We start from the raw sequence: 288,358 nt of genomic DNA on the forward strand, positions 1-288,358 counted from the left end.
GGGATGAGAGTGGCGGAAACGTGGTTATGGGATTAATGTGAGCTTTGGGGCCTGGCACAGTTTTCCCGGGGACTCACCCACCCTCCCCGGCACCTTGCTACCTGTATGATTTTGAGCAAGTCACTCTCCCTGAGCCTGTTTCATCTGTAAAATGAGAGAAATAATGCAGACTTCGCAGAGGATTGTGAGGATTAAATAACGTATGGTACATATTAGTACTGAGTAAATTATTATCATCATTATTATTATTATTATTATTTGGAGATGGAGTCTCGCTCTGTCACCCAGGCTGGAGTGCAGTGTTGCCATCTTGGCTTACTGCAACCTCCGCCTCCCGGATTCCAGGAATTCTCGTGCCTCAGCCTCCCGAGTAGCTGGGATTACAGGCGCACCCACCACACCTGGCTAATTTTTTGTACTTTTAGCAGAGACTGGGTCTAGCCATGTTGCCCAGGATGGTCTCGAACTCCTAAACTCAGGCAGCCTGCCCACCTCAGCCTCCCAAAGTGCTATGATTACAGGTGTGACCACTGTGCCAGGCCCATTATAGTCATCTTAGTGGGGAGTTAGAACCTGCTCAGTGTGACCTGAGGCGGCAATGAAGATTTTTAGAAAGCCTGGAATTTAGTAGGCTTGAAAAAGTTCTTCCTCAAGCAGAGAGGCCTCATCTTCCATTTGGATGACTCTGGAGAGGCTCACAAAAGTTCAACTGGATAGTCATTTATGATGAATGAATAAAAGGGAAATACGTACTGAGTACCAGTTCTACAAACAAAATTCAGTAGTGGACAAGGCCCTGTTTTTCTCACGGAGCTTACAATCTAGTATAGGAGGCCAACCAAAAAAAAAAAAAAAAAAAAAATTAACGTGCTAGGTAGTTATAAGTGCTAAAATTAAAAATCAGGCCGGGCATGGTGGCTCACACCTGTAATCCCAGCACTTTGGGAGGCCCAAAGGGTGGATTGCTTGAGTCCAGGAGTTCGAGACCAGCCTGGGCAACATGGCAAAACCGCATCTCTACAGAAATTTAAAAAAAAAAAAAAAATTAGCCAGACGTGGTGCTGCAAGCCTGTAGCCAGAGCCAATCAGGAGGCTGAGGCAGGAGGATCACTTGAGTCCTGGAGGCAGAGGTTGCAGTGAGCCTAGATCACACCACTGCACTCCAGCCTGGGCAACAGAGTGAGACCCCAGCTCCTAAATAAATAAATAAATAAATAAGGCAAATGGATTCAGAGAATTGGGAGGGTTTAATTTTTCATAGAAACGTCAAGGAAGGTCTCTCTTGGAAATGGCCTGAGTATAAAGTGAGAAGATGAATTGTACAAGGATCTAGGGAAGAACATTCTAGACAGTAGGAACAACAAATACAAAGGCCTTGTGGAGGGAAGGAGCTCTGTGTTTGAGAAACTATTTATTCTACAATGTTGTCATTACATCTCTGCATGGATCCCTCTGACTGTACTGTGATTTTTTTGAGGGCTGAATTTCTTTTTTTTTTTTTTTTTTTTTTTTTTGAGACGGAGTCTTGCTCTGTCACCCAGGCTGGAGTGCAGTGGCCGGATCTCAGCTCACTGCAAGCTCCGCCTCCCGGGTTTACGCCATTCTCCTGCCTCAGCCTCCCGAGTAGCTGGGACTACAGGCGCCCGCCACCTCGCCCGGCTATTTTTTTGTATTTTTTAGTAGAGACGGGGTTTCACCGTGTTAGCCGGGATCGTCTCTCGATCTCCTGACCTCGTGATCCGCCCGTCTCGGCCTCCCAAAGTTCTGGGATTACAGGCTTGAGCCACCGCGCCCAGCCGAGGGCTGAATTTCTTTTACCCCGTATCTGTATCCCCAGCTCAGAGTCTGCCACATAGTATGCACTTAATATATCCTTTTTTAACTGCACAGAGATTTTCAAGAAATGAAATGAAAGTTACGAAAGGGAAAAGAGGGGCTTGGCTAAGGCTAGGTGGGTAGTGCTTAGAAAGCCAGGGTCTAGGGTGAGCCTATGTGCGCCAGCTGAAAGGAGTAGTGGCATGCAGTCCTGCAAAGAGATGCCCATCTCTTAGTACCAAGAGAAGAGAGCCTCCTATTCAACCTTTCCCAGCTCCATGAGGAACAGCAAGTGCAGCCAGGTGCCCAGCCATTAGCCCACTGCTGCAGCCACAAAGGTCATTCCTCCACACTGTGTACTGCAGCTGAGTCAGTTTCCCATGAGGGAGAAATGCAGCCTGGGGATTGGAGAACATCTAAAGTCTAATCACTAGACTGCGTGCTTCCCGGCTCTGCCCCTGCTTGCCACTATGGGACCCACCACTAAGCGGAGGAAACAGGACTCGGTGATGTCCCCACTTCTCTTGCTGCAAGGACTTCACCTCATTACTGTCAGAGGGCAATTCCTGGGCACTTTATGACTGACAGGCACCACCGGAGGAAGAAAGAGGCTTTTGGGGACAGTGAGTTGCAGCTGAAATGTGATCACCAGACTCTGTCACAACTCCCACACCCCAGGAGCTCACTCCTGGCTCCTTGCCTCCAGCTTCCCGAGTTCCTTCCCTGCAGCCCAGCCAGCAGACTGCAGCTTTTGACAACATCTCTACCCCATTTGACTTCTGCCCTCACCCAATCTCTGTCTCTGGCCAGTCTGGCTCTCCTGCCCAGCTTATCCTGGGCCTTTTGCTTCCCCTCGTTCCCATCTGGGAACAGCTAGTTCCTTCTGACTGTGACTTCTGTCTTCCTCAGTTTGTACAAGTTCTCCCATCACAGCCACTTACTGAGCTGGGCTCTAAGTCTCCCACCCAATCCCCCCCAGTACCTCTGGCCTATTGGCAAGTCCTTTGCCTTTTCTGTACTTATTTTTTTTCACAGCCAAATCCATTTAGACATTTTCAAAAGTAGTTTTGCAAATAAAATAAAGCATTTGTTCTTAAATGTGATCCCTGGACCAGCTGAATCCACATCTCCCGGTAACTTCTAAGAAGTACAAATTGTCTGGCCTTATCCCTGGACCTACTGAATCAGGAACTCTTGGAGTAGAGTCCAAAAATCTGTGTTTTAACATTTCCTCTAGGTGATTCTGATGAATGCTAAGCTTGAGAGTCATTGAACTGAGAGAAAGCAAATTGTTTACAAAAAGCAGGGGTCGGGGAGAGAACTACAGAGGCGTAAAAACACCACTTCAAAACCTAGGTTTCTTATTCTTAAAAAGCCTATCTAGTCATAGACATTTATCCAATTGAGGTCTCTGGGCCTCCAGGAACCTCTTTCTGAGGAAACCTCAAGTTAGGATAGCCTCATAGAGAGGCAGATATAGAGAGTCTGGCGAAACTGTCTCTCCCAGAACCAGGTTCTCTATCTTCTCTGAGTGGTGCCAGGCATTGCCTGCAGCCCTGGGCTACCTCGCATATTCTGAAATTCCTCCATCTCTTAGGAGAGAAATTTCCTTCCTTTCAGTGTTGCCAGCAGTCTTCCCCTTTGGGAGTCACTATAGGGCCATCGGCATGGAGTCAGCAGTCTGAATTTAAATCCAGATGTTGCTGCTTACCAGCAGCGTAGCCTTCGGTGAGTCACTTCACCTCGCTAAACCTCAATTTCCTCGTCTGTAACATAGCGATCAGAATAGTAGTAATTCCCTTTTAGGGTTGCTGTGAGGATTAAAGGGGATTATGTAGGTCAAATGCTGGCTAGTATTATTTAACAAGTGGTAGCTGTTACTAATAATTACCCTCTTACTCATCATGTCCTCCTGTTTTACCCTTGCACAGCTCTTTTTCCTTCTGGATCTTTGGGGCCTTAAAAGACCTATTCTCACCACAACTCCCCTTTTCCCTGTTATACCTGTTTTTTTCTGGAGCAAAATCACTAGTCAAATGCTGCCATTTGTTGAAGTCCGAAATCTTTGCCCGTTGCTCCCTGCTACTATATCTGGCCTGAGTCTTAGCATTTGCCACCCAGCCTGGGAAGACTCCAAGGCCTCTCTAAGCCTCAGCTTCTTTAGCTGTGAAATAGGGATCATAAAAGTAGCACCTACAAGGGTTGTTGAATGGTAAATGATATAATTCATATTAAATTTTGAGCACAGTGTCTGGCATGTAGTGAACATTCGAAAAATATTAGCTATTATTATCTCTTATCAACTGTAGAAACGTAATTAATTCTGATTTTTTTTTTTTTTTTAAACAGAGACATGGTCTTGCTGTGTTGGTCAGGGTGGTCTTGAACTCCTGGCCTCAAGCAGTCCTCCCACCTTGGCCTCCCAAAGTGTTGGGATTATAGGCATGAGCCACCATGCCTGACCTTGTTTTTCTGGCCCTCTTCTGGGTAAAAACCAAACTCACCCAAAATCCCTGCAACCCCTCGGAAGTCAGAGCAAAAATTTCTGATCCTAGGCACTCATTACAGACAGAGTCTCCCAGGAGGGTGATATGGTTTGGCTGTGTCCCCACCCAAATCTCATCTTGAACCACAGCTCCCACAATTCCCATGTGTTCTGGGAGGGACCTGGTGAGAGGTAATTGAATCATGGGGGCAGGTCTTTTCTGTGTTGTTCTCATGGTAGTGAGTAAGCCTCACGAGATCTGATGGTTTCATGAAAGTGAGTTTCCCTGCACAAGCCCGCTTTCACCTGCTGCCAACGTAGGATGTGCCTTTCGCCTTCCGCCATGATTGTGAGGCCTCTGCAGCCACATGGAACTGTGAGCCCATTAAACCTCTTTTTCTTTATAAATTACCCAGTCTCGAGTATGTCTTTATCAATAGCATGAGAACAGACTAATACGGATGGAAAGAATGGTTCTCCCCTGATGCGGGCTGGCACTCTCTACTTGAAGAGCTCTAAGCCAAGTGGGAAGCAGTCAGTGGACACATACATGACTAGTGAAACCATGTGAGAAGAGACACAACTAAAGCACCTGTGAGTATATGGCCTGAAAGGAAAAACTCAGAGTGGATATGATCATTGAATTCAAATTTCTGTAGGGCTATTGTATGGAAGAGGAAGCTAACTTGTTCTCTAGCATCCCATAGGTATAATTAGACCCAATTGGTGGAAGCTACAGGAAGACAGATTTCCATTCAACAAAATGTCCAACTTTCTAACAGAGCCATACAGAGCTGGAATAGACTGGTAGTGAGATCCCCATTGGTACAGGTATACAAGCAGGGGCTGGACATTTGCTTAGCAGAGCATTCATAGGGGGATTCAGGCACTGGAAGGGTATCCGGTAGAAATAACTTTTTTTTTTTTTCTTTGAGACAAGGTCTGGCTCTGTCACCCAGGCTGGAGTGCAATGGTGCAATCTTGGCTCACTGCAACCTCCGCCTCCCAGGCTCAAGCCATCCTCCCACCCCAGCCTGCTGAGTAGCTGGGACCACAGGCACATGCCACCATGGCCAGCTAATTTTTTTTTTTTTTTAATGTTTTGTAGAGATGGGTTTTCGCCATGTTGTCCAGGCTGGTCTTAAACTCCTGAGTTCAAGCAGTCTGCCCACCTTGGCCTCCCAAACTGCTGGGGTTACAGGTGTGAGCCACCGTGCCCAGCAGAGATAATTTTTAACATCTTCCTGAACTGTGAGGTTACATCATTCTCTAAACTGCAAGGCAAAACCATTCATTCCCTTTCTGACTCAGTTTTGTAATTGTACTCACATTTAGAAGGCTCTCTGAATCTCCTCTCCCCACCCTCACTCCCATGTGGTCCGTTGCAAGAAGCCCCACTCCTTCCTGGGAGAAGGCCTGGGAGGAATAGTTAATTAAACCCTAGCCATTATGATGTGATTGTGTCACAATACCTTCTCCATGTGTAATGGCCTACTTTATGCTGGCACTAGGGACACTGAGATGATTAAGGACTAGAAGGCACAAGTGCTTTCAATCTACTCTGCCATGGCCCTGGTCATGCCTCTGAACTCGTCATATTCAGAGAATGATCAAGGACAAAGCAAATTTATCTGCCTACCAATCTCCTCTTTGTAAAGCATGGTGGCCCCCAGCCAGATTTCTCCAACACAGAGGAATAGACTCAATGTTCCTGGGAAGAACACTGCTCAGCAGCCCCTATCCCTCTGCATATACTCTGAAAATGTTAAGGGCCACGTTGAGACTAGGGAGATAAAGAGCCATCGCAAATTCACTGCACTTCTATTTCACTGGCTAAGCACCCAGACTCTGGTGCCAGACTGTCTGAATTCAAATCCCAAGTCTTGCCAGCTGTGTCTTTGGGCAATTTCTTATCCCTTCTGTACCTCAATTTTCTCATTTCTAAAATAAGAGTATTAACAATATCCACTTGATAGGTTTGTTATGAAGATAAATGACTTAATGTATATAAGATGCTTAGAATAATGGCAGACATATAGAAAATACATAATATATGTGAGCTATCTCTTATCATTTTCTAAAACAAACTGTTCTTCTAAGCACAGCACCAGGAAATAATAGTGTCTGTGAGCCCTTTGGTACTGCAGTGCCATTGCTGCTAGTGAAGATGGTACTGTGTCAGCACTTCTGGGGAAAATAAGCCTCTTGAAATCCATCCTTCATTATGAAGGTCAATCTCTACTTTTCCATGACAAAAGAGTTTAAGGGAGAAAGGTGATAGGACTTATGCTAGAAGGGAAGGACTTAAGACAAGGAGACAGAAAGGGAAGATTGGAGCCTTTCCAAGCCAAAGAAACAGCCTGAGCAAAAATGGACAACAATGGAAGAACAAACCCAAAAATGGAGGTAGGGGATGAAATGAGTGGAAAGTGCAACCTTCAGTACCCAAATATTGGGGAAGCATTAGGAGGACTTTAGAATATATAGGAGATGAAATGTTCTACAGCCATGAAAATTATCTTTAAGAAAAATACATAGCAGTGAGAGAGTTTATAATATTACAAAATTTTTTAAATAACTAGAATAATTTTTCTTTTTCTTTCTTTCTTTTTTTTTTTTTTTTAATGAGACAGAGTCTCGCTCTGTCACCCAGGCTGGCGTGCAATGGCACAATCTCAGCTCACTGCAACTGCCGCCTTCCGGGTTCACACCATTCTCCTGCCTCAGCCTCCCGAGTAGCTGGGATTATAGGTGCCTGCCACCATGCCTGGCTATTTTTTTTTTTTTTTTTTTTGTATTTTTAGTAGAGACAGCGTTTCACCATGTTGGTTAGGCTGGTCTCGAATTGCTGACCTCGTGATTTGCCCACCTTGCCCTCCCAAAGTGCTGGGATTACAGGCATGAGTCACCGCACCCGGCCGAAAAATAGCTAGAGTAATTTTTCTAAATACAATCGGATAATACCTACTATAGAAAAGTAACCAATGCATTTGTAAGTTTTTATTTTGTTTATACCTTTTAGCTCAGGTGAAGTGACATCATATATGAAGCTCAGCCTGGCTTCCTGTGATCAAATACAACACTGTTTTTGTGTGTGTGTGTGTTGTTTTTGTTTTTGTTTTGAGCTGGAGTCTTTCTCTGTCCCCTGGGGTTGGGGTGCAATGGTGCAATCTTGGCTCACTACAACCTCTGCCTCCCAGATTCAAGTGATTCTCCCGCCTCAGCCTCCTGAGTAGCTAGGAATACAGGCGCCCACCACCACACCCAGCTGATTTTTGTATTTTTAGTAGAGATGGGGTTTCACCATATTGGCCAGGATGGTCTTGAACTCCTGACCTCAAGTGATCTGCCTGCCTCAGCCTCCCAAAGTGCTGGGATTACAGGCGTGAGCCACCACACCTGGCAACAACATTGTTTCGGTTCAAATGGTTGGGTCTCCACAAAATCCATTTGTTGAAATCTTAACCCCCAAGGTGATAGTAATAGGAAGTGGGGCCTTTGGGAAGTGACTAGGTCAGAGGCAGAGCCCTCATGAATGGCATGAATGAAAGAGTCCTGAGAGAAACCCCTCAGTCCTTCCACTAGGTGGGGATGCATGAAGTGAGAAGGTACCAGCTGTGAACCAGGAGGCAGCCCTTCACAAGATACTGAATCTGCCAGCACCTTGATCTTGAACTTCCCAGCCTCCAGACCTGTGAGAAATAAATTTCTGTTGTTTGTATGTAAGCCACCCAGTCTGTGGTATTTTGTTACAGCCACCAGAAAGGACTAAAACAAACACCTGTAAGTAGTATATGTTTATTTTTCTGCTACATAAAAGTGAATCAAAGACAAGCAAATTGGCTTTGATATATAAACTCAAATTTGGCATGATTTCCTCATGATGAAAAAAAAGGAAAAGGGAAAAAGTGGGTGGAGAGAGAGATTAATAGGGGTCAAACTGTAATGGTCTCTGAATTCCAGGCCAAGGTGTTGGATTCTGAGCATGTTGTGTGGGGGAAGCCACTTGCATGTTTATGAGCAATGAGTTATTTTAGGACAGTTGATTTGGCAGGAGAAATAGGAAGGACGTGAGTGGGAGGGGTCTGGGGTGAGGAGTTGATGGCGGATCCAGAGGCCCAGACCTCTCCTATTCCCTGCCTCTTCCCCTTCCTGGTTAGATCCCTACAGTCCCCCTTTCCCCCCACTCCATCACCACCACCACCACCACCATTAGAATACAGTAATTACCTTAGCATTATAAATCTTTAAGTACTTTTTCAGGCAAATGGAAAAAATAATACATTGGCCCAAATGAAGATGGTTGACTTTCTTCCAAAGTCATCTAAAACAGAGGTTGGCACACTTTTTCTGAAAGGGCCAAATAGTCAACATTTTAAGCTTTGGGGGCCATACGGAATCTGTCACAACTTTGCAACTCAATCACTGTAGAGCAGAAGCAGCCATAGAAATGAAGGATTGGGTGTGGCTGTGTTCCCAATAAAACTTTATTTACAAAAATAGCTGGAGGCCATATTTTATCAACTCCTGATCTCAGATAATATTGTGTTATTTTTTAGAAGATAATTCTGTGATTCTTTTGTGCCTCTAAAGACTCCCTGGTCCTCCATCTCAGACATTTCTCATATACATACACTGCCATCATGAGAGGAAGTCTACCATTGATAAGGTGTTGGGGTAATTATCTTTGGAGCAATAATAAGCAAAACAATGTTAGTGTGGAGAGCTTTGGAGTTAGAACTAGATTTGAATCCTGACTCTGGCAAGTGTGTGATCTTACACATAGCACACAAACTCTCTGAGTCTCCGTTTCTTCGTGGGCAAAGTGGAGATAATAGGTGCAACCTTACAGGGCTATTGTGAGGATTAAACATATATAAAGCACCCAGCCTAATGCTTGGCATGGAACAGGCACTCAATAAATAGCAGTTATTAACCCACATTGGCTCTATAAATAGCAGAGTCAAAGTCGACAGACCCAGCCTGAACAATAATTTCGCTGTGGATCTAGCCTTCAGGACAGTATTGGCACTAGAGTGAGAAAAGGGAATCATTTAAACATACCGAGGCTAGAAGAGAAAGCAACATTAAATGTGAAGACAGTGCTGCAAGACAGATTTCTATCAAATGCTTTTGATTATTTATTAGACAGCCACACTGTACCAAATCCACTTGGCTGTTGGTGGTTCGAGAACCTTGTTACATGCTTTCATTGAAGTAATAAGATCCTGCTCTTCATAATCGCAGACTCTCAACAGCTGGTGAGTGGGAGAATCTCATGTAAACAACCTCCTCTGAGTTCATTCTTCCGGGCTCATGAGACCAGTCACCTTTTCTTCAGCTGAAAGATCAACACATCAAGAAAATGAATGCTTCTGTCCTAGGGGAACATGACACAATGAGAAGTAATCAATAACTAGAAATAGCATGGGATCGTCTTTAAAGAAAACATTATGAAATGTAAGAAGGCTACACACACACACAGATTAACACATTTAAAAAGATATCTGAGAGATCCCCTTATCAACTGTGTATTCATACACAAGTTATTTAAATTCTCTGCCTACATTTCCCAATGTATAAAATAAAGATAATTACGGTTTCCTTAAGGTTGTTGTAAGGATTAAATGCATTGGTAAATGCAATGAACTTAGAACACTGTCTGACACATACCGAGGAAGGCTGGATTAGTGTTTGCCATTGTTGGCATTAGTATTATTCTTTGACAAAGAGGATTTTAGAATAGTTGAACTGAATCAGACACACCTATGATGAGTCAAATTCAAAGCTAATCTGCAAAATTTGATTCTATGGTACTCTCAAAGACCAAAACCTGAAATGCAAATGAAACTTTGAATTTTTCACTCCTGTAATTCAGTCAGCAGTGGGTCAGGTCAGACCAGGATAATGGATATTCTCATAGTTTAGTTCAATTCAAGAAATAGTGACTAAGTAAATTAACTGAAGATAAGAATTATAATGTGGTTCTTTAAATGGATATTCTTATTCCTAGGAAATACACACTGAAGTATTTAGGACTAAAAGGCAATGACGTGTGCACATTATTCTCAAATGATCCAAAAGTATTAGGTATATACTATGTACCTAATAGATATGTGTGTGTGTGTGTGTGTGTATGTGTATATATATATATAGAGAGAGAGAGAGAGAGAAAGAGTATGGATCTAATATTCTTTGTATTTATCTATATCAATCTAGATACTTATCCAGGCAACTATCTATCTAGATCTCAATAGCTAGATATATCTAGATATCTATCTATACATAGAGATAGATATATCTATAGATAGATATCGAGATCTAGATAGATATAGAGAGAGAATGGATGAGCATATAGGATAAAATACATGTTTAACAAAGGTATAACAACATGTAGCATGGTGTTCTATGTACCATTCTTATTCTTGCAGCTTTTCTCTAAGTTTAAAATCATTTCCAAATAAAAAAGCCCCATTAGGATGGGTTAAAAATTAAAAATAAGGGTAGGCTCAGTTTGGTTATCAAACAAGCCCAGAGCCACTGCAGCATAAGCAGAAGTAACAAGATACAGTCCTAACCACAAGATGCCAGGAGAGCTTGGACTTGCAAGAAGGGGATATGAAATAGTTCTATGATTCAGATATGTAATGAAGTCAGGTGAAGATCTGCTACATCTGTCTCCACAAGAGGCTCTGCTTGTCTCCAGGTGCTTAAAACAGGTCACATGAAGCACTAAGAATAACATTGTTTGACACCCTTACCAAAAGTTTCATTTTAGGGCTTTAGTCTTGAGATTTTAGTACATGCCAGTTATTGCTGATCCCCCGCCTCAGATTTTTCCCAACTTCAATCCATTTGGCAGGCTGCCGATAGAATAAATCCCTAAATTGTTGCTTTCACCACATTAGTTCCTTACTCAAGAAATTAGCAATGGCTTCCTATTTTCCACAACACCTCATCTAAACTTAGCTGTCTTATCAGTTTCATTTTATTTATTTATTTATTTTATTTATTTGAGACAAGGTCTTGCTCTGTCACCCAGACTGGAGTGCAGTGGCATAATCATAGCTCACTGTAACCTCAAACTCCTGGGCCCAATCAATCCTCCCACTTCAACCTCCTTGGTAGCTGGGACTATAGGAGCTCCATGCCACATGCTATTCCATTTTATGATTTTACATACTTTGACTTGCAGTTTCAACTTTCATGATTTTTTCCCCTTTACTGAAAATAACAGGACCTATGATTAGACTGACATCTGACTGATTGTTGCTTGGTTATAGTCATGTGGCGTAGTCACCAGGCTTATGCCAAAGTTGTGATTTGTCTGATGTTACGATAAAAGTTCTTTCCTCCTACTTTCCTATTTAAATAAACTTTTTTTTTTTTTTTTTTTTTGAGACAGAGTCTTGCTTTGTCACCCAGGCTGGAGTGCAGTGGCACAATCTCAGCTCACTGCAGCCTCTGCCCCCCTGGGTTCCAGCAATTCTCCTGCCTCAGCCTCCTGGGTAGCTGGGATTACAGGTGCCCACCACCACACCCGGCCAATTTTTGTATTTTTAGTAAAGACGGGGTTTTGCCTTATTGGCCAGGCTGGTCACGAATTCCTGACCTCAGGTGATCCACCGGCCTTGGCCTCCCAAAGTGTTGAGATGACAGGTGTGAGCCAACACACCCAGCCAAATAAACTTTTTAATTTTAGAATAGTTTTAGGTTTACAGAAAAGCTGCAAATATAATATAGAGCTCCCATCTACCTCAGGCCTAGTTTCCCCTATTGCTAACATCTTACATTACTATGATACATTTGTCACAACTAGTGAACCAACACTGGACATGGCTATTAGCTAAACTTCATACTGCAAAGTCCTCTGAACAGGCTACACGGTGGCCGAGTCATTGTGACCCCTGTGACCCACACATACAGGCCTCCTGGAGTCACAAAGCCTGGAGCAACAGGAGAACCACTAAAGAAGAAGAAACAGCTGGTTCCTGCCTTAACTGATTAACTGACCTTGCAGCATTCCACCATTGTGATATGTTCCTGCCCTACCCTAACTCATCAATCGACCTTGTGGTATCGTGCCTTGTGACCTCCCCCCACCTCATGACTATGCACCTTGTGACATTCTTCCCCTGCCCGAAAAAGCTGCCCCTAACTGTAACTTTCCACTACCTACCCCAAACCTATAAAACCAGTTCCACTCCCACCACCCTTCGCTGACTCCTTTCTTGGACTCAGCCAACTTGCACCCAGCCTTGTTGCAACAGCCTTGTTGCTCACACTCAGCCTGTTTGGGTAGTCTCTTCAATTAGGCACACACATAACACATACTTTATTCAGATTTCATTAATTTTCTCTGATGTCCTTCTCAGTTCCACAATCCTATCCAGGAGACTGTATTATATTCAGCTTTCCTCCTTTTTTTTTTTTTTTTTTTTTTTTGAGACGGAGTCTCATTCTGTCTCCCAGGCTAGAGTACAGTGGCACAATCTCGGCTCACTGCAAGCTCCGCCTCCCAGGTTCACGCCATTCTCCTGCCTCAGCCTCCCGAGTAGCTTGGACTACAGGCGCCTGACACCACGCCTGGCTAATTTGTTTGTATTTTTAGTACGGACGGGGTTTCACTGTGTTAGCCAGAATGGTCTCGATCTCCTTACCTCGTGATCCGCCTGCCTCGGCCTCCCAATTGTTTTGTTTTTTGAAACAGAGTCCTGCTTTGTCACCTAGGCTGCAGTGCAGTTGCACCGTAACAGCTCATTGCAGCCTCAACCTCCCGGGCTCAATCGATCCTCCCACCTCATCCTTCTGATTAGCTGGGGCTACAGGCCCATGCCACTACACCTGGTTACTTTTTTGTATTTTTTGTAGAGATGGGATTTCACCATGTTTCCCAGGCTGGTCTTAAACTCCTGGGCTCAAGCAATCCACCTGCCTCGGCATCCCAAAGTGCTAGGCATGAGCCATTGTGCCTGAATCTCTTCCTATTTTTAAAATATTATTTAAAAAGGTAAATGCAACCCTTAACACTAAAGTATACAGTCTAATAAATGTGATTTCATTACACTTGGATCTGTATCTTTCCTACTACCCTTGAACATGAAAACTCACAGCATAATCTAGCTCATACCAGTGAGTGACTAGAAGATTCAATTCAAAGCTTCCTGAAACTTCTCTTTGTGTCAGATCCCTTGGGAGCCCAGAACACCCTTCTTCAACTTCAGGTCCAAGACTACATCTAATTAACTGGTCCAAACAAGTTTTCCTTCTCTATATGTATGATATAAAGGAATTATTATATGGATATTGAATCCCCTGGAATGAATCTCTACTTTTATCTTTTCCATCTTATTTTTCCCCTACTTTTAAGAGACTTCCTCAAATTCATCTTTCAACCCTTCTAAGAGTTTTACACTTTTTTCTATTTTAAATATTTTTGTTCTCTGAATGTTCCTCTTTTAAATAGCAAACTATTTTATTTCTTTCTTTTTTTTTTTTTTTTTTTTTTGAGACGGAGTCTCGCTCTGTTGCCCAGGCTGGAGTGCAGTGGTGCAGTCTCGGCTCACTGCAATCTCTGTCTCCAGGGGTTCAAATGACTCTCCTCCCTCAGCTTCCCAAGTAGCTGGGATTACAGGCACGCATGACCATGCCCAGCTAATTTTTGTATTTATTTAACAGAGACGGGGTTTCACCAGATTGGCTAAACTGGTCTTGAACTCCTGAACTCAAATGATTCGTCCGCCTTGGCCTCCCAAAGTGCTGGGATTAGAGGCATGAGCCACCGCACAGCCTAAATAGCAAACTAGTTTTTTTATTACAATCCCTTCTATTTTCTGAGTTTAGTAATTTACAGTTTTCTTCTACCTTATAGTCTGTTTCCTCTAAGTTGCTTTGTTGTTGCCTTTCTCTTTGTTTTGATCTCTGTCTTTCATGGTAGAGACTTGCCCCAAGGGTCTGGTAATTCTTATTTAAGAAAGCAGCACTAAAACAAATTGGAAGTTTTTATTCCTGAGTAGATCTTGTCATTGAAATGCTTCACTGTATAACGACTTGATAGGACTTTCTAGCTAGAGAACCCCGTGTAAGCATCTTTAGGCATTTTCCTTTGGGCTGGTCAGATTCCCTGGAGAATAATTTTTCAGTTTCCTGCTTGGTGGGTGAAGGCCTGGTTGTCAGAATTCTAGGAGCTGGGTCGGCCGGGGGCGGAGGGGGAGGGAGTGTGAAGGAGGGGGTGGCGGATGGGGAGGGGGCGGCGGGTAGCAGGGACGGTGTCTTAATCCCCCTGACTTAATATGATACCTCTGTTTTGGATGCTCCTCCCTTAAGTTCTGTCTTAACCTCTTCAGAGAATACCTCTCTGTCTGCTGAGGATGAGAAAAGGCAGTTGCCTGACTGCACAGACTAGGGGATGGTGTTTGAAGATGTTAATCTTCATTTCATATGCTCTATCCTCTTGGCTATCCCCTTTTGTGGGGTACCGATTTAAATCTTTCATCCATTTGGGGTGCCTTTTTCTTATTGATTTGCAAAAGTTTTTGTTTGTTTGTTTGTTCGTTCGTTTGAGATGGAGTCTCGCTCCCATTGCACAGGCTGGAGTGCAGTGGTGTGGTCTCAGCTCACTGCAACCTCCACCTCCTGGGTTCAAGCACTTCTCTTTCCTCAGCCTCCCAAGTAGCTGGGATTATAGGTGGGCACTACCACACCCAGCTAATTTTTGTATTTTTGGTAGAGACAGGGTTTCGCCATGTTGGCTAGGCTGGTCTTGAACTCCTGACCTCAGGTGATCCACCCCTCCTCGGCCTCCCAAAGTGCTAGGATTATAGGAGTAAGCCACCGCGTCTGGCGATTTGTAAAACTTTTTATAAATTTTAGTTTGGAGTCCTTTACCAAATATGTGCTTTGCAAATATCCTTTTCCAGTCTGTGGCTTGCCTTTTCTCTTTTAATGGTGTCTTTTGATGAACTGAAGTTCTTAATTTTTACAGTGTCAAATGGAAGCCTCAAATGATTCTCCTGTCTTAGCCTCAATTTTAGCAACTTAAAAAGGAATAATGTAATTTAGAAGTCTGGCTATCTTTCTGAGCTTGCTGTAATACGCTGCAATAGAACTTGCGCTGAGCAGAAAACCATCTTCGTTCCAAGGTTCAGGGTTATGTTTCTTGTGCCAGCTGTCATCAAGATTAAACATTACCAGACACAAACTATACCTTGCTATTCTAGGATCACTGGCACCAGCAAACAGGAAGAAAGGGATCAGTCTTGGATTGTTATGGCAGACCATATGGCAACAAAGCTTTGGTCCCTAAAGGCAGAAGGATGAAGCTTCCAGGCCCAGGGAATAATTGTCTCTGCTTCCCTTCTTTACAACTTGCATGATAATCTAATATCACTTTGGATAAATTTAATGCAGTCCTGCAGATATCTCTCCACTCCTATCTTCAACAAAGCAAAACAGAAAGACTAAACATTCTGTTATACACAAACGATAAGGTTGTATTACCTTTAACAAGGAGTGGCTTGAAGAGACAGTTGGCCTGCTGGCTAATTATTGACAGAGAAGGACTATAAATCAACTTTTCAAAAATAAGAGCCACCATTCAACTGTTTTTGGCCTATAACAATGATAACTTCAGGCCGGGTGCAGTGGCTCACCCCTGTAATCCCAACATTTTGAGAGCCTGAGGTGGGCGGATCACTTGAGGTCAGGAGTTCGAGACCAGCCTGGCCAAAATGGTGAAACTCCATCTCTACTAAAAATAAGAAAAATTAGCCGGGAGTGGTGGCGCATGCCTGTAATCTCAGTTACTCGGGAAGCTGAGGCACAAGAATTGCTTGAACTCAGGAAGCAGAGGTTGCAGTGAGCCAAGATTGGGCCACTGCACTACAGCCTGGGTGACAGAGTGAGATCCTGTCTCAATAAATAAATAAATAAATAAATAAATAATGATACTTTCATATAATCAGCTTACTGTCTTTGGCAACTTTGCTCTAAGTAGTTTGTTGGAAGAATGCCAGAAAATAAAAGTCCTCAAATTAAAGCTGCTTTGTTGCACACAGGACAGAACAGGGACTCCATAAATATTTATCAGGTGAATTTGAGGGTGCTGAAATGGGTGTATGAGTTATAACTGCCTAAAAATTACTAGGCTTCAAATTATTTTAGTCAAGCTATATGGACAGGAATTTGGACCTTATTTGTCTTTTTGTCTCTATGGAGACTCTTGGAGCTGATCAGAGGTACAAACTATTTTCAGGTGCATGCCCCTCTTATGATCCTCATGTCTCAGAGGAGGCTGTCAATCTCTTACTCATGCCAGCTGACAGGTAAGCAGCGTGGGCCAGTCAGTGTTCGGCTATACTCCAGGCACTTGTTAGAGAATGAAATATACTCATCTCAAGCCAGTATTTATCAAGAGCTCAACTAAGACCTATAGACCAATGGAATAGAATTGCAAATCTAGAAATAAACCTACATATCTATAGTCAATTGTTTTGGACGTTGACAAGGTATCAAGACCATTCATTTGGAAAAAAAGAGTTGTTCAACAGTGATGGGACAACTGGATATCCACATGCAAAAGAAGAAAGTTGGACATCTACATATATGTCACACATATACACCTACATATACTCCATATATGACATATATATACTTAATTCAAAATAGATCAATGACCTACTTGTATGAGCTAAAACTACACAACTCTCAGAAGATAAACTTAAGGCTAAATATTTATGACCTTGGATTAAACAATGATTTCTGAGTCATGACAACAGAAGAACAGGCAACCAAGGAAAAGACAGATAATTTGACTTCATCAAAATTTAAAACTTTTCACTTCAAGGAATACTACAAGGAAGTAAAAAGATAACTCATGGGTAAGAGAACATACCTGTAAATCACATAACTGAGAAGGGTCTAGTATATACCTAGAATATATAAAGAACTCATACTCAACAACAAAAAGACAACCCAATTTTTTAAATGGGCAAAGGACTTGAATAGACATTTCTCCAAAGAACACATACAAATAGCCAATGAATATATGAAAAGGTGCTTAACATCATTAGTCATAAGGAAAATGCAAAACAAAACCATACTGAGATACAACTTCACACTCACTGGGTGTCTATAATCAAAAAGATGAAAACTTACACTTGTCGAGGATGTAGAAAGACTGGAACCCTCATACACTGCTGGTGGGAATGTAAAATGGGGCAGCTGCTGTGTAAATCAATTTGGTATTCCTCAAAAAGTTAAATACAGGATTACCATATGACCTTGGAATTCCACTTCTAGGTATATACCCAAAAGAACTGAAAACGTATGTCCACACAAAAACTTGTACACGAATGTTCATAGCAGCATTATTCAGAATAGCAAAAAGGTGCAAATCCAACCTAAGTATCCATCAACTGATGAATGAATGAACAAAATATAATAGATCACACATCAGAACATTATGCAGCCATAAAAAGGGATGAAATACTGGTATATGCTACAACATGATTGAAACTTGAAAACATGCTAAGTGAAAGAAGCTGACAAAAAATTTCTACATATTGTATAATTTCTTTAACATGAATCCCAAATAGGCAAATCCACAGCAAAATAAAGTAGAATAGTGGTTTCCAGGAGCTGGGTGAGGGGAATAGGCACTGACTGCTAAAAGGCATGGGTTTCTCTTTGGGGCAATGAAATGTCCTAGAGTCAGATGGTGGTCATGGTTCACGGCTTTGTGCATATGCCAAAAACCATGAAGTAAACAGTTTAAAATGGTCAGTTTTATGATATGTTAATATCTTCATTTTTTAAAAAAGAGAAAGAAAATAACGATGAAATAATTTAGTAATAGTTGATTGAGCTCCACATGATAAGAACTATAATTAGGCCAGGCATGGTGGCTCATGCCTGTAATTCAGGCACGGGGAAGCCAAGGGAAGAGGATTGCTTGAGCCACAGAGTTGGAGACATAGAGGGACCATGTCTCTACAAAAAATTTAAAAATTAGCCAGGCATTGGCAGCACATGCCTATAGTCCCAGCTACTCCGGGGGCTGAGGCAGGAGGATCACTTGAGCCTGGAAGGGTCAAAGTTGTGGTGAGCTGTAATCGTGCCGCTGCACTCCAGCCGGAGCAACAAAATGAGACCCTGTCTCTTTTTTTTTTTTTTTTTTTTTGAGACGGAGTCTCGATCTGTCGCCCAGGCCCGGAGTGCAGTGGCCGGATCTCAGCTCACTGCAAGCTCTGCCTCCTGGGTTTACGCCATTCTCCTGCCTCAGCCTCCCGCGTAGCTGGGACTACAGGCGCCCGCCACCTCGCCCGGCTAGTTTTTTGTATTTTTTAGTAGAGACGGGGTTTCACCGTGTTAGCCAGGATGGTCTCGATCTTCTGACCTCGTGATCCGCCCGTCTCGGCCTCCCAAAGTGCTGGGATTACAGGCTTGAGCCACCGCACCCGGCCTGAGACCCTGTCTCAAAACAAAATTATACTTGTAATTTTACACCCTGTAATTAAGGTATACGCATGCATAAAGAAAGATGAAAGAAGATTTAAATAAAATTGAGATCATACCAAATTTCTGCACACCTTGAAATGGTTCCTAAAAGTCTTCTCCGTATTTGAAGATTTAAGTGTTAATGTTTTTACTATTTGCAGTAAATTCCAAATCTTGGATGATGATTAATCTGTAACTTCATTGAGGTAAGCACTTTTTCCAAGGGTACATCTTTATTGTTTTCCCCTCAGTATGCATAATTATTGTCAAAAATTAAAGTAATACAGAAGGGCCAGGTGCGGTGGCGCATGCCTATAATCCCAGCACTTTGAGAGGCCGAGGCGGGAGGATTGCTTGAGCCCAGGAGTTTGAGACCAGCCTGTGCAACATGGCAAAGCCTCGTCTCTACAGAAAATTCAAAAATTAGCCAAGCATGGTGGCACACACGTATAGTCCCAGCTACTCGGGAGGCTGGGGTGGCAGGATGGCTTGGGCCCAGAAGGTGGAGGTTGCAGTGAGCTGTGATCGTGCCACTGCACTCCAGCCTGGACGACAGAGCCAGACCTTGTCTCAAAACAAAAACAAAACAAACGAAAAAGATTAAAGTAATACAGAAAAGCCATACTCCTAAATCACTCTAACCTTTGAGATAATCTGGTTTTATATCCTTGCAGTTCTTCCTTTTAAGGCAAGATACACATTGTGTGCCCTGTGGATGTGGAAGTGTATCACTTACCTGTGAGTGAGACAAGCAAACAGCCATTGTGGAGATGTGAATGCAGCTTTGTTGTATTTTTTGACCATATGCCCAGTAACTCATTAAAAGTTTGAAGTGAGTATTCCTGCACCATTCAAGAATATCAGAATTTTTTAAAGTTATGAATAACCGGCTGGGCATGGTGGCTCACACCTGTAATCCCAGCATTTTGGGAGGCTGAGGCAGGTGGATCACAAGGTCAGGAGATCGAGACCATCCTGGCCAACATGGTGAAACCCTGTCTCTACTAAAACTACAAAAATTAGGTAGGTGTGGTGGCGCGTGCCTGTAGTCCCAGCTACTCTAGAGGGTGAGGTAGGAGAATCGTTTGAACCTGGGAGGTGGAGGTTGCAGTGAGCCGAGATCGCGCTACCACACTCCAGCCTGGCGACGGAGTGACACTCCGTCTCAAAAACAAAACAAAAAACAAAACAAAAACCTATGAATAACTTCATCGATATCATAGTCATAATTCTAGTAGTGAATGCATACTGTACTGAATGTTTCCTAGGTAGCACAGCCCATGCTGACTATTCTGCATGCTCAGGATAATGGAATCCTCCCAACAATCTGTCTTTTACAGATGGGGAAACTGAGAATTAGATAGGCTAAGTAACTTGCACAGGACCAAAAAGATGGCAGAGCTAGGATCTGAACCCAGATGTGGTTGATCACAGAGTCTAACCTCTGAACAACTATACTTCTTAGAATATCATAGATCTACTCCATATGACAAAATATCCACACAAGTTAATGGGGGAAGGAATAAATCACATAACAAATGGGCCTTACTCCGTATTATATAATAGAATTATTTCTAGCTATTAATAAATATGAAAAGTAAAATAAAACCATTAAAAATAGAATATAAATTGTACCTTAATTTATAAAAGAAAATAATATTTTAAATATAGAAAATATAGGTAACTATTTTGCTGATTTGGGGGCTTAAGGAAATTATCAAAAATTTAAATCACATAGATTATAGGTAAAAGTATCACTAACAAAATTAAAAGACAAACTACAAAGAAGGAGAAAGATTTGCTACTAATATGACTGGAAAAAGTGCTAGTATCCCTAATATATAAAAATCTTTTATTCAACAGTAGGAAAATTGGTGACATCTCAATAATAAAATGGCAAAGGACATGAATAGAGAATTTATGGAAGAGAAAATATAAAGGACTAATAAATTACCATAAAATATTCAGTTCACTGAGAAAAAATACAAAGTAAAATAACAAGGGACTGTCATCTTTTGCCATTAATATTGCTAAAGGTGATGAGAATGATGATATGAGTATCCACCAGATGTGGAAAATGGTGACGTTCATAGGCTTTAGAGCAAAGAATTGGTGGAGACTTTCTGGAGGGCAATTTGGCAATATGCATCAACATTCATAGAGTACCTTCACCGCTTGAGGTAGTAATACCCTTTCCAGAAGTCTATCTAAAGGAAAGAATTAGCAGAGTGCAAAGATATCTCTATAATAAAAAGATCATAAATAAAAGTTTAGTAAAAGGGGATATACTTCCACTATTAAAAATCATATTTCTGAGGCTAGTTGCAGTGGCTCACCCCTGTAATCTCAGCACTTTGGGAGGCTGAGGCAGGAGAATTGCTTGAGCCCAGGAGTTCGAGACCAGCCTGAGCAACATAGTAAGACCTCTGTCTCTATAAAAAAAAATTAAAGACATCATGTTTCTGAACAATATTTAATGATATGGAACATGTATATTATACATGTGTGTTCAGATATCTATAGCTAAATCTATAAAAAATATAAAATATCTATATATAACCGTACATAATGTTAAATGGCAAGGGCAAGATATGAAAGTTCCTATGTGTATATATTTTATTGTAACTGTGAAAATGGGTGTATATATAGATAATTATTACAGATATATAAATATATATATAGCAGGAAATAAATACACAAAAATCATAAAAGTCATTATTCTGGTTAGAGGGATGTAGCATAGTTTTTCCTTTCTGGGAGTATTTGCTACATATTTTTAAAGGAAAATGTGTTACTTTACTTATCAGGTTAAAAATAACATAAACAAGAGTGTTTTAAAAGTTAATTTCTTTTTATCCAATAAATATTTAAGTTCTAGGACAGCATCCTTAACAAAATGGGTGGAGATACAAAATTTCTATACAAAGATGATCATTAGAGCATTATTAATAATCCCTTAATTTTGAGAGGAAATTGCTAAATTCAATTATAGGAGAATTATTGAATAGAATATAGTATGTTCAAATGAAAGAATATTATAACTCAGTTGGTCCTGCTTTCAAGGAAGTTTTAATATCATTGGGAGATTCTAATATGTTAAGGGAAAGAGAAGACAGGCCAGGCGCAGTGGCTCACACCTTTAATCTCAGCACTGTGGGAGGCCGAGGAGAGCAGATCGCTTGAGCTTAGGAGTTCAAGACTAGCCTGGCTAGCATGGTGAAACACTGTCTCTACTAAAAATACAAAAAATTAGCCAAGTGCAGTGGGCCTGTAGTCCCAGCTACTCAGGAGGCTGAGATAGGAGAATTGCTTGAGCCTGGGAGGTAGAGGTTGCAGGGAGCCGGGATCACGCCACTGTACTCCAGCCTGGGCAACAAAGGAACATTTGGTCTCAAAGAAAAAAAAAAAAAGAAAGAAAGAAAAAGTAAAAAGAGAAGATAGAAATTATTTAATATGTATCTTATCTTTATCTTTGTGTTATGAGAATATTATTTTGTCATGCTTGCATATTTTGCGTTATATTTTTAACTTGGTTGTAACTAATATTTTATTATCTATAGTGACCAATTTATTCAATTCATCTAGGCATAATCATCTTGTTTATTTACTCATTTATTTGCTTATTTACCAATTTATCCACTTAATAATTTGTTTACAGCGACTGGGCTTGAATTAAGGTTCTGGCAGATAATAATTGTGACTTTGGGCAAATTACCAATCTTCCCTAGTCTCTATTTTCTTGTCTATAAATGAGAAGAAATACATCTACTCTGCATGAGTATATGAGGCAATGTATACAAATACTCAGCACGATAACTCACTCATAAAAGGTGCTTAAGAAATAGCAATTGATATTATTTTATTATTGTTATTTTTTTAAGTAGGTGCAAAGAAATAGTGGGGAACCAAAAACGAAATGGGCAGAGACCTTCACATTCTCCCAGTTAAGGGAGTTATTGAAATTATAATTTTAAAACAAGAACTGTAAAATATATTACATTCTTGGAACTTAAAGGGAATGTAAATGTCAATGTAAAGCAAAGATCAAACACCGAAAAAATATAACCTTAGAAATAATGCGGTGCACTGAGTAACCCCAGGAAATTCTCCAGTGTTGCTTAATAACTATGCCGTTGCCATCTAGTGGAATTAGTGATGCATTACATAGCCCAGAAAATTTGAGATTTTATTTTGAAGTATTAAATGGTTTATATAGAAAGGCCAAATTACACAAATATTCTCCTATATGTCCCCATCATCTCCTTTGGACTACTGAAATACTTGTCTAACTAGTCTTTCATCTTAAAATCAGAGCCTCAACCCATTCTCCTACACAGAACAGGCAGAGTAAGCTTTCTAAAATATAAATCAGATCATGTTACTTACACAGATTGAAAATGCAAAACACCTTGCATGGCATGGAAGGCCTCCAGCCTCATTTGTCCCAGCCTCGCTGAGTACGAGTCCCCATGACCATCTTTCCAGTAACAAATTTTCTGCTTCAAGGCTCCCAAATATACAGTTTTTTGTTTGTTTGTTTTGTTTTTTGTTTTTTTTGACAGTCTTGCTCTGTCGCCCAGGCTGGAGTGTAGTGACGCAATCTCGGCTCACTGCAACCTCTGCCTCCCGGGTTCAAGCGATTCTCTTGCCTCAGCCTCCCAAGTAGCTGGGATTACAGGCACCCGCCATCACGCCCAGCTAATTTTTGTATTTTTAGTAGAGACGGGGTTTCACCATGTTGGCCAGATTGGTCTCGAACTCCTGAACTCAGGTGATCTGTCCACCTCAGCCTCCCAAAATGCTGAGATTACAGGCGTGAGCCACTACACCCAGCCCCAAATATACAGTTCTCTCTGCCTAGAATGTTCTTCCTCAGCTTTTTACATGCCAAATTTGTCATCCTTCAAGACCAAATTTGTTTCCCTCAGACAGATCTTTCTGCAACTACATTATGTACCTCTATGATTTTCTCTCATAGTATTCTGTTCTCTTCCTTCATGGCATTTCATCACAAATTATGCTCAGGTATTTTTTCCTGTTTGGTTAATACCTGCTTCCTCCTTCAAACTATATGTACCATGTTCAACAATGTATATGTCAGAGCTTAGTACTTTGTAGCACAATACTATGTGTGCATTAAGTAATCTATATAATGGAATGCCGTTTAGTCAACAAAAATAGTGTGTTAAATGGGTATTACTGACATAGAATGTTGTACATGACATAACTTTAAGTGAAAAAAGTAGGTTTTATAGTAATATAATCCAGTTTTTGTTTTTAAAATGTAAATATATACTACATACATATTTACCTATATTACAAATATATGTGTTTAAAAATCTGCAAGGTGTTATCGTGGTTATCTAAGTTAACAAAATGTGAGTGTAGTCAATTTTCTTTTCTTTTCTTTTTTTTTGAGATGGAGTCTTACTCTGTTGCCAGGCTGGAGTTGCCCAGGCTGGAGTGCAATGGTGTGATCTCGGCTCACTGCAACCTCTGCCTCTTGGGTTCAAGCGATTCTCCTGCCTCAGCCTCTCAAGTATCTGAGACTACAGGTGCATGCCACCACGCCTGGCTAATTTTTGTATTTTTGGTAGAGACGGGGTTTCACCTTGTTGGCCAGGCTGGTCTTGAACTCCTGACCTCAAGTGATCCGCCCACCTCATCCTCCCAAAGTGCTGGGATTACAAGCGTGAACCATTGCACCCAAACAATTTTCTTATTTTTGCTTATCTTTTAAAATGCTAATTGTTTATCACCTTTGTAGTTATAGTAGTTGAAGTTGAGATCTAATGGAGTCATACCCTATATGGGACCGAGAGAGTTAGTTAGTATGACTAGTCAGCAGTAAACATTGCATTCAGGATAACTACTAACATTAGTGAGGTCTGAGGCAAGAGGACAAATGGAAGACTTTGCTCCCATTCTCTTCCCACTCCTCGCCCCAGCCCACACTAGGAGAGGCTGCTCACGCTTATGTGTGGACACCTGAGCCCACAAGGACAAGCTCCAGCCACATGCCCTGCTACAATCACAGCCAGTATCCATCCTTAGGAAGAAGTACCTGGAGAAGAAACTCATACAGGCCTTGTCTTGGGAGGGAGTTCTAGGGTCCTGGGTTTCTGGAGAGTGGTATTAGGCTTGGGGTGGGCATGTCCCCTTAGTCCCATGGTGGACTCCTTGCCCCATGGAAGGGGACCAGAGAGAGGAGGGCAAGAGCAGGGGGCCTGGTGTTGAGGATCTAAGGATTGTACTGATTACATCTAATCAAAATTAACTTTGAAAAACCTCTTAAATCACCAATAAAGTACAATACTGTACATATGTTTTATGTATGCAGCCCTATATCATTATTTTTCATTTTTCCTTGTGCATGTTTCCCTATGGCTCTCAATTAATTTAATTTCATCTTCCATGATGTTGGAATCAACACCCACTTACCTGGTTACTTGAACAATGTTTCCTTCTATATCCATGGTGAGTAAACCCTTAAAAGCATTCAGATTTTCTTGATACATTGGCTTTTAGGCTTGATGACACCTATTGCTTGCTTAAGTTAATACATCTATAAGATGACTCCTTGTATATTTTGGAAAACAATAGGACTCGAAATGACAGGTTGAAAGAAAGGGAAATTTAATGATTCTAGGTTACCAGCTTGAACAGCTGGTTTACCAGTGTTATTATTTACTGAGATAGGAAAGGTTAGAGGAAGAAGGGGTGTAGATGTATTATAATTCATTCACCTGATTATTGTTCGGTATTTAGGTTGGCTGCAATATGTTATAACAAGGAACAATTGTCTGATTTACAGCAAAATCTTTTCACATATCCTTAATTTCTAAACACAGAATTGCTGGGTAAAAATGTGCACATTCTTTAGATTTCATTTTATTTTATTTTATTTTTTGAGACTGAGCCTGGCTCTGTTGCCCAGACTGGAGAGCAATGGGGCAATCTTGGCTCACTGCAACCTTCACCTCCCGGGTTTAAGTGATTCTCCCTGCCTCAGTCTCCCGGACTAGCTGGGATTACAGGCATGTGCCACCATACCCGGCTAATTTTTGTATTTTTAGTAGAGACGGGATTTTACCATGTTTACCAGGCTGGTCTCAAACTCCTGACCTCAGGTGATCCACCCACCCCAGCCTCCCAAAGTGTTGAGATTACAGGCATGAGCCACCATGCCTGGCCCATTCTTGAGATTTTTAATACACGTTTCCAAATACTTTCAAAAGAGCTGTTTCCTCACACTGTTAACATTAGAGTAGATTTCAAACACTCAAGTTCTAAGTCTCCCTCCTTCTTTCCTTCCCTCCCACTTTTCCTTTGTTCATTCGATAAGTACCTACTATGTCCCACACAGGGTCTGACATAAATCTAACTTTGCTCCTTGTTAGGGGTTAGTAGATGATCAGGGAGAAGGAAGTGTGATGGAGAACTCTAGAGTTTTGAATATGAGTGACTTGGATATTCTACCCACAAACTTGTTTGGCTCTGGACAGCAGACAAGATAAGCTAAAATTCCTTCTTTATTTAAGTTGGTGGTGCCACTGAGAGTTTGTAAGAAAAAATGTTTAACTTCATGCAGACCAGAAGTGGTCTACCAGAAGTGGTAGGCTTTGCCCCCAGGGAATCATAGAGGGTACCATTTTACAACGCAAATTTGGCCCTCTCATTAGCCAAATTATCACAGCAATTCTCCAGCATACGAGGCAAGTCTGTCCTATCCAGGGATCTGTCTCATGGCAGCTGATAAAGAAGGATGGGGCTGGGCACAGTGGCTCATGCCTGTAATCCTAACACTTTGGGAGGCCGAGGGGGCGGATCACCGGTTCAAGAGATCGAGACCATCCTGGCCAACATGGTGAAACCCCGTCTCTACTAAAAATGCAAAAATTAGCTGGGTGTGGTGGCGCGTGCCTGTAGTTCCAGCTACTCAGGAGGCTGAGACAGGAGAATAGCTTGAACCCGGGACTCGGAGGTTGCAGTGAGCCGAGATCCTGCCACTTCATTCCAGCCTGGCTACAGAGCAAGACTCTGTCTCAAAAAAAAAAAATGGAGCAGGAGACCCAAGGTCAGGGCAGGAGTCCCTCGTCATGAGATCATGAGGGCCCCTTTCTGTGCAGTACAGAACCAGCTTCCACCCTGCTGATTTGAGAGGACATTTCGAACTACTTGACTTGAGTACCGAAGTTGCTAGATGTAACTCTGACCTGGAGGAAAAAAGGAAGTTGGTGGACTTCCTTATTATCATAACTCAGGTAGGAGAGTCCAACCTAACGATATCACCTCTGTCAACTGGCACTCAGTGAAACACTTGAGTATGCACAGTACTGTAGTCACTTCTACCAGAGGCCCGAACTTACTGGAAAAGTTAGGCCTGTGCAAGACTGAAAAAAACTGACAATGCACCAGTGTGCTGAAGGAATTAAAAGGAGATTCCTGAAGTCTTGTGAACCTAATGCAAGACTGGATTAGGAGTGTTGTCGCTCTGTTCTCTGAATATGGGTTACTATACAAACTCCTGTAATTCAGAACTCTGCTAATGACTGTGGCTCTAACGCTTACTTAACTAACTTGCCAGAGGCTCTCTGACCTCTAGTAATATAACTTAAGTTTCTGAGCTATTGTGATTTCAACTTTAAAATGGGAACGACTCTCTGTCTCATGATTCTTATAAGGATTTAAAGATAATGCCTACAAAGCCCTTAGCACAGTGGTTTTTGCTTACTAGGCAAAAGGAGAAAAAGCGTCCAGTAAATGATGGCTATTCCAGGAGCAATGTATGCCATTCCAGCACATCTAATTCATAAAATGTTAATGCATTTCATTTATCAGATCATATATTTGAAAACCAGAGGAACCAATTCCAGGTATTGTTTTGTAAGGAAAATAATTTTAAGGTGAAATAACTTTAAAAGGCTTAACACCTGCCTTTTAAAAATATATGATACGGTTAAACCTATGGAACTCTGGAGATTTGTTACTTTATTCAACATTTTCTGCATGGTTTTTATTTATCAAAATTATTCTATGTATCTGTGTCATTCTGAATGGACTCTTGCAGTGCTTAACTCAGTAGGACATCAAAGCAACACAACAGCACGTCTATCTAGACCATCCTTTCTTTTCTTTTTTTGAGATGGAGTTTCACTCTTGTTGCCCAGGCTGGAGTGCAATGGCACTCAGCTCACCGCAACCTCTGCCTCCCGGGTTCAAGTGATTCTCCTGCCTCAGCCTCCCGAGTAGCTATGATTACAGGCATGTGTCACCACGCCCGGCGAATTTTGTATTTTTAGTAGAGAAGGAGTTTCTTCCTGTTGGTCAGGCTGGTTTTTTTTTTTTTTTTTTTTTTTTTTTTTTTTTTTTTGAGACAGAGTCTCGCTCTGTCACCCAGGCTGGAGTGCAGTGGCCGGATCTCAGCTCACTGCAAGCTCCGCCTCCCGGGTTCACGCCATTCTCCTGCCTCAGCCTCCCAAGTAGCTGGGACTGCAGGCGCCCGCCACCTCGCCCGGCTAGTTTTTTGTATTTTTTAGTAGAGACGGGGTTTCACCGGGTTAGCCAGGATGGTCTCGATCTCCTGACCTCGTGATCCGCCTGTCTCGGCCTCCCAAAGTGCTGGGATTACAGGCTTGCGCCACCACGCCCGGCCGGTCAGGCTGGTCTTGAACTCCCAACCTCAGGCGATGCACCTGCCTTGGTCTCCCAAAGTGCTGGGATTACAGGCATGAGCCACCTCACCTGGCCTAGACCATCCATTTTGGATAAGCTTGGCATTGACTCATAATCAGCTCAAAATCAGCTCAACTTTCTGGCACATTTTTCATTTGAAAGAAAAGAAAGAGATATATTAAAAAGGGATTCATGATTCTCAGTGAAAGAGAAGAGTCTTTGTAATTCTCCCTCATACTCCACCATGCACATGTCTCCCGGACAAAGGAAAGAGTGTTTGTAACTTTAAATTCCCATGCCCAAGAGAACGCCAACATTTTGTAAATAAAAAAAGTCATCACCAATTATTCTGACTTTTATTTAATCAAGTGTTTTCACTGCCTTGGTCTTTCTAGGACTCTAACAAGAAGTAAAATAGGACATTTGGCCTCTTTCCTCTGTTCCTGCGAAAACCCTGGGGTGATGCAAGGCAACAGGGCGCATTCTGCTAGGGTCAGGGTCAGGGATCCTGGATGGGGAGGGCTTGGAGACTATGCGTTTGTTCTGAATGATGGCAGACAAAAGAGACTTCTAATCAAATGCTTCCTCTAATCAAATGCTGGAAGGGCTGCTGAACAGCCCAGGCACCTGCTGTTCCAGAAGACAGAGCGAGGAGCACTGCATGGGGGTTAGGAAGCAACAGATTTTGCTCTCCAACTCTCAGAGCAGGCAGCATGGAAACACATTGCCTCTTTTTTTTTTTTTTTTTTTGAGTTGGAGTTTCACTATTATTGCCCAGGCTGGAGTGCAATGATGCAATCTCGGTTCACTGCCACCTCTGACTCCCGGGTTTAAGTGATTCTCCTGTCTCAGCCTCCCGAGTAGCTGGATTACAGGTGCACACCACCATGCCCGGCTAGTTTTTGTATTTTTAGTAGAGACAGGGGTTTCATCATATTGGTCAGGCTGGTCTCGAACTCCTGACCTCAGGTGATCCACCCACCACAGCCTCCCAAAGTGCTAGGATTTACAGGCATGGGCCACCGCACCCAGCCGGAAATACATTGCCTTCTAAGAGAACTTCTGAACTATGTAGAAGGTAGAAATTACTAAATTAATTTATATTAATAATTAATGGTTGGCTATACCTGTAAGTTGGGAGTTCCAAAGCAAATAAGAGGCTTCTTGGAGTATACATGCTCAAACCTTCTAACTCTCAGATTGCAACATATGGTCTTTCCAAAGGCTGGTTTTCCTGTCTTGTGTATGTCTTGAAAGATACTCTCTTTGTCAAACTACAATGAAGGCACAATCCCCTTTCTTATCCTGTGAGCTTATTAAACACAGATAAAATTTACTTTGAACATACTTTAAAATCCTTCAAGTACAAATACAGCAGGGTAATATTTCAGAATCATCATTCTCTCCCCATATCAGGCACCAGCTTTGTCTTGCAGCCACACTTGGGGAGGCATTTGTATTAGTGCTGTTCTGTGCTACGGCTTTGCAAACTTGCATTTTTTTTTTTATAACCATATGTCTCTATGCTAACACTGGGGTTCTTCAGCTTGTAAGTCTTTTTCTTTTGTGTCTTTTCAAACTTTTGTCACTTGGCTCTATTTTGATTGTCAAGTTCACTGCCAAATTTTGTTCAGTCACAATCTGCCAACATCTTGGCATTTCCAGGATATTATATTAAGAGTAGATGAGTACAAACAGAACAAACTACGTGTAATGAAGACTGTTCCCAAAAATGTTGTCCTTCTAAGTCAAAGATTAACTTTTGACTGAATTTTTGAGAGTAAGGTCCTTTAGGCTGTTGACTTGGCCAATGAGCAAGAAACCACAGTCTGTTAGGCAATATCTGTTAATAAGAAAGTCACATTTCAGCACAAGTGGCTAAGAGATCCTCTCCTGATTTGGGGGCAGGCCAGTCAGGCACAAGCTGCTTATCTGTGCAATTGGGGCAGCTTAACCCATAGGCCAGGAAAGCCTGGCTTTGGGGATCACATCAGGGTTGTGGTCCATGTCTAGTAGTGAGCAAATATTGACAGAACTGGGGTCCTCTTGGAACAACAAGGGAGCAGGAAGGGTGGGGGCTAGTTAATGACTGTCAGACTCCATACCCAAAACAGCTCAAAATCTTTACGAAGACATCAAGACAGAAAATCTGTAAGCTAAGAAGAGTGCTTTTATTTAATTAACCTGTTCTAGAGGTAAGCCCCCTAGGACAACACTGAACAGCATGATCTAATGGCCAGTTAGTACTGTTGCAGTCTGAATTGAAGGCTGTGAGCCTCCTGCTCTTTTAAAAATTATTTACTTCTAATTATCTTTTTTTTTCTTTTCTTGAGATGGAGTTTCACTCTTGTTGCCCAGGCTAGAGTGCAATGGCGCGATCTTGGCTCACTGCAACCTCCGCTTCCTGGGTTCAAGCAGTTCTCCTGCCTCAGCCTCCCGAGTAGCTGGGATTACAGGCACGCACTGCCACGTCCAGCTAATTTTTTGTATTTTTAGTAGAGACGGTGTTTCACCATGTTGGCCAGGCTGGTCTCAAACTCCTGACCTCAGGTGATCCGTCTGCCTCGGCCTCTCAGAGTGCTGGGATTACAGGCGTGAGCCACCATGCCCGGCCTATTATCATTATTTTTAGAGACAGAGCCTCATTCTGTTGGCTAGAGTGGACTGCAGTGGTACAATCATAGTTCAATGTAACCTCAAACTCCTGGGCTCAAGCAAACCTCCCGCCTCAGTCCTCTGAGTAGCTGGGACTATAGGCACATGCCACCATACCTGGCTAATTAAAAAAAAATTGTTTTTCTTGGTAGGGATGAGGTGTTGCTATGTTGCCCAGGCTGGTCTCAAACACCTGACTGCAAGTGATCCTCCAGCCTCAGCCTCCTGAGTAGCTGGGATTACAGGTGTGAGCCACCATGCCTGGCTGCTTCCTGGCCTTCTGATGGCTCACTGATATGAAGGGGAAGATAGAAAAAGAATGGAAAGGACCAACATTTATTAAGAACCTGCTGTGCATTGGGCACTGGTTTTAGGATGTAATCACATTTTTCACTCAATCCTCAAGAGAAGGTATTATTAGCTCCTTTTGCCAGGTAAAGAAAGAGAAGTTAAGGGACTTGGCAAGGTGATGGGGTGGGCGAGATCCAAACTCAAGTCCATCAGATTCCAAATCCCATGCTTTTCCACCAGACCATGATAGGTGGATAAAGACATGCATGGTATGGCTGAAGACCAAGCAGGAGGGAGGAGGGCGAAACAAAGGGATTCTTTATCCTTCATCCATGAGGGAAGGTCCTGATCATGTGTATGACCACAAAGTGAGCATCTTACCCTGTTGTGAAAGGCAACATGGTAATATATCCATCATCACATATTATTTTAAAAGCATGCAAAATTATGCAGAAAACAATGAATTGGTTTATTTCATGCCTCAGGTTCTAGGAACTAGTGCTGAGCGTTTGGCCCCAGTAAGGACACCGATGGGATTTTCTGGGGTCTGTGTGAGGGGAATGCTGTGTGTGAGTCCCTGTTAGGACAAGGAGAGGAGGCAGTGCAGCAGCTCTGTGTATAAAAGGCACAGAAATTCAGCTCTGTTAAATATCTACATTAAAACCAAAACCAAAACCTTTTACAGCCCACAGGTCAAATGTAATTACCAGAATGCTAAGATACTTTCCAAAGGGACTGGGACTTTTTGTGTTTAATCTGCATGAAATTCTCAATTAATAGATATAATCTTAGGCCTTTTGATTCAGTTTTGACCACTGTCAGATAAATAGGAGGTTCTATACTTCGTGCATTGATATACCAGTGGGATAAACAACCTGATAAAAAGCAAATCTTAAATGTAAATTATTCTATGGCTATTCACCACCTACAGGATAAAATCTAACCTTCTTGGCAGGTGGGTGAGACGTGGCCTGACTCTTTGGCCTCATCTCTTATCATTTCCAGCCTCATTCTTTATAAGAACATATGATTTGGAGGTTAGTGCTTTCCAAGTGCATACGCTGCAAATGCTATTTCACACCTTTATGCCTTACCACACTCCAGTCTCTTTTCTGGGAACTTCAGATCTGGCGATGTCTGTGGAGGATTTGGAAGACCACACTTTTCCCCTAGGCCTCAACTTATTCCTTGACCCCACCCCAGTGGAATGAACGGTTGCCCCCCCCCCCAACTGCTTTGACACATTATACATACTTCCACTGCTACACTGACCACACCTATCCCCTCTCCGTCCCTCAACTGTGAGCTCCCTGAGAGGAATACTGACACATAGTAGGTGCTCAGCGAAGTAATGGAACCAGTTTTTCTCTAAGATATCATGGTACTTTTTTTTTTTTAATCTTGCCTGGAGTCTTTGATGTCAGATAAGAATTAGCTTCTTATTATTTCTATAAAACAGTAACAGAGAACAAACTCCCTAATCAAAAAGTTCAGTAGGCCGGGTGCGGTGGCTCACGCCCGTAATTCCAGCACTTTGAGAGGTCAAGGTGGGTGGATCTTTTGAGGTCAGGAGTTCTAGACCAGCCAACATGGTGAAACCCACCTCTACTAAAAATATAAAAATTAGCTGGGTGTGGTGGCGGGCACCTGTAGTCCCAGCTATTCGGGAGGCTGAGGCAGGAGAATCACTTGAACCCTGGAGGTGGAGGTTGCAGTGAGCCAAGATCGCACCACTGCACTTCAACCTGGGCGACACAGCAAGATACTACCTCAAAAAAAAAAAAAAAAAAAAAAAAAAAGTTCAGTAAATCCTTTCAGAGAATATCCAAAAGTTGGTCTTTTTTCAAATGAACGTGAAACGGGAACATTCGTTCTAAGAAACATATAAGATAATCGAAGGACAATATTCTTCAGGTGTATATTGCTTCTACCTGAAAGCTAGTGAAAAGAGGATGCACATGTAAAAGTCAGTGTCCCATACCCGGGGCTTTTTGGTATGTTAATTACCGCTGTTAGAATGCAAACACTAAATGCCTTTAGTATTGGAGGCCCCACCAGAGAAAACACCTGTGTAGTTTCAGGTGTTGTTAATTGTCACTCTCAACCAGCAGGTGTCGCTAGAGACAAGCACATGTACTACGGCTGCCCTCTCAAGGACGACCACCCCAAAATCGTGCTCCAGCTGGAACTCCTGCCTCCCTCGAAGGTTCCATCCCTCCGTGGAAACTTCAGCTGGAACAGCATAAGTGTCCATAGTTCTCAAAGTTTATTATGCAGCAGAATCCTCTGGACTGGGTCGGGTTTGTTAAAATGCAGATTTCTGTCTGCCGGCTGCAGAGATTCTGATTCAGCAGGTAGAAGTGAGACCCTGAGAAATTTGTTTCAAACACTGCCTTTTTACCTTTCCTGCACCACCTATTGTGATGCATTTTGAGAAACACTGATTTCTATCCTGTGTGGACTGTGCAAAATCATCTCATAGCCTCGACTCAGAGACAACCAGGCTGCCAAAGGATTCATTTGTTGATTCACTCAATAAACCTCTATTGTGCCCTTAATAGCCTCCCAGTTACCACTGGCTACCTTCACAAAGTTATGCAGCTCATTCTCCTATCTCAGGCTTGGGATCAACCATAGAATCCAGTAAAGTCTTGACCTTTCCTTTCATTTGTTTGTTGGGTGAGCATCCCCCCAAAGAACCTGGCTTCCACCCTGAGAGGAAAAAAAAATCTCCTTTTCTCATCAAGAGCATTAATATACTTACAGAAACTCTGCCAATAAATGGATCCCTAATGGTTAGTTTATAGGACATAAACATTCCAAAGTGGTGAAAATGCATCTTATTCCTGTGGCTTGTTTTTCCTTTTTTGTTCAAGCAGGATCTCGCCATGTTGCCCAGGCTGGAGTGCAGTGGCTATTCACAGGTGTGTTCATCATGTACTACAGCCTAGGACTCCTGGACTCAAGGGATCTTCCTACCTTAGCCTTTTGAGTAGCTGGCACTACAGTTGTGCACCACGGTGCCCAGACTACTATGACTTTAAACACAGATAAAAATAACAAATCCATTGCCATCTAAAAATTAAAATGCTGCTATGTTTTATGGCAATATTTGTAAATCCAAAATAAATAAAAATTCTAGAAGTAAAAAAAGGGATAAATTAGATTGCTACAAATAAATTACAACAAAAATTTCATTAGAAACTTTAAATTGCTGTAATAGGGAGCATGCGTTCTTAGGAACTTTAATGAAAAACGTGGATCCAAATACAGGACTACAGTTAAAAAACACTGTCGGCTGGGCGCGGTGGCTCACGCCTGTAATCCCAGCACTTTGGGAGGCTGAGGCGGGCAGATCACGAGGTTAGGAGATAGAGACCACCCTGGCTACCATGGTGAAACCCCATCTCTACTACAAAAAATTAGCCAGGCATGGTGGGCATGCCTGTAATCCCAGCTACTTCGGAGGCTGAGGCAGGAGAACTGCTCGAACTCAGGAGGCGGAGGTTGCAGTGAGCCAAGATTGTGCCACCGCACTCCAGCCTGGGCAACAGAGCGAGACTCTGTCTCAAAAAAACAAAAAAACAAACACTGACTGTCCAGCAAAAGCCTAGCATGCCCTGAGTCCATCTATTTTTTTTTTTTAACTTTCTCTTAGAAAAAATTTTGCACTAGAATATACTTTAAAAGTCACTGAATTAGCCTTTCACTCTGTGCTCAATACTGCTTTACAACATCCCAGCTGCAAAAGTACCACCCAGACTCTACACACATTCCTTTGTAGTCAGGGGGATCACGTCTTCTCCTGGGGTTAAGTCTATCTTGGTACTGTTCTGGGTTTTAGGAAGTCTTCCTCACATTCTGTCTGATAGGCAGGAAAAGCCAGTGTCTGCACTAGGCGGTCTTTCCCCTACTAGGACTTAGCATAGTGCCTGGGTTAGGACTGCATGTCAGCTGCATTTAACAGAAACCTATTATAGTGACTTAAACAAGAAAGGGATTCATTCTTCTCGTGTAACAGTAAGCCCAGAAGACAGCAAGCCCAACTGTGCAGAAATTAGGCAAGAATGCTTTCTGGGAACCAGGCTCCTTCTATTTTTCGGTTCTGCCATCTTTGGTCTGTGGTTTTGTTGGTGTTTGTAATATGTCTTTTGTTCCTTAAGTAGGATCACATCTGCATTCCAGACAGGCCAGAGAAGGGAAAAACCAGGAGGATGGGCAGCACCTATATTGGGAAGGCAAAATTTTCTTGGAAATTGCCGTTATTCTTTAGCTTATATGTCATTGGGCAGAACTATGTCATATGGCCACTGCAAGCTTCAGGGAAGTATGGAAAGGTGAGTATTTTAGTAAGGCATTTTGCTAATCAGAATGATATCTGGGTTATATTCATGAGAAAGATGGGCAGAAGATCAATAGCAGGGCAATCAACACTCACTGCCGCAGCCTGATAGTAATAGGTGATTAACACATGTTAATTGACTGATGAAACAGAAGTCTCTTTTTCCAACTATTAGAACCCTTTAGGGGCTCAGGACATGACTATAGACACCATTTTTTTCTACAACATCCCTTTAGATATTTGAGTATAGTAATCATTGCTTTTCCCTTTCTCTACCCCAAGATGTTTCTTTTCCCAGTAGATATCTTCTCTAGGCTTGTCTCTGAAAACACTCCCATTCGTTTATATTCCAGGTGTGGACTGACCTATGAAAAGTAATGCAGAGTAGGCAGGCGCGGTGACTCACACCTGGAATCCTAGCACTTGGCGAGGCTGAGGCGGGTGGATCACCTGAGGTCAGGAGTTCGAGACGAGCCTGGGCAACATGGTGAAACCCCGTCTCTACTAAAAATACAAAAAAATTAGCTGGGCGTGGTGGCAGGTGTCTGTAATCCCAGCTACTCGGGAGGCTGAGGCAGGAGAATTGCTAGAACCCTGGGGGCAGAGGTTGCAGTAAGCTGAGATGGCGCCATTGCACTCTACCCTGGGCGACACAGTGAGACTCCATCTCAAAAAAAAAAAAAAAAAAGGGAATGCAGTCATTTCCTTTCTCCTGCTGTATACCATGTGGCCGCTATTATCAAATAGCTACCACAAAGAGCACATATTGTGCCCAGACCTTGGTTTCCAAATACCAGTTTCCATGAAAAGGAACCGGGGCTCACTTGAAGACTTGGCTGATTACAGAGTTGAGACCACGAAAGCACAAGATGAGCCTGGAACATCTGGTTGTGTCAGTAAACAAGGAAGTACTCAATGAATAATGGGGAGAGATCAAAAGTACAGGAGCCAGCTTGAATGGGCGCCTACTGGCTAAATCTGAGACAATGTGGGCATAAAAATAAATGAGGATAACAGAAAAAAGGAACAATCTGGGATTTGATATGTATTTATTTGATGAATAATCAATATTTATTCGATAAATAAATAGGTATTTGATGAGTAATTAAAACTTTGACAAATATGTATTTATTTGATGAATAAATATTTATTTGATGAAAAACTAAGTGGGTAAGAAGAGAAAGATTTTCCTACAGTAGGACACCAGCTAATAAATATAGGAAGAAGAATGATGAAATTAGAAAAATCACCATTATATGAAAACCACAGTAATAGCTGTTTCAGAGAAGAATGTGAATAGATATGTGAAAAGTTGATGAGAAATAGGATTTTTATATAGTCTCAAAATCTCTCTCCACAAGATACTTATTAATTACAAAGGGAGAAACAGTACATTCACATTGGAAAGACGAGGAAGATCCACCTTAGCCAAATGATCAAAGTTAACATCACAGTAATGGGACAAATGAGATCATGTGCCTCCTGCTACGATGCAGTGAGAAGGACACGGTATGCCTTCTGTAGTATTCCTGCCAAAAACGCATACCCTGGATCTGATCATGAGGAAGCTTTAGACAAACCTAAACTGAAGGTCATTCAAGAAAACAAATGGCCTGACTCTTCAAATATATCACGGTCATGAATGACAAAAAAAAGACTGTGCAATTGCTCCAAGTTAAAAGAGATTAGAGACATAAAAACGAAATGCAACGTGGGATCCTAGATTGGATTGTTGACCAGAAAAATAACTTTTTCCATAAAGAACATTAGTGGGACAACTGTTAAAATTTAAAGGTCTGTAGAATGCGCGTGTGCGTGCGCACACACAAACATGGAGAGAGAGACCAAGAAACCAAGAGAAATGGAGACAGAGCAAGAGAGAGGGAGGGAGAGGTAGGAAAAGGGAAGCAGGAGAAGGAGAAGGGAAGAAGGATAGAGGAGTGGAAATGAGGAGAAAAAGCAAATGCATTAAAATACTAACATTTAGGGAAGGTAGATGAAGGGTATATATGAACATTATTTGAACTATTCTTCTAACTTTTCTGTATATCTTTATTTTTATTCTGGTAAAATATATATAACATAAAATTTACCATTTTAACCATTTTAAAGTGTACAATTCAGTGGCATTTAGTTCCTTCACAAAGTTTTGCACCCGTCACCACTATACAGTTCCAGAATATTTTCATCACCCCAAAAGAAACTGTATTTCCAATAAGCAGTAATTCCCCATTTCCCCAGTGCCTGATAACCATGAATATGCTTTCTATCTCTATGGATTTTGCCTATTTTAGATATTTCATATACATGGAATCATACAATATGTGGCCTTTTGTGTCTGGCTTTTTTCCCTTAGTATCATGTTTTCAAGGTTCATCTATGTTTTTGCATGTATCAGTACCTAATTTCTTTTTATGGCTGTCTAGTATTTTGTTGTATGAGTATACAACATTTTGCTTATCATTCATCAGCTGATGGACATTAGTTATTTCTATTTTTTTGTTATTGTGAATAATGCTACTATGAACATTCGTGAGCATGTTTTTCTTTGGACACCTGTTTTCAATCATTTGGACTATATACCTGGATCCCACGGTAATTCTACATTTAACTTATTGAGAAACTGCCAAACTGTTTTCCAAGTGGTGGCACTATTTTACATTCTCACCAGCAATGTATGAGTGTTCTAATTTTTCCACATTCTCATCAGCACTTCTTATTGTCTACTTGTTTGAGTATAGTCATTCTAGCGGATTTGAAGTGGTATCTCCTTGTGGTTTTGATTTGCAATTCCCTAATGACATTGAGCATCTTTTTATGTGCTTCACAGCCATTTTTAAACTTCTTTGAAGAAACATCTCTTCAAGTCCTTTGCTCATTATGGATTGTTTGTTTTTTTGTTGTTAAGTAGTGAGAGTTGTTCACATATTCTGGACAGTAGACCTTTATCAGATATATGATTTGCAAATATTTTCTCCCATTTTGTGGGTTACCTTTTGTACTTTCGATTATGTCCCTTGAGGCAAAAATTTTTCAATTTTGATGAAGTCCAATTTATCTATTTTTCTTTCATTGCTTGTGTTTTTGGTTTCGTAGCCAAGAAACCATGGCCTGATCCAAGGTCATGAAGATTTACTCTTATGATTTCTTCTAAGAGTTTCAGGGGTTTAGCTCTTATATTTAGGTTCATTTTGAGGTAATTTCCTTGTTATTTTGATAACATTTTGAGTTAATTTCCTTGTTATTTATTTCTAATTTCATTCCATTTTGACCTAGAATATACTTTACATGATTTAAATCTTTTAAAATTTACTGCAATTTGTTTTGTGGCCTAACATGGTTTAGCCTTGAGAATGATCCACATGCAGTTGAGAAGAATAGTGTTGAATAAAGTGCTCTACAGATGTCTATTATGTCTAGTTGGTGTATGATGCTCTTCAAGTCTTCTATTTTCTTCTTGATCTTCTGTCTAGTTATTCTATCCATTTTGAAAATGAAATATTGAAGTCTCAACTATTATTGTTGATTTGTCTATTTCTGCATTTAATTCTGTTAGTTTCTGTTTCATGTACTGTGGATTCTCTTATTAGATGCACATATGCTTATTTTTTATTTTGTCACCAAGGCTGCAGTGCAGTGGCATGATCATAGCTCACTGCAATCTCGACCTCCTGGGCTCAAGGGATCTTCCCACCTTAGCCTCCCGAGTAGCTACAACTACCAGTACACACCACCACACCTGGCTAATTTTCAATTTTTTTTGTTGAGACAGGGTCTTGCTTTGTTGCTGAGGCTGGTCTCGAACACCTGGGCTCAAGTGACCCTTCCACTTTGGCCTCCGAAAGTGTTTGGATTACAAGGGTGAGCTACTGCACCTGGCCCACATATGTTTATAATTGCTATATGTTACTGATGGGTTGTTCCTTTTATGACTATAAAATGTCCTCTCTAGTAACAATTTTTGTCTTACTAGCTGTTTTGTCTGATATTTGTATAGCCACTCCAGCTCTCTTTTGATGATTATTTGCATGGAATATCTTTTTCCATCTTTTCACTTTCAGCCTATTTGTGTCTTTGGATCTAAATTGAGTCTCTTGTAGATATTATATAGTTGGATTATGTTTTCTAATCCATCCCACCAACTCTGCCTTTTAACTGAAGAGTTTAATCCATTCACATATTAAAAAACTGTTGGCAGGGTGCAGTGGCTCACGCCTGTGACCCCAGCACTTTGGCAGGCTGAGGCCGGCGGATCACAAGGTCAGGAGATCGAGACCATCCTGGCTAACACGGTGAAACCCCGTCTCTACTAAAAATACAAAAAATTAGCCGGCTGTGGTGGCGGGCGCCTGTAGTCCCAGTTACTCGGGAGGCTGAGGCAGAAGAATGGCGTGAACCTGGGAGGCGGAGCTTGCAGTGAGCCGAGATCGTGCCACTGCACTCCAGGCTGGGCGACAGAGCAAGACTCCGTCTCACAAAAAAAAAAGCAAAAACAAAAAAAACAAAAAACTGTTAAGTGAGGCCTTGCTTCTGCCATTTTGTTGTTTATTTTCCTTATATCATATCTTTTTTGTTCTTCAGTTCCTCCATTCCTGTCTTCTTTTATGTTTAATTGATTTTTCTAGTATATTATTTTGATTCTCATTTCCTTTTCTGAATATATATTTTTGTTAATGTTACCCTGGGGGTTATAATTAACATCCTAAATTTATAATAATTCAGTTTGAATTAATACCAATTTAGCTTAAATAATGTACAAACACTGTGTTCCTATGTAGCTCCACCCTCTCCCTTTATGTTGTTGCTGTCATACATTATATCTTTATACATTGTGTGTTCATTCAGATACATTTGTAATTATTGTGTTATGCATTTGCCTTTTAAATCACACGGAAAAAAAGTGAGTGACAGGCCGGGTGCGGTGGCTCACGCCTGTAATCCCAGCTGTTTGGGAGCCAAGGTAGGTAGATCACCTGAGGTCAGGAGTTCGAGACCAGCCTGGGCAACATGGTAAAACCCTGTCTCTACTAAAAAATTCAAAAATTAGCCAGGCATGGTGGCATGCACCTGTAGTCCCAGCTACTCAGGAGGTTGAGGTGGAAGAATCAGTTGAACCTGGGAGGTGGAGGTTGCAATGAGCTGAGATCATGCCACTGCACTTCAGCCTGAGTGACAGAGCAAGACTCTGTCTTAAATACAACAACAATAATAACAACAACAAATGAGTGACAAGCAAAAAAATACAATAATACTAGCTTTTATGTTTACCTATGTAGTTTCCTTACTGATGTTTTTATTTTTTATTTTATTGTATAGCTAGAGTTACTTGTCTTCTTTCATTTCCACCTGAATTATTTCCCTTAGCATTTCTCATGCAGGTCTACTAGAAGCAAACTTCCTCAACTTTTGTTTATTTGATAATATCTTGATTTCTTTCAGTTTTTTATTTTTATTTTATTTTATTTTTTGAGACAGAGTCTCGCTCTGTTGCCCAGGCTGGAGTGCAGTGGCGTGATCTCGGCTCACGGCAGCCTCTGCCTCCCAGGTTCAAGCGATTTTCCTGCCTCAGCTGGGATTACAGGCGCCCACCACTACACTGGCTAATTTTTGTATCTTTAGTGTAGACAGGGTTTCACCATGTTGGCCAGGCTAGTCTCCAACTCCTGATCTCAGGTGATCCAGATGCCTCGGCCTCCCAAAGTGCTGGGCCTTATTTTTATTTTTTGAGACAGAGTCTTGGTCTCTTGTCCAGGCTGGAGTGCAGTGGCATGATCTCAGCTCACTGTAACCCCCACCTCCCAGGTTCAAGTGATTCTCCTGCTTCAGCCTCCCAAGTAGCCGGGATTATAGACATGTGCCACCACGCCCGGCTAATTTTTGTATTTTTAGTACAGACAAGGTTTCCCCCATGTTGGCCAGGCTGGTCTTGAACTCCTGACCTCAGGTGATCCGCCTGCCTCAGCCTCCCGAAGTGCTGAGATTACGGTGGGATTACAGGTGTGAGCCACTGTGCCTGGCCTTCTTTCAGTTTTGGTGGATAATTTTATTGAATAAAGGATTATTGATTAACGATTGTTTTTCTTATTAAGGATACTTAGACGTAGTGAGTTGCTTCCCTCTTGCTGCAACTGATATTTTCTATTTTTCTTTGTCAACAATTTGGTTATAATCTGTTTGAGTGTAGATCTCTTTGGGTTTATTTTATGTGGAGTTTGTTGAGCTTCTTAGATGTGCATTCATGTTTTCATCACTTTTGAGACATTTTCAACCATCATTTCTTCAAGTATTCTTTTTTTTTTAATAGCCCAGACCTTACATGACAATATTTCTTCAAATATTCTTTCTGCTCCTTTCTTTCTCTCTTCTCTTTCTGAGACTCCCATTCTGTGTATGTTGGTATGCATGAGGGTATCCCACAGGTCTCTTAGGCTCTGTTCAGTTTTCTTCACTCTTTTCTTTTTCTTCTCCTCAGACTGAATAATCTCAGTTGATCTATCTTCAAATTCAGTAATTCTTTCTTCTGCCTGCTCAAATCTGCTACTGAACTCCTCTTAGTGAATTTTTGGTATCAGTTATTTTCAACTCCAGATTTTCTATTTGGTTCCCTTTTTTATCATTTATATCTTTTTATTGATGTTCTCTATTAAGTAAAACATTGGTCTCTTGATTTTCTTTAGTTCTTTGTCCTTCACTTTATGTCTTTGAGCATAGTTAAGACAGTTGATTTAAAGTCTCTGTCTAGTAAGTCAAATATCTGGGCTTCTTCAAAGACAGTTTCTTTTTTAAAAAATGTTTTTTTGAAGAGATGAAGTTTGCTGTGTCACCCAGGATGGAGTGTAGTGGCTCAATTTCAGCTCACTGCGGCCTTGAACTCCTGGGCTCAAGGAAACCTCCCACCTCAGCCTCCTGAGTAGCTGGGACTACAGATGCACGCCACCATGTTTGGATAATTTTTGTATTTTTTTGGAAGAGATGGGGTCTCATTATGTTGCCCAGGCTGGTCTTGAACTCCTGGCCTCAAGTGATCCTCCTGCCTCAACCTCCCAAGGTATTGCGATCATAGGTGAGCCACCACGTCTGGCCAGTTTCTGTTAATTTCTTCTGTTCATAGGCTGTACTTTCTTATTTCTTTGTGTACCTTGTAATTTCTTGTTGTTGTTGAAAACTGGACATTTTGCATACTATAATGTGGCAACTCTGGAAATCAGATTCTTCCTCCTCCCTAGGGTTTGTTGTTGTTGGCTTGTTGTGGGTTATAGTTGTTTATTTGTTTAATGACTTTTCTGAACTATTTCTTGTAGAGAATGTATTCTTTGGTGTGTGTGTGGTCACTGAAGTCTCTGTTTTGTTAGCTTGTGGTCAGCTAGTGATTTGACAGTTTTCCTTAAATACTTGGAGCCACAAAAAAAAAGAGAGATCACCTTCTAGTCATTGCACATTCATTCTTTATGGGGGCACTGCTTAACACTTAGCAAGACTGTTTACAACTCTGCTTTAGCCTTTACTTCCTGCTTGCATCAAAAGATTAGCCAGAAGTGAACATTTGTGGTCTTCTCAGGTCCTTCCTGTGTCAAGCCCTGGTCACCTGTGTGGCCTTGGACATTTCCTGGTATATGCAGAAGCTTTTGAAAGCTGTTATTCCTCCATATATGTCCTTTTCTAGCCTCGTTTCCCAGGCTTCCATCTGTCTGCTGTCTGCGGCATCTGTTATTCCTCATCACAGGTGGCTGCAGCTAGTATATACGCCTTTAAGTGCTATTGACAGATGTCACCTGGGAGATCACTTCAGCCCTAAGAAGCTTCTGAGGCACATGACACAAAGATAAATCCCTGAGTTGATCATTCAGGGAGCCACCAGACAGTTCAAAACATACAACCACAATTTTTTTTGAGAATAAGGTCTAACCACACATTGCTTACTTGGGCATTGGCAAGCCACATCAGAAACATGAGCCACCACATTCACAGCTGCTGCTAAGCTGGTGAGTGGAGATGGTGTGCAAATAAGTTAACATGCCTCAATGCTCTCTTACCGAAATGTCTTTATTTAGCATTTGCCTAGGTGTGTAAGTTCTTTATTAGAGTCTAGAATTTGGCAAAAAAATGATTGGATAGTTTTTGTCAATTTGATCATTGTTTTTGCAGAAGGATGGAGTATTGGAATTTTCTGCTCTGCCATTTCAATCATATCATCCCACCATTAGCTTTTTTTTTTTTGAGATGGAGTCTCGCCCTGTTGCTCAGGCTGGAGTGCAATGCCACAATCTCAGTTCACTGCAACCTCCGCCTCCCCGATTCAAGAGATTCTCCTGCCTCAGCCTCCTGAGTAGCTGGAATTGCAGATGCCCGCCACCACACCTGGCTAATTGTTCTGTACTTTTAGTAGAGATGGGGTTTCACCATGTTGCACAGGCTGGTGTCGAACTCCTCACCTCAAGTGATTCACCTGCCTTGGCCTCCCAAAGTCCTAGAATTACAGATGTGAGCCGCCACGCCTGGCCACCATTAGCTTTTATACATGAAACTAGAATGGAGACTCTAGCTTGTTCTGTTCACTTTTATATTCTTGGCTTCTAACACATAGTAGGTACTCATGAAGTATCTGTTAGGTAATGATTGAGTGAAATGAACAAATTATCATTGTCTTACACAATCCCTATAAAACATGAGTATTCCCATTTTACAAAGGAAGATACTGAGCCTCAGAAAGGTTCTATGGCTTTCCCAGGTTACCCAGCTTCTACAATAAGCAGCAGAGACAGATTCAAATCTATCTCCATAATCCCAAGACCTTTGTTCTCTTCCTTATACAATACTGGCTCCTTTAGGCATCAGAAAATAAGGAGATAACAACTCTGTTGTATTTAACTGCTTTTGAAGCATATTCCTGTCCCCTAAGTTCATGTATTTATCATTGTAGTCCTACAGCCCAGACTGAGCATATTCCATTTTATAGTCAAGAAAACAGGCAGAGAGGACAAACCACCCATGATTGGACTGGAGGCACTGGAGATAAATCCAAATATTCTAAATCCTAGGTCAGTGCTTTTTCTGTTATTTTATCTTGTCTCTTTATTAAAGTAAATAGGGTTTCATCTTAAAGTGGTTCTTTCCAGGAGAAAAGTAAATTATTTTCCAATGCAGTACTACATGCAAACCAGGACCCAGAGATTCACGCTTCACTCCCATCTTTCTTTCACTTGGCTGCTTACACCAACCAAACATTCGTTTTTGATGATTCTATCCCTCCATTAGCTTTTAAATATACCACTTTCTCTCCCTTCTTTTTTTTTTGTGGGCGGGGGGGGGGGGGGTGCGGAGGGGATGAGCACTGCTCTGTCACCCAGGCTGGAGTGCAGTGGCGCAATCTTAGCTCACTGCAACCTCCGCCTCCCAGGTTCAAGCGATTCTCCTGCCCTTTCTCTCCATTCTTATTGCTAGTGCCCTAGTTGGAATTCTCATTCTGAATCACATGGTATATTACAATGGTCTCTTCACTTTGTTTTCCTGGCCCAGAAGCAACTCATCCCATGCCATACCCCCCACCGTTGTCAGGGTAATTTTTCCCCTGAAATGCAAATATCTCCAAACATTCCCTTGGTTAAAATCTTTCAGCAAGTCCTCATTTTCTGCAGCGTAAAATCAAGACCCTGAGGGTGGCCTGCAAGACCCTTGAGATCTGATCCCTACTGACTGCTCCAATTTCATGTCCCCACACCTACACTTCAGTACAGATTCACAGGTACATCATCATTTCTTCACACACGCTATCCTCCTTGGAACACTCTCTCCTTCCCTTTCCCCAAAGGCTTATTTACTTATTACAGCCCCACCTCCCTGCCCCTCCCACCTTCAGGTGGGTCTCCCTGCTACTCCTGAGTTAGCTCTAACAGAGCGGCTGACACACTAGATTACAATCATCTGCTTACTCCTTTGCTTCCTAAATAGGGTGTGAGTTTTCAGAGGGCAGAGGCTGGGTCTCTTATTCTGGTATTCTTAGCTAATACAGAACTCAGTGAATATATCTGAAATAAATGAAGGCTTATCTTTCTGTTTTATTTACACTTAAGAATTATGTCGTGTAACTCATAATAGAGGCAGACCTAAATAAGGTATGAGGTAACAACTTCAAATAAAACATCAGGAAATTACATGCTGGGACTTCCCCAGCTTAGCATCCCCCCAAATCCCAATTTAAGAGCCATACGTGGGTTATTTTTGCTTCCACTCAGTAAATTGAAGAATGCATAAACTTTCTTCTACTAGAGAATAAAATTCTGTAGATCTTTGTGTTTTCTTTTCCTATCAGGTTGCTAAGAAAGCTGAAAGAATTTAAGGCTTCAATGCACTGTGACAGTATTAGTCCTAGAGTCTAGCATATTTGTTTCTTCCTGTTTATGTCTTTGCTTTTACATTTTTAGTTTAATAATCTTTTGGGGCTGGGCATGGTGGCTCACACCTGTAATCTCAGCACTTTGGGAGTCCGACTTGGGAAGATTGCTTGAAGCCAGGAGTTGGAGACCAGCCTGGGCAACAAAGCGAGACCTTGCCTCTCCAAAAACAAAGAAAAGAAAAAAAGCTGGGTGTGAGGGTGCATGCCTGTAGTCTCAGCTATTCTGGAGGCTGAGGTGGGAGGATCGCTTGAGCTAAGGAGCTTGAGGCTGCAGTGAGCTATGATGGGACCACTGCACTCCAGCCTGGGGTTAAAAAAAACTTTTTGTATGTATGCCTTTTTGGAAAATAATAGGGGCACAAATATAGAAACAACTCACACTTTAGATGTGAACACACATGTAAGACTCCTGTATCCTCTCCAGGGTCACCTCTTGGTGCAAACCCACATCTTCTTTGCTCTGGACATCCTGAACGACTTGTGTTCCTCATGTTGCTATATGAGTGCCAAAGTGCTTCTATTCTGGGTAGAATCACCCTCCCACCCCTTCATCATCTGGTTAATCCCTGCTCATCCTTCAGGACTCAGCTGAGACAGCTTCTCCTAATGACCTCAACACCTTCCTCTGTGCTCCAAAGCACTCTACTGATCACTGCTCTCTGCCTCCCTCATTAGGCTGTGAGCTACTTAAGATCAGGCAGTATTTAGCACTGAGCTCCCAGAATATAACTTTGGCTGACCAGAAGAGGTCTCAGGAAATGCTTGTTGAAAGAAAATGGATACATTTAGCACACTGCTGTGGACATGCTTAGGAAATGCATCTGAAATGGGCCTCACGCATCACAATTTCCACGAAATGTGAGGTGTGCATCTCCCTAATCCCCACCTATCATTTTCATCATCCTATTATTTCAAGTCTATCATTTCTATTATTTTTTCTAATCTTTCTAATTTTATCAGATGCTCTCCACTCCTTCTCCTGACCTTTCCCTGGTCTAATAATAATAATAATAAAAATCCTAAATCCATTTAGATTTGACTTAGATTTGTTTTCAAATTGAAAGCCCATTGTCCTAAATTACAATTCATTAAATGGATCCTATCCTTCCTTATTCATTTTATGTATATTCTATTTTAGGTATAATCCCTTATAAATTATATGATTTGTTTTGGAAACTTTCTCTTCTATTCCATTGGCCTATTATCACACTGGTTTAGTTACTATCATTTTATTATCTTACCCAGCTATTTGTTTTTAATGTAATTTTTTCCTATTAAAAACTATAGAGGAATATTTTAAATATACAAATAAGCAAAGAAAAAAACTGAAATTACTCATAGTCCCACAAAACAGAGATAACCATAATTATCATTTTAAAAATGTAAATAGATGGCTTTCATAGCTGGCTTTCACTTAACCATTTTGCCAGATAAACTGATCTTTTCCAAGCTTCTGTAGAATGTACTGGCTGATGACTACTGTATGCGGAATATTCCTGGAGAGGGGCTTCCACTCAGAGGCCTGTGTTCTGTGTTCTCATTCTCAGCATCAGGAGGTTGTGCTAACAAGGGTCAGGTGTGTATATTTCAACATGTTATGCCAGGTGTGGTGGTTTCACTACTGCCAGGATTATTTAAATATTATGTATATTGATAAAAACAATGAATATGCAAGAGTAGTTTCTATAAAAACCCTCTGAAAGCTTGAATACCTTGCAAAGACATAATAAAGGTAAATGCAAAAACTACTACTCTCAAGTTATGTGTAGGTGCAAGGAAACATTGCAAGGAAATTATAAAAATTATTAAAACCTGGGAACCTACACTCAGTGGGCTTCGTAAGCATCTCTAAATTTTTATCCATTTTAATAAATCAATATTTCATATTATTGCACTTTCGGGAGGTTACATTATTGGTGTTTTTAATGCCAAAGACAGTAGACAACTTCGGAAGAGTCAGGAGTCAGAAAGAATATACCTATGTCAACAATTGGCCAATAAACATTTACATGTTGTAGTTTAAAACAATTTTTTCTTCTTTTTTTTTTGAGACGGTGTCTCCCTCTGTTGCCAGGCTGGAGTACAGTGGCGCAATCTCATCTGACTGCAACCTCCACCTCCTTGGTTCAAGCGATTCTCCTGCCTCAGCCTCCCGAGTAGCTGGGACTACAGGCGTGCGCCACCACACTCAGCTAATTTTTGTATTTTTAGTAGAGATGGGTTTTCACCGTGTTGGCCAGGATGGTCTCGATCTCTTGACCTCGTGATCCACCCGCCTCAGCCTCCCAAAGTGCTGGGATTACAGGCGTGAGCCACGGTGCCCGGCAAACAATTTTCATTTTTAATGATTCTCCTCCTTAACCCAATTTTTCAATTAACCAGTTAACTACCAGTGCCTACAGGACTGAGAGAGCATCTACTATACCTTTAAGATGTGTAAGAATATTTATTTCATATAAATGAGATCATGCATTGCTTGAGCCCCTGCTTTCTTCGCTAACTATATTATAAACATTAATCCAACGTATTAAATATTATTTACATCATTGTGAATGCCTACCCAGTCCTTCCTGTTGAACTTCTATTTACGCTTTTTAAAACTTAACATTAAACATGTACCTTTCTTGATTTTCTCTTTCACAGGACTGACAGGAAGCTTGGAATTTAGTCATATGCCTAGCCTGGGATTCTTACATAGCTAATCTCCTTTTCTTAATTTTTTCAATTTGCTTATTACACAACTTGTGTGTGCGTGTGTGTTAAAATTGTTTTATTTTGTTGTAAGCTGTGAGAATCCCTTCTGGAAGATGGAGTGAGTAGACCAACCTTAAATACCTAATATCCTGTCTCCCAGTATGAGGTTACAGCACCCGAGACTGACTGAAGGCCACTTTGTTTTGCCTTGAAGGCAGTTCCTTACTGTTGACTCTCTAGTCTGACAGTCCTGGCCAGGGAGCTTGTAAGTACCGAGAGGGCTTTAAGATTTCTATTGAAATTGCTGATAAGACCATGAAATGGTCTAATAGCTTAGCTTTACTTTTTCTGGAATCCTAAATTTAACCTAGGTGAATCTGCTAAAATTATTTTTCTTGGAATTGGGACAGTAAATGACATGAGGCATATTATCAAATTAAAGGCATAAAGCATTTCTTATTTTCACTACTATTTGCCACAAGTGAAAAAAACAACGTGTAGAGCAAGCTTGTCCAGCCCACGGCCCGCGAGACGCATGCCGCCCAGGATGGCTTTGAATACAGCTTGACACAAATTCGTAAACTTTCTTAAAAGATTTTGTGTGTGTGTGATTTTTTTTTTCTTGGCTCATCAGCTATGGTTAGTGTTAGCGTATTTTATGTGTGGCCCAAGACAATTCGTCCTCTTCCAGTGTGGCCCAGGAAAGCCAAAAGATTGGACACCCCTAGTAGAGGCACAAACTCAGTAGGTTAGTTCCACAGCATCTGATCAAAGATATGAGGCCAAAGAGCCTCTGGAGGTACCAGCTTCTTTCTGAACCCTTCAACATCTGTAAGAGCTTTGAGCTGTACAGCTATTTAAAGCAGCTAAAATTTTAATCACTACTTACATATTAAGATAGGGTGCATAAGTTTTGTGCCTCCTGAAAGAATCCTCTAGATTTTTATTTCCTTCGATTTGAGGTTAAGTACAGAGTACACTTTCCATAGCCAAACAGAAAGAAAAGACTTTCAGGTTACCTTTCAGACGTGAGGCTTTTCACAGGCTCTTTAATCATTAGGTAGTCTATATAACAGAATTACGTCAATCTGCATCAGAACCACTCAAAAAAAGAAAGAACAGTCCAGATTGGTTAATATTCTTCAGAATCTCAAATCCCTCCAGTGTTTAAGCCTCCTCACAATTATCCTGTAACAACTCTTTTTGGCAGGATGGTATAAACAGCCAGGACTATCATCAGCTCACATTTGTTAATAAAAGGCAGTTTACAGTGCAGCCTCTCACGAAAAATCCAAAATAACAAAACAAATTAGGAGAGGTATATGGCATTGCAAAAGGTCTTCCACTTAAGAACATCCCTTCCTTAGTCCCTAATATTACCTAAAATTATTGGTTTTTAAAAAGATTGATTTTTCTAAACTTTCAATGGGGCACAGCTACTGCCTAAATGATGGCACCACAGTTTCACAAATGCACTAAACTCAGTACAGATCCAGGCTTCAATTCACGTGCAGACCACTGTACCAGGCACAGTGAATGCTTTCCACGATGGACGCTGTCCAGTGGAGGCTTTTCTTCTTCTTTTTTTTTTTTCTTTTCTTTTTTTGAGAGTGAGTCTCGCTCTGTCGCCCAGGCTGGAGTGCAGTGAGGCGATCTTGGCTCACTGCAAGCTCCGCCTTCTGGGTTCAGGCCATTCTCCTGCCTCAGCCTCCCGAGTAGCTGGGACTACAGGCGCCGCCACCTCGCCCGGCTAATTTTTTGGTATTTTCTTAGTAGAGACGGGGTTTCACTGTGTTAGCCAGGATGGTCTCCATCTCCTGATCTCGTGATCCACCCGCCTCGGCCTCCCAAAGTGCTGGGATGACAGGCATGAGCCACTGTGCCCAGGCCAGTGGAGGCTTTTCTACTCTGCCTGATGATTGAGTTCAGTTGCAATCTTAGCATTCACATGGCAACTCAGACTCCAGCTATGAAGCCTGGCCGGGCAGTGGATGAACTTTGTACTTCAGAAATTGGTTTTAGTACATTTATATTTGTTATTCCGAAGCCCCCAGCACATGCTGTGAGAGACAGAAAGGAATAGATGGGAAATTCTGGGGCACCCTTGCGGCATACTGACCTAATTTGAAATGAAGATGTTGCCCATGATTTTATCAGTCACCACGCTGGGCATGGGGAAGTGTTACAACACAGTAGACAATAACATTCTTTCCTATAAAATTTTATTTATTACATAAAAAATTCTATACATTTGTTAGACTAAAATACAGTTTTCATTATAATTCTGGCAACTGAGTCAGTACACAGAGAAAACTTAGCATTAGATCAGCACTTTTCTTTCTAGTTTATATTTCTGCACAAGAAAAACATTTCAAAGCTCCATTTCATATAGGCTCATTGTTCTCTGAAGCCAGATGGAATTCCATCCAATTCAGAGCTCTTGGAAGTTAATTTCCCAGCAAGATTTGATAACTCCAACTCCAGAAAGTTAATTGCTTAATATACATATTTTTAAAGTCCTCTGAGAGCATAATGCTCCATCTGTAAAGTCTGCACTGTGTCAATAACGACAGTCACAAATACTGGGGCTACAACTGTGTCTGTGGGGCATGTTCAAGCACCTACATGTTTGTTCCCCCACATGAATACAGTGTAGTGACACTGTAACAAGAAAAAAATCCAAAATAATGGTAAGGTAAATGATCCCAAACTATGAAAGGCTTAACTGTGATCCTCCAGTTTATAATGGACAAAGACAAGACAAGATACGAAAATTCATTCTGGCACTACGAAATAGAATGCAAATGGCAAAAAAAAAAAAAAAAAAAAGACAAAAAGGCATCAGATTGAGAAATATGTGGCACCACAATATACTTCTTATGCCACATTACACAGCCATAAGAAATCAAAACACACTGATGTGTGTTTTCTGCTCATATCACCCCATATGCTGGGCTGGGCTTGACACTGGATGTGAAGACTCAGTGCCTAAGAGATCAATAACAGGTCCCTACTGTATTGACTGATCTTTAAATTTGGCTGCCTTATTATTCTAGGAGCTCCATTCTAAACTCGAGGAGTTCAGAAAGGCTGTGCCAGCCAGTAAGTAAAGTTGGACCTTTGGTCTTCAGAAGATAGGGTTTTGTCTTTGGTTGTTTTTTGAAGCCCCTGTCATTTTGCTTGATGCCCTTCACACTTTTCTCCCCGCCTTTTTGTTAGTTATAAGGTTTTTTTTCCCTCCTGTAATCAAATCAGTTAACAACCACTGAACTAACTTCTTTAGGTGCAAGATCTATTAGAAGTGCATTCAGTGGTCCAGAATATTTTGAGAAAGTATAAAAACTTCTTTTCATTATGGAGCTCTTAGTACCCTCATATAGGGAAGCAATCAGAAAACTCCAACAACACAACACAATCTACTAGCATTAAGGCAACACAGCAGAAGAAAAGTTAACTGTCCCCATGTGATCATTTCAGAAAATCAAAATAGGCAAAAACAATAGGGGCCAAAAACCAAGTTCTGAGCACAGACTACTGGAACCTAGAGAATGGAGAAAATCGACTTAATAGTCCCTGTTTCAAATCACCAGCCCCCAAAGCTATCCTATTATTGTCACATTCCTGTGTGGTATCTAATACAATTTACGGAAAAAACAAAAAACAAAAAAAAGTCACGACCTGATTATCAACATGGTAAATGAAGGAGCTCACATTTTCTAGTGGCAACTAGGATGATCCATGGAACCCATTCTATCTGCCCAATTATTCCCAAGTCTTTTTTTCAATGCCCACTTTTTTTTTTTACTCATATGATTTAACACATGCTCCCGAAACAGCTCAAATTATAATCCTAGCTGACAGGATGGGTGGATCAGATTCATACACGAAGGTCAGAATATTCCCTTTAAGTCCTACACTTCTGTGACAAAAAGACGTATCAAATTTAGATACTTACACTGGACTTAGGCCCTTTTCTATCCAATATGGGAATTTCCACCAGTGGTATCTTCATTTACTACTGTGGAAGATTCATTAAAGCTCTTCTAGGCCGGGCACGGTGGCTCACGCCTGTAAGCCCAGCACTTCGGGAGGCTGAAGCGGGTGGATCACCGGAGGTCAGGAGTTTGAGATCAGCCTGGCCAACATGGTGAAACCCCGTCTCTACTAAAAATACTATAATTAGCTGGGCGTGGTGGCACATGCCTGTGGTCCCAGCTACTCAGGAGGTTGATGCAGGAGAATCGCTTGAACCTGGGAGGTGGACGTTGCAATGAGCCAAGATCACGCCAGTGCACTCTAGCCTGGCGATAGAGCGAGACTCGGTCTCAAGAAAAAGCAAAAACAAACAAAAAACCCCCAAACTTTTATAGGAGTGTGGGGCGGAGTAGGGAGCTGACTTTTCTCCTTTCTTCACCAGTCAGTTATAACATTTCCACTTTCTTCAGCCTGAAAAGGTAGGCAACGGTTTGATGTCTGACTATAAATCATGAGCCACTGGGATCAAATTTCACAAGAACTTCAAACCCCTTGATGAGTGTCTGCCTGCTTTTTCAAGGGCCCAGGGAGCCTTCCATGTAGATGCAGCACCCTTACCTAATAGTACTAGGTGCAGATGTGAAGAAATTCACATATTCCTAAAGAAGATGGAGTAGGGAAGGGACTGGGGGCGGAGTTCTATTGGCAGAGCAGTCCGAAGCTGCTCTAGTGGGTGACTGGAAAACACTAAAACAGAAAACACCTCACTGATTTATGCAGGGAGAAAAAACACCTTTTGCATTTCTACCTTTAGCATCTGCTCCTCCAACTTTCTACCAAATTTATTTTTTGCCAACTATGGTCTACACGTGAGTTTGCTAATTTATCATCATCTTCAACTGTTCCTGGACATGTTGATAAATATATTTTAAGACAGTAGTATACTGATAACACTAAGCCACATAACGCCATAGCTGAGTTACAATAAAAAGAATCAAGTGTTTTGGTAGATGGATTAGTTACAAAGATTCCCTATTTATTTCTTCTTGGATTTTTTTTTTTTTTTGGCTCATTGCAAATAATCTGCTACCTTGCCCCAAATAACCCCCAAGGACACACACACACACACACACCCCCCCTCACACCTCCAAAGAAAGAAAATCTTACTGTTATGAAGATTCAGTGTTGATCATCTTGTTATTCCTTCAGATTAGTGTGGTTTCTATTCCCTAACCTGCTACTAAATTACATAAAGTCTTTAAGTTATAAAAATGATTCCAGGTCAGAAGGTGGTAAGTATCATCTCAAAAGTATCTCTAGTGGAGGCCTAATCACTTCCTCATTTCAAAACACATTATCAGAACAACTTTAGAGCAGGCTTTTGACTTGGGTTCATTAAGACTCTGAGGGGGTGGAGGGGTGGCAGCTGGCAGTCTGAGGGCCCTGAGATTCTATGAGCATTTTGAGTGTTCACAGACATGCGATGTGCATTTGAGAGATAGTCCATAACTTTCTTAAGCTCAAAGAGACCCACTGCCCCTTCAAAATAACTTGTTTTTGAATATCAAATATTAAATTCAGGTCTTAGCAAATAAAAGTGAAACATTTCTGAGACATCTGTAAATTACAATGTTTCCATGTTCAACTAGATCTTCACTAGACCATCAATAAAAGCTTTATTATTCTGAGCTCCGTGTCCTGGAGAAAATCATTTAAGTTGTAAAACTGAGCATCAAAACTGAATAGCCTAATAGGTCTCTAACAATTTCACATATTTTCCACAAATTGACTAATGAATTTCCTTAGAACACATTCTGTCCATATAATTTACAAAAGTGGCAATTGTTCATGCAATATTGAGAAACTGAATCATCATTTGTCTTTACACATACAAAATCAAGACGGGGAGGAAGAAAGGGCACTATAGTATTTCTATAGAAAAGAAAGGTTTTCCACAGAAATCAGTAACTTTAAAAACTGCATTGAAGTTTTCTATAAGAAAGATTTTTCAAAGATTTAAATCTTGGATTAAAATTACCCTCTTAAAATTAAAACGTGGAGTATAAGAATTTGGCTCAAATGTATGAAATCTGAATGGGAAATGTGGTATTCTAAATTCATAAGTGTACACAACATGTGTAATTTTTGTTTTGTTTTTTAAGTTTGCTAGCTTTAGATTTTCTTTTGGCATACTCGAGGGTCTTGCTTTTTTAAAATTTGGACTATGTGCCACTAAGTTAACAAAGGTGAGTTAATTCCAAGAAGCTACTGTGTATGAACAGTGCCTACTTTTCAAAAAGGCTAACACACATTCTTAGTACACAAAGATACATGAATATGCATTTAAAGCAAAAGGCAGCCTATGCTGTGAATACAGAATACACAAATCTCTGCGTTATGCTTTTACTTATGAACCCATATTTTTTCGATATGTATTCACAGACCACTTCTTAACAACTCTAGGCAAGCCATGATAGTGCACTCTTATTTGTCAGATGGAATGTATGAAAAGAATACAGAAATTAACTGTGGCAGGTACACTGATAAGCCTCCAGACTCTGAGAGTTTTGTTGTTGTTGTTGTTTTTAAGTAGCAGTAGAAAAGCAGTAAAGAATTTACTTATTGAAAAGCGAAAGCTTAAAGACCTTTCTGGAGGAAACTTCTCAGAGGCCATGTTAAGGCTATTGGAAAGTCCAGTTTAAATGAAAAGGTTACTGACCAAAAATCAAATAAAATATTCAAGTCAACATTACTGGCAGTTCTGGTTTTGGAACTGATCCCAGAATTCTAGCTTGCAGGCTACAAGATCTCTTGAAATGGCTGTTAGTAGCCAGTGATAGTGCATGGTGGAAATGGTTGAAGCCTCAGGGGCAGTGATGTGGCCTCACACATATGTGGTGCCTGCAGTTCCTGTAGCTGTTCTGAAGAGTGAGGGAGAGGTATTAACTCTGCTCTAAAGCAGTTTGGGTCCAGAATAAAGGGGTCAGTGCCTCATACCCCCTACGGGGGTGAAATCCTAAAACTGCCCAGGGAAGGCAAGGAAGCCCTTGGCAGATACCAAGATCAGTGGTATTGGAAATCACTTACCATCAGCAGCTTAATGCCCTTCGTGGGGGAAAAAAAAGAGAGAGAGAGAGAGAGAGCATCTCTACAAAAGAAGAACATTTCTAGCATAACTTTAAAATAAACTCAGTAAGTGCCTCCTCCTTAACCATTATGGAAAAAGTTTGGGGACCAACATACACTTAAGCTACTTAAGTTGTAGTGACTTAGGACTTAATTATCTTATAGGATAAAATAAAAACTTTAATCCTAAACATTAGCCATTGCATTAAATGGTTTAAGGGAACAACTGGCTTTGAGCTCTGCTCATCCACGCAAGGATTATACAATCTCAGTGCTCTAGCTAAATTGCTAATGTTTTATTACTACTGCACCGGTAAGCCTCTCATAGAAGATGGGTCTCTTGGATTTACAATGAAATATAACTTTTCTCTTCCGTATTATGGAAGACCTTATTCTTGAGGCAGGAGCTTAGAAAGTCTAAATTATCCACCAGAGCTTTAATTATCTGATGGCAGAAACCATGATACTCTGGTCACTACTACAATTGACAATAGAGGACCCCAACTAAAACTCTAGAAATATGAGTCCTGAATGCAGTTTTGAAGATTCACCACAGAAGAAGACAAAAACCACAACACAGAATCAATGATTTATAAAATTATTCGGGTATCCACATTTCACAGATAAATTTCTGTTCTTCATCTATTCTTCTCACTTGGGCAGAAGATGGAAGCAGTGAGCGAATAGCAATAAGGCAGCCCATAGCTAGCTGAAGAATGACTTGAAATGAATGAAAAGAGGCAGCAGGAATATCCAAACATAACCTCAACATATTTAAATATTGCTTAAAATCTTCTGTGAGGCTTTATCAAATTAATCAAGGAATAAAGCTCATGAGAGAGTGATATTCCACATATTAAATATCTCTCTGTGTGTGCCTGTGTAATGTATATGCATATCTGCATATTTCTATATGGCACATGAATTTACTTAAGGAAAACAGCCTGGCAAATAATTTGCAACTCAAATGACATGGTTACACATAGATTATAATTTCTAAACACAATGTTAGTAAAACAAAATTTATTTGTAAAACAGGACCTGTTATATAAAATGGCACACAATCAAGTTATACAAAAATACAAAATTTCTTTCTGATTACAGTTCTAGTTGCAAATGATAATTAGAAAGCATTCCTGGTGGCTTCCAAATAGCTGAGATTGCGAGCATATGGAACAGGGAGCAGCAACAGTCCATGATGCAGGGATGTCCAAGTGAGTAGAACCTAATTTCCAAGTTCAGGACTTCCATCAGGTCACTTTGGAGGGACACCTCTTTAAATTGCTAGCTCCTGGAATGTCTTCTGTTTGGATACCCATCTTCTAGAATTTTGCCAATTCTAAATTTAGTTCCCAATGTTTGTGAAAGTCCAAAATCTGTGTGGCTATGAAACAGATGGTATTCTGAATTTTCTCACATGATTTGCTCTCTCATCTATTTGGACAATTGTTAGTTACATAATTATATTTATTCCATATCAGATGAACAAAAAAGAACAGTGATACTGTTTGGTGATACTAGATGTTAGATGTTAACTTCTGGAGAATTATTCTTTCCAAATAGCTACTCTTGCAATGTTGGTTTCCCAGATCTTGCTAAGACATGAGCTCTTAATTGTGTGTATGTGTGTGTTTTTTAAAATCCAGACTCTTATTGCAAATATTCTGAAAAATCAGAAATATTACATGAACTTTGAAAAGAAACCAAGGCATTTAGCAAATTTTAGCCTACCTAGAGTAAAGAACGCCAATACTTAAAAAAAAATACCATTTACCTTTTGCAGCAATTTAGAGGTCCAACCCTTTGAAAGGAAGCACATTAGCAAACAGCTGCTTATGAAGCCCTAGTGACATTACTTGTATGCATTTCCATAATACCGGTCTCATTCACTGTCTAGTTCTGGTAGGAGGCAATGCTTTCTTTCAAAAGATTCTCCTTCCATGGAATGATAAAATGCTGAGGCTTTTTTTGTTTTTTGTACAGAGCCTGTATTTAGTGCAATAAGTTTAAAAAATTTGCTCTGAAATATTTACTTTACATTAACAAAAATAGCTTTTTTTAAAAAAATTGTAACAAAAAGGAGTTATCGCATAAACAGATCATGAATTATTCTTAGCAAATTACACTTTTTTTTTCTTAAAGCATTCACCATTACAATAAGCAGAACAATGGAATATTAGCCATTCATATCTGGTAAGCTTCAGGAATAAAAAAGCAAAAAACCCCAGACCTACCCCCAAACAAAAAGAACAGTCACACTGGAGGATCAACACATTAGCCAATTCTTCAGTTAAACATCGTAGAACTCTGGATACTCAATGAATTGCCAAGGAGAGGAGCACCTGCCAGTGTGTTTTCAGATTGTATAGCAAGCATTTGAATAAAATGGCCATTTAACCCTAAGCCACTGACGTTACTCTGAAGCAGAAGCCCAAGCACCGCAATTTTCAATGCTTTATGTTCCATGTTTCTGTCCCTTCTTTATTCCTCCCAGCATTACTTAATCTGCAAATCAATACACAGAAACTTAAAGGCTAAACTCGCTGGGTGCCCCAGCTTCCTTTCAAATCAGGCACACAAATGTGTGGAGGATGCTACTAAAGTCAAAAAGGAAAGAAAGACAAAATATAAGGAAAAAGTTTGCATACGAAAGATTATCTACCCTTTTCTTTTTTTACCTACTTTCTTTTAAAGAAGCGTTAGGGTAAACTACAAATACCTGAGGAGTTGGTTACCTTTTAATGTTAGCTGACAAATGTATGAACTATTATGAAAATTCCCATATTGGGCCCACTTGTATGTTTCTAAAAGTAAAATGACATGGCTTCTTTGATTGGGGAAAACTGATTGGAGTAATTCCTTATTTATCTGAAAGCATATGCCTAGTCTTGACTCACTAGGACTTATGCATCAGTAAAATAAGATCTTGATTTTATACACACATCAGGGAAATCACCCCTGAATAAACTTTAGACATAATTTGGTACAATAATTTTGCCTATTTTTAAATAACTAAAGTTAAAATCTCCTCTAAGTTATTAAAAATGTTAATCAGATATGAATTTTAACACTTCCATTAAGACAATTACAGTTGAAAACATTAAATGACGGAAGTTGCCTTGTAAAAGCCACCCGTATGAAAGGAGTACATGTTTGACAAAAATAAGCATAAAAAAGGTATTAAATCCCTGTTCCTTTTCTCTGATTTTGGCTGATTTATGTGTGTGTGTGTATATACATATACATATATACACACATACATATACATATATACACACACCCACACACACAAATACATAGTTATGTGTATATATTGTTTTGGAATGTCAATGGGTTTCCATAACCGTCGGCTAGGTTCAAGCAGAACTTGCTCCCGAAGCCTAGAAAACAAAGTCATACAGAGTATAATCTTAGACAATTACCATTAAAAGGAGATCATGAATGATGTTACAAATATACACATGGTCACAAACAGCAAGATGGCAAAATGGACTGAGAATCCTTCTCCCCTGAATTCCTGGAGCTGAAATTCTTACGAATGTTGAAAGTCACACTTTCTCCAGGATCATCTCTGAGATACACAGAGCATACTTCTCTAGCCCATGTTCCTACAGGGTCTAGGATTTTTCCTCCCTTTTCTCTTTAAGTTCTTTGCTATATGATAGCAAGCAGTCAGTCAGAAAATCTCTTTCCTAAACCTTTTTATCACTTTTGGTACATTTATCCAAAATCACTTTCAAAGAATCATAAAAAAAATTCATAAATCTTTAAAGTTTCCTTAACTAGTGAGCCTCTCTCAGGGAAAAGTTCGAGAACAAAACTGGAAGTTCTCATGTTTAGTTCAATGATCCCCTGTCAAAAGGAAAATATAAAACCTCATTTTACTGAACATTATTGTATAGGCTAAAAATGAAGCGTAAATTAAAAGATCCCATTGAGGAGGGAGGAAGATAGTGAATTCAAACAGCAGCAATGTTTCTAGAGCTACTGCAAAATAGGCATGATGCTCTTTTATAGAACTTTCATCTACAGCAACAATATGTAAATTATATCAAGCAAATACAAATAAGCAATCCTAAATTCTATCAATCCCCAAACTTAAGGTAGAAATTTCTCAAACAGATTTTTAGAAACACATGCAAGGGAATGGTGTTAGTAGGGGCCAACTCTAACCATGCATACTGTGGAAGAGAAATAAAGAAGGTACTGAGGTGCTGAGAAAATAAAACTACTCTGTGAGAAATATTTCACACTTGTCTTCTGGGAGCTTTTTAACCATTGAAAACATTATTCTTAGGGACCCAATGCTACAATGTCCAAAGCACCAGAACGATGCACATAGAAGATGTATTTTGGGATGCAGAAGAGGGTCTTTGCCATTAATCTGCAAGCAATGAACTGAACAACAGAAAATGAAAGCAAAAATTAAATGAAGATTTTAATGCATTGTTTGAAGTAAGGGACACTATTTCAAAACTAAAAATACTAATAGGAAAGAACTCCTTCTAAAATATTTGGCATCTGGTAGAATGCCACATAACCTGGGCAGTTCTCCCAGGATTATTGCCTATAAATTAGGAGTTTAGGTAAGGAAAGTATACTTGCATTCTGATCTACTACAATTCATCTACCATTCATTAAATAATATTATAGAAATCTGTGCCAACTCATGGCAAGATTACCTAGTCTTCAACCTCGAAATAGTTCTCCCTTTCTTTAAACGCTTATTACTGAATGATATAATGAAAGCTTCAATCACTGGAGAGACAGAAAAGGGGGGAAAGCTTGGTTTTTATTTAAAGATTTCTTGTATCTTTTTAAGTTTTGGGCTTAGAATCGATTTGCTGAACAATTAGGACTACCAAGCAGAAGAAGAAAGGAAGCCTCCCTCCTTTCTCCATGTTGCCATAGGGTTGGCAGAATCTCCACTGCTGCCCTCCTCAGCCTTTGTGAAGTAAGAGGGATACAGAAAGGTGTGGAGGGCGGGCATGGAATCTGACTGGGAAGATTGCTGGTGAGCTGCCATCTGCCCAAGCAATCCATGTCTAGGTGATACAAACTTAAAATTCAGAGCTATGTGGGTACTAGAGTGATCTGTGCTCTGGGATCTAAACATTTAAATTTGATTTTATAATTATTCATGCTATTAAGAGTAACACCAAAATAGGCACTGGAAAGGGTTATAGAAAAAAGGGTTTATATCTAAATATTTTATTGAGGCTTTAACTTAGGTTGAATATGCAATTAGTTTGCATATACATATAGCCTCCCTGCCTCCCCCCATAAATAAGCCTATTTCCTTTACTCTTAAATGAGCTTATTTTATACCATATATACACTTTTTTTTTTTTTTAAGATGGAGTCTTGCTCTGTCGCCTAGGCTGGAATGCAATGGTGCAATCTTGGCTCACTGCAACCTCCGCCTCTCAGGTTCAAGCAATTCTCCTGCCTCAGCCTCCCAAGTAACTGGGATTACAGGCACTCACTGCCATGCCCAGCTAATTTTTTTTTTTTTTTTTTGTATTTTAGTACAGATGGGATTTCTTTTTGTTTTTTGTTTTTTGTATTTTAGTAGAGACGGGGATTCACCGTTTTGCCCAGGGTGGTCTCAAACTCCTGAGGTCAGGCAATCCACCTGCTTCAACCTCCCAAAGTGCTAGGATTACAGGCATGAGCCACCACACTCGGTCTACTTAAATGAACTTATTTTATACCATATATTTTAAAGTTGAAAACCTATAAATCAGCAGTATCCAATCTTTTGGCTTCCCCAGGCCACCCTGGAAGAAGAATTGTCTTGGGCTGCATATAAAATACATTAAGGATAGCTGATGGGCTTAAAAAAAAGAAATGCAAAAAAACTCATGTTGTAATAAAGTGTATAAATTTGTGCTGAAAGCCTTCCTAAGCCATATGCGGCCCACAGGCAGCAGGTTGGACAAGTTTGCTATAAATCAAATCATTTATTAAAGTGTAAGGAAGATAGAAAGGAAAGTCCTTACCTCACACTTTTGAACATTATATGCAGTTAGAGGGCACATTGTTTAAAATTAATTATTTAAGGATGAAGACAATTACATAATATTTGAAAACAAACATGCTATTAAAAAAATACACATTTAAATTAGGAAGTAATTAGACCAATATATGACAGAGGCATCTGTTGCTACGCTATACCCATGTGAAATATATGTGACAATACCCATGTGAAAAGCGGCTCAAGGTTCTCTTACACTCATTAAGCTGCTTTTTTCAAATAAAAGTGGAGTACAGAGATATATTTGTATATATATACATATATATAATATCAATGACCAGAAATAATTTATCCATCTCACAATTAAACTGGGAGAAGACTAGATTGTCTTACTGAGTGGGAATGTGGGTATTGATGAAAACAGCCTTGTTGCTACTGAAAAATAAAGCTTAAGAAACAAAGAAAGTACAACTAGGCAACAGAAGAAAATGTCAGCCAAGGGAAAAGGACAGCGATGTAAACAGAACAATATTTTAAAATGGGGGAGTATGAATTTTAGCAAGTTGAAAGGAATTGCTATGATCACCTTCCAAAATGATAAAAGTCAAACCGTCAGTTCAAGTGTACACCAAAATGTTCAGTCTGATGAAAGCCAAACACTGACAGTTGAAACGGAAAGAGCAATAGCAGTTTTACCTTAGGGACAAAACTATCATCCCCTACCCCCCACCGAGCACTGACAAGGATGTTGTTCCTTTCAGCTTACTTTTACAGAAGGTGGTCTCAGTTGTGACAAGAATTCTGCCATCCAAGTGATGGGTAAGCACACAAACAGAAAGAGCAGCACGTCCTGCGTGATACAGATAACAAAAGCTTCTCCTGAAGAAGTGCAGTCAGTGAAGACAGAGAGAGAGAGGAAGTGAAAGTGAAATTCTTGGAGGGCGGCCACCTCCTCATCTCCACCTACCATCGGCTTTAGCTCTCTGGCATCAGCGACGCCTCCCTTACCAGCTTCTTTCATTGCTTTCCTACTGTTTTCCACAAACTCCTGCAAAATATGGATCACAATGCGTAAATTCTTGGTTCCTTTCAGATTTGTTAGTAGATGAATTCTAAAGAACATTTACATTTTTGACTCAATCTTGGTAAATGGATGGCCTAAAAACATAGCAATAAAGAATGTTTAGTATCACACATGAGGGCTGCTAAATTTGCAGGAATGGATCCTGCAATCCGCTGATTTAAAACATCTTTCCATCCATTCATTGTGACAATCTTACTAAGGCTCCAAGAGATAATGTTAGTTCTATGTGGAAGAGAAAACACCTAACATTTTTAAGAGGCTATTTTCTCATACTCAGAATATCATTTTATTTGTTATTGTTGTTTTTTTCTATATCAAGGTTAAATGAAACAAGAAGAACATGTTACTCCATAAGCCTCCACTTTTAAATAACCACAGAAGGTAAAAGAACACACTGATATTGCTAAGCACATAATGCTTTTTTTCTTAACCAAACCACAAACAAACTATCTTTTAAAAAAGTGTCAATCTGACCATGACATTACTTCATAAAGTAGGAAGACAGGGTGTATCAACCAGAACCTATGGTTAGTAGTAGTCGAAATGGGAATGTGCCCCAAAGGGAACATTTCCATTCTGTCAACATTTACAGGGCACTTCTTCATTAAATATCCTCACCATTCCTACAGAGAAAACTGAAGGGTGGAAAATAGTATTCTTTACTCTGCTTTTGATCAGTGACTTAAAAAACAGTAACACTCTTCTAAATGCTTTAATCACAAAAGAGATGCAATAATCATGATCAAATTCCATTCAGAAAATAACCAGTTAGAATTAGTTTAGACATTAAGAAAATGTCCACAATTTAGCTGATGTTGTCAGAAAAAGAGAAAATCAATGCCAAATAGGTCAGCTAAATCATTTGGCATTCTTGCTATTGAAAAAAAAAAAAAATCTAGGCTGGGTGTGGTGGCCCACACCTGTAATCCCAGCATTTTGGAAGGCCAAGGCAGGCAGATCACCTGAGGACAGGAGTTCAAGACCAGCCTGGCCAACATGGTAAAACCCTATCTCTACTAAAAATGCAAAAATTAGCCAGGAGTGGTGGCACACGCATGTAATCACAGCTACTTGGGAGGCTGAGGCAGAACTGCCTGAACCTGGGAGGTAGAGGCTGCAGAGCCAAGACCATGCCACTATACTCCAGTCTGGTTGACAAAGCAAGACTCTGTCTCAAAAAAATAAAAAAAATAAAAAAAATAAAAAATCTAGCCTATTTATTAATACACTTATTTCAGATTTAACTGGATAAAATATGCTCCTGGAAAATGACTTGTTATTTCAATGTATAATGCTTAGTATTCAATATTACCCATTTTGAGATAGAAATATTTCATAGCTTAATAGCAAACTACTATTATTTAGAAAGCATCTTTACTTGGTAACAGTTAACACTGATTATAATGGTACTTAAGCCATTTAATAAGGTTTTCAAATTTTTAAAGACATTTAATTGAGGTTCTAATATGAAAAATCTGCATATAATATCTGTGTAAAGGTTCAGATCTTGACTAATAAATAACTATACACTCTATCAGTCATGGGTCTGTTATCCATATTCATCACAAAATGCTTTCAGTTTGGCCCACCATATTTAAGATGATGAGTTTTAATCAGGGTTGACAGCAGTAATGTTTGGGGCAATGGTGGACAGAGAAAGACAGGTAGGCACTAGGACCTGGGAAACAGGATATTTTGTCTTTGAGCCCCATTTCAGGAAAAGGCTAGAAGCTGGTTTAAAAAGTCAATTCAAATCTATCTAACTACAGAGAGAGGGGCAGCAGGAATAGGGTGAACTTAGGACTATTAATGAGTACAGCTCTAGCTAGGTGATCTGAAATGATCTTGTCCATGCCAAGAAGCCTTCCTCCCTGACTTACCCAAGATTAACCTCATTCATGAGTCAGTGCTACGGGGTTAATTCTAAATTACTCAGTTGCATATAGTGTGAATTAAACATAGATAATGTTTTACAAAATATTTTTATTGGTATTTTTATCCCTAAATTGGAAAGGGCATTTGAAGTACTTACCATCAGCACTTTATCCATATAGAATTCTCTGCCAGGGCTCCCATCATTGTATTTTGTATCAATGGCAAAACACAAGAATAATACATCCACTACCATTTCGTAAATAGACAGGAAGCAATGAGCGACTAGGAAAGCAAAGAGGCAGACGATGATCAGAGGCAGCACCCATACTGTGTAGTCCTGCTGGTAGTTGAGCAGCATAATCCCAGCTAAACCTGTGCTGCAGACTATCAGCACCTGAAGCAGAGAGAACAAAGATCACATTTAATATCCTACTGAAGAAAGCCACTCTTTTCTCATCATTTGCAGACTTCAAATTCTCTTTACTATTTATAAGTGATGGTTGCATGAGGCCATTCCATCTCAAATGAGGAAATACAATCCATATATTCCCATATACACACAGAGTCATGCATGCTTATCATATAATATACATTTTAAAATCATACGTTAAATGATTCTGGTTTAAAGATAATTAAGTTTTCTAAATGCTACGCTGCACCCTAAAACTTAACCTATTTAGAATCTGTGGCAATTTTTAAGATAAATGTACACATATTTTAGAAAAAATTTACACACTCTTAGCACTAAGAAAAAAGTGATATTTCAGTGTAATGGTATGTATTTTTTTCTAAGCATTTTCACATATATGAAATAGTATTATATAAACAAATCACTATAAGCTTTTCATTAATATTTATAGAAGTATCATTATAAATGCTTCATAAATATTTACTCAGCTACATAATTTCATTTTATGAGAGATTTAAAATACATTTAACCACTCTCTTACTATGGAGATTTACATCGTTTTCAGATATAAATAATGCTGCAACAAACATCTATAGTCTTAGAACTTTTTCTGTGTTTCATATTTTATTTCACATAGAATATGTGGTAAATTTAATATAATTTGCCATGAAGTTTATATTTGGACTCTCTGTGAAGAAAGAGGTTGCCAAAAACATCCATGCTAAAAGAATAAAAGAAATAGCCAATTTAGTTATTGTCAAGAACCACCCACTCTGATGCTTCACAATTTCACATGCAGCATTTTAAATTTTTTGTGGTGTTTAAAATACATTTTATTACAGCTTTTCAATAACACTATAAATGGTTTATGGCAAATATTATCATCCCATTTTATAGACTGGGAAACATACTTAGAGATGCTAGCCAACCTGAGTAGAAAAAAAAGAGTAGACCCAAGGTCAAGGTCATAAGAGTAGAAAAAAGAATAGATCCTACTCAAATAATGGTCTCATGATGTCAACTCCAGTGCTCTTTCCAGATAAAAACTCAGAAATATTTGGATATTGGTACACAGCAGTAATGGATTCTACTGAATTCTAGACACACTCTTTCCCAGTCCATTATTTTGTCTTGCATAAGGCTTTAAGTAAAGGGAAAAAAGAGACCTCTAGAATCATGGCAGCCTGTTCCTGCCTAGCATTAAGCAGAGGCAGAGTGAGAATTCTTCTTTGGCATTTTCTCCAGTATTTATCAACATCAAGGCATTTCTCATTCACCATTATCTTAACTTGGAGTTAAATTGCATTAGATGATACATTGGTTAAGCTATAAATTGATCCCTCTCTCAGATGCTTTTAGTGAGCAAATCTGGGTCTGCCCAAGCTTTGGAAGACTCCCCCCACCATTTTTGTAGCAACTCACTTATGAATCTTCTCTTATAGTGACTTATTTTCTGGGGTTATTTCCATAGATGCTTAATTACTTCCATTTTCTTTTCTTTTTTTTGAGACAGAGTCTTGCTCTGTCACGTAGGCTAGAGAGCAGTGGCATGATCTTGGCTCACTGCAACCTCCACCTCCTGGGTTCAAGCAATTCTTCGCCTCAGCCTCCCAAGTAGCTGGAACTACAGGTGCTCGCCACCACGCCTGGCCAATTTATTTTTGTATTTTTTAGTAGAGACAGGGTTTCACCATGTTGGCCAGGCTGGTCTCTATCTCCTGACCTCAGGTGATCCGCCCGCCTCGGCCTCCCAAACTGCTGGGATTACAGGTGTGAGCCACCGCGCCCGGTCATTACTTCCATTTTCTTCCACTCTCCTAGTTTCAATTTTAGAGTGAGTTATTTCCTATACTCTCCAAATTTTGCACATTCACCTTATTGGAGGGCTGAGGTTCTTCATGCTCTCAGCATGCCATTAAAAGTTAAATCCCATTGAAATGGTAAAGTTAGTTATAGAAAGAAGGTGTGGCTCAAACAAACTAGATGTTGAGACAAAAAGATGGTGAGATGGAAGGTTAAATATTCTCATACAAGAGATAACTTCAACAATTAGTGATGTTTAGCCAAAAAAGTAGTAGTTATTCCCAAATATAATGAAAGAGTGTTATGCACTTATTCAAGCAGATACAGTAATGGTTCTCAAACTGTAGAAAGGCTAAGAATGCAGATTCCTGGGCCCTACTCCCAGAGTCTGGTTGGTTGGATCCACAATAAAGCCCAGTAGTTTCCATTTAAAAAGTATCCCAGGTGCTGATAAAGCCTATGTCTCAAGAAGTACTGGACTATATCAGTGATCTCCATGGTGGAGTACCCACATCCTAGGGAGTATTTAACAGGATCACCTGGGACTTCTATTATATTTCTCATACATTTATAATGTCTTCTTTAGTATGCTTTATAAGGCATATATTAGTAACAGCTATATATATATAATATACACACAATTGATAAATAAATGTAAATATATTAAACAACTGTGATCAAACTTTTTTCTTAATAGGGCGCATGACTTTAGAAGTTAAGAAATCCTAGCTGGGCATGATGGCTCACACCTACCGTCCCAGCTACTCGGGAGGCTGAGGCAGGAGGATTGCTTGAGCCCAGAACTTCAAGACCAGCCTGGGCACACAACAAGATTCCATCTCAAAAAAAGAAAAAAAAAATAGACATTCCTGTTCTAGAGGATAAATTATTGGAATACAGTAGACGAGATTCATGCTTTGGGTAGGATGTGGGAAGCAGGAAGGAAATGATACTAGTTTTGGAGTCAGAAAGATGTAGATTTGAATCACAGAATTAGTACTTAGTTTTGTAACTCTAAGCAAGCTCATTTAACCATTCTGAGCCTGTTTTTCCATCTTTAAAAGAGACATAATAATACATACATCCCACGATTGTTAAAATAAACATTCTAAAAGTATTTAATGCAATGCCTGGCAATGTTTCTCCCTCCCTCCCTTCCTTTCTTTTTTTGCCATCCTAAGTGCAACATTTATGATGCTCTTTCTCTAGAGCACCTACATTTTGAAAGATATTGTTTACCAATAAAATAGCATTTATAAGTAATAATTCATATTCTCAATTTTTATTAACCCAAGTCAAATAAATTGTCAACTAGAAGATATAATTAGTGTGAGAAAAGACATTACCAAATGGAGGTAAAATAATTTCACACAGAAGCAAATAAATTTGAGATTGAAGGGTTTCGGGATAGCTTTATTAGGACAAATATCAATACTTAAAAAATTTAAATTGGATTATAAATCTCTATTCTTACCTTTAGGACCCTATTGGCCAGTGACCATATGTTACAAGTCACTAAACTAGAAGAGCTAAGTTCCCTTACAAATCTAATTCATATTCCATAAAAACTATCAGGGTACCATAGAAATGGAACCCATAATGATGCCTTTTTTAATTCAGAGTTTTAAAATTGAATTTAAAATTTTGAGGTAATTGTGAATTCACATGCAGTTGTAAGAAATAGTAGAATGGTTCCATGTACCCTTTACCCAGTTCCCTTCAATGATAACATCTTGTAAAACTATAGCATGATATCGATGTCACAACCATGTTATTGACATTGATACTGTGAAGATGCAGAATATATCCATCATCACCGAAACCCTGCACTTTGCTATTTTATGGGTATTTCCCCTCCTCCTCAACCCGATCTCTAACCACAAATCCATTCTCCATTTCCACACTGCTGTCATTTCACTTTTTTTCTTTTTGAGAAAGAGTCTTGCTCTGTCACCCAGACTGGAATGCAGTGGTGTGATCACGGCTCAATGCAGCCTCTGCCTCCGGGCTGAAGCGATCCTCCCACCTCAGCCTCCTGAGTAGCTAGGAATACAGGTGCACCGCACCATGCCAGGAAAATTTTTGTATTTTTTTGTAGAAATGGGGTTTCGCCACATTTTTCAAGCTGGTCTTAGACTCCTGGGCTCAAGCGATCCACCCTCCTTGGCCTCCCAAAGTGCTGGGATTACAGGTGTAAGCCACAGAGCCCAGCCCTGTTGTAATTTCTATTATATAAACAGAAGTAATCTTCTGGGATTAGATTTTTTCGCTCAGCATAGTTTCCTCAAGATTTAGTCAAGTTGCTATGTATACAAACAATTCATTTCTGGCATCATGTTTTATAATGTTTATTATGATCTATTAGTTGAACTCCCTGATTAGAAACAAATTCTGCATGCTAGCAGCTATTTAATTGTAATGAAAAACTCTTTTCGAAAGATTTACTGTATTCTATGATCAGAACTATATTTTTAGGAAAAAAAACTAAAGAACATTGATATTAAAATGTTAGAAACCCAGAAGATTTCTCTTCCTCTTATTTTTCTCTTTTTTGAATTTCTCAATTAAAAATGTATTTATCATCTTTTATGGTTTTTGAGGTCATTTGAAATACTATAAATATTACATTATTAAAAATATACCTTTCTGGAAAACAATTTGGCAATGCACATCAAGAATCCTAATTAATTCTAATTCTAGGTTTCTGTCTTCAGGAAATAAGGATTGATGTGGGCAAGATTTATACACAAATACAAATTTTAGGTTAGTAAAAAATTGAGCACAGCTCAACTGTAAAAAACAGAAAACCTGAGGATTAAATGACACAACAGTTGTATAACCAGAGTTAGAAACGTTTTAAGAAAACAAGAAATGCTCATAATGTAATACCAAGTGAAAAAAGGGATACAAAACTGCCTTTTCTACTAGGTTTCTTTTGTTTTTGTTTTTGAGACAGAGTCTCGCTTTGTCATCCAGGCTGCAGTGTAGTTGCACTATCTCAGCTCACTGTAACCTCCGCCTCTCAGATTCAACTAATTCTCATGCCTCAGCTTCTGAGTAGCTGGGATTACAGGCATGTACCACTATGCCTGGCTAATTTTTATACTTTTAGTAGAGACAGGGTTTCCCCATGTTGGCCAGGTTGGTCTCGAACTCCTGACCTCAAGTGATCCACCCATCTTAGCCTCCCATAGTGTTGGGATTATAGGCATGAGCCACCGTGCCTGGCCCTCTACTAGATTTTAAATTCTATGTATTGATCAGTATATAACCAGAACCTATAATAGTCCTTTCCACATTACTAGTAGGCACTCTATAAAGATATGAATAAAAGGATATGATAAACAAAGAAAAAGTTTTGACAGGTCACTAGGCTGCTAAAAAAAGTCAACTTTAGAACATTGTGTTTTATCATCTTTATATTTTTTTCTCTTTTTTTTAGACAGAGTCTTGCTCTATCACCCAGGCTGGAGTGTAGTGGTGCGATCTCGGCTCACTGCAACCTCTGCCTCCTGGGTTCAAATGATTCTCCGCCTCAGCCTCCCAAGTAGCTGGGACTACGGGTGCTCGCCACCACACCCGGCTAATTTTTTTTTTCGTATTTTTTTAGTAGATATGGGGTTTCGCCACATCGTTGACCAGGCTGGTCTCGAACTCCTGACCTCTGGTGATCTGCCCACCTCAGCCTCCCAAAGTGCTGGGATTATAGGCGTGAGCCACCGTGCCCAACCCATCTTTTTATTTTTCATTAAAAAAATAATGCAGACTCAATATAGAGAATATTATCTTACTACAATAAAGTGGGGTAGGGGTTTGGAATTATCTATATTTTCAATATCCAAAAGCAATCATTGTTAACATCTTGAGATATTCATTTCCATTCTTTTTCTTATAAACATTGTTAAACACTACTAAAGCCTAGTAGTTTTACTCAGCTTTTTCATTTATTACATTATATGCATTTCTTCATATTGTAAACTCTTAATAAAAAACAGGGCTTAGTAGGTGAGCTCAGAATTACTGAGTCAAAAGGCTTTAAAAAATTTTTTTAAAAGGCCCAAGGACAAATTTAACATCAGCTGAGGCAATTATAGCACACAGTGATTAGTAACTTAGAAGTCAGACAGACCTGAGCTTGAACGCCACATTCTAGTTCTCTAAATCTGGCCAATTTAATTTGTTCTCTAAACTTTTAGAGTAGAGGAAACCAAAGATAATACTAGTAGCTCACCTTACAGGGGAGGACCAAATGTAACACTTAACAAAAGCCCTTCCCTCAGTGCCTGGTACCCAAAGTGTCTTAATCAGAGTTTACTAAAATCATCATCATTAAATATTACCACTTAGTATCTCCCTTACTCCTCTAAATGGCTTCTTATTTCCCTTTGTAAAAAGCGTTGTGGGCAATGGCTCATGCCTGTAATCCCAGCACTTCGGGAGGCTGAGGTGGGCAGATCACCTGAGGTCGGGAGTTCGAGACCAGCCTGACCAACATGGAGAAACCCCGTCTCTACTAAAAATACAAAGATGGGCATGGTGGGGCATGCTTGTAGTCCCAGCTACTCGGGAGGTTGAAGCAGGAGAATCACTTGAACCCAGGACGTGGAGGTTGTGGTGAGCCAAGATTGTGCCACTGCACTCCAGCCTGCACAACAAGAGTGAAACTCTGTCTGGAAAAAAAAAACAAAAGCAGTGTGTGTAGTATGTGTGTGGTATACATATATATACTTTTATCCTAAGTTGCTTCTAATCTTTCTTAGCTGTAGGGATAAATTATAAATATGTAAACAAAAATGAAAGATGGTGAAGCCTTTCTGAATCAGCTGTAGAGAACCGACCCACTTCATCACACACAATGCTATACTTCTCCATGCCAAACACATTTTCTTTACAAAAACATTTAAAAAATACAGTTGGCTAGAGCCACCTAAGGGTTCAATAGTAAGAAAATGTTTACAAATAGTATTTGGTGGATATTTACCTGGTAATAATGAATAATTGTGAAGATTATCAAAACAAGATGGAAAATGTATATGGTGTAATGTAAAGATAAATCGGGAGGACCAACAGGTACGTATGCTATGATTTTTATACTACAGAAATACAAGCCGATGAAAAAACATGGGAAGAATTATATAGAAATGATGTTATTTAGTTATAGTGGTGGTAGTATAAGTCTTTCTCTTTCCTCAATTCAAAAATTTTCTGTATATTTTGTGGTTTAAAACTCAGATACAATGAAATCTAATTATAATGTTATTGAATATTTTGCAGTATTTTAATAGTATAGAATAACTTGCCTCTTGTTCGACATTTCTAAGGAAAGTATAAGTCTTATTCTCTAACAGCTCTATTTTAAAGGGGCTTATACATAATACTATAGTAATAATGACAACACCTAACATTCACTGAGAACTTAAAATGTGTCAAGCACTCTCCTAGATACCCTACATGTATTAACAATGCATTAACCTCATGACCCTAGGAGTTTGACACTATTATATTCCAATTTTACAGATGAGCAAACTGAGGCACAGAGTGATTATCTAACCTGCCCAGGTCACACAACTACCAGTGATAGTGTCAGAACTGAAATCGAGGCAGTCAGGCTCCAGTTGCAGTACCACTAACCAGGAGGAAGACTTTTTCCTAATTCTTTACAGTTCAAAACACAAAAAGAGGGCTGGGTGCAGTGGCTCACGCCTGTAATCCCAGCACTTTGGGAGGCCAAGGCGGGCGGATCACCTGAGGTCAGGAGCTCGAGACCAGCCTGGCCGACATGTGGAAACCCTCTCTCTACCAATAATACAAAAATTAGCCGGGTGTGGTGGCGCACGCCTGTAATCCCAGCTACTCGGGAGGCTAAAGCAGGAGAATTGCTTGAACCCAGGAGGCAGAGGTTGCAGTGAGCCAAGATAGCACCATTGTACTCCAGCCTGGGCGACAGAGTGAAACTCCCTCTCAAACAAACAAACAAACAAACAACAACAAAAAACAACACAGAAGGAGAAACATAGGCACATGACTTAGCCTCTCCATGCCTCAGTTTCCCTCTCTGTAAAATGAGGATAATAACAGAACTTACCTTAAAAATTTATTGTGGGGATTAAATGAACACAATATATGTCAAGTACTTATAACAATGCTGGACACATAGTAAGGGCTTCCTAAGTACTTTCTTTTAGTTTTTTGGTGGCCTGGATATTTTTAAAATAAAAGAGCAAATATATATATGCAAAACTTTACTGTAAGTTGCAGAAAAAAATACTTGGTCTTACCTTGCCTAGGAATAACATAAAATCTCCCACTGTGTTGATGGTAGCCACTCGCAAAGCATTCTCCACCAGAATGACAAAGGCATCCTTTGCTGAGGTGCAGAAGTTGGTGCTGTTGATAGCTGTGGCTGTGTATGCATTCTGGACAAAAGCAAAAACAACATTTTCATCAACAACTGAAACTTCCTTTGTTAAGATATAAACTGAGTATAGCTAAAACACAGCTTTTAAAAATATTTCAGTCAAACACATGGCACCCTTTAATGAGGTAAGATTGAGACTAAGTACAAGAAAATATAAGATTTAAAGCCTCATATGGTAAAAATAACTTTCCATTTGGCTTAGTTTTGGTCCTTTAAAAACACTGTTATTTATTAAAACATACACAAACCTTTCTAACATCCATTAACTTCTTCCCTGTCTTAGTAAATCAAACATAATTTAATCTTTCCTAGATGACTCAGGGTCGTGACTGTGAACATCAGCAGTGCACTGTAATCATTTAGGTGATGCTTTAAAAGCTGAAGAGGTAGGTGCGGGCATCAGATTGCTGTGGTGTTCTATCTGGACTATCTACTATCTCCTCCTTGGTGGCTTTCTTCTATGCTCTCACTTCTCACAGCTCTTGTAGTACATAGCTCTTTGATGGCTGGCATTTTATACCCCTTCTCCTCCTGGGAGCAGAATCCTAAATCTTTTTGGAGAAAACAGCCTTACCCCATTCCCTGTTTCAGTCCCAGTGAGACTGTCACTACCTCAGGCTCTGGGGATGGGTCTTGACTGACATAAGCCAATTAGCATACTATACCTACTGGCCACAATGATTGGTTCAGAATTGGTAAATAAACCAATCAGAGCCAATGAAAGCAAAAGTGATATTCCCTGGGGCTTCTGGGAAAAAGAGGCTTTCTTTCTCTTCCATAGGTTCTCTTGAAGGTGTGAGGGTATGAATGGCTATAGCTGTTTGGCTAACATAATGAGAAGAGCTGCTGAAGGTCACAGTGTAAAACTGAGGGTGAGGCCAACACCATGAAGTCAGAGCAGGGAGAACCAGGTACTTCACCTTGGTGACAATTGGGACATTGGGAACTTGCCAGATTTCTGAACTTTTCTGTTATAGAAGCTAATAAATTGCTAAGAATCCCAGCTCTTCCCTGCTCCACATTCCCCTCCCTCTCCCTTGTTCAGGTCAGATTGAGCTGAGCTTTCTGTTCCTTAAAATACTGAGTTCTAGCTGATACACTTTCATTCAATTATACCTGCTTCTGCTGCCCCATGTGCTCTTTGACCTACTAGTCACAGACTGATTTTTTTTTCCATTCTTTTTTATGTTACATTCTAGAACAGCATTGATGTTTTCTGGGAAGTGTGAAAAAGTATTATAACATCAAATATGTTTGAGTCTTAGGAAGGAAAAGTATATGAACTTTGTGACTAAAACTTTTGGTCCTGAGGAATTTTGGGTTTAGTGCTGACTTAAATTGTCACTGGGTCCCAAATGTTGGGATTGCTGGGAAACTGTAGGAGATAAAGGGCTTGCTTTATACTGTGTTGTCTATAAAGCTTTAACCACTGAGCCCAGGAGAGATGGTCTACAATTTATGAATATTCTAATTATAAGCTTGTTAATTATTAGGGGTCTGTAATGAAGATGAGGTTTGAATTATCAAAAATTTAACTTGCCATTATATGATTAAATTCATTGACTAAAAATGCAGAACATTTCAGAGCCAAAGAGAGTATTTTACTGAGCAGGTCACTACCTGTGGTTCCTAAGCTTTTTTCAGTAATGGGGCAGTAGGAAATAAATTATGGTGCTCTTTAAGAAACACATTATGAGGATGGGCATGGTGGCTCATGCTTGTAATCCCAGCATTTTGGGAGGTCGAGGCGGGTGGATTACCTGAGGTCAGGAGTTCGAGACCAGTCTGGCCAACATGGTGAAACCCCGTCTATACTAAAAATACAAAAAAGTTAGCCAGGCGTGGTGGGGTGCGCCTGTAATCCCAACTGCTTGGGAGGCTGAGGCAGGGGAATTGCTTGAACCAGGGAGGTGGAGGTTGCAGTTAGCCGAGATTGCACCACTGCACTCCAGTCTGGGCGACAGAGTAAGACTCCATCTCCAAAAAAAGAAAAACAAAACAGAAGTACAGTATGATTTTGGTATATAGAATTCCATCATACAAATTGTGGAAGTTTATTATCAGAATATATTACTATAAGTCTTTTTATCTCAAAAACTAAAATACAGAACATCTTGAAGAAATCATACTAAGTGTTCATTAGCATCTACCTGCTTGTTGCTCCCTTATATTGTCATCTGTCAGTGATTCTTATCAGATAAAAGACAGCAGGCACCACAGAGTTAACTACCTAACTGCAGTGGTCCACGTGGTTTTTTTTCCATCTTCTACAAAAGCTTCTTTTGAAATACTCTGCCAAAGAAGTAAAAATAAACTATACTTTTGATCTTGTGTAACATTAACCTTGCTGAAAAACGATGAAGAAGAACTGCCCCAGCCAGTTCTATTCTGAAAGAACACAGATTGGTTCCCAGTTCGCACCAGTTCCCTAAGTACTCACAAAAACACCCAGTTAACGATTTATTCTATAGAAGAGGTAGTGAACCTATCACCTGTAGGCCATATCTGGCCTGCCAATTACTTTTTTTTTATTTTTTTTTTTTTGAGACGGAGTCTCGCTGTGTCACCCAGGCTGGAGTGCAGTGGCGCGATCTCGGCTCACTGCAAGCTCCGCCTCCCGGGTTTACGCCATTCTCCCGCCTCAGCCTCCAAGTAGCTGGGACTACAGGCGCCCGCCACCTCGCCCGGCTAGTTTTTTGTATTTTTAGTAGAGACGGGGTTTCACCATGTTAGCCAGGATGGTCTCGATCTCCTGACTTCGTGATCCACCCGCCTCGGCCTCCCAAAGTACTGGGATTACAGGCTTGAGCCACCGCGCCCGGCCGCCAATTACTTTTGTAAATAAAGTTTTTTACTTTATTTACAGCTGTGCTCATTGTTTACCTATTGTCTATGGCTGCTTTCATGCTACAGTGATGGAATTGTGCAGTCATGAAAGATCCTGTATGGCCCATAAAGCCAAAACTATTTACTCTCTGGTCCCTCACAGAGAAAGCTTGCTGACCTCCTGTTCTAGAGTACTGCCAAGGATTAATATCAATCTCATCTACTCCCTCATCTACTGTATGTGGAACCCACCCTCTTATTGGAAATACAAACCACATTTACTCATTTCAAGTTTTAGTAACTTCCTCCACAACTTTCAATCTTTCAGCATCTCTCACTGTAATTCTTCAGTTCAACAATTTAATTGACAAAGGTCTTCAGTGATCTGGAGTATGACTCCCTTGAAGAGAAATACCTTATTTCCCACATTCTAAGATATAATCAAGAGACTAATGAGCCAGTTATTCATAACAAGTTTTTAGGAGAAAATATCCTACCATATCAAATATACGTATTGATTATGAGATGCATCCTGATGCTAAGTAGCTTCATAATGTCTAGAATCAAGGAAATTGGACAACCCATTTAAATCAACTAGGTACTAGCTTATGGTCACTCCCACCCTCAATGGGAACAACTCACTCTTAACTATAGTGTTCTACCCTTTCCAGTTCACCATGAATTTCTTTGAGACAGAAGCAAGAGAGGACCCACATGTCTCCAGTCTCTCTCCTCTGTTATCATCAGACCAGCTGACATGAGGAGAATGCCCAACACTTCCAAACTAAACTATAAAAACTTTTTTGTTTCCCTCATTAGTTTTTAGAAGCTTCATTTCATTTGTGAATTATTATTATTCCTCTTTTGCTTCTCTCTTATCACCCCACCCTGCGCCATTCCATCTGCTTTTAGGGCAGAAGTCTATCTGTTTGTAGATAAATAAGCAGCAATAATTTATTTTCTCCACCCCTCTGAGAAATTTCTGTGCGGGTCGAACATAGTCACAGAAATTTAGCCTTTTTGGCAATATTTCTATGGATCTATGCAATTCCTTTGTATTCAACCCAACTGAAAAAAAGTAGGTGGCTATTTTGCAAGCTCTTTCACTCCCTCCCAAGGTAGGAAGATGAACTGGATACACAAAGGTCAAGATGACTTCTTCAGGAAGAAAAATGTGCTGCGAATCATAGCAGGCCAATGAAAATTCCCTCCTTTTCTATACTTCCTAGTCTAAAAGAATTCATGCTTAAGGTTCTTAGGAATTTTGGAGTCCTTTGTGGCTTTCCCTGATAACTATTCCCTGAACTTTCTTCAGACTTCTTGGTTAAGATTTTTAGAGTCCACCCACCTTCTTCTCAGACAGCCTTCCTTATCTGGAGTTAAACTGCCCACAGACAGACATCACTGATTAACATTTAGCCCACGCTCAACATTTGCTTGGGTAGGACACAAGCTTGAGGATATTCAACCCCCAGGAGCAAGATGAAGGATGACCACCATCCGGAAATCTTTTTAAAGGATGCCTGTTAGCCCACGCAATCCCTGGTTGTAATTCTGTGTGACGGGATATAGTTAAAAAGTACTGATCATGTGAAAGAAAATATGTTAGGGCAGAGGGTCACATGCATGTAACAGGCCTGTGTGGCCATCTGTCCCAGAATACAACTTCTTCATTTTCACATCTTTTTTCCTTTCTCTAGTGAAGGACCCAGAAATTCTCTTAAAGTTTAAAATATTTACATAATGACTCACTTAATAGGGGCAAGCTAGACAGCAATGCTAAGGGAATATAGGGTATGTGCAGTTCTGTGTGGATCCTTATAAATTAAATAAATGAAAGGGTAATGACAATTATTCCTTTCTTATTTAAGGCACAGGGGAGAAAGGGAATGCTATGGTCTGAATGTTTGTGTCTTCTCCAAGTTCATATGTTGAAACATAGTCAGCAAGGTAATGGTATTAGTAGGTAGGGTCTTTGGGAGGTGATTAGGTCATGAGGGGTCTACTCTCATGAATGGGATTAGTACCCTTGTTAAAAAAATTACCCCAAAGAGCTATTTTGTCTCTTCCACCATGTGAAGTCACAGTAAGAAAGCGCCATCTCTGAACCAGGAAACAGGCCCACACAAGCCACGGATTTTGCTGGTGCCTTGATCTTGGATTTCCCAGCCTCTAGAACTATGGGGATAGTTCTCATAAACTACATAACTATGAAAAATAAATTTCTGTTGTTTAGAAGCCACCTAGCATATGGTATTTTGTTATAGAAGCCTGAACAGATTAAGACAGGGCACAAAGTCAAACTCATACTCTATGCCTTATCCAATTTTGTTCTAAATTCTTAGACTTTTTCAAAGTCATAAAAATTACAAGTATGTTGCAAATCTTAATTTCAACAGGCTTTCTTTCTTTCTTTCTCTTTTCTTGACAGAGTCTCGCTCTGTTGCCCAGGTTGGAATGCAATGGCTCAATCTCGGCTCACTACAACCTCGGCCTCCCAGGTTCAAGCGATTCTCCTGCCTCAGCCTCCGGAGTAGCTGGGACTACAGGCATGAGCCACCACATCTGGCTAATTTTTGTATTTTCGTTAGAGATGGGGTTTCACCATGTTGGCCAGGATGGTCTCGAACTCCTGACCTCAAATGATCCACCTGCCTCGGCCTCCCAAAGTGTTGGGATTACAGGCATGAGCCACCGTGCCTGACCTCAATAGATTTTCTTTAAAAACATCAGTGTCTTAGTTTACAGAAGGAATCATTAAAATTTGAGATGTCTGCATATTTTCTATAATAAACCATATTTTTGTTTATGCCACTCAGAAATGTATATATATTTATATATATTTATATAAATGTATATAAATAGATGAGAAAATAATGCTAGCCTTAAAGAGTTGTGTTGACCACATTTCAAACGTGGCCATTTCCTATGAGCCCAGGAGACATGAAGCACTGCGGGTGATCAGTCCCCACATTGTAGCACTTTGTATTCCCAAACAGAACTACAAAGTATGAGTTCAGAATAACTCTCCCTAAGCCTTTGCTCACATGTTTGATTTACTACTATTTTAATGTTCCACTTAAAACTTCAAACATCATGCCTACAAAATGCTGACCAAAATGGACAAAATGTGTACAAAAAAGATCAACATCTCACGGTTGTTGGTACTAAATCACTGACTAATGTTTAGCTTGGGATATGCTCAAAACCTTTGATTTTTGTAACCTTTTAATCGACTATCTTGATATCATATGATGTGTTTTCTTCCTTCAGTATAACTGCACATCTCCTTTTCAAGATTTTTATAGTTTTGTATCACCCTGTTAGTCTTTTTGAGTCCAAATATTCACTAATATAATTAATAGTTCATTCAGAAAACACTAAAAGACCACCTATTGTATATTGGGCACTGTGCTAGCTTCTGAGGAGACCAAGAAAAAGAAGATCTTTACTTTAAAGGAGCTAGAAATGTAAAGGTAAAGTTAATAGATAACTTCGATATAGTGTTGTTAGTATTTGAATATTAAGGTATGACCTAGTGTTAGAAGCTCAGCAGAGGGGCTGGTGTGGTGAAGGATGGCTTCTTGGAGTGACGCTCAGGCAGAATCATTAAGATTCAGTAGGAACTACTCAGGTGTTGGAAGTCATCCCAGGCACACTTGGAAAACTGCAAAAGCAAAAGGTGCCTGGGGGACGGCAGTGGGATTGAGACTAGAGATCTGGGCTTAGCATACCTCTCCAAGGATAAGCTACTTAGTGATGGGTATAAAAATGCAATTATGATCATCTTTAGTGTATCCACCAACTTTCTGATAAAGATGATTTGGCCTCAAACCAATTTTAAAGAACCCAATTTTTCAGGCTGTTATGGCCGTTACTAATTATTTTAAGAATGAGCTTCCAAACATTTATACATCCATAGGGAATATTATGACCTGTAAGAATGTATTTTGCTAATGAAACATCATACCTACTTTCTCATAGTAACCACAGAGCCCAGTAAAGCAAAGTCCGGGCATGCTCAATACCATGACCATAGAACTATCAACCTGTGACTAGCCTGAAGTGAATGGAAAGTGCAATGCTACTCTTTAATCACTTAGCGGCAAATGGTGAGAAAGTCAATTTTACCTCTGGCCTATTAGATGAGGGCATTAATACATTAGAATTGACTTTTGGGGAATGGAAAAGTAACTTAAAAAAATAAAGAAAAGAAGGAAGGAATGCCCCACAGAGACTCCTAGATCCTCAGATATTAGATAGATAGAGGACTAACCCATTCCCCTAAGCCCTTTTATCCTATAAATATCAATTCTTCCATTCAAGCTTATAAGTAGTACTTCCTTTGATAATATTTCCCAGGCCAATATCATAGTGTTTAACAGTTGGGGACCCCCCCCTAAAAAAAGTATCAGCATAGAGAGCACACTAGTTTGAATGATAGTAGCTAGTTGCAGAGAGGGATAAAGCGTCACAACAGCTTTACACTGAAGTTTTCAAACAACATTTTTAAAAATGAAAGGATAATAATAGCCACAGTAGTCAGATTCTTAGGGAAAACTTAAAAAATGAAGGAATGTGAATTAAGGGATAAGAGATAAATGCTTTCCCTGAAAAACAAATCCTAGTGATGTTTCATCTATTTATTAAAATAAAAATAATAACCTATGTAACAAACCTGTTCATGTACCCCTAAACCTAAAATAATAGTTGGAAAAAATTAAAATAATAATGAGCCTTGGCAAGCATATACATTAATTTAAAAAATAAGAATATGATTGAAATAGACATACTTTATCAAGGTACAATGTACAATACCACAAGAAAAACATAACATCTTTCAATTAAGTTTATTTTAGCTTAGGAGAAGAAACAATGAACCTATCTTTGAAAGTAAATATTAGATTTATTTTTAAAATATTTTACCTGATTTAAATAATTTAGGCACTTTTCAAGACACCAAAGGCAACAAATGCAAGATTTCAGCACACATCGTGCACAAGCATTTTCCTGGATAGGGGAAAAATTGAAATAATCAAAAAACCAAAGAATCAAACTGTCATATAGAAGACTTCAAACATTAGAAAAATAAATAAAAATTTTAAAATCACAATTTATGCTTCAAAGCCTCCATACTTGTCTACTTCCTCCTTAAAACATAATGACTGAATTATTTTTAATAAGTTAAATTCAATGTTTATTTAGTCTCTATTGCATATAAGATACAACGAAGTTTGTAACACCTGCAAGGTACTTACGATCTAGTAGGAGAAAAAAATACTAAATACAAAAAAGTTACAGTCAGAATGTAGTATAGATACTAAGTGTTGTAAGAGTGGAGAACAAAGAGACAGCATCATTTGGGAGATGGCAGGAATCAGGAAAGGTTTCTACAAAGGGGTAGAATTTGAGCTAAACTATGTTGAAATGCATGTTATTCCCACAGTCAAGGATAGGGAAGAAGTTCTAATAAGGAAGATATGTGAGTTAACAGAGAGGAAGAGCAGCACAGGAAACTTTTAGTAACTAGTGATTGGATGAATTTTGCCAGAGCATACGGAGCGCATGAGTGGGAGACAGGGTAGAAGGGCTAGATTTTGCCTCGTAAAGACTTTGAAGAAAACACAACTTTGTATTTAACATTATTGGGTGCTTTCCTACATGCAGAACTGAGGTCTGGAATGTGCCCACAGAAAGTACAGAAATGCATTTTCCTCTTACCTTTCCTTTGAGCTGACTGTGAATATACATAAGGATCATTCGCGGAATTTTGACTAATGTGATAATAAAAGATCCTTTTGCCACCGTACCAAGGTGGTAACGAATAAGGCGATTTACTGATGCCAAAATAGGTGTAAATGGCAAATTCCTTTTATCCCTATTTAAAAAATGACCAAAGACAATTAAAACAAAGCCTAGATCAGGATGGAAACACAGGTATGGTTTAGAGTTCAATGCAGTGAAAAAAAAAAAAAAATCAGCTCATCATTCTTATTTTGTCTTATGACAAAATGGCCAAGTGATATATAACTATTACAAATGCTACACATATGCTATATAAAATTAATGTCATTGCTCTATGGTTTCATGGGGTTCTGATGCTCTAATACTTCAAGTTAAATAAAACTGTGCTCCGAAAGCTTTTATTAGTGAATACTTATGGGGTTAACCACATAATCAGAAAACAGAATTTAAAAAGATGTTCAATTTAGACTTGGCATATAATTATAATAGAAAACTATGAGGCCTAAAGCTTTCATATTTGGCTCTAAAGTTACCAAAGGGAACTCACACTTGTTCCGGTCTAAACAAACTAAAAAGATTTGTCCTTTGATGGACTTTTATACAAAGCAGAAGTACGTATGGCACCACTATAAGATTTATTCTTCTGCTAAATACAACTTGTGACATCACGATAAATTTTTTGAGACAATTGCAGAAAAGTATAAAGAATAAAACAACAATCTCTCATTTGACCACCTCCCAGAATTATCAACTATATATAACACTCTATCATATTCATTTCTAATTATTTTGTTAAAGAAATGAAACTCCTACCAGCCCCAGTCTGATTCCCTTCCCCTCCAGCCTGTGGACACCGTCCCTTAGATGAACTTGAATTTTCTAATAACAACAAATTCTCACCTAGTAAAATAGTATGTTACCACAGCTCCTGCCACTGTCATCTGCTGACACGCCAGAATAAATTCACTGATCCAAATCAGGCCCACCACATGGTACCACCACATGTACTGCAGAGGCCCAGAAATTTTGAACTCCACAAAGCCTTGCTCATTCTGAACAGGACTGCCTAGGAAAATATCAAGGGAGGAAAGAAGAAGCACATAAAGTACAAATCCAGAAATACGGCAATTAAATAGAAGGCAATAGGGCCCCCCTACCCCAAGCCACAAACCTTCTGATCCGTGTGCTATTTCATAAAGGGACAAAAACAACTATCACTTGAAAAGTTGTGAAATTAAGAATTGTACTATTATGCATTTTGATGTCCTCAGAGGCATCATATAAAGCTTTTAAAAGTTGTTCTATTTGATAAAATTCTTCTTATATTATCAATTATTTAGTTTAACCATGAATTTTCAAACACTTCAGTTTTTTTCAAGACCTATTATTTATCCAATCATTATGGATTTCTTAACAAAGTACAGAAATTATTATTATATTCAATTGCTAAGTGTGTGTGCTGAATGGACAGATAAGTTACATAGTTACATACAAGTTTACTAACCTTATGATACTCTTTACAATTAGTTCCATTTAAGTTTAACCTTTGATATTCGGTATGGCTGTAAGAAAGTCTGAGTGTCTAACTATTAACTATATCCTCACTTGGAGCTCTAGGTAGGGTCAGATCGTTTCCAAACTAGAAAATCTCAAGGAAGTAAGTATATCCTTGGCTATACCTGGGATTTGAGGTAACTCCTGAGTGACATTGCATTCATTGGTTCATCTTAGAAGGAATCTAAATGTCTGAGTCAGTACCAGAACTTACTTCAAATTCATGATCATTTCAGAATTATAATGCAATTTCAGGCCTTCCCTGATCTAGACTTACATGGCTAGGATGTTCTAAAAAATCACGAATATGGGCTGGGCGCGCTACCTCACGCTTGTAATCCCAGCACTTTCGGAGGCTGAGGTGGACGGATCACATGAGACCAGGAGTTCAAGAGCAGCCTGGGCAACATGGAGAAACCCTGTCTCTACCAAAGATACAAAAATTAGCCAGGCGTGGTGGTGCATACCTGTAGTGCCAGCTGCTCGGGAGGCTAAGGCAGGAAAATCCTTTTAAACCTGTGAGGCAGAGGTTGCAGTGAGCTGAGATCGCACCACTGCACTCCAGCTTGGGCGACAGAGAGACACTCTGTCTCAAAAAAAAAAAAAAAAAAAAAAAAAAAAAAAAAAAGCCAGGAGCAGTGGCTCACGCCTGTAATCCCAACACTTTGGGAGGCTGAGGCAGGTGGATCATGAAGTCAGGAGTTCAAGACCAGCCTGGCCAATATGGTAAAACCCCGTCTCTACTAAAAATACAAAAATTAGCCGGGCATGGTGGCATGTGCCTGTAGTCCTAGCTACTAAGGAGGCTGAGGCAGAAGAATCGCTTGAACCTGGGAGGCGGAGGTTGCAGTGAGCCACGAGAGCGCCACTGCACTCCAGCCTGGGTGACAGAGCAAGACTCTGTCTAAAAAAAAAAAGACGAATATGGAGTAGGTTATTGAAGAGCCATAACCACTACAAGTTCTGATGGCTATTGGACCGTCACCAACAAATGTCTGAAGAATCACCTCTCTCTGATGTTCTAAAATACTGGAATGCAAATCACGTTTGTCACTAAGAGAAAGAAGCATATCTTCTTACCGGTAGTGCCAAGAAAAAGAAGTGTCATGATCCAGTACGCCCAAAACAAGACAAGAGCAAAGAAAGTCCAGAAGGGTTGGAAGACTAGCAGTGGCAAGTGAATGAAGACCTTGCCAGCTACGTGGAACAAGGCGATGGTAAGAGCAACACGTTTGCGCATAACCAACATTATCAGGAATAAGATCACCTGTATGGAGAGAATGGTTTCAGTTATTCTAAGTAGTGAAAACAGAAACCGAAAATAGTGGAAATTTTCAACATAACCCTTCACTCCCAAACCTGGAGGTAGCATTCTTTGAATTTCAATAATATTTTAGCAGTAAGTATCTCTCTTGCAATATTTATTGTCAATTGTATATTACGGTTACCAAGTGTCCTTTAAAGCAAAATATAAAGGATTTATCAACTTATTAATACATCCTAGAATTTTTTCCTTTTCCCTTTGCCACTCATTATGAATCAAAACATATTGTCAGTCAGGATGAGACTCTTTATTTAAACAGATACACCACAAAAATGAGGTTTTTATTTCTATCTTCCTTATTAGACCAACAGCTCCTTAAAAGTGGGATCTGTGTCAGATTCACCCCTTGCTTCCTCCCACCCCCACATCCCATCTCCAGCAGCTGGCACAGCAAATTGTACCTAAAATGAGATTTCATTCATATTTTGTTGTAATATCTGTATAACAATAACTAACAAATATCTTTTGGCATCAATGGTTTTATGGTGGCTTTATTTTTTGTTTCTGATGCTCAATAAAAAGCTTGGGATTGCTCTTAGAAGTAATGATTTTTTTTTCTTTTTTCAGAGAGAAGATAATGATGAACCAAAGATATACATATAAATTATTTAACCACATGTTAATTGGTAATTTTATTGCTTAATACCTAAGCAGCAAATCTCACACACACACACACACACACACACACACACACACACACAAAAATACACATATATATTTTGGAGATAAGTTCTCACTCTGTTGCCCAGGCTGTAATGCAGTGACACAATCATGGCTCAAGTGACCCTCCCACCTCTGCCTCCCAAGTAGCTGGGACCACAGGTGCACACCACCATGCTCAGCTGATTTTAATTTTTTATGGAGACAGGGTCTCACTATCTTGCCCAGGTTGGTCTACAACTCGTGGGCTCAAGTGATCCTCCCACTCCAGTCTCCCAAAGTGCTAGCATTATAGGCATAAGCCACTGTACCTGACCAGACGTATATTTCTGAAATAATGCCATATTGTTAAATGAAAAGTTTGAAAGACAAATGGGAAGATAATTAGTGAACAAGTAAATGGAATGATATATTTTTTAACATACTTTTCTGCAGTAAAGGGAATCATTTTTAAAAAGTAATTATCTTATGACAGTAAGAAATATGTTCTTGTAAACAAATGGTAATGTAAATATTCTAGGTGAACATCCTGTCTCAAAAAGCAGTCAGGGTAGAAAAAATGTTTCATCAAATAGCACTCATCCATGAGGGAATCCTTCAGGAGATTTTTTAGTGTTTCATACACTATGGGACAGAGATATTATCTACTGGAGATCAGGGTCAGGAATGCAAAAGCTAGATTTGAGTTTCTGCTCCATTAATGATCTCCTGCAAATAAAACACAAAACCGAAAGACAAGCCAAAGCCTAAACTCACTGTGAACACTGTAGCTGAAATGGCATAAATGAGGAGGGCCCGAAGGTTGTCTTCAGCTATCTGAAGCTGCTCGGGAGTAATAGTTTCTTTGGGAGACCTTCTTTGCTTTGCATACAGCCACCACAGTACACCTGTGCCTCCTGGAGACAAAAGACCCAATTTTTAATGCAGTAATTAGCATAAGAAAATGTGTAATATAAATTCTCAATTTTCTTGACCCTTCCTACTGATCATCATGGGACTAATGCAGTGACAATCCATTTGGCTGGGAAGTACGTAGCAATAACTTTTTGCCAGCATAAAGAAAGTGTCCATTACTCTATTATCATCCTCCACATTAAGCACTTATAAATCCTTCAGTGTATCAAATAAGCTTCCTTCAAATTTATTTATTATTGACTATGAAGCTAAGAGCGAGCCAGTAGAAACATACACCCCTGAGAGGAACTGATCACAAAGAAAGAGCCTCAGCATTTAAGCTGAGGAGGCTGAAGGAAGGAAATAAGCATCACAGAAAACATCAATGAAGCTTGAAGAGGGCAAGGATCTTCTCTGTTGTACTCATCACAGATACCTCTGTGTCCTGCACTGACACAGTAATGCAGTTGATTAAATATTTGTACAATGAATACATGCAAATCAAAAGAACAGTTCCCTCCAAAGGGAGGAACAAAGAGGAAACCTCTGATAGTGGTGGGTGCTAGGGATGAGCATTTTTTAATCTCCAACACTGGTTGAGAGATTCAAAGAACGAGACTGAAGACGGAGACAAACCTACCTCCACATATGAGAGCTGACTTACATACCTACCTTCAACCCATTCAGCAAACATGTTGAATGCTACAGCACCTATTGTTCTAGCTAGAGATAGAGCAGTAAACAAGGCTGAGTCCTCACTCTTGCTGCTCATGGAACTTATGTAATAGTAGGGGGGGAAAAATAAGAAAACAAGGAAAAATACAATATATTAAGTCTAAAGAAAAAATGATCTCCTGGTAAGAAGGATATAGAGTGTTTGGGTAGGGAAAGCTTTGCAATTTTATATATCATGGGTAAGCAAGGCCTCACTGGTATTAGTAAGATGATAAGTGAGCAACGGAATCAAAGACAGAGAGCAATCTATGACACTATCTAAGGAAAGAGTGTTCTAGGCAAAGTTCAAAGAGGCTGAGGTAGAATCATCCTTAGCATGAGAGCAAGAAGACCATTGTGGCTACTGCAATGAACAATGCAGAAAGTGGTAGAGATGTGGGCAGACAGGTAGCTGGGGACCAGACCATACTGTAAGGCCTTGTAGGTCACAGTAAAAAAATGGATAATTCAGAGTAGAGAGATGTGTGTGTGTGTGGCTGATACGATAAACATCTGGGAGATAAAAAACTGAAGTGAAGTCGAGGTACATCAACATCTGCACTCAAGAGTGAATGAGGTCAAAGACAAATTCCATTGCCTTTTTGTTGGCAAACACCAAGTACAAATTTTCCATCTGTTGAAGAGGAAGAAACAAATCAAAACTACCAGAAATTGGTGAAAAACATTTGAGAGCAAGGGGAATGTTTCCATTTTGAAGTCTTGCAGGTACAAGAAAATTGTTCGGAAAAATGTTTAATATATTCAGAAAATGGAAGAAGAAAATATGTTTCCTAGAAACAGAAATGAATTATAGGAGAAAAGCTGAAGTTAAAAAAATAGAATGAAATTGAAATAATGATGTCAAGGAGGAAGCTATTCACAATAGCCATGGTAGACAGTATTTAGTATTAAACTTTTAATTTGTGTTAGGAACTGTGCTATGTCCTTTATAGATGTGATCTAATTTAATCATCACAACACTATTAATATCTAGAGCTTTAAAGTTTCGTCTAATTCTGAATCATAATTAAATTTGCCTATGATCTTTTGGGGGAATCTTTTTAATTCTGAAATTTTTTATTTGTGTATTTGATTATTGTTTCTGTTCCATTTTTTTTTTTTTCTCCTGAGGTCATGGTTTATTCTTCTGCTATCATCTTCTAACTTACCATTTTACTTTTTTGGTAATTTTCCTTTACATTCAGGAAAACCTCTTCAAATTTATTTCCAAATAACTGATTTAGTTTTCCTTACTAGCAGTTCTGTACTACTTTATAGAAGAAGGACAAGTAGTTCCTACTAAAACTAGTCCAGGAAAACGTAAATGTAAATATAATCATAAAACTTTTTAAGGCAAAGATAAACAAGATTTTTAAAAAGATACAGCAGGTGAAAATAATATTTTAACTTTAATTATAACCCTAGTACAAAAGCTCAGACTAGGGCAAAAAGTGGGAGGGAGCAGAAGAGAGTAGGGGATGAAAGGAAGTAAAGTTTATGCTAAATTTAAGGGAGGTAGGGGAGAACTCAACATATATCATCTTATTTCTGACTTTAATAATCACAGTAGTCTAAAGAATTTCAGGAAAGACAGAACAGATGAGAACAGTAAGACCAAACATACCAGTGAAGATTATAAATGTAATGAGAACAAATTCCATTACTAAAAGGTTTCATATTCAGCTGGTAAAATTTAACTATATATGTTCATATACATATGCATAGAAAAAAAGTCCGGACTTCAAATGCCAACAGTGATGAAATGAGGGGAGGGGCAAATAGAATTATGAGAAATTTTAAGGCAAAAATTAACAGTCTTCCTTGAAGATATAGCATGTGAAAATAAAATTTATTTTCTTCTTTATATTTCTATTTTCTACTAAAGTAGTTAAGTACCATGAAAACAAAGAAACAAATAGCTTACCAAGTGAACCGAGTATGACCAGAATTGTTAAGATCCACACAAGTACTCTTGATATATACCTGATTATCACCATCAAAATCATTGATAGAACTGCAGGGAAGATAAATAGAGAACATATAGAATATTATTTGAAAACACAGGTAAATATAAAGAAAACCTTTTCGATGGTTGCTTTTTTCCCCAGGGAAATAATCTGTTGCTACTGACCACAATTTAGATAAGGAAGGAAACTGGCTGCTGTTGTATTTGACTTTGCTACTTGTACCACTTAAATAGCATCACTCGAAACCAAAGTCACCTAACTGTGGGTTTATAAACTACAGAAAAAAATACATGCAAATGCACATGGTGACTCAAAAACAGCACAGGACTGTTGTGGATTCACCACGGGGAAGACATCAGACATGCAAACATACATGCCAGCACACAAAGTATAGAGAATGACATGTCATGTTGGTGACAAGAAAAATTACTACACATAGACAGAGATCAGTTAAATTAGGCGCTACCCTTTATTGAGTAATCTATGTATTTCAGGACCAACTTAACTTCTGTGACAGTCAGTCCAGAAGCTAAATGGCATCTTATCCTTTTCTGGCTGTTTCTCCTCTAGAACTCCAAAGGATGGTCTGACCCTATGGAGTAACATCTTGAAGCCTACTATGGCCGAACTTCCTCTGTCTAATTTCTCAACTGAGGTCGGGGGTCCCAGGTAAGGAGACCTTCCTCAAAAAGGAGCAAAGCTGTTTGAGTTATACAGCCAATTATTCTACCTGCCCCAAGCTAAATCCCATGTGCTATAATACTGAGTAAAAATCTTAAAGAAGAAAGGAAAGATTTAACCATTGCATGGGAATTACATTTCTGAAATAATAATTTATAAATTTCTTAATTATCTAAAGGCCCATTCCACAAAAAATGAACAAAGATTTTTTAAGTTTATATTACATACTTAAGCCTCAAAAGAGAATCATTCTAATAAAAAATAGAATTCTGATGGCTTAACATTATTGGCACTATTTTTAATTGGATTTTTAGTTTTTTGGTTAAAGTATTCAACTATTTCAAAAACCAAATAATTTTGATATAAAGCTAGACTAAGAGTCAAGTTTCTTTGGGCCACTTGCAAAGCCAAATAAATGGTTGGGATTCGTGTCTAGGTAACATTATTGAGGTACTCACTTTTGCAATAAATGTACAGGAACCAAAAACAGATGGGAGCCTTTCAAATATCACAGAAATAGATTTTCATATGGACAGCATTATTTCAATTGAGTCAAGTACTACCTAAGCAAAAAGAAAATACTCTCTAATGACAGGAAAGACGGAAATACAGCTTGTATCTTCTCAATGGCTATAATTGTTAACAGGCATAAATACTAAGTTTACTTATATAATGAAATAGCTGTTGGTTCCTACCATAGTTTACTTCTCCCAACTAAGAAGGCCTATACATTCTGATAAGGTACACATAGTTCTAGAATAATACAGGGAGTGTTAATCTTGAAAATAAATTTTTTATTTGATTTATTATCTATTTATGGACTAGAAAACTCAGTGGCTAATAGGTGGAGATTTCCTAATTTTTCCAGCAATACATTGATACTATGCACTGTAGCAATGAAAAGGAAATTACATACTTCAAAACTAATCTATCAGAAATCTATATTCTTAGATGGGAATATATAAGAGAATATGTCGCCTCCTGTATAAGTAAATATACCTTTTAGGAATCATAACTAAAAACAGAGGGTAGTTGATTCATTAAAAGAAGCCTCCTGCTATCATATTAAAGTAGCTGTGGACTAAGTAACCAATGTTTGGGAAAACACTAGTTTTCTCCCATGAAAGAAAAAAAGGGAATGAGTTTCAGATATATATACATACTTATATGTACATATTCTTAACTATATATAATCTGAAACAATGATTTTGGCTATGGGAAGTTAAACATTTTACAAGTATCCCCAGTTGTATTCATATTTTGGCTAAAAGACAAAACAGTCTTCTTCTCCAATACTATGCAATAGCTAATAATGAGAAAAACAATTACCTAGTGATAACAAGCAAAGTCCCAATATAATTTCTTTGCTGGTCATTACTCCACTAATCAGCCTGTGTAAGACACTATTGTCACTGACAAAGGTGATCAGGGCCTCTGCAAACTTGGCATAGCAGGAAATGTTCACAGGAGCACAGCGATGGAAGAATGGAATAGGTGCACTGGTGACACAAGAAAAAAAAAATCAGAAAAAAAATTACTCCTACTTAATATAAATGCCACATCAAACACACAAATGAAAGGTGAATATGGCTGCAATACACTCCACCCTCCACGCATCATTATGGGAGCTAAGAGCTGTGTGCTTAATGCTATGAGGATGACTGTCATGGGTAGTGATGCAAATCTTACCACAAGCCTTATCAAAGAGGGTGGAGTGCATGTTCCAACAGAAGACATTACCCTCCCCTTCTGAAAAGAAACACACACACACACATACACACAGAACTACCAAAAGCAAAACCAAACACTTAAAACTCCTTAGCCTGCACATCTACCAGTCAAGGGGCAGATGACAAAGCTTACAAACACATACTTTATTGAACTGAAAATGAATTTTTGCCATAAGCGATTTGAAAATAAAAAGCACATGCTTTTACTTAAAATGTGCCACCATTAATAGAACGTTTCCTCTAACAAAACAGCATACAAAATCTCAGATTAATAAAGGTGTTTACAGCATAAGCTTAATACCTCTCATATAAACAAAGTCATGCTGAGACATCAACAAACAGCATAATAGGCAGCTATTTAAAACAGTAACCATGAGTAGTAATATATAGAAATGCTCATAATGTAATAATAGAAGGGGAAAAAGTATATCGAATGTGATATCTCTGCATAAAAGATTACACATAATCATGAGAACAGAAAATAATTAAAAAGTGAGAAATAGTGGATTTGTTAGGATCACATAATTCTGGGCTATTTTCTTTTCATCAGTCACTATTAATCTAAGGTTATCTGTGTCTAAAAAGATGTAAAATAACCAATTACTTAGTCATTTATATTAGGCTTATATGGACTGAAGCTTTTACTTGCGAAAGACTACAGCTATGTGTAAACTGTGACATTAATCTGGTTTGTTACAACATGGTTCTACTTCTGAGAGGATAGTATACACTATCCTCAACTTCTGAGAGGATAGTATACACTAATCAATGAGAGATTTTAAACACAGAACTATGAATATGCCTTTGGTTGTGATTTACTCGAATTCTAAGACAGCCATATGTATGTCCATGCATAAAGACACACTTATATGTGCCTTATGTTAAAATTTAGCCATGGCTAACATGAATCCCACATTTCCAGAATTGTTCTTGTAACTTTTTTTTTGGAGACGGAGTCTTGCTCTGTCGCCCAGGCTGGAGTGCAGTGGCACCATCTCAGCTCACTGCAAGCTCCGCCTCCCGGGTTCACGCCATTCTCCTGCCTCAGCCTCCCGAGTAGCTGGGACTACAGGCGCCCGCCACCTCGCCCGGCTAGTTTTTTGTATTTTTTAGTAGAGACGGGGTTTCACTGTGTTAGCCAGGATGGTCTCGATCTCCTGACCTCGTGATCCGCCCGTCTCGGCCTCCCAAAGTGCTGGGATTACAGGCTTGAGTCACCATGCCGGCCCCTTGTAACTTTTTTTAAAATGGTATCCATGAAAATATGTTCATAGAACTTTAAGTTACAGCTACAACTACGTTTTTGACTGGAACGATACAAATGTGTTCTCATTCTTGGTTGGCACTGTATTTTGGTCCAATGAGTGGATAAAATTACATGGTTGGGCACTACAAGGTTTCTAATCTCAGCAAAGCAACTTTGTATGACCTGAAGCAAAACACTATCCTCATTTCCTTCCTTGAAAAACAATGTTTCTTTTCCAGTAAGAATATAAGCACACTATGTATCAGTTTCCTTTAAATGGTAGTAAACGAGCACCATTGGTGGTAAGAATAAGTGACATCTTCCATGCTGTCATATTTGGTGGAACATTAAAATAATATAATTTTAAAGATCTAGCTTTGCCTTAGTCTTGCTTTAGTAAATATATCCAAAATTGATGACATAACAATATGACATGAATATTTGTTTTTAAAAATTGCCTCTTGCATCCCTGTGTATTTGTGTAAACCTCCAAAATGGTATTAGTGAAAGTTAATGCCAAAGGTTTGACATCGTATCAGAAAGCACAGGAAGTCAGAGCATTCTAAGAAATGCTTGAATTATAGGTATTCAAATCATTGTTTTTTTTTAACCAAAAAGTGCTTCACAAATGATGCAAAAAGATATTAAATTATAGAATACTTTTAAGTGAAGCAGATTTAGTTAAAAATATTATGAGACTCAAAAAAGATTAACTGTAAATTTCTAAGTCAATAGAAGCTGATTTGTTACAGAAATCTTTAAACTGACAACTTTGCCATGATGAAACTTCTTTTCTGATGTTGTCTAGATGCTATCTCTGCAAGTTAATGTCTCTGCCTAAGGACTCTTCTAACCATATTTTTAAACTAAAGCCTGGTTCTCTATCCTTCAAAACTAAAATCCTCTCTGTTTCATGATTATCTATAACTCCATCCTCTTTATTTATTACCCCATCATCTGTGATTTAGTGTCTATTTAATTCATTTGCCTCCAACCTTGAACATAAAATATATTCACTTAACGATACTGATGTCTTTTTCTTGTTTTCAGTACCCACTATTTTTCTCAGCCCTGCTTTCCTGTTTTCTTTTTCCTGCCAGGTAACTATAAAAACCCCCAATTCTTCTAATCTTGCACCCTGCCTGTAACTCCATCTCTCTCTCTTACTTTCTCCATTGGTTAGCTGAAAGAGTAGGAGTAAGTACTCTGCAAGTCTCTTCAGATCATCATCATCATCCAAGAGGGCACCCATAAATCGATGACACAAAATTATATAGGAACAGGATGCCCAATATGTTCAGTGTTGTTGTTGTTGTTGTTGTTGTTTTCAAATTTAGGATGAGAATAGATGATTTTAAAATAGAATGACTATAACTCTCAAAATGAAAATACTTCATTTTTATTTAGGAGGAAATGCTGGGTAATATCTGCTCTGAACTTACCCTTTCAAACATTTTTACACACTGTTTATTAACAGTTGGCCAATTGGAAAGAGTACTTTTATAAGTATCCTTCAAAGAACTGGAGTAAAATAACAGCAGCCCTTTACACCAAAATTCAGTCTATGTCAGTTAAAAAAAAAAAAAATAAATAAATAAAATAAAATAAAACAACCTGATGCTCTAAATTTAAAGGTATAAAATTAGCACACGCTGATTAACTACATTGTCTAGCTGATAGTCAAAATCTGTTCCTAGTGGTAATGAAAAACAAAAATAGAAGGCAAACATAAGAAGAAATAATATATAGGGACATTATTCAAAAATAAGATGAAATACTTAGCTTTAAAGTAAAAAGCACTAGATTCTCTTGTTTGAAATCTAAACAAACTAGATTTCCTTACTTGTCATTCTTTTTCTCAACTTTTCCCCAAACAAAAACAACTCTGCCGGCCACAGGGTTTTGATACTTGAATTGTTTTCTTACTTAAAAAAAAAATAAGTAATAATTGTGTCATTGAAATGGTTTGTTTTATATGTTAGCATTGAAATCCCATGTGATTTAATGAATTTAGGTGGAGTTGAATACACCAATTTCATATGCCTCTGAGAAAATAATACTTTTGAGGAGCTAGTATTATGAGATCATTTCTACTTTAGTATCTTATGTAAATGACACATTTTGTGCTTCTTAATTAAAAGGACAAGCCTAAAGTATTCTATATACAGTAAGTTTTTCTACATTCCAAAGCCCACCAAATATTGAATCTTTAGTAAGTCGATATAGTCACATTAGGAAGTGATGTTGTTTCACTTGCTGAAGCAGTCAAGAACAAAATGAATTTATAATGACTCTTTTAAAGTTTTTACATTAGTCCCTCATATGAAAATTATATCTTACCTTGGCAAACATACTGTCCATTTCCCTTTCAGTTCAGATCATCACAGTTAATAAGCTCCCTAAAGTATGATGACTAACAATGCCTAATACCACTTGTCCATTTGCCTTCACAAGAAGGCAGGGGTCTGCATCTCATATAATTACTTTAGAACCTCAGGTTATAAAGAAACAATTACACATGATGTCTAGCCAAAGTTTTATTTAAGTAAGTATAACAATGAAGTATTCTGGCAATATCTCTACAGTACACTAAAGGCAGGAAATATGAGTCTAAACATGGAGTGGTGTTTCTTTTTTCTCTTCTTTCACCCTTTTTAAAACATTTTTGTTATTTGTTTATGTATGTATGTATGTATGTATGTATGCATGCATGTATGTTTTATAGAGAGAGAGGGTCTTGCTATGTTGCTCAGGTTGGTTTTGAACTTCCAAGCTCAAGTGATTCTCCCACTTTGGTGTCCCAAAGTGTTGGGATTACAGGCATGAGCCACTGTGCCCGGCCTTCTTTCACTCCTATACTCTTTGTTGTTTTTGAACACTCATTGTGGTATAGATTACAACATCCTGGATTCAAATTCCAATTTGCAGCAATTAGTTGTATGGCTTTAGATAACCTCTCTCATCTTCTTTTTCCTCACCTACAAATTGGGGGCAATATCTTGATAGGTTTTTGTGAAGGTTAAATGAGATAATATATATGAGAGATACTGTGGGATAGCTGGCAAGTAGTAGATGATTTGTAAATGTTAATTTATCCTTGAATCCTCCATTGAAAAATATGAACAGATAACATTTTTTTCTTGGCTATTAATTTCTTTCTTTTTTCTTTTTTTTTTTTTTTTCTGAGACAGGGTCTTGCTCTGTTGCCCAGGCTGGAGTGCAATGGCACAACCTTGCCTCACTACAATTCCACCTCCCAGGTTCAAGCGATTCTCATGTCTCAGCCTTCTGAGTAGCTGGGATTACAGGCATGCAATACGACGCCCAGCTAATTTCTGTGTTTTTGGTAGAGATGGGGTTCTGCCACGTTGGCCAGGCTGGTCTTGAACTCCTGACCTCGAGCAATCCACCTGCCTCGGCCTCCCAAAGTGCTGGGATTACAGGCATAAGCCACTGTATCTGGCCTTTGGCTATTAATCTGTCATTTATACATTATTGTATCATTAATTCCCCAGCATCTAGTAAACTTTCTGTCATCCAGAGGTGCCCAAACACATGATGAATAAACTGAATTTATGTAATCTGTTTCTACTATTGCTGTTTTCTCCAGCTATTTCTAAAAGCACTGTAAGTATACTGGCTAGCTATTCCCCATACTGCCACCGTGGTTGGCATTTCACCAATAGAGAATTATGAATTTGGATAAAATACAACTCTTTCTAGGCATTTGTTTTTAAAATTCAAAAGCTTTTAGGAATGGTAATCATCTGGTTATTATGTGTCACTAATGCTTCATTGAAAATTAGTTTACAATTGCTTTTCTCTAAAACAGGTGCTGCTTTTAGCTGTAGAAGGCCCCTGGATACCAAAGAAAGACGGGCCAAAGGAAGAGGTTCTAGAATTTTAAAGAAATACCTCCTAAGTCAAGTGCCAAACACAGTAATAGATGTTTAATGAGTATTATCTTGTTTAACTCTTACAATTCCTTGAGGGGAGTATGACTATTCCCATTTCACTCATGAAAAAACTTGGTTTACAGAGAGGTTAAGAGGCTTGCAAGAGGTGACAAATTGAAAGTAATATGGAATTCACCCCAGACTTATCTCAAAGTTCATGTCCTTCTGTCCCAGTAGGATGCTCCTAGAAGGACACCAAAAGAGATGTGAAGGATGCTGAGGGGTACTTGCCTGCCTCATAGTTTTGCCTGGTGCTGGTCTTTTGCCATTAAAAAAAGTCACCAAAAACATAGTCCCTACTAGACTATGAGTTTAAGGACAGAGACTAGGTCTTACTCACCTTTGGAAACTTGGTATCTAATACAACGATGTGTGGAACGGGGTGATGCCCCAAGTCTTTTTATTAAAACAAATTTATTCTTATTCTCAGATTCTTTCAGTTTGTTTACCTAATACTACATAGCTCTGGTATTTACAAGATTTGCCTTCTTTCTATCAAATGTTCTTCTCTTTTACTTTCCAGCTGGCTTGGTTCAGACAAAAGTGATAACATACTTAGACTGTGATGTACTAAAATAAGTAAAACATAAGGATTTTTAAACACAGCATGCAGTTTTCAGATGGTATAGGTTCAGCACTGCATTTTAGATTACTGAGATATTAGATGATGACCTTGTTAGAAGCCATTTCTGTCCATCTCTAAAATCTTCTCCCCTGATACTATTCTTTGTCTTCCAGTGAATACCCCTAGGACATTGTGAGATGCATGTGTGTACCAAAAACTGAAAAAACCAAGATAACCAGGAACAGGCAGTCCTCAACAAAGTGGCATCAGAGGTCAGAGGCAGGGGAGGATGTGCAGGATGAGCTGAGCTGCCCCCACCTGACATCCTGCCCCCATTACACAGGAGCAGAGACCTCTCTCTCATAACCAGGCTTTCCGGCTATCCTGTCATAATATGTTTTAATCTTGAAAGCATGATTCTATATTCAAAGTATATGTTTAAAACAGACTTTACCAGTTGGATAGATGAGGGTATAGAGCTTTTCTCATTTTTATATGGATAAATTTTCTCCTAAGACTATTCGAAGGATCCCCTTTTCTTTACTGCCACAGCCTCCCTAATATTCTCAACTTATATGAATGTAATCTCCGTAGCTGTTGGTTTAAGGCCATAATTTGTAGGTCTCTCTTACTATCTTTTAAAATAGTTCCTTTAGTTTTATGTCTACAGGCTTTAAATTTTGATTTTCAATAGCAACTTGACAAGATTAATGAGCTGAAAATATATTTAACTGATACATCTTTTTTCTACTGTCAACAGAAAATTTCAAATTCAAGTTAATAAAACCCAAGTTACACCCATAAGTAATCCAAAAGAAAGTAGACATGAGTGTCAAAATTTTTTATACAACAGCTTCCTATAATATATTGAGATGCAATTATAAGTGGCCTCAAGTACATTTTCCTGGAGAAGTTGACTCATGTTACACACAGTTGGCAATATACACTAAGGTTGTGATTTGACCAACATTCCAAAGTGTGTAAGTGTGTGTATATATGTGCACAAATGCATATACAAAACTATACATACACACATATACATATACCTAATTCTGAGCATATATTTTACAATGCTTGATAATGCATTTCCTTTCAAAAAACCTATTTATAATTTTAAATGTTGCTTTACTTGTAACTACTTTGAGATCCTTCCAAAGAACATTTCTTGTTTCATCTTTGTATCCATTATGCACAGTAGGTACTTAATAATAAATGTTTGTTGAATAAGACCTTGGGTAAGATATAGCAAACAACCTAATACAGAGAATGGCCCTAAAAAAATATAACCTGAAACTATGGGGAATAATCACTGGCATACTTTCTAAATCCACAAAGTAAATTTACAACAATCCCAGTAAATATTACTAGGATCAATTAAAAAAACTCTTTGGAGATTGTGAGAGTTGGTTTCTAAGTTTGTTGCAGATTTTACAGCAATTCAGTGGTTTTGTGCACTTAAAAATTATGGCATGAAAATAAAAACAAAAAAAGAAAGCCCCTAAAATAAATTTAAAATATCTCAGAACAAGAAAAGTTGGCTGTCTACCTGTTGTTTTTAAATATTAAATATATAATGTCATTTCTATTCCTACTTTAAAATTTTTGTTATAAAAGTATTGGACCTGGCCAACAGGTATCAAATAACTATTTTCTCAGAATAACATATATTGTTTAAAATTTACCTACAAAAACAACAGTCACAAGTTAACAACTTTGCAATAAAATTTACCTCGCTGGAACTGGTAGTTTGGGGCAGAGAACAGAAGATTTTGAAGATGTAGTGTATTCAGAAGGCTTTAGGTTGTAGCTACATAGTGCTGAACCTGTTCAAAGAAAAATTATATGTTAGCTGGCAGAAGAGTCAGAAAAAATTCTCTATCCATTTTAATTTTGTATCATTCAACATATGCAACTTTCCAAACATTATAGAATTCATAGAAATCTGATTTGATGTATAAGTCCTCAACCATTTAAAATTGATTCTTCTCTAAAATTACTATTAATGTAATTCATGTACAAATTTGAATTAATATTAAAGGTAATAATAAGTACTAGAACTACCTTTATTGAGTGTCAGGTTCTCTGCAAGATGACATTTATGTATTATACAATTTACTATAAGTCTATAAGGCAGGTATTATTAAGCCTACTTTAGAGAGAAGGAAATAGAGGCTAAGAGATAAGGTAAATAACTTGCCTAAGAACATAGAGCTAGTAGGAGTAGAGCTGGGATTAAACACCACGTCTCTTGACTACAAAGCCTGTGCTCAATTACATATTATGCCTGTTTTTCCTATGCCTACCATTACTAAATGTTTACAATTACTGCATTTAACTCATATAAATTTGGATAATACATTACTTATTTAAAAAGCAGGAAACATTCCTAACTGTAAATAAACGGAACAAATTGATAAAACTGATAAACTGATAAAAGTGATTCCTAGTTTTCAGAGTTTAAGACAGCTTAAATTCAACTGTAGATTGGTTATGCAAAAAAACATTAATTTTTCTGATTATATGGCCAACACATATCGAATATACGTAACATGTATACAGTGTAAAATTTACATAATACATTAATGTATTATATAATTTACTATAACTCTATAAAGCTGGTATATACATTAATTTCCTTAGTATAGAAAATTGAGAGGGATAAAGTCCACTAAATCCAACATAAGTCTTATTTTCCTGATCCGTTAATTTTAAAATACAGCAACTAGAATACTGGAAGGTTCATTGTATAATATATTGTTAAGTGAGGAGACCCAGGCTCCAGTTCTAATTTTGCTGCATTTCATCACAGAAATGGTTTATATTTTATTAACTTCTGTTCCCACCAGATTACTAATTTGGTCAAATACTTTATTATGAAATAAACAGAATAGCTTTGCATCTGTATTATGATGATACTGAACTTTTATATTATACCACCATAGAAAAAGCTTAAAATATAATGTGAACAGCAGACTGCAACACTGAGTTAATTATGGAAAAGGCATGTGAGCATAGGAGAAGGAACTGGAAGGGAATATAGAAAAAAGGATATAGCTTGATTTAATGGGACAACAAAATTGGGAACAAATTTATTTCATTTATATCTTGTCCTATCAATCAAAATAATTTTTAGAAAGGCACAAACCAACATTTAATTTAGCAATGCTGCCCCAAACCAGCAAAAAATCCAAGTGATTAAATATGTGAGCCTTAACAGCATACTGATATGAGTGCATGTAGCATATATTTTATATAAAGATAATCTGAGTAATCTGACAATGCAAAATATTTTTAAAGCGATAATTATGAGTTACATGGCACTGTTCTTCAAGTTTTTTAAGCTTAAAGTAGGCTCAATAAGAAACTAAGTTTTAAAAATTGTGCTTGACTATTCTTTTGCATTTTAATGATCTATTTTTTAAAAAGCTAAGGATGAATATTAAATATTTAACTCTTCTAAGAGCATTGTCTTTCACACTTGAATATAATGCCACTAGATTACATTTATAGTAATTTTGCAGAAAACATAACAATGGCAAGGAAACATTTTAGATTAATCCTGAAATAGCTAGGAGTCCTAGTATAGAATTGCTTAGGAAAAACAGCAACTGTGCCAATAAGTGTCGAGCACCCGATGTGATCATCAACTTCCTGATCTGAATTGTCAACTTATTTCTTTCAGAGTCCAAGATGGAATCGATTTGCACAAAATAAAAGGCCCTAACTAAAGCACTTTGTGTCAGTGCTGCCAAATACACTGCTTCATCTGAATTCAGTTAGCATAATCTCTATCCCCACCCTTTCTTAATTTAAAAAAGGAGGTCAGCAGGTGCAATGGAGTTCAATTTTATAAATACTTTCCCAGGATAATACTCAATGAAAGGATAATAGCCTTATCTCTGATGGTATTCTGGGACACAGGCCAGTACTAAATAGATCCTGTACTAAATAGATTAAAGGAAAAAGATCTTTACAATGTGTTAGTAGTAATAATCATAAGAAACCTTATACTGCTTCCTGCTCAAAGGGTTGATGAACAGAGAAGCCTCAATGAAGAACATTAAAACAATTCAGTAATGGCAAACATTTTACAACTGTTTTTCTTTTCATGTTCATTAGCTAAGCATTTTCAGTGAACATTCTGAAGGTAGTATTTTTTCTTTTTTTTTTTTTACAGTGAACGTATAAAAAATACTTAGCACAAGAAGTTTGGATCTAACCAGTAGGACAAAGTTTTCCTTCTAATGTAAAAGCAGGTAAAAATTATACGAGTAATGAAAAGTAGAAAACTAAGAACAAAAGCTTATCTAAAGCATACCAGAGGTAATCCATGCAACTCAGCCGATGTTATTCAAAGACTATCAAAATGAGTGATCTTAGGAACCTAACTTTAGTGTATAAACATTTATCATGGCAAATGGTTACTATGGCCCCCAGAATGTTTAACTACTATAATTTTTCAAATGCTGTATAATAGTCAATTATTTAGTCTGAATTTATTATTCTTTAGCTCAATATCAGTTATATCAACTCCCCTAAGAGGTACGTTTCCATCAGAACACTCCAAATATTACAGATGAAAAAAAAAAGCAGTACTTCCAAGGCCTTCAATGCAATCACTGGCATATTTACAAGTGGAATTCTTTGCCCCTAAGCTGCCATGCTTCCTTTGTGCCATTTCTAATACTCAAAATTGGGTAAGTATTCAATAAACTCCTGAGCCAAAAAACATACGTTCTACAGACACCTCAAAAAAAAATCTTTGGAGAAAAATTAGTGCCACCATGTACCTTCTGACTTTATATTTTCTGTCCTGGTTAATGGTTCCACCATCCGTGAAACATACAAGTTATCCGACATCTTTTTTATCTACTGTTTTCCTATACCATTCAAGAGACACCACATCCTGAGCATTGGACCTTCCTATGTTATCTCAGACCTTCATGATCTCCTACTGTGTCAGTTAAAATACTGTAAAGTGTTTCTCATCTCCATTCTGCGTATAACCATCAGAATGATCTTTGTACAATGCAGATTAGTCATATCACACCCCTATCCTCAGGATGAAGTCCAAATATTCTGGATTCAAGTTCCTCCTAAAGCAGGTCTCTACCTAAAACTCCAGACTCATCTCAACATAATAAACTACATACAATCAATGATTGCTGTTTAACAAGCTTCCAGGTTTTCACACACCACTCCCTCTGCTTGCGCTGTCCTTTCCCAGCTAGCACCTGAGTGTTAACGTCTGAGCAGAATTTCTACACACTACTCAAACTTCATCTCTTCTGTCAAGCCTTCTCTGACCCACCCAACAAAGCTATTTACTGCTTAGCTCTATGATAAAACAGGGCATATTCTTTTGTAACTTTTTGTTTGTATATCATCTCTATTTTTACAATGCAAACTCTTTGAGAACTCAAACCTTATGCCTTTGAAAAGTTTGGAACCTATATTTCCTGGTATATAGATGTCATCCAAAAGCCTTCTGTTGAATAAAACAGGTATCCTGAGTGGAGAAAAAAATGAAATAACTGTTTTTAATCTCTTATGTTTTGGTGTTATATGTTATATACAATGTTCAGATGCGTTTCACCATTTGCTACAAATATATGATCTAAAACAACATTCCTCAATCTTAGCATTATGACATTTTGTGCTGGACAATTCTTGGTTGTAGGGGGCTGTCCTGTGCATTGCAAGATGTTTAGCAACATCGCTGGTCTCTATCCACAAGATTCCAGTAGCCTCCTCCTAAGCTCTCACCCAGTGTGACAGCCAAAAATGTCTCCAGATGTTGCCAATTTTCTTTGAGGAGGCAAAAGCCTCCTCAAAGTTGTGAACCAATAGTTTAAAACATCACATTATTTGAAAATAAGATACAAAACAAAGAGTTTCTATGCTGGGGGCTAATTTTTCTTGCTTTAAAATTTTGTTTAATTTACCACCACAGTGATATTTATAGGATAGATTAAAATTAAGGAAAAATATTCCTTAAAACATGATTTAAATATTTGCAACTAATAGAAAAGAAAGTCTCTCAATGCAGAACAGTTTTTACTATGACAGATTTCCATTGCCTTGTGATGTCTAATGAATTTAACCTCCTTTTCACTAATTAAGAAACACTATTTATATGCTGGGAGAATGGAAGATAATTTTCCAATTTTAATTCCTAGTAACCCATGAAAAGTATGGACATATTTGTAATTCCCAAGAAGCATCCACCTACAGAAATTAGCCAGGTAAGAATGTGGCATCATCTGTCAACCACTGTTGGCACATACTAGGCATACATAATAAATATTTGCTAAGTGAATTAATTTTGAACATCTATGTACGAGACTTCTACTAGGTGTTGTGGAGGATAAGGAGAATTCTGACTCAACTATACTGCAAACTCCTTAAATGTGGGGACTGTACTTTGTATCTCTGATGCATGCTTAATGGGTACTAAGTATTTGTTGAATGAAAGAATTAGTTTAAACTGCAGTATCAAATGTAAGGATTTTCCTTCTTTTTAAACAACCAAGCATCCTTGTTGATCTCTGACTTGGAGGCAATTAATTCAGTTGCTAGAGTTGATCATTTCATTCATTTATAAATGATATCAAGTCAAATCTTTTGACTTACTGTGCCAAAAAGAAAACATAATTACTCTGGGGTTTAAGTTTTATTGATACTGACTGGCAAGAAAAAGGGTAATATACTGATCATCTATTGATACTGACTCTAAACTAATAACCATATAACAATAATCAAAAAGGCTTATTAGTATTCACAATTAGCGTTATCTGAATGGACCACATAATCTGTTAAAGTTTTTAATGGCTAAACAGTAATCATTAAGAAAACACCAAGCTTCATGGCTCTACTCAAAATGTGAACACGGTCTCAGGGCAGGTTATAAAGCTCTCAAATTTTTTTCAAAATATTGTACATTGAAGAAGCATTAGTAAATGGAGTGCTTTTTCCACATACTATAAATGGGAGGCAAACAAAAGGAAAATAAGATTTCTGCCAGACTTTACTACTGTGTTAGGGAAGATAAAATACATATTATAAAACAGTTTGATAAGAATAATGGAAAAGGTAATAAAAATTCCATGTGAACTATTAGCACTGAGAACCTAAAGTCAACTCCTAACTTACTCACAGGTTATGTTCATTTATATTTATTTATGTATTTATGTATTTATTTTTTTAGAGACAGGGATCTTGCTATGTTGCCCAGGCTGGCCTTGAACTCCTGAACTCAAGTGATCCTCCTGCCTTGGCCTCTCAGTAGGCTGGGAATACAGGCATGTATCACCTCACTCGGAAGATTGTGCTCATTTCTAAACTGCCATTTAGAATTTAGACAGCAAGTGCAAAAATCAAAACAATATGCAAAGCATCTGGTGCAGTCCATGGCATACAATAGCTACCAATAAATGGTATGTTGAAACAAAACCCGGGGCATAAGTCTGGTGTTTCTATTCCGATTCAGATGCCCATGCTGAACAATGGGGACAGTGGAGTGAAGTGAAGGGTCGTCTATGGACCAGAGATGCTGGGTCAGAATTAGAGGGGGGAGAGAGAAAGAACTGTCTGAGCAGGCATTGTCTTCCCCTTCCCTTCACCACCTGTCTTGCAAGATGCATTGGTATCTTCACCACCTGTCTTGGTATGGCTGGGTTGAGATGAAAGCTGAAGGAGGGAGATTCTTCTCTCCCACTATAATGTACATAGTTCCCTCTGATCCATGGGAATACATTCCAAGACCCCTCGGTGGATGCCCGAAGCTGTGGATAGTACCAAACCCTCTATATACTACGTCTTTGCGGTCTGGTAACTGATAGGGCTACTAAGAGACTAAGTGGTGGGTAGCATACACAGTGTGGATATGCTGGACAAAGGGATGATTCGTGTCTGGGTGGGATGGGGCAGGTCTGTGCAAGATTTTATCATGCTACTAAGCAAAGTGCACAATGTAAAACTTATGAATTGTTTATTTTTGGAATTTTCCATTAAATATTTTCAGACTGTAATTGACCATGGGTAACCGAAATCGAACAGTAAAACTACCGATAAGGGAGAACTACTGTAGCGTTATTTGAATTTTCAAAAATAATGGTAATAAGGAGGAAAGTGGCCTGTTCATCAGACTGAAGAGAGGGAAAGTGAAAGTAAGATGGAATTCATGCCCTGCTGAAAATAAGAACTCAAATAAGAGCATTTACCAGATGGTTTCAGTCTTCTCTGTAGGGCATAAGTTTAGGAAAGAGGACAAACAAGAGGGCTTGAGAGAAGAGATATGAATAATCACTTGGATAGCATTATAAGGGAGATAAATGAGTTACTTAGAGATGAATAAAAAGAACTGATTTCACAGAAATACTGGTTAGATTGGAGAACAATTTACCTGCTGGTGTCAACTCACACAGATAACAGAATTGAGGATAAAGTTTTCTGTGAGAATGAGAAATTATTAAGTGGCAATAGAGGAGAACAGGGAATCCAGCCCATCATTTTTTCAAATAACATTTATGGATATCTACTTATCTACTATGGGAGCCTCTATATTAGGGCCTGGATATTCCCAGATGAAAAGAGCATGAGCTTGCCCCTAGGAAATTCATACACAACTGCAAGAAGTTTGATACTGAGTCCTTACGGTATTTGGCAACTTCAATTCTTTAAAGGCAATTTTTAAACTGTTTTCTTCTCTAGCATTATATATTTATAATATTTGTGTTATATGAATTATGAACCATAAAAACAAATGCACATTTGTACCCCCACCACCCAACTCATGTACTAGCATTCACAGTTCTTTTATTATTATTTTTTTAATTTTTATTTATTTTTTTGAGACAAAGTTTCGCTCTTGTTGCCCAGGTTGGAGTGCAGTGGAATGATCTCAGCTCACTGCAACCTTCACCTCCCAGGTTCAAGCAATTCTCCTGTCTCAGCCTCCCGAGTAGCTGGGATTACAGGCACCTGCCACCACGCCCGGCTAATTTTTGTATTTTTAGTAGAGATGAGGTTTCACCATGTTGGCCAGGCTGGTCTCAAACTCCTGACCTCAGGTGATCCACCCACCTCGGCCACCCAAAGTGCTGGGATTATAGGTGTGAGCCATGCGCCCGGCCAGCGCTCACATTTTTATATTTGTCTGCCTGCCTTTCAAAGCTCTTTGTAATATGACAGCATCTCCACAATACCAATCTAATTTCCAGCTATTTCTTCCAAACTCTCTATTGTAGTCATACTTGACAGGGGCATTCCACAAACTCTAAGTGCCCAAGAAAATATCTTCTTTTTCTTGTTTAAAAGAAACAAAGATTTGAGGAAATAATTTATTTGCCTATTAAATACATTTCTTACAACCACCACCATAGGAACCAAGAGCTTCTTCCCCTTTAATTTCTAGGGGTAATAAAATTTCATGTGAATGGATGGTTGTAAGTGCTAAAAAGTACTTTCAAATGTTGTCATGGAAACTTAAAATTCTTTGAAAAGGATTGATATTATCCTCTCATTCTAGTAAGAAACATGTTATATTGCCTTGCATCTTAAAATTAGGTATAAAATTAGCACTTAAACTGTTACTACCTCAAACAGGACTCTTCTTTCATGAACTTAATAAAAATTATGATAAAATAAAGACAACATAAAATTACTATCGTAATCATTTGTAAGTGTACAGTTCAGTGACATTAAGTACATTCAAACTGTTGTGCAAGAATCACCACCATCCATCTCCAGAACTCTCTTCATCTTACTAAACTAAAACTCTTCACCCATTAGACAATATCCCCATTCCACTCTCCCTGCCACCCTGGCAACTATCATTCTACTTTCTGTCTATATAAATTTGACTACTCCAGGGTGGAATCACACAGTATTTGTCCTTCTGTGACTGGCTTACTTCATCTCGCATAATGTCCTCAAGGTTCATCCACGTTATAGCATGTGTCAGAATTTATTTTCCTATTTCTTATTGCGGTAAAAAAATGCATAACATATAATTGACTGTCTTAGCCATTTTTAAGTGTACAGTACAGCACTATTAACTATATGCATATTGTGGTGCAACAGATTTTTAGAACTTTTTCATCTTGTAAATCTGAAACTCTAGTCATTGAACCACAACTCCCTTTCTCCCCCTCCTTCAGCTCCTGGCAACCACACTTCTACTTTTTGTTTCATGTAAGTGGAATTATGCAGTCTTTTTCTTTTATGACTGACTTATTTGACTTAGCATAGTGTCCTCAATTTTCATGCAAGTTGAAGCATATGATGTTTCTTTCCTCCTTTTTTAAGGCTAAAATAATCTTCCATTGTATGTATACACCACATTTTCCTTGTTTTTGTTTGTTTTTGAGACAGGGTCTCACTCTGTCACCCAGGCTAGACTGCAGTGGCATGATCTCGGCTCACTGCAACCTCCTGGGCTCAAGAGATCCTCCCGCCTCAGCCTCCTGAGTAGCTGGGACTACAAGTGCGTGCCACCATGCCTGGGTAATTTCATGTTTTGTAGAGATGAGATCTCACTACGTTGCACAGGCTGGTCTTGAACTCCTGAACTCAAGCGCGCTTCCTGCCCCAGTTTCCCAAAGTTCTGGGACTACAGGTGTGAGCCACCACGACTGGTAGTTCACCATATTTTCTCCAACCATTTATTGGTCTACAGACATGAGGTTGCTTCCACCTCTTGGCTATTGTGAATAATGCTACAACGAACATGATTGTGCAAATATCTCTTCAAGATCCTCTTTTCAATTCTTTTGGATATATTCTCAGAAGTGGGACTGCTGTATCATATGCTAATTTTATCTTTAATTTTTTGAGGAACCTACATACTATTTTCCATAGCAGCTGCACTGTTTTACATTCCCATCAATGGTACACAAAGGTTCCAATTCTCTACATCCTCACGAACACTTGTGTGATTTTAGGTGTGTTTTTTTATAGTAGCTCTTCAGATAGCCTAGATATTAACTCCTTACCAGATATCTGATTTATAAGTATCTTCTATGGGTTGACTTTTCACTTCTGTTGATTTTTGTCCCTTGATGTACAGTTTTCAATTGTGACATAATCCAATTTATGTATTTTTTTCTTTTGTTGCCTGTGCTTTTGGTGCAATTTGGTGCCATTCAATAAACTACTGCCAAATGCATTGCCATGCAGCTTTCCCCTACATTTTCTTCTAAGAGTTTCTGCAGTTTTAGCTCTTACATTTAGGCTCTTTCATGGACTTTACACTATCCCCTCTTACAGACTTGAAAATTTCCCACTTAAGTTTGAATTATATATTAAAGCTATTTCTCTCTGAAATTAATGACTGAGGTTTATATATTTGAGGCTAAAGGGTCTGTGTATTTTCTAACAGAAATATACTGTAACAACATGCAGACATAGATTCTAATAAAAATTACTTGCTACTCTTGAATCAACTTGCACCTCAAACGATAGAAAAGATAACTGAATGGCCAGGTGTGTGGCTCATACCTGTAATCCCAGTACTTTGAGAGGCCGAGGAGGGAGGATTACTTAAGGCTAGGAGTTTGACACCAGCCTGGATAACATGGTGATACCTCATTGCCACATAAAGTAAAAAAATTATCTGGGCATGGTGACACATGCCTATAGTCCCAGTTGCTCAGGAGGCTGAAGCAGGAGAACCACTTGAGCCCAGAAGTACAAGGCTGCAGTGAACCATGACTGTGCCACTGTCCTACAGACCAGACTACTGCACTTTACTCTGTCTTTTAAGCAAGAAGAAAAAGAAAAAAAATCAGGTAACTTACAAAGACAAAAGAAGGAAAAATAATGCAAAAAGCAGAGAAATAATTCTCTCAGTGACAAGGGTAATATTGGAATTAAATCTTACCAGGTCTAGTTTTAAGTTACCAATTCAAACAACAGCATAGGTTCTTTTGAGAAGTTCAGAAATTTCAAGTTAGGGTTGCTACTCAAATAAGGTATTTAGGCCCCTATACCAAAGGCTCTCTCTCTGATATAATTTTATAGCTTTTCTATTTGCCTGTTAAAATTTTGTCTTCTCTATCCTCCATCGTTGTACTTCTTGATGCTGTCATTTTTTATGGCTACCTTATTGACTTATTATTCATACAGCTGGCACAAAACCCCAATGGTACCTTTGTAGCTAGGCACCAATTTAAGAAGTCTGTTTTCTGAAATAATGTTTATTCATTAATAAATCTTAGCACCTACTTTGTGCAAGACACAGTGAGAAATACAAAGCTGTAAAACCCACCAGGAAGGTCTTCTTAACTAAACCTGAACAGGCCACAGTCAGTATCATATTCACTTAGAAGGATACCAGCCTGGAAACAAAGCATACCAGCAGGGGAGCATGGGGCATTTCTCCTCCAGGAAACATCTCAGCAGGCCACACAGCTAACAAGGACCTAGCTCTCTTCTAGCCCTCCAGATGACAGCTCAGGTTCAAGGGACCAAGACTCACAACCAGTGGGTTTGAGAAGACATGTTGGAAGATAGTTCGAGACTAGATCATAGCTTCGAATGATAGCATAAGACATATAGACTTTTATTTTTTACTATGGATGCTTTCTGAGCAAGGGGTTAGCATTGATTGAAGCTCTAGGAATATTAACATGGCAGCAGTATATAAGACAGCTAAAACTAGACAGAAATTGGAGGTAGAAAGACTATTACATTCCATTAGTGGAATAATATTAATAATTATAATGATAATAGCAGCAGCCAATAATTTTTCTTAGCAACTTAATATTTGCCAGATACTGTTCTAAGCATTGTTCATGTATCAAGTCCTCATAACAATCCTATGAAGTATATTAGGTATGAATATTGTCCCTATTTCATAGATGTGGAAACGGAGGCAAGGAGAAGTCAAGTACTTTGCCCAGGGTCTCACAGCCAGTGAGTGGTAGGAGCAACATTTGAACCCAAACAATCGCACTCCGGAGCGTATACTTTTAACCACTCAACCACATCACTTGTCAGAGTATACTCACATTGTCTAAAATTCTGGAAAAACCCTTAAGGAAGGGCTCACCTCTCCCTAAGAAACCTTATAATGATGAGGCTGGTAGTTCTGGTAAGAGGCTCAGCAACAACACATGTGGGGATACCATATGGGAATAAAAAATGAGATCATGAAGAGTGGTTGGCACTTCTTTATTCAAGTGCCTACCAAGTGTTCAGTATTCTTCATACATCATCTTACTTAATCTTCATAACAACGTATGAGGGAGTATTATTTTTAATCCACATTTTTTCAGATGAGGAAACTTAGGCTCAGAGAACTTTTACCCTTTACCCTTATTACAGAGGCAGTCAGTGACAGTCAGCACTGGAATCCAACCCAAATCAACCCATGCTATCCTATGCTGAGGGCATGGAACAATGGAACAGGGATACTCCCAGCCTGGAAGGCTGCAGTCCTCCCGCCTTCAGAAGGCTAGCATCCCCAACAGGAAGACACTGGAGCCATGCTAGTGTGTGCAGAGTTATGGTTCCAGGCTGTCTGTCCACCCAGCCAGAAGTTGTACCCACTGGATACTTGGGTTGGTCCTTGTTCCAAGGAACCAGCACCAGCCTGTGGATCTGGGCAGGACCAAGGCAGCTCTGAGGATTCCTACACACAAAATACAAGCATGAAACCTCAAAGAAATTCAAAAACAGGGGCCTCTACAAAGGGTGGTTAAAAAAACGATTCTCAGAAAAGAATTGAGGCAAGCCATGTGGACCTGAGGATGGTACCTACAGATAAAATGCCTCAGAGAACAGAGCTAGATTTCAGGAAACTATGTTAGTTTTCTCAGCTAATTCCCCTATGTTTGGCCTCAAAATTTCTCACAATTATTTTTAGAAAAAGAGCTATGACAGAACATTAAATTTAAAAAGCAGAACACAAAACTATATACACACCGACTCATTGAAAAAGTACTGATGCTGGAATTTTAATTTCTACTTCTTATTTTTTCTGAACTTTTCGAATTTCCTATAATATGCATATGTTACATTGCTAACCAGGGTTTTATATATATATATATACACATACCCACACACACACACACACACACACGTATATATATTATTTCAATATATAAAATTTGTTTCAATTTATATAAATGTGAATTGAAATACTTTTAACCAATCCTTGGGAAGGCGGAACAAGAAACAAATTTTACCTAGAGTGGTTTAGTAATTTCCAAACACTCAACAGACTACATCAAAGTCACCTGAGATATTTATTTAAAAAATACTAACTTCCAGAGCGCAAAGACCCACTCAGTCAGAATTTTGCTGGGTGAGGCCCAGGAATCTGGAGTTTAACAAGCTCCCTGGGTGACTATAATATTTTTTAGCAAGGAAGTCCAAAATTACTTCAATTATCTAAGGTTCCTTGATAATTTATTTAACACTAGGGCAAATTTATATTTAACAAAGAGAACAAGGTGATGGGACATAGATTTGAATGGCCTAATGTCTCACCATTCATCTCTGCAAACTTCTGAACATCACTCAGAGTTTTCAGTTCTTGCCTTGGACATGCTGCTACACACAGTGCTACAGACTTAATCTTCCGGTTTATCAAGTCCAGGTTGCATGGATCCAAAAAGAATACATACCTAAAGCATGGAGAAAAAACTGAGATATTATTTCACAAAACACATTGTGGGTCACTGCATATTTGACTAAGCCTAGAGCAAAGAATATCTATTCCACATTCCTCCACGATAAAAATCTCATCATAAATACATTTTTAAAAAATTGCTTATAAACAGACTAACAGTGGGAATAGGGGAATTGTAGGATTCATAATTATCATGATCTATTTTTCTAATATTTAAATGTTTGTATTGTACACATGCATATTTTATAATCAGAAATCATCTATTTTAGTTTTCTTCAAATCATTAATTTTTTATTTTGTCAAACTTGTACCAAAAAAATTATTGGAATATCATAATACTGCTATATAATATAGCATGAATTGCAGTTTATATATAAACTGTAAACTTTAGTTAATAAATATAATTCATTCATATATAATTCATATAAACAGAATTATATAATTCCAAAAATGAATATATATTATAGATATCAATGAATATATACAACTGAATATATAAAGTTAAATGGAGACTAGAGGGAAATACACCAACATTTCAACTACAGTCATCTCTGGGTATTAAAATAAAGTGATTTTTAATTTATTTTACCTTTCATAATCCGCATCTTCTAGAAAGAATGCCAATTACTTTTGAGCTGATATAACTGCAGTAAATATTGTTTATTAATAGTTAAATACTGTCCATTACAGATAGACAAAATAATCCCCAAATCTGAAATTATACCCTTTAAGTTCTGTATACTTGTATTTTAGGAAAGGGAAGATTAATTAGAAAGCATACTGAAGCATGTATTTTTAATGTTATAAAGTAGATGAGATGATAAAGATTGTAGATGTTAACATTTGCTCAAAGAGAAAATAAGGGCTAAACATTCTCAACTGAGATAAGCTAAGTGCAATAATACGGATCAAGGAAGGGAGTACAAGAAGGAATGCTTCCACCTAAAATGAATCTCCAGCCAGGGTTCAATTCCACTGAGTTCATAAGAAGTTTTATAAAATCATGCATCTGTCAATAGCCTTTCACACGATTAAACTCTGTTGCTATGCAAAATGTGGTTTCAAATCTGGAACAGGAAATATAACCAAATATAAAAATTAGGAGAACAAACTGAAAAGCAGAAAAGGTAAAGTCAATACATACGCTAAAATGGAAACTTTTATATGAAGGGGAAAAAAAAAGTAAGTAGGAAAAAAAAGGGGGGCAACTACAGAGGCCTTTGCAGATCAAGTAATTCTGCACACTTCAGCACAGCAACGGGTCTGGGAACCCGGCATGAAGTTCAGGTATAACTTACCAAACTGAAAGAAAACAACAACAAAAAAAAGTGTGTGTGACCCTATCAGTGACTCCAAACCAGTGACTCCAAATGTTCTATCTATACAGATAGAAGGAAAGAAAAAAAGCCAGGCAACATGAGGTTTAGAAGTAGGTTTTGTGGACTGTTTCCATGGCGGATAACAAGGAAGTAGGGCATACAGAGAATTGTTTCTGGCAACTTCTGAGTAGAAACAAGCATTCCCTTACTAATTCTCCCTTCTTCTATCCTGGGCGTCTGACTAAGCATGTCTATGCCTGTGACCCTGTATAATGAATTGCACAAAGACAGATCATGGACAGGGAACAATCAGGTCCTTGAAAAATGTGTCATAAAACCTTTGAATCAACCACTACTGCTATCACCACCACCACCACCACCACCACCACCACCACCACCACCACCACCACTGCTACCATTGCCACCACCACCACTGTGATCACTACTAAGAACACTTTTTTTTTTTTTTTTTGAGATGGAGTTCTGCTCTGTCACACAGGCTGGAGTACAATGGCATGGTCTCAGCTCACTGCAACCTCAGCCTCCCAGGTTCAAACGATTCTCCTGCCTCAGCCTCCTGAGTAGCTGGAATTACAGGCGCCTGCTACCACACCTGGCTAATTTTTGTATTTTTAGTAGAGACAGGGGTTTCACCGTGTTGGCCAGGCTGGTCTTGAACTCCTGATCTCAGGTGGTCCATGCACCTTGGCCTCCCAAAGTGCTGGGATTACAGGTATGAGCCACTGCACCTGGCCTAATAATACTTAATGATAAAGACTTTTAAAAATGATAGCCAATTTTGTTGAGTACTTACTATTTATCAGACACTGTATTAAACCCTTTACATATATTAACTCATATAATTCTCACAGTAATTCTGTTGTGTGTTTCTCTATGGGGTGGGAGTTGGGCAGTGGAACTGGGATGAGAGAGAGGCATTGAGTACACAGTTCTAAGTGATAAGCAATGCCTTGAGAACCATCTGGGGAATCACACCACAGTAGAAAAAGAAGCTTAGGGAAAAGGAAAAAAAAGCCAGAAGCTGCCTGGGCCTTGTTGCTGGGCCTAGGCTGGATCAATGACAACCTCTTGAGAATAGATGCACTGTCCGTCCTGCAGGCTTCAGCCTCCTCCAAGGGCAAAAGTATCCCTATTACATTTCTAACTTCTTTTATACCTTAAAACATATTCCTTTGACTTATGCTAGTGACTGGGCAGCAACCTTATCCCTTGCTTTAGTCAGACCAATGTGAACTTGCTTTCTGGTTCTCTCTTAATAGTTCTCTGACCTTGGAAAATATATTTATCCGTCTGACCCTCAGTTTCCTTATCTGAAAAATTACATATCACCTATTTTATAGTTTGTTGTAATGTGATCAATAATATATATTAAGCACCTAACATAGCATGCACTCAGTGATTTGTGTCATTACCACAAAGAATACTACTTGCTTTCCACACATTTTACATTTCATAGTAAGGAACTAAACTCAACACTTTCTTATATGGGCATAAAACAGGGATACAATACTAATATTTAGTTTTCATTTAGGAAAAAAAAAAATCTGTGTAGGAGTATTCATGACTAAGGGTAAAGTCATTACCCCCTTGAGAACCAAGTACGCCGCCAAAACAGATCCAGCACAAGGAAAACAAGAACAGGAGGGCGAGAAGAATGCTACCATGACTATAACTCTCTGAAATTAACACTGCACATTTTTCAGCCTGTGTATGTGGTTTGAAAATATCTAAAAACTTACTTGAAATGATATCTTCAAGAAATACACACTCACACACATCACATGCTTACACTCCATATCTTACCTGCCCTCCATAGTCTAAGAATATATTAAGCTGGGTAGGTGCAGTGGCTCAAGCCTGTAAACCCAGCACTTTGGGAGGCCAAGACGGGCAGATCATTTGAGGTCAGGAGTTCGAGACAAGCCTGGACAACATGGTGAAATCCCATCTCTACTAAAAACACAAAAATTAGCTGAGTGTGGTGGCGGGCAACTGTAATTCCAGCTACTTGGGAGGCTGAGGCGGGAGAATTGCTTGAACCTGGGAGGCAGAGGTTGCAGTGAGCCGAGATGGCGCCACCGCACTCCAGCCTGGGCGACAGAGTGAGATTGTGTCTCAAAAAAAAAAAAAAAAAAGCAAAAAGAAAGAACGAAAAGAGAAGATATTAAGCTTAATTCTCTATGCATTTCACATATTCAAATGCACACACATAAAGTTAAAAATAACATGGAAACCTTGATCGTAGGTCCAGATTCTATTAACATTTGTTGGGTGTTTAGGTATTAGTCACTGTCACATTCAAGACCTTATTTGATCTTTGCAACAACTCTGTGAGGTAGGGGTCATAACCATTCCAAAGATGTTAAAACTGAGGCCTTGAGGCCTAACCACCAGGCCCAAGAGAGCTAGTAAGTGCCAAAGCATGAATTCAAACCTAGTACCTCTGATTCTGAGTTTCACTGTTTCCATTCTGCACTATTCCAAAATATTTCCTACAAATATCATTAGTAACTTTAACTGTTCTCTATTAACTTTGAATATTGTTTCCAGCATTCTAAAGTTCATCCAATCCATGGCAACATGCTTGCAAGTAATTATATTTTAACTAATTCATATTTAACTGAATATTTACAGAGGAGGCAAAGTGCGTGTATCAAACCAATTTATGATTTATTAAAATTGCACTTTCTCGCCTTTTGATTTGAAAATGTCCTTAACCAGGTAAATAAATGCTTACATTAGTTTTTCACTTTTCAGTTTAAACAAAATGAACTGATAGTTTTATTTTTATTTTTAGACAATGAAACAAATAATCGTAATAAGCATGGCACTGACAAACCAGATTATTGTAACTGAAAACTACAGATGAGTATTTCAGCTGAGAGGGTAACACACAGTATCTGCCTAGTTTCACTCCCGACAGGGCAAGGATCAGGCAAGAGATGCAGCACATACATTTTGAAAAAGCTTCTCAGGCCAACTCTGATTATTTGCCTTGGCCTCCATACCTCCTCCTTCTCTACGCCATCTCCAAGGTGGAGAGCCCATGTCACAGATATTCCATAAACCTAAGTTAAGAGCAAGTTTGTCGTTGTCATCCTCAGTGAACCTTTTACTGAGCCTTTTGATAATTTAAATACAGGTTTAAGTTTCACATCCTTTAGAGGAACAGGAATAAATAAAATACCAAAAGTGAGAATGAAAGACAAGAAGCAGTAAGAGAAAAATACTCTATAAACAAAACAGCCTAGACACCTGCAGGCATTGGCATATACAATATGCACATAACATGATCAGATGATACAGAAATGCATTTGCAAAGGGAATTGCAAAACAGCCTAAGTAAGCTTTGAACTTAAAAGGTAGATGGGAATGGAGAAAAATACTCAGACCAAACTGCAAAGCAAACATTACAGAGGACAGCAGGTAAGGCATGTAAATGTGTATTTATTACAGTTGGGGTGGTTTCCAGAAATTATTTGAGGAACAGAAAAAGGTTTATTTTTAAATGGATATTTTTGAGATACAATAACAAATTATCCCAAAAGGTAGGAAAAGGAGAGATGTCTAAATAAAATGCTCTGTCTACGCAGTGAATGAGGGGGACAGATGCACCAAAAATGAAAACAGGATGAGACAAAGGAGGGACATTAAATCACTGAAACTCAGGAAAAAGGATAAGAGTCACAAAAGAAGTGACTTTTAAAGCTGCGCTCAGAGCAAGAAGATGAAAATGAATGATACCATGCCACAGAAGGTTTAAAATTCATTTAAACTTCTGTTTTGCTTTTACTTTCTTTACTGAAGATAGGAGAAGGTAAAGACAGTAAGATTCATTGATAATTTACTTTGAGTCACAAAGCATTACAGGCTTTAGCCTCACAACATCCTAATTTAACAAAGGATGGAACTGATTGGCAAGCTGGGTGACTAACCTAACTTTCCAGTTCAAACTGGAAAGTGAGAATAAATGTAAAGGAGAGTGAGTTACAGACCAGTCAAGTCAGTTGATTAAATCAGTGCAATCTTCTGGGATCCCTGAGAGACAAAGCCCTACCTGGACATGATATAGGGCTGTACTCTTATGTGGTATGCAACACTCACGTGACAGGAATTAAATAGGGGATACCAAATTCATAAAATACAGTTCTTGAATGCAAGTAAGTTATAGTCTAGAGAAAAACAAACAAAAATGTATACAGTCATTTAAAAACCATGTGATAGGAGGCAAGGCTGAGATGGCAGTGGAAATTGTGTAATTCTGCACGGAGGATAAGGGGTCAGAGAAACCATTAAGGAGGAGGAAGCAGTTTCTAAGCCATATTTTGAAAATGAGTAAGAATTTTCCAGACAGATGGGGAAGGGAGCACTCTAGGCAGAGGAAACTGCATGTCTAAAAGCACAGAATCATGAAAGAGCATATTTAAGGAACTGCAAATAATCTGATAAAGTCGACTATAGGATGGAGCATCAAAGAGCTATGCACTAAGGAGAAGCAGGGGATAGAAGATGTAGCCATCCTTAGAATCTGGAAGATCTTATAGCTCTTCCATTAGGCAACATGTACTCAAATGGCCATGGAACAGTGATACCCTAGTATGGCCAGCCCCTCGAATTGAAGGCTAGAGAGGGAATGGCTGGGGAACAGCAGTGCTGCTCCAGAGATGAGCCTTTGCCATTAAATTGCCTCCTGCTGCCATGGTAACTCTGTGACAAGCCTTTTTGGAGCAAAAGGTGGCAAGCAGATACTAGGTCTGCTGGCCGCCTCCTGCCGAATTTGGCTGCTCTCCTCTCTAATCAGGATGGAAGCACTGCAGCACTAAAGCTGGAAAGCTGGCTGAAAAATCCCTCTGTCACCTTCTGCTTTAGTGATTCCTGACACGTGTCTTCCCCAGAGGGGAATAAAAATGGAGTCTGATCATTTTTCCAATTATTACCTCATATCAATTTACAATTTATAGCCCCTTTCCACAGAGAGTGTTGCCGTGAGTGAATCATACCAAACTGAAAACCATGACAGCCTAGCGGAGGCTTGCTATTGCTAAACATAGGCTACAGAGAACCCCGCAGATCTGTACTCCACCCACAGTGGAATTCTGCCCAGAGGAGGCCTCTTATTTCCAGAGGGGCTGGTGTTGGGGTGCCAGCAAGGCAAGCCCAGTCATCTGATTCGGGGTGGGACCCAAATGCCCCCAGAGGAGCCCTGTTATATTAGGAAAGAACTATGGAGCCAGCACCCCAGAGTTTGTGAAACCCAAGAAACCCAACCCATGAGGTTGCTGACAGGGGTGTGCCCCTTCCCCACTGCTTCCTCAGTCCTAATTAGGAAGAGGCAAAAATCTCCTAAGGAAGAGGTGCCACTTGTTAAAACTAAAACCTAAGGATGCCATCTCACCAATCCCCAAAGAGACAACTGAATTCTAAACAGCATGGCAGCCTCCTCCGCCAGCACTTCTGTAGACCTTGATTTACAGGCAACTGCTAAGAAGAGAAACTTTCATGGTCCTTTCTGGTAATTCACAGCACTGAGAGCTGAAAATAACTTTAAACTGCAGAGGAAGCCCAAGGATCAGACTAAGAGAGCAATATTCAGAGAATGTGCACCTCTCTAATCTCACCTTCGCCTGGTCTCCCACTGGTCTCCTTTCTGTTCCTCAAGCAACCTGGCACACTCTCACCTTGGGGCCGCTGCACTGCCTATCTGCCTGGAATGTTCTTTTTCTAGACAGCAACAGAGCTAGCTCCTTCCCTCCTTTCAAGTCTTCACTCAAAAGACACCTTCTCAGTGAAGCCTTCGCTGGCCAGCCTGTCTAAAACACCAACTTTCTACTCTGATGTGCCTTCATCTTTCCTGCTTTGTTTCTCCTCAGACTTACACTCGCTCACACACTGTGTATTTTACTGATTTATCTGTTTATTTTCCACCACCACTAGTAGAATATCAGCTCCAACAGGGCAAAGATATTTGACTGCTTAATTCATCCCTACATCCTTAGTGCCTAAAATGATGCCTGGAATAAAGAAGCAGCTGCATATTTCCCAAATTAATAAACAGATGGTAATTATATAAGATTTTGCTAAGTGGGGCCAGAGAGGAGTGAAGATAGGGAAGAAGATATTTCACGGACAGAGAAATACTCTCGTTTATTCAAAAGAATTTTATTAAACACCTATTCTGCCAGGTGTAGGCCTAAATAAGTACTAAAGATATGATGATAAATAAGTGTCTCCCTTGTTAATGTTCACAATCCAGAGTGTAAGAAGACAATTATAAACAGTGTGCTAGTGCTAAAGCAGGGAAAACAGGATTATAAAGGAGGCAACAAACGTACCCCATTAATGGAAAATCAGGATAGGTGTCCTGAGGAAGGGATATCTAAAGCTGGAACCTAAAGAATGAGTAAGAGTTAACCAGTGTGGATGAAAGCGAGTAGGAACAGGGCAGGAACAGAGCAGGCAAAGGCAAAAAGGTGAAAGGGGGCATGGCACAGCTGAAAACAAGAAAATGGTCAGGATGGTTGGTAGACGGCTGGACAGGTCAGCTGGTACTAGATCAATCAGGGCCTTATAAATGGTATGCCTGTAAATCCCAGCACTTTGGGAGGCCCAGGTGGGCAGATCACTTGAGGTCAGGAGTTCAAGACCAGCCTGGTCAACATGGTGAAACCCTGTCTCTACTAAAATACAAAAATTAGCCAGGTGTGATGGTGTGCACCTGTAATCCCAGCTACTTGGGAGGCTGAGGCAGGAGAATTGCTTGAACCTGGGAAGTGGAGGTTGCAGTGAGCTGAGATTGCACCACCATACTCCAGCCTGGGTGACAGAGTGAGACTCAGTCTCAAAAAAAAAAAAAAAAAAGTTAGAAAGTTTGGAGTTCTTCTTAAAGACACTGGGAAGCCATTGGGAGCTCACCAGCTGCAATGTGCAGAAAGAATCAGATGTAAGCAAGAGAAAAGTAAGGAGACTGGCTAGGAGGCTACTAAGTTTCTACCAAGAAATGATGACTTGAACTAGGGTGGGAATGCGAATAAAAAGGAGTAGATTTCAAAAGTTTAGACACACTGAAGAAAACTTTATGACTGATTATACATAGGGGGAAAGGAAAAAAAATAAACATAATGCTTAGCATCTTAGACTAAATGGCTAGGACATTCTCGTTTGGAATCCTGCTCAATTCTGTAAGATAGGGGACTCAGAAGAAGCAGAGTACAGAAGGACAAGGATGACGTTCCAACTTTAGACAATTTAAGTTGGAGATGCCTATGAAGTGTCCAAATGGACCTATACAGTTGGCTGTAGGGTTTTAGCAGAGAAATCTGGACAGGCGATAGTGATTTTGGAATAATCAGCATATAAATGGTAGCTTTCCCCTGGGAGTGCATGAGATCACCAAAGTCAGTGTGTAGGTTGAGATTCTTAAGATTCTTAACCTGGGTGAAATCTGTGAGCCTCCAGAAATCATAAGCAAACTCTGATGTGCAAATCCATATGTATTTTTCTGAAGACAGACTTTATACTTCATAGTTTTAAATAGATTGTCAAAGGCCTCATAAGAGTAAAAAGTAAGATGATGAAAGAGCCAAAGAAGATACTAACATTGCAGAGCAAAGGCATGGAACTAGAAAAGCATGGGGGAAGAATGACTCTCCTATTTAGCTACAAACTCCTGCTTATCCATCTACTATGGAGGGAGACATAATTGTCAGAATGGCAACCAAGAGTCACTTACAGCAAATGATATTCCTTATAATAAACTGAGGCAAGAAAGTAAATTAAAACAACTTTAACTGGGTGCATTAGTTCTCGCCTGTAATCCCAGTACTTTGGGAGACAAGGGCAGGAGGATCACTTGAGGCCAGGAGTTTGAGACTAGCCTGGGCAACATAGTCAGACCCCATCCCTACAAAAAATACAAAAATTAGTCGGATGTGGTGACACATGCCTATAGTCCCAGCTACTTGGGAGGCTGAGGTGGGAGGATTATTTAAGTCCAAGAGGTTGAGGCTGTAGTGAGCAAAGGTGGTACCACTGCACTCCAGCCTAGCTGACAAAGCAAGACCTGGTCTCTTAAAAAAGAACATTTCACATGAAAAAAACAATTTTCTAGTTAGTCCAATAAATTGAAAGAACACTCCTAAATCAACTTGTTTCAGCACTCATACTGAGAAATAATATGTGTCATAAGCCAATGGCCAGAAATTTCATTTTCTTTTTAGTGTAACAGCTTTTTTGAAATATAAATAACATACCATAAAATTCACCTGTGTAAACTGTGCAATTCAAAGTTTTAAGTATATTTGACTGAGTTGTTCATCCCATTACTACAATCTAATTTTAGAACCTTTTGTCACCCCCAAAAGAAACCTCATAACCATTAGAATAACTCCCTATCTGTTATGGTTTAAATATTTGTCCCCTCCAAAACTCATGTTGAAATTTAATCCCCAGTGAGGCAGTATTGAGAGGTGGTGCCTTTAAGAGGTGACTGGATCATAAGAGCTCTGCCCTTGTTAATGGATTAATGGATTATCATGGGAGGGGAATTGGTGGCTTTGTAAGAAGAGAGATGTGAGTTAGCATATTAGCACACTTGACCCCCTCATCATGTGATAACCCTGAGCTATCTCAGGACTCTGCACAGAATCCCCACCAGCAAAAGGCTCTCATCAGATGCAGACCCTCCATCTTGGACTTCTCAACCTCCATAATTATAATACATTCCTTTTTCTTTATAAATTACCCAGTTGCAGGTATTCTGCTGTAGGCAACAGAAAACAAGTGAATACATCATCCTTCCATGTCCGCCTACTCCCTAGCCCTAGGCAACTACTAATCTACTTTATGTCTCTATATATTTGCCTATTCTATACATTTCATATAAAGAAAATCATACACTATGTGGCTGGCTTCTTTTATGAAGTATAACACTTTCAAGGTTCATCCATGCCATGGCATATATAAGCACTTCATTCCTTTTAATGGCTGGATAACTTTTCATTGTGTGGATATACCACATTTTGTTTATCCTGTCATCAGTTGATGCACATTTGTGCTGTTTTCTGTTTTTGGCTATTAGATGCTGCGGCTGCTACGAATGTTCATGTATAAGTCTTTGTGGGGACATGTGTTTTTAGTTCTCTTGGGTAGATACTAAGGAGTGGAATGGCTGGATCATATGGTAACTCTATTTTGATATTTTGATGGACTGTCAGATTGTTTACAAGAGCAGCTATCCCATTTTACATTCCCAGCAGCAACGTATGAGGGCTCCAATTTCTCCACATCCTCACCAACATCTGTAACTGCCTTTTTATTATAATTATTCTAGTGGATGTGAAATAGTAACTCATTGTGGTTTTGATTTGCATTTCTTGAGAGCTAATGATGTTGGCTATCTTTTCATGTGCGTGTTAGCCATTCATATAGCTGCTTTGGAGAAATGTCCATTGGAATCCTTTGCCTATCACAGATTTCTTTCAGATCTCTGAGGAAGACAGTAAGGCACAGATATACACTAGATATTGCCACAACATTATGAAAAAATTATATTACAACAAAAAACAAGGATGAAAGTAGAGTAAAAAGAGCACTTGGAGGCCAGGCATGGTGGCTCATGCCTACAATCCCAGCACTTTGGGAGGCCAAGGCAGGTGGATTGCTTGAGACCAGAAGTTTTTGAGACCAGCCTGGCCAATACACTGAAACCCCATCTCTACAAAAAAAAATGCAAAAATTGGCCAGGTGTGGTGGCACACAACTATAATCCCAGCTACTGAGGAGGCTGAGGCAAGAGAATCACTTGAACCCAGGAGGCGGAGGTTGCAGTGAGCCGAGATTGCGCCACTGCACTCCCACCTAGACCACAGAGTGAGACTATGTCTTTAAAAAAAAAAAAAAAAAAAGGCTGGGCGCGGTGGCTCACGCCTGTAATCCCAGCACTTGGGAGGCCGAGGCAGGCAGATCACGAGGTCAGGAGACCGAGACCTTCCTGGCTAACACGGTGAAACCCCGTCTCCACTAAAAATACAAAACATTAGCCAGGCGTGGTGGGGGCGCCTGTAGTCCCAGTTACTCGGGAGGCTGAGGCAGGAGAATGGCGTGAACCCGGGAGGCGGAGCTTGTAGTGAGTCAAGATCATGCCACTGCACTCCAGCCTGGGCGACAGAGCAGGACTCCATCTCAAAAAAAAAAAAAAAAAAAAGGGCTTGGGAGAAAGTACAGGAGTCGAAGGACTAGAGGTCGAAGAATGGCTGCAGTGGGCAAAAAAGGACATGCAATGCAAGATGGAAGGAGAGAAGCCCATGGTGAGGGTGGGGGAAGTTTTGAATTACTCTGAATTGATTTTATAGGTAGAACAATTAAGGGTGATGACAAAGACCAAGCTGTGTCTATGAAAGAGGGAACCCTGAAACAAAACCTGAGAAAAAATTTAAACAGTTCCCAGGGATAGTGAGAATCAATGAGACAGAATATGTTAGAGTGCTTTGTAAACCACATAAATGTAACAGATGGTTAAAATAGCTGTGTTTTCCCCATCTAGGTTAAAAAGGGATGAAGCCTTGATAAGTAACTTTGAAGCTTGTTTCGGATGATAATGAAGATGATTATAATAAACAGCTGTTAACGTTCATGATACCAAGCACTGTGCTAAGGCATACCATGATTTATGATCTTTACTCCTCTAAAACACCAAAGGAAGTACTGCTACTATTTTCATTTTACAAATGAAGATCTTTTGGCCAAACATTACTGTTGTTATTTTCAACAGTGTAACCTGTCCTTCAATAATCTGCCTAATGGATCTACCCGTACAGATACACCCCCAATTGCATGAAAAATCTTATCTATTACAGAAAAACTCTGAATGTTGTTCCCATTGTATTGCTTTTGTATCAGAGAATCAAATTTTTGATAATCAAACATGCCTACCTTCGAATTATTTAATTTCTTTTTTTTTCTTTTCTTCTTTTTTTTTTTTTTTAAGAAACAGAATTTCACTCTGTTGCCCAGGCTGTAGTGCAAGGGTGCGATTTCGGCTCACTGCAACCTCTGCCTCCTGAATTCAAGCAACTCTCCTGTCTCAGCCTTCTGAGTAGCTGAGATTACAGGGGCCTGCCACTGCACCTGGGGTTTTTTGTTTTTTGTTTTTTTTTAATAGAGAAGGGGGTTTCACCATGTTGGCCAGGCTGGTCTCGGACTCCTGACCTCAGGTAATCTGCCCGCCTCAACCTCCCAAAGTGCTGGGATTATAGGCATGAGCCACCACGCCCAGCCTTATGTAATTCCTTTATTGCCTCAACAATGTATCAATTATTGAAATTATATAAAGTATAATATTCATTTATAATATTGAAATTATACAAAATATAACAATCACTAAAGTATAATATTCATTCAATTATATAAAGTAGAACATTCATTTTAAAATATTTAACCCATGTGGAACTTACTTTGCATGGTATGAGATTAAAATAGAACTAAATGTAGCTTTCTTCAAAATATCACTCAACCCAATGTTTTTTGTTAAACACTGACTACTTTCACAGTATTTATTTCTGCTCTTTCTATTTTGTTCCCATCACTGTTCTTAACCTATGTCCAGGTAGTCTTGTTGTTGTACTTTGGAACAGGTTTCGGCCTAGAATGGCAATACCCCTTTCATTCTCCAAGTGACACAATTATTAATTAGATAATCACAACTATAGATACACAATCTGTACTCACACAATTAGTAATCCTTCGCTCCCATCTTTCATTTGGCTAGTACGCTAACTATCAACATTTAAAAATCATAGGACTGATACACTCTTCTTCTCATTAACAGACTTCTGGCTTCCTCTAAAAACTTAGCATCACTGGCCCCATCTACCCATATGCCAAAACTCACCCCAATTAGCAGCTATCTCCTTTATATGGGGCACACACATATAAAGTTCGAAGTGTCCAATATTCCCTGTTGTCTTATACCCAACCCATGTAAGTGATTTACAGTATGTGCCTAGGGGCTTTTGGATTTGCAACCTCTGGTGAAACCCATGTGTTTCCCTTCCTGCCTTCAAAACCAGGAAGTTCACAGCTAATTTAGTGCTTAATGTCAGTAACTACACTTAGCCTAGATTTCTGGTCTCATCTCTTCTCCACTTCCATTGTGTGGCTCCTGATCTTTTTTACTCCCATTTCATTGTCTTACAATATATGCACCTACTTCTAATCCTTTCAAATTATCTTGTGAATGAGAAACAATTTAAAAACATTTCCCCTCTGAAATTCTTCCCTGGTCCTTTACTCTGTGATTTATATTATCAATCAAGTTCAATGCACATCCTACTGGGATCTTAACTGGCACTGTATTAAATCTATAAATTAATTTTGTTAGTATTGTCATCTTTACTATATTAAGACTACTCAACCAGTAGATTATACCTCTCTTGCTTTTTTTTTTTTAATTAAAATACTATAACTCTCTGTATTTGGTCCCACATATATCTTGTTAGATTTTATTTTAATAAAACAAGTATTATATTTTTCATTGTATTTTCTGTGCACTGATAAGACAAATGACTGACTTTAGTTAGGCATCTGTTTTATAACCTATAATTTAAGCGCCTCATTTCAAGATATGTTTTTGTTGAATCTCCTAAACATTCTAGGTTATAGCCCCTTGTCACTGGCAAATAGTATTATTTTTCTTTCTAACCACCTATACATATTCTATTTATCTCTTTTATTATGATTTGCTGCAACTAGTTATTGAAAATAGTGCTATTAAAAGATGATGTCCTTGCTTATTTAATGAGGTAAACTATTTCTATTTCTCCATAATATTGGTAGCTGCTATTACTAGAAACTCCATCAGCCTCCTTTCATGCCATCAAACCTATAATAAAATCTATTTTCAACAAAGGTGGCAAAGTAATTCAATGCGGAAGACAGTCTTTCCAATAAATGCTTCTGTAATAACTGTATTTTTTGTATGGGAGAAAAAAGATAAACCTTGATCTTTTCTTCACACCATAATAAAAAATTAAACCAAAATTTATCATATATATAAACATAAGAGCTAACTAAAAAACTTGCAGAAGAAAGCATTAAAAAAATTGTGAATTTGGGGTAAGGCAGTAATTTCTCAGCTAGTACACAAAAAACATGAGCCATTAATAAAAACAAACAAATTCAACTTCATCAAAATTTAAAACTTTTGCTCATCAAAAGATGTCATTAAGAAAACAAAAAGCAAACCAAAGATTAGAAAAAATAATTGCAAAACACCAAACAAAGGTCTTGTATACAGATTTAGTGCTTATAACTCATTAAGACTAACCAGTTTGTTTTAAAATGTGCAAGATATGAATACTTCACAAAAGAAAACAGATGGATGGTCAACCAGCACTTAAAAAGATGGTCAATATCATCGGTCATCAGAAAGATGCAAATTAAAACTACGATGAGATACCACTACAGATTCACTAGAATGGCTAAGAATAAAAAGAACAGAGACAGGCATGGTGATCTGTACCTACAGTCCCAGCTATTCGGGAGCTTCAGGGTCACTTGAGGCCAGGACTTTGAGGCTGTAATGTGCTATAATCATGCCAATGAATAGCCATGGCACTCTGAACCATGCAACACAGTGAGATCCTATCTCTAAAAAAATAAAATAAAATATAACAAATAACAAAAAGTCTCATAATACAAAATGTTAGTGAGGAAATGAAGCAAATATAATCCTCCTACTTTTGTAGTGGGAATGCAAAATGGTGCAGCAACCACTTTGGGAAACAGCTTGATAATTTCTTATAAAGTTAAACATCCTCACCACATGACTCTGCAATCTCAATGCTATATATCTAACTCTCCAAGAGTAATGAAATATATAAAATTACATACACAAATTGTTAAAGCAGTATTACTCACAATAGTAAAAAAAAAAAAAAAAAGTTAAATATTCAAATAACCCAAATTGCAAAAAACCTAGTGAACAGATAAACTGTGTTATATCCACACAATGAAATATTTCTCAGTAATTTAAAAGGAACTAACCACTGATATATTTCACAATATGCATGAATCTCAGTAGCATTATTATGATATGTTTTAAAAGGCAGACACAAAATATTACACAATGTATAATTCTTCGTATATGACATTCTAGAAAAAACAAAACTATACTATGAAAAGCGGATCAGTGGTTGTCTAGGGACAAGAATGGGGGCAAGAACTGACTACAAAGGGGCACAAGGTAATTTTCTAAGAGCAAAAGAAGTGTGGATTGTGGTGGAAGATGCATGACTGTATATAGTTACCAAATTCAAACTACACTTGAATGAGTAAATTTTACTATATGTAAGTTATAACTCAACAAAGCTATAAAAATGAAATATTTTTAAATTTCTTCCCAAAAATCGACTTCACAAAATTCAATTTAATCTAATGAGGCCCAGTGGGTAGGTAGTAAGAATTTAGCCTTACTCAGAAAGAGATCTGGACTTTGCCCGTGACTTCTGGGAGTGAATTTCTAAGCCTTATGGGAGTGTCTTTGTTGTTTTGGTGCTCTTGGGTCATAGAAGTCTAACCATGTGTTTCAGGGTCGGAGTAGACCACTCCACAGAGTATTCAGGGTGGGGGTTGACCACCCTAGAAAGACCAACAATATTGTTTAGATTAGGAGTTTGGGATCACCTGGTATCAAACTGACCAGAGGAGCTGGAGACTGGAGACTGAGTCAGCCACATAATTATGAACACTGAGGCTTAGGTGAGCTTCTCTGGTTAGACATACTCTGTGTATTGTCACACACTGACACTGAGAAAGTACTGTGCTCTGACTCCGCACACTCCACTATCTCCAAGGGAGACAACAATGGAAGCTCTGCCCCATGCACTCCTTTTGCTGGCTGATTTTACTCTATATCCTTTCCTAAAAATAAACCACAACCATGAGTACAGTAGCATTCAGTGAGTTCTGTAAGTCTTCCTGGCAAATTATTTGCCAGGAAATAGGTGGTTTTATGGACCCCAATCTTGCATTTGGGGTCAGATGTAAGGGTGGTTGTGTGTGGACTGTGTGCCCTCTAACTTCCTAGGTGCCTTCAACTCTCACACCCAGGTAAACACAAGTGGGTGGCAAACCAATCACCATCAAACTCATAGTTGAAGCAGTTAATAATTACCTGAAGTATATTACAAAGATCATTATCTATCAGCTCATGTAAAACGACTAAAGCTTATAAAAATCTTTACAGGTGCCAGGTCACCTAGAACCAACTCAAATAGTGAGACTTCGGATTGAGCATTTGTATCAGCTATTTAACTTAGACATGGCAAATATACACACCTGGTCAAACAACACGGAGAAAAACCAATCCTCCCTTCCTTGCCACCTAGCTGCATACATGTCATCTAGTTCTGTTAAACAGCTTTTCACTTCCCTATTTAGAATTGACAAAACATTTTGACTTTCAGCTCCTGCATTTTCTAAGGTATGTAGCTGGATCTCCTCTTTCAAATTGCTAGCAGTATTTTCCACAGCAAGTATTATCCTGAAGGCAGAATTACACTAGCAATACAGATGTTACCTTTGTAAAGAGATTAAAACTTTAGGCTAAAGAGTAGTGTGGTCACAAAAAATCTCCATAAATTTACCTTCTGAAAATTTAGTTAGCATATTTACAGCTTCTAATATTTTCCATAAGAGAGAATGAAAGTTTAGAAAAAAACTGTATAGGCCGAGTGTGGTGGCTCACGCCTATAATCCCAGCACTTTGGGAGGCTGAAGTGGGGGGGATCATTGAGGTCAGGAGTGTTCAAGACCAGCCTGGCCAACATGGTGAAACCCCATCTCTACTAAAAATACAAAAATTGCCTGGGTGTGGTAGTGGGTGCTTGTGATACCAGCTACTTGGGAGGCTAAGGTAGGAGAATCTATTAAACCCGGGAGGCAGACGTTGCAGTGAGCTGAGATCTTGCCATTGCACTCCAGCCTAGGTGACAGAGCAAGACTCCATCTCAAAAAAACAAAAAAACCTGTATACATAATACAAGAAGTTTTTATTTAGAACATCACAGATGTTACTATTTTCAAATGCTTGTAAATTTGGGGGGGAAATAAGTTCTCAAATACAAGTTTATGTGAGGTATCTATCTAGGCTTCTCTTTTTCACTTTAGTAGGAGTGACAGTAGGTTAGAGTTAGAATCAGAGAGTACTGACAGAAGACAGAGAGAAGAGTGCTTTCCCTCAAAGCAAAGGCAAATTCGTCAAAGGCTTAGAGCATCTCCATTTCTTTAAACCTATCCCTAAGTGTAGGAAGAAGCAGGCTGCTCTAAGTAATACCTTAACAACAGGTAGGTAGAATATCCTGTAAAACTTAAGAATTAGTCCAATGGACACATGTATACCTCTCTTCTTCTAAGCTTCTACAACTCCACAAGATAGAGTCAGGAGTACACGACAGAGTCGGGAGCACCTTCCTGTGTGTGCCAGTCTTCCCTGGGCTTTAGGATGGCGAACAAGCATTCTAAACTGTAGACTCAGCCACACTATTCCTCAGACGATGAGAACCAAGCTTGGTATTCTAATCAGAATTCCATCTTCACCAGAAGATGGGCTCTTGGAGCCACCTCTCAGTCCCCAAACCCTCATAACCATCTATTCACCTCTTCTTCCAATCACCATTATGTGTACCATCCTTTCACAGCCTACTTTACTTGACTTTACCCTGATAAAATGCAAGCCCTGCCTTGAACCCCCAAAATATGACAAAAAATATTTTCAAAGACATCTCTATAAACTTACCTTCTGAAAATTTAGTTAGCATCTTTATACCTAAATGGGGCTCCAAAACTCTGCCTGAAATTACCCTGTCCCTGAACCCCTGTCACTGGCTGAGAGTCTTCAACTCACATGTACAACCTGCAACCAAGATGCTGCCCTGAAGGGGAAGTCAGAGAGATTCAAGACTGAGAATCGGACCCAATTTTGCTGGAAGAAGAGGGTCATGAGCCATAGAATATATGCTATAGAACATACGTTAGAAGCAGCTGAGAATGACTCCCAGTTTATAGCTAGCAAGGAGTCCTACAGTCCTACAGCCATGTGAAACTGCACTCTGTCAACAGCCTGAATGAGCTTGGAAGAGGATTCGTTCCCTAGAACCTTAAGAAAAAAATCACAGCCCTGCCAAGACTTCGATTTCATCCTTCAAACCCTACAGCAGAGAATCAGCTAAGCCATGCTGTGCACAGACTTCTGATCTACAGAACTTCATTGTTTAAAGCAACGAATTTGCTTCAATTTCTGATTTACAGAACTTCATTGTTTAAAGCTGCTTACTTTATGGTAATTTGTTACAGCAACATTAGGAAACTAACACAATAGTGGTTCCAGTACTACCATCAAATTGCCTTATTTTCCTCTCCCCACCAGCCTGCTGTTAGGAACTCAGGAAAGTGGAGTCACTCAGCTTTCAACAGACAACACTTTTACATGACATTCCAACACTGAACTGTCATAATTTCTCCATGTGTTTTGTCTTTCCCACTAGAATGCAAGGTCTTCAAGGACAGGGACTACAAATGTCTTTTTATCCTTTTTATTTTTTTTCATTACCCAAGTAATATATATTGATTATAGAAAACTTAGGAAAAAAGAGATAAGTACAAAATTAAAACCATCCATAATTCAACTGCTAATCACACTGCTGACATTTTCATGTCATTCCATACTTTTCTATGTATATGTATATTTTTACATATATAAATAAAATAATGCTGTACATACTGGTTTGCAATTTATTTTTCCCTTAATAATGTTATGCATATATTGCATGCTATGGACATACTTCTACAGCATCATTTTTACTGACTCCACAGTGTCTCAGACCGGGCCAGGACCTCCCATTGTAACCTCTCTCATGGCCTTCCCATTATAACCTCTCTCATATCCTTATACCTCTCTCTTCAAAACACTTCCTATAGCTATAATAATTTGTGATTGTATGATGATTTTATTGTTTTCTCCACAAAACTGTAATTCCCATGAGATTAAAGAAAAAAAGTATGCTTATTTTGCTCAGGAGTATAATCTCAAGTGCCTAACTCAAAGAAGATGGCCAGGAAATAGAGTTCACGAATGAATGAATGAATGAATGAATGAATGAATGAATGAATTTAACCAAACCTTTTTTTCAACCACTTAGGTTGCTTGTTATTTTAGTATTCGTAATAGTGGTCTGTAGCACATGGCTGATTTTCAATAAACGGTTGCTGAGGGCTAAATAAAATAATAAACATAATTTTCAAAAATGGTGAAGGATAGTCATTCAGGAAACAGCAGTATGATTTAAGTCATCACGAGGAAGAGAAGTCCTAGCCACATAATGAAAACCTGTGCAAGTACTTAGCTGATAAGAGGACCAATGCAAATATTTTAGCATATTTTATCTGTATTTTTCTATTTCTTTTTCAAACAGGAACAGGTATGCACAGTCAACAAGATTCGGTTACTCTTTAAAAAGTCTTCAAAAGAGGCATGTTTTACATGCTGACTAATTAAAGAATAATATTCTCCCTAAAATAGATGGCTATATGGTTAGTATAGGCCTAGAAAGATTGGCAATCATTTAAAGAGCAAGCACAATCTTCCTATTGGTACAATCCCCTAAATAATCCTCTGCATAAGTTAATATGTGATCATGGGGTAGACTGAACCAGAGACATTAAGATACAGGACTCTCACTTTAAAGAAGGTGATCAGTGGCCACTAAAGTCCTATTCTGCATATGTGTAGATACTATAAAAATGGAGAGTTTCCTTAAAATAAGACCACTGTTTATTAAACAATCAATTATCTTATTTAAAAAACCCCATTATCAATTTGAAGCTAAGTATTTTTCAGTAAATATTGAAAACATACAAACGGCAAAAAACAAAAAACAAAAAGACAAAAAAACGCAGTTCCTCATCACAATTCATATTCTTTATTTGACAGAGAAAGAAATAGACAAAATTGCCTTCAAATTACTCAAAGCCTTCCTAGATTGTATAAGGGCTTTGGTTCCTTTCAAAGTTTTTTTAGCGTGAGTGGGGACTCATCAAGTTCCCCCCAAAATTTCTTTCATCTTTAAATGTTGGGAGGGAGAAACCCCCAAAGCAAAAAAGGTGGGAAACTGGAATTACCACACAGCTCACCAGATCTATTTTAGTGCATGATGCAAAGAGCACCGACTGAGGGTGAGAATTGAGTGCTGGTCTATCTCCATCAAGTCCCTCATGTTTCCTAGACTCAGTTTCCTCACTTGTAATATGATCTCAAGGATTGTTTTAGCACAAACATTTTAAGCTTTGAGTATCTTGCCAATGAGAACAATTAAGAGAAAGAAGTAAAACTCATCCTCTGATTCTGTTTTTACTAGGTACTCTGGTAAAGATTATGCAGGAAATTAAAAAGAGCTCAAATAAAATGCACCCCCTATAGATTTTACTCATACATAGATGCTATCATCCTCTGCAGACCTCTAGTTCTTTACATCCTGTTAATACAGATTATCTGAAATTGGAGAGGCATTTTAGGGTAATGGAGCCTTTATCAGTGATTGGGACTTTAAATGGCTTCCTTGGAAGAAAGAAAAAAGAAAATTAGATTTGTGCAAAAATATATCTTTAAAACCTCTATGGAAGAATCGATATTCATGCATGAGATATACTGGTAAAACTTCTTGGAGTAACAAAGAAAGCGGACACTAAGCTCTGTGTTAGGACTGTTTGAAGAATGAGGAAAAAGTTCTAATAATGATACAATGTTTATGTCAAAAAGATTAAGAGCAGTTCCCTACTTATTGTCACCCAGCTTTACAATGATGACCTAGTTTACAAAGAGCTACCACCACTTTGCCACATCTTCTCCCATCTCAGGCACCCAGTACCTGGGAGCATCTTTGGTAGATACACAACACCTCTGCCCTCACCCCAGTCTTCTCCCCAGAGGCCAACAAAGCTAGACCTTTTTTTTGTCCTAGCTCAGTCCACACACTCACTAACTCAGGTATCTTGCCACTAAACAGGACCATCTCTGGTCTGTCCAAATTGATATGGAAGATAGGGAGCTTCCTCTCTGGGAATAACAATAATAGTAATAAGGCTGGGCGCAGTGGCTCACGCCTGTAATCCTAGCACTTTGGGAGGCCGAGGTGGGCAGATTGCCTGAGCTCAGGAGTTCAAGACCAGCTTGGGCAACATGGCGAAACCCAGTCTCTGCTAAAAATACAAAAAAAAATTAGCCAGGCGTGGTGGTGCATGCCTGTGGTCTCAGCTACTCGGGAGGCTGAGGCAGGAGAGGCCTGAACCCAGGAGGAGGAGGTTGCAGTGAACCGAGATCATGCCATTGCACTCCAGCCTGGGCAACAGAGCGAGACTCTGCCTCCAATAATAATAATAATGATAAATTTTTATCTAAAATTGACATATATACTCTGAGGCTACTTATATATTACAGACCTAAAGATTGTGGACAATCTAGAATGTGGCAGAAAAAGTATGTTTTTGGAATTCCCAATCAGAGTTCAAAATATATTACTACCACCCTGATCCCCACCATCAAAAAAATGGCAGCCAGCAAGGAACAAAGGCCCTCAGTCCAACAGCCCTCAAGGAACTGTATGCTGCCAACAACCACAAGAGCTTAGAAGGGGAACCTCCCCTCATTGAGCCTTTGATGAAATCTCAGCCCTGACCAACAACTTAAGTGCAGCCTTGTGAGAGTCTGTGTCTGCAGACCCAGGTAAGCCACATCCAGATTTCTGACCTACAGAAAGTGATCACAAATGTATCTTAAGTCACTAACTTTACAGTAATACTGTTACCTAGCAACTGCCAATTAATACAGACAGATGAGAAACACACAATATAATTAGGGCGCAAACTGAAGGCAGTAGAATAACAAGTATAATATAGAAAAGTTCAGGTAATCAAAGTAAAGGAAAGCTCACTACGGATAAGGTTAGTTTTGAAACATTTCATACAGAGGTTAGCTATGAGACGCGTCTTAAGTGTTTCAAGAATTCAGACTGGCAGACAGGTAGAAGGAACAGCAAAGAGGTAAGAATCAATTGAATGTCCCAGACAATAAGAACACCACACTGAGGAACAGTGGGAGGAGACTGAATAGGTGAAACGGGTCCAGATCACAAGAAGCCTGGAAGGGCAGGGCTAAGTGGGCTCTTCTTTGAGGCTATAGACAACACTACCAAAGGAAAGGCTCTTGAGGAGGGAAATGACAACATAAGAGCCCTATTTTAAAGAACTTAATCTTATCACAGTATAAAGGATGGAGCAGATTAGAGGTAAGACGACCAAGAATAGATACGCTAGCACAACAGTCTTCATGAGAGGCCAACAAACATGGGGAAAAAAGGTTCACAGTCATTAATAATCAAAGACATGCAAATTAAAACTATAAAACACTATTTTCTGGCTTAACAAATTAGTAAATAATAAAAACTAATAATACTAGCAAAGATAAAGCAATCTCAAACACTGTTCATGGGAATATAAATGGAACGGTCTTTATGGAAAGCCATTCAGCAATATGCATTAATAATTTTAAAATGTTCAAATTCTCAAACTCACTATTTACTTCTTAAAACATATTCTAAGGAAACAAATTGATTTATTCATTAAACAAGCATTTAAATGTGTGCCTACTATGCTCTAGGCAAATATATCTCTTCTCTTATGGCACTTAGGATACACATTTAACAAATAATCAAAAAATAAGTATATACTTACACATATTATAGGATACAATGAGAGTACTTTTGAATATCGGATTTAAATTATGAGAACAAAAATACCTCTCTGGGAAGCGAAGTGACATTTATGCTGAGAGCTGAAGGATGAGTAGAGTTTAGCCATGTGCAGATTGGGAGGAATTTTTTTTTCTGATAGAAGAAACAATATTCATGAACGCAAGAAAGAGTTATAGTTGAGATTTTAGAGGACTGATTTGTTGACTTTTTCAACAAATATGTTTAAAGGTCCTAGTAAGACCAGCTACTGTACTAGCGGCTGACAGTAAGGAATGGGAGAGTGATCAGGGTTAGGCTGAAGTACTAGCAGACAAAACAGGTATAAAAATACTATACAGCTACAGAAGGGCCTACAGTTCGTAAGGAAGCAAAGAAGTACGAGGAAATAAGTATAAAGGAAGGAAACCAATACATTTTCAGGAGAAAGAAGAGGATGGAATAAAGGTGACAAACACAAAGACTGCTGCTTTTCTGTCTCTTTTCAGATCGAAATATTATAGACTTATCTGAGAAAGGTAAAAAAAAGTCTGTTCTTTTTTTACAAAAACATCTATAGACAGAAATACTTAAGTAGGTTAGCACTAAAAAGGTCATACAGTAAGAGAAGATGAAGTAGAAATCAAAAATAAATTTTAAACATGTGTACATGAATTAAGGAACAGCTACACTTGGGAAACTATTTTCCCTCTATATGAATGGCTCTTGACTATGCTAAGCATTCAGGGAACAGTGATCACATTTTCAGAATAATAAGTAGCCTCTCTTGGAAGAGGCCGAAAGGTACATAAAATAATCCAAGTATTTGCAATCTGCTCCACTGAACAGATGAATCACCACAATGTTAAATACGAAGAGTGGGCCGGGCGCGGTGGCTCAAGCCTGTAATCCCAGCACTTTGGGAGGCCGAGACGGGCGGATCACAAGGTCAGGAGATCGAGACCATCCTGGCTGACACAGTGAAACCCCGTCTCTACTAAAAAATACAAAAAACTAGCCGGGCGAGGTGGCGGGCGCCTGTAGTCCCAGCTACTCGGGAGGCTGAGGCAGGAGAATGGCATGAACCCGGGAGGCGGAGCTTGCAGTGAGCTGAGATCTGGCCACTGCACTCCAGCCTGGGCGGCAGAGTGAGACTCCGTCTCAAAAAAAAAAAAAAAAAAAAAAAAAAAAAAAAAAAATACGAAGAGTGGCATTTACACAAACTTTATGGTGAGAACAGGCTTGGAGTCCTGGCAAGTTATGAAAGGAGCCATTAAAAATGATTCCAATCCCATGTAAGTAGAAGACCTGAGGGAGTAGTTCCCTTTTCCTCTTATCTCCTTTATCTAAATTGTAATATTTTATATTTGATACATGTCAGCAGCATTAAAGAGTTAAATAATATTTTACAGAGTAGATGCTATCTACAAAAAAATAGTACTGTGGAACTCTGTACTATATTTGTAACTTCTATGAGTCTAAAGTTATTTCAAAATAAAAATTAAAAAAATATGCATAGTCTTGCTACAAGAAATAACATACAGTCTAAAATTTGCGTTAATTTCATGAAGCAATCATAAAGAAGAAAAAATGTAATAATTCTTCCAATTGCTAAGAGTCCAATTTTCACTTCTCTCAATGGATGCAGGTGCATATCAAGAGAAAAACTCATCTTCTGAGCTGGATATTCTACCGCCCACCAGCCATGTGACTTTGGGAAAATTACTTCAGTCTTCCAAGCCTCCGTTACACCTACCTCACAGGGTGGTATCACATGCTAGTTGACTTTGGGATGCTATAAAGATACTCATTGTTGTCATTTACAATTTTGTTTATTTAAAATGCATTATCTTATCTTCATTAATGGGAGGAATAACACTGAGAAATTAACTATTTGGATTTCTTCAGGTTTGTAACATTATCAAATTAATCTTATACTTCCCACTAGGGGCCCAGATTTAACCAACAGATTTATATAATAAATACAGTTATTACATATTACGTTCCTGGAAAATGCTTTATAATAGACCTACAACCTTAAAATGTTACCTGCTTAGCCTTTTCCTATAAAGTGCATTAACTGGATTAGTTAGCCTACTACTTTAAAATTAGTGTTGCTAATTCTGAAGAACAAATGCCTAATAAGGCTTCATGGGGCACAAATATATAGTTTACACAAATATATTAGCATCATACATAAAATATGCTAGATGAAATCTATTTTCCCCACAGGTATTAAAAACAAAATGACAGCTCTTTTGAAGAAAAAGTCAATTAAGTCAGGAATCTCATGAAATCTAAAAGATGAATATTGAGAAGCCAAAGCAAATTTTAAAGTCTGACAAAATGTATATTTTATAAAATAGGAATCTGATGTATACTTATAAATGATACCACATAAAATATTTTTTATAATGTTAATATTTCAAAATCCATTATCATCCCTCTCTCTCCCATTAAGTATAATCTTAGAGGAAAAAAATGTTACAGGGTTAAAACTAGTGCACAGCTTAAAGGCTAATGGAAAAAAAAAAAGAGTAAAAGAATAACCTTTTCAAATCAAGCCTTTACCCACTAACATGGATAAAGGTAGCCCATTTTAACATGGTAACTAATTCTGTTTCCTGAAGAATATATTTGTAGACCAAAAACAAGAATGATTCAAGGGTTCAGTGAAAAAAAATCAAACACACCAACAGAAGTCACATAAAAATAATATTTGGTAAGATATTATCTTTAAAACAGTAAGAATAGCAGGATTTTCTCTGTGCCTCTTTCAAAGTTTCCATGTGTTCATCATTCAGCAACAGTCTACTCACTTCCGCTGGGTGTGGTCCATGCCACTGTTTGGTATTGCTTCCAACTTTGTATTTTTCTGCCCACAGATATTTCCATAGCTGTCGTATCCTGACACTAGTCTTGCTGCTGCACCTGTTGCTATTGAAAAGCCACAAATAAATCCCTAGGAAAGAAACAGAAAAAAACATACAAATAAACCATTTCAATAGCCAACAGTCACTAGTTGATACGATAATGAGCTTCTTTTGTCTGCTGAAGGGAACAAAGAGCTATCTTTCCTTACTGCAAACACTATTCTATTGTTTTCCTTGGATTGCACATAAGCAATACAAAGAAGTCCATAGGGAAACACTATTTACTACCATAACAAAACAAATCCTAACCTTTACATCACAAGATCATCTTTGAATTTTATTAATAATAATAATAGTAATAATATCAGCTTCCCTATACAGAACACCTGCTCTGTGCCAGTCTGTAAACTCTTAATAGGTGCTTGTAGTACGTTATCTCTAATCTCATGATGAAGATTATGAACTGAGGCCTAGAGATGTTAAACAAGTTATCCGAGGCCATCAAAGCTAGTAAAGATCAGAGCACAGAATCAAACCCAGCTTCCCTCATTCTTTAGTTTCATTTGGTTGTAAAGGGGTTCCTTTAAGTGAACATCAGCAAAGGATGAAAGAAAAAAATTCAAAGAACAATAGGAACGCGGGTTTTGAATCATTATCACTTCAGTGCAAGCAATACTTCTGTTTCCTTCCTGCAATAAAGCTGTATACAAGTCAAAGAATTACATCGTGAAGCACTGCCATGCTCTTAATATTGAAGACTGGAGGACAGTAATGCACTGGCTTTGTATACTGCAAAGGTCACTTCATTTCATGGGAATATGCTTCATCACAGTACTAAAGGCAAATGGTAGATACTTCAGAAGCACATCATGCTTGCTAAGTCAAGCATGCACTGACCAAAACAAAGCAATAAAAGCCTATGCTTGACAGCAAGCGACTAGCCAGAAGAACAGGAAGTAAAGTGAATCACTACTGATAAACTGATTGTATCTGGGGGTAAAGACTGAGGCTAAGAACTATTCTTGCAACCTGGTCATTAAAAGGTTACATTTTTATTATCTTTAGTAAACTGGCTATGAAGGCAGAGACTACCATTATTTAATTAATCACAGCCAAGTATCATGAGTAGTACTTATCTAAATAGCCTTGCTAGATCTAAGGCCTAGAGTGGAAAATACTATACTCATATGCAATTCCTCAGAGAAAAGTATTTCCCCTTTAAATATACTTACCTAAAAAGGCAAACAAACTGTTTTCTAAACAAGCCCTGCACTTTCATTGTGCAGGTAAGGGAGCTACAAGGAAAGAGTAGAGACCATAGCTACAGTCAGTAGAAACTTCTTGAAGCTATACTTTGTAAAAAAATAGACTGAGAGTGGAGACTATCCCTGATTTGCTACTCACTAGCTTCAACTTTCTGTCTCAATTTACTTATCTGTAAAATTGAGATAATGAGTGTATATAGCTCACTGGGCTGTTGTAAGGATTAAATGATGTAATCCAGTAAAATGGTAAAAAAAAAATCTGCCTGGCATATAGTAAGAGCTTAATAAAGTCTTAGCTATTATAGTTGTTAGGTACTATTATTATAAGTGAGAATTTGCTACAAGGGAAAGATGGTGGGCTTCGGGGTCAGAAAAGCCTGCGTTGATCAATGGAATACTGATGACTCCATTTTCTTCTTGGGTGACCTTGGACAAACTTACTTAATTCTGTGCCTCAGTTTGCCATCTATAAGTTAAGGTTAAAACCACAAAGGCTGTTGTGAGAATTACATGAGATAATACACGTTACATGTAAAGTGCATGTCTTAATACATGTTAGTCTCCTTCTGCCTCCAAGCAGCACAAAATGCTAGCGGTGGGGTTAGACACAGCTGGTCAGTACTTACTCATTCACACTCACCCTGTTGCCCCTCTCCCCCTCTCCTGACTCCTCCAAGGACATTGTAGGGCAATCAATCCCACCTCAGAACTTCAACCCAATACTAAGACATGGAAAAAAAATATTTAATCCTTTGCATACATATTTGCATATTTACATGTGTGAATCAGCATACCATTTTAAGCATATCTTTGAACTCCAAATTAGAAAGCCCTGTGCTGAGTAAAAACTGGAAAAGGAGGTAAGTATTAGGAGGTTTAATAGCTAACCTTTCCAATACCTTTTTTAAGACAGAGTCTAGCTGTGTTGCCCAGGCTGGAATACAGTGGCGCGATCTTGGCTCACTGCAACCTCTGCCTCCCGGGTTCAAGCGATTCTCCTGTGTCAGCCTCCTGAGTAGCTGGGACTACAGGCATGCACCACCACACGCAGCTAATTTTTTTGTATCTTTAGTAGAGACAGGGTTTCACCATATTGGCCAGGCTGGTCTCGAACTCCTAACCTCAAATGATCCATCTGCCTCAGCCTCCCAAAGTGCTGGGATTACATGCGTGAGCCACCACGTGAAGCCTCCAACACATATTTTAACAAGAAGACTCAGATTAACAGTAAGGGAATGGACTTTGTATTCAGTAAGACCTGGATTCAAACCCTCACTCTACCAATTACTATCTGTGTAATTTTTATCTAATTACATACTTAGACTCTGTTCCCTCCTCTCTAACACAGAGTAATACCATCTATTTCACAGCCTAATGAGGAGAACTGAATGAAATAACACATATCCAATCCCTAGCTGACTGTCTGGTACATGGCAGGTAATCAATAAATGGTAGCTGTTAGCGGTGAATTTGAATGGGAAAGTCAGACCAAAGAAGTTAACAACAGTAACTGGACACTAACAAAAACCCCTTCGGTTCTGTTTTAGAACAAAAATTTCTAGGGGGAACAGCGAGAATGTCAGTAATTTTGTTACTGTACAAAAATATTTTCAGACCACAATTACAATCTTCTTTCACTACTAATCTAGAATAGCAAAGTTGTTACATAATTAAAAGGTTACGTTCTTCTTTTACTTTTTATAGGAATTTTCTTCTTATGTTTGGTAAGTACATTGTGTTACAGATTCCTTTAAGTGGCTTCTGATTTCCTTTTCTGACTATTTTTAACAGTACTGTTGGACATGTGGGTTTTTTTCTTTATCATCATAAGCCACCTCACATCCCTCTCGGATGTAGGCAGGGGTATAAATTGTAAATGTTACATATATATGCTAAAATGGGACACTGACATATTTTCACATAGGCCACTTAAACTTCTTAGTAGCTTCCAGAAGTATTAGAGAGGGTGGAAAGCTGCCAGGGGTGGGGGGTGGGCAAGGAGAATAATAAGCTAATAAGATGGGAAGAAACCATGACTATTATCCTAGGGACTTCTCATATGGTACAACCACTGACAATGGGGAACTAGGCCAAATACAATTAAAAATACAGTATCTTTAAAAAGAAAAATTCTAAAATCCAAATGTGGGAAGCAATATAATTTCAGAAAGGAAACAATGTGGTACATGAAATTAAAGTGGGGTGAGAGAAACTTTACAGAATACACTCAATAATTTAATGGTTCAGCAGAGAGAGAGGGGAAAGGCATTCAAAGAAGGAAAAATCACATTAATGAAGCAAATGATAAGGGGATAAGGAAGGCTTTCATAAGCGTGGAGTAGGAAGCAATCTTAGAGAAAAAGTAAGACTATTAGCAAGGAAGAAAATCATGGCTAAAATGTTCAAATGAGTGAGCTATGGAAGTGCTTTCAGCACTGCTATTTTAAGAGAGAGAAGAGGAACAGACAAATTTATTCACAAATAGGAGGTGACTCAAATCAGATGAAGGCACACAGGGATGGTGGGTCAGAGGCATGACCTGGCAACTCATAAGTACCGACTGCCTAAGTGGGAGAAAGACAATTTGCTCATTAATGAACTGTGCTCATATTCCCTTCATATCACAAGGTCTAGTTGTACCTAAGTAAGGGCTTATGCTTAGTTTTATTTGCTATTAGTAAAAAAAAAAAAAAAAGACACACTTTCATTTCACAAGCATGTTTGAATTGTATACCTAGAGCCTCTAAGTAACTGAACAAAGCAGAAGGACTAAATTTAGTTTTGAAAAAAATGGTCAACAAAAACATGTATAGAGTGGGTGGGAGATGGTGTATGAATATGGCAAAATGTTTCAAAATAAAAAGATAGGGAAAAAAAGGAGTTCTGCTTACAGCCCTCTCCCCTGGAATTAATGAAAACATATACTGACTCTCTTTTTCTCAGATACCACTTCACCTCTATAAAGCCCATATCTCATCAGTGCTTGGGCTCAATCTTATAATAACTGATTTGTAAAATCTTGGAACAATTGGCTTCTGTTTCTCCTCTTTTGGGAACCTTAAGATACAGAGGGCTATGAGGACCCAGCAAACAGGGCAGGATTAGTATCCTACCCTAGAAAAGGCCTGATGCGGAGTGAATATTTATATAAACAAATTAAACAAAATTAATTATAAACTTGTGTCAATCTGTCAGATTCCCAAACTTTTTAAAACATGCAATAGGATGCGTCTCTCTAAGAATGAGGAAAGAAGAAGGAAAAAAAAAAAACAGAATGAGGCCAGGAGCAGTGGTTCATGCCTGTAATCCCAGCACTTTGGGAGGCTGAGGTAGGAGAATTACTTGAGGCCAGGAGTTTGAGGCCAGCTTGGGCAACAAAGTGAGACCCTGTCTCTACAAAAATAAAAATATTAGCCAGGCACGGTGGCACACGCCTGTAGTACCAGCTACTCAGGAGGCTGAGGCAGGAGGATTGCTTGAACCCAGGAGTTCAAGGCTGCAGTGAGCCATGATTGCACTACTGCACTCCAGCCTGGGCAACAGAATAAGACCTTGACTCTGAAAAAAACAAAATGATAGAAAGTCTAGGAAATAACCACTCAATAAGCATTTATTCTGCATATACAAATGCAAGGTTTATCCTAAAAGAACTGAAATGTTCTCAAAAGAGAAGAAAATAATGGGCATGATGGAGCGAAATCATAGGCTCAATTTCATGGGCAGCTAAAACAATGAAAAGAACACAGACAAGAAAGACTGAAAACTGACCCTCACTTTGCCATGAATACTCCTTACCATCATGAGCAAGTAACTTTTTATTCCCTGAGCCTCAGTTTCCTTATTATCACAAGGATAGAATTAGATGAATCTCTAAAGCCCTTCCTCTTCCAAACTATTATGTTTCTAAGGGAAAGCAGATACAAAGTGCAATTTTTAAGAATATACTTGCAGGGAGAGGTTCACACCTGTTTGGTTTACTACAGTGTCTAAGAACAAATAAAGCAAAACCAGATTAAAAACAAACGAATTTAACTGAACTACATACTTCAAAATGGTTAAAATGGTAAATATTATGTTAGGTACATTAATAGGTAATTACCACAAATTAAAATAAAGAAAGGAAACAGACTTAATAGAAAGTCATTTGGATCAGGTAACCTTATGGTAATTTTTTGGCATATTGTTCTTCTTATATCTGTGATCCCAGCAAAGAACAGCCCACCAAACAGGTGACTAAATAGTGCAGTGAATCTCTCACTCTGTTCTGCATGCTCAGCAATAGTTAATGAGGTAGAAACATCATGCCCTGGGAAGTAAACCAATGCTATAAAATAGAAAAGGTCCTTCCATGAAAGCAGTCTGAAGGGACAAACTATGAGATGATGTCCCCTAAATCCAACTCTAGTCCAGATCATTCTCCAAGATTCCAACTCTGCATTTCCAACTGCTTCTCCTTACTCACAAATTCTACATGTCCACAACTCATTTTCTCATTCCACACTTCCCTTTCCTCCATATGCTCTGTCTCCATTGGTGGCACCACTTCTAGATGGCACACACAAGATACGAAGTGGAAGACTGCAATCTCCTCTCTCCGTGCTTCTGCCCCTCACCCTAGCTTCCTGAAACCACACTAGAGGAAGAGGTAATGGCAAGCGATTTGGTCAGAGCCTGAGATATTGATGAGACCATGTTTCACTGGCAAGCGAGGTTACTGTGTCCTACAGGTCCATGTTCTAAACAGCTTTTTCTGTTGTCCTCAATTCCAGGCAACAGAGTGGGGTCTACCTCTTGAGGCCTCTGCTTCTCCCTCTTCTCTTCTGGGTTCAGTGCTGCCACTATGTAATCTTAAGACAGTTACTAAGCTTATCTCTATGCCTCTGTTTCCTTCTCTGTAAAATGGGAATGTGATAACAACAGTGTATACTTCCTTGAGCAGGTGTAGGAATTAAATGAGTTTCTATGTGTCAAGTGCTAAGAACAGTGTCTAGCTCACAGTAAACAGCAATAACTACTAGGGTAAGTAAGTTGTAGGGGATCTCTGTATCTTCTATTTTCCATGGTAAGCACTCTTGTTAGGGCCATCCAGCTGCCTCCGTTCTTGCCTTTGTGTGGTAAGCTGATCTGGGCAGATTTCGTCCAGGTAGATCTCCATTCTCTTTTCTTCTCCTTTTCTGACAAACACCTCTCCTTGAGACAGAATGAAGTCAGACCATCCTAGATAGGAAGAAACTTCAGCCTTTTGGGCCCAAGCTTCATTCCACAGGTTACTTTTACCAGGGAGTAACTTACTGGGCATAATCAGGTATTTACTAATAAAGTGGTGCTTTATTTATCCATCCCACTCTTGTTTCATGATGTGTACAGAAACCGTGGTTGGGAACCTACCAGTAGCTGGGGTGGGATTTGAGCTGAGAAACCTATCCTGAACCCCCAACACAAGAACCTCTTAGTCATCCTTGATCTATCTCTCACTTGTCTGCAACACTGATAACACCATTGATAAATGTTATGGATCCAAATTCTTCAATCTCTCTCTTCTTCTCTTTTAGCACTTCTTTATTTCAGGTTTTTCACCTCTTATCTGGACCATTACATCAGCCCCCAAAGTGATCTACCTGAAACCTCTTTCCACCTTCCAAGCCATCTTTAACATTAGCTGCCAGGACCAGCTTTCTAAACCCACTCTTAACACTTCTTGCTCAATACATTTCAGTGGTTGATCTTTTCAGTGGTTGATCTGTACCTATAATAATGGGTCTCAACTTTGGCTGAACATCAGGTTTGCAGAGATTATATGAGAACCATTGAGGTAGGGCTGAGGAATTTTTTTTTTTTTTAGAAAAGATCCCAGCTAATTCTAGGCTAGGCACGGTGGCTCACACCTGTAATCCCAGCACTTTGGGAGGCCGAGGCATGCAGATCACTTGAGGTCAGGAGTTCGAGACCACCTGGCCAACATGATAAAATCCCTTCTCTACTGAAAATGCAAAAAGTAGCCAAGAGTGGTGCTGGGTGCCTGTAATCTCAGCTACTCAGGAGGCTGAGGCAGGAGAATCACTTGAACCTGGGAGGCAGAGGTTGCAGTGAGCCAAGATCGCACCCTGCACTCTAGCCTGAATGACAGAGCAAGACTCTGTCTCAAAAAGAAAAAACAAAAGAAAAGAAAAAAAGAAGAGATCCCAGCTAATTCCAATTTACAGCTAGGGCTAAAAACCACTCGTTTACTCCCTTAATGAAATACACAAATTTAGCAGTGCAATGTTACAAGTAATTTTTTGGAGCAGAGTAAGTATATGCCCAGTAATCCCAAAATAGTGATGAAAGTTCAAATGTAGAAGATAGCACTTAAGAAGGCTGAGAGTAATTTGCTTTGAAAAACACTCTAAGTTCTAGACAACTCAAGCATTAGAAAAACCTTGAAACTAAGGGAAGAAATAAAAGAGAAGTACAAATATTGATGAAGAGATGAACATGTATAAAGATTTAATGGTAGAGATGAGTGAAAGATAACAAGATCTTAGAATATTTAAGAACCAGACCATAGGTATCAAAAAACGAGCAAAAAGCTGCAAATAAAGATAGAGAATAAAGGTATGGTTTGAGTACCAGGCTGCAAGATTACTAAGAAGAAACAATCTGTAAGAGAAGCAGGCAGCTGGGCCACTCGATTAAAAGAACATAGCCAGAAAGTTCCAGTTCCTATTCTATCTTTGCCACTTATTTCCAGCAGTATATTCTTAGATAAGCTAATATTTAACCTTGCTATAGTTTGTCTATAAGCAGGGGATAAAACCTATTTCATAGTCATTTAAAAAAATTTAAAAGATACATATTTTGTGTGTGTGTGTATATATATATACACACACACACACACACACACACACGTACTAAAGTGTTGAGCATAGATTAATGCCCAACAAATCTAAAATTGTTTTAGATTTGTTTTAGAACAACAAATCTAAAACAAAACATTTTGTTAAATGTTTATTTTAAAAGTACTACAGAATGAAATCCAAAGAGGGAGAAATCTTCTAAAAATCATTTAAAACAAATACTCAGAAGGCAAAGAATGCTGAATCTCTGTTGTGCCAGTGAATAGAACTTTGAGATTTCTTTCTTTTTTTTTTTTTCTGAGACGGAGTCTCGCTTTGTCACCCAGGCTGGAGTGCTGTGGTGCGATCTCAGCTCACTGCAAGCTCCGCCTCCCGGGTTCACGCCATTCTCCTGCCTCAGCCTCCTGAGTAGCTGGGACTACAGGCGCCCGCCACCACGCTTGGCTAATTTTTTTGTATTTTTAGTAGAGACAGGGTTTCACCGTATTAGCCAGGATGGTCTCGATCTCCTGACCTCGTGATCCATCTGTCTCGGCCTCCCAAAGTGCTGGGATTACAGGCGTGAGCCACTGAGCCCGGCCAGAACTTTTAAGATTTCTTATTTCTACATGGCAAAATATGATGTTAGCTCAATTCCATGAAGGTAATCCATTAAAAGAATCATTAGAAAACAAATAATGCTAATAATGCTATGCCAACATTTAAAAGTACACACAGTGGGTCTTAATTACCATCATACTGAAATCAACACTATATTAATTACCATTGCATTAAAATATTTCATTAAACAAATAACTCCTTAGTCTCAAGTCACTCCCAAATCAGCCTATTAACATTAATGATTGCACTTTCCTGACCTATTTTAGCACAGAAAATCCAAAGCACCTCGGGTGGCATGGTATATGTTTTTGTAAACAATTTTGAAAGGTCAGCTGCTATTTGTCTCAGGGTTACATTCAGGGAGCAGGGAAAGGCTGTGGACTAATTCTGTTATCAAAGAATCTTTCTACGGCAGCATGCAGTGGCTCACGCCTGTAATCCCGGCACTTTGGGCGGCCGAGATGGGTGGATCACCTGAGGTCAGGAGTTTGAGATCAGCCTGGCCAACATAGTGAAACCCCATCTAAAAATTCAAAATTAGCTGGGTGTGGTGGTACATGCCTGTAATCCCAGCTACCTGGGAGGCTGAGTCAGGAGAATCACTTGAACCTGGGAGGTGGAGGTTGCAGTAAGCCGAGATTACACCATGCACTCCAGCCTGGGCAACAAGAGCGAAACTCCGTCTCAAAAAAAAAAATTTTTTTTTCTCCACACGCTGCATAAACATTCATGCATGTTATATTTCAGCTGCCATTCCATTAAACTAAGTAAACTTTTGAGCAATATCTTATAAGTCATTAAGTTAGGAGACAGGTATTTTGACCTTTCCTAAATATCCTAAATTTGGTGAAACTATGCTTTTATCTTTAAAATAAATACTCCTTATTTTACTGGATTTATCATATCTCATTAAAATGTATTGCTTTCTTTTCCTTTGCTCAGAGGCAGAACTGGTACCTACAATTGTGCCTATTAGCCAAGATTACAGTTGTTCTGTGATTCACAAATGGCGCTGGCCTGGTGGGCAGTTAGAGGAGACAAACAGCAAGATTTTCCTAAAGAAACTCTATAAAAGGTATAGTAAGAAGGGGGTTAAAAATACACATGAGTAAGAGCAAGGCTGCCTGAGGTAGTGTAATTGCATTTTGAGTTGTAGAAGACTAAGAAAGAGAGAGCAATAATGTGTCTGCAGAGCCCCCTTGAGGAAGAGGAAATGGGGTATTAGAAAACAGCATTGACATGGAAGTGAACAGACCTGGGCTCTGTTCCCAGCTCTGTCATGAACTAGCAGTGTGGCCTTGGGATAGTCATTTCCATCTCTGAGTTTGATGTTTTTAATCTGTAAAATAAGGGCGATGGACCAGATGAGGATTTCCAAGTCCTTTCTATTTCTAAATATCAGTCCGCTTTAAAAATAGCAGTTTTCTATCTTTTTTTCAGCCCAGCACACTGGCAGGAACTCTAATGCCACGGAAGTCTGTGTCAGAAACTCCTGTAGGGCAGAGTGAGTATGCAACTGAATGTGCACACCCCGAATACCTTGTAACAGCAACTCTGCTCCTCCATTCTCTATACCCATTGGAAAATCACCAGGTCCCTTGATCTCTAATCAAAAGATACTACTCATTACAGTAGACCCAGCAGGCAGCAGGGGCCATTGGAAAACCACCAGGTCCCTTGATCTCCAATCAAAAGATGCCACTCATTACAGTAGACACAGAAGGCAGCAGGGGCCTAGGACGGGCAGAAGGAAGAAGGAGAGTGAGCAACCAGCCTCCCATCTAGGAAGAACTATGGAACACGAAGTCTCTGAGAGGAACTGACTGCCCTAAAGATAACCAACAAGTTGGTGTGACTGGGTTGGGTGAATACGTGGGGCTTGTGACTCATGGTCACTGTTTTGCTCACCACCCCATCAAGATCACCATTCAGAGACTTACGTCAAATGATTTGTTTTCTGAAATGGTCTATTGAATGGCATACGAGTCCCAGCTGCTCCTTAATTTGAGCTCAGTTTTCATATAGAAAAACAAATCAAGGGTGACACAAAATACCACTGAACTGTATAAGGACTTGTATATTCCACAACAACTGCCCTCATTAAACCAATTCCTCATCATTCCCTTGGATCATGAGTCCAGGTTCGGACCATCTGTGAGAGTTTCCTTACCATCCCAATGCAGAAGAGGATGAAGAGCAGTAGCCATGGTATGTCTGTGCAGCTACGGTCCTCCAGTGGCTTCCATTCTCGTTTGGAGCTCTAATTGGAAACACAAAATAAGAGAGTGTTAAATGTTAAGTTTAGTTAAAGTTAGAAGGGTACAAATACACCAGCTATAGCTAAAGCCCTTCTTTGCCAAACAAGTTTCTATTGAACCTTTAAGACACAACTCAAATATTTGTCATCTTTTCTGTGACGTTTATGCTAACCCCCACAGCAATAACTCCACTGGCCCTACTCCCACCCCTCTTCCTGGCCAGGGCCGGTCCTGAGTTCATTGCTTTTTTGGTACCTATATTAGAGTTTTTAGTGGGCTAAATTGTCATTCTTATTTGTTATGCTGTGTCCCAGCAGACTATGAGTTTCATAAGGGAAGAGACCAGGCTTATTTCTCAGCATGTAACATGATGCCTGAGGGTTCATAATATGTACTCAGTGAGGGCTTTTTAAAAATGAATGAATAAATGAATACACTCTTCCAACTTCAGTTTTTTTTTTTTTTTTTTTTGAGACGGAGTCTCACTCTGTAGCCCAGGCTGGAGTGCAGTGGCCGGATCTCAGCTCACTGCAAGCTCCGCCTCCCGGGTTCACGCCATTCTCCGGCCTCAGCCTCCCAAGTAGCTGGGACTACAGGCGCCCGCCACCTCGCCCGGCTAGTTTTTTGTATTTCTTAGTAGAGACGGGGTTTCACCGTGTTAGCCAGGATGGTCTCGATCTCCTGACCTCGTGATCCACCCGTCTCGGCCTCCCAAAGTGCTGGGATTACAGGCTTGAGCCACCGCGCCCGGCCCAACTTCAGTCTTAATACTAGCTTTTTCTTTGTGTGTCCAGACGCTAAACTTAAAAAAAAAAAAAAAAGTTAGAATGTGCTGTTTATATATATGTTCTCTTCTAGGAAAGATGCCCATCAAAATAGATTCCTATTCAGGCTGGGCCCGGTGGCTCACATCTGTAATCCCAGCACTTTGGGAGGCCGAGGCGGGCAGATCACCTGAGGTCAGGAGTTCGAGACCAGCCTGGCCAACATGGTGAAACCCCCATCTCACATTAGCCGGGCGTGGTGGTGGGCGCCTGTAAGTCCAGCTACTCGGTAGGCTGAGGCAGGAGAACCACTTGAACTCAAGAGGCAGAGGTTGCAGTGAGCCAAGATTGTGCCACTGCACTCCAGCCTGGGCAACAAGAGCAAAACTCCAGCTCAAAAAAAAAAAAAAAAAAAAAAAAAGATTCCTATTCAGGGGTAGATTTTTCTAAATCAAATAAAATTCAGGAAGAAAAAAATCAGTTTTTATAGACAGATCTGTGCAACTCCTAAATAATCCATGTATTTTCATTTTGTTCCTAGAAAATGTTAGTTTCTAGATCAAACACAAAGAATCCTGAACTACAGAACTAGCAGCATTCTAAAAGTTAACTTAAGTATTGACTGGAATTCCAATTGCATTTTTTTTTTTTCTTATTTCAATAGTCTTAGGATTTCGGGTCAGCTCACAAATCCCTTTTAATGGAAATCTAACTGAAATAAGCCCCCTGAGCTTTCTAATGAACAAAAATCCCTGAGTCTCACACCCTCTCCTGGAAAAAGTAAGCAGCGAAGGGAGAAAGAAGGTATCCTTGGGAAACCTATGGGAAAGGTTCCTCTGAGAAGGTTGAGGCCTCCAGTGGCTTCCATGACAATATCCAGGAAGCTATTCGGAAAAGGCTTGTCAGGAGGAAACGGCACCAGCAGGAGGGGGCTGGAGATAAGGGAGCCCTCTAGTACAATTAGTATATATAGAGTGCAAACAGGCTTAGTTCTCTCTCCCTCTAAAACCATAGTATTGAACTATGTATCTTTGATAACCTGATGAAAACTACAGATTCTTTTCTTAATATGTAAGCATAGGCCGGGCATGGTGGCTCATGCCTGTAATCCCAGCACTTTGGGAGGCCGAGGCGGGCGGATCACCTGAGGTCGGGAGTTCGAGACCAGTCTGACCAACATGGAGAAACCCCGTCTCTACTAAAAATACAAAGTTAACCGGGTGTGGTGGTGCATGCCTGTAATCCCAGCTACTCAGGAGGCTGAAGCAGGAGAATCACTTGAACCCAGGAGGCAGACGTGGTGGTGAGCCAAAATCACGCCATCGCACTCCAGCCTGAGCAACAAGAGTGCAACTCCATCTCAAAAAAAAACAAAAAAAAAAGTAAGCAGATATTCACATGATTTTCATAAGAATTTAGGGAATTCAAATCCCAGATTAAAAAACACAACTTTAAAATATCTGCCTATCAACAATGAGGGCAGAGAATTTGAGTTAAAACGATTTCTTCCTAACCCCTAAAGTGTTAACCAAACAAATGCTTTGTTATTGCCTTACACTGTACAATTGTTATGAACAGAACAAAACAAAAAACACAACCAGTTAGCTTGTTCCCAAACACCCACACAGAAAACAAAAGAGCACTAGTTAGTCATGGAAAAAAACCTTACCCTAAGACTCTAACTAGCATTAAAAACCAAGAATGAGTAGGCAGTATTTTTTTCCAGAGCAATGCAGCACTGTGGCATAATAGATGAAGGACTGGTTCTCTCCCTGGCTCTGTCATTAGTTAGCTACATGACTTTAGATAAATTGCTTCATCTCTCTGGGTGGCAGAAAAGAGTTAGTTTGGATCTCTTAGGTTCCTTCCAACTCTAAAACCTATGATCAGGAATGCACTTTTGTTGAAACTGTTATGACTGGAAAAAACTGCAAAATAATTTGACTTAATTCTCTGTATTATTCATACAAGAATGCCTGTATTGTGGTCTGTATTTTGGAAGACAGTTATTCACAGTGTGAATAAAGAATGTTTCTTTGTATTAAATAATTTCAGTCTTGAATAATACCCATTACAGTAAAACTGCTTCCAAACACAGAATTTGGACCCATCTTTGATACTCATTATATTTACTCTACGGTAATTTATAAAGCAAAAGCTACTTTGAAATGCTATATTTATTTGTCTTAATAAACAGCATGTATGGGGAGGGAAGAAAGGGGAAGGCCTCAGGTTGTTTGAGCAGTTTCTTTATCTCCAACTATTTTCTTAGTATTTTTACCTTAGACCAACATTCAGTTCATTAATGCCTAAATTTTCATCTATAACATAAAGAGATATTTCATTCTTGACCAGCAAAATACAAAGATTCAACATCTCAACAAGTCCCTTCAACTTGCTGTGGGCCACTTCTGTGCCAAATACACGTTCTCTCACTGGGAATGAGAAGTGGAGCGAGGGTAGGACTTATATATAAAAGATGTTGACAGAGTCTAAAGCAGAGTGGAAGAACAAAAATGATCACCCTCACTTGACAAAGGAACACTTAGCAGAGGAGGGGTGGCTTACTTCACAGGGATGTTCTGAAGAGTAAATGGGAGCACCTGTCACCCAGCATGCACTCAATTCTCTGTTACTACTATTATTCATCAATACTTTTCAGTTAACCCTCTCTCTATTATTAAAATATCCTTTTACCAAGTGAACTTTCTCACTAAAAAGGATATAAAGAATAGTAAACTCTTTTTCCCTTATACTTACTAAAATTTCGACTTAATGGTGGCATATTTCATTTTAGTTGCCATTGTTAATGCCATCAGTTATTGATTACTATTAATCAGACATTAGACGCAAAGCTTTACACACATTATGTCTTCTACATTCAAAACAGCTGATGTAGGTGTCGTCTGTATTTCACAGATGAGGAAACTCAGGCTCAGAAGTTAAATAATCAGCCTAAGGTTTCACACCTGCACCATCAGTCTTTGACCCCCCTCTGTGACTCCAAAGCCTATTCCAATAAGACTATTTTTTATTTGCACTAGTTAGTAAAAAGCAATAACCTCAATTAGTTTCTCCTCACATTGAAAAATTTGGGAGCCAACTCAATAATTTTAAATCCTATTGGCACAGGGAAAGCAAGTGAGATGTGTTATGAGCCATGAAGTTTCTCAAGTGAGTCAGAAAACCCAAGAGTTGAAAATTTTTAATAATTCTTTAACAGATTTATCCAAGTGGCAACAGGATTTAATGCTGTCTGACCTAGCAAAAGTAAACTGTTTTGCAACAGCACTTTTTAAATGTGATTTTACCCCTTTCTCAGATTCTACATGAGATTAATACCAGGCTTTCAGTACATGTTAGGTCTCTCCCCTTCACAGGATCTTGCAGTTTAGGAACTAAATAGTACCAAAGTAATCATATAATACAAGCCTTTAGTGAGAGTGATTAAGACCCAGAGAAGGGAAGGGGCTTGCCCAAGGGCATACATTTATATTATCTATGACCGCATTTGATTCCTAAAACAATTCTGTTAATTACTATATACTCCTGACTTTTCTATTTTATAGATTAGGAAAACAAAAATCAAAGAAAACAAGTGGAAAATCTATGTCTGAAACCTGAGTCCTCAAACCGTAGCAGAAAAACAGAAACTATAAGACAGGATCCAGGGATGCTAAAAACAAACAAATAAACATGGTAACAAAGGTGAAGAATGCCTTTCTCAGGCTTATCAGTGTACTAAACACAGACAAGGAAAATAATCAGTACACTCAAAGACAGGTTAACAGAAATTATCCCAACTGAAACACACACACACAGACTCAAAATTTAAAAACCAGAATAGAGCATCCAAGAACTACAGGACAACAACAAATGATGTGGCCGGGCGCCGTGGCTCAGGTTTATAATCCCAGCACTCTGGGAGGCCGAGGTGGGCGGATCACAGTGTCAGCGGATCGAGACCATCCTGGTTAACACGGTGAAACCCCGCCTACTAAAAATACAAAAAATTAGCTGGGCGTGGTGGCGGGTGCCTAAGGTCCCAGCTACTGGGAGGCGGAGCTTGCAGTGAGCCGAGATCGCACCATTGCACCCCAGCCTGGCGACAGAGCGAGACTCCATTTCAAAAAATAAATAAATAAATAAAATAAAAAACAAATGATGTGACATATGTAATTGAAATCCAAGAAGAAGGCAGAATGAGGCAGAGGAACTATTTGAAAAAAATAATGACTGCAAATTTTCCAAAAATAATGAAAGAAATCAAAGCGCAGATCCAAGAAGTTCAGAGAATCCCAAGCAGGATAAATATAATACACAAACACACACCCCCTAGACCTATTATACTCAAACCCTTGAAAACCAAAGATACAAAGATCTTCTTGAAGGCAGCCAGAAGGGTAAAAAAAGACACATCACATACAGAAAAACAAAGATGACAGCAGTCTTCTTGTTAGAAACTATGAAAAGTAGAAAACCACAGAACGACATCTTTAAACCGCCGAAAGGAAAACGAAAAAAAAAAAAACTACCAACCCCAAATTCTATGCGACAGAAGATATCTCTCAGACATGAACACTTTTCAAACCAAAAAACGTGACAGAATTTATTAGCCACAGATCTGAACTGTAAGAAATGTTAAGGAAAGTTCTTCAGGCACAAGGAATTGATACCAGACAAACTTGAAGGTACAAAAGATTTAAAGATTTTCAAAAATGGCTAAAATGAACGTTTGAGATTTTCCATAATAAAAAGTTTTTTAATGTTTTAAAGTAAGTGTGTGAATATATTCCTATAACAATATCCACAGTACATGCATTTTTTTGCACACATATACAAGGTTAGTAATCTAGAAGGCAGAATTATAATTTCTAATACTACTACTGGAGAATTAAAGAACAATTCTAAGTCAGACCACAGCTGGCATATACCTCCTGTTTGTACATTTATATCCTTAAAGTTAGGGAGGAACAATGTGTAACACCTTCACATGCCTTCCTATATTTTGTACAGCATAGATATCTAATATTTTAGCTTCCATGGTATCTCTTATAGAAGTCATAGTACTACTATGTCTTAGACTCCATATTCACTATGAGCCCTAATAACTAAACTCAAGGCCTTCTAGTGAATTTGATATGCTATAGTAAGGGTGTATTTTTTTTTTTTTTAGTAAATAAACCTGTAAAATGTTTTAACCTAAATTTTCATGTGACTGCAAATACACAGTTGTTGAATAAATGTATTTGTAGATAATAGTAAAACACAGAGGTTTTGGTAAGTGATATCTTATAAACAATTAGGTCAAATTAGCCATCACTGTAATATGGCAGTAATATGGCAGGCAGGGTGGGCCAAGGCCAAGGGGCCAATTAAGTAGGAAAAGGTCTGGCAATTATGTATCAAGTGCACAGAATTAGGTCAGGCAGGAAGGATTAGGAAGATATCAAAAGATCAGACAAGCATTATCAACGATCCAGATTACATACAAAAAGAGTTAACTAGGTCTCAAATATGGAGGCAGGTAGGTCCAAAACCCTGGAAGTCAGAAGACATCTAGGTAATATCTAAAGGCAAAGACTGAATATTCCTGCTCTCTTTTCATACTATGTGCTTACTGCCTGTATGACTTTCTCCTAATTAAGACAGAAGTACAAAGCTTCCCAAAAGATTCTTATAAGTAATATAATAAGAGTACTACCTAATGCTATCAATCTTTCCTTCATACACCAGGTTTTAAAATAATGGAAAATGTGCTATAAAAAGGTTAGAGTCAATTATATAAAGTTGCTTGATTTTCAGAAAATATTCTTTTTTTCCGAGACAGGATCTTGCTCATTTACCCAGGTTGGAGTGCAGTGGCACAATCACGGTTCACTGCAGCCTCCATTTCCCAGGCTCAAGTGATCCTCCCTCCTTAGCCTCCTGAGTAGCTGGGACTACATGCACACATCACCATGCTCCGTTAATTGTTTTTTAAAAATGGGTTGGGTTTCACCATGTTGCCCAGGTTGGTCTCTAACTCCTGGATCAAGCCTTGGCTTCCCAAAGTGCTAGGATTATAGGCATGAGCCACCACACCCAGCTTCAGAAAATATTCTTAAGCATTTCTTTGATTCTTCAAATAAATACTGGGTACCACACAAAATACTTGAGATGCAACAACAAGTAAGACAGCCCCTGTCCTCACTGAGCTCTAGTTTAAGTGGGAAAGAGACAAATCAACTACTAAGATAGCGTGAGTGATGCCAAGATAGAGACAGAAAAGATACTGCAGGAATAGACATGGGTTCGGAACATTAAAGAAGCGTTTGTGAGAACTGTTGAAATTACCTCATAAACTTTTGGAGCTTATATTCTGAGGCAAACATTAAAATGATCTTTCAGTGTCTAAAATATAATGTGTTTTGTGCCCCAAAACATTCTAAAAATTCTTGGTTGCTATCGTGGGGAAATATTGACTGCTAAATAAGAATTATTACACCCAGAAATGTTTAGTAGCAAACAGGACATTAAGCTGCTTAAAAAAAAAAATCAGCCATTTCTCACTTCATATCAAGATTTTTTTATACACTAAAGATTTTGTGGCTCCAGTTAGGAAAAGGCCTTTCAGCCTCAGAAATGAGGAAAAATATCTTCCTTTGTTTTCTGACACTTATTGTCTAGGGTTATATTTACTAAGCTACTGGAATAATATTTTCATGTAGATGTCACTGGTGAGATCCCTACTAACAATGAGTTAAGTACTATCTGGTCACATATATCTAGAGGTGCTACAACTTGGAATTTCTGACAGGCTAAAGGACTACATGCTCCTTTGGCATTCCCCCAGACTAGGCCAGAGAACTGCATTCTCCGACATTCAAAGTAACAATAAATAGCAGCCTGGGAGGCTGGTCCCAAGGAAGAGAAGTGGTATATGGGCAGGGTTAAGCCTGCAAACAAATAAGGGACCAACCATTACAGATTCCAATACCATTTGGGATGCCATTTCACCACTACGGCACCACCCATATTCTTGTATTTTTTCTAATCAACTGGGAGGTATAAAAGTATTAACTACTAACAAAGTACTGAAGCTTAGAAATTTAAGCACAATCAAGAGTATCCTTCTGACAAGGTTATCAACATATACTTGTTCTTATAGGTCACTAGTAAGGAGAGTGAAGCTGGCAGGCCAGGAATCCCATATAACCTGAAGCCTATACCTCATGATAAGCACAGGAATGCTATTCCTCCTGTGTGCCTAGATCTTTGCAGCACAGATCCATCGCTGCTCCTTTTCCCAGATTCTGATGAAAAGCCAGCTATACCTGGGAAGACCAAATCAAGCTAAGATGTACTCTCATCAAGCACAGAGTTCAGAATGCATCCTTGGGTTGAAATGGGTGATTTGTTGAGTAATCAACCCCTCCCCCAATTTTTTGTTTGAACATCATAGTCTGCACTTCCTGAGTTAGCATACCATCTCCAAAATGGTCCCACAGTTCCAGCAGCTCTGCTGTAGTTTTCACTGTCCTAACTACTCCCTGACACACCTCAAAAGCCACTATTAGTCACTGAATGCATCTATCTCCAAGGTCACCGCTACATAGACATTTGTGCGATTCAACTGTGTATGTGGCAAACATTGGTCTGTGAAGACTTTAGTTTGCTCCTGCCAGTTTTACACAGAAACCTCCAGTATTAAAGACAAATAGTTGTACATTCAGAATCTTTAAAGCTCCCTCCAAGGACATACTGCTTCATTAAATTACCCAATATGCTTTTATTTGCACAGAGTGGTAAAAAATAAAATAAAAGAGTTGATATATATCATTTTTGCCACAGTTTTCAATAGAGTGAGCAGACCTGATGAAGTTGAGTGGCAATAAACTATGGCGGCTCTAGCCTTCTGTTCTTAGCATCTGCAAATAAAATCTTGTAATAGGATTTTGAAAGACATTGCCTGTCCTTTGGGAAGGCTCTGTCAAGGATATGGAGTGCATAACTACTTACGGTTACCATAAGTAATCTGTTTCATTTGCTAAGCCTGGTGATGGAAATTCATTATGGAAAGGTAAAACTAAAAGCATGATTTTAACAGACAGTTAAAGGTAATAAGATACACTGCGTGGAAAGATACAGGATTCTGTGCCCAACTGCTTTTCTTAGTTCATGAACTTTATACGAAATCACAAACATTCATCCATTTAAGGAGAAAGGGGGAAATGGCAACTAGAGCTGCTTTGTAAGTTAGGTATTTACATAGTGATAGAAAGATCACAGAGAGATAAATTGCCAGTGACTTCATTCTGCCTCCAATTCCCCTAAAAAATAATTGTGGGCCTGTTACAAAGATGTCTGTCTTGCATCAGACTTCTCAATGACTGTCTTTCTTGCATATGAACACATAACAATTACTGGGCAGAGGCCAAGTTAATCCTGCTCTACAACATAGCTAATAACATATTTTACCTCTATGATCAAAGAAACAATCAAAATTATACAGACAAACCTTGTCTGCAATCCTCAAACAATATCTCTAACTTGTCTTTCTCCTGAATCAGTGGTAAGCAACCTTTATAATTTAAAATTACTATTTAATTTTTTTAAATTATAGTTTTCATGGGCTTTGTTTTTTTCTTATCACATCTACAAGGGTCAGAATTTCTTCAGTACTTGATGATACTGAGGACAGACTGATAGACCAAAGCTCTACTTCACACCTCCCATCGGCTACAGTATAGTCAGTTTCCAGACTGTTAATGGGTGTACTGACTTTTCTGGCTATGCTGTAACCATTTTTTTAAATTTCATGCATACACAATATAAGATTCTTACTCCAACCTTGCTCTCTTTTCCATGATGGAACAGATAAAAACTGACTTATAGGCCAGGTGCGGTGGCTCATGCCTGTAATCCCAGCACTTTAGGAGGCCAAGGTGAGTGGATCACCTGAGGTCAGGAGTTAGAGACCAGCCTGGCCAACATGATGAAACCCTATCTCTACCAAAAATATAAAAAAATTCGCCAGGCATGGTAGTGGACACCTGTAATCCCAGATACTCAGGAGGCTAAGGCAAGAGAATCACTTGAACCTGGGAGGCGGAGGCGGCAGTGAGCTGATATTGCACCACTGCACTCCAGCCTAAGCAACAGAGCAAAACTCTATCTCAAAAAATAAAAAATAAAATAAAATAAAAAAAATAAAAAACACTGAGAACTGACTTATAATGACTTATACAGAAGTAACATGAAGATTGCACTGATCATGATATAGCAAATAGGTGAGCAGAATTTGGTAAATTTATGTTCTAAATCAAAATTAGGTATTGTCTTTGCCAATTAAGATGTTTTTAGTTCACAGCAGTCACGCACTGAAACAAGTATGTGTTCAGTTCTATGGCAGTGGCATAAAACTCTTAAGTGAACCAAATCCCTACTGGAGGAATCCATAAGGTGAATTAGGTTCCCTTCCTTTGTGTTTCTACAGCACACTACGTAAATACCATTACAGTAATTATCATTCCATATTATAATTATTTATGTTTTCCCAGTAGATGACCTTTTTGATGGTAAGTGTAATGTGTCTATTTTTTGTTTAACCCAGGGATTAACATTGTTTATAGAAAGCACTCAAATATTCTTCAAATGAAAACCTATTCCATGCAAAACAATGTGTACAGAAGCTTCCCCTAAATGGTTGCATATATAATGTTCAGTCTTCCCACTTTATCGTCTACTTGGGGACAGGGACTTGGGTTTGTTAACTTCTATGTCCCCAACAGTTACCACAGCTAGCACGTAAGTAGGCTCTCAGGACATTTATTTAGTGAATAAATAAACCAGGCTAGGTCTCTCACCATGGAGTGGCATGATGTTAGAAGAGACAGCCTTACTGCTTTTCTTGCATAAGATTTTGTTCCCAAAAAGTATCTATTGCATCATAAGCGGATTCCTTTTCCCGCAGATATTATATGGTTGGCAATTCCCAAGGATGTTTGTTAATGGATTATGTGAGAAAAATTAATCCCATTTTAAATAAGTTTTGGAAATGTGGGTTAACAAAGTCTAGTCTTTCAAGCAGGGTTTCTTGAGCCTTTATTCTAAGATTCTCCAAAATGTATTTGGTCACACACCCATTGGGGGAAGTGGATGCAGACAATGCCAACCTCTCTCATTATATTTCTAGAAATCAGAGAATAAGAGTTCATAGTTAGGATGCTACTCCCACTGAAAAACTTTCAGAACGCTGACAACATTGGTTAAGAAACTGAAAGCAATGTAAATTGGTTAACCACTTTGAGAAAGTAATTTGGCAATACATTTCAGAAGCCCAAGGAAATAATCCAAAATATTAAAATAGGACTAGGCATGGTGGTTCATGTCTATAGTCCTAGCACTTTGAAAGGCTGATGCTAGAGGATCGCTTAATCCCAGGGGTTTGGGACCAGCCTGGGCAACAGTGAGACCTTGTCTCTATAAATAATTTAAAAATTAGCCAGGCGTGGTGGCACACACCTGTGGTCCTAGCTACTTGGGAGGCTGAGGTGGTAGAATCATTTGAGCCCGGGCAGTGGAGGCTGCAGTAAGCCGTGACCATGCCACCAGACTCCGGCCTGGTGACAGAGCAAGACCCTGTCTCAAAACAAAAAACACATTAAAATAGCTCCACATGTTCAATACAATGCTATTACGAGAAAAAAATTACAAATTATCCAATAATAGAAAATAAATATACGAATGGGATATTAAGCAGTCATAAAAATAATTATGAAGGCTGTATAGTAACATATAAAAACGATTATAATAAACAGTTGTGTTAGAAACATGGTTTGAAATTGTATCTATGCTCTGATTATACAAATATGCAAAAGAGAATATGCAAATATATAAGCACTGGAAAGCAATGATGCAATTTTTAAGTAGTTTGATTTATAATGCATTTTTCTCATTCTGATTTCCATTAATGCTATTTAATTATGAAAGAAATAACATATATATATATAATATATGCTCCCATTGATCCAGATTATGCTTTTTCTACTTCCTCATTACCTATAAAAAGATACAGTATCAAAGCCACCAGAAAATGTTTAAGTCATTTTACCTAACACTTATTGATGGGAGATCAGAACACTTCAAACTTCCTTAGAAAGCTGTATGCTGAGAACGACCCAGGTAGGAGCAAGATTTCTCCTGAAGAATGCAGGAAAACTGGCAATTTAGAGAGGTAAATGGGTGTGTAGAGGGAAAGGAACACAAACCTGGGCTTGAATTCTAGCTAGTGTTCTAAATAGGAGTATGATCAGCTGAACTGACCTCCCCACCAGCAAGGTAAGCACAACTACCCTATACCATGCATTGTTTTCAGGATAAATGATTTTAAGTTCCTAGGACTAGGCCCTAAATCATTGTTAACGTCTTTTCCCAATGGGCTATGCTTCCCTATGAAGCATTAAAAAAAGTGAGTTCCCACAAATATTCATCTCAAACATCTTTAAGTTGTTCCCATATTGTACATATTATAAAATGTGTGTTTGAAAACTGAAAAACTAGTTGTAAGGGAAATACAACCAGAAGAAATGAATGAGTACACAGTTTTAGAGACAATTGTGTAAGAAACAAATTAATAGTAACTTTCCAATGACAACACAATGAGGAAAACTGAAATGCCTTTTTTACAGCTTAAATTTTCCACCCAGCTTTATTGACGTATAATTGAGTAGTAAAAAGTATATATATTTAAGGTGTACAACATGATGCTTTGATACACATATAGACTGTGAAGTCATAAAGTTTTAAAAGAAGTTGAAGGAAACTTCAATTCTGAAACCCATAATCAACCAAACTATTAAAAATCCATTCATTCAATAAATGACTTATTATCATACGAAAGGAAGGGTGCTGGAGCTTAAGAGATTCAGCTTCTTTTACTTTTCTGCTGTTTTCTTGCTAATTTGCCTTCCTTATCTCTGGTTTCTACCTTTTCTGTTCTCCCTTTCATATATTACTTTATTTAGTTTTTAAAGACAGAATCACGTTCTGTCACCCAGGCTGCAACGCAGTGACACGATCATAGCTCACTGAAGCCTCAAACTTCTGGGCTCAAGCGATCCTCCCACCGTGGCCTCCTGAGTAGTTAGGACTATAGGCATGCACTGCCACACCTGGCTGATATTTTTATTTTTGTAGAGATGGGGTCTCGTTTATGTTACCCAGGCTGGTCTCAAACTCCTGGCCTTAAGTGATCCTCCTGCCCTGGTCTCCCAAAGTGCTGGGATTACAGGCATGGGCCACTGTGCCTGGTTGTCCTCCCTTTTATAACACAACCCATTTGAGTTCATAATTGAGGGCTGGCAAAATTATAGGAAAAGCTGCACATATTAAGGTAGAAAAAGACTATAGATCAATCAAAATTAAGAATATTACCAAAATGATGTTTTACACAAGTACTTAAAGTGACTGTGTAACACTAAATCATAATACCATACAGAGACAGATTTCAGCTAATATTGTTGAGCATATTCCATGTGCCAAACATTTTGCCTACATTAACTCATTTATTCTTCAGAATAAGTGTTATGAGGTTGATGTTGTTATTATTCTCATTTTACTGATGAGGAAACTGAGACAAAGGAGGTTAAGTAATATGCTCAAGACAAATGGTCAGTATGTACTACAGCAGGAATGTGAACCAGACAGTTGGGCCAGGACCCATGACACTTTGCTCTGCTCTGTTTACTGTGGTTAGCATATCCTGTGTAGACACTGTGGAATGAACTATGTGGAAAAAAGGAGGGAAAAGAGGAAAATGAGAGGCATAAGAATTGCAGTAAAAATACCACAGTATGTTCTATAGCTTAATTTATCTAAAAATACTTTTTTTTGAGAAAGGGTTTCACTTTGTCACCCAGGCTGGAGTACAGTGGTACAATCTCGGCTCACTGCAACCTCCACCTCCCAGGTTCAAGTCATTCTCCCACCTCAGCCTCCCAAGTAGCTGGGACCACAGGCACATGCTACCATGTCTGGGTAATTTTTGTATTTTTAGTAGAGACAGGGTTTCATCATGTTGGCCAGATAGGTGTCAGGCCTCTGAGCCCAAACTAAGCCATCATATCCCCTGTGACCTGCACGTATACATTCAGATCACCTGAAGCAACTGAAGATTCACAAAAGAAGTGAAAATAGCCTTAACTGATGACATTCCACCATTGTAATTTGTTTCTGCCCCACCCTAACTGATCAATGTACTTTGTAATCTCCCCCACCCTTAAGAAGGTTCTTTGTAATTCTCCCTATCCTTGAGAATGTACTTCGTGAGATCCACCCCCTGCTGGCAAAACATTGCTCCTAACTCCATCGCCTATCCCAAAACCTGTAAGAACTAATGATAATCCACCACCCTTTGCTGACTCCCTTTTCAGACTCAGCCCGCCTGCACCCAGGTGAAATAAACAGCCTTGTTGCTTACACAGAGCCTGTTTGGTGGTCTCTTCACACGGACGCGTGAGACAGTGGGCAAATTATTTTTTTTACATGGTTAACTTTTTCGTACAGGAAAATTATAGGTCATAACCAAGAGTAACATATTAACATATTTTGTCTTTTGATTTCAAAGGTAATTTCCAAATGTCCAAATATTATTCTTGATATTTGAAGAAAACACCTGCAGTGACATTTAACAGGTAGAAACAAACTGTTTTTCTCCCAGCCGTCTGTAACTTCCACCTAAATTCTATAAAACACTCGATTGTATTTCAAAAACAATAATACTTAAAGTGCTACTTTGCGATTAAAAAAATCACATACAATGCCCATCAACTGATGAGTGATTAAACACAATATGGTACATCCATGGCATAGAATATAATTTTGCAATAAAAAGGAATGAAGTAGTGATACATGCTACAACATGAATGAACTTTGAAAACATTCTAAGTGAAAGAAACCAGGCACAAAGTCCATATATTATATAATTCAATTTATATGAAATACCCAGAATAGGCAAATTTATAGAGACAGAAAGTACGAGTTGAGAGGAAATGGGGAATGACTGCTAATGGGGATGGGGTTTCTTTTGGGGTGATAAAAATGTTCTACAACTGATTGTGGCGGTGGTTATACAACTCTATGAACACACTAAAAATCATTTTGTACGGTATGTGAATTATATCTCAATAAATTTGTTATATGTATAAAAGAAATCACATTAAAACACTTCAAAGGGTCCACATTGACCACTTCACCTGCAGAGTTCTGCTGACTTCATGACAGACTCCATATGAACACTTTTCATATAGCTACCACATCAGATATGCAAGATGAAAGTGGAAGGTCTTTAATGTAAAGACTTGGGTAATAAAGAAATTTGATGAACAGAAACATGTTTCTGAGAAATCAGAAGTTACTAGAATTGCTAGATAAGGTGCTGATTTTCCATCTCTCTGTAGGCAACACAAGGGAAAAGGGTAAATAATGTTGCAGACAACTAAAATATAATATAAAATAGATCTGAATAAGAAATATCATCTTTTTTTTTTTTTTTTTTTACATTTTTTTTTCTTTTTGAGACGGAGTCTCACTCTGTTGCCCAGGATGGAGTCCAGGATGGAGTGACAAGGCAAACCAGACTGCAGTATAAACACAGTTACAGAAAGATTGTCAGGGCCAAGTGTGTGGCTCATGCCTATAATCCCAGCACTTTAGGAGGCTGATGTGGGAGGATTGCTTGAGCTCAGAGTTCAAGACCAGCCGGGGCAACATCGTGAGACCCCATCTCTTACAAAAAAAAAAAAAAAAAGATTGTATTTGTCAGAAAATACGAAATGGATAGGGCAGGTAGATACATACTACTATTTACTTAGCACCTATTAGGTGCCAGGATTTGTACCTGGGTAGTTATAGTGAAAAATCAAAGTCTGAGAGATAAACCTTGATACCGCCCTTCCAAACTGTTGGGGAAAGGGTGATAGGAGAGTGAACTCTGGCACCCAGCTTCTCATGCAGACGTGCTTTTATTGTTGAACAGACAATTCAGGTTACTGAACTGAGGCTGCGCCGTGGGTCATCCAGCCTACTCCCTGTCCCTTCATCTGATTCCACGTCATCAGGCAACCTTCTGACTGTGCTCTTGCCTCCCACAGGGTGACAAGTGGAGTGCACAACATAATTAGAGAGCTATAGAAAAAAAAAAGCAATAGAGCAAGGGAGCTTATTGCAATTACAGACATTTGGGAAGAACATATACAGACTAAGCTGTTAATGCTTGCTATCTCATAAAGTGGAATGAGAAAGGACTCACACATATTGGGACTGGATTTTTAAAAAATAACCATACTACTTTTCTATTAAGAATAGATGTAATAGTTCTTAATAATAATTTGGCTTTACTTTCATGCTTACCAAACTGACAAAAAATTTCTGGTCTGCCTGTCAGTTGATTCTTTAATAAATTAGCCTTCTGGGTTGATAAGTGTGTCTTATGATGTAGTTTTACATGAATTCTACGTTAAGAGGAGAGTACACTTTAAATCTAGCAAAATTAAGTTCTAAGTCTCCAAAGCCCTGGGGCTTTGTGGATTCTAAGGTCAACGACACTTAGTAGTGCCTCTTCATGGCCAACAGCTGGCCTTCCTTGGTAAAACCTAAACCACACCAAGTACTCCCCATTCAAATTCTACAAGCAGAAAATATTAAAGAACTACAATTTAGACCGTTTCCAGAGAACTTCTCCTAGCATTTCACTATAATTTACAAATAAGCAGCTCTTAGATCTGCAGGCTTGCCTTACTATCTTTGGATAACACAAGGTTGTTTCTCCACAATCAACCAACCTCCAGCACCCTCTCCATGCCCCGAAATAGATCAGAACCATGGAGGAAGTCCTAGGAACATGAGAGTGCTGAGTTTAACCCGGCCCTAAAATTTGGGTCCAAAGTCCAACTAAACTCCCACCTGTGGCCCAAGGTTTAAAATTAAAGGTTGAAGTACCCTGCAGCAGGGGCCACTGAATGTGCACTGACATTTCAGCATCAGACAATCAGCTGGCCTTCAGCTACCCCTAGGTATGACCAATGGGTTATCTCCAAGTGACTGCTCTATATGAAGATGATATATTATCACAAAACCCCCAAATCCTCCTTCTTGGCAAATTTCAACCATTAAAAATCAAGACCTGCCAGGCGCAGTGGCTCACGCCTGTAATCCCAGCACTTTGGGAGGCCGAGGGGGGGGGGGGGTGGGTCATGAGGTCAGGAGTTCAAGACCAGCCTGGCCAACATGGTGAAACCCCATCTCTACTAAAAATACAAAACTTAGCCAGGCATGGTGGCGCACACCTGTAATCCCAGCTACTCAGAAGGCTGAGGCAGAATTGGTTGAACCCAGGAGGCGGTGGTTGCAGTGAGCTGAGATTGCGCCACTGCATTCCAGCCTGGGTGACAGAGCAAGACTCCGTCTCAAAAAAAAAAAAATCAAGACCCAATCTATTATTAAGAAGGAAGTAGGGAAGAAAATAATACAGAGTTGACAAGTCTGATTAGAAGACTATTGCAGTCCTTTCCAACTTTGACATTCAATGGTTCCATGATCAGCAAACATTCACAAGAAAACATATGGGCACACCAGAAGCTGAGTTAAGGAAAGTCAGCTAAAGATCAAAAGTGATTAGATTAGACACACTCAAATAAGTAAGGGGGAACACTGAATTATCAAATTAATAGCTCTACAAATGAGAGATACTAAACTTGTTCTTAAAAAAAAAAAAGCAACCAAGAAAAATGAACACTAATAAGCCTAACTTGAATAAGTAAATGCTCTAAAAACACAGGCATCTGTAAACCTCCACACCCGATGAGTCATTAAGACATCCCACTCGTAAAGCCAGGTCCCAAGCTCAGACAGACCTTGACTGGTTTGTATACAATTATGGCAATTCATCTTGCCCACCAGCCAGTCTTCTATGCATCTGTTACAGCTACTTTTCTCACAGTGTAAAGTTAATCTGTGTTAATCCCACAAAAGTAACTAGTTTCTTCTCTCTTCAGTCTCTGAACCCCATCCCACTCCATGTCAATTTGTTCTTTCTGTACTGCCCTAAATAATGATTCTCAATCACAGGCTTCAAATAACTATACAACTTAAACAATATGGCTCCCAAATTCACAAAGTCTTCATTTCTCTGAAACCCAGTTAAATCCTGCTTCTTTCCACAAAGTCCACCCAAGAATAAGCTGATCTTCTATTAGAACTACAGATGTAATCACAAAGGAACAACCCATTTTAAGATGGCACATGTAAGCCTGGGTTACCAAATGACCAGCTAGTAGTCATCCACTGTGGAATAAAAAGTGCAAGCCCCTGAGGGAAGCCCTATGTCAACAAACATGGCAAAGGACCCCAAGCCTCTATACCTTCAAACCTCCCTTCCTGATGATATCATATCTGCCTGGTCACTATGAGACACATTCTTTACTACAAGATATCACCTGACTCATCACTCCTAGACACAACCCTTCATGCACTCACATACTACCACTGCCTCCATGACTCATCTTTCTGGTGACCACATTTATGAAAACTATTACAGGCAATAATTAAACAATATCAAAAAGATAGTAAAAACCAAAGAGAAAGACTATAAGCACCCTACCAAGGAAGACAGTAAAACACATGCGCCGCTGCCCAGAATATCACGGGTTTCAGAAAGAGAAGAAGCCACCAGAGGAACATCTCTGTCCTGGTCCAGAGCACTTGCCTAGCAATACCTCTCTCCTTAATCTTCAGCCATGGTATGACTTTGTTCCCAAAGAGGCTGCTCCCAGGGTAGGCCCCAGCCACTCTACAGGGCTTTCTCTACTGAGAGCATTTGCAGGCCCAGATCCCTGCCAAGGTGCTCTCCATAACACTGAATTTTTTGCTCTGTTATGTCTATCTTATGCCGCCTGGGGAAGGCAGCTACAAAAACGAATGTGCTCTGGCCTGGGAGTCACAGGTTCACCTCGGTGGGCTGGGTGATGTTGAGAGGGTTTCTCAGCATGTTCTGCCATGCCTGTGCCATTTGTGTGCCGCAGTGAGCTCACACGGGCTCACACCAGCTCATGACAGCCAATCTTGCACATTTCTTCCTAACTCCTGCTCATGGACTTTACATCGGCAGCTTAAAATGAGTCATAGTGGGAGCATATACACCATGGAAATCAGCAAATGTAGCAAATCTGGATTTTTTTTCTTCACTTGGAGAGCTGGTTGTTAAACACCAATACGACACTACTTCTGCCTCAGTTTGTTACCCAATTTGTTTTTCTTTTTGCGGAAATAGAAATTTTTGTACAGCTAAATCAACTTGACTTTAGACCTTGTCTCAATGTTTTTAAGCTCTTTAGCTTTTTAATATTATTTTCTTCTATTAATACTTGTTTATGGTTTCATGGAATTTATTTTGATGTATAGTGTAATACTGTTAATTCAGAATGGCTCCTTTAACAAATAATAAATTCTTATTTATACTATGGTGGTCAACAACAAAATAGCAACTAACATTTTTTTGAGTACTTCCCATGTACCAGCAATTTGCTCAACTCTCTATCTCATTTAATCCCACACTTTACAGGTGAGAAAGTTATCCTTGAAGAGATTAGGTACCTGGGCCATAGTCATGTGGCTGATAAGTCACAGCTAGACCTGGAATCCATGTATTCTACCTCCAAGACCTCAATTCATTATCATTATTGCCAAACTGCAACACAGTGTTGACCACTATTTTTAAATTTTATTTGATGTTAGTCCTCCCTTTATGCTTCTTGCTTAGAATCATTTTGTAAATCATTTTGTCAATTTTATTCAAATCATATTAAATTGAAACAATGACATCTCAGTATTCTAGTTTTTGTATCCAGAAACAACAACATATGTCCCTCTAGTTCATTTATTTATTTTTAAAACCTCAAGAAACGTGTTTTTTGTTTTTTTGAGATGGAGTCTCACTCTGTCGCCCAGGCTGGAGTGCAGTGGTGCGATCTCACCTGGGTTCACGCCATTCTCCTGCCTCACCCTCCCTAGTAGCTGGGACTACAGGCGCCCACCACCACGCCTGGCTAATTTTTTGTATTTTTAGTACAGACAGGGTTTCACTGTGTTAGCTAGGATGGTCTCGATCTCCTGATCTTGTGATCCACCCACCTCCGCTTCCCAAAATGCTGGGTTTACAGGCGTGAGCCACCGCGCCCGGCCGAACACTATAGTTTTATAAGTTTTCTTCACTTCAAAATTGGACATATTTGTTAGGGTTATTTCTAATTTTATATTTGCTGAAACTTTGATAAATGGGATGTTCTTTATACTATATGTTTCTAACTGGTTATTGCTAACGCTTGAGAAAGATACTGATTTTTGTATACTTAACAAATACAGCACCTATAATTTTTAGTTGATTTTCTTTTTTTTTGTATTTTATCTCCTTTTAGATCATTATACTTACTTTGGTATTGTGGATTATTGCACGAGTTAGAACTTCTAAAGCAATGTTAATGGTGATAGAAGGCTTACTTATATATTCCTGATGTAAACTGAAGATGCTCTACTGTATCACTGTCGAGTACAAGACTGGCTTTTTGGTTTAAGACGGTGGATCTTATTAAAGAAACAGTTTTCTCGGTCAGGCGCGGTGGCTCACACCTGTAATCCCAGCACTATGGGAGGCCAAGGCTGGCAGATCATGAGGTCAAGAGATTAAGACCATCCTGGCCAACATGGTGAAACCCCATCTCTACTAAAAATACAAAAATGAGCTGGAAATGGTGGCACGCACCTGTGGTCCCAGCTACTTAGGAGGCTGAGGCAGGAGAATCGTTTGAACCTGGGAGGCGGAGGTTGCAGTGAGCCGAGATTGTGCCATTGCACTCTAGCCTGGGCGACAGAGTGAGACTCTGTCTCAAAAAAAAAAAAAAAAAAAAAAAAAAAAAAGATAGTTTTCTCTTCCTAGTTTTAAGATGGCTTTAAAAAAAAAAAAAAAAAGGCCGGGCGCGGTGGCTCAAGCCTGTAATCCCAGCACTTTGGGAGGCCGAGACGGGCGGATCACAAGGTCAGGAGATCGAGACCAGCCTGGCTAATACGGTGAAACCCCGTCTCTACTAAAAAAATACAAAAAACTAGCCGGGTGAGGTGGCGGGCGCCTGCAGTCCCAGCTACTCGGGAGGCTGAAGCAGGAGAATGGCGTAGACCCGGGAGGCGGAGCTTGCAGTGAGCTGAGATGCGGCCACTGCACTCCAGCCTGGGCGACAGAGCGAGACTCTGTCTCAAAAAAAAAAAAAAAAAAAAAGATGTTGAGCTTTCTCAAATGTTTTTTGAGCATATTATTAAAACAACTTAAGGTTGTTCTTACTGAATACCTATTTTAAACTGAAAAATCCTAGACTATCAATAAGGAGGTAGATCTGAGTTTGGTTCCCAGGTTGAAGGGCAGATCTAAGGAGTCTTAGGTCAGCAGTACAGTTTGTTCTGCTGCAGTGTGTTTCTTTGACAGGCATTACCTCATACCTGACTGGCAACAGATGAATGCTGTTGGCATAATGGTGAAGTCACATTGGCTCACATGCAATTTTTCCCAGCATAATAATGTTTTCAAGCAGAGACAAGTTTTCTCAAGATTAAAGAGAAAGCCTTGGCAATACAAGAGACCGTAATGGGGGGAAAAACAGTTGAAAGTCTACAGAAGTGACTTACTTTAGCATAAGTGGTAGTTGATTCAGTGGCTTTAAAAACCACTATACTTTCCTTCTAAGTTATCTGGCAAAGTTGCAAATGCAGATGAGAAACCTGCAAATATGGCCAGGCGCAGTGGCTCATGCTTGTAATCTCAGGACTTTGGGAGGCTGAGGCGGGTGGATCATTTGAGGTCAGGAGTTCGAGACCAGCCTGGCCAACATGGTGAAACCCAGTCTCTACTAAAAACAACAACAACAACAACAAATTAGCCAGGTGGTAGTGGCGCACTTGTAATCCCAGCTACTCAGAAGGCTGAGGGAGAAGAATTGCTTGAGCCTGGGAGGTGGAGGTTGCAGTGAGTGGAGACAGCACCACTGCACTCCAGTCTGGGTGACAGAGTGAGACCCTGTCTCAAAAAAAAAAAAAAAAAGGAAGGCTGCAAATACACTCCTCCCTGTACTAAAACAATGGATTAAAAAGGCTATATGCTGGGTCGGGCGTGGTGGCTCACGCCTGTAATCCCAGCACTTTGGGAGGCCGAGGCGGGCAGATCACAAGGTTAGGAGATCGAGACCATCCTAGCTAACACGGTGAAACCCCGTCTCTACTAAAAATACAAAAAATTAGCCAGGCATGTTGGTGGGCGCCTGTAGTCCCAGCTACTCAGGAGGCTGAGGCAGGAGAATGGCGTGAACCCGGGAGGCGGAGCTTGCAGTGAGCTGAGATCACGCCACTGCACTCCAGCCTGGGCAACAAAGCGAGACTCCATCTCAAAAAAAAAGAAAGGCTATATGCTGGATCAACTTTTCAATTTTGATCCAAATGGTCTCTATTGGAAGACAAATACCCTCTAAAACCTATTTCCCAAAGAACAAAGCATGAGCCCCAGGGTTTACAGCTACATAGAATTTTCTGACTATGATACTGGAAACAAGTACCAGTTAGAGTTGACTGTGCTGGCTCTTGTTTTATTTTGTTTTTTAGTACTCTTGTGTCAACAACAGAACAACTGCCACTAACATTTTTTGAGTACTTCCCATGCACTACTTGGTTACATGGGAAGGACCAAGCCCTATTAGGCTACTTGGTTTACAAAGTTCCTCAGTTTTAATTGGTCTGTCCCAAATCCCATCAGCCTTACTGTTTTCAGTGCCTGATTTTGCAAACATGGGTTGTTTATTGTATTTTTCAATTACTGTTGCGGCTTCCATTTTATTCTGTTTTTGTTTGCTTGTTTTTTCCAGGTTCACCTATACGGTGTGGCAGCAGAAACATTTGCGTCTTCATAGAACCACTGGATCTGGTGCCACCTGCTTACCAGAGTGTGGCCTGCTTGAGATTTGAGATTTTTTTGTAACCCAGTTAGCTAACAGGCACGAGTACCTGCCATCAGGGAATCCAAAACACTTAATTTAAACCCTGAAAAGTTTAAATCATTATCATGAATGGAGTAACTGCAGTAAAGAGAGGGGTGTGCAAATTTCTGAAGTGTATTCAAGAGCTGAGGCTGCCACACTTGAGTTCCATTGTCTCATTCACGACACACATCTATTACCAACTCCTCATATTCTACACAACCTGTTCCACCAACAGCCTTCCCTACTTCAGTAAACAATAATTCCACTTTCAGGTGTTCAGACTGAAAACCTTATTGCCACTTTCTCACAGCATCTATTCAGTTCAGAAATGCTGATGGCTCTGTCTTCCAAATATGGCCAGAATCTGACCACGTCCTATCAGCTCTCCACTGCTACCACTCTGGTTCAACTCACCATTATTTGTCACCTCAATTACTGCAATGGCCTTCTATCTGCTTCCACCCGTGTCCCCTCAACACTAGTTTCAATAACGTGATCAGAAAGCCAGATCTTATTATTCCTCTGCTTGAAATCCCATAATATCTTCCTGCCACATGCAGAGCAACAGCCAAGTTTTTATAATGGCTTGGAACACCCTAGATGCTTGGGCACAAAATAGCCTGGACCTGCTGTTCCCTTCCTTCCACTTCTCAGACTACTCTGGTTTTCTTGATGCTACTTCAGCTCTCAGGATTGCCTCCTGACTTTTGTACTTGCTATTCCTTCTGCCTGGAATGTTCCTTTCTTAAATACCAAGTTTGTTTGCCCCCTCATCCCGGTGAGGCTTTTCCTGACAACCCTATTGTAAACTACAGACACACACACACACACACACACACACACACGGCTCCCCATCCCCGTTTCCTAACTTTTCTCCAAAGCAGTATATATCTTCATCTGCTATACTGTATATTTTACCTGTGTCTCTGTTTAGTCCCCTAAAAAATAAGCTTGGTGTTCTTTGCTCTATCCCCAGTACCTAGCACAGTTCCTAGGGCATAAAAATTTCAAAAAACTACTTACTGAATGAATAAATCAGGTTCATTGCATGATGTGATGAAAGCAGTGACAGATTGAGATTGTGACTCTTGAGTCACCTTAATCTTCACAAATCCAAGAAATATTTGAAAGAAGATGAAAAGGTGCATAGAAGTTGACTTTATTTTAATGCACTCATATGGCTAGGTTGTGAAAACTTGTTCAAGAGATTTATTAAGCTGCTTCCTCAGATCAAGGACACTTGAAATTAAAGGGTTCAGAGTGGCTCAACTTGTCATACCCCCTGGTGACTCTAAGATTGTTCTTCCGGGCAGGTGCAGAGGCTTACGCCCGTAATCCCAGCACTTTGGGAGGCTGAGGCGGGTGGATCACCTGAGGCCAGGAGTTCCACACCAGCCTGGTCCAACATGGTGAAACCCCATCTCTCTTAAAAATACAAAAATAAGCTGGGCATGGTGGCGGGCGCCTGTAATCCCCACTACTAGGGAGGCTGAGGAAAGAGAACTGCTTGAACCCAGGAGGCGAGGGTACAGTGAGCTGAGATTGTGCCACTGCACTCCAGCCTGGGAGACAGAGCGACATTCTGTCTCAAAGAAAAAAAATAATAATAATAAGGCCAGGCGCGGTGGTTCATGCCTGTAATCCCAACACTTTGGGAGGCCGAGGCGGGCGGATCACGAGGTCAGGAGATCGAGACCATCCTGGCAAACACGGTGAAACCCCGTCTCTACTAAAAATACAAAAAAAAATTAGCCGGGCGCGGTAGCGGGCGCCTGTAGTCCCAGCTTCTCGGGAGGCTGAGGCAGGAGAATGGCGTGAACCCTGGAGGCGGCGGAGCTTGCAGGGAGTGGAGATCAGGTCACTGCACTCCAGCCTGGGCGACAGAGCAAGACTCTGTCTCAAATAAAAAAAAAAAAAGATTGTTCTTCCATGATGCGACAAGACATCTGAACACACCAAAACTGAAACTACAGGGGGAAAAAAGCAGTAGCACTGCTGATATGATCCAGGAAACACAAGTGTTCTGATTCAAACCAGACATGTGGATCAAAGAAGTTGAGACTGCATTGATTTTTCATAAGCTGACCAACCCTCAAACTCAACAGAATCACTAAATTTAAAACTTAGAGAATATTTCCTAGAAATCAATTTCAAAAGAAGGTTACAAATTTTATAAGGAATCACACTTTCATTGTCTGTGTTTACGTCCAAGGTGGATCCCTCAGGAACAGACCTGAATTGCCAAGCATTTATCCCATTGCATGGCTCACATTTTCATGAACAAAATGCAAGAGCTGAAAGCAAAATATGATCAACAAAAACTCAATATTCATGACATTCTGAAGATGAATTTACTAAGCTTTGAGCTATCCCCAAACTTCTGACATGCGCTCAACTTTGGAACGTGTTTACAATCCCTGATGCTGTAAAACACATTATTTTTCATGAAAGAGCTGAAATCAAAGCTGAAGCTACCATCTGTGATGTAAATCTAGCATTACAACAAATTGAGATCGGCCTCACTAATACATGCTACGGCTGTGTAGTTGTTTCTCAAACACCACTTTCCTGTCAAGACTAGTGTCAAGACAAGCTCCAAGCCTTTAACGCTGTACTTTTGAAGAAAAAAATTTATTATTTTTCAAATTGATTTCAAATTAATTTTGAAATCATAATACTATTGAACTGTTTTATATCATTATTGCTAAGAATTTAAACTTGGGTTCCCATGTGTGGATTTCAAATTATATAATTCATTGCTCTAAAAGTACAGGTGCTTACTTTTCTATAGGATCAAGGTTATGAAAGATAGAAACACCTGAAAAACTCACAGATTGGAATGGATGAGATAACTAAGAGTTCCTGGCTCTACTACAAAGAAACTACTACATGACATAGGCAAGTCACTTAACCCTATGTGTGCCTTATTTTCCTCACCTGTAACAGTTGTGAGGTTAACCACAGTATATGTAAAATACATACCACTATATATAGCAAAGTAAACAATGGATACATAGTTGTGTCACTGTTACTTACTCTACCCATACTGTTCAACAAGATGTTATGAAATTCTGGGCAGAAGAACTTGTTTCATGCTCAGAATGATAGGGCCTCATCTTATGCTTTAAAAGATTCGATATTTCTATAGGTAGGTGACATGAAACACTTAGGTAACAATACCCAAGGTAATTTATACTGTGTTCAGAGAAGGGGGTGGTCAGCGCGGACTGAAGAGGAAGGCTTCTTGAAAGGAGGGAATATGAACTGGCTCATCAGGATAGGATTCAGATAGGAGGAAGAAAAATTCCAAACAAGGACGTCGTAAGTAAAAGCAGCGAGGCAGCAGTGAAGATGCTCATTCAAAAAGGCCAATACACCTCCACCAGTACAATTATTGTTCAGTGACAAAGGCCAGATGAGTATACTGAGGGCACAGTCCAGGGGAAACTTTGAATCTAATGCTGATAGAAAAGATATATTGCAAAACAGAATCAAAGTGGAAAAGGAGTAGCTTCATATTGCTTAAGGGGAACATCTGGTAAAATGTGAATTAGTGGTTTATCTAGTGAATGAATGAATAAAGAGTTTGCTATAATGAGCATAAACACAACCTCACTGATGGATATATCTTTTACTGGTTTTTTTATTGGCTTTATTCACTACTTTTCCCTCTAACATCAATGTCAGTATTACTACCGTACCCTGTCTTTAAGTACCATGAAACATATTTATATGCATAAAGAAATAATAACCTACAGAACTATCATATTCATTAACATGTGACTGTGTGGGTGTGTAAAAGCAGAAGACAACAGGGTGGAAGGTTCCTTGCAACTTAAAAATGCTGTTTGATCTCTAAAGAGCATCACGGCCAGGGAAAGTAGATTATTATTAATCCTACTAAGAGAAAAAAAAAATCAGACACATATTGTTGAGGAAAAAGCAAAAACAGCGATTTTAGAGCAATACAAAACTGCTTAACGAAGTATGATATGGCTATGTACAATGGCATGAGCTGTCACTGCTCTGTGATTGCAGGTAAAAAAAAAAAACTCAGACAATATATTCAGAACATAACATTTGCTAGTAATGGACTCACATCTTCAAGATTCCTACTGCTTGAATGAAATTCACTGTTGCAATTTTACACAAATCATCCACCATGAAATGGTAGAAGAGCCCAGCATCCTGAGTTTACATATGAATTTTTCAAATCAATGCTGTTCAATAAGAACTAGAAAAAAGCAAAAAAGGAAAAATACAGCTTGTAAGCATTAATACAAGCCAAATGTAATCCATTCATCTCCACAGTCTACATGAACCATGTTGACAATAAGGAATAACATCCACCCCCTTCTAATTCACCAATAACTCTATGTTCTAGGAATAGATTTTGGTCACTCATACTCTAATCAAACTCTTACTGTAATAAAAATTATTGGGCTGGGTGCAGTGGCCCATGCCTATAATCCTAGAACTTTGGGAGGCCGAAGCAGGCAGATCACCTGAGGTTGGGAGTTCGAGACCAGCCTGGCCAACATGATGAAACCTGTCTCTACTAAAAATACAAAAATTACCTAGGTGTAGTGGTGAGCACCTGTAATCCCGGCTTCTAGGGAGGCTGAGGCAAGAGAATTGCTTGAACCTGGGAAGCAGAGGTTGCAGTGAGCCAAGATCGCACCACTGCACTCCAGCCTGGGTGACAGAGCAAGACTCCATCTCAAGGAAGAAAAAAATAAAAAAATACAAATTATATACATATGAAAGAAAATTAAACACACTGAATGAAATTATTTTAATATTATACTTAATGTGGTATAAAATAATATTCACTTTTCTTTTTATTACCTACTTTCATGCATGTGTCACAAGAAAGGCTAGAGGCTATGAATTTGCTTATATCCTTTAGCAGATGGGGAGACCTACTTTCAGCATTTGTGCTAGCCAACGCTGCACAAATTGAATTTTTTCAACTGACCAATAGGCCATTCATCATCCTTAAGTGGAATTTGGGATACCTAAAAAATTAGGGGAAATAAAGTAATATAACACTTGTGTTCTAATTCCAACTCATTTGCTTCCTAGCTAAATAATCTTAGACTTTTAACCTTTATGAATCAGCTTTTTCACCTGTAAAGAGAATAGTGATACCTAATACATACGGCTGTTTTTTTTTTCTCTCAGCCTTTCTCAAAGGAATATAAGTTTGTTCGTGATGGTGGTTCCAGATTTCCTGCATTGTAGGACACAAGCAGTTCTCTGATTGGACGGAGGTACATGAACATGCCTCTGCATAGCGCTGCACTGAAGATTATGAAAAGATTAACTGTCCTATCAAAGAATGGGGACTTGACGGAGATACTGAGGAGTTAAATATCTCCCAAGCCCCTCTCCTTGATCCCAACACTGCCTGTTGTGGTGATTACATATTACAAAAAGGAAAAGTGAGGTAGGAGATATAAAGAAGACAATATATATATATCTCCACAGTACAGACTCATATAAAGTGTACAATTAAAAAATTATATATTTTCTCCTTTTGATTAATTCAGTAGAGAGTCCAGCCTTCTAGATTTTCTTGGGAAAATTAAACCCTTTTATCAGAATTCAATTCAACTCAACTTTGAACTCTTAGTATGTGCAAGCTACTCTATTAGATACTGTTGAAGATGAGGAAAAAATAAAAATAGACTCTTGCTTTCAACAAATATGTAAAACATAACAAAATAATTTCTACACCAGAGAAACAAAAGTATTATGAGACTAAAGTACAGACTTCCGTAACTCTAAAACTAGCATTTAAGATCACAATCAGGCCAGGTGCAGTGGCTCACACCTGTAATCCCAGCACTTTGGGAGGTAGAGGCAGGAGGATCACCTGAGGTCAGGAGTTCGAGACCAGCCCGGCCAACATGGCAAAACCCTGTCTCTACTAAAAATACAAAAATTAGCCAGGCGTGGTGGTAGGCATCTATAATCCCAGCTACTTGGGAGGCTGAGGTAGGAGAATCAGTTGAACCTGGGAGGTGGAGGTTGCAGTGAGCCAAGACTGCGCCACTGCACTCCAGCCTGGGCGACAGAGTGAGACTCTGTCTGAAAGAAAAAAAAAAGAAAAAGATCACAATCTACCTTTCTGGCTAGATTTCACACTAGAGATAAACACATACTCCAGCCATCCCAAACCACTTTTGCCAAACACATTACACATTTCCCACTTCTATGTGTTTCTTCGTACCATTCCTGCAGACTAGAGTTCCTTTACTGATATCCCAAGGAAGTCATTATTCATCCTTTAAGACCAAGTTCCATTCCTTTTCCTTCCACCCACTTGGAATTAAGGGAAGTGATTTAGGGGGGAAAAAAAGAAACAAGGGAACATAGGAGAGGAATGAAAGACTCTACCAGAGGAGCAATGAGATAAATGACAGTAAGGATTTGTCAAAACCTTCTAGAAAAGCATCATTCCATGCTATACAGAAAATTAACAAGCCTAACAAGGTCTGACAGGAGGAATCCAAGAGGTGAGAGAAAACCTGTCGAGATTATGGGATAACAAGAAAACCTGCAGCAGAAATTTGAGAAATGTGTCCAGGAATTATAAAACGGAAGGACTTAAAGCCACACTTGGTCTTTTCATCTATTCCAACAGGAATAAGAAGTGTGTGAAAAGTTACATTAACCACTGATTACACAGATGGCATCAAAGAATAGAATTTAGTTTTTACCATTTCAAGATGCTGCAAAGATTAAGCACTTAACCCTAGAAGAGGGAACCTAATTAAGTCTGGAAGAATGCCTTTGTTCAGAAACTGGCCTGTCTTATCCAAAGGGCTCTGAACTAAAAATGGAGAGGTAGAAAAAACAATGTAAGTTGATACAATACTGCATCATTCATTCAACAAACATTGACCAGGCACTGTTCTAACACTGGGGATACAGCAGTCAACAGATCTGACAAAATCCCGTGCATATTATGCTGGGAGAAAGCCAATAAAAAAAAATACATAATTATTTCAGGTGATGATCACTGAAAAAATACAACCAAGTAAAGAAACAGAAAATGACAGCTAGGGTACAAGGTGTAGAACTGAGGGAGGAAGTCTGGCAAATCTAAGGGTAGAGCCAGAGAGAAAAGGAAGACCCTGAAAGACGAAGGATCTCGACGTGTTTGACAACATGAACTTGGCCAGAACATAATAAATGAGAAGGGCGGTAGTGGGCAGGTGAAGAGGGAGGCAGAGCCAGAGTAAGGTAGAAAAGAAGTCTGGATATTATATTTAAGTGTGATGGAAGCCTCTGGAGGGGAGAGGATGTGGAGTCTGAATCACCTTTTTGATCACTCAGGCTACTGAGTGGAGGAGGACTGTAGGCAGCTAAGCACAAGATGACCACAAGTTGGGCTAGGGTGGCAGCAACAAAGTTGACACATGTCAGATATGATTATGTGAAGAAGACTACAGACAGTCTTAGGAGAAAAATTTTTAGAAAAAGGGACATCACATATGCCACCTCCAATGTCAATAAACAAGTGGAGAGGATGATCATGCATGAAACATCACTGAGTTCCATGAGAGTTAAGAGCTGTCATGCGTTGTGATATCTCCAAAGCCCAGCACAATGCTTGGGACATCAACAGGTACTGGGAAAAGATATTTTTTTCAATAAATTTTAACACTTTAACACAAGAAAGCAAGTATAACCTTACAGGTATAACCAAAATTTAGTGGGATGGGATTCAATATTGGTCTATAAACACTGAAGCTCTAGTAGATGAGTAAACTGTTTCAAATAAACAAGCTTACTGAAACATTTACTGAGTGTCTTCTACATGTTATTAGTGTGGCACACTAAGAACACAGAGTTAAGACCTGCCTCTCCTGTCTCCCAGGTTAGAGTTCACACCCTGGTGGTCCACACAAGTCACATGCCTGAACAAACACCAAGAGGATTTGTGCAAAGAAGACTGCTGGCAGCAGTCTTCAAGCAACCGTAGAGAACCACGGCAATACAACACAGAGAGAAACATGGCAGCATCCCTGGTTTTAAGAGGGGGAAGAAAGTGAATGCTACCCACTTAGCAATTGAGCATAATGTCAACTCTGAGTAAAACTGTACAACAGAATACCAAAGGGAGGGTTCGTTGGCACTTAGACAAGAAAGAGGTGACCAGTAAGAGCCAACACGTGTACCTGAGTAAGCCATTCCTGGCTAAAGTCTTGTCCTTTTTTGATAGAAGAATGGAAATTGGGAAATACATAATATACCTGAATTTTATTAAAATTTATTCATCGTAACTCTAGTAATAGTTCAGGGGATAAGATGGGACGAAATGGACTAAAGTACAGGTCAGCTGTATAGGAAACTGCCAGAATCATCTTGAGAAAAGAGGTGACCAGCTTAAGACAGTGATTGTCTAAAGAGAGGATCTGAAAGGAAACGTTTAAAAATAAAAATAAAATGATAAATAATATCAAGGACAAAAGATACTGCCATTAGGGGTTTCTCAAGGAAACAGGCCAGCCAGGCCACCCTACAGTGAATGCCACAATCAGGAGGTGTTCCCTAAATAAACATGCAGACATAAATTTATTTATGTCTGCATATTAATCAGATAATAGAAACCTGGGAAAGGAAGAGCACATACACTGGATAATAAAAATAAAAGCTCAGGCTGGGCGAGGTGGCTCACGCCTGTAATCCCAGCACTTTGGGAGGCCGAGGTGGGCGGATCATGAGGTGAGGAGATCGAGACCATCCTGGCTAACACGGTGAAACCTCGTCTCTAATAAAAATACAAAAAATTAGCCAGACGTGGTGGCAGTCGCCTGTAGTTCCAGCTACTCAGGAGACTGAGGCAGGAGAATAGCGTGAACCCGGGAGGCAGAGGTTGCAGTGAGCCGAGACCGTGCCACTGCACTCCAGCCTGGGCGACAGAGCGAGACTCTGTCACAAAAAAATTTTAAAAAAACAAAATAAAATAAAAAATAAAAGCTCATGACAGTCTATAAAGCTGGGCAAAAATCAACAGCTTTAAATGTCTTGCGGAAAATTCCAACTTCATACTTATATTCTTAAAATTCTACAAGAAACAACAGCACAAAAGGGAAAGTTGGCTTTTTTAAGGGCTTTTGGTGAACAGCAAGGTAATGTAAGTGAAGTCGTTGAAAAAGCAAATTCAACATTAGGCAACATTAAGAATCCAGAAGAAAGGACTACCTATACCTACTTTAGTGAGTTGCTTTTTGCATACCCCACTTTAATAAAATTGTTGGCCAGGTGTGGTGGCACCCGCCTGTAATCCCAGTACTTTGGGAGGCTGAGGCAGGCCGAACACCTGAGGTCAGGAGTTCGAGACCAGCCTGACTAACATGGTGAAACCTTGTCTCTAATAAATACAAAAAATTAGCTGGGTGTGGTGGTGCATGCCTGTAATCCCAGCTACTCGGGAGGCTGAGGCAGGAGAATTGCTTGAACCCAGGAGGCAGAGGTTGCAGTGAGCCGAGATCGCGCCACTGCACTCCAGCCTGGGCAACAAGAGCGAAACTCCGTTTCAAAATAAAAAAAAGAAGAAGATTGTTAAAATAGAACTCAGATCAATGAAAGAGACTTGGACAGTCATAAATTCTGACTAACTGAATACATGCACTGAATTCTGCTCCCTTCTAAAACTCCACTGAAATAATAGAGGGATTTAAAATATTTGGAACTATGAAGCAGGTGGGAGAATAAATTGACCTAGTATACTCCAAAAAGCTGAATCCCGAGCCAGCAGTGGGAAAAGACAGGAAGTGAACCCACTTACGCCATAAAACTCCCTCAAAACTCAGGAATTCGTGGTTTAATATATCTCTGGAACTGGAGATGACAATGGGGCTAAAAATGAAGGATTCATTGGGCTGCATGAGAGCTTTCAGATCTTCTCTGCAGTTGGACAACTGCCCCTCTTCTACCCAGAAGAGCTGGACCACACACAGGTACCACACAGAAAACAAAAGGATGAAGTGGAAGTTTACACACTGAATATTGAAACCAACACCCACCCCAACCTTCTTTCCCTGCTTGAGTACCAGGACTCTGGCAGCCAGACTAATATCCTTTCCAGCAGCTCAGAAGAGACTTCTCTCAGGAAATCTGATGAGTACAAGAGAAATGACCAAACGATACTGACACTTAGTGTTTCCCAAAGAAAAAGGCGAGCCAGACCACTCTACAGAAAGTGCCACAGCCAACAATCCCATACCCAAATAATACAATGCTTTCCAACAATCTTCTAGGGCCCTGTTCCTAAATATTAATAATAACCAGAGCTAAGGATGACCAGACATTTAAGGAATCTTTTACCATGACAAACAGAAAGAAATTACTTGGAAGAAAAAGATGATGCCGTTGCAGAGAAGTGAAATTAAAACACACACACAGAGATAAGAACAGATGATGTAAAAACAAAAAACAAACAAACAAACAAACAAAAAGATTACTGAAGAGAACAAAAGCACCCACTAGGAAATTAGAAATCATAGCAGAAATAAAAACACAATAGAAATACTGAAAGGTAAATTAAGGAAATATATTGCAATGTGAAGAAAAGACAAGGAGTTCAAAAATACTTTTAAAAGGTAAGAAAATTCAGAAACAGGGGGAAGAGATGGGGGTAAAAAATCCAAGAAAGAATTAAGAAAAAATTTTCCCAACTGCAAACCAGAAATTTTCAGATTGAAAGAGCCCACACTGTATCCAGCATAATGGATAGAAGGCCCATCGGTGAAAAATGTCAGAATGTGGGTTATAAGGAAGATCCTAAAAGGTTTGAGAGAGAGTAAGTTTAATATGAAGAATCAAGAATCAGAATAGCAGACTTCAACAGTGACCCTAGAAGTCAGAAGGCAATGGAACAACTTACTTAAAATTCTGAGGAAAAATAATTTCCAACCTAGAATTCTGTATCCACTCAACTATTACATATGTGACATAAAAATAAAAACATGCAAGGTGTCAAAAAACTTCCCTCATGGAGCCTTTCTCAGTAAGCTACTGAAGGAGGTATTCTACCAAATCAAGGGAATAAACCAAGAAAAATAACACCAGTACAGAAACACTGATGGGGAGAAAAAAACTCAAAGAAGGCTTAAATAAATGGAGAACTACACCACACTCATAGATTGGAAGACTCAGTATTATTTGACAATTAATTCTTCCCTAAAGGATCCATACAGGGATGCAAGCCAAATCAAAATCTCAGCAAAATTTTTTGTAGATATTGACAAGCTGATTCTAAAATGTACAGGGAAAGGCAAAAGAACTACAATAGTCAAAATAACTTCGAAAAGGAAGGAAAAAGTTAAAGGACTCACATAAACTGATTTCAATATATACTATAAAGCTACAATAATCATCAAGATCATACAGTACTAGTATTAAGACAAACAAATGGATGAAACAGAACAGAAAGTTCAGAAATAGATCCACACATATATGGTTGATATTTGAGAAAGATACAAAGGCAATTCAATGGAAAACAGTCTTCGTCAATACATTGCACTGAAATAAATAGATATTCATACACACACACACAAAAAAACCAAAAAACCAACTCAACCTTATATAAAGACTGACAACATGGATAATAGACCTAAGTGTAAAATGTAAAACTAGGGCCGGGCGCGGTGGCTCACGCCTGTAATACCAGCACTTTGGGAGGCCGAGGCGGGCGGATCACAAGGTCAGGAGATCGAGACCACAGTGAAACCCCGTCTCTACTAAAAATACAAAAAAAAAAATTAGCCGGGCGCGGTGGCGGGCGCCTGTAGTCCCAGATGCTCGGGAGGCTGAGGCAGGAGAATGGCGTGAGCCCGGGAGGTGGAGCTTGCAGTGAGCCGAGATCACGCCACTGCACTCCAGCCTGGGCGGCAGAGCGAGACTCCGTCTCAAAAAAAAAAAAAAATGTAAAACTAGAAATTTTTAGAATAAAACACAGGAGAAAATATTTTTGACCTTGGACTAGGCAGTGTTCCTAGCTAGATATCAAAAGCATAAATCACAAAAGAAAAATTGATAAAATAGACTTTTGTCAAAATTTTAAATGTTTGTTCTTTGAAATATTGAAAGAATGAAAGAACAATAAACATACTAGGAGAAAATATTTGCAAGTCTCATATCTCATAAAAGACTTGTATCCAGAATATGTAAAAGAACTCTCAACAATAAGAGATTAAATAGTACACTCCAAAAAGCTGAATCCCGTGCCAGTGGTAGGAAAAGACAGGAAGCAAACCCACTTACTCCACAAAACTCCCTCCACTAAATAAGCAATGAAGGCCAATCATGGTGGCTTACGCTTGTAATCTCAGCACTTTGGGAGGTCAAGAAAAGAGGACTGGTTGAGGCCAGCAGTTTGAGACCAGCCTGGGCACACAGTGAGACCCTGTCTCTACATAAAAATAAAAAATAAGTAAAACTTAGCCAGGTATGGTGGCACACACCTATAGGCCTAGCTACTTGAGAGGCTAGGACAGGAAGACCGTTTGAGCCCAGGAGTTTGAGGCTGCAGTGAGTTAGGAGTGCACCACTGCACTCCAGCCTGGCTGACAGAGTTAGACCACGTCTCTCAACACACACACACACACACAGCAATAATTCGAAAGATACAACACCAAGAAAGATATACAGATATTAAATAAGTATATGAAAAGATGTTCAACATCTCTGGTCCCTAGGAAAATGCAAATTAAAACCATAGTGGGATATCACTAAATGTCTATGCCAACAATTTAAAAAATAAACTGACAATACCAAATGCTCACGAGGATATGGAACAATTAGAACTCTTCTTATACATTGCTCATGGGAATGCACAATGGTACAGCCCATTTGGAAAACAGTTTGGCAGATTCTTATAAACATTCACTTACCATACAATCCAGCAATTCCACTCCCAGATAGTTACCGAAGATAAATGAAAACGTTCACACTGCATATAAGTGTTTATAGGAGCTTTATTAATAATCACCCCAAACTGGCAACAACCCAGTGTTCTTCAACTGGTGAATAAACTATGATATATTCATATAATGGAATACTACTTAGCCACAAAAACAAACTATCGATGCATGCAATAGCACGGATGCATCTCAAACGCATTATGCTGAAGAAAAGAAGCCAAACTCCAAAAGGTTACAAGACTGTATGATTCCATTTATATGAATTCTGGAAAAAGCAAAACTACAGGGATAGATCAGTGGTTGCCAAGGGTAGAGGAGTGATCTGATGACAAAGGGACAGCTCGAGAGAATTTTTGGAAGAACTGTTCTGTGTCTTGGTACTGGTGGTAGTGACTTCATAAGGCCATGCATCTGTCAAAGCTCATAGAACTGTAGAACAAAAAGTGAATTGTACTGCATGTAAATTAAAAAATAAACTTTTAAAAAACACGTGGGATCCAGATAATTGGGAATCCAATACAAGAAAGATTAAGAAAATACCAGGTATGGGCTGGGCACAGTGGCTCACGCCTGTAATCCCAGCACTTTGGGGGCCGAGGTGGGCAGATTGCCTGAGGTCGGGAGTTCGAGACCAGCCTGACCAACATGGAGAAACGCCATTTCTACTAAAAATACAAAATTAGCCAGGCGTGGTGGCGCACACCTGTAATCCCAGCTACTTGGGAGGCTGACGCAAGAGAATCACTTGGACCCAGGAGGCAGAGGTTGCAGTGAGCCAAGATCATGCCATTGCACTCTAGCGTGGACAAGAGCGAAACTTCATCTCAAAAAAAAAAAAAAAAAAAAAAATTCCAGGCATTATGTGACAGGAGATCTTAAATTGACAGCTTTATAAAAAAGCAGGCATGAGAAGTGTCCAGCCCAGTTTGGAGAAATGGGAGAGATCTATTCAGAAAATTAAAATGAAAGAATATCTAAGGTATCTGAGCTTACTCAAAGGAGAGTCACACAACTAGGTGAGAGTTTATAAGCCAGTTACAAGTGCAAATTACTAGCAAGCTGGGTAGACAGTAGAACCATGATCTACTTGACAGTAGATCAAGACAACCATGATCTCCAAGAGTGATAAATGATGAAATATAACATGACTTAGCTGTTAAGAGCAACCACTTAGTCATAAGATGAAGACTAAACATTAGGCAGGGTGCGGTGGCTCACGCCTGTATTCCCTACACTTTGGGAGGCCAAAGCAGGAGGATGACTTGAGTCTGAGTTCGAGACCCTCCTGGGAAACATAGTGAGAACTCATCTCCACAAAATAATTTTAAAAAATCAGCTAGGTGTGGTGGTGCAAATCTGTGGTACCAGCTATTCAGGAGGCTGAGGTGGGAGAATCACTTGAGCCTGGGAGGTTGAGACTGCTGCGAGCTATGATCACACCACTGCACTCTAGCCTGGGTGACACAGTAGACTCCATCTCAAAAAAAAAAAAAAAGACTGAACATTGATCCAAAGTTATGATGATATATCTGTAGCAGAAGGATAAGGGCAACCCAAAGTAGGTGCATGGGATAGGGCAGAGGATGGCATTGGAAGACAAATCAATCTTCATCTTCTACAGTGGAGTCCAAAATTAATGTCAAAAATTGAAAAGCGAGGAGGCAGCAGTATAAGCAAATTAAAGATATATGGGGGAAAAGCAAAAGAATTAAAGAATTAAAAGTGGTGGTCTCAGGCAGCAGAAAATGGGGAGGTGGCTTTTTAAAATAACAAGCCCTAGAAATGCTTAACTCTTTAAAATACAAACATGTGAGCTGGGCGTGGTGGCTCATGTCTGTAATCCTGGCACTTTGGGAGGCTAAGGCAGGTGGATCGCCTGAGGTCAGGAGTTCGAGACCAGCCTGGCCAACATAGTGAAACTCCGTCTCTACCAAAAATACAAAAAATTAGCTGGGCATGGTGGCGGGCGCCTGTAATCCCAGCTACTCGGGAGGCTGAGGCAGGAGAATCACTTGAACCCAGGACGCGGAGGTTGAGTGAGCCAAGATCGCGCCACTGCACTCCAGCCTGGGCAACAAGAGTGAAATTCCATCTCAGAAACAAAAAACAAAAAACAAACAAAAAAAACCACATACTTGTGTAACTGATAAAAATAAAAATTACATAGATTTAATAATCAAAGCATAAAAGGAAAGTAAAGAAGTGGCCCAGAACAGTAAAATTTCTGAAAGTCTGACATTCAGACATGGTTGTAAAAACTAAAGGTGTTTAACTTTAAAACACACACACATACCTTGGCACACACCAATTTCAGTTTTTTATTCTGTTTGGCTAATGGATGCAGAATCAGAACAATAAAGTTACACGGACACAGAGCTCGGTAGTACAAAAAGAAATTTCTAATAACTGCCCGAATGCAGAACAAATGTCTCAGGAAGCAGTAAGTTATCTGTTGCTGGAAGTGTTTAAACAAAGACTGAACAAAATCCATGTAGAGGATGTGATACAAAATTCATGGCTACCTTGGTAGACCTCTTAAGTCCCTGACAGTTGTGCAGTTCTGTAAAAGGATTCCATGTGACAATTTCCTTTGAATCAGTATCATTCTAAAATAGGACTAGAAACACTGGTACCTGAGTGCCTGAGGTGAAGAAGCTCAGGCACTCAGTACATTTGTGCTTCTTTTTCCTTTTATCCTACCTCCAGCTCCTTTCAGCTTTTGGCTTTTCATTTCAAAAGTCTTAAATATATTTACACTTTATTACAAATTACCTAAAACATTTTTGGAACCAAATGAGACAAAAAAACGTAAAGAGCATAAAGAGAAAATGTATGTCTGGATGGGAGAAAGCTGGAAGATAAATGAGAAGGTGGTCTGATGTAGTGGTAGGAAACAAATTGAGGAGTTGGGTGTCCCTGAATCCATTCTGGACCCTGTAGTTCAGTGGCCATGGAACATTAAACAGGTCACTGTGCCCAGTTAGGTATGAGACTCCGGGACTATGGCAAGAGCACTTGGGTTTCCTGGCAGGGTGATAGGGCAGAGATATACGACTAAGTCATAAACACATAAGAGCAACAAAAGAGCCACCATAGGTTAGTCAACAGCGACAGAAGAATACTTTTGATGTGTTCTACTTTAAAATTTCTAGAATCTGCTCTATCAAAGAACAAAACTCATTTATTAGCTTAAAAACTGGTCATTTCAACATGAAAATTAAAACATTACCCATAGTATAGGTACAATCTTTTCAATGGGACTGCCTCAAAAGTCATTGTAACTTGCATATAGGCATTTGAAGCTTTGTTATTTTCTTACTCAAAGACGGTATTTTTTTTTCACTCTGTATAATAAAATGTTGTCATGCCTACAAACACAGTAACTTTATCCTAAAGTTTACTGAACTTCATCCTTACCAGTTAAGCAGAAACACACACCAAACTTCAAAAATAACATCTATGTTCCTTTAGGGCATTTTTGTATTTCTAGTTTTTAGTTTTGAAAATTAGTTTAAAATCTAGCAAGGAATTATCAGTGCTTTACACCTTGTAAACTATACTAATATTTAGCTATATAAGAAACACAGGGCCAGGCACAGTGGCTCACGCCTGTAATCCCAGCACTTTGGGAGGCCAACGCGGGCGGATCACCTGAGGTCAGGAGTTCGAGACCAGCCTGACCTATATGGTGAAGCCCCGTCTCAACTGAAAATAAAAAAATAAAATTAGCTGGGTATGGTGGTGGGCGCCTGTAGTCCCAGCTACTTGGGAGGCTGAGATAGGAGAATCACTTGAACCTGGGAGGCAGAGGCTGCAATGAGCCGAGATCGTGCCACTGCACTCCAGCCTGGGAGACAAAGTAAGACTCCCTCTCAAAAAAAAAAAAAAAAAAAAAAGTGAGAGAGAGAAACAGATTCAGCTGTGCTCTGGCACACTGACAAAGCTACACCCCTCCGTAGCATCTCCCTTAACAGACGGCACACTTACTGAGGGAAAAGTCTCATTTTTTGTTGAGCCCAGTACTTAGCAGCCTGAGCAGCACACCAGCCCATAAACATTGAACAGAACCAAAGCATGCAGCCAGTTTGGAATTCTCTTTTTATTCTACTGATATTCTTGGTTCTTTTGTTTTACTTTTCAGCATCTTCCCTTTGTCCTGAGTTTCCTTATTGCTGCACTGGGCAGAAGCAGTGCTGCTTGTCACCTTCCTGGTCACACTCTGAACAAAATACTTAAGACTGGAGCTTTACTCAGCCTACGCCCAGGCAGGCACTGAGAAAATGGGCCAGAAGAGCTTTCATTACGCTCTGTAGGCCAGAAACAAGAGGTGTGCTGCGGGGAAATGGGGGAAAGGGGTGTGGCAGAATGGAAAGAAGGTTCTCATTCTTATATAACAAATCTATCGTCCAGTGCTGATTACCTGTCATACTGAGGTTTTGATGAGGCCCAGAGGGTTCTAGCTTATGATGTGCCTTTTTTTGCTGATTGGCTAATATTAATGTCTTCACCAAGACTTCATTGTAACCTAGGAACACAAGCTAGCAAGGTAGGGTACAAAAGTCCACCAGAATTAAACATTTTGAATGGTAGCTAGTTTTAATTTTCAGGTTCATTCCCATTTCTCTCCATTGGCAAGTTATATTCGTTTTAACCACAGTCTTGACAAGTATTAGCACCACAAACTAAATGTTTAGTCTCTGAATACTCCATCCCTGTTCCATATGTATTCAATAAACATTTATTGAGGATCTGTTATTTGCTTGGCCCATCATCCCTGTCCTCAATTCCTTCTCCAATAAAAGAAGCATTCCATCTCCAGATGGCCATTTGGAGTTTAAGTGATAACTGTAACTGCCCCTCTGCTGCAGCAGACTTGAAGGAAGGAGAAAATCCTCCAGTGCAGATGACGGCTCCCCTTCTTGCTGTTGGCCCAGCTGACCCCACAGCAGTTCATATTATTAAGTTTCAAACTTGAAGGATCCCTTTGTCAATCATTTACCCTACCTGATATCCCTTGGAGATCTCAAATCACTAATCTGAGAAACAATGATTCAGGTGAAAGGGTTTTAAGTTATAATATACTTGAGTGACTTGAAATGTACCTACTTTTGCCAGTATTTTAAAGAAAAACATGAAGTTTGTGATGTGCTTAAACTCAAGTTTCAGAGCTGAGTGATTCTTAGCTAAGAGTCACCTGATCCAACAACCTTATTGTTGCTTCTGTTTCACAGTAATCACTTTTGTTGTCATTTAGGAGAATGAAATTGAGAACCAATATTTCAAGCAGTGTTACTCAAAGTGTGCTCTGCAGGAGAGCAGTTCGAGATATAATGAAAAAAAATTTAAAGGACAGAAGTCCAATAAAGGCCAGTTAAGCAAAGTTAAACTGGTTTCCTGGGAGGCAGGGCGATGACCCTAAATATATTAATATGCCTGATACTTTTCAAATGGGGTTGGGGGGCGGGGAGGGGGTGGTATGAAGTGAACAAAAAGAACCTCTCAAACTTTTCTGACCTCAGAACCCTTTTTTTGGCAGAACACCTTATAGCCCTGGTGCTTTGGAAGCACATACTTGGGAGAAATCCTAATTAAGATATTCTTATATAAGAAACATTTGGACCTTTAAAAGGGATGGCATGTAGAGCACCATTTATCATAGAGCCTGATTTAAATAGCAGATCCTTCCTCACCCAGAATGCTCCCAGCTCAATTTGCTTGTTGCAACCTCAAGATAAGTAAGTGTTTCCACTTGGTCTTAGTTTACTTTCTCAGATTACATTAAATTATAAACTTTTTAAAACTAGCAGCAAACTAGAATTGCTTTCAGTTTTAAAATGAAGTGCCTTATTAAATTATTATTTTCAAACTTTCATCAGCAGTGTACATTCAAAAATGTTTTTCTTGATGAAAAGTATGACTAGTTTCAAAATATGTCAAAATATATTTAAAACTTGGTGTCTTTAGAATTGTCTTCCAACACTTGTGGTTTCAAAATCGTCATGAAAATACAAAACCACAAGCAAAATAGATTTGGAAAAACTTTCGAGGCTTAGTAAGCAAGGAATAAAACTCTCTTAAATATGCTGAGTTTTTAAAGTGAAGTTTATTATTTTAAAAATTCCAGCTCTTGCTCTGATGGTAGGAATCTCTGCCTTCGTAACTTGATCTTAATGTGCACACTAATCATTTGTGCTCCAGAGTCAACTTCATTGAGACCATTTTCTTCACCCTTTCCTCTCTTACTACTCTCCAGAGCCTTGTTGGTACTCAATATTAATAACACAAGCGTCAATTACATTAACCCTTTTGGAGACCATGAATCTCCAAAGACTGACTAACCATATAAATATCCATTCCTTATTTAAAAGTGTATTTTCAGGAATTGGTGAATTATGGGGAAAGAACACAATTATATTCATAAGTAGTAAACTTGCTGCTATGATAGACTTGCTCAGACTTAGTTCTTAGAAGAAAATATGGAAGGGTCCCCAGAGGAAATGCACAGTAGCCATTGGTCCTTACTCAGAGTCTAAAGTTTATAACCACCACTTTCAGACTCTGCTCTAAACTGTCATACCCTAGCCTCTATAGTTTGAGGTGCACTGATTTAAAACCAACCTACATATAGACTTTAAAGAGAGAACAAACAGGCACAGTGGCTCACACCTGTAATCCCAGCATTTTGGGAGGCCAAGGCGGGCGATCACCTGAGGTCAGCAATTTGAGACCAGCCTGGCCAACATGGTGAAACCCCATCTCTACCAAAAAAAAAAATATATATATATATATATGCACACACACACACACACAAATTAGCCAGGTGTGGTGGTGGGCGCCTATAATCCCAGCTACTTGGGAGGTTGAGACAGGAGAACCGCTAGAAGCCGGGAGGCGGGGGATGCAGGGAGCCGAGACCACGCCACTGCACTCCAGCCTAGGCAACAGAGCAAAACTCTGTCCCCCAAAAAAAAGAACAAACAGCAAACAGCACACAGAATCTCTGAATTTAAGTGACAGAAATGTGGTATCTAAGGTACATTCAATCTACCATTTAATACAGTAGTTCTCAGAACAGCAGAGGGAAATACAGCAGAAGTGCACAGGCTTGGAACTACTCCCGATTTTACACTACGTGGGCGATCTTAGGCAAGGTACCTAAGCCTTTCTGAGTTTGTTTCCTCATCTGCAAAATGAGGCTAACTGGGACCCACCTGAGAGTTGTGAGAATAAAATGAGAACTGTATGTAAAGCACTTAGTCCAGAGGCTACCACACAGTAAATCCCCAGCAATGATTGGTGTTCTCTATGTTCTATATGCTCATGACTTAAAGCGTTTTCTGAAATCCAGTTCTGGGTCTTCAATTGCCTATGGAAATACTACCTGGAGGTATTAATATCAGTACCACCTCAAGTCAGTCCATACAAAACTGAATTCATCTTCCCCTCTCCACATACTATATAATACCCTTCTCCCACAATGTGGCATTCGAAACATCTGTGCTAGTTCCTTCTTCATTCCACATATCCAGATTAAGTCAGGAAGGTCTATTTTATTTGGACTCCACAATGTCTGTTCTCTGTTTCCTGTTTACACTGGTATGAGTTACTGAACAGCTTCCTGGGTGGCCTCTGCCTTCCATTTCTCCCATTCAGGTGCAGGTATGCTGTCAAATTCATCTTCCTTAAACCACTCTGAAAATCCCTCCATGGCTGCCCATTTTCCTCGCCTTCAAATATGAATGCCTTCCCCACATGTAACATCTCTTCACTCCACTCTGGTCAGGTCTCCTTTCCATGCTGACAAGTTATTGTCTGCTTTCTTGCCTTTGATCAAGCCGTTCCTTTCCACTGGAATGCCCTCTTCTCTCCCTGCTTTCTACTAAAATCTGTCTGCCCTTCACTGTTTCTAAACCCCACTCTTCCAGACCAGATCTTTTGTTGGAGAATCATTTTTAGGAAGCCCACTCCCCAACTATTCCTTCCTCTCTTGGTTTCCCCATCCCCTGAACTCCTCACCACCCAATTTAGCCTCTCATAATTTGTTTCTCTTTGCATTCATTTTCCAGACACAGTTTACAATCTGGGGGCCAGGCGTGGTAGCTCATGCCTGTAATCCCAGCACTTTGGAGGCCAAGATGGGCGGATCCCTTGAGCCCAGGAATTTGAGACCAGCCTGGGCAACATAGGAAGACCTCATCTCTACAAAAAAATACAGACTTGGCACAGTGGCTCACATCTGTAATCTCGACACTTTGGGAGGCCAAGGCAGGCAGATCATCTGAGGTCAGGAGTTCGAGACCAGCCTGACTAACATGGTGAAACCCCATCTCTACTAAAAATACAAAATTAGCCAGGCGTGGTGGCACAAGCCTGTAATCGCAGCTACTCAGAGGCTGAGGCAGGAGAATCGCTTGAACCCGGGAGGCGGAGGTTGCAGTGAGCTGAGATCATGCCATTGTACTCCAGCCTGGGCGACAAGAGCAAAACTCGGTCTCAAAAAAAAAAAAAAAAAAAAAAAGTCCAGGCGCGGTGGCTCACACCTGTAATCCCAGCACTCTGGGAGGCCAAGGCAGGTGGATTACCTGAGGTCAGGAGTTTGAAAGCAGCATGGCCAACATGGTGAAACCCCGTCTCTACTAAAAATACAAAAATCAGCCTGGTATGGTGGCAGGTGCCTGTAATCCCAGCTACTCGGGAGGCTGAGGCAGGAGAATGCTTGAACCCAGGAGGTGGAGGTTAAAGTGAGCCGAGATAGCGCCACTGCACTTCAGCCTGGGTGACAGAGCAAGACTCCCTCTCAAAAAATAAAATAAAATAAAATAAAATAAAAATAATACAAAAATTGGCTGGGCATGGTAGTACATGACTGTAGTCCCAGCTACTTGAGAAGCTGAGCCAGGAGGATCGCTTGAGCCCAGGAGATTGATGCTGCAGTGAGCTGAGATCTCACCACTGCACTCTAGCCTGGGTGACACAGACAGACCCTGTCTAAAAAAAAAATAAATAAAAATAAAAAGTTTCCAGGTATTTTTGTAATCTTAAGAATGAAAGTTATATGCTTACATAATGAAACCAAAAGGAGAGTGGGTCTTTGGTAAACAAGGAGTGTCATATCAGCCCTGAAACCACTACTTCTGGACTTACTTTGGGTAAGAAATACATTTTTATCTGGTTTATCTAGTTTCTTTCAGTTTTCTGTCCTATGCAGCTGGATCCAACTCTTAAATGATACTCTGTCTCAAAATAAAATTATCTCAAGAATATAAACCAGGCTGGGTGTGGTGGCTCATGCCTGTAATTCCAGCACTTTGAGAGGCTGAGGTGGGCAGATCACTTGAGCTCGGGCATTTGAGACGAGCCTGGGCAACATGGCAAAACCCCATCTCTACAAAAAATACAAAAATTAGCAGGCATGGTAGTACCTGCCTGTAGTCCCAGTTACTCGGGAAGCTGAGGTGGGAGGATTGCTTGAATCTGGGAGGTGGAGGTTGCAGTGAGCCAAGATCCATCACTGCACTCCAGCCAGGGTGACAGAGCGAGACCTTGTCTCAAAAATAAAATTTTTGGAAGTCAGGGTACCTTTCCAAACCTCAAACACAAAAACATTTTTAAGGGAAGGATTAATGGTTATTAGAACATCAGGGATATTTAGTTTACATTAATATTATAATTTCTGAGATACATTCATGAGTTGTGCAGTTTGCTAAAAGCTTGAGGCAAGTTTTATTATTGTTTATATTTTACAGCTGGTGAAACTCAGGCACCAAAGGTTAAAGAATGTGGCCCAGGCCGGGCACGGTGGCTCACGCCTGTAATCCCAGCACTTTGGGAGGCCGAGGCGGGCAGATCACGAGGTCAGGAGATCGAGACCATCCTGGCTAACACGGTGAAACCCCGTCTCTACTAAAAATACAAAAAATAAGCCGGGCGTGGTGGCAGGCACCTGTGCTCCCAGCTACTCGGGAGGCTGAGGCAGAAGAATGGCGTGAACCCAGGAGGCGGAGCTGGTAATGAGCCGAGATCGTGCCACTGCACTCCAGCCTGGGCTACAGAGTGAGACTCTGTCTCAAAAAAGAAGAAAGAAAAAAAAGAACGTGGCCCCAAATAACTCAACTAGTGACAAGGTGGGATTCACATCAATATAGTCTGGCTATAGAGACCACCCTCCTCCCAGTACACAATGGTGTTCAATCCTCCGGATTCTACTAGCTGTTTAGAGAAGAAATAGCGAAAGGACTTCTGAGGAAGGCAAAAGGCCACTCAATGACTAAGGGAGGATCATTTAGTTGGCAATGAGGAAGTATAACAGACTAAATTCAAATGGATTTTAATAAGAAAAAGGAAGAAGCCGGGTGCAGTGGTTCATGCCTGTAATCCCAGCATTTTGGGAGGCTGAGGCGGGCGGATCACGAGGTCAGGAGATTGAGAACATCCTGGCTAACATGGTGAAACCCCGTCTCTACTAAAAAATACAAAAAATTAGCCAGGCATGGTGGTGGGCTCCTGTAGTCCCAGCTACTTGGGAGGCTGAGGCAGGAGAATGGCATGAACACGGGAGGCAGAGCTTGCAGTGAGCAAAGATCACGCCACTGTACTCCAGCCTGGGCGACAGAGCAAGACTCCGTCTAAAAAAAGTTAAATAAAAGTAAATAAATACATAAATAAATAAATTTAAAAAAGAAAAAGAAAGTTTCACAGCAAACATATGATGTTTTAAACTTTTTGCCATTATAAATAACGCTACAATAAAAAGATTCTTACATATAGCATTACTCAACTTTTGAATTACCATATAAAGGGTGTCAATTTTTTTAAGGCTTTTAATGTATCTCAAGAGGATCATTCCAATTTATTCCAGCAAATCAATAAAGTATATTTGAGTCAAAACCACTTGGGCAATTAACATTATTTTGTTAACTATTACCAAAGTTACAGATGTGAAAGGATGCCTCTTTGCTTTAATTTGGTTATTAACAAAATTGAACATATTTACATATTAGTTTATTTCCTTCTATAAATTATGTATTGCAAGGATGCCTTTTATATACTGTGAGAACTCTTTATATCAGAGATACTCTAAATAATGATGTGACTTTTCAGTTTAGTTATTTAAAAAAAAAAATCCTGAAAGTAAGCAAGTTAAAAAAAAAAAAAAAGAAAACAGAGGCACTCTCTTTTTCCCTCTTTAGTATATTCCACTCAGTATTATAGCTCCTTAGGTGTATTAGCTGGAGGTGGAAAGAAAAATAAGGAAAATAAAAACTATCAGGTTTTTGATATCCAATTTTGAAACAGAGATAAACACAGACAGAAGTGAGACTTCAAAAGAGGTAGAAAAGGAGATTGTGAGCCAGAGAGAGAAGAGGTCATACCCCCAAGGTGCTCTTGAGGGACCATGGCTTGCAAGAATACTAACTCACTACTTAACCATTAATCCAACCTCAAAATGCTCCTTCTTCATCTGAAGCTGTCCTTAGCTCAGAATGGGAAAGATGCAGTGGGGGTGGGCAAAAAAGAAAGACAGGGGTTTCAGCAATGGCTTGAGCAGCATCACTAGGACAATAAGAAGATAACTGTGTGACTTTGAACTACGAACTGTGAAGTTCATAATGGAGCTGTAAGTAAAATGTTAGGAAACACTACAGAAGTCTGACTTAAAGACAAAAGAAGATGGCAAAACCATAGCAGATAGTATTGGCTACCTATTCAGCCACCATGCCCGCTCCTGCATCCCTGCCACCACCTTGCTGGCAAAGTCCTCCTTTAGTTCTGGTGTTGCTCTGCCCCTCACTTGATTCAGAGGGAAGTCCTGGTCAGTCTAAACCAATTGCAGAGTCCTTTGCCTTCCTCTCATTACAGCTTGTTTAGGGATGAGTGTGCAGCCCTCTCTAATTCCCATGAAAGGAAAACCACTGGAGATTGTCAGCTCAGCAAAAGATGGTAAGAAGAGCCATAGCCATCTTGGGATCTTGAGGGGAGCTAATTAAGAAAAAGCTACCTTCCGTAAAATGACAAAAAAGAAACAAGGAGAGAACTTATGGCCTTGCTGACATCATCAAGCCACTGAACTACCCAACCTGGAAGCTACCTTACCCCTTGACTTACAGGAGATAATCAATTTTCCTTAATGTTTTAGCTATTTGGATTTAAGGGTTTTTTAAAATTATTATTATTGGCTTGCTTGTTTGTTTAAGAGAGGGTCTCAGCCGGGCACAGTGGCTCACGCCTGTAATCCCAACACTTTGGGAGGCCGAGGCGGGCAGATTCACAAGGTCAGGAGTTCAAGACCAGCCTGGCCAACATAGAAACCTTGTCTCTACTAAAAATACATAAAGTTAGCCAGGCATGGTGGTGGGCACCTGTAGTTCCAGCTACTTGGAGGCTGAGGCAGGAGAATTGCTCAAACCCAGGAAGCAGAGGTTGTAGCGAGTCGAGATTGCGCCACTGCACTCCAGCCCGGGCAACATAGTGAGACTCCTTCTCAAAAAAAAAGACAGGGTCTCGCTCTGCCACCCAGGCCGGAGTACAGGCACGATCATCGCTCTCTGCAGCCTCAACCTCCCAGACTCAAGAGATCTTCCTCCCACATCAGCCTCCCGAGTAGCTGAGACCAAAGGCATACAACACCATACCCGGCTAATTTGTTTTTTTCTACTTTTTGTAGAGATGGGTCTCACTATATTGCCCAGGCTGGTCTAGAACTCCTGGCTTCAAGTAATCCTCTTGCTTCAGTCTCCCAAAGTGTTGGGATTGTATGTGTGAGCCACCAAACCTGGCCTTTTTTATTTCTTATAGCTGTAACATCGTAAGTAGTTCATAATGAAGAATTTTCTGAGAACATAATCATCATTATATTATCACAAATCTACAAAAACAAACAAACAAACTTTAATACCTTCCTGCTACTTAAATATCTTGAAGTAGTCATCTGTTTTCAATTTTTCCATCTTCTTGCTGGTTTTTTTTACTTTACGTATTATAAACATATCCAGAAGTCAAACACTTACATTTAATAATTTTCAGCATTTCTGGCAACCTTAAAAATTGGAATAAAAGTTGCTTTTAAGGGTTTCCCTACTAAATAAAAGTCTAAATATCTGGTTGTGGGATATTGTAGAGAGCAACTAAAAGGAATAATAATATATTCACAAAAAAATAAATTTCAGTGGTTTATCAACCAAATGTTTGTTAAATGAATCCTATTATACAACATTATCATATTATGCAATAACAAAGGAGTCCCCCCGGAGGAAAAAGCTGGCATCCCTCTATTGAGTATAATAAAACATACTGAAAAATGTAAATCTGTTTTTTAAATTGCCAAAAAAATACTAAATTTTATACAATGCATAAATTCAAAATTGGAACATTATGCTATACTATATTCCAAATAAATGAGAAAACAAAAAGTACCAAAAAGGAGGAAATATTACTGTGTCAAAAACTTTAACTGTCTTCACAGAGTGAATTCCCACAGCAGAGATAACAATGTCGAACTCTTTAACGACTTAAATTTTTCACCAGCTCTAACAGGTTTTCTTTACAATGCTTGTCATAAAGTCTCACCCATTTGTGCCTGCTATAAAAACATCAGCACTGTAAACCTGACTGGTCCATTACTTGAGTGCACTAGCCCTTTCCCATCCACCTTGACCCAGTAACTTACACCTTTATAAGTATACTTGCTTCATAAATGACATGTATACCTTCAACAGACAAGCTGCTTAAGAGAGCTGCTGAAAATTCTGTTAAGAATCTTCTAAAGAAGAATCTTTTTTACAATTTTATAATGAATTTTAAAACCCCAGCATTCTAAGGTAAAAGTTCAATCACCTCTATCCATGGAGGGAAAGAAAATATTTGTTAATTCATTCAAATATTTCACGAGTGCCTACCATGTATTGGTACCAGCTAAGCACCAAGATGGCAATAAACAAAGCAAACATGGGCCCTCTCTTCATCAACTCAGCCTAGAGCAAGGGTCAGCAAACATTTTCTGTAAAGGGCCACAGAGTAAATATTTATGCTTGCAGGCCATAAGGCCTCTGTCACAACTACTCAACTCTGCCATTGTCATATGAAAGCAGCTACAGACAAGTAAATGAATTAGTATGACTGTGTCCCAATAAACCCTTACTAAGAAATTTAAATGTCATAATTTATGAAACTAATTTATCATGAAATCATATGCTTTTGATTTGTTTCAACCACTTCAAAATGTAAACACCATTCTTAGCTTGCAAGTCACACAAAAACAGGTAGCAGGTCAGATTTGGCCCATGGGCTGCAGTCTGTCACCTCCTAGTATAGACATTAATATTAACTGTAAAATTATGTGTTTACTGCTTTAAGTGCTCACAGGAAAAACACATAAGACTATGAGAGTTTAATGAGGAGACACGGCCTAGTTTGAAGGGATCAGAAAAGGCTTTTCCAAGGAAGTGACTTTCAGGCTGAAACTTAAAGCAACCAGCCAAAAGCCAGGGAGCAAAGCAAAGAGCCTTCTAGACAAGTGAACCACATATGGAAAAGCCCTCTAAGAGGAAGGAATACAACCAACTGAAGAATCTGTGAGGCTGCAGTGCAATGAGCAAAGAAAAGCACAGCACAAGGTGACCCTATAGAGAGATGGAGAACAGCCACACACAGGGTCTTATTGTCCAGGGTCAGGGGTTCTGGTCTTTGTCCTAAGAGCAATGGGAAACCATTAAAGTGTTTTAAATAGGAGAGGAAGACAATCAGCTTGGGATTTTTCAAAGATCACCAAGACTGCAATACGAAGAAAAATTAGAAGGGAGCATGAATAGTTACGGAGAGATCTGGGCTGGAGATGACAGAGGTTTGAACTAGAGTGCTGGCAGTGACGTTGAGAAGGTCAAAGAGGCAAGATGTGGTGACTAGATATAAAAGAATGAGAGGCAGTTTCCCTACAGGACTCAAGTCTCCAGTTTCCACAACCAGGACATTGGCATCATTCAGTGAACCAGAGATAAAGTACTGAAAAAGCCAAGGGTGAGGGGTACAATTTTGAGGACAGATTTAAACATGCTGAGTTTGAGTTGCCTGTACAATATTCCAGTGTAGATGCTAATTAATCAGTTGGATATAAGGATCAGCGACGAGGACAGTAATTTAGTTTGGGAACTGTTAACATACAGACTGTAACTGAAGCCATACGAGGGATAAAATTACCTAGACAAAGGGTAAGGAACAGTGCCTCTCAAACTTGGTGACACATGAGGGCTACCAGGGGAACTTTTAAAAGTTTTGATGCTGGCTACTCTGGGTGCACTACTATGGGTCAGCCCTGCTCTGCAAGAAGCAGTTATAAAAAAGAAAGAAAAAATTGTGATGCCTAGCCAGCAGTCTTGGACCAATACATAAGAATCTCTGGGAATAGGACCCAGGCATCACTTCCATAGTATTTGTAAACTTCTCCAAGTGATTCCAATGTACAGCCAAGGATGAAAGGAAAAGAAAATCTAAGACATTAAGAATTAATAGTACTGTACTACAGAAAGGACAAGAGATTAAGAGACTAAGGTTTCTAATCCCAGTTACCTCATAATGTATCTCTCTGACCTCAGTCTACTTCATATTCCTACATTCTAGTTTAGATCAACAGAAAAGTGATAGTAGGTTTATCTCGTATATCCCCTATAGTCCCAAAAATCTGAGGCAAAATGACCAAATTGAAATATTTCATTCTTTCTTTGCAGTTTGAGCAGGGGAAAGGGGAGCACAGAAAAACAACTATTAACCAATTACTGGTAGTAGAATATATATTTATGAATAATTTTCCCAGGCCAATAACATTTTTAAATGACTGTACTGTTAACACATCAAATAGTATTTGATAGTATAGTACTTGTTAAGCCTGGAAGCATTCTAGGTAGACTAGCTTTGCTGTACCATGCTGCTCTCCAGATAGCAACTATAGGAAGTTCCAAATGGCGGCGTGAAATTTAACTTGGAAATTCTTTACTTCAAAATTTTATTAAGTAAGCCTTTTCTAAAGATAAAAAAGTAGGCTGGGTGCAGTGGCTCACACTTATAATCCTGGCACTTTGGGAGGCCAAGGCAGGAGGATCGTTTGAGCCCGGTAGTTTGAGACCAGCCTAGGCAACATAGTGGGATCCTGTCTCTACAAAAAATTTAAAACATTAAAAAAAATAGCCAGGCATGATCTCGCACCTATAGTCTCAGCTACTCAGGAGGCTGAGGTGGGAGGATCACTTGAGCCCAGGAGATCAAAGCTGCAGTGAGCTATGATCATGTCATTGCACTCTAGTCGGGGTGACAGAGCAAGACCCTGTTTCAAAAAAAAAAAAAAAATTAGTAAACTGCAATTTAAGATTTGGGAATTGGCCGGGCGTGGCGGCTCATGCCTGTAATCCCAGGACTTTGGGAGGCTGAGGCGGGTGGATCATCTGAGGTTAGGAGTTTGAGATCAGCCTGGCCAACATGGTGAAAACTTCTCTCTACTAAAAATTAAAAAAAAAACAAAAACAAAATCAGCTGGGCGTGGTGGCAGGCGCCTGTAATCCCAGCTACTTGGGAGGCTGAGACGGTAGAATCACTTGAACCCGGGAGGCAGAAATTGCAGTGAGCCGAGATTATGCCACCACACTCCAGCCTGGGCAACAAGAGCCAAACATTGGCTCAAAAAAAAAAAAAAAAAAAAAATTACCATTTCTACATTATTTTCCAATTTTGACATTAACTTTGATTTACATATTTTGAGGAGTAGATCCTCTACGCTAACAGCACACTATTCAGAAGAGGAAAGAAAAAAAGGCTTCATGCCATGACTTCTGTTCCCGTTAGATCAAGTTTACTTTGCAGGTCATAATTTAATTGAGCAACTTTAGTCTCTGTTGGTAATTCCCACTACACTCTTCAAATTTAATTTTTACCATCTGACTTCAAACTCCACAAAGCTGATATAGATGATGGTATTATTAAAATTCTGTTAAAGCACAGTTAGTATATGCAAATGTTAACCAGCATTTGTAAACCACTTCTGATTGTTTTTTATTACTCCCAAAACAGAATATGAGAGCTACAAAAAGACAGTTAAATATACAGCCTTCAATTTGAAGACCACAGAATGAGACAGTGGACAAAAGTCTCCTAAAGCTAGACAGACAAGGGGCAGTTTGTTCAACCTGAAAGATTCTCTTCCATCCCTCTCACAATGTCTAAGGTTAGAACTGAAGGACACAGAACTTCACAGAACTTGCAAAATCTCCTGGCCTCCAAAGCACTGCTGTGAGAAATATGATGTAGCCATTAAGGACAAAGACTTATGGCAATTTGCTAAGTAATATTTCAAAAGATTCATTCAAACTGGTTTGTCAATGGGAAAGAGCATTTTAATAAATCTGGAGATTTACAAGTGAACTTTGAAGTTTAACATTACAAGGATAGAAATTATGTCAGGTTATACCAGAACAAACGAATTATAGGGAGATGGGAGTAAATTTTAAGAGCCTTAGGGAGGATTAGTACTGTAAAAAGAAACTCAAGACTATCTTACTTTTAAGTTCCCCTCAAAAGACTTTTAGGCAAAGACTATCATGTGTTGGTCGATATTGAGCAATTACCAATATTAGTAAACACCTTGTAATGGTCATTAATTTTTTAAAAATAATTTTAAAAGTTCTTTAAGAGCCCTCACTCACTTTTAAGATCCTAGATGTACATAGCTGATACAGCACAAATTATTTTGCCAATAATCTGCTCCTCTAGCAATGAAATACTAGTATAGAATGTGACACTTTTCTTTGATCTAAATCCTAAAACGGTATAATTATTTTGATGGGAAATTATGATACCCAGATACTGCCAAGAAAATGAAACTAATACCAGGACAGACTACAAGAGATCAAACTTTGGAAGACCACAAACTCTTTTACGAGAATCTACAACATAGTAAGAGACTGTAAGGGAAGATAAATTGTACTTCAAAAGTGAATCCCTGCTACAAAAAGAAAATGCACTTTATTTACATTGATAAAAACCTGCCAGAGCTTTAAAGTTGCTGAAGATACTGCTAAGAAAAGCTAAACTGAACTGCAGATTACCTCAAAGCACATTGTTTTCATGTGTTGTGTAGGTTATCATTAGAGTTTGCAGACAAGCTCTTTTAAGATGTTATAGTCACTGCTCCATCTAAAACATACACATTAAGCAGGTCATCAGGAGCAAAGGAAAACCTTGAACAATTTTGCAAGCTGATGGTACCACTGAAAGAACAGAGATGTAGAAAAGGCAGGTAAGTTTTAACTTAAACAGTCCAGGTTTGAGTTTAGAAGAGGACAGCTTGGCAGAATTAATCAACCAGCCTATAGAATTCAATGGGTCAGGGCTAGAGTCACATTCGATGCCACTTGCCAGTCAGAGGTTCAAATATATGTCTATATATTCCCTCCAGGGACTACTGCTGAACAACTATTAAGTACAAGCTACAGTGAGGCACTGCAGTGGATACACAAATAAGGAAAACAAAAACAGTTCTTGTGCTCCAGAAGCTTACAATCCAGTAGAAGCGATGAAACAAACATATTCTGAGTGAAAATACATTTGAGACCCCTGGTAGGGTGCGATGGCTCATGCCCGTAATACTAGCACTTTGGGAGGCCGAGGCGGGTAGATCACCCGAGGTCAGGAGTTCGAGACCAGTCTGACCAACATGGCAAAATCCTGTCTCTACTAAAAATATAAAATTAGCCAGGTGAGGTGGTACATGCCTATAATCCCAGCTACTTGGGAGACTGAGGCAGGAAAATCGCTTGAACCTGGGAGGCAGAGGTTGCAGTGAGCCAAGATCGCACCATTGCACTCCAGCAACCTGGGCAACAAGAGCAAAACCCCATCTAAAAAAAAAGGAAGAAGAAGAAAATACATTTGAGACCCCTAAGAGAGGCAGGAGAAAATGTGGAGTTGCAACCCTATTTTGTTTAAAAACACATATAGGAACAACAGTATTCTAAAACTGGTGATGCTCCTGAAAGGAGTTAAAATACCAGCAGATTAGTAACATTTCACAAATGAAGAAGGATGCCAAAAATCTCAAATAAGAAGAAAAAAAAAAAAAAAAGATCAGCTCTTTGGCACAAAACCTGCTCCTCAATGCTCCACTGAACACTACAAGTCCTTAAAGCTGAACTTAAAAATGTGACAGCTGTTGATTGGTTACAGGAATCCACAGGAAAAAAATGCACCCCTTGGGTGTATGACATGCATCTTATCTGTAGAACATGGCATGTTCTACAGTGAGAGGAGGTAAAAGAAAAGAAAATGTATATGATAGCATTCTGAAAAGTATGACGCTGAGCTAGACAAATGCAAGACCCACTACCTGTTTTAAAGCAGAGTTCTGGTGCAGCACCCATCCCTCCCAAATTTAATTGTTCATGCACTGAACAAGTCAACCATAAACTATCAATACTTTTCTGTCTTAAAGGCATTTCACCACCAAAAGAGAATGTAAATTGACTCAATTCTGAAAAGAAAGGCAGTCTGAAAAACACCTTTTTGGTGAAAATTATATTTAAATATTAAAGAGCACCCAACTAGACCCCACAAAATCCTAACCAGCTGAAAGTTATGTGCAATTCTACGCCTTTATATGTTAATATGAAAACTCTGATATACCAAGCCTCTCCTTCCTAACACCTCTACATATAGTTTTTTCTTTGCTATTATAACTGAATAGGAATGTTTAACTACACCAATAAGCCTGACTATAATGCTAGTAGAAAAAAAAAAAGAAAACCAAACGGGTAAGCAAACACTCAAAAAAAACAAAGGACTGGAGGAATAGGATGATAGGATGGGTACCTAATAAAACATAAATGTCCCCATTCATCTGCAATTCTAGTCATTTTCTCTCTAACAGATCTCAGATTTTCAGAACAAGTATGCAGGTTATTTAAAACTGAGTTATATATAGTCATTTAGCAGCAGTAAAAACACTTCTGGCATTATCACAGATGCTAGATCTCTGGAGGAATTTTTTTTGCCCCCAAACTAGCATTTTTCTTCACCAACAACCATCCTTTATTTCTAAAAACAAGAACCCTTTCCTGCCCCCTAAAACAAACAAATCACAGACCACAGTTAAATTCTACGCTAATGAAACTGTGAGATTACATCCCAGGCGTTGTCAGAGCCTATTTTTCATACACCACCACAAGACAGTTTGATGCAGTATTCCTGATTGCTTTTTATAGTATTTGTAAATACACTCACTAATCCACTAAATTAGGTAATTTACAAACAGGTCCTCCCAGTTATTAGTGGCCAGTAGTCAAGTTCTATTACATTTGATCCTCATACAGTTGTCTAAACATATCCACCCAGGTTAAGGGCTCGGATCCGAGAGAAGGAGGTTGGCGAAATTTGGATGGGGGCAGGGTAGAAGCTGGGAGAAATCTCTGCATCTCAGCCCTCAGCGACAACATTCAGCCAGTGCCCACAGAAAAACTAAATTCGGAACCTCTTCCTCCTGTAACACTGGCAACAAAGAGGGAGTTTCCGTAACGCTCCCGTCACCCACCAGGTGCCCAATCTCCTTCCCAGCCCAGAATCCGCGCTCCCGCAGGGGCCTCCGAGTGCTGGGAGGCCGCGGGGCCCGGGTCACGGCACCAAGGGGGGATGGGGTGCAAGCGAGCAAGCGAGGTCTGCGGAGCGGGCCGTGGAAGGGCTCCGGGACCTGCTGAAACATCTGAACCCAGCCGGGGGGCAGCAGGCAAGAGAAAAGGGACAGAATATCTAATGAAGCAGAAACCGGAATTCGGTGGAAGAGGTGAAGAGCCCTTGCTGGGGGTACACCTGCGAGGAGCACAGAAAACAGGCGACGGATGGCGGGGAGACTCCACGGAGGTGGAAGAGAGGAGCCAGGCCCGGAAGAACAGGGAAGGGGATGCCACCTGGGGCAGAGGAGGCGCCAGTGCAGCCTCTACCTGCCGGCTGGCGGGACGGGCCGCTCAGGTGTGACTGGCAGGAGGGGGCCGAGTGGGGAAGGGGCCGGGAAGAGCTGAGGGCGCACCAGGGGACGCGCAGAGGCGCCTGCGAGTCGGCAGCCGCGGAGCAGCGCGCGGGCATCGGCGGGACCGGGGAGCCAGCGCGCGGGCATCGGCGGCACCCGGGAGAGGGAAAGGCGGCGTGGGGGTCTTTGGACTGCACGGTGCGCTCAAGGGAGGCTGGGGACAGCGAGAGGTATCGGACGGCGGGCGCCCGCCGAGCGACGCGGCGCACGGGAGGCATCCGGGCGGGCGGCCGGGAGGCGGGAGCCCCTCACCTGCGCGGCGGAGGAGGCGGAGCTGCAGCAGCCCATGGCGGGGCCGAAGGAGCCCGGAGGCGGCGCCGGGCGCGCAGCTACGCCCCAGAGCCCCTCGGCATGCGAGCCGGCGGGCGCCCGGGGAGGGCGCGGCCTGGCCCCGCACGGCTAGGCGGCGGCGGTGGCTGCAGCGGCGGCTGGTACTCAAGAGGCGGCGCGGCTAGGGGCAGACACCGGCCACATCCCCCGGCGGCGGCGGCTGCGCGGCTCCTGCTCTGCTCCTGCTGCAGCAGCTGCTCCCCAGCGGAAAGGGGCGGGCGGCGGCGGCGGCGGCGCCTCCCTCCGTTCCCCGCCTCCCGCCTCCCGCGCCCAGTCCCTCTCCCGCTCCCTCTCCCGGGCCGCCGCCTCCTCAGCGCCGCGCGCGTCTCCCATCAGACTCCCCGCCCCCAGTGCAGCGCCGTGCGGGCGGCAGGGCGGCGGCAGCCAGAACGAGGCCGGGCCCTTCCGCGCGTGTCAGAGACTGCGCGGCGCCGGGCTTATTTAGCGGTGGCACCGAGGCAGCTCTCTGCCTCGAGGCTAGAGGGCAAAGCGGGCTGAGGCAGACGAAGACCGGGCCAACTCGCTGCCGAAAAGGGGCCTAATTGCTTCCGGACCCGGGACGCAAGCGAGACTGCTCCCTCTCCCTACTGGGCGCACAACTCAGGATCCTGATGGCTTCTTACCGCTCTGTCGGCTCTTCTTCAGAGGAAAGCGTAGATAAGAAACCTTTCCTGGAGAAAGAGTAGGTGATAAGAAGGCTGGAAGAAAGAAGTATCTGTTGCTACTGTCCCCATTTTGCTGATGTGGAAACTGAGCCTTGAAAGGGACCAAGAACCTAATGAAATGTCCCCAAGGTTGAAATGGTAATAAATAGCCAGAAATGAGGAAAAGGCAAAAAGTTACCCAGGCTTGCAAGTCAAAGCCATACTGGATCTAAGCTAAACTTTCCTATACAGGATAGTCTACAAAAAACAAAAAGGGGACATTAATTTATATTAAAAATACCGATGACACACTAAGTTCCAGTAACTGGTACTGGCAATAAAGAGACGAACAAAAGAGACTTACCAAGTTACTGTTGCTAAATCAGTAAGACTAAACGAAGCAGCAACAAGTTAGAGTAGACGTGGTCACTACCTTCAAGAAATTTACAGTTCCAAAAGAGTCGTTAGGAAATACAGTGTGAGGTGAAAACAGTTAAAAAGTGAAAGAAATAAAACTAAAGGTAATGACTAATGTTAAAAAACACATTTATCAGGCACTGTTATAGCCTTCATATGTCATTTCATCTTGTCACAGAATGTCTCAAAAGACAGACACAGGGAAAAAAAGAAAAAAGAAAAACTTTATTTGCAAAGACGCAAGGGAGTGAGACTTCCAAAAGCACTGATTCACCAAATATGAGACATCACGTTTTAAAGATTACTTCAAGTGTAGAGGGAAGAAAAGAACACAGAATTAAATTGACTTTACATGCATTGAAAGGGAATCTAAGCCAAGGAAAATTGGAATGGGAGCCTGTAAGGGGACAGCTACAGAAAGGGCCAGAGAAAAATTCCTAATTGGTGTTTTCCTATGCCATTTCCTGAGTTCGTGACTGCGGACGAGTTACCTCTCCAAATCTCATTGTCCTCTTCTGTGATATGCTGGTAGCAAGGATGACCGCAAAGGCTTGTGGTCAAGATTAAATAACATAAGGAAGTGCTGCTAGGTCAGCAAGTATTCAACTGCTTAAGATCTTGAATTCTTCTGCATTCTTTCTAGTTTCCTTTCAATTCGATCAGAGGGTCCGCCATACCCCGGAGCTAGAGAATCCTACATGTGTTTCTGATAACCATTAGACCGACAAATACAAGCGAAGACATAAAACTCTAATGGTTCTAGTCCCAATTCTGGTTGTAAACTCCAGAGTTAGATTGTAAACTCCCTGAGAACAAGGAAAAGTATTTTCTCCTTTGTATCTCCCTCAGCTCTCTCAAATGTTTGTTGAATTATTCAGTGTGGCCAGGAATAAAAAACATTCCCTTGAGATTTTCCCTCAAAGCCAGAAAAGTACATGTTGTTTTTAACTCAGAGAGGAGACTGAAAGTAAAATTACAGTCCTAAACAAGAAGCCATCTGTCTTCCTTCTTTATAGTCAAGGAAAGGGGAGTTGTTTCTCTTAGCAGAGTCAATATGGGAGCATTTCTCAGATTAGAAAAATCTTTTTGGCTAGTGCTGTTGTTCCGTGTAGTAGCTACTGCTTATTCTGTAATTGGAACTGTAGAAGGAGATAAATGCGTAACAGACTGTGGCAGTGCTTCATAAAATGTATTTTACTTTTTTAGAGATCTCTTTCCTAGACATAGCTAATGGGTGAATATAATTGAAAGCAAGCACAGTCCATTGTGCTTGACTGATCTGAACTCTGGTTTTCCCTTTAAGGGTTAATAGAACTAAGAGTTCTAAGATTCTCTAAGGTGCTTTGTAAATACACCACTTATGTATGTATGCACCATATATGCATATGAATGTGATGTTTCAAAATTACACCTTGTCATTAGCATGAGGGAAACTAACAGCTTGTGCATTGGATATGCTGTACCTTCTAAGAGTGAGTCTCTTTCCCATCCCCCTCATGCCCCAAAAAAGCCTCGTGAAATGAGTGATTTAGAGAGGCAAATTACCATTCCTTTTCACTCTTATAAATAAGTACACACAGCATTCAATGAAATTAAACCACAGCAAACTCAGAAATCACAAAAGAGATTTCTTTTTTTCTTAAGCCGGTGACGAGGGTACTTATCTACCGTCGTGAGATGTTAGCAGGGCAAGCCCCTTTGGAAGGGCTTAGGTTGTTTTTCTTTTTCTTTTGGGAGAAAGGAGGTTTTTAAAAACTTATGTAAAAACCATCTGCGCTAACCAGGATAAAATTATAAGGTCTATCAATCTTGGTGCTGCAGGGGTAAAATCGGATCACCAGCTGAGCCAGCCAGAAATGCTTCCCAATGGTCTGGTATTGCGTAATTGGCTGTGTGAATTCCAAGGGTGCCAGCTTCAGATAGAGGACTTGGTGCTGGTCACTCACTGAGGGAAAACGTTGAATTAATGGTCTTTCCAATGATCTGAATAAAGCCTGACTCGTTGTTCACATGATTTCAGGTTTTGGGGTAACAGAAATACAAATGCATCTCTACATGTATATGTCTATAACTGCTGAGAAGTCCTCTTAATTTAAAAACCGTGGCATTTGGTGCTTTGGCTGTGTTATTTACATTTTAGCACATACTGTGCTCACAGCCACATCCCACAAGAGCATATTTGCTTCAGCAGAGCCCCAGCTTCCAGATTTGCCTCACAACCTCTTCCTCCTGAGCATTCATATATCACCCCTGGGAGATGCTCCAAAAGCAAAAACTGATTGTAACCAAAGGCTGTAACTGTTCATTCATTGCCAGAGAGGCAAGAGCAGGTCTCTGTTTGAGAAGTTAGAAATGTATCTCAGCCTCCCAGTTAAACCAGAAGTTAGAAATCCACTTTACCTTGAGAGAGCTTTCCCAAACTCAGACATGCCACAGAAAAAGACAACATTGTATTCAGCAAGACTGGCAGTTCTTAAGTCCTTAGCTCTGCAACTTTGTTTCAGCTCACACTTGTAAGTTGATGTTCCTCCAATATTTATTAATAACTCTGGCTTTTATCTGTGGTTTCACTTGGATTTTTGTTGCAAGATCAAACCATGTATGAATTCTCTTTAAAATGCTTGTTATGAACTTGTGTTGAGGGGTGTATCTTCCTCTTACTACTTTTCTGAATGACTTTTTTAAACATTGTAGTCATTCGATTCATTTAATAATTTTTGTATTGACTGCTTTCTATGAGCTAAGCATGTTTGATTTTGATTAAGTAGCTTGTGCTCAAGCATCAGTCCTCAGGGATCTCAGCTGTTTCCAACATAAAATTAGTGTTGGTTTTTCATTTTGGGATAGTGGGATGAGGAAGGAGAGAAAACGGAACCAGGGTTATGAGTATTAATTTGTGAAGGAGAGAAGAAATTTGTAAAGTAGGGAAATCTATTTATTTAACAGTACATGTCTTGAGCCATTATAATGAACCAAATACCTAGCTGGGTGCCTGGGATTCGAAGACAAATACACTCCTTGCCTTTAGATCATTCTTAAGGGGTGGAAAGATATTTAAACCAAGAACAGAGTATAGTTTAAATGCAATGAAAGGGAAAAGTCCACATGCTATATAAGCTTAAAGGAGGTCCACAAAGATTGATTTTTTTTTTTTTAATTTAAAAAATGCTGTTCCATTTTTTCCCTGTTAACCATTTCTTACCTCCACTAGACAAGTTCCCACTGTGTACCAAAAGCCTAGAAAACAGCTTGGTATCCAGGAATGTTACATAAATATTTGTTCAATGAATGAACGAATTTTGTCAGTGAGTCCCTAGGAATTTAGATTTATAAATGCCTAGAATGTCTCAAAGGAAAGCTTATATTAAATATCAGATTACTACTTTTTAAAATACTTCTTGTTATTGTTGTTTGTTATTGTTTACTGTAAAACTTCTGGTATAAAATAGGTTTATTTTTCTGGCTGGGCACAGTGGCTCATACCTGTAATCCCAGGACTTTGGGAGGCTGAAGTAGGCAAATCACTTGAGCTCATGAGTTCGAGACCAGCCTAGGCAACATGGTGAAACCCGGTCTCTACAAAATATACAAAAATTAGCCGAGCGTTGTGGTGTGCCTCTGTAGTCCCAGCTACTCAGGAGGCTGAGATGGGAAGATGACTTAAGCCTGGGAGGCAGATGTTGCATTGAGCCAAGATGGTACCACTGCACTCCAGCCTAGGTGATAGAGCCAAACTTTGTCAAAAATAAATAATAATAATAATAACTTTTCTAATATTGGAAGTATAAAAGACTTTTCTTTGGATAACACTAGCCTAATACCATAGTAAAAGACCTATAGGATTAACTACATAAATATTTTAAAACTCCTACATGCAAAAGATACTACAAAATAAATACAAATGACAGAGATAAATAATACTTGCAAAGTCTATATAAAGGTTTACATAATACACAAGAAGCTCCTATTTAAAACCAAAAGAAAAAAGAAAAGAAAAAACCCACTCCACAGAAAAATGAGTAAAGGATATAACAGACAAAATCCACAGTGAAAGAAATACAAGAACTAATAAAACACGAAATGTTGCTCAGCCTTACTAATAATAAAACTGTAAGTTTAAAAATTAGGAGACATCATTCCTCACCTAGCAAATTGGCAAAGATTTAAAAGCTTAATAATAACCAGTGTGAGAGAAGGTCACAGTACTCTATACATGATTAATGGTGATATAAATAGTTACCCTCTTTCTGGGGAGAAATTTAAGAATTTGTATCAAAATGTAAAAGGTGTATTCTTTTAACCCAGCAATTCTTACCCTGAGAATATCCAACAGCAATACAATCTTGTTTTTAATAAGGAAACATTGAGAAAAACCTAGATTTCCATAAACAGAAGATTGGTTAAGTAATTGCTTAAATAATGGGAAGCTCTACACAACTGTTAAAAAGTAAGAGCAATCTGTATTTAATGACATGAGCTACACATAACTAAAATATACCATCAGCTAAAAACGGTAGTTTACAAAACAGGATTATGATGGAATCATGTTCATGTCAATCTTGTGTGTGTGTGATGTAAATTGCGTGTACACAAGCACGTGTGCGCATGTCTGTATAGATGAGGTTGTGAGGAATATGTACCAATCTGTAAACATCAGTTACCTTTGGAGAGGAGGTGGGGATAAATCGTGGTGAAACAGAACAAACAGAAGAGAGACATGTTCTGAATTATAACTTTTGAATTTTTTGTAGTTTTGACAAAAGCATGTACTTAAAAAAACTATATTTAAATATTTTAATAATATAAAACGTTTTATTTTATTAAGGACAGGGAGGGGGGTTCTCCTGAATGACCTGTTAATCATGAAGAACATATACAGTGTCCAGAGTACAAGGAAAGAACAGGTCACAAATGCAATAATTAGGAAAGGCTTCATAAATTGTGTTTCAGCTGGTCCTTAACACGTAGCTTTGGATAAGTGAAGATGATGGGAGAAAAAGAGAACTCTCAGGTGTAAAATGACTTAAGCAAAGATGCAGGCTTAGAAATCAATAAGATCTATTGGATGTTCCAGTTATCTATTGTTGTATCACAAACCAAATTAAAACTTGATGACTTAAAACAACAACAATCATCAAATCTCACAGTTGGGGGAGCAGAGTAGGCTCAGCTAAGCGGTTCTCACTTGAGGGCTGTCATGTGGTTGCAGTTAGATAGTGGATGAGGCAGGAGTTATCTTGAAGTTTCCTCACTCCTGGAGGTTGTTACTGGCTGTTGGCTATCAGCCAGAATACCTACTTGGAGCCTTGCCACATGACCTGGGTTTCCTCAAAGCTTGGTAGCTGAGATCTAAGGGTGAGCATCTTTTTTTTTTTAATTATTTTTTATTTTCATTTATTTTATTATTATTATTTTGAGACAGTCTCACTGTCACCCAAGCTGGAGTGTAATGGCATGATCTGGGCTCACTGCAACCTCCACCTCCTGGATTCAAGCAATTCTCCTGCCTCAGACTCCTGAGTAGCTGGAATTACAGGCACCTGCTAATTTTTGTATTTTTAGTAGAGCCAGGGTTTCACCATGTTGGCCTTGAACTCTTGACCTCAGGTGATCCACCTGCCTCGGCCTCCCAAAGTTCTGGGATTACAGGTGTGAACCACCACACTCGGCCAGATGTGAGCATCTTGAGAGGACCAGGCTAACACTGCATTACCTTTTACTTATGTATTTAATATTATTATTATTATTATTTTGAGACAGAGTTTTTCTCTTGTTGCCCAAGCTGGAGTGCAATGGCATGATCTTGGCTCACTGTAACCTCCGCCCCCCAAGTTCAAGTGATTCTCATGCCTCAGCCTCCCAAGTAGCTGGGATTACAGGCGCATGCCACTATGCCCAGCTAATTTTTTTGTATTTTTAGTACAGATGGGTTTTCTCCTGACCTCAGGCGATCTGTCCACCTCAGCCTCCCAAAGTGCTGGGATTACAGGTGTGAGCCACCGTGCCCAGGCTGCATTGCCTTTTATAACCTGGCCTCAGGTAGTACATAGCATCACTTTTGCTATAGTCATAGGCCCATTTAGATTCAAGGGAAGCGACCATTGGTGCTCCCCAAACCCTACCCTTGAGGAAATATCAATGTCACACTGTAAGAAGAGCATGTAGGTTGGGAGATCTTGGCCTGAGCTCTTCTGTTTATCACAGTTTCAAACACTCTCTGAAGTCTTTTCTGACAGGGGCCAGTTTCTCCTATCTACATTACCCTCTGGCATTCATAGGCCTTAGAATTTGTACCTCCTGCAGATAAGAGGAAACAAAGAGTTTTGAGTAAAGTAGTAATACAGTGGGCTTTTTGCTTTAAAATGATCACTATGGTAGTATCATACAGGGAGGACTAGAGGGAGGAAAGATTAAATAATAAAAACAGTAGGCGCTAGAGCTATGCCCCTACTCATCAACTCCCCTATTCAATTCAGAAAAATGGTGCCTAAGTATGATTGACAGGAATCTTCCATATTCTTTACCAAAACCTTCAGTCTTCAGAATGCTTTCAATGGGCCTCAATTCTCGTAGAACCAGATGCTCCTGTGCCTGGCAGGAAATTACTAGGCCTTGGGAAGTAATTGAACTTTTTGAGAATACCAAGGTACCACTTCAGGGATACTAACTGATATTTCTCCCACTGAGCAAAGGACATAGACTCCCTGGAAATTGACCACCAACTCACTCGCTTCCCAAGTGCTCCAGTGGTTTATCTCCTAGTGTGATGCTACAGAACAACATGGAGGAATGGGGAGGCGGGGCAGGCTACAGGGTCTGCACACATTGCTGGACTAGCAATTTGAAGTTTAGCTACAATCATTCCTGGCTTCCCTCAAGTCCTGTTAAGAGATTTGTGTAAGGCAATGAAAAGAGTAGTATTAGCTTGGTTTTTGAAGTTTCTTTGCCTATCATTATTTTATTGGACAAACTGTCAAAATCAACCTGTTCTGTCTCAGAGATCTCCTTTCTTCCTTTTTCATTGGTGCTAGACAGAGTCGTTTTCCCTAATACTATGTAATTTAGAAGAGGCTGTGTCAATTGCATAAAATATTTCTAATCTCCATAATTAAGATGCTGCTGGTCTGACAGCTTTGCTCTCTTACTCCCCCTCAGCTAGTTGCAGGGATGTAGAAAGACATTTTAAGAGAGTGCTAAAGCAAAAATGACATGCTGTTCTCCTCCTGAAGGGCCTGCTCATGACTGTCACCAGCATCCCTAGGCTTCTTCCTGGAGAGTTTCATTTATGGCTTCCTCAAAAGTAGGAAAGAGAGACAATGCTAAGATTCTCCAGACCATCTTCTCCCCAAAATATGTATATACCCTGTTTTCAGTTTAAATTCAGGGGAAATCCAGATTGTCCCTTCTTTTTCTCACTCTGTCTCCCAGGCTGGAGTGCAATGGCACGATCTTGGCTCACTGCAACCTCCACCTCCCAGGGTTCAAGCGATTCTCCTGCCTCAGCCTCCTGAGTAGGTGGTATTACAGGTGCATGCCACAACACCCTGCTAATTTTTGTATTTTTAGTAGAGACAGGGGTTTACCATGTTGGCCTGGCTGGTCTTGAACTCCTGACCTCAAGTGATCCACCCGCCTTGACCTCCCAAAGTGCTGGGATTACAAGGCATGAGCCACCAGGCCCAGCCTCTAAGATATTTTAGCTGCACCCTGTGTAACTTGAAGTCTTCCAACTCTCTCTCTGGAAGAAGAGAGGATTGGATAATTACTCATAGAATTTTTACTGCTTCAGCCTAGAAATGACACACACCACTTTTGGTTGCGTTTTACTAGTTAGTCCTAGTCACATGTCCTCACATAATCAGAGGGGGATGAAATGTAGAAGTGAATTATTTGGTAAGCATTATTGCCACTGTCACTGCTCCAAGAGATAATTTGCCCACTGTCCAATAGCGATTAAGTAGCAAGGTTAGCATCCGAACTCAAGCTGTCTGATGCCAGAGTCCATGCAATTTGTTTTCATAACTTGATAATGCCATGTTGGGCATGGAAGTGGCCATAATGTGGAGAGGTAGCTGTAGCATGATGGGAAAAGCCCTAGACTTGAGACAATTGAGCTAACATATCCATTTTACCACCTGCTAGTTATGAGACCTTGGGCAAGTCCCTCAGCCTCTGCTAAAAGCAATTTTTCACCAGGCACAGTGGCCCATGCCTACAGTCTTAGCACTCTGAGAGTTTGAGGCGGGCAGATCGCTTCAGCCCAGTTCAAGACCAGCCTGGGCAACACAGTGGGACCTCATCTGTACACAAAATTTAAAAATTAGCCAGCATGATGGTGCATGTCAGAAGTCTGAGCTACTCAGGAGGCTGAAGTGTGAGGATTGCTTGAGTCCAGGAGACTGAGGCTGCAGAGAGTTATGATCCTGTCATTGCACTCCAGCCTGAGTGACAGAGGGAGACACTGTCTCAAAAAAAAAAAAAAAAAAAAAAAAAAAAAAAAAAAAAAGGCACTTTTCCTATCTATAAAATAGGGACAAACAAACAGAACTCTCATAAGATTGTTGTAAAGGTAAAAGTATAAGAGCCTTCAGGACATATAACACACCCTCGATGAATGTTGAGGTCTGAATTCTTATTTCTTCTTCTAGCCCCTCTTTCTGCTCTTTCTGCTAACACAAGTACCTTCCTGGAAATGTAAGGCCTTCCATAGTGAGAGTTTCTGCTGAAAGTTCTAGTTGAAATTTTGCCAGGGGAAAGACTTTAGTAACCTGATCCCAACACTTCCAGCATTTAAGTTCTGATTCTATTACCAGTCCTTTTCCTGATATCAGCAATTTTCTTCATGTGTTGCCAACCACAACTCATTCATGACTTCAGGGAAAAGGAAAGGATAATGTCACAGTGGAATTAAAAGTTGTGGCTTGAGAGCAGTCATGCATTTAAAAACACTGTAAATGTTGGCACCTCTCTAGGAAGTAAATGTCAAGGCCCGTGTAATACAGAGTCAGCACCAGTGCCTTCAGGTATTAACCTATTGAGAAAGCCCATTTGGCTCATTATTACATCGTTGTCTCAACTCCAAAAATAGATCCTCTTTATTATTTTAATATTATTTGGAAAAAAACTAAATTTTTATTATGTGACATGAGAAAATGCCTTTGTTAGATAATGGGCCTTTTTGTTTTTTTTGTTTTGTTTTTTTTGTTTTTTTTTTTTTTGTCCTGAGAAAGGAAAGTAAATTGCTTCCTATGGAAAGGTGCATAAACTCCTTCAGGCCCTTGGGTGATTGCTTAGGAGAGTATTGGTACAGATAATTGACAATTTAAAAACAAAGGTTCTTGGCAAAAGCAATGAACTTCCTTGAAGCAAGTCTCCTTTTTCAAAATGAACCTGAAGCTCAAAAACCTTTATTCCTCACTTTGCCTTGGTTGTTAGCAACTCAAACATCCTGACACACTGCTTACAACCTTGGGCTTAGGAGTGAGACAAATGTGGGATTGATAACCAGTCCAGCAAATTCCAGCTGTGGGACCCTGCTCAAGTTACAGAAGTTCTCTGAACTCCTCATCTGTGACATTGCATCATGATTATTACATGAGGGAGAGCACTTCGCCAGGTTACAATGGTGTATCTGGCATGCTTGACACAAGAATGACAAAATTATTAACAGTAATCATCATTTTCTTATTCTTTAGTTAGAAGCAATGAACAATTTAAAATAATACATTTCAATTTTTTAAAATGAAAATGTATGTTTTGTATGAACTGAAATTTATACTCGCTAAACAAGGTATTACGCCTTGCGTTTATACTGTTTCACTTTAAAAATTTTTAAACCCAAATTAATGTGCAAATTGCCACATAGAATGATTAAATTAATCCAGTTTTACTTCTTCATCTTGAGAACCACTGTGCTATCATTATTTATATCTACCGTTTAAGTGTAGAGATATATTGTACTACAGGGATTCAAGACATGAACAATGACCTCAATGAGTTTGAACAATTCCTAACCATTATGAATTTACTCTTGAGGCAACCCCATGCAGCTATGTCCACGTGTGTCTGGGTGGATGCATAACTAGTGGTTGTCTGGATTTGTTTCCATGTAGAATATAATGCTTGGTAAGACATAAATAATAAATGTTTGCTAATTTGAAACATATATATACACACACATATAAGTATTAGATATATATATTATATAACATATGTCTGTAAGTATATATATGCACACACACCACAGTATTAAAATTCAACAGCTTTGAAGGTAGACCAACCAAAGATTTTTTTTTAAGGAAGAGTATATCTATTGCTGACATTGTTTTTTTGTTTTGTTTTGTTTTGTTTTTCTCATATGGGGTCTTGCTCTGCTGCCCAGGTTGGACTGCGGTGTTGGGATTACAGGCATGAGTCACTGTGCCTGGCCAACATTGTTTAAAATTGTGGGCACATGGTGATAATAAAAAGCAGACAGATGAGGTTTTATAGCTTTTTCACATCCTCTGCAGACAATTCACCCCCTATTGTTGCACCAGACTAGGCTCTTCCACTGCTCTGCCCTTGGAATTACCACTGCATAGTTCCTGGCAGATAGTAAGCACTCCATACCTGTAAACTATTATTATTTCGCTACAGGTCTTTTAAAACTCGAGAGGTTCCTAGAATTTTACTTTTTTTTGTTTTTTTTTTTTGGCAGAGAGAGAAACAATGACATGGAAATATGACTTAATTCCCCAATAGAGAAGTAGTGTTATCAGGCCTGGTGCAGTGGCTCACGCCTATAATCCCAGCACTTTGGGAGGCCAAGGTGGGTGGATCACCTGAGGTCAGTAGTTCAAGACCAGCCTGGCCAGAATGGTGAAACCCCATCTCCACTACACATACAAAAATTAGCCGGGTGTGGTGGTGCATGCCTGTAGTCCAGCTACTTGGGAGGCTGATGCAGGAGAATCGCTTGAACCCACAGTGAGCTGAGATTGCACCACTGCACTCTAGCCTGGGCGACAGAGTGAGACTCCATCTTTAAAAAAAAGAGAAAAAAGTAGTATTATCTTAAACAAATTTTTTTTTTCTGTGATAATAGTTTTGGTGCCTTTTAATTTAGAAAATATACGAAAATGTTTTTAAAAGTACACAAAAGAGGCTGGGCGAGGTGGCTCAAGCCTGTAATCCCAGCACTTTGGAAGGCCGAGGTGGGCAGATCACTCCTTGAGGCCAGGAGTTCCCAACCAGCCCAGCCAACATGGTGAAACTCTGTCTCTACTAAAAAATAAAAAAATTAGCCCGGCATGGTGGCACATGCCTGTAATCCCAGCTACTAAGGAGGCTAAAGCACGAGAATTGCCTGAACTCAGGCAGCGGAGGTTGCAGTGAGCCGGGATCGTGCCACCGCACTCCAGCCGGGGCAACGGAGCGAGACTCTGTCTCAAAAAAAAATTAAACAATTTAAAAAGAAGTACACCAAAGACAATAAAACCCCCTATAGTCATGCTATCCAAAAGACAAAAATAACAATCATTTATTGATTACTCTATCTCAGGAGTCCTACATTCTTTCCATTTATTTTAATCCTTACTGTGAACCTATGAAGTAGTTTCATTTTTTACATTTTTCTTTTCCTTTTCTTTTCTTTTCCTTTTTTTTTTTTTTTTTTTTTTTTTTTTTGAGACAGTTTCACTCTTGTTGCCCAGGCTGGAGTGCAAAGGTGCGATCTCAGCTCACTGCAACCTCCTGGTTCAAAGCGATTGTCCTGTCTCAGCCTCCCAAGTAGCTGGGATTATAGGCATGCACCACCATGCCCGGTTTATTTTGTATTTTTAGTAGAGACAGGGTTTCTCCATGTTGATAAGGCTGGTCTCCAACTCCTAATCTCAGGTGATCCACCCTCCTCAGCCTCCCAAAGTGCTGGGATTACAGGCATGAGCCACCGCACCCAGCCACATTTTCCATATTTTTTTTTAGAGGAGGTAACTGAGTCCTAGAGAAGTTACAGCAGTAGCCCAAGGTTGTAAATCTGAGCTTGTAAGTGGCAGGCCAGGATTCAGACACAGCTCTGTTTGACTGGAAGCCTGATCTCTTAACAACTCTGCTGTTTTACAACAACTCTGTGTTCCCCGCTGACCATTATAATATTTTGGTGTTTTGCCTTTCAGTTTATTTTATGTGTATACGTATGTGTGTTTTCTAAATGTGTACGTAGTTTTTTGAACAAAATTGGAATCATGTTGTGTATAATGTTTTGTATGCTACTTTGTAACCTAATGTTACAGTGTAAGCATTTTCCGCATCATTATATAGGATTCAAAAGAATGATTTTCAATGGCTACATAATAGTCCACCATATGCTTTACCGTAGCTGAATGAACAAATCCTCTTGTGTGGGACTCCACTTTGAATAAAGTTCTTAGAAATGTAGTTTGTTACAACCATTCTGAAAGTCAGTTTGGTAATATATTGTGAACTGTACAAAGATCTTACCTTTATAACCTCACTTCTAGGAGTTTATTCAAAGGAAATAAACAAAATTATGGTCAAAGATTTATGAATGAGGGTGTTTATCACAGTGATAGTAAAAACATATTTATGTGCATAGAAGAAAGGTGAGAAGAAAACAATGATACATTAGCAATGTATCATTAGTTACTGAGATAACTTTTATTTACTGAATTATTATTTTTATTTTATTGCACTTTATTTTTTTATTTTTATTTTTTATTTATTAATTTATTGAGAAGGAGTTTCGCTCTTGTTGCCCAGGCTAGAGTACAATGGCGCAATCTCAGCTCATTGCAACCTCTGCCTCCTGGATTCAAGCGATTCTTCTGCCTTAGCCTCCCAAGTAGCTGGGATTACAGCATGTGCCACCACACCTGGCTAATTTTTTTGTATTTTTAATAGAGACGGGTTTCACCATGTTGGCCAGGCTGGTCTGGAACTCCTGACCTCAGGTGATACACCTGCCTCAACCTCCCAAAGTGCTGGGATTACAGGCGTGAGCCACTGCGCCCGGCCTTATTGCACTTTATATTATATTTCTTATATATCTTTTAAAATTTTTATTATTTGTTATATTTTTCAGTGTTTTCTAAAATTCCTGTAACAAGCATGTATAACTTCTAAAAATTAAAAATAAGTTATTTTTAAAATGTTGGTAATTTTTGGTGAATCTTCAACTCATCAATCACTGAATCCTAATCTTACATACAAAGTTACAAAGTCTGATCAAAATGTTCTGTACAACTCACACTTTCCAACAATATCTGGTCTAGGGTGGAATTAAATGTCACTTTGTCATCTCCCACGCTTCCTTTAATCCTCAAGTGTCGGTGACTTTTACTCCACCAACTCTTTGATTGCTCCCAACTTTACCAGGGTGAAGTCATTCATTTACTTCTACAACTGCTTGTTTTAAGGATATCCAATTTATTTCTCTCATTAGGAAATTAAAGAAATATTGACAAACCCAACTTTTTCAGATCAGATGAAATCTTTTTTCTAACTTCAAAAAAAAATTCCTTCTGTGTAGCGAGCTCTCTCTAGATTTTGGACATGGTTAGTGGTTTCCATCACAAGCATAAGCTTCCTGTATGTCTGGGCAATGATATGTCAGCTGTTACCCTCAGCCAAGTCTTCACTTAGGACCCAGTTTTCTCATCTATAAAATGAAGACTGAAAGTCATTGAGCTGTAAGGGTCTCTGCCTACTCTTAATCCTTAGGTAAAAATCCACCAGTTAAAGACTGAATGTTAGTTCTTTCTGGTCCCAGTTCTGAAGTAGAATGTAAATATAACATATTAAATGTAACTGAAGACAGAATAAGAAAACTAAAAATAGGTTAGAAGAAATTACTGTAAAAGAAAAAATATACTGAGAGATATATTTATTAAGGTAAGTATGTCAATTCTCTGAATGCTACCCAAGCAATGAGTTTAGTATAGAGGTTTAGTGTACTATTAAGGGAAGATGCCAAATTTAGAAATAAAAAGACCCTGAAAGGAGGCTTGACTCTGTCATTTATTAGCTACATGGCCTTGAGCAAGTTATGTAAACCCATGACTGCTTTTTAGAGTTTCTCTTTGTCTTGATATTCTGAAGTTTCTGTACAGTGTCCAGATGTGGATTTGTTTTTGCTTATCCTGCTTGGGAATGCTTGAGATTTTTGAATCTGTGTGGATAGTACCTTTTATTAGTCTTAGAAAATTCCTAGCGATTCGATATTCAAGTATTGCCTATAAAAGCAAAACAATATGACTTCTGGGAATGGTTTTAACATATTTTAACAAAGAAAGGAATAAAAACAAAGAAAGAAAATAAACAAATGTGGCAAAATCTTGATAACTGTGAAGTCTGGGTGATAGGCATATATGGTTTATAGTACTATTATCTACTTTTTTCTTTCATGTATGCTTAAATAATTTTATAATAAAAAATAAAGAGCCATAAGAAAATTAACAACCATTCTGTCTCCTTCTCCTTGTGGAGCTTCAGTGGAGTGTACATCAGACCTTGTTCTACACTTCATGTCTCTGAATGCTCATAATTTCCATATTTTTATCTCGTGATATTTTGAATAATTTTTTCTAACCTACATTTAGTTTGCTTATTCTGTCTTCAGTTATATTTAATGTTATTCAGTACTCAATTTTGGTTATTATAATTTGTATTTATAGAAATTCATTTTGGTTCTTTTTCAAATTTGTTAGGTTACTTTATCCCTTATACTTTTTCTCCAATCAGAAGTGAGCTTTCTCCAAGTATTAAAACAAACACACATGGGCCGGGCGTGGTGGCTCACGCCTGTAATCCCAGCACTCTAGGAGGCCGAGACAGGTGGATCACGAGGTCAGGAGATCGAGACCATCCTGCCTAACATGGTGAAACCCCGTCTCTACTAAAAATAACAAAAAATTAGCCGGGCGTAGTGGCGGACGCCAGTAGTCCCAGCTACTTGGGAGGCTGAGGCAGGAGAATGGCTGAACCCAGGAGGCCGAGCTTGCAGTGGGCTGAGATCGCGTCACTGCACTCCAGCCTGGGCGACAGAGTGAGACTCCGTCTCAAAAAAAAAAAAAGAAAAGAAAAAGAAAAAAGAAACACACACACACACACACACGCACACAACCTCCTTCCCCAGCTGTTAAAAAAATAGGCAGATTTGTTTTAAGTATATTGTTCTATAGCCTAAGTCTCATAATTCCAACATCAGAAATGTGTGAAAATCTGGTATGTTGTCTATTTGTTCTGTGGTTTCTAAAGGTTCTTGCTCATGGTATCTTGCTTGTGTGCTTGATTATTTTTGATTGTGTGCTGCTCATTTATTTGAAAAATGATATGTATGATATGTGGGATGTTTTTCTGGTCTAGGACAAAGTTGTTTTCCTCTAGAGTGGATATATATTTGATTATTTGCTGTTCAAAGGTATTAACAATTCAGAACAATTTTTAAATAAATTCAGAAGTTGACAGCTTTTTGACTAATCAAATTCAGTGATGTGTCTGTAGGCTGCAAATTTGAGTGATGATTAGCTTGTGGAAACTTTTCAGTCCTTTTCCCTGTCTCTTATGCTCAGCTACAAGGTAATTTTCTTGTAGCCCTTGGAGTAGGGGAGAGGTGTAAACCTTTGGTACCCCATTTTCACTGGAGTGAAGGGGTCCCTCCTTAGATATTCTATTTTGAACAGGACATTGGCTTTGATTTCCTTCCCCCTTGCCATGGGAGGCTATCAGCACTCTGGGAAAAAAGCAGCCTCAGTGCTTGGTCTTCCCTTCCTGGAAAAGATGAATGATAAACTCTTCTAAGTTCCAATTTCTTCATATGTAAGATGAAGTTAATATTGCTTTGCTTACAGAGTTGTGTGTTAAGCAAGATACAAAATGCCCTTTTTAAATTGTAAATTACAATATAAACTTACTCTGGAACCCAGCACCCTTAAGGTTTGGGAAACTTCTTCAAGTTGCATGGATACTTGAGGGTATGTATATTGTTCTATATGTGTTTCAGAGGGTGCTCATATATTTAATGAGGTTCAAATAATCCCTTGACCACCAAAAATTTTTAAAACATTTGAAAATGGAAATTATTATTTGAAATCAAATAAGTACAGGAAGAAGGCAGAGGATTGGACTTGTGTTTATTCATTTAGATGTTGCTGAAATGGGCTGGGCGTGGTGGCTCACACCTGTAATCCCAGCACTTTGGAAGGCCTCCTGATCACGAGGTCAGGAGTTTGAGACCAGCCTGGCCAACATGGTGAAACCCCATCTCTACTAAAAATACAAACAATTAGCTGGGCGTGGTGGTGCGTACCTATAATCCCAGCTACTTGGGAGGCTGAGGCAGGAGAATCACTTGAACCCAGGAGGCAGGGATTGCGGGGAGTGGAGATCACGCCATTGCACTCCAGCCTGGGCAACAGAGTAAGACTCTGTCTCAAAACAAAAAACAAAAACAACAAACAAACAAAAAAAAGATGTTGCTGAAAGGTTTTAACCTTTGCCAGTTACTAAAATAGTGATCATTTGCTCAATAAAACTACGTTTTATCTGTTCTCTTCTAGACTATAATTTCATGTGTGTGAAATTCAAGGAAAAAAGGAAAGAATACATAATCCAAATTAAAAGCATTTGTCTTGATTTAAGTTTAGTATTTGGTAGGAAGAGCATTTTGTTCCTTTCATTATTTATTCCTTGCAGACTTTCATTCATGGATGCATAGACTCTTAGAATGTTAGAGCTGCCGAATCTGTACAGATCAGCTAATTTAACCATCTTAGTTTACATTTAAGGACTCTGAGGAAAGGAAAGAGATAAATTTACTGGAATTATAAATGTGACAAATATTCCAGAGATTTTCTGCTAATTAAAATGTTGCTTTTGTCTAAGAAAACATAGCAGAGCTTGAGATTTCCCCCCTTTTCCCTCTATAGCATCACCAGGGTCACACTTCAGGGCCTGGTCAAATGTTTTATCTTCTGAAAAGCTTTCCTGGCTCAGATAAGGTGACTCATGTCAGCCTACACAAAGGCTTCTTCATATACTAGAATTTCTACTATAATTTTTCAGCCTTTCCACAAAACAAGTCTTACCATAATCCAGCAACAGAGCAAAAGAGAAGTCAATGCTGAGAGGCTTGATAATGTGAAGGTTTAATTCTAAGGTGGGTAGCATTCACTCTTTCATTCAACAAGTATTTATTAAGTACCTACCATGTGCTGGGTGCTAGAATTATAATGATAAACAAAAGATGTAGTCGTTATTTCACCATTTTCACAACACCTCTTTAGTCACTACTTTTCTTTCCTTTTTGGACAACTCAATATATCCTCTAACTGGTGTTTCTGCTTATACTTTGATCTCCCTTTGATCCATTCTTCACTCAATAGTCAGAAGGATCTTTTGATCATTAAATCCCCTCCTTGAGCCTCTCAGAAGTTCCACTTGCGGAACAGCAGTGTGCGGAGCTCTATGGACCCACTCTTCAGAGTTAGCCATAACTATTGAACATTATGTATTTTTTAAAAACCCAATCATTTATAAATCCCTGGAAATTGTCCTAAGAGCATACAGCAAATGAAGAAACATCTATTAAAGAAAATCTGTTAGATCTTGGCAGGAACAAAAGGAGTCTTTGGCACAACCCACCCCCTCCCTCCTCCCTTCCCATCTCAATCTGATGACAGAAGTTCCAGTCTGGTCAAATATCACCGAGAAAATGGGGCTCCTCTCCCCTCTGCTCCTAGTCAAGGGATATAGTAGCACTCTAGGAAGGGCAGGCCACTAGCGTTTTTCATCCCCCACCTCTGAATTGCAGAGGCTAAATTCCTGGTGAGTGTGGCTGAGGGAGGAGGGGCTCCCTTCCTCCACCCAACTCCCACTCATAGATGGAGGCTCTGTCCTAGGCATGGGAGGTCAAGAGTACAGGGGTCCCATTAGTCCTTGTTCCAGCTTACTTTTAGGTTGGAGGTTTCATGCCAGGAGAGGCAAGACAAGATCTGAAGCCACTATTCCCATCTTCTACCTTGAGTGTAAAGCAGGGGTGTCAGTTCAAGAGAAGGCTACTGTCCCTGTCCTTACCTTCAGGGCAGTGGCTCAGAGATTTTGCCCTGGAGAAGAGGAATTCCCTAAGAACAGAGAGCTCTAACACTCTCCCCAAAGAAATTGACTTTATTTAAAGCAGAATATGGGAAAGCTCAAGTCTAAAAGTTCTCTCAAATACAATGGAGATTTTGGTGGTAAGCAGTTAAGAGAAGGCTGGTAACTCCATGGGAGCAAGAAGCTGAACCACAGGCCAGTTAACTTACCAGACAGAACCAGGGAGAGAGACAACTAAGAGGAATCCTCTTGGAGTCACAACAAACCTCAAAAACCGGGCTTAGAAACTACCTCTATTTTTCTGGGGTTTAAATCTAATTGGATCAGACTGTGGAACAATTTATGTCCCAGGGCATTGTCAAAAGAAAAAAAAAAAAAGTAATCACCTGACAATTAGGCAGCATCTAACAAAGGTAGGTAGCTTAACAGAGGGATCAAGGAAAGAGAGATAAAGAGAGTCCTGCAGAAACTACTGTCACCCCACAGTGACTGTTCATGTCCAAGTCTGTGTATGTCCTCTGAGGAGCAACATCAGACGCTTCACACTGTGAGGGAAATAGACTTTACTAAAATTATCTAAGCAAGTCACTAAATAAATAAGCAAAAAGGAACAAAAATAAGCCCTGGAGTTGAGGGGGTACTCAATATCTAGAATTGCTACAATCTATTACCTGAAATGTCTATACAGAGACATACAAAGAAACAGGAAAGCATGACACATACATAGGCAGTAAATCAGGCAATAGAAATTGCCTTGAGAAAGATGGCCCAGATGTCAGATTTGATTGACAAAGTTCAAGGCAGGCATTATAAGTATGTTCAAAGAACTAAAGAAAACCGTGCTTAATTAAGTAAACAAAGGCATAACGTCAACGTGTCGTTGAATAGAGAATGTCAGTAAAGAGATATAAATTACAAAAAAATTAACCAAATGAAAAATTGGAGTTCTAAATTTGGAAAGTGTAATAACTAAAATTAGAATTTCACTAGACATATCCAACAGTAGATTGGAACTAGCAGAAAAATCAGCAAACTTGAAGATGGACTGATAGAGATTATGTGATGAAAGAACAAATGGAAAAAAGAATGAAGAAAAATAAACAGAGGCTCAGAGAAATCTACAATCCAAGAAGTCTAAAGAGCTCCAAGTGGAACAAATGCAAAGAAATCTACACCCAGACACGTGACAGTAAAAATGTTGAAAGAGAAATTTTAAAAGGGAAAAATTTGAAAGCAGCAAGAGAAAAATGAGCCAGACATAGGCTGAGACGGGGATAGCTTGAGCCCAGGAGTTCGAGACCAGCCTGGGTAACATAGCAAGACCCCACTCTACACAAAAAGAGTGGGGGAAAAACGCTCCCCAAAAAGGAGAAAAATGAATTATCACATACGAGGGAACCTCAATAAGATAACAGATGATTTTTCATCAGAAACAATGGAGGCCAGAAAGCAATGGGATAAAATATTCAAGGTGCTGAAAGAACAAAAACTACCAATCAAGTATTTTATAATGTCACAGGATGAACCTCAAAATTGAAGCTCAACCTGGGAGGTCACATGGGTTCTTGACTTCATGCAGAAAAGAATTTAAGAGCAAGCTGACAGTAAAGTGAAAGCAAGTTTATGAAGAAAGGAAAGGAATAAAAGGGTGGCTACTTCATAGGCAGAGCAGCCCCAAGGTTTGCTAGTTGGCTATTTTTATGGTTATTTCTTGATCATATGCTAAAGAAGGGGTGAATTATTCTTGAGTTTTTCAGGAAAGGTGCAGGGAATTCTTGGAACCGAGGGTTCCTCCCCTTTTTAGACCATATAGGGTAACTCCTGTGAGTTGTCATGGTATCTGTAAACTGTCATGGTGCTTATGAGAGTTTCTTTTAGCATGCTAATTCATTATAATTAGTGTATAATAAGCGGTGAGGACAAATAGAGGTTGCTTTTATTACCATCTTGATATCGGCTGGTTTGGGCTGGTTTCCTTATCACATCCTGTTTTATCAATGGGGTCTTTGTGACCTGTGTCTTGAGAAAGAAGTCTTGCTGAACTCCTATCTCAAAATAAAAACAAAACCAAAAAAGCCTCAAAATCTTCAGTATCTTTTAATTACTTTGGATAAAGTCAAATTTGCTTATCATGGTCTACATAGTCTGTCCACCTCCCTACCTTCTTGAACCACACTTCTCTCTTGAGCTTGATCCCACAGCCATTTTTTTAGCCTGTTCCCTCCTGCCTTGAGGCCTTTTGAACATGTTGCCCCAAGTGTCTGTCTCACTATTCTCTCATCTCTTTAACTAAATATTACTCATCCTTAGATTTCAGTTCAAACTTTGCTTTTTCTGGGAAGCCTTCCCTTATCTCCCTGTCCATGTGAGATAGTACCTACTGCCGTGCATCTCTCCTCAACTCCTTCTTGAAATTTTACATGAATTGGTACATTTAATTAATGCTTTCATCATGCAAATTCCACATAGACAGGAAATGTTTTTTTTGTGTGTGTGTGTGTATGTGTGTGTGTTGTGCTTTAGGTTGTGAAAACTAAAAGTCACTGAAAGGTTTTACCTGATGAATGGCATTGTTAGATTAGCACGTTTAGGATGTTTTCTAGCTGTGCTTTTAAAAAGTACTGAACACATTCCTATTGTGGATATAAGGAAGCTGTTGTAGTATTCCAGAGGAGAGGTGATCAAACGCTCAGACCAGGTCAGGGTTTGGAGATGAAAAGTAGACCAACTTGAGAAACACAATCAGAGAGGAAAGAACAGTTATCGCTGGGTGGAATCCTAGGTTTCTGACTGGTACAATCCAATACAGTGGTTCTATTTACTAGAAGAGGGAGAACTAGAGAGAAATCAGACTATTAGAGGGTGTGGATAGAGGTAAATCATGAATCAGTTAGGAACTGTTGAACTTGAGGTGTCAGTGAGGACTCCAGTAGAGATTTTAGGTAAGCAATTGGATACAGGATTCTGGAACTCAGAGAACTTGAGACTGCAGACATGCAAAGCCAATCTGGGGAAAATATGGTTGCCTGTGAGGACCCACTTCTCCTTCACTACCACCAATGCTGGCAGCCTCTCAGCTGCAATTCTGCTTTGTTCCAAGCCTATCAAAGGCCAGAAATGTCCTTCTCCCTGCCCCTCCAGCTGATACATTCCTGCTTATTCTGTAAGACCCTCCTTTTTCTGAACCCCAGCCTGCAGTAGGGTTGTGCCTCGGCTCCTGGGGATTTTTTTGTACTGTGCTGGTCCCAAGAAGAACAACTTCTGAGTTAATAAAAAGCTCCTGGCTGGGCGCGGTGGCTCACGCCTGTAATCCCAGCACTTTGAGGGGCCACGGCGGGTGGATCACGAAGTCAGGAGTTCAAGACCAACCTGGCCAGCATAGTGAAACCCCATCTTTACTAAAAATATAAAACTTAGCTGAACATGGTGGTGCATGCAGGTAGTCCCAGCTACTCAGGAGGCTGAGGCAGGAGAATCACTTGAACTTGGGAGGTGGAGGTTGCAGTGAGTGGAGATCGTGCCACTGTGCTACAGCCTGGGTGACAGAGGGAGACTTTGTCTCAAAAAAAATAAATAAATAAAACAGAATAAAATTAAAAGCTCCTTCTGGTGTCTGTCTCTTATTTTAATTTGATCCTCTCAGCCTGAATCCAGGAAGAGATATGCGTGTTGAATTCTGAGGGTGAAGCTGTGTTTTACTGCTTGCTGGATAGTTCTCAAAGGTCAGGCAGTAGGCCTTAGTCATGCTAATGGAGATCTAACCTTTCATGGAATAAGAGATTTTTTCCAGCTCAAGGGAATTTCAATAATTTTCCAAATGAGGCCTTTGTCTCCAAATCACAGTGATAATTACCAGCAAAGTCATAGCTTGAACTCAGGTCTTCTGACTTGAAGCTCAGTGCTTTTTTTTTTTTTTCCCCCTAAAGTGCTCCCATGTAGTATAGCATCTGACTTCTGGATAGACTTTTGCAGCACCAACCACCATTTCTAAGACATAGTAGTGTCATAAATGTTGTTGAATGAATAAGCAAATAACAGCTATTCTACTGCCCAATCCTTTCTTTCTCCCTAGAGCAGACAGTAAAGAAAGCAAACCAGCAGAATGTATCTGGGGTTTCCAAGCATCATTATCAGCATGAATGCATGTCCTTTGGGAACTCTGCCACTGAAGTCATTCAATCAAGTAGAAATTGAATCAATGTCCATTCTTAGTACAATAATTAAAGGATACCAATATCTCAGAACCAGCTGGTGGAAAATAATATCTGGTCTGTTTCATAAGCAATATCATATATAAAGGTGGAAGGCCTTCAGTGTTTTCCCCTGAACAGCTTTCTATGGTACACAGCAGAGACATCCAGGCAAAAGGAAGACAAGCTGGTTCACCGTCATCTCTGATTTCTCTCCAATCTCCACACTACCTCCAACGTGATAGCTTTAAATGCAACTTGAGAAGTGTTTCATCCAAGATTATGTAGCTAGTAAGCAGTGAAGCCAAGACTACAGCCTGTGAATTTGGATTTAAATACTTTGCCACCCATTTATCACACTTTTGATCAGATTTGGATCCACTGTTGGCCTCTTTTTCTGACTGTAGCCGTGTATTTTAGAGCTGCATTGTGCAATATGGTAGCTGCTGGCCTCCTGTGCCTATTTAAATTTAACTATGGTGGTGCATGGCTGTAGTCCCAGCTACTCGGGAGACTGAAGCAGGAGAATCACTTGAACCCAGGAGGCAGAGGTTGCGGTAAGCCGAGATCATACCACTACACTCCAGCCTGGACAACAGAGCGAGACTGTCAAAAAAATAAATAAATAAAATAAGTTAACTAAAATCAATGGTCGGGTACTGTGGCTCATGCCTGTAATCCCAGCATTTTGGGAAGCCAAGGCAGGTGGATCACCTGAGGTCAGGAGTTCGAGACCAGCCTGGCCAACATGGTGAAACCCCATCTCTACTAAAAGTACAAAAATTAGCTGGGTGTGGTGGCAGGCACCTGTAATCCCAGCTACTTGGGAGGCTGAGGCAGGAGAATCACTGGAACCCAGGAGACAGAGTTTGCAGTGAGCCGAGACACTGCCATTGCACTCCAGCCTGGGCAACAGAGAAAGACCCCATCTCAAAAATAAATAAATAAGTAAATACAATGAAAAATTTAGTTCCCCAGCCATACTAGACCAATTTCAAGCACACACTAGCCACAAGTGGCTAGTGATTGTATGTTGGACAGTGCAGACATGGAGCATTTCTATCATCACAAAAAGTTCCACTGGACAGCACTGCTCTAGAGACAGATTTCCCTTTTTTTGGTCTAAGGTTACTAGGGTCAGAAAGTCTGATGGAATATTTCCTCTCTCCAAATGGCAAATGATGCCAATAGACAGATGGGAGACTATGAGCTATTTAGTCTATTCCATACTTTCTAAACTCGTAAATGGAGTTGATAGGGCCTAGCTACTCATCTCTGGGATAGGTAAATCTGAAACATGCTACTTAGAAAAGGATGATTAATCCATTGTCATATCAAGTCCCTTGAACATACAATATAAATAAATATAAATTAAAGTATGCATCTCTCTGCCCTACTCTGATCTGTTACATGAGTATATATTTCTTGGGATTTAGAAGAACATTATGTTTCATTCTCAGGCTAGTGATTCATTAAGAATACATTTCTCGATGACATTTCCACAGATCATCATTCTCTAGGTGGAAACTATTTTCCTAGGTCTCTGGGCCCATTTTCCTTCCAGACTAAAATCCTCTGGGAAAAAGATCTAAACATTTCAACTCTAACAGGATGTAAAGCTCTCTAGTTGAAAATTTGTAGCAGATATTCAAATTGGGAAATGATAACTATGGTGCGAAATAAACTATATACAGGAATGTACACATGAAAGATTATATTGTCACCTATATACCGCAAGTGAGTTATTCTACCAGAAAAAGAGATAGCTTACTTTGCTTTGTTGTATGTCAAATGACAACAACGACAACAACAAAAGATGAACAATTTACACACAGAACCCAGGGTGACCATTTCTTTTTTGTTTGACATAGTTTGTATTTGCAAACATTCCCCATTCATTTGTGTGAAATAATTGGAAAAAAGCATGCAATTTTCACAAAATTGGAGAAGGAAGGGGGGTCAGCTTGCAGCTCTAGTGCTCCCTTGTTGGGTGGGTAATTTGGTATCAGGAGGTAGCCATGGTGACCATAAAACTTACTCATGTGACTAACGATGCAACTAATGATGCCCACAGTTACTTAATTGCAGGCATGCTTAATGGCTTTTGCCATTTTCAGATGGTGCTTATGGCTAATTGTGACTGCAAGTGGGTAACTACAGGTGCAATCAGATACGTTCCTAATTTTTACATTTGTGCTGACAGCAGAAGAAGGAACCATTTCTTCTAAAATGAGGCGTTACAAAAACAGAGCTGAAATTAGTTCTTGCAAGTCCGCTGATGATAGAACAGCCTCTGACATGAAAGCAAACACAAGTCATTTCATGCTGAAGCGGAGGAAAGTTCTAGATGATCATTGGACCCTTTGCCCCACTCCAACCCAACCTGTGCATTCTCCCCTTTCCACTTAGTGTTCTCCCACTTGAATTCCTGCTACTGCCACTACCAAAAGGGGACTTTTACTTTTTCCTTATAATGCTACAGTTCCTGTGCCATCATGGAATTCATACTGTTTTTTAATATTACATTGTCTGTATTTGAAAAGGCTTTTATTTTTATTTTTTATTTTTTTGAGACAGAGTCTTGCTCTGTCACCTGGGTTGGAGTGCACTGGTGCGATCTCGGTTCACTGCAGCCTCTGCTTCCCAGGTTCCAGCGATTCTCCTGCCTCAGCCTCCTGGGTAGCTGGGATTACAGGCACATGCCACCATGCCCAGATAATTTTTGTGTTTTTAGTAGAGACGGGGTTTTGCCATGCTGGCCAGACTGGTCTCCAACTCCTGACCTCAGGTGATCTGCCTGCCTCAGTCTCCCAAAGTGCTAGGATTACAGGCATGAGCCACCGCATCCAGCCTAGTATTTGGAAATACTTTTAATATATGGCATGATACATATGTGCTCGAGTGACCTCTAATATATATCCTGGGGCAGATAAGTTAGCTTTTGAAGTTCTCTCATCAAGACTTAACACTCCAAAGATGGCTATGCAGTACTTTGAAATCCTTATCAAAATCTCACCTGAGGGATTTTAATCAGAGAGATTTTTTTTTTCTTTTTTTTTCTTTGAGACGTAGTCTCAGTCTGTCACCCACACTGGAGTACAGTGATGTGATCACTGATCATTACAACCTCAAAGCAGTTCTCCCACCTCAGCCTTCTGAGTAGCTGGACTACAGGCATGCACCATCACACCCAGCTAATTTTTATATTTTTGGAGGTAGAGACAGGATTTTGCCACATTCCCCAGGCTAGTCTCCAACTCCTGGGCTCAAGCAATCCACCTCTCTTGGACTCCCAAAGTGCTGGGTTTACAGGCGTGAGCCACCATGCCCAGCCTAGGGAAGTAATTTTGAATGAGTGAGATAAGAGTGATTCAAGACATATGGTTGGTTAGATAGATGCTTTATTGATCTTGCATGAATGAGGTGTATGGATCCAGCAAGCTCAGTGGTTTAGTGGTCAAACTTTAGGTGCTTGAGGTCTAGTGCTGCCTTGGATCAGTCTCCTTCCTAGTGGCTGAGACTTGACCCTACAGAAGAGTGGCTGGTCCTCATGTCTGCTTTATAAAGTTTGTGTTATTTGTAGTGCCTAAGGCAGAGAATGGGTCTTCTCAAGAGTCTCAAGAGCCAGCTGTAAGGCTATTCTTGCCCTGCTGGCTAGTAAACATTTGTAGCTTTGGCGGAATTTGCTCTGAGACCTCACCTGCTGTGGAGATTGTGAGGTACGGAGTGTATGCTACTCTGACTTTTAACCACTTGAGGTTACTGATATTTACCCAAAGAACCTGGCAATTACTGAGGGGCCAAATTAGCTTGGGTCAGTTTAGAACATCTTGATTTCTCATAAAATAGCTCCCATAGGTTTCCCCTCCAAAAAATATGAAACCAAAAAACAAGGTGTCTTAGTCTGTTTGGGATGCTATAACAAAATACTATAGACAGGGTAATTTATAGGTAACAGAAATTTATTGTTGACAGTTCTGGAGTATGGGAAGTCTAAGATCAAGGTGCCAGCAGATTCAGTGTCTAATGGTGCCAGCTTCATAGATGGCACCTTCTTGCTGGGTCCTCACCTGGCAGAAGGGGCAAGCAACTCCCTTAAGCCTCTTTTATAAGGGCACCAATCCCATTCATAAGGTCAGAGCCCTCATGCCCTTACCACCTCCCAAATACCCCATCTTTCCTTTTTTTTTTTTTTTTTTCCGAGACAGAGTTGCACTCTGTCACCCAAGCTGGAGTGCAGTGGCATGCTCTCGGCTCACTGCAACCTCCATCTCCCATGTTCAAGCCATTCTCATGCCTCAGCCTCCTAAGTAGCTGAGATTACAGGTGCCCGCCACCATGCCTAGCTAATTTTTGTATTTTTGGTAGAGACAGGGTTTCACCATGTTCACCAGGCTGGTGTCAAACTTCTGACCTGAGGTGATCCGCCCACCTTGGCCCCGCCAAAGTGCTGGGATTACAGGCATGAGCCACTGCGCCCGACATAATGCCCCAACTCTTAATACCACTGCACCAAAGACTAAATGTTAACATATGAATCCTGGGGGGACACAAACTTTCAGACCCTAGCATGAGGTTACAAGGGAAATATGTTATTACCAAAGGCACTAAATGTAAAGAAATGGACATATGTTCTAGGATTAGAAAACCACCTTTATTCAAGTGGCTAAGCTCCCTTCCTCCACACCTTGCCTGGGTTCTGGCCCTTCTGGGTCCTGCCTTTCTCCAAGTGTGGTGTGTCATCTTTTCCCTGTCTCGTGAGGGATGCTGGTTAATCACTCAAACTATTCTGTATTCCATAAGCAAATATCTCTTATGTGTGCTGGACACTGTTCTGGGCACTGTGGTGACTCAGTGAGATGACTAGGATGGCTGTGTCCCCACCCAAATCTCATCTTGAATTGTAGTTCCCAAATCCTCCTGTGTCATGGGAGGGACAGAGTGGGAGGTAATTGAATCATAGGGATGGTTTCCCCTATGCTATTCTCGTAATAGTGAGTAAGTCCTCATGAGATCTGATGGTTTCATAAGGGCCTTCCCCCTTATAACACTCTCATTCTTCTTTCTCCTACCACCATGTAAAGAAGGATGTGTTTGGTTCCTCTTCCGCCATAATTGTAAGTTTCCTGAGGCCTCCCCAGCCATGCAAAACTGGGAGTCAGTTAAACCTCTTTATAAATTACCCAGTCTTGGGTATGTCCTTATTAGCAGTTTAAGAAGGGACTAACACAGATGGTGTCCTGTGAGCAAGCCCTGTACCCTACTAATTGTCAACTCCTCTTGTTTGGGGCCTGAGGGATGAACTTTAGCCACAGCCAAATGGCAGAACTGTAAAGACTTGCAAGTAATGAGGTGGAGAAAATGTTGGTTACCAGAACTCTCTGAGGGAGAGCCCTTTATTTGATTAGAAGAAATACTTTGAAATGACATTTGGGGTGGAAGGTGAAGTCTCAAGGGCCTTCTCCATCAAGAAAAAAATGTTTGCTAAACTGCTTTGCATGAGACAAGGAGAGGAATTGTATTGCTCCTAAGAGACAGTGAAGAAGGAGAAGGGCAGGGAGATGGGGGAAAGAATGCAACCACAACACTGGCAGAAAGATATCTGCTGCACAATGGAATCTTTTGTGTCGATGCACAAATTCTCATAAAATATACTAAGTTAATGTATGTCTAGTATGCATGACTGTGAAGATTCGTGAAGGGGTTGAGTTTGCTATCTGGACTGAAGCTGAACACTATCTCTGAAGTTTGGCTCACAACATCTCTTCTCTCTCACTCTCTCTGTCACACACACACGTACACACACACTACACCCACCCCACACTGCAATACAGAAAGAGCACTGGGTAGAGGCAAGTAAAAGGAGAATTATTCTATCGCACTGTGACATGACAGGCAGGCTGAGGGTACCAGCAGGCTTGCAGAAATGGGCATGGTGCCCAGGGCTTGGGCAGCCACAAGTCAGAGGATGATTAGACAATGGAAATCAACAATTTATAAAGGCTGGAGGACAAGGCCACAGGGATTGTTCAAAGTCCAGGCACACAATCACCATTCAGGGTGTGTGCCTATGCTGTGGGATTTGAGTGAGGTAGAGGAGCAAATGGCTGAAAATTTCTCTCAACTCCATGGTGTGCCTGACCCAGTGCTGGAGATTCCAAACAGAGTAAGATGCTGCCCCCCCCAACCCCTGTCTTGCACTTGTACAGAGATCATTAGAATACAGTCATAAAGTTATGGCAGTAGGAAGCTCAGAAGAAGCTGGCAGGTTAGGGAAGGCTTGCACAAGGAGATGGTTCTTGCTATGAGCTTTGAAAGGTGAAGAGTATATAGAAAGATTGTGAAGAAAGGTTTTTCTGGGCAGAAGGATTAGCCTATGTGAACAGGCAGAGGCATGAGAGTACAGGGCAACTGAGACAGGAGATGAAGGTCTCAAAGATCTGAATGGCTTTGCTTGCCATTTGAGGAGTCTAAACTTCATCTAAAGGTACTGGGGAACCATGGAAGTATTTAAAGCTAGTGGAAAACATGACTAAATTTGCCTCTTATATTAACCCTGGTTTATGTGCCCATCTTCTGGGCTCTCAAAGTATTGACCTGCCAGTGTTTCAGTTATTTATTTATCCACCTCACTACATTGTGAGCACCTTGTGGGGAAGAGCTGTAGCTTTCATCTCTGCATACAGTATATTGTCAGAGGACATAGTAGGTATTCAATGGATTTTTTTTTTCTTTTGAGACAGAGTCTCACTCTTGTCACCCAGGCTGGAGTGCAGTGGTGTGATCTCAGCTCACTGCAGCCTCAGCCCCCTGGGTTAAAGTGATTCTCCTGCCTCAGCCTCCTGAGTAGCTGGGATTACAGGCACCCACCACCACGCCCAGCTAATTTTTGTATTTTTAGTAGACATGCGGTTTTGCCATGTTGGACAGGTTGGTCTCAAACTCCCAACCTCAGGTGATCTGCCTGCTTCCCAAAATGCTGGGATTACAGGCATGAGCCAACACGTCTGGCCTCAGTGGAATTTTTTTTTTTTTTTTTTTTTTTTTGGAGACTCTATTGCCCAGGTTGGAGTGTAATGGCATGATCTCAGCCCACTGCAACCTCTGCCTCCGGGGCTCAAGTGATTCTCCTGCCTAAGCCTCCTGAGTAGCTGGGATTACAGGTGTCTGCCACAGCACCCGGCTAATTTTTTTATTTTCAGTAGAGACGGGGTTTCACCATGTTGGCCAGGCTGGTCTTGGACTCCTGACCTCAGGTGATCTACCCGCCTAGGCCTCCCAAAGTGCTGGGATTATAGGCGTGAGCCACCATGCCTGGTCAGTGGATTTTTTTTTTTTTTTGAGATGGAGTCTTGCTCTGTCACCCAGGCTGGAGTGCAGTGGTGCAATCTCCGCTCACTGCAAGCTCCCCCACCTCCTGGGTCAATGCCATTCTCCTGCCTCAGCCTCCCTAGAAACTGGGACTACAGGCACCAGCCACCATGCCCAGCTAATTTTTTTTTTTTGTATTTTTAGTAGAGACGGGGTTTCACCGCGTTCGCCGGGATGGTCTCGATCTCCTGACCTCGTGATCCACCCGCCTCAGACTCCCAAAAGTGCTGGGATTACAGGCGTGAGCCACCGCGCCCAGCCAAGTGGATATTTAAAATGCATCCTATTCAGAAATGAACAGTTGGAGTGTGGTACAATAAGACAGAGAAATGAGTGAGGAGATTAATAGAGCAATCAAGATGGAGATAGTGAAAGCCTGAGGAAAATGTAATGGCAATAGGGATTGAGAGAAGGAACTAAATCTAGAGATATTTATAATGTAGAATTTACTGGACTTGGTGATTGATTCGTTTGTTGAAAAAATCGTTAGAAAAAAGTATCAAGGTTGACCCTGGGTTTCTGTCCTTGGTAACAGCTTGGATCCTATGAAAAACAGGAGGAAGAATAGGTTTGTTTTTAGAGGTGAAAGGGAGATCATCAGTTCCCTGAGTGTTAATAGCCTATGGAACATCAGAAGAGATACCTACCAGGCTGCTACTGGATGGATTATGCTCACTATAGACCTAGATCTCTAACATGGAGACTGTGGGTTGGAATTAATAAGTCTACAGATGGTCTTTCAGATGTGAGTGTAGATGTGCTCTTATAGGGAGAGCATGTAGAAGGGGGTGGAGGATAGAACCATGAGAAACGCTAACATTTGTGAGGTAGATATGGAAAAGAGTTGCTCTTGAAGGAAGAGTTGAAACGTAGGAAGAAAATTGGGAGATAAAAAATTATTACAGAAATTCTTATAATGGAAATACTTATTCTTTTTTTTTTTCTTTTTTTGAGAGGGTATCTTGCTCTGTCGCCTAGGCCGGAGTGCAGTGACGCGATCTTGACCCAATGCAACCTCTGCCTCTTGGCTTCAAGCGATTTTCCTGCCTCTTCTCCTGCTGATCTTCAAGCGATCAGCCTGCTGACAAGCTGAGATTACAGGCGTGCACCACCATGCCCAGCTCATTTTTGTATTTTAGTAGAGATGGAGTTTCACCTTGTTGGCCAGGCTGATCTCGAACTCCTGACCTCAAGTGATCCGCCCACCTCGGCCCCCCGAAATGCTGGGATCACAAGCATGAGCCACCGCACCCAGCTAGAAATAATTATTCTTCACTGCATTTCCATGAGCTCTTCTACATTTCCCAGCTCCCGTTCTAGATGGTAGGGTCAAGTGGCTAGTTCTGGCGATGTGCTCCGAGTAGAAGGGGTATGTGTCTTTTCTGCAGAGAAGCATTTAAGAGCTGATGTGTGACCCTCCAGCTCTATCTTCCTCTGTCTTAGCAACCATGGAGGCCTGTTTTTGACTTGGCAGAGCCACAGGATGGAAGTAACCTGGATGGTGGAGTAACCACATGGAAAGCCCTAGGCCATTCAGTTTTGCATGAGTGAGAAGTAAATGTTTGTTGTGTTAAGCCACTGAGATTGGGGGTTAATTTGTTCCTGCTACATAACTTAGTCTACCCTGACCAATGTCGTCGATGGAGGAGAGTTTCAAGAAAGGGCCAAATATGATGAAAAAATAAAGCAAAAATGATCAATTAGTGACTAACAGTGGATTTAGAAATTAGGACATGAGAAGCAAAAAGTGGGAGGGGATTTTATTGTGAGAAGTCAAGGATTGAACAGGAGGAAGGAAAGTGGGAAGAGTGAATGCAGATGGAGGCTTTGGAAAGTTTGGATAAGAAGTGAAAAATAAGAAGCAGTCACTGGAGGGGGACAAGGGAACATGTGGTAAACAAACTTGCTTTTGTCTTTAAGAAGGATATTTATAGGCTTTTGGGGAAAGGGAGTAGAGAGTGAGAGACTGAAGATATAGAAAAAGAAGAAGGCCGGGTGCAGTGGCTCTCGCCTATAATCCCAGCACTTTGGGAGGCTGAGGCATGTGGATCAGTTGGGGTCAGGAGTTTGTGTCTAGCCTGGCCAACATGGCGAAACCCCATCTCTACTAAAAAATACAAAAATTAGCCAGGCATGGTGGCAGGTGCCTGTAATTCCAGCTACTCAAAAGGCTGAGGCAGGGAGAATTGCTTGAATCCAGGAGGTGGAGGTTGCAGTGAGCCGAGATCGTGCCACTGTACTCCAGCCTGGGCAACAGAGCAAGATACTGTCTCAAAAAAAAAAAAAAAAAAAAAAAAAAAAACTAGATGAAGATAACAGAGAAGGCAAGGTTCCTGAGGATTTAGTGACCATAAGTTCACTGGGACCAAGGCATGTGCAAGAGAACCACCCTGTCAATCCAACACCCAAATAAATGTTTGCTTCTTCTCACTCAGATCACAAGATGTTAGGAAGCTCCCTCAATTGTAACCCATGGACTTCTAACGGACAGCAACACTGCTTTGAGAGGCCACACTTGGCATACTCCTATGACTCAAAATATGAGCAAATGCACCTGTGGTTTTACCCAGGCCATTGTGCCTTTGGTGGTAGAGAATTTGGTGAAAGAGTGAGGGCTGAGCATTCTGGAAGCAGGCTACAGAGGGGTACAGACTGAACTGTGCTGTCTCAAAATTTACAGGTGGAAATCCTAACCCCAAGTACCTCAGAATGCAACCATAATTGAAGATACAGTTTTTGTTTGTTTGTTTGAGACAGGGTCTCGCTCTGTTGCCCAGGCTGGAGTGCAGTGGCATGATCATGGCTCAACTGCAGCCTCAACCCCCTCTGGCTTAAGCAATCCTCCCACCTCAGCCTCCCAAATAATTGTGACTACAGGTGGGCACCATCACACCTGGTGAATTTTTAAATTTTTTGTAGAGACAGGCTCTCCCTATGTTGTCCAGGCTGGTCTCGAACTCCTGGCCTTGGGCCATTCTCCTGCTTTGGCCTCTCAAAGTGTTGGGATTATAGGTATGAACCAACAGTCAGCCAGAGACAGAGTTTTTAAAAAGGTAATTACATTCAAATGAGGTCATCATGGTGGGCCCTAATCCAATGTGACCGGTATCCTTATGAGAATAGGAAATGTGGACATAGACACATAAAGAGAGAAGAGTATGTGAAGGCACAGGGAGAAGCCATCTACAAGCCAAGGAGAGAGGCCTGGAACAGATCCCTCCCTCATCGCCCTCACAAGCAACCAACCCCACGGACACCATAATCTCAGCTGTCTAGCCTCCAAGACTCTGAGAAAATAAATTTTTGTTGTCTAGGTCATCCAATCTGTGTTCCTTTGTCATGGCAGCCCTAGAAAACTAACGTGGTGGATTTGAATTCCAGTTCAGCCACATCTCAGCTCTGCCATCTTGGGTAAGGTATATAACCTCTCTATGTCTCACTTTCCTTATCTGTAAATCAGAAATAGTAATCAAAGCCTAAAGTCAGCTCTCAATAAATGTTAGCTGCCATTATTATTATTAGTGGTAATTTTTTTAGCTTTATGATGTAGTTTCAGTGTAGTAAAACTTAAATGACTCCAGATTATTTTATTGTTATTATTGTTTTTTAATTTTTTTGAAACAAGGTCTCACTCTGTCACCCAGGCTGGAGTACAGCGGTGTGATCATGGCTCACTGCAGTGTCAACCTCCTGGACTCAAGCCATCTTCCTGCCTTAGCCTCCTGAGTAGCTGGGAACTACAGGTTCACACTACCATGCCTCAATAATTTTTGTATTTTTTGTAGAGATGGGGTTTTACCATGTTTCTCAGGCTGATCTCAAACTCAAGGGCTCAAGTGATCCAACCGCATTGGCTTCCCAAAGTGCTGGGGTTACAGGCATGAGCCATTGTGCCAGGCCCAAATTCTTTTATTAGTTCCACTCTGTCTCAATCATAATCGTGAATGTAGCCATGCCTGCAGGAGTAACTCACAGTACTCTCTCATGCATTTGCAGTGGAAAACATGTTTTAGTGAAGAACTTTAGTCAGGTCCTTTCAGAGAGAGCCGTGTAGCAGGGGCTGGATCCTTGAGATCAAACATCAATCTAAGGAGCAGCATCTTACTTCCTCCACTCTGGACATTTTCCTGATTCTTTTCGGAGCTGAGAAGCCAAAGCTTCTTCACAAGTAGAACACTTGTGAAGTAGAACATCCCCACATCCAAAATACGCCTTCTGCTGAAACAGACTTTATATGCCTACTGGCTATGTTTTGAAGGTAGCCCACTTACCTGTTGAGTTTGTTGATATTTTGTTTTGTATTTTACCTTTTTCTTGTGGAGGATCTGAAATGGATACAAAAATGGACAAAATCATTTAAGAACCCCAGGTGTTACTCATTAGACCATGAACAAGGCTGCCTACCCATCCCCACCGCCCATGTTCTTCTTGAACATTCCAGACATTACATAATTTCATCATTAATATTTAAGAATCAATCTTTTAAAGATATGGAGTATTATTATTATTTTTTTTTGAGATGGAGTTTCACCCTTGTTGCCCAGGCTGGAGTGCAATGGCATGATCTCGGCTCACCGCAACCTCCGCATCCTGGGTTCAAGTGATTCTCCTGCCTCAGACTCCCAAGTAGCTGGGATTACAGGTATGTACCACCACGCCTGGTTGATTTTGTATTTTCAGAAGAGATGATGTTTTTCCATTTTGGTTAGGTTGGCTTCGAACTCCCAACCTCAGGTGATCCACCTGCCTTGGCCTCCCAAAGTGCTATGATTAAAGGTGTGAGCCACTGCACCCGGCCAACACTAGCAAGATTGTTTTTATTTAAAAATAGTACCATTAGGCCGGATGCGGTGGCTCACGCCTGTAATCCCAGCACTTTGAGAGACCAAGGTGGGCAGATCACCTAAGGTCAGGAGTTCAAGACCAACCTGGCCAACATAGTGAGACCCCATCTCTACTAAAAATACAAAAATTAGCCAGGCATGGTGGCCTGTAATCCCAGCTACTTGGGAGGCTGAGGCACAAGATTTACTTGGGAGGCGTAGGCTGTAGTGAGCTGAGATTGTGCCACTGTACTCCAGCCTGGGCGACAGAGCGAGACTGTGTCTCAAAAAAAAAAAAAGTACCATTATTGAGTGGATAAAGAAAATGTGGTGTGTATACACCATGGAATACTACTCAGCCATAAAAAGATAAAACAATGTCTTGTAGCAACTTTGATGGAGCTGGAGGCCATTATTCTAAATGAAATAACTCAGGAATGGAAAATCAAATGCTGTATGTTCTCACTTATAAGTGGGAGCTAAGCTATGGGTACACAGAGGCATATAGAGTGATGTAATGGACTATGGAGACTCAGAAGGAGAAGGGTGTAAGAGGGCACAATGGATAAAAAAAAAAAAACTACCCATTGGGTCCAATGTACACTACTTAGGTGATGGGTGCACTAAAATCTCAGACTTCACCACTATACAATGCATCCATGTAATCAAAAACCACTTGTACCCCCAAAGCTATTGAAATAAAAAAATTTTTAAATAAGACCACTATTACATGACCCAAATAATTAACAATATCATATTATTCATAAGATCATCATAATATTCAGCCAGTATTTTAATTTCCTTTCTCTTAAACTCATTATATTTTATTTTGTGTATTTATTTATTTTGAGATAGGGTCTTATTCTGTCGCCCAGGCTGGAGTGCAGTGGTGCAATCACCACTTACTGCAGCCCCTCGACCTTCCCAGGCTCAGACCTTCCCACCTCAGCCTTCCGTGTAGCTGGGACTACAGGTGCACGCTACCATTCCCAGCTAATTTTTGTATTTTTTGTAGAGACAAGGTTTCACCATGCTGCCCAGGTCTAGAACTCATGGGCTAAAGGGATCCCCTTGCCTCACCCTCCCAAAGTGCTGGGATTATAGGCATGAGCCACCACCCCTAGCCTCATTATTTTTTACATAATTTGTTTGAGGGAAGATTGAAATAATTCTCATTATTTAAATGTGATTCACAGCCGGGCGCGGTGGCTCAAGCCTGTAATCCCAGCACTTTGGGAGGTCGAGAGGGGCGGATCATGAGGTCAGGAGATCGAGACCATCCTGGCTAACACCGTGAAACCCTGTCTCTACTAAAAAGTACAAAAAACTAGCCAGGCGAGGTGGCGGGTGCCTGTAGTCCCAGCTACTCGGGAGGCTGAGGCAGGAGAATGGCGTAAACCCAGGAGGCTGAGCTTGCAGTGAGCTGAGATCCGGCCACTGCACTCCAGCCTGGGCGACAGGGCGAGACTCTGTCTCAAAAAAAAAAAAAAGAAAATAAATAAATAAATAAATAAATAAATATGATTCACACATTGCAATTAGTCAATATATCTTTTGTTTGTTTGTTTTGAGAGGGTCTAGCTCTGTCGCCCAGGTTGGAGTGCAGTGGCAGGATCTTGGCTCACTGCAAACTCTGCCTCCCTGGTTCAAGCAATTCTCCTGCCTCAGCCTCCCAAGTGTCTGGGATTATAGGCGCCTACCACCATGACCAGATAATTTTTGTATTTTTAGTAGAGACGGGGTTTCACTGTGTTGGACAGGCTGGTCTCGAACTCCTGATCTCGTGATCTGCCCACCTCGGCCTCCCAAAGTGCTGGGATTACAAGCGTGAGCCACCACACCCAGCCAGTCAATATATCTTTTACTTCTCCTTTAATCTATAGATTTCTCTGTATTTGTTGAAGAAACCTGATTCATTGTTCAGTAGTTTCCCACAGTCTGGAGTTTTTGCATTCATCCTTGTGGTGGTATTTAACATGTTCCTTAGTTTCTTGCATTTCCTGTTCATTGATAGTTAAAATTAGAGTCTATATCAGACCCAGTTTCAATTTTTTAGCTGGACTACTTCATAAATGGTGGTGTGTTCTTCCATCAGGGGCATATAATACCTGGTTGTCTTTCTCCTGCTTGTTTTGTATTCATCCTTTCTCATATTTTCATATCTCACTTTTATGATTCCTGGAAAGGGGGCTGGGAGGTTGGGGGTCGGGGGGAGGGATTGCCAGCCTTTCTGCCTGCTCCTGTCTGTTCCCTTGTTATCCTGTCATACTGCGCTGCTCTATTCCCTAGCCATCAACATGGCTTTCCATTCCTATGGAGCATGATGGTGCTGCTAATGCTCTTCCTAGAGCTAAGGGGGGAGCAACAGATATGTTGAAAAAACTTTAGAGGTTAACAGTTTTTATTGCTTTTCTTCTTCCATACTAGGGAATGCCAAGTCTGAGCCCTGCTGGCTTGCTATTGATTCAGATGGCAAACAGCTGTGAAGCAGGGCAGGGTCCGCTGGATAGGAAAGTAGCTGATGTGCTTCCTTCCTGATCCATGCAGAACGGGAACGTGATTTCCAACTACCATTTGGTGCCCAAATTTCAAATTTAATGCTTCAGGCCTAAAGTCCAAACATAGTTGAACCTCATAAGAATGTTCCAGATTCCCTAGAATTGGGTCAACATGGGACTGACATGTGTGAAGGATTTGCCTAACTATATATTGCCCACAGCAATATTGAATCCTTGCTCAAATTCCAGGCTAGTGTGCTCATTAGGTGTCTAGAAAACAGGAAAAAAAAAAAAAAAAAAAAAAAAAGGCGTCAGTCATTATAGCCAGCCTTTCTAGAAAATAATCTTTTTTTTTTTTTAGAGATTCAGTAACACAGAGTATTTGCTTTTATTTGACCTCAATTTCTTCATCAACTAATTTTACCTTGTTGAATCTTAAGTGTAGCAGATTCTGTTGATACCTAGCTCTGTATTACTCTGGCCCACCTTGGAGCTCACATGCAGCTTGAGTGGGTCAGTTCCTGGCCACATGGACAGGTGCCTACCTCATATGCTTGTGGTTCCCTGCTCTTCTCCCAGAGAGTTTACTCCTGTTCTACCAGAAATTACCAGACTGCTCAGGCCATGGTGGTGGCACTGGGAACTTAAGGTCCCCAGGTATAACCCTTGGCCCCTGAGAAACAAGTCAGTGGACACATCCCTCAGCTTCTTCATCCCTTGGCAGGATGATCCTGCGGCATGTCCTCCATGGAGCTTCAGAGAGTTCCCAGAGGATTTATCGGTATTGGACTTTCCTGCTCACTGATGCAGCTTTGAACTTTTGTCCCTTTTCAGTCTTTCTTTCTCCACTACTTCACTTAAGTTTCCTGAGATCATTTCCCAAATAAGCCACCTAAACCCAATTTCCTGTGCAGAGCCTGCTTTTGGGGCAACACAAACTAGTCAGGAAATAATTTTGTAAGTGACCTCAAAACGCTTTGGAACAAGTATGTGTAAATAATTAAATATTGAGCATTATGTGCTGGATACATCCACATGTGAGTTATCTCATCCTATGAGTGAGCTATTGATATCTCCATTTTTTTTCTCAGATGAGAAAATTCAATACTGAAATTGTCCAAGAACACACAACCTGTAAGAACGGAGATGCAAAATCCATAAAGACTAGCAACAATGTCTTGGCTCTTGTTCTCCATTTCATTTTTGGTGGAAGATTTTCTCTAATCGCTGGCAGGTTTCTGTCTTTCATTCTTCCTTTTTCGAATTGTTCTGTTTGCTTATCTTTGAATGGGTGAATTTCCTGCCAGTTGAACTTCAAGTTGTAAGTAAAAAGGCCTATCTTGATGTGGTCTCCTAGCAACAATTTATGAAGCACTTTAAAGCAATTATTCTTCTCAAGCACGTTTCCAAATGTTGAAGCATGTTCATTCACTTCGATCATTAAAATCTCCAAGAACATTCATTGTGTAGCACACAGTTCTGGTAATTACAAGCTCATCAACAGGTTGCTTAGTGAGCGGAGAGCAAGGACAAACCCCACTCTCCCAGGAGCTGAGCGCTTTGTTTTCAGCCAAGCAAGGCAGGGCAGGGCAGATCCACTCCTGCCCAAATGAGTCTTAGTTGATTTGTAGAGTGGTGAAGGGGGAAGAATATTTAAACCCCAAATAGCTACCTGTAAAATGTGGAGCCCATGGCAACACACACAGTCCCAGGGAGGATTTGAATATCTAAGGCCTGAGTCTGCCATGCAGTTTTCTGCTCCTCTTCCTCTGGACCCTTCTCTCAGCCCACCCTAGATCTGGAGACTCAACATCAGGCAGAGGCCTCGTCTCCCCTTCCCTGGGTCCTTAAACATGTAGTTCTGCCCAAATTAGCCACTGGCCCTTCAATTTGTCTTTCTTTCCTTGTCTTTTTCTAAGAATTCTCTTTTGTTTTTATCTTCCTTTAAGTGTTTTAGGACACAAGTCTGGAAGGGGATCTGGATTGCTGGCAGTCACCCTGTAGGTTCAGCAAATAGGAATGTCCATTTGGCAAGCTAGAGAGTTGTCCATCTGGGCTATGGTTGTGAAACCATCAGGCCTGACTCCAACTCCACTGGAGAGGAAATTACAATCAGGATGGTGCCTTGGACAAAAGTTAAGTACCCCTTGGATGTTTCAGATCTGAGAAAGGGGAAGGCTGACTTTTCTACTAATCCGGGAAGCTGTTTTTTTTGTTTTTTGTTTTTTTAAATCTCTTTATTTTGAAACATTTTAATTCACAGAAGAGTTCTAAACCTCTCATCTGCTTTCCCTAATGTTAACATCTTATATAACTGTGGCACACTTACGAAAATTAAGAATCAGTTGTATTGATAGTTTTCTTATGAAGGGAAATTGTATGAATCCCAAAATAGCAAAGGCTGGATGCATGCACAAACACACACACACACACACACACACACACACACGCACACACACCAGATAAACATATACAATATACAGACACATACACATCAGAAACACACACAACATGCATACAGATATTCACACAAACACAGATACATACACAATACAGATATACACAACATACACACACACATCAGACACACACAACATACAATACACAGATATACTTAGAACATAATACAAATATACACAAGATATGTACACATGACATACATATAGATACATACACCATACAGATATACACATGTGCATGCAGCAAGACAAAAATAGGCACACGCAACATACATACAAGCACAAAACACAATATATACAGATATACATGCAACATACATATATACAGAGCCATATGAACACATATAACATATGTACAGAGATACATACATAGCATACATACTCTTAAAATTATGGCTCATACTTTATATACTGAGAGTGCTTCTTGGTGGAATTTGAGCTGGTTGGGGGAGGCAGAAAAGTGCTGAGAGAGAACTAAGGAACAATGGCGACGAAGCCATCAGGGCATGTGGTCAAGAATGACTCTCTCTACCTGGAAATCGTTATTTCTTTGTGGAAATGGGGCTGCCATCTACCATAGTAATAGTTTGGGTTGCAAAATCTGACCCACCAAAAAGGCCAAGGGAGACTTGTTCAGATAAACTTTAGATATAAACTGTTCTGCCCCATCTCCCCAGGCAGGGTAGGGTAGGTACAGCCAGCCTACATTTCCTGGGTCCCCATACAGGAACAGGAGCAGAAATGAGAGATGCCTCATCCTGAGACTTGGCTTAAATGACATAAGCATTTATTATCTCTTGCAGTTTCTGTAGGTCAAGAATTTGGGAGCATCTTAGCTGGATAGTTCTGGCTCAAGGTGACTCAGGAAATTACAGTCAAAATGTTGGCCAGGACTACAGTCATAGGAAGATCTGACTGGAGCCAGGCAATTTGCTTCCAACACAGCTCACACACATGAATGGCAAGTTGATGCAGCCTGTTGGCAGGTGGGGGTTCAGTTCCTCACCATATGGGTCTTTCTGTAGGGGTCCTGGGCATTCTCTTGGCATGGTAGCTGACTCCCCCAGAGTGAGTATCTAAGGGAGCAACATGGAAGCCTCAATGTCTTTTATGACCTAGCTTTGGAAGCCACACTTTGTCGTTTCTGCAGTGTCCTATTGGCTAACAGGTCAGCCCTATTTAGTGTGGGAGGGGACTATCCAAGGGTGTGAATATCAGGGGGCCATCTTGGAAGCTAACTACCACATGATCTTTTACTCTGATGATTTCATTCCGATTTAATAAAGCACATTTAGACTAAACCTCAAGGTATAGTCAAATATAGTCACACTTGGTTTCAAAACCAAGTTGGTGAAAGCTAAAGTTAGGTCTCCTAGATAAGATGAAATTTGAGTTGGGACCTGAAGGAAATATAAGAGTTATGAAGAGAGTGGTGAGAGATGAGGTTAGAGAGGTGTGTGTGTGTGTGTGTTTGTGTGTGTGTGTGTGCGCACGTGCATTGTAGGCCATTGTAAGGACTTGGGTATTTTATTCTTTCCATAATATGAGGAGCCTTGCAGGTAACATATCCCTGAGTACTTCTGTCTTCTTCTTCCTCCTTTCCCTCTTATCTGTGGAGTTCAGATGACATGTGGGATTTTGGTGAGTTATGAAAGAAGGAGGCTAGGACATTTGAAACAGAAATGGAAAATCTGTTTAATAGAAGTCACTGTTGGCCAGGCATGGTGGCTCATGTCTGTAATCCCAGCACTTCGGGAGGCTGAGGCGGGTGGATCACTTGAGGTCAGAAGTTGGAGACCAGTCTGGCCAGCATGGTGAAACCCCATCTCTACTAAAAATACAAAAAAATTAGCCGGGCGTGGTGGCACGTGCCTGTAGTCCCAGCGACCTGGGAGGCTGAGCCAGGAGAATGGCTTGAACCCAGAAGGTGGAGGTTGCATTGAGCCGAGATCATGCCACTGCACTCCAGCCTGGGTGACAGAGCAAGACTCCATCCCCTCAACAACAACAAAAAAATAGAAGTCACTGTTTTGCCATGAACAAACTCTGTGTGTGTGGGGTTGTGTGTGACAGAGAGAGAGACAGAGAGAGAGAAACAGAGACAGATATAAAGGGATTCAAGAGAGCAATATGGATTGGTAAAGGCTGTAACAATATTCTTTTCTTTTTAAAGTTATTTTAACAAATTTGTACTTTAAAATTTTCCTGATTATCCAAGTAATATATGTTCATTAAGATAAGGCAAGAATCATGCATGATGTCATCACCCAGAGGCAACAAAATGCTTTGACATTTTCTAGATCCTTTTCCTGGGCATGTTTTCTTCCTTGAGTTGAGGTTATATTCCTTCTGTAATTTTGTATTCAGCTTTTCATATGCATTTTATTGAATCATTTAATAGCTTTTAATAACCATTAGAGAAAAAATATGCATATGTTTCTTCTCTTGGTTTACATGCTCATTGTAAAAAACAAACAAACAAACAAACAAACCTACTGAATACTCTATAATTATATTGGAGAGAAAGGAAAAGTCCACCCAAATATTACTTCCTAAACCACTGTTGATGGTATAGTTTAATATCCTTCCAGACATATTTTTCTGTGTGTTTGTAAGTGCATGTAGATAACACTTATAAATAAGTATTTGGAAATGTTCTATAATTTATTTTACTTCAATATCACTATTATTAATGTTTTCCATGTCAGTGAGTAGTACTGTATCCTTTAAACACCTTATTTTTTTCTGATTACAAAAGTAAGAAATGCTTTTTTTAAAGCATGTTTTATGATTGTGTAATATTCCATCATATAGAGATACACCATTATTTGGGTAATGGTTACCCTGTTATTTCCTTTTTTTTTTATTATGAACAATCCCATGAGAATTACCTTTGTAATCCCCCCTGCATTTCTGATTATTTTCTCTGGCTCAATTCTGAATATTAGAATTTCCAAGTCAGGATTTAACAACTGTATAGTATATATTTGCTATTTGTTTCTCCATTGTCATCCTATGCATTGTAGAAACAGTAAAACCTCTCAATTATTTTTTCTTTAAAATATTTAATGAATCACACTGTAAAAATGTAAACTTTAAAATTTGAATAGAAATCATATGTAATCTCTCCACCATAATAAATCAACTTTTTTTTTATATTCTCCTTTGATCCTTTTTATATACATATCTATATATACTTTTAGACCAGGAGTCAACAAACATTTTCTTTTTCTTTTCTTTTCTTTTTTTTTTTGAGATAGAGTTTCACTCTTATTGCTCACACTGGAGTACAATGGTCTGATCTCGGTTCATCACAACCTCTGCCTCCCAGGTTCAAGTGATTCTTCTGTTGCAGTCTCCCGAGTAGCTGGGATTACAGGCATGTGCCACCATGCCTGACTAACTTTGTATTTTTAGTAGAAACAGGGTTTCTCCATGTTGGTCAGGCTGGTCTCCAACTCCTGACCTCAGGTGATCCACCCACCTCGGCCTCCCAAAGTGCTGGGATTACAGGCACGGGCCACCTCGTGTGGCAAAACTTTTTCTTTAACAAGCAGATACTAATATTTTAGGCTTTGTGTGCCAGGTGGTCTCTATTAAAACTGTGCAACCCTGCCATTGTATCATGAAAGCAGCCATAGACAACGTGTAAATATGAGAATGCTGTAAAATTTTATTCACAAAACCAGGTGGCTGGCCTGTGTTTCTGGAGCCATTTTAGGCAATTGTTCTTTATAATTCAGTTTAAACTATTTGGTCGTTCATAAACTGAACTAACTTTCTGAGTCTGTTTTATTTGTAACTGTAATTTTTTTTTACTTACTGTTATTTTCCCCAGATCTTGTTAACCACACTAGATTCATGGAGCTGAAGTTCTCACACTGGTTTGTTTTTAGTAAAGCAATACATTCAATGCATTTACTGATTGTAAAGATACAGAATATTTCTTTACAGTGGGCTTCAAGAATGACTTTTTTTTTTTTTTTTTTTTTTTTTTTGAGACAGTCTCACACTACCTGCCAGGCTGGAGTGTAGTGGCACAATCTCGGCTCACAGCAACCTCCACCTCCGGTTCAAGTGATTCTCCTGCCTCAGCCTCTCAAGTAGCTGGAATTACAGGCACCTGCCACCATGCCCGGCTAATTTTTGTATTTTTAGTAGAGACGGGGTTTCACCATGTTGGCCAAACTGGTCTCGAGCTCCTGACCTCAAGTGATCTGTGCACCTCGGCCCCCTGAAGTGCTGGGATTATAGGCATGAGCCACGGTGCTCAGCCAAGGATGAGTTTTAAAAGAAAGATGTTTAGGACTGGGTGCGGCAGCTCACACCTGTAATCCTAGCACTTTGGGAGGCAGAGGCAGGTGGGTCACCTGAAGTCAAGAGTTCGAGACCAGCCTAGCTAACATGGCGAAACGCTGTCTCTACTGAAAATACAAAAATTAGCCGGACGTGGTGGTGGGTGCCTGTAATCCCAGCTACTCCAGAGGCTGAGGCAGGAGACTCGCTTGAACCCAGGAGGTGGAGGTTGCGGTGAGCTGAGATCGCACCACTGCACTCCAGCCTGGGTGACAGATCAAGACCCTGTCTCAAAAAACAAAATAAATTAATTAAATAAAAAAAAAGAAAAATATTTTGCTATAACTCCACCACATAGCAAAAGAGTTATGATCTTTTAATACCTTGGTCAATGAACATGCTCTTTGATGATTCTATTAAGGGAAGAGATGATACAGCAAGAGTAATTTTGAAAAACAGATCACCTCTATTTCCACTAAACTGATGTATTTCTAGTGCTTGTCCACCTGCAAATGTGCCTTTATATGGCTGTAATAATGTGTGCCTATCCTTATAAAGTATTTTTTACATTTACTGTAATGAAGACGTATTTTCAGCTTTTCCATAGTTTTGATCTTCTGCAGGAATTTCAAAATGCAATTACCCTATTCAGTGTATCTTCCTCCCTATCATTCTAAGGCAGTTTAATCTAATTAAATATTTATTTGTACATTTTCACTTTTTACCATGAAAAATTTTAAACACACAGAAAAGTTGAAAGAAGAGAATAATGAACATGTACATACTAACCACCTAGATTCAGCAATGAATAACATTTTGCCAGGTTTTACATGTACACACATGCATAGCTTTTTCCTCAATCATTTGCAGTTAAACAGCAGACATCATGATATTTCACTCCTAAATACTTTAGCACCTGACAATAAAACTGTTTTCCTGAATAACCACAATACTATTGTCATACTTAAAACAACAAATAATAATTCCTAAATATCACCTAACATCCAGCTCATATTCACATTTCCTCAGTTGTTTCCAAAATAACCTTGTTTCTTTTTTTTTTTGAGGTGGAGCTTTGCTCTTGTTGCTCGCCCAGGCTGGAGTGCAGTGGTGCAATCTCTACTCACTGCAACATCCGCCTCCTGGGTTCAAGCAATTCTCCACCCTCAGTCTCCTGAGTAGCTGGGATTACAGGCACCCCCCACCAGGGGGGTAGTAGAGACAGAGTTTCACCATGTTGGCCAGGCTGGTCTGGAACACCGGACCTCAGGCGATCTGCCCACCTCGGACTCCCAGAGTGTTGGGATTATGGGCGTGAGCCACTGCGCCCGGCCCCCAAAATGATTTATACAGCTGGCACTCTTGGAGCCAGGATCCAATTAAGGTTCATCCATTACATTCAGTTGTCTGTTCAATCTCTTTTAAGAGAAAACAGTTTCCTGACTTTTTTTTTTTTCCCTATAACATTGACTTTTGTAGAAAGCAGGACAATTGTCTTTTTTTCATAACCTACGTTTGTCTGATTGTTTCCTCAGGGTATCATTTAAGCTATTTATTGTACACTGTAGACTGTATACAATACACTGTATACTGTAATATCTATCACTGTATAAAAGTGATAGATATTGAGGTTAAACCTAATATAATAAAATTATTTTACCATTCACTCCTATCAACTTTGACTCATTAATATTTTTTTAGATATCTAAAATTAAAATATGTTATAGGTGGCATAGTAGGCAAGATCTGCTTTTGAATCAGAGTTTTTATAGCTAGAGATCCTGGGAAAATGATTTAATTTCTTTGAGCCTCAGTCTCCCCATATGTGAAAAAAGTATGGTTGGTGCTCATAAATGTTTGATCTCCTCCCCTAGTCTGTAGCTTCTCGTGGATCTTGCAAAGCACCACCAGGACAGATATCTCAAGCACATTTGAAGAGCTCCTGTTTCCTAAGTAAGACAGCAGCAGCAAGACCGCAATCATTTCTGGGAAGACAGTATCATCATAATGCAATATTAGCTACCGTGATCTTCTATCATTTCCTTCCTGGAGAGTTATGACTGTGGCATTGAGGATTTAAGACCTACAGCCTGAACACTACTTACTACAAATCTCTCACAAAGCTGCTGCAATCAATCTCGTGGAGGAGAGTCATTGCATAAAAAAATCCTCAACTCCAGGGAGTTGGCCATTTATTTTCCTAGAAAAGGGGCTGTGATAAGAGACACTCCACGCTCCTTTAACTCCACAGAACAGAACGCAACAAAGCATTCATCATGGAAAGTTGACTGACGGGCCCAATGAGACTAGCTGGGGAAGGAAGATGGAAAGAGAAGCGTCCCATCCAAGGCCTGCTCCTTTTCCTAGCTGCAGCCCGGAGGGATTTCCTCTTAGCCTGAGGATTGACTTTCCATAGAATCAGCACCACTGAGGGTAAGCTTCCCTGAAGAGAAACTCTGTCGTGGGAGAGCTCAGCCAGCGGTTTCAAACTGGACCCTATGGGCTCCACAGATTTATTTAGTCTGCGCAGTGTTTAAAAATGTTTTTAGTTAGGGTCAGGCTTGGTGGCTCCCGCCTGTAATCCCAGCACTTTGAGAGGCCAAGGCGGATCACCTAAGGTCAGGAGTTTGAGACCAGCCTGGCTAATATGGCAAAAACCCATCTCTACTAAAAATACACAAATTAGCTGGGCATGGTGGCTCAGGTCTGTAATCCCAGATACTCGGGGGGCTGAGGCATGAGAATCACCTGAACCTGGGACGCGGAAGTTGCAGTGAGCCAAGATCGTGTCATTGAACTCCAGCCTGGGTGACAAGAGTGAAACTCCATCTCAAAAAAAAAAAAAAAAAAGTTTTTTAGTTAGTTCCCAACATCAAAGACTAATAATTTTGCAAAAAAGATAAAATCCAGATTTTGGGGTCCCCTAAACAAACTAAGATATCTGAAAACAGTGGGCCACTTTCCTGCATTCCTGCCCCTATTGACAGTATGTGCCTGCTCTAATTTGCCACACCGCCTCCCCTTTTACCCTAACTGCCCTGTAGGGAATGGAGTTCGCAATCCCCATACTAATCCATCACCCTGCAGGTCCATTCCTTCTCCCTGACCTCTGTTCTGATAAGGGGTGAGAGAATGAACCCCCACATGTAATGAATAGAAAATACATGTATTGGCCAGGCACAGTGGCTCACACCTGTAATCCCAGCACTTTGGGACGCCAAGACCTGCAGATCACCTGAGGTCAGGGGTTCAAGACCAGCCTGGCCAATATGGTGAAATCCCGTCTCTACTAAAAATAAAAATATAAATAAAATTAGCTAGGTGTGATGACAGATGCCTATAATCCCAGCTACTAGGGTGGCTGAGGCAGGAGATCGTTTGAACCCAGGAGGCAGAGGCTGCAGTGAGCCGAGATTGCACCATGGCACTCCAGCCTGGGCAACAAGAGTGAAACTCCATCCCCAAAAAATAAAAATATGTGTATTGAAGAGAAAATACAACTGACTAATCCCACCTAAACTGTGACCTCATATAAATTCAGCAGATCTTTCTAACATGGCAGGGAGGCAGCCTGGTATAAAGCAAAGAGCGCATACTTTGCGAATGTAAACCAAAAATAAAAGTTGAAGGCCCTCCCCACCATATGAATGGTCTCCTTCCTTTGCCAGGACACCCTAAAATTTAACTGGTTGAGGCCATGATGGGCAGTAGGGGTTGGACATGCCTCATTATACCCTTCCAGTAGTAACATCAACACAGACCTTAAGTCTGATAAGAAACATTTAGTCTATTTTCTCTAAAGCCTGCTACTTGGAGGTATAAAACCTAGGTCTCCACAAACCCTATTGTAACCCAGCCATTTCTTTCTACTGATAATAAGTCTTTCAACCAATTGCCAATCAGAATATGTTTAAATCTACCTATGACCTAGAAGCACCCCTCTCCTTGTTGTCCCACCCTTCCAGACTGAACCAATGTAAATGGTTCAATTGATTAATGTGTTGCATCTCCCTAAAGTGTATAAATGGAAGCTGTACCTCAACCACCTTGGGCACGTGTCTTCAGGAACTTCTGAGTCTGTGTCGCAGGTGAGTCCTTAACTTTGGCAAAGTAAACTTTCCACTACTTATAATGGCAAAAACTACAATTACTTTTGCACCAACCTAATAAATTGAGACTTGCCTCAGATACTTTTTGGTTTATACCTAGAGGCAGACCTTGGCTCAAATCTCATCTTTCCCTTACTCTGGGATATTGTCCAACTTGCTCAACCTCTTGAAACCTAGTTTGCTTATAGCAAAATGGGTATAACTGGATCTTTCACCCAAGCCTTTTGTGAGGACTAAATGTGGTAATGGACATTAAGTGCCAGACCTTGGATGTGCCATCTTCTCTCAGCTTCTGTAATGTCATGCTGTCAGTTCCCTTCTTTTCACGGCTTCTTTGCTTCATCTTTTCTGACTTCTTTGAAGGTACCCCTCCCTGGAATATTCCATAAATGTCAGTGTTCCTCAGGGTTCTATCTTGACCTGACTCCCCCTACCCCACTCCTAGCTTTTCCCTCTGTCTAATGATGGTAGAGATACATAAATTGATAAGTAGATTACAACACAATACCATTTTCTGTTTGGCTTTTTTTTTTTTTTTTTTTTTTGCTTATTATTACATAAACATTTTTCACTGCTGCAATACATTCTTCAAAATAAACACTTTGCGGGGTGCGCTGGCCCAGCACTTTGGGAGGCCAAGGAGGCGGATCACTGGAGGTCAGGAGTTCGAGACCAGCCTGACCAACATGGTGAAACCCCATCTCTACTAAAAATACAAAAATTAGCCGGGTGTTCTGGCAAGCACCTTTTATCTCAGCTGCTTGGGAGGCTGAGGCATGAGAATCACTTGAACCCAGGAGGCAGAGGTTGCAGAGAGCCAATATAGCACCACTGTACTCCAGCCTGGGCAACAGAGTTGGGAGACCTTGTCTCAAACAAAACAAAACAAAAAAACCAAACACTTCATGGCTGAACAATATGCTATTTCCTGAACAGATTGTAATTTACCTAATCATTTCTCTAATAGTGGACACTTAGGTTGTTCTAATTTTGAAAGGCAGGAATACCAAGAATGTTTTCTTGTACATGGCATTTTCTTATTTTGGGATTCTTAGTATAGTCTCATCCTTTCCAGTGTGTGGCATCTTTTCTTCTTTCCCTCCTCCCTTTCCTCAGAAGTACTCAAGACCCAGGAGACACTTTGGCTGTGTCCCCACCAATCTCATCTTGAATTGTAGCTCCCATAATTCCCATGTATCCTGGGAGGAACCCAGTGGGAGGTAATTGAATCATGGGGGCGGGTCTTTCCTGTGTTGTTCTAGAAATAATGAATGAGTCTCACAAGATCTGATGGTTTCATAAAGGGTGGTTCCCCTACACAAGTTCTCTCTTGCCTGCCACTCTGCTCCTCATTTGCCTTCTGCCGTGACTGTGAGCCCTCCCCAGCCATGTGCAACTGGGAGTCAATTAAACCTCTTTTCTTTATAAATTACCCAGTCTCTGTTACATCTTTATCAGCAGTGTGAGACAGACTAATACAGCCCTTACGTGTCCAGAAGTACTGACTTTTTTGGATGATACCTTAAGTAAAGCCTAATAAAGCTTTAGTGACTGATACTTTTTTTTTCTTTAAATGAAGTAATTATTTATATGTAATGAGACAAATTATTTATTTCGGAGTGTTATTTGCCTTACTCTCTTCCCCCCAGCAAAAGGAGTCCTCAAGTAGCCAGCCACATTTTCTCATTTTCCTTTCTTCAAAAACTGATGGGATCTTGCTTGATGAAGAGAGGTCACATAACAAGTGCATACAGCAAAGAGAGAGGGAAGGGGGAGGAAATAGCTGTTGGGAATGGAGTGGTGTTGGATGAGCTTTGTGAAGTGTGGGAAGAGAAAGATACTAGAGGAGACTGAGAAAAATGGATAGATGAAGAAACAGAATTTTAGTAAGTGGTACTGTATGCTATATATGTGGATTTACCTCTAAGTTTTAAAAAATGGCAAGTAAAAATGGAATTCTTTTTTAATAATCACCTTTGGTTTTTGTACAATGTTATTTGATTATAATATAGTTTTGAGATTGATCTACATAGATCCTTGAATTAATAAAAATCACAATATATTTATGTCTGCCTTCTTCTCCAAAGGATTTATGGCAGCTTCCAGAAATATACAGTATACTAGAGTAAAAAATTAAGTAGGGAAATCCGAGCAAACAGAAAAAAACAAAGGATAGCCAGATTACAATAAAGTAGCGAAGAGTAGCAAATTACAGTAAAGCCAGAGGTAAGGTCAGCATACAAAATTTTGAGGTCCTATGAATTGTTAAAGCTGGGCCACCAATTTAAAATTGAGCTTCCTAAAATGAATGCAAAGAGGCCTCATTCACAGTGTATATAATAATAAAGTCAAATTCCTAGAACTGAGAATGAAGAGAAACTTCTCTTGTGTAATCCTCCAGAAAATACTTTGTGACAGCTTTTGACAACATGTCTGTAAAAGGCCCCCAAACAAATATTTTTATGGTCTCTTAAAAATGATCTCCCTGTCTGTAGGTTAATGTCAAAACACCAGCCACAACAAGCAAAAGCCAAATCAATTTTCTCTAATGGTTTGACTTGATCCAAAGATAACATTTTGATGGCTCAGAGGAATGGTTGAACTACACATCCTTTAGGTAATTCTTCAAAAATATTATTTTCCGCAACTGGAACTTGGATAAAGATTAGATACTTGAAAGTTTAGTGTTTTCTCTGGTGTCAACCTGAGAGAAAGGTTGTGTTGTCAATAAAGGAAACAGCCAAATGCTTTGACAAGCTACTTGTCAAAAAGGCCCTAAATAAGCCATTTGGAACCAAGAAGCAACAATTTAATGTACAACTCTTCTCAAGGTGGATTTAAAAAAATGAATGCCTAGGATCTGTGACACCTAGGTGACATCTAGGTGGGGCAATATCTCTGAAAGTAGGAAGAGTCATTTGGCTGTCCTGGTACAGAGAGAAAACAGCATCTAGAATAAGAAAGAGATAAGTCCCATCCAGTTGAGAGAATATGTTAATTTGGAAGTAAAGGAGGAAGTATTGGATTCAGTTAATGTATTTTAAGTGCCTGCCATGTGCCATGTGTTAGGCATATGGACTAGATGCTGCCGTTGGTCCAAGATAGCTTGGTTGCTGAATGGAAATGTACTGATAAAAGTGAGAAAGACAAAGCTGGGTTTGCTAGGGACATGGGGGGCAACCACAACCACAGGGAAAGCTGCCAAAAGGGAAGCAGTGGGTAAACAGCTATGTGTGACAATTTGGCCCTTGGTAATTCAGTGAGTGGCTAGGGTTATCCTGGGGCTGTACTTCCCCCTAAGGAGTAATGTCCCCTCCGGGGTCACCAGGGTAAATTAATGAAGACAAACAACAACTTTATACTAAGTATTTTGGAGAAGTTTATTGTCCATGTGAAGCCAGCTGGCGGCACAGAAGTAGGCGATGAAATGTCTCAAGGTCAACTCAAAGTAATAAGCCTTTCCCCACATAGTTTTTATAGGTTAATTTCTTTTTCCTCACTGTAATATCTTCTTCACTCTCCACCAGATTTAGCATCCCCTTCCTGTTGTAGATTAACAACCGTATCCTTTAAGTGGGACTATTACCAAAAGAAACAGAAATAGCATTTGCCATTTCTCTTGGAGGAGCCCATTCACACGCTCCTCTTCTTGCAACTGCTTGGTATCTTGGATACCAAAGAGCTGTAGCAGTCTCTGGCCTCTTCTGACATCTTAGAACCAAGCATACTATTTAAATGCATTCGATTCTTCACTACATTCAAGCAACTGAGCCACATAAATCTTAAATATCAAATAAAAAAAGAAGGCTTTCTAATTGGTTAGCAAAACTGGTTGTAAAAAATGTCTCCAACCGAGAGAGAACACAGACCTGCCTTTAGCTGCCTCTGTTCTTTAAAAGTGAAAATGCAGCATGTTAGAGAAAGCAAGAGGGTGGCAGGCTTCAGATTCTGTCTTGTAGACTGGAATAGTAAAACTAACCCCAATTCTGCTCAGGTGTCCTCCTTTAAGCCTAAGTGAAGCCTGTAAGTCTATTGTAACAGCAATGGGGCCGGGCTTAGTGACTCATGCCTGTAATCCCAGCACTTTGGGAGGCCAAGGTGAGCAGATCACTTAAGGTCAGGAGTTTGAGACCAGCCTGGCCAACATGGTGAACTCCGTCTCTACTAAAAATACAAAAATTAGCTGTGCATGGTGGCACACACCTGTAGTCCCAGCTACTCGCGAGGCTGAGGCAGGAGAATCACTTGAACCTGGGAGGCAGAGGTGCAGTGAGCCAAGATCGCACCATTGCACTCTAGCCTTGGTGACAGAATGAGACTCCTATCTGAAAGAAAAAAGAAAAAAATGGGAAGCAAAGGGAGGATTTTGGCTGCTTTTGCATTTTGAAGCCCTGAGAGGTTCATTTTCTTCCAGGGTACCTTCGAAAAGAGAATAGTTTAAGAGCAGCCTCAAGGGAGTCCAGACCACAGAAGAAAAGTTAGAGAGTCAGGAGGGTTTTTTCTTTTTTTTTTTTTTTTTTGGAGACTTGGACAAATTTCAGTGTGCTGATGAATACAACACAGTCCCAACTATCCTGTTATAGGAAATGAAATTTTGATCTGAAGTCAGGTTTCAGGAACACTCAGGAGTCTGTAAACCTAGCAAAATGCCAATTCAGCTGCTTTCTCACGCTCTTCAAAAGCACTCTGAATCCTGTCCTTTTCTTTTCCTTGACTGAAGTGGCTGTAGCACTAAAGAGTTGGCTAGCCAAGGTCATGGCTCTGGTGTAAAATGACCTAGTTTCCCGGATCACTCCTCCTGGGCAGCTAGACCCACTGTTGTCTCCTGTGTTTGATTGTGAAAGCATTGAACTTTCAATCTAGAAAACCACGAGCTGAAAAATGGGTGAGGTTTTAAGTCACGAAATTTGTGGTAATTTATTATGTAGTAATAGAGAACGAATACAGACACCGTCCTCTTTCATTCCTCAGAAAAATAGTTGAGAAGACCCATTACTTAGCTGTAAGCATGAGGAAAAAGGGCATTCCTAGAATATGGGTGTGGATCTCTATAAAACAGGCATTTATGAGTACAACTCCCTTTTTGAGAAAGGATCTGGTTGTCTGAATCCTGACTAATGAAACTGTGGAAATACTGATTCCAACCTAGTAGAGGAGTCTCTCCTCTTTAGAATATAGCAGTTCCAACTCAACGGTTGCAGCACATCTGAAGTCCGCTAAAATGCGCAGCGAGTATTGCACACAGTAACACAACAGGACTAATAACAGGGTAAGAAAATGGAGGCTAGGCATGGTGGCTCACTCCTGTAACCCCAGTGCTTTGGGAGGCCAAGGCGAGTGGATCACCTGAGGTCAGGAGTTTGAGACCAGCCTGACCAACATGGTGAAACCCCGTCTCTCCCAAATACAAAAAATTAGACCAGCGTGGTGGCCCATGCGTGTAATCCCAGCTACTTGGGGGGCTGAGGCACGAGAATCGCTTGAATCTGGGAGGCAGAGGTTGCAGTGAGCCGAGACTGCACCTTTGCACTCCAGCCTGGGTGACAGAGTAAGATTCCATCTTAAAAAAAATAATAATAAAAGGAAATGGGACTGCTGGGGGCAGGAGGGTGGCCAAGATGGTTGACTAGAAGCAGGTAGTGTGTGTAGCTCTCACAGAGAGGAACCAAACGGGTGAGTAAATACAGCACCTTCACTGAAATATCCAGGTACATGCACTGGGACTAATCAAGGAAACAACTGGACCCATGGAGAACAGAGAAAAACAGGGCAGGACAGCAGCTCACCCAGGAGTGCCGCAGAGCCAGGGGAGCCTCCCCCTGCCCAGGGAAGTGGTGAGTGCATGTGTGACCCTGGGAACCCACCCTGTTCCCAAAGATCTTTGCAATCCTTGAGTCAGGAGATCCCCTCATGAACCCACTCCGCCCGGGCCTTCAGTCTGACACACAGAGCTACATGGAGTCTTGGCAGAGCAGCCGCTCAGGTACATGCAGAGACCCAGGAGCCTTAGACACCTGGGCTTTCTGGGCTTCCTGACAAAAGTAGCTGCAATTCCAGCAAAGTGGGAGGTTAGACACCCCTAGGAAAGGAGCTGAATCCAGGGGGCCGAGAAGTGACAGTCTGTAGGTTCCACTTCCATGACACCTCACAAGATAAGACCCACTGACTTGGAGTTCCAGCCAGCCACCAATAGCAGTGCTGCAACTTCCCTGGGACAGAACTCACAGGGGAAGGGGCAGGTCACCATCTTTGCTGCTTGGGCCACTTAGCTGTTCCAGCCCTGGCTTTGGTGAGTCCAGGCTGACCGGGGATGGAAGTAGTGCCCCAGCACGGCACAGCTGCTCTACGAAAATGTGGCCAGACTGCTTTTTAAAGCAGGTTCCTGTTCCCATTCCTCCTCACTGGGCAGAACTCCCAACCAGGGTCTCCAGTCACTCTCGTGAGTGTTCTTCGGCTGACAGAGATTTGAAACCTCCTTGGGATAGAGCTCCCAGACAGGGACCCGGCCACCATCTTTGCTGTTGGGCAACTTAGCCATTCTAGCCTTTGGGCTTTGGAGAGTCCAAGCTAACCTGGGGCGGAAGTGGTCCCCAGCATAGCACAACTGCTCTACATAAACGTGGCTCAAATATTTTTTTAAGTGGGTCCCGGATCCTGTTTCTCCTCACTGGATGGGACCTCCCAGATGGGGTCACCAGCCACCTCCTACAGGTATGTTCAGACCAGCAACAGGTTCGTACCTCTCTGGGACAGAGTTCCCAGAAGGAGAGAAAGGCCGCTGTCTTTGCTGTTTTATAGCTTTCACTGTTGATACCTTCAGGTTCTGGAAAATCCAAGGTGACTAGGGACTGGAGCAGGCCCTCAGCATACTGCAGCAGCCCTACGGAAAAGTTGCCAGACTCTTATATGGGTGTCCGTTCCCATAATTCCTTACTGGGAAGGTCCTCCAGGCCTGGGTCTCTAGCCACCTTGCCACCAGAGCTATCGAGTCAATGGAAGCTCTGCAACTCCCTGGACAGAGCCCTTAGGGGCAACTGAAAGCTCTCTGCCACCACCTGTGCAATGGAACTGCCCTTACTACCCTCAGACCAACATAGGAGCAAAGACCTCTAAGTGACTTATCCACACCTCCAACAAGCTGCAGTCAGCCCAAGGAGAGGAGGTCAATCTGTCTCCTACGGGGACCCCTTCCCCACCCATCTGCTCATCACTAGACAGGAACCCCTGTCCCACAGCATAGACTCTCCATCCTGGGGTGATTGCACTGAGCAATTGCTGACCTGCATCACTCTGGGGTGGAGCCCCCAGTAGACAAGCAAAAGACCCTTGACCGCAACCATTACTAAGATCACTTCCTCTGCTACCTCCAAGTTGGGGAAGGAGATACTCCCAGAGTTGCAGTAGGCAGTCCAGCAGAGTCAAGCCACAGTCTACAGCTAGCACTCAAGGGGGAGAAGAACCCATCGTTTCAGAGCCACTTTCAGAGCATTGAGAGGGAACATGGCTGCAACTGTGAGGAAACTTAGAGGCCATACAACTTAGCAAGAGTCTACCAACTGACCAATAAGTCTTAAGTGCCACCTGCTGGATTATACCCCCAAGCTTCAACACAAAAGACACCTCACTAACATACCCTCCTCTGAAACCAGAGACAAAAAACCAGCTTCAAGTAAAGACCCTGCACAAAGCCATGGCCCAGTGAAAACATCCAGAAAAGAAGTCTATTGGCTGTACTCAATCTACACTGCATTTAAAGGAAAATCCACATGACGAGACGAAAGAACCAATGCAAGTACTCTAGTAACTCGAATGGCCAGAGTGTCACATGTCCTTCAAACAACTGTACCAGTTCTCCAACAAGAGTTCTCAACCAGGTTGAACTGGCAAGAATAACAAATAAAATTCAGAATATGGATAGGAACAAAGTCACTGAGATTCAGGAGGATGCGAAAACCCAATTCAAGGAAACTGAGAACCACAATAAAACAATACAGGAGCTGAAGGACAAAATAGCTGGTATAAAAAAGAACCTAACAGACTGGACAGAGTTGAATAACACAATACAAGAATTTCACAATGCAATCACAACTATTAACAGCAGAATAAATCAACAGCAGGATCTCAGAACTTGAAGACTGGCTCTCTGAAATAAGACAATCAGACAACAACAATGAAAAAGAATAAAAAGGAATGAACAAAACCTCCTAGAAGTATAAGGTTATGCAAAGAGGTCAAATCTATTAATCACTGACATGATTCATAGGGGAGGGGGAGAAAGCAAACAACTTGGAAAACATATTTCAGGTTATTGGCCAAGAAAACTTCCCTAACATTGCTAGAGAGGCCAACAGTCAAATTCAGGAAATTCAGAGAACTCCTGCAAGATTCCACCCAAAAAGACCATCCCCAAGACATATAATTGCCAGATTTTTTCAAGGTCAAAATGAAAAAAAGAATATTAAAGGCAGCTAGAGACAAAAGACAGGCCATCTATAAAGGGAACCCCATCAGGCTAACAGTGAACCTCTCAGCTGAAACCCTGCAAGCCAGTAGAGAGTGGGGCCTATATTCAACTTCTTAAACAAAAAAATCTTGGGCTGGACATGCTGGCTCACACCTGTAATCCCAGCACTTTGGGAGGCCGATGTGGATGAATCACTGGAGGTCAGGAGTTTGAGACTAACCTGGCCAACATGGTGAAACCCCGTCTCTACTAAAAATACAGAAATTAGCTGGGCCTATAATCCCAGCTACTCAGGAGGCTGAAGCAGAAGAATCACTTAAACCCAGGAGGCGGAGGTTGCAGTGAGCCAAGATCGTGCCCATTGCACACCAGCCTGGGCAACAAAAGCAAAACTCTGTCTAAACAAAACAAAACAAAAACAAAACCTTCAACCAAGAATTTCATATCCAGCCAAACTCAACTTCCTAAGGGAAAGAGAAATAAGATACTTTTTAGATAAGCAAATGTTGAGGGAGTTCCTCACCAGGCCTGCCTCACAAGAGATCTTGAAAGGAGCACTAAATATAGAAAAGAAAGGCCACTACCAACTAATACAAAATCACCCTTAAACATACAGACCAAGGCCAGGTGCAGTGGCCTACCCCTGTAATTCCAGCACTTTGGGAGGCCAAGGCAGGTGAATCACCTGAGGTCGGGAGTTTGAGACCAGCCCAACCAAAATGGAGAAACCCTGTCTCTACCAAAAATACAAAATTAACCAGGTGTGGTGGCGCATGCCTGTAGTTGCCACTACTCAGGAGGCTGAGGCAGGAGAATCACTTGAACCTGGGAGGCAGTGAGTCGAGATCACGCCGTGCACTCCAGCCTGGGCAACAAGAGTGAAACTCTGTCTCAAAAAAACAAAACAAAACAAAACACACAGACCAATGACTAGAAAGTAACCACACAAACAAGCCAGCCTAATAACCAGCTAACAATACAATGACAGAACCAGAGCCACACATATCAACACTCACCTTGAATTTAAACAGGTTAAATGTCCCACTTAAAAGGTACAGAATGGCAAGCTGGATAAAAAAAGCAAGACCCAATGGTACGCTGTTTTCAAGAGACCTGTCTCACATGTAGTGACACCTACAGGCTCAAAATAAAGGGATGGAGGAAAATATACCAAGCAAATAGAAAACAGAAAAAGGCAGGGGTTGCAATCCTGGTTTCAGACAAAACAGACTTTAAGCCAACAAAGATCAAAAAAGACAAAGAAGAGTATTACATAATGGTAAAAGATTCATTTCAGCAAGAAGACCTATCTACCCTAAATATATATGCACTCAGGAATACCCAGATTCATAAAGCAAGTTCTTAGAGACGTACAAAAAGACATAGACTTCCACACAATAATAATGGGAGAATTCAACACTCTACTGACAGCTTTAGACAGATAATCAAGTCAGAAAATTAACAAAGACATTCAGGACATGAACTCAACATTGAACCAGCTGTATCTGATAGACCTCTACAGAACTCTTCACCCCAAAACAACAGAATATACATTCTTCTTAATGCCACATGGCACATACTCTAAAATCAACCACATAATTGGACATAAAACTATCCTCAGCAAATATAAAAGAAATGAAATCATACCAAACACACTCTTGGACCACAGCACAGTAAAATTAGAAGTCAAGACTAAGAAAATAACTCAAAATCATGCAATTACATGGAAATTAAACAACATGCTCCTGAATGACTTTTGGGTAATTAATTAAATTAAGGCAGAAATAAAGAGGTTCTTTGAAACTAATGGGAACAAAGATACAACATACCAGAATCTCTGGAACACAACTAAGGCAGTGTTAAGAGGGAAAGTCATAGCACTAAAAGCCCATGTCAAAAAGTTAGAAAGAACTCAAATTAACAACTTAACATTACCTAACAGAAAGAATTAAAGAAGCAAGAGCAAATCAACCCCAAAGTTAGCAGAAGAAAAGAAATAACCAAAATCAGAGCTAAACTGAAGGAAGTCGAGACACACACACAAAAAAACCATTCAGAAGAAAAACAAATCCAGGAGTTTGTTTTTTGAAAAAAATAATAAGATAGATAGGCTGCCAGCTAGACTAATAAAGAAAAGAGAATCAATACACTTAGAAATAAAGGGAATGTTACCACTGACTACACATAAATAAAAACAGCCATCAGAAACTACTACAAACACCTCTATGCCCACAAAGTAGAAAACCTACAAAAGACAGATAAATTCCCGGACATCTACACCTCCCAAGACCGAACCAGGAAATTGATTCCCTGAACAGAACAATAACAAGATCAACAATTGAATCAGTAATAAATAGCCTACCAACCAAAAAAAGCCCAGGATCTGGTGGATTAACAGCTGAATTCTATCAGATGTACAAAGAAGAGCTGGTACCATTCCTACTGAAACTATTCCAAAAATTGAGGAGGAGAAACTCCTCCCCAACTCATTCTATAAGGCCAGCATCATCCTAATACCAAAATCTGACAGAGACACAACAACAACCAAAAATTTCAGGCCAATATTCTTAATAAACATTCATGCAAAAATCCTCAACAAAATACTTGCAAATTGAATCCAGCGGCACATCAAAAAACTAATCCACCACAATCAAGTAGGCTTTATCCCAGGATGCAAGGTTGCTTCAACATATACAAATCAATAAATGTGATTTATCACACAAACAGAACCAAAGACAAAAACCACATGACTATCTCAATAGATGCAGAAAAGGCTTTCAATAAAATTAAACACCTTTTCATGTTAAACAAAGAGAACCAAAGACAAAAGTCACATGACTATCTCAATAGATGCAGAAAAGGCTTTCAATAAATTTATACATCTTTTCATGTTAAAAACTCTTAATATGTGAGGTATTGAAGGAACATACCTCAAAATAATAAGAGCTATCTATGACAAACCCACAGCCATCACCAACCCAACATCATATTGGCAAAAGCTGGAAGCATTCCTCTTGAAGCCAGGACAAGCCGTCTCTCACCACTCCTATTCAACGTAGTATTGGAAGTTCTAGCAAGAGCAATCAAGCAAGAGAAAGAAATAAAGGGCATTCAAATAGGAAGAGAGGAAGTCAAACGACCCCTGTTTGCAGACAACATGATTTCAACATGATTCTATACCTCAAAAAACCCATAGTCTCAGCCCAAAAGAGAACTGTTTATCAGCTCCTTCAGCTGATAAACAACTTCAGCAAGTTTCAGTATACAAACTCAATGTACAAAAAAATTACTGGCATTCGGATACACCAACAGTAGCCAAGCTGTGAGCCAAAGCAGAAAGGCAATCCCATTCACAATTGCCACAAAAAGAATAAAATGCCTAGGAATACGGTTAACCAGGGAGGTGAAAGATCTCTACGATAAGAATTATAAAGCACTGCTCAAAGAAATCGGAGATGACACAAATAAATGGAAAAACAGTCTATGCTCATGGATAGGAAGAATCAATATCATTAAAATGGCCACACTGCCCAAAGCAATTTACATAATAAATGACATTCCTAAAAATTACAAATGATATTCTTCATTGAATTAGAAAATCTATTTTAAAATTCATATGGAACCAAAAAAGAGCCCAAATAGCCAAGGCAATATTAAGCAAAAAGAACAAAGCTAGAGGTATCACATTACCTAACTTCAAACTATACTACAGGGCTACAGTAACCAAAACAGCATGGTACTGGTACAAAAACAGTCACATAGAACAATCAAACAGAATAGAGAGCCCAGAAATAAGACCACACACCTACAACCATCTGAACTTCAACAAAGCTGACAAAACAAGCAATGGAGAAAGACTCCCTATTCAATAAATGGTGCTCCAATAACTGGCTAGCCATATGCAGAAGATTGTAGCTGGATCCCTTCCTTACACCATAAACAAAAATCAACTCAAGATGAACTAAAATGTAAAACCCAAAACTATAAAAAACCTGGGTGACAACCTAGGCAATACCATCCTGGACATAGGCATGGGCAAAGATTTCATGAAGACGACACCAAAAGCAATTGGAACAAAAGCATTTTTTGTTTGTTTTTTCGAGACAGAGTCTTGCTCTGTCACCCAGGCTGAAGTGCAGCGGTGAGATCTCACGTCCCTGCAACCTTTGCCTCCCAGGTTGAAGCGATTCTCATGCTTCAGCCTCCTGAGTAGCTGGGACTACAGGCATGCACCACCATGCTTGGCTAATTTTTGTATTTTTAGTAGAGACGGGGTTTCACCATGTTGGCCAGAGTGGTCTCAAACTCCTGGCCTCAAGTGATCCACCCACCTTGGCCTCCGAAAGTGCTAGAATTACGGGTGTGAGCCACTGCACAGGCCAAAAAGCAAAAATTGACAAATAGGATCTAGTTAAACGAAAGAGCTTCTGTACAGCAAAAGAAACTATTAACACAGTAAACAGACAACCTACAGAATGGGAGAAAATATTTGCAAACTATGCATTTGACAAAGGTCTAATATCCACATCTATAAGGAACTTAAACTTACAAGAGAAAAACAAACCCATTAAAAAGTGGGCAAAACATGAACAAATACTTTTCAAAAGAAGACATACATGTGGCAAACAAGCATATGAAAAAAAGCTCAATATCATTGATCATTAGAGAAATGCAAATCAAAACCACCATGAGATACGATCTCACTCCAGTCAGAATGGCTATTATTAAAAAGTCAAAAAACAACAGATGCAGAGAGGTTGCAGAGAAAAGGGAACACTTATACACTGTTGGTGGGAGTGTAAATTAGTTCAGCCATTGTGGAAAGCAGTATGGCAATTTCTCAAAGAGCTAAAAGCAGAACTAGTGTTCAATCCAGCAATCCCATTATAAATAAATAAATAAATAAATAAATAAATAAATAAATATCCATACATTCATACTGATAGAAATTCCAAATAATGGATAATTCCAAATAATAGATAATTTCATTATTTGGAATTTCTATCAGTATGAATGTATGGATATTTATTTATATACAGAGTCTTGCTCTGTTGCCCAGGCTGGAGTGTAGTGGCACGATCTTGGCTCACTGCAACCTCTACCTCCCAGGCATATATCATGTATATACCCAGAGAAATATAAATCATTCTACCATAAAGACACATACATATGAATTTTCACTGCAGCACTATTCACAATAGCAAAGGTATGGAATCAACTAAATGCCCATCAGTGACAGACTGAATAAAGAAAATGTGATATATATAATGGACTACTATGCAGCCATAAAAAGGAACGAGATCCTATCTTTTGCGGGAACATGGATGGAGCTAGAGGCTATTACCCTCAGCAAACTAACACAGGAACAGAAAACCAATGCTTCATGTTCTCACTTATAAGTGGGAGTTAAATGATGAGAACTTATGAACACAAAGAAGGGAACAACAGACACTGGGGTCTACTTGAGGGTGGATGGTGGGAGAAGGGAGAGGAGCAGAAAAGATAACTACAGAGTACTGGGCCTAATACCTGGGTGATGCAATAATCTGTATGACAAACCTCCATGACATGAGTTCACCTATGTAACAAACCTTCATATGTACCCTCAAACCTAAAATAAAAGTTTTTTCTTGTTTTCTTTTTAACAAAAAAGGACTGCTTAGGAGGGACATCCTTCCACTGCCTCATCCATGGATCAGGGAGGCAAGCTAGGGAGGAATCCAGTTCTGCCCAGCAAGCTACACCCCACTAACTCTGGGCCCTGTGTATGCTATTTAACATTTCGTTCAAACAGGAGCTCCTGGGAAGAAGCTTGGCTCAGTCTCCTTGGCAGATCTCCTCTCACAGTCTCCCTCAGGTATATTCTAAGTGAGGACGGACCCCACATATACCTCCTTAGGCTTTACTCTGCTCTGTAAGCACAGGCAAGCTCAGCTACATCTTTGCACACCACCCCTCGTTCTGAGTAGGCCAAGAACCTCAGAAACTGGGAGGGCACTGAGAGCTGTATTTTGGAAACTGTGTTGAGGTTACATTTATTCAGCTTTGTTCTGGGTGGGTTCTGTACCTGGCACTGCTAAAGAGTGTTTCCAGAAGGTGCAAAGGAGATATTTTTCCAGGCAAAAGAGAATATATTTTCTCTTCAGGTTCATTTGACTGCTTTTTTAAAAAATATGAAGATAGCACAGAGAGTTCCCATATACCCCTCATCTAGTATATACCCATGTGCCCTTTTATTAACATCTGCCATTAGCATGGTGTATTTGTCACAATTAATAAACCCATAGTGATACATTATTGTTGGCAAAAATCCATTCTTCATTCAAATTTCCTCTGTTTTTTCCTAATGTCCTTTTTTTTCTGTTCTAGGATCTCATCCAGGATACTGTATTACATTTAGTCAGAGTGTCTCCCTGAGTTCCTCTAGAGAGGACTTTCCTTATTTTTGATGACCTTGAATATCTTGAGGGGTATTGGTCAGGTATTTTGTAGAATGTACCTCCGCTGGGATTTGCCTAATGTTTTTTTCATGAGTAAACTGGGGCTATGTGTTTTTGAGAGGAAAACCAGAGTTAAAAATGCCATTTTCATTATATCATATCAAGGATACATACTGTCACTGTTGATGTTAACCTTGATTGTCTGGCTGAGTTAGTGCTTGTCAGGTTTGTCTACCATCAAGTTCCTCTTTATCGTCCCTGTTTTCATACTCTACTTGTTGGCAGAAAGTTACTATGTACAGTCCATGCTGAAAGAGTTGGGAGTTATGCTCCACTTCCTTAAGGGTGGAGTATCTACATAAATTATTGGGACTTCTGCATAGATTTGAACCTTCTCCCATTTATTTTTCAATCATTTATTTCTATCAGTATGAACATACGGATATTCGTTTATGTATTTATTGAGACAGAGTCCCACTCTGTTGCCCAAGCTGGAGTGCAGTGGTGCGATCTTGGCTCACTGCAACATCCACTTCCCAAGTTCGGGTCATTCTCCTGCCTCAGCCTCCCAAGTAGCTGGGATCACAGGCATGCGCCACCATGCCTGGCTAATTTTTGTATTTTTGTAGAGACAGGGTTTCACCATGTGGTCAGGCTGGTCTCCAACTGCTGACCTCAGGTGATCCGCCCATCTCGGTGTCCCAAAGTGCTGGGATTACAGGAGTGATCCACCGCTCCCAGCCTAATGCATGGATATTGATTCTGTATTTTGGATGACAGCCCAATACTACTTTATTTATTTTGTTGTGTATAATTTTATTTCAAATTTCTGCTTCTTACAATATGTGACTTGTGCTGTCAGTGAGATGACAGGAGGTAGTATTTGGCTAAGATCTAAGATTGCATGCACCGGCATCCTTTTGTGCTTCAGCCTCCCCTCCTTGAGATTCCCAGGGAAGATAACTGTCAGAGGACAAGACCAGGGCAAAGGAATCCTCTGTTATCACTGGATCAGCCTCTACCCTCTGTTAAATTATAAATTTCAAAAGTGAAATAAAAATATGACTTGCATAAAACTACAGAATAAACATGTATTAAAGATGTTATTTAACTCATTAATTAGTGAAGGAACCAGTAAGATAGTGTACTAGTCAGGGTTTTCTAGACAGACAGAACCACTAGGATGTAAATAGAGAAAGAGAGAGAGAGATTTATTTTAAGAAATTGGTCCATGCAATTATGGAGGTTGGCAAGTCCAAAATCTGCAGGATAAGTTGCCAGGCTGGAGACCCAGGGAAGAGCCAATGTTGCAGGTTAAGTCTGAAGACCATCTACTGACAGAATACCCTCTTGCTTGGGAGAAGTCAGTCTTTTGTTTGATTCAGACCTTCAACTGACTGGATGAGGCCCACCCACATTATGGAGAGTAATCTGCTTTGCTCAAAGTTCACCGATTTAAATGTTCATCTCATCTAAGAACACCTTCATGGAAACATCCAGAATAATACTTGCCCAAATAGTTGGACATCATGGCCCAGCAAGTTGACAGACGTATTTGAGGAATGGGCTATTTAAAGGCAGTTTTAAAAAGGAACATCAGAGTAAGGTCACTGGGCTAGATACATCATTCATATCCTACGGGGCAATACACTACAACCTTTGGGGTTTTCTACTTTCAGAAATCATGTGCTTCTCTGCTAGTCAAAAATCCACAAATTCACATGCAACGTCACTGATGATTCTCAACCTTAATTAATAGTAAATAGCAAAGTCATAGATGATACCGTCTCATTGCATGTTACATAATTCTTGGATGAGCCTTCTAAACAATGAATGGTTCCGTAGGTCATGAAAGGACAGCTTGAGGGCGAGGTGCTGTGGCTTGAGTCTTTAATCCCAGCTACTCTGGAGATTGAGGCTGCAGTGAGCTGACTGTGCTGCTGTACACTAGCCTGGGCGACAGAACGAGGTCCTGTCTTTAAAAATGAATAAAAAAGAGGCCTGGTGTGGTGGTTTATGTCTGTAATCCCAGGACTTTGGAAGGTTGAGGTGGGAGGATCACTTGAGCCCAGGACGACAAAGATTCAGTGAGTTATGATCTCACCACCTCACTTCAGCCTGAATGACAGAGGGAGACCCTGTCTCTAAATAAATAAAAAAATAAAGGACAGGTTGTACTCTCCTGAACTAATGTTTTGGGTATTTTTCTTACCATCTCATACCCCAGTGTCACCTCCTATGAAATTGCAAGAGAGTATTTTGCCAGCCTATGTCGACCTGGTGGCCTCTCCCTAGGCTTCACTTTGTTTCCACTCAAGGAAACAGAAGGTCGTTCCCAGAGGGGAGGTAGCTCCATGCTTTCTTCCTAGTCTGGGAAGAAAGAGAAGACTGTGAGGAGGTAACAGCAAAAGAGGTATCTGAGAGGGGCCGAAGAGAGCTTTCAGAGGGCCATAGAACTTTAGCTTCTTTTTTTTCCTCACACCCAAAGTACCACATCCTGGCAGAGTGGTCCAAGAAATACTAAATCTGATCAATTGATTGATTGATTGAGACGCAGTCTCGCTCTGTCGCCCAGGCTGGGGTACAGTGGTGCAATCGTGGCTCACTGCAACCTCTGCCTCCTGAGTTCAAGCAATTCTCCTGCTTCAGCCTCCCAAGTAGCTGGGATTACAGGTGCCTGCCACCATACCTGGCTAATTTTTTTGTATTTTTAGTGGAGGTGGGGTTTCACCATGTTGGTCAGGTTGGCCTCGAACTTCTGACCTCAGGTAATCCACCCGCCTCGGCCTCCCAAGGTGCTGGGATTACAGGCTTGAGCCATGGCCAAGAAATACTAAATTTGATTGATTTCTCTCACCATCCTGTTCCTTGATGGTGGGGTAAAATGAGCCTTGACGGAGTGGTAGAACTTTGATTTCCTTCAAGAAAGCAAAATATCCTAACATGGCTTCCAAATTTTAACATCGCGCAATTGTACAAATTTTTGTTTAATGCCTTTCAGACTGAGTGTTGAGGGCCAGGCTGTGTCTTGTACAGCTTTGCATTCTCCACAGCATCTGGCATTAGGCCCGGCATATTGTAGGCACTCTATAAATGGCAGCTGCCTAAATAAGGGGGTATTATCATTTGGGGGTTTTGTTAAAAATGGGATCACGAAGGAGAAAGTGTTTGGAGGAGTTTGCATGAACAACTCGCTATTCGTAAGGCCATGCTGTGAGGGGGTGTCTTGAGGACACACTATTCCGGAAAAAGTGGCTTCCAGAAGCACAAGAAAGCCTTTTATTTTGTGAAATGAGACCCAGATGGCAATACCAAATAACAATTATGATGATACATTTTTTTATAAAAGATTCCAGGCCTGACAATGTCTGGCTTTAGATTATAAATAGGCTCATTATCAGGAAAAAAATATTTATTGAAACACAGCAATGATCAATGAGCTCATTATCCTACAGTGGCAGCCAAGAAGTCCTAAGACACAGGCCTGTTGTAAAAAATCAGGCAGTTATTTGTACAAGTAGTATTTGGTGCATAGCTTCTCAACAGGGATAATTTTGTTCCAAGATGAGTACCAGGGACAGGAATCGGACTTTGGGGTGCTAGTCTGATCATCTGGAAAAATAGGTCTAATTGGGATGTGTCCCTTGGAGGTTTGCTTCATTAATTTCTGGTTGAGAGCTCAGAAAACTTCGATTCAGACTCCTCAGCACTGTGCTCGGCCTCATTTAAATACCTACCTCAAACTGCTTAGTCTATTTCACTTTATTTCGCAAGCCTCTGTTTTTGTTGTTGTTGTTGTTGTTGTTACATTAAGACTTTCTTAGGAATTTGCCTAGATTCAGCTAACCGTCCCTCTGCTTCCTTCTTCAGAAGCCTCTTCTTTGTGTCCCCTGGGGCATTTTAAATATTATTTAGCATAGAATATACTGAAAGACTCAGATACCTCTGAGGTCACAAATAACAAAAGGGAATGTACCAGTAGATCAGCTGGAGTAATGGTTTCTACAACAAGCAGCCTGGTGGAAAGAACTTACATGTCAGGTGGCTCTGAAAGGGAACCAGGAGTCTAAATGTGCTAAGTGTATGACCTTAGATATGTTATTTTATTATTTATTTATTTTTTATTTTTGAGACAGAGTTTTGCTCTTGTGGCCCAGGCTGGAGTGAAATGGCATGATCTCAGCTCACTGCAACCTCCGCCTCTTGGGTTCAAGCGATTCTCTTGCCTCACCCTCCCAAGTAGCTGGGATTACCGGCACCCATAACCACCTGGCTAATTTTTGTATTTTTGGTAGAGACAGGGTTTCACCACATCAGTCAGGCTGGTGTGGAACTTCTGACCTCAGGTGATCTGCCCGCCTTGGCCTCCCAAAGTGCTGGGATTACAGGCATGAGCCACCACGCCCGGCCCTTAGACATGTTATTTAGTGTTATTGGGCCTCAGTTTCCTCATCAAAAAAAAAAAAAAAAAAAAAAAAAAACCAGGAATAATACGTACTTTATAGTGTGGCTTTAAGAATTAGAAATAATGTTTGTATAGGTGTTGAGGCATAGCAGCTACTTAACAAATGAAAGCAATTCTTATCATCCTTCCAAGAATACCAAAGTTAGGAGACCTGGCGGGGAGAAGTGGAGGTTGAGGAATTCTTTCCTCAGGGTGTCCTGAGCTGGAAACAACGGTAGTAGGAATCTCTGGTCCTAAACAGATGTTCCCATCTAGTTCCCTTTACAGCCGTTAGTGGTAAAAGAAACATGCCGGCAACGTTTAAAGCTGAAAAGAAAGCAGGAAATGGAATGAGTGAGAATCAAATAGACAAGACTGAAAGAAACAGCATTTGTCACTCTCAACTAGGGTACAGATCACCTCGCTTCATAAACCAGAAATTGAGGCTCATAGAAGTAAAATAGAGTAGTATTTAGGAGCTCAGACTTTGGAACCAGATTGCAAGACACGCTCTAAATGTGTTTCAGTTTTGTTACCTGAAAATGAGAATTTATCAGTCAGGATAGGCTAGGTTATGCTGTGGTAACAGACAATTCCAGAAATCTCAAAGACAGATAACAACAAACATTTATCTCTTGTTCATACTTTCTGTCCTTCATGAGTTTGTCATGGCTCCATACCAAGCTTTCTTTTTTTTTGAAATGGAGTTTCGCTCTTGTTGCCCAGGCTGGAGTGCAATGGCATGGTCTCGGCTCACTGTAACCTCCGCCTCCCAGGTTCAAGCGATTCTCCTGCCTCAGCCTCTCAAGTAGCTGGGATTACAGGCACCTGCCACCGTGCCTGGCTAATTTTTGTATTTTTAGTAGAGACGGGGTTTCACCATGTTGACCAGGCTGGTCTTGAACTACTGACCTCACATGATCTGCCTGCCTCAGCCTTCCAAAGTGCTGAGATTACAGGTGTGAGCCACCGCATCTGGCCCATTCCAAGCATTCTTCATCCTCAGACAGAGCAGCCACTAGCTGGGACACTGCCAGTCATCATGGCACAGGAAAGGAGAACACGGCCAAGCACTCACTGATTTTTAGTGCTTCTTGTTTGGAAGTGTCACATGACCCTTTATGACCTTTATTGGTCAAAGAAAGTCATGGGGTCACTCCTCTGTTTGACAGGGTGGGGATGGTTTAAACCTCCTACCAGCAAGAATTCTGAAGAAGGGAACCCAAAGTATTGGGTGAATAGTAATCTAGTTTACTATAGGTGATGATAATGATAATAAAAGACCCCCTTGTGGGATATCCTGACAATGGAGTTATTATTACACATAAAGAACTTAGAAGGGTGAGTGATGCAATGATGTACTTTTTTTTTTTAGACAGAATCTTGCTCTGTTGCCCAGGCTGGAGTGCAATGGCGCAATCTCGGCCTCCCAGGTTCAAGTGAATCTCCTGCCTCAGCTTGCTGAGTAGCTGGGATTACAGGTGCGTGCCACTACACCCAGCTAATTTTTGTATTTTTAGCAGAGATGGAGTTTTGCCATGTTGGCCAGGCTGGTCTCAAACTCCTGACCTCAGGTGATCCACCCACTGAGACTACAGGCATGAGCCACTGCACCTGGTCACAGTGATGTACGTTAAGTGTAACATGTGTTTGCTGTTATTGCTGACCATTATTCAGGGGATGAAGCTAGTAAAATAGATCCCAGCTGTCCTAACTGAAAGGCAAAAAAAAAAATCTTGTATTTATACTGAGAGCTATGGATCCACAGACAACCAAGGGCAAAACAAAACTGTCAAAAAGCAGGTTTTAAAAAGAGAGAGGGGAAGCTGAGGGAGAAAGGATAGAGGGAAGTGAAAGAGGAGAAAGAAAGAAGTGAGAGGTAGAGGGAGAGAAAAGAAGTGAAGGAAGAGGCCAGGCGCGGTGGCTCACACCTGTAATCCCAGTACTTTGGGAGGCCAAGGTGGGTGGATCACTTGAGGTCAGGAGTTGGAGACCAATCTGGCCAACATGATGAAACCCCATCTCTACTAAAAGTATAAGAATTAGCCAGGTGTGGTGGTGTAGGCCTGGAGTCCTAGCTACTCAGGAGGCTGAGGCAGGAGAATCATTTGAACCTGGGAGGCGGAGGTTGTAGTGAGCTGAGATTGCGCCACTGCACTCCAGCCTCGACGACAGAGTGAGACTCTGCTCAAAACAGCAACAACAACAACAACAACAAAAAGTGAAGGAGAGAGACCCCACCCTGTGAAAACACAGGGACAGAAACTGCAGGGAGATGGGGGACTCAGTAACTCCTGAAGCACCATGGTAAGAAGCTAAGCTGACTTTGTCATTCCTCCTTTTTGTTTGGACTGGTTTTTCTACTAGACTTGTTTTGTCTTTCATTAAAATACTGATTTCTTTCTGCAGCTAGCACCTCTTCTTTTAATTGTTCTCATCAACTTGAGTCAATGGTGGATGGAATGGTCAGGGCACTCACTGAGAAAGGAAATTTCCCCCGGATTCTAGCCTTAGGTGATGAGAGCAACCCTGTCTCGGTTGTATTCAGTGCTGGGGTAAGACCAAGTTGAAAGTTAGGCTCAGGTAGAGGGCTGGACCGCTGTCTTTGCAGGCTCCCAACTGTGACACAGGGTGCAGTGGTAGAAGGTAAGGATGCTGCCTGAATGTGGGGCAGCGGATTGTCCCTGAGTCTGCTTACTGGGGCCAATAATAATAAGAACTAGCCTTCAAATATCATTATGTGTGCAACACTACTAAGTGCTCACATCTATTAACTCATTAAATCCACAGCTCTAGGCTGTATGAGTATTGCTTCCATTTTTTGGAGAAACTAAGGACACAGAGGCATGTAGCTTGCCTGAGCTCACGCACACAGTTCACAGCAAGCAGCTGAGATGGGATGTGAATTCTGGCAGTTTGCTCAGAATCCACGCTCTTGATCAGTATAATGTAACATCCTCCTTTCTATTGCCTGCTTGGGGGTCCTACTGCAATTTTTTGTGGCCTAATAAAGCGAGTCCTGATTTTAGGTTCTGGACATACAAAACTTAGAATTTAGTTTGAGGGGCGCATCCTCTCCACCCTTATAAGCAAAGAAAGGATTCTTTGCTTAGAACAACTTACTGCTTAAAAAAAAATGCTGCCAATTATTATTACTTTGACTTCATTTGCCATTAATTTGTCTCCAAGAAACACAATCAGCACAAACGTTGAGAGCTTCCTTCCAGCCTACCAGGAGAGTGTTGGTGGATCTCAGCAAAGTGTTCCCTTTTGGGAGGTGGCTCCCCAGAGCCCTTGGACATAGAATCTGCTCCCAGATCCTCTCAAACGTCAATCTGCACTGATTGCCTGTTCTCAACTCCCACCGGCAACCTGCCTCCTCTTAACTATCAATAGCTGTCACAGCCTAATTTGATTGCTGAGTCAGACAATCAGTCTTAATTGCCTGTTTCCACCTCCAGCTGTGTCTCTTCCTTGTGGGAGGAAAAGCCTCTCTCTTGGTGCACTGCCTGTCCCTCTCGATCAGAAACCCAGGTAGCGGTCCAGGCCACCTATAGGATCATCCGCAACTTCTGAGCCCACAGGTTCCCCATTTTCCTGGGCTGGACCTGGAGGGAGATGAGGGTTCTGTTCACATACTGACTCTTTTTAGCCTGCACACCACCTTCACTTGGTCCTGCTCTAGTAGCAGTAAGTTCTTTTATAAGCAAAGAATATTTTCTATGGAGTGAAGAGAATGAGCCCTTGAAATTAAATTCTAAGTTTTGTGTATTCAGAGCCTAAAATCAGGGCTCACCTGCTTTATTAGGCCACAAAAAATTTAAGTGGGGCCAGGCACAGTGGCTCACGCCTGTAATCCTAGCACTTTGGGAGGCCAAGGCAGGCAGATCACTTCAGGCCAGGAGTTCGAGACCAGCCTGGCCAAAACATGGCAAAACCCCGCCTCTATTAAAAATATAAAAATTAGCCAGGTGTGGTGGCGCTTGCCTGTAGTCCCAGCTATTCAGGAGGCTGAGGCATGAGAATTGCTTGAACCTGGGAGGTGGAGGTTGCCGTGAGCTAAGATTGAGCCCCAGCCTGGGCAACAGAGTAAGACTCTGTCTCAAAGGGGGAAAAAAAGAAAAAAAATTGAAATGGGACCCCCAGGCAGGGATTAGAAAGGAGGATGTTGCATTATACTCATCAAGAGCGTGGATTCTGAGCAAACTGCCAGAATTCATGTCCCAGCTCATCTGCTTACTATGAACTGTGTGTGTGGGCCTGTATCCTCTTTTTGGCCCTACAGCTACCTGTCCCGGGAGCCTGACCTTTAAGGATCAAAGGCTTCTTTGCTTTTTGGCTTCTGGCTGGGTTCAGGGAGTGAGCAGCCGGAGAGAAGACCTGAGGGAGTCAGGACACGTATTCCCCTAGCATCCTCTCTGTGAGATTTCTTCACATTCTTTCAGATGGAAGGTCAGGCCTTCTCTCAAGGGGTCTTCTCATGACTTTCTGGATTCTATTACGGGCTTATCTCCCTTGCTTTCTGAGTGTGCTGCAGATGAATTATTGGCCTTAATTCTTCACCCCTCCTGGTTTCCATGCTCTTTGCCTGAATGTGACTTTGCAGTTACTCCCCCCAAAAAAAGAGGGATATATTGCCCCCTTTTTTTTTTTTTTTTTTGAGACGGAGTCTAGCTCTGTGGCCCAGGCTGGAGTGCAGTGGCCGGATCTCAGCTCACTGCAAGCTCCGCCTTCCGGGTTTACGCCATTCTCCTGCCTCAGCCTCCCGAGTAGCTGGGACTACAGGCGCCAGCCACCTCGCCCGGCTAGTTTTTTTGTATTTTTAGTAGAGACGGGGTTTCACCATGTTAGCCAGGATGGTCTCGATCTCCTGACCTTGTGATCCGCCCGTCTCGGCCTCCCAAAGTGCTGGGATTACAGGCTTGAGCCACCGCGCCCGGCCTTATTGCCCCTTTTTTTGAGGCTTGGCTCTTTGACTAGCTTTGGGGCCATGAGATGTGGGTACACCCAACCATCTGTGCCAGTTTCAAGCCTAAGCCTTAAGGAAAAGCCTTAGCAGTAAGAGGAAAGCCATTGCGTGGGGTTTGTTTTGTTGTGATGCCTGTCATCTTAACGGGAAGAACTTCCCCTGCGCAACTGCTGCCTGTTTGGTCTGCGGCCCAGAATGAACACATGTGGAGTAGCCCAGAGCTTGATCCACAAAAAGGAGCCAAACCCAGGTGACACCAGCTTGAAACAGAGCCCCCAGCTGACCGCCAGTCGACCTGCATGCCCACGAGAAATACACGCTCGTGGCTGCATTCCACCAAGAGCGTGAGAGAAAGCTGGTGCCATCCCGCTGCCACCAGCACAGGCATTCCTGCAGTACTCCTTGTGCTTTCTCTACACTCTGCTCCTACTCCATAAATACTCCCTTGACTAAACCCTCAGGGAACCATCCTGATTTGAGTGTCAGCTGTTTCCTGTACTGACACTGAATGACTGACACAAGCACTAGGCCCGGCCGGGCCCAGCCCAGCCCCACTGCCATGTCACATTGCCAGCAAAAGTTCAAAATATTAGACTTGAGACCAGCTGCCCCTGGATGACCTATAAATGCAGACCCTGCCCCCATTTGTATCCCATTTGCTATTTAAACTGAAACCCTTATCTTGGAAGCTGGTCACGAGATCTTATTTTATAATTTTTTTTTTGTATTAGTTTTTGGAATTTTAACTTGTTAGTTGGAAAAAATTTCAAACATCTACACACGTAGAGACAACATTAGAACAAACACTTGTGTACCCATGATCCAGCTTCAACAATGATGGACATTTTGCCAGTCTTACTCGATTTATTCCCCGACTGGTTTTTTTTTCTCTCTAAATCTAATGACCTTTCAAATTCCAGAGGAATCTAGAGATTCCATCATAGTTCTAATCTTCTGTAATCTCTTGGCAGCATTTGGTACTATTGCTCACCCTTGCCAATCTGCCATTGCTGTCTCCCAGTTCTTTTTTTTTTATTATTATTATACTTTAAGTTCTAGGGTACATGTGCACAATATGCAGATTTGTTACATATGTATACATGAGCCATGTTGGTGTGCTGCACCCATTAACCCATCATTTACATTAGGTATATCTCCTAATGCTATCCCTCCCCCCACCCCACAATAGGCCCTGGTGTGTGGTGTTCCCCATCCTGTGTCCAAGTGTTCTCATTGTTTAATTCCCACCTATGAGTGAGTACATGTGGTGTTTGTTTTTTTGTCCTTGCGATAGTTTGCTGAGAATGATGGTTTCCAGCTTCATCCATGTCCCTACAAAGGACATGAACTCATCCTTTTTTATGGCTGCATAGTATTCCATGGTGTATATGTGCCACATTTTCTTAATCCAGTCTATCATCGATGGACATTTGGGTTGGTTCCAAGTCTTTGCTATTGTGAACAGTGCCGCAATAAACATATATGCGCATGTGTCTTTGTAGAAGCATGATTTATAATCCTTTGGGTATATACCCAGTAATGGGATGGCTGGGTCAAATGGTATTTCTAGTTCTACATCCTTGAAGAATTGCCACACTGTCTTCCACAATGGTTGAACTAGTTTATAGTCCCACCAAGAGTGTAAAAGTGTTCCTATTTCTCCACATCCTCTCCAGCACCTGTTGTTTCCTGACTTTTTAATAACTGCCATTCTAACTGGTGTGAGATGGTATCTCATTGTGGTTTTGATTTGCATTTCTCTGATGGCCAGTGATGATGGCTCTCTCCTAGTTCTTTTATCTCTTGTGACTGCTCTCCATTTCCAGTTTTTGATTCCTGGTCTGGCTCTTACGTGTCAGTATTCCTGAGGGCGGGCCTTGTTCTTCACCGTCTTCTGTCTCTCTATGCTGCTTTCCTGAGTGGTCTCATTCACTCCCATGGCTTAATATGTGAGCCCGCTCCATTTTCCTGGGCTATCCTTTCTGTCTGTCCACTAAGGATCTTCACTTGGAGGCATGTAAACCCTTCACATTGAGCATGTCCAGCCCCAACCAAACTCCACAACTTCTTCTCGAACCTTCTCCCTCTCTACTTCTTTTTCTGGGTTCTTTCATACTTTCTCCAGTACCCTGCCACATAACTAGATATTGTATACCTCTCCTTACCCAGAGCTGACTATTCCACTTCTGAATGGTCTTTCCAATCCTTCCCCTGTTTCCATTTCTAGCTCCTTGGTTAAGGTCTTCATCATCTCTCACTCGGGACATTCTAATATTCCCTCTGACTAGTCTCTAATGACTGTTACCTCTGCTAAGTACTAGCATCACTTTTCTAAATCACATTATCAAAACATGCTAACACCAGCCCCAACTTACAAATCTTCTGTGGCTCCATTCAGGATATATTCTAAACATTTTGGCATGACATTGAAACCTCTTCAACTTTCTTTCTTTTCTTTCTTTCTTTCTTTTTTTTTTTTTTTTTTTGAGATGGAGTCTTGCTCGCTCTGTCACCCAGGCTAGGGTGCAGTGGTGCAATCTCGGCTCACTGCAAACTCCACCTCCCGGGTTCAAGCAATTCTCCTGCCTCAGCCTCCCAAGTAGCTGGATTTACAGGCATGTGCCACCACACCCAGCTAATTTTTTTGTAGTTTTAGTAGGGATGAGGTTTCACCATATTGGTCAGGCTGGTCTTGAACTCCTGATCTTGTGATCTGCCCACCTTGGCCTCCCAAAGTGCTGGGATTACAGGCATGAGCCACTGTGCCCAGCCCTTTCACCACCATTTTTTCTAACCTCACCTCCTGATATTGTCCTCTGTGTACCCTGTCCTCCAAATAATGTGGCTTTGCTTTTTTGCCCCCTAACATATCACATGCTTTCATTTGGCCTTTGACATGCTGATCACTGTCTTGTTTTGTAAGACACAAAATGAGGTTCTAGTTCTCAAATAACAAACACCTATGTACCCATGAAGAAAGGTGTTTGTTATTTGAGATTTTGAAGTGCCCCTTCCACAGCTCTTGCCCTTCTGAGATTCTTGCTGGTGTTTGAATTTGTTGTTCCTCCCAAAGGTAATTGTCAACATGGTATTTAACTTTTTTTTTTTGGAGACAGAGTCTCACTCTGTAGTCCAGGCTGGAATGCAGTGGTGCGATCTCGGCTCAGTGCAACCTCCGCCTCTTGGGTTCAAATGATTCTTGTGCCTCAGCCTCCCAAGTAGCTGGGATTACAGGCAGGTGTCACCATGACCAGCTAATTTTTTGCATTTTTGGTAGAGATGGGATTTCGCCCTGTTGGTCAGACTGGTCTTGAACTCCTGACCTCGTGATCCCCCACCTCGGCGTCACAAATTTCTGGGATTACAAGCATAAGCCGCTGTGCCCAGTCGGTATTTAACTTTTTGAGCAATCTCCTTAGACTTTCTCTGTTCAAAAGGGCCCATTTGCCGTGGTAATGGTATTGTCTCCATAGACATACTGGCAATATAAAGTTTCTAACTCTTCTGTAGGACTTCGGGTGGCCCTGAGGCAGAAATGATGTGTTACTCATCTTTTTATATATCCCCAGTGCCTGGCACATATGAAATACTCAGTGTTTGTTTGAATTGCATTTAAATTAGTATTGAGACTAGGGAGTAGGATCTGGAGAAGGCACAAATATTGCCAACCAGTTGCAGAGAAAGCTGCCAAACATATAATCTATGAGCTGGGAGGCTGAGGTCACTCCATTCCCTGCAGTGAGGGCCTCCAAGCCTGTCAGATGTCAGTTGTATCTGCAAAACCAGGAGTTCAGGTGGAAGGTTGGATTTTTCTTCATTAAACTTGTCATTCCCTAAGGTGGGGCTCTGACAGAAGCCCAGTGAGATGTCAAGCTAAGACAGCTGTTGCCAAACCTGGTGGAGGCATTTCAGACAGCTGGGGATACAGCTGCTGCCCAGACTTCATTTGCAACAGCCTTTTCTCTTTAAGGAGGTCAAAATGCTTAACAAATACATAGCAATAGTAAAGCAGCTATGGTGTGATGCAGACAGAATTGGATCTGAGTCAGATCACGTGGATCAAGTATCTACTCTACTTCTTATTAGCTGTGTGACTTTGAGCAAGTTATGCCACCCCTTTGAGCCTCATTTTCCATACTCATAATACTGACTGCTGTGAAAACTGAATGAGGTAATGTACATGGAAATGTTTTATAAACTGTAGAGCACTGCTCAACTATTAGGTATAATTGGAATACATTAAAATTACATTTAGTCTTCATCACACACACACACACACACACACACAGACACAGAGTATAGTATAGTGTAATGATTACATGTCAACTTGACTGGGTCATTGGATAGCCAGGTGTTTGGTTAAACATTATTTTGGGCATGTCTGTGAGAGTGTTTTTGGATGAGATTAACATTTGATGTAATCCCAGCTACTTGGGAAACTGAAGCAGGAGGATTGCTTGGGGCTAGGAGTTCAAGACTAGCCTAGGCAACATAGTGAGATCCTGTCTCTAAAAAAATAATAAAATTATTTGGGCTTGGTGGCACATGGCTGTAGCCCCAGCTACTCAGGAGGCTAAGGTGGGAGAATCACTTGAGCCCAGGAGTTCAAGGCTGCAGTGAACTATGATCATGCCACTTGCACTCTAGCCTGAGTGACAGTGAGATCTGATCTCTAAAAAATAAAATTTTAAAAAATGTAAAAAAGTTGAATGGATAGACTGAGTAGAGCAGATTGCCATCCCTAATTTGCTGGGCCTCACCTAATCAATTGAAGACCTGAATAGGACAAAAGGTCTGAATAAGTGGGAGCTCCTCCTACCTGACTGTTTGAGCTGGAACATAAGCCTTTTCCTGTCTTCAGAATTGAATTAAAAAATCGGCTCTTCTTGAGTCTTCAGCCTGCTGGCTTTTGGATTGGTATTTACACTATTGACTCTCCTAGTTCTCAGGCCTTCAGACTCAGACAGATACTCAAACCATTGACTCTCCTTGTTCTCAGGGTTTCAGACTTGGATTGGGACTATACCATCGGCTCATCTGCATCTCCAGCTTGTGGATTGCAGATTTTGGGGCTCTCAGCCCCCATAATTGTGTGAGCCAATTCCTTATAATTATCTATCTATCTATCTATCCATCTATCCATCCATCCACCCACCCCCCCACCCCCCAACTCCCCCACTCCCCCACCCCCCCAGCCACCCACTATCTGATATGGTTTGGCTGTGTTTCCACCCAAATTTCATCTTGAATTGTAGTTCCCATAATCCCCACATGTCATGGGAGAAACCCTGTAAGAGAGATAATTGAATCATGTGGGCGATTACCCTCAGGCTGTTCTTGTGACAGTGAGTGAGTTCTCACAAGATCTGATGGTTTTATAACGGGTTTTTCCCACTTTTGCTTAGCACTTCTCCTTGCTGCTGCCATGTGAAGAAGGATGTGTTTGCTTCCCCTTCCACCATGGTTTTAAGTTTCCTGAGGCCTCCCCAGCCCTTTGAAACTGTGAGTCAATTAAACCTCTTTCCTTTGTAAACTACCCAGTCTTGGGTATGTCCCATATAGCAATGTGAGAACAGACTAATACACTGTCTCCTACTGGTACTGTTTCTCTGGAGACCCTTGACTAATGCAGATGGGCAAATTGACTCAAATTTGCTTATTGTCTATTGTATGCCCAGCTCTCCACTTGGAACTGTGATCAATGCATAAGTTAATATGTCATATTTTCCTGATATTAAGAAATTTACAGTTGAGTTGGAAGATGAGATCAATTTATTCCTTGATCTTTGTGTTTCTGTAGAGGGGAAGACATTTCTACTTGACAATCATGTAGAGCATTTTTCGTGTTTCTTTACTCATTCTTCCTGGGGGAAGAGAAGGGACCTCTATGATTAGTGAGCTTGGGCAAAAGTGTTGCTGTGATGAGCGTAGTAGCTGAGCACCTCACTTCCTAAACTAATAGATAACTGAGAATGCATGCATTCTGTATTCTTTGCCACAAAGTAAGCCTTTGAGTCAGATGGGATTGGAAGAGAATGATGGTTGTCCAGATCTTTCTGTGACTACATTGGTAGGTTAAGTTTTGGGGAAAAGTATTGGGAGGTGCATTGTACCTTGGCATTTAATACCAGTTCTTATTCTTGATCTCATCCTAAGATAAGTTTATTTCTTTAAATCTTTACCATCCTAATCTCCTTCCATTCTGGGGGAATCACCAAGGTACAGATCAACCCTACAAAAAAGAAGGGTATCATGTTTTATGAGGTGCTTCATTACTGGCAAATCCACCACTGCCCACAGTAGAGCTGATCTTTCTTATTATTTTGTAGAGGAATATTAGTGTCTTTCATTAGTCACCTCCTGCTTTCAAAATTTTGCCTCTTCTCAAGCTTGCCAGAAATAATAAATTGGGTCCATTAGAGAACCACATACTACCTGATGGCCACTACCAAGATTACCCAAAGACCAGGTGAAAGCCTTGAATTTGCTTGTGTGGGCATAAACAAAGCTCTATCCTCTTCTTTCCCTCCCTCCCTCCCTCCCTCCCTCCCTTCCTTCCTTCCTTCCTTCCTTCCTTCCTTCCTTCCTTCCTTCCTTCCTTCCTTCCTTCCTTCCTTCCTTCCTTCCTTCCTTCCTTCCTTCTTAGACGGAGTCTCATTGCAACCTCCGCCTCCTGGGTTCAAGGGATTCTTGTGCCTCAGCCTCCCAAGTCGCTGGGATTACAGGTGCATGCCACCACACCTGGCTAATTTTTGTATTTTTAGTAGAGATGGGGTTTCACCATGTTGGCCAGGCTGGTCTCAAACTCCTGACCTCAAGTGATCCGCCCACCTTGGCCTCCCAACGTGCTGGGATTACAGGCATCAGCCACTATGCCCGGCTGGCTCTATCCTCTTGCCCTGTGGTCTGGGGTGGAGTAGAAGGAGTGAAGTGGTGGGGAGGGAAGTTTCATTATTTATTTTTCCAGAAAAGCTTTGTTTGGATTATTTTATTCTTCTAATTTTTAGAGTCTTGGCTTTCATTTAAAAATCAATGTTTAAGGGACAGGTAGAAAGTGTATCCATCTGGGCAGCAGTGGGGAAGGTAATGGACATTCTAAATAAGGGAGTCTGAATGACATTTTTCTTCTCTAATATTTTCCAACACTTCTGGCTCCCACCATGGCCATCATTTTATATTTGTTGGTTTGTCCAACGTTGTCCAACCTATGCTTCTTTGAGTAATAAATCCCACTCCCTGGCCACAGGAGTGGATACACAATGCTTGTTAGTAAATCTAGTGATTCCTCCACCCTTCTGGGCACAGTGATTGACCTAGGGGTGGGAACATATTCAAGCCAGCCCAATGAGAGATTTAAATTTTTTCAACAACATTTACAAAATATTATTTTATGTGAATATTAAACTTCCTTTAAAACTTAAAATTGTGGTATGTATAAAATACAAAATGATAGTACATGTGCAGTTTAAAGAGTAACATTAAATGAATACTCACACCCACACCATCTAGGTTAAGAAACAGAATATTAGTGATTAGTAGTAACTTGAAGTTTTATGAATTTGATGTCCCATTTGATGTCCTTTTTCAATTATGTCCCTCTTCCTGCTATATGTAAGCTCTAATATACAAAAAAAGTATATATGTTGTTGAATAAACATTTAAACAACATGCATAAAATAATAAACACCAAATTCAAGACAGTGGTTACCTCTCTGAAGGAAGCGGAATGGGATTGGGTTGGAGTACACGGTGGTTCAACTGTATTTGTAGGGTTTTTTGTTTGTTTGTTTTGTTTTGTTTTGTTTGTTTGTTTTGAGATGGAGTCTTGCTCTATTGCCCAGGCTGGAGTGCAGTGGTGTGACCTCGGCTCACTGCAACATCCGCCTCCCGGGTTCAAGCAATTCTCTGTCTCAGCCTCCTGAGTAGCTGGGATTACAGGTGCCCGTCATCACATCTGGATAACTTTTGTATTTTCAGTAGAGACGGCGTTTGAACTCCTGATCTCGTGATCCACCCAACTCAGCCTCCCAAAGTGCTGGGATTACAGGTGTGGGTCACCGTGCTCAGCCTGGTTTGGTTTTTTTTGAGACAGTCTCACTCTGTCACGCAGGCTGGAGTGCAGTGGCATGACCTTGGCTCTCTATAACCTCTGCCTCCCAGGTTCAAGCAATTCTCGTGCCTCACCCTCTCAAGTAGCTGGGAACATAGGCACGTGCCACCACATATGGCTAATTTTTGTATTTTTAGTAGAGATGGGGTTTCACCATGTTGGCCAGGCTGGTCTCAAGCTCCTGACCTCAAGTGATCCTCTTGCCTTGGCCTCCCAAAGTGCTGGAATTACAGTCATGAGCCACCATGCCCGACCAGGTTTTATTTTTTTTAATGATGTCAGAGAAATGGGGAAAAATGCTTAGATCTAACTAGATGTTTATTATATTATTCCCAGAGGGCATAAAGGTAAAATGGCACAGTGGATGAAATGCACACATTCAGGGGCCAGAATTTAGATTCAGTTTTGACTGAGTAAACTGCTATAGAAATTGCATAAATTACTTAGTCTCTGTGTGACTCAGTTTTTCTCAGCTATAAAATAGAGATCACAATACTTATTGACAGTATTGTGAAGATCGCATTACTTAGTTTATGGAAAGTATTGGAATAGTGTTTGGTATATAATATGCGCTTGATAAGTATTAATTATTTTTAGTAGTAGTTTTACATATTTCATAAGCTTTTCTCAAGAAAGTGAAAGCATATATATATACCCCAATCCGAAAACTATAGATCCACAATCATTTATTTGAAACTCCTGGGGAAGGTAAGTTTCATAATTCAGAATTTTGGGTTGTATATTATACAACGACACTAGTGGGGTCCAGGAAAGAGCTCCCTAATGAAACACATTATTATTTTTGCATTGAAAATTATGAATATTCACTAAGTGGGATAAATAAAGACTCCAAATAGCTTCATGTCAGTTCAGGTCAGATTTTACCGCCAGATGAATTTGCTGTAAATGTACTGAAAACATTCAGTTTTCAGAATGT

At 40.1% G+C, this 288,358-nt stretch overlaps 1 protein-coding gene and 3 long non-coding RNA genes across 16 annotated transcripts; 3 read left to right on the plus strand and 1 right to left on the minus strand.

Annotated features, from left to right (window-relative positions):
• Window positions 1-6,550: 6,550 nt before the first annotated feature.
• Window positions 6,551-8,026, plus strand: LOC123569165 (uncharacterized). Of its 2 annotated transcripts, none has more exons than XR_006692747.2 (2): window positions 6,551-6,706; window positions 7,874-8,026. It is a non-coding gene; the product is annotated as an uncharacterized lncRNA (long non-coding RNA). The 2 variants fall into 2 exon arrangements; XR_012424493.1 differs by having other exon boundaries at window positions 7,886-8,026.
• Window positions 8,027-8,082: 56 nt separating this feature from the next.
• On the minus strand, window positions 8,083-206,311 carry SLC44A1 (solute carrier family 44 member 1). Of its 12 annotated transcripts, XR_012424489.1 has the most exons (17): window positions 206,020-206,311; window positions 148,871-148,960; window positions 137,946-138,088; window positions 111,869-112,005; window positions 99,105-99,198; window positions 91,208-91,377; window positions 89,155-89,244; window positions 86,379-86,518; window positions 84,719-84,905; window positions 82,985-83,150; window positions 82,061-82,217; window positions 81,266-81,349; window positions 73,374-73,511; window positions 65,041-65,277; window positions 62,892-62,972; window positions 46,532-59,327; window positions 8,083-9,641 (listed from the first exon to the last, which is right to left on the minus strand). XR_012424489.1 is itself a non-coding variant. In XM_045373560.2 (16 exons), exons 1-16 carry the CDS (start codon window positions 206,053-206,055, stop codon window positions 9,627-9,629), a joined length of 1,965 nt encoding a protein of 654 aa, XP_045229495.1. In that variant the 5' UTR covers window positions 206,056-206,311; the 3' UTR covers window positions 8,083-9,626. The 12 variants fall into 12 exon arrangements, 8 of the variants coding, with proteins under 8 accessions (XP_045229495.1, XP_045229491.2, XP_073873047.1 ...); XR_012424490.1 differs by lacking the exon at window positions 137,946-138,088; XR_012424491.1 differs by lacking the exon at window positions 91,208-91,377.
• On the plus strand, window positions 35,374-40,216 carry LOC141408622 (uncharacterized). The gene is made up of 2 exons (XR_012424494.1): window positions 35,374-35,754; window positions 39,532-40,216. It is a non-coding gene; the product is annotated as an uncharacterized lncRNA (long non-coding RNA).
• On the plus strand, window positions 103,549-104,827 carry LOC135967398 (uncharacterized). Its single transcript, XR_010581486.1, has 2 exons — window positions 103,549-103,620; window positions 104,583-104,827. It is a non-coding gene; the product is annotated as an uncharacterized lncRNA (long non-coding RNA).
• Window positions 206,312-288,358: the final 82,047 nt, after the last annotated feature.

Source organism: Macaca fascicularis, chromosome 15 (assembly GCF_037993035.2).
Source record: "Macaca fascicularis isolate 582-1 chromosome 15, T2T-MFA8v1.1".
Lineage (NCBI taxonomy): Eukaryota > Metazoa > Chordata > Mammalia > Primates > Cercopithecidae > Macaca > Macaca fascicularis.

Coding starts and splice junctions, on each gene's coding strand:
- SLC44A1 (XM_045373556.2), bottom strand. CDS start 206,055: ATGGGCTGCTGCAGCTCCGCCTCCTCCGCCGCGCAG. Junction 91,378..99,104: donor AAACTACCAGTTCCAGCGAG/GTAAATTTTATT, acceptor TTGTGTCACCAG/TGCACCTATTCCATTCTTCC. Junction 83,151..84,718: donor TCTTTTTCTTGGCACTACCG/GTAAGAAGATAT, acceptor ATATTTTCCTAG/GCAGTCCTGTTCAGAATGAG.